We start from the raw sequence: 288,358 nt of genomic DNA, 5'->3' as shown, positions 1-288,358 counted from the left end.
CCTTGGAAACAACGACAACCCGCTGGGATGGCATTCCTGACTCGGCCTTGCATTGTTTTCAGATAAGGGTAAATAGTTTACAAAATGTCACAAATGTATTTCAACCAATTCCACCGTTTTCTTAAGTCACACATATTGATATGATCAGGCCATGACAGTGAGATGAATTTATGAAACAGACGTGGGGGAAAGCGTGTTTCTCCGAAGAGTCAGTTTAAGTTTTTCGACTTATGATCGGGAATAAATTTGATATATAATAAAAAGAACATTTTCTTTTTCTACCGACATCCTTGACACATTCTTTGGTAGCAAAAACGATATATTTTGACTCCTGGCTTCTCCATATTTTTGATATCACACGATGAAGAATATCCGGTATTAACGTATGAAAAGAAAATGTTTATGTAGTTATGAATATGTAAGTACATACACGTTTCAATGTATTCATGTGTGCATGTATGAGTGGGTAATTATGTATGCATGTGTGGAAGGATGAATGAACGAGTTGGAGACGCTGAAGAGATGAAAGAATGATTCAGCAATAGCGATTACATACATACATGCATACATACATACATGCACACACATACACATACATACATACAGCTGATATTGATAGTGTGTTATCTAAAAAAAATTCCTTCCTACCCCTCCTCAGCTTTGATTTATATATATTATAAAATTTAAACAGTTCCTTATCCTATTAGTTATTATCTTACTCAGTATATTATAATCATTGTTTAATAAAGTTATCGGTCTCCAATTTATTTCCTCCCTGTCCCCTTTCCCTTTATATAATAATGTAATTATTCCTTCCCTCATGCTTTTAGGCATTTCCCCAGTTAGCAAACATGTTGTTATAGAGTATTTCCAAAAAATGTACTAGTTCGTTCTGAAACTTAATATGAAAGTACGATGTGATTCCATCGGATCAGGAGACTTTCCTTTTTCAAGACTTTTTATAGCTTTTATTACTTCCTCAGCGGTGACAAACATATCATATTTTTCACATTCACTTATAGGTATTTGTTTGTACGTGGTTTGCTGTAAATAGTTGTTTATCATTTTAACATCAATCTTTTGGGATTTGTATATATTTGTGTAGTAGTTTGTAATGCATTCTAGTGTATAATTTTTATCCTTGTATGTTATGTTATTAAAACGAATTGATTCAATCTTTTCAAAATTCCCTCTTTTTATTTCTAGTCTTTTTTACAGTCATCTTCACTTTTTATATAAATTCGAATGTTTTCCTGCTCTAATTTTGATACCTTAGGTTAATTCTTTTTCTAATTCCTCCGATTGTCTGATAACTTCCTTATCTTCATGTGTTAAAAGTTCAGTCTTTGTTTTAATTTCAGAGTACTTCTTTTTGATCCATTGGTTATGCATTGTTTTAGTTTTGCTATAATATTTTGTTATTCTCCTAATCTCATTCTTTATTATTTCCCAGTCTCTTATTATATTTCCCACATAATTTGTTTTAAAATTATTCATATGGGTGCGTATGGTATGTGCATAGTCATCATCTAAAAGTATTATTCAACTTCCATACGCATGCGTCCCATTTTATTGTATTTGCAATCAGTATCTCAGGTGTAACCAATCTGTGGTATGAAATCTGCTAATCCAAACTTGCACACGTTTTAAGTACACTAATATAGCTATCTGAGATATAGAAAATGTCGAGCCTACTTCCATTGTTATTTCCATACATGTACGTATATTGCCTGACATTTGTGTTTTAGTATCGGTATGCATCCGTTATGTTATTGGTCTTTGTAAATAATTTAATCCATTTATGAAGCCTATTAACTGGCTCAGTAAGTTGTTAAATTTTGTCCAAGTCTGTTTTTATCCAGTTGAAATCTCTTCCTAATATACAAGGGTCTGTAACATAATATTGGATATAATGATTTACAATCATAAAAATGTTACTTTTTTAGGGCTTACGCTTCCAGATGGTACATATATATTAAATGCATTCCACTTATTCAATTTAGTATGAATTACACGACCTTGTAATTTATTTGGGGTTTTTAAGTGTTCAAAGTTGAATCTCTTGGCAGAACGCCGAACAATTGTAGCCACCACGAAAAAGATTTCGGACGGTCGGTTTTTGGTAATAACTAAGGCGTCTAATTCCTTCTCTAGTTTCTTCACCACATGCTCAGGCATTTTGTGCGTTTCTTGTATTAAAATTATGTCATAACTTTTTGATTGTTTTATGATTGTATCTATTTTAGTTGTAATTCCATTTATGTTCATAGTCAAGATATGTAGTAAACCTACATTAAACATCCCTCCATATTGACTATGGACAGGTGTTTTAGTTTCTTTATGTATTAACTTGTAAATTTCAAAGTGAAGGTTTTGTGATTTACTAAAGCAATTATATATAAGATAATTTTGTTTATTTAGTGGGCAGTCCTCTTGCTCTGTACTGTTCTACACTAATTTTTGTCCTCTCTCTGTTCAGAGAAACTTCTTTTATGCTCGTGATCTTTTTTCTCATTTCTAGATTCTCTGATGATTTCCGTTATGTCTGATTCCGAGGGAGTCCTGGGGGTGGAGGTTGTCCTTTTCCTCTTCGTTGGAATTATAGGAGTTGATGTATTTTTCTGCATTTGCACGGGGGATTCCTGAGTTTCCTGATAGTTTGGACATGTAGATCATTCTTGATGTATGGATTCTTCTACGATATTAAGGCTTTCCGGTGTTTCTTTTTCTTCTCCGAATTTCGGTTCCTGTATGACGTAGCATGGAACTGTTTTTCGCTTTGATTTTTTATCATTTTGCCTCCATTTCTTTCTTTCTCAGAATTCTCCGTGCTCTGGCTTTGGCCTTCTTTTCTGCCGAGCTTGCTTGGCTGGCATCTTCCCACTCTTCTGATACATCTTGTGATGGCACTTCTGAGCTCGCTTACAGGCTATCCTGGATAGGAGAGCTTATCGTTTCTCCTATTTTGTCTTTTGTCGGTTCTGGTACTTATTGTACAGCTTTTTCCGTGGCTTCATCGACTTTGGGTTCTTGTGTAGTTTATCCTACTGCCGCCGCATAGGATTTTGGGACGGTGTCTTGTGTTTTCTGGTTGTTTTGGTTGTGGTTTTGGCAATCCCTTGGAAAGTGACCTATATTTCCACAAGTATTACATTGCATGTGGTTCTCACACCCTCTATACCATGATTTAATCATGAAACCCATGACATAGAAATATGGCTGAATCTTCTTGGCATCTTGAAGATCCTTACCCCTGTGAATACGGTGGGGAAACCCCAGCAAGTTGCCATCTGGGCCCTGGTGACTTTAACTCCGAATTTGTTTTCCACTTTACTTGTTAACTCTTTCAATGAGATTTCTAATGGAAGCCCGTAGAAGTGGACCTCCACGTTTTTATCTCCCAGGACCTTTATCAGTGGTGGGAGTGCGTATATCTTCACCGCCTTTCATTTAATTTCTATTCTTTGGTTCTTCTTGTATAGGGGTATATCTTCCTTGGAAAATAAGTATAAACATCTTCCACCATTTTGAAGACCTTGAACGTTTTTCGTCTTATTTCCTGTCGCTGTTAGATATTGCAAACTTTCTGCTGGTCTTGGCCTTTCTGCCTCTGTAAATCTGGTCAGGTCCAGCACTTGGCATCCTGGAGATCTGTAAGCCAATATCAGGCTATCTTTAAGCTCTGTAGGAAAATAGTTCCCTCCTTGCAGGCTTTGTGAAGTAGTAGTGGCCATTTCCAGATTGCGAGGACTACCCAATTGAATTAAATAATTTGGAAAAGGAAAAGTTTCCTTTTTTAAGCAAAGTTATGCTAAAACAGCTAAAAAGAAAATTATTATTCAATATTATTGCTAGAGTAATGTTATACCTTTGATCCTTATGAATAATAATCCAATTGTTAGAGAGAAAAACTTTTTCCACTCTACTGAACAAAACTCAGTGTGAGCGTAATATTAATAGGTGTAATTGCAGACAGTTTGAAAACACATACATACATACATACATACATACATACATACATACATACATACTCTTTCTAACACACGTCAATGGGAATGAACAAAACTCACGGTCTATTCCATAACAAGCAATCACGAAATATTTTCCTTTGAAGTTGAATTAAAGATGGAGGACTCTGGAAATCATTTTAAAAATGTCTTTCTACTTCGGGTACATGGTGTGGTCACGAAAATTGACCAATGTTTTTATAGTTTAATATTGTTTGACGTCAAACCACATTATAATATAGTGAGATTAATTTATTCACTTACAATGTCTGTCAAGCATAAGAAAAGATGAAAATAACAGTATGCAAAAGGACAATAATTCCAGCCCTTAAATTCATAGTTGAGTTAGGAACAAACCTGAAAAATTACCCCCAAAAATGTTTATAGGAAACAGAAAGCGTTAAAGGGGGGTGGGGCCTTTTCGGATGCTAGCTTATTTATTTTTTCATATATTATTGATCACTAAAATTACTCCTTACATGTTTTATCTTAATACGTTTCAGTGATGATATCGACAAATATGGCAAATACAACAGAAATTGTTACAAACACAGAAAATGGCTAATATACCGATCATTTCCATGGATCCTTAGACAGTTTCAAAATAGATGAGGTAGCCAGACATCATGTGAAATGCATGAGGAGTGGAGTAATTGGCTATTTTCAACTATAATTTAGACCCGGGTCTGATAAAAAATATTTTTGAATTATTTTCTTAATATGCCCACAACACGGATCAAGATGGGCAACGTACAGGTATTAAACCCTTTAACTTTTGGATTGGGGTTGGTGAGGTTGGGGTGCAGGGGTCAGCTCATACGGCCTCTATTTTAGTCATAACGTACGGTCTCACGTTGTCCACATAGAAAGAAATTAAATATAACTCTGAAACCATGACAAATCATTTGAACTAAAATTTATCCCTAGAAAAGCATCCGACCGATTCTTTCGCAGCCCCAAGCTCTGTTATGTTCAACATGTTTATACCGCGTATGCAGTCAACTTTGTAAGTTTATCGCGTATACATGTTCAAAATAGGGACCGCTCCGGTGGCCTATTGGTTAGAGCGTCCGCCTCGGATGCGGTAGGTCGTGTGTTCGATAACCAGCCAAGTGATACCAAGGACTTATAAAAATGGTACTAACACCTGCCTCGCTTGGCCCTTAGCAATAAGATGTTAGTGTTGGGACTGGGCGGCCTAATGACCTGATAACGTGACTGGGTGCGACATCATGCTACATGTCTGTGGCTTGATGCCCCGGTGCTAGACATCACTGTAAAATGCGACAATGCAGACATCGTAGCGATATGACTGAAAAACTATTAAAGCTACGTTAAAAATCCAAATCAAACAGACTGTCATGTAATTTTGTTCAACGTGTTAATGAATGACTTGCTTCCCTTTGTGAAACCTAGTCTTTTCCTCTCTCAGCAAGCATATTCCATATAGCTTCGAATACAATAAAGCAAAACATTCATTATTTTCATCTGTTCGTTCTAGTGCAGAATGGTGTGTTCTCAACTTATATGAAATCTGCATTATGATTACTAAAGCCACTAGATCCCACACCGCTATCCAGCACAAGCATTGTACAGTTTCCTCTTATTCATTGAAGCCAATATCCTGATTTAGTACTGTCTTATGAGAAGTTGGTTACTTGAACCATTTCATTTTTTTAATTTGATTTTGACAGTTGCATTTAAATCAGCTTGGTCAGTTCGGAAGAAATTAGACACAGTAAGTAAGATCTAACTTAGGCTGGTGACTGTATTTATACGTATGTATAATTGACCGCTCGGGTAGCCTAAGTGGTGCGGTATTTCGAGGGTTCGAAACCGGCATAGTCATATCCAAACTTATAAAACAGTACAAACAGTTGAGTCGCGTGACGCCAAGAATCACGTGGTTAGTAGTATGTCTTGTTGGTCTAGTGTCAGGATAATGTGACTAGGTGGCGCATGATTACACGTGTCTGCGACGTGATGGGCCAGTGCTAGGCATCACTCTAAACTGCCACAATGCAAATAGTGTAGCGATATGTCTCAAATTGTTAAAGCTACGTTAAAATTCGAAAATCACACACACACGCGCGCATTTATATAATGTACAATCCACAGTGACAATGTAGACTCTAGATGGACCCTGATCTGCCCGCACATTTTACAGCTTGGACTCTGATCTACCCTTTTCCTAAAACTCAGAAAACTGAGCACTCAAGGAAATATTTTACATGTATTAAATATTGTACTCAAATATACAAACCTATGCCCTGATGCATGAATCAAAAGTCGAACCCTTTCCAATAAAACTGGGCATTCTGCTGGGAGGTGTGTTATGAGAATTATTATACCTTGGTTACATGAATAATTGTCTACACGAATTACAGGAGTCCGAAGTATGACTACATGTTAGGTCCACTTCATCTGGGATACCGGCGCTTGCCGATGATATAACTCTATTTGTAAATGCGCCGGTCCATTTTCAAACGATGCATACTATATGTAACAGATAATTCCTAAAATGGAACTTAAGCTTCAAAGTTAGTAAAAGTTGTATATTATTTTCATCCAGAACATGTAACCAATAGTCTTTTTAATAGGGTAAACATAATGGAGACTATATAGTTATAAATCATACATGAAATGAATTCTTAAATAAATACTGGTCAAATAAACCATGGGAGAAGCTTAAGTCAAAATAGTCAATCAGTCGATATTTATTTTAAATGAAACCGAACATTTTTGAATTTCTGTTAGCTCCAATATTAAAAGTTTGACAGAATGTACGATATATATATATATATATATATATATATATATATATATATATATATATATATATATATATATATATATATATATATATATATATATATATGTATATATATATATATATATATATATATATATATATATATATATATATATATATATATATATATATATATATGCTGCATGATCTGAAGCTATAAAAAATGAATTCAGAAAAATAAATAAACAAATAAATGAATACAGTATTTAGGACAGAGCGAGCGAGAAACGATTGAACCAACGATGGTTGAATGAATGAATGAATGAATGAATGAATGAATGAACTTGCAAACAAATAACGAATGAACGAACGAATGAACAAGCTAGATAATGAACTAACGAACGAATAAATAAATAAATAAATAAAATGTTCGGTTTTAGAACATGTCAAAATATAAAACTAAAATTAGATATTTATGATACCACGCGTATGCGCTTGGGTTGTCGGCAGTAATATGAATATTCCATGGCTTGGGTGTCAGTGAAAGTCTTGATTTGATTGGCTGATCGCTGACACTTGAAATTCTTCAAACGTTTGTCGCTCATCTGGCAGATCTTGAACATTATTCAAGGTGTAATTAAAATACGTCTTCTATTGTACTCTAAGTCCTATTTTAAATTGACAGTTATTGAGTACATCATTTCGTAGTATTTAAAATCTGAAATCGACATTGATTTATATTTTTAATTGGAAGTGAACGAGTAAGCTTATATAAAAGACTAACACTGCTATACTAGAGAGCATTCATTAAGTTAAACCCGGCACAAAGATTTATAATTGTTGTGTGTTAATGATATTGATATGGCATTCGAGACAAGACAATTCTCATCTGGACTGGAAAACACATATTCCATCAACATGAACAAGGTAAGATTACTTTCCTATATTTCACCATAAATGTAACATCACTGGGATGCAATTGATACCATGCATTTTTTTAGCAGTATATAGCATACACGGCTGTTATTATTATAATAGTAGTTGTAGTAATAGTAGTAACAGAGATAGCAGTAATCGTAGTAATCGAAGTAATAGTTGTGGTAGTAGTTGCTGCAGTATCAGCTGTATGAGTACCAGTAGTTATTGTAGTAGTGGTACTCACATTTCAGCATGTGTATGCGCATGATTACGTCACGCAACTTCTCTTCTAAGTCTAAAATAATAAATATCATGGCTGTTAATATTGATTTATTTCTTAATATTAATTGATACGTCTGTGGTGATAACAATATCGTCAGACGAATTGGCAAGTAGCATCAACAGCAATGTAAATCGGCGCTAGCGATTCTATAATAACAAAGTCGTTAATTGGCATTTATGTTCGTAATAAAATTATGTCTACACATTTGTTACATAAGTTTCCCAAATCTATCAAATTAAACTCGTAACTCTACTTTTAAAAAGCAAAGATCTTCAATATAAAAATAATTTTTGTTAAATTAGAAACAGATATTTAATTACAAGCAATTTAGTAGCAATAGCTCTGATGACTTGTTTTCCTTTAGGTTCACGTTTTGAGCCTTGAATTAAATAACACTTTCCTCTGTATTTAATCAACTCTGTACTCAAGTAAAAGCGTTGCTTATCGGTCCCTAACAGATCTATATAATGGATTAAGACATTACAACAAGACATAAAACAATATGATACACCCTCCCTCGTCTAAAGTCTCCAACCAAATAAATCAAGGTATGAAGTTATTTGCATATGCAGTCATTCTAAAACACAACATTCTCAGTTTTTATGTTTAAATATATCTGTCCTCTGGCATACTATTAATTAAAGCAAGCAAAGCGTTGATGTGTGTGTGTGTGTGTGTGTGTGTGTGTGTGTGTGTGTGTGTGTGTGTGAATGTGCCGACCCGAATTAATTGGTTTAAAAAAGTAATTAGTTTTTATTGCGATTAAATGATGTTAGTCAAAACATTGTTCATGCGTAATGTGTAATCATAGCGTTTGAAAAGGCATTTTAATTGATATTTTCCAGTATTAAAAGTATCTTCTTAAAATACAGTAATATGTCCTAAATACTGTATTTCCTCTGTCTATTACAACGTTAATTTAACATTACGTTTTCAGTGCCTTTTCATTCCGTTCTTCTTATTCACTTTCATTCGTATGTTGTCTGCTTACCTTTGCAGTAATGACCTAATACATGCACGGTACAGCAGATTATGCTTCTAACTCAAAGATATCCTTTAAGATTTCATTTCATCAATGTTATTGTAAGGTAAATTCATCGTTGTGATTATTATCTTAGTCAGTCATTTCCTTCTTTTCGTGTGGTCCCTGGAGACCACGTGGTTTAAGGCGCTTGTCTTTGCAGACACTGACGTATCTCTTAAGACCGCGTTGTTTACATTCTCGGTCTGGCCAACGTGAATACCAATGTATTATATCCTAATGTTAACTGATAGTGCTACAAGATCTTAGACGCATGGCGTTAGACACACTAAAAACGCAGACCCCTTCTTCTAATGTTACCTGATAGTGCTACAAGATCTTAGACACAATATCTTAAATATTGATAGATGACCGATATAGAAATAATTCTGCATCGTACTTGTTTTGTTGGGTAGAGAGGGAGTATTTTTCTTCTTTTGACTTTTTTCACTTAATCATACTTTTAAAAAAAATTAGTATCATCTAGTATGAAAGAAACATTTTTAAGGTATATAACTTACTGCATGGAGTCGTATTCGTAGAGAAGATGCCAGAGAGAGAAAGAGAGATCATCGCCTACGGCGAGCGAGCGTGCGCATGTGTTTGACATTCTCATTTAAACTGTACTAACTTTAAAAAGTCATCATTTTTGCTTAATAAGTATCATTCAAACGAGTCTTGCGTTGTTATACCCGTACTAAGTGTGCAGATATGTATAAATTTATTTATTTTTTTATGTCGTATTTCTTTTTTTTTAAATACGCTTTTGTTCTGAAACGTAATGTTTCTTTGACTTGTACCTCTCCTGCTTAGCGAAAACAAGTTTTTGTCCGATTATCTCAGACACTAGTTAGGGACTAATTCTGACTTCTCGCTGCATCATGGATACATAACAATGGGGAGAAATCATGAATCATGTTTATTCAATTTTGCTTCCTTTAATCTATATTTTTTGGACGCGTCCAAAATGGCTAAGTCATTGAATGTACGTCAATATCATAAAATGTGCGATTTTAACGTTTTCTAGTTTCTAAAGGTAAGTCATTTTGTCTTAGCAAGAAATTTCGGGAAACTAAAACGGAATTTGCAGTAATCCTCCGCAGGAGGCTTTTGTGGTGTTAGTTAGGTCGATTTCAAAGCATAAAGACATTTATTATGATGATGGCATTTAATATGGTGTTGCTATTAGAATGATGTTTGATATTTAGAATTTCTGATTGCATTTAATATGACGAAGGTATTTCGTATGATGATAGTAATTAGTATGATGATGGTTATTAGTATGATGTATTTAGTATGATGAAGGCATTTAGTATGATGACGGTATGTAATATGATGATGGTATTTAGTATGATGATGGTATTTAGTATGATGATGGTATTTAATATGGCGTTGGTATTAGAATGATGTTGCTATTTAGAATTTGCGATGGTATCAGAATGATGATGGCATTTAGTATGCTGATGGCATCTAGTACGATGATGGTATTTAGTATGATGATAATATTTATTATGATGATAGTATTTAATATGATGAAAGTATTTAGTATGATGATGGCATTTAGTATGATGATGGTATTTAGTATGATGATGTTATTTAGTATGATGATAAAATTTAATATGATGAAAGTATTTAGTAAGGTGATGGTATTTAGTATGATGATGGCATTTAGTATGATGGTATTTAGTATGATGATGGTATTTAGTATGATGATAGTATTTAATATCATGATGGCATTTAGTATGGTGATGGTATTTAGTATGATGATGGCATTTAGTATGATAATGGTATTTAGTATGATGATAGTATTTAATATGATGAAGGTATTTAGTATGATGATGGTATTTAGTATGAAGGTATTTAGTATGATGATGGCATTTAGTATGATAATGGTATTTAGTATGATGATAGTATTTAATATGATGAAGGTATTTAGTATGGTGATGGTATTTAGTATGAAGGTATTTAGTATGATGATGGCATTTAGTATGGTGATGGCAAATAGTATGATGATGGCATTTAGTATGAAGAAGGTTTTGTAATTACACTGAGTATTCAGACAAATATTTAATGTTATCATACATTTTAGCATATGAGACTATTAAGTGGTGAAATCAGTTAGCCATGATGCTATTTGTACACTTATTAAAGTTTTGTAGTATAACACAAATGTTGTTTGAGTTTTGTATTTTAAGAATTGGTGTTGATAAATGTGTTCGAGAAAGATATGAAAGATGAATTTATTTTGTCTGTGCATTTCAATATCCCATTACTTAGTTCCACCATGATTTTACTTATATCCGTTGTTATTTTTCTTTTGCAGGGCAAAGGAGTCACGTGTTTCCGATGTGGATTCCCAATTACTTAACGCTATCTTCTGCATACTAATAACCAGTTTTGGCATGTACAATGTGTCCGATGTTTTGTCTGTCAGGCAACTCTTGAGACACACAAGTCGTGTTTCGTCAAAGGAGACAACATTTATTGCCATTCGCATTACGACAGGTATATATTTTCAACACATAGCAATTAAATTCTAATATATGTCTTTTCTTCTTCTTCTTATGGATAGTGAGCTTTGTCTGTATTGATTCTAAAGAGAAGAAAGTCATTACGTTATAATTCATATTTAAAGTAGGAAATGTTTTCGCAATCGAGAAGATATTCATTAACAACACGTGACAAAGAAACAAGTAGAAATGCAAATCATATAGATGCCATTATTAGAGAATGTTTCGATTTTATTAATTAACACATTATTTATCTATTTCAGAGAATTTGGCACGAAGAGCTATGGATGCCAGAGACTCATTGAAAGCACTGATTGGGTTCATCGAGTACATCATCAAGTATACCATCTTGCTTGCTTTTCATGCGCCGTGTGTAAAGGACAACTTTCCAAGGGGGATGAGTATGTTTTGAAGGAGAGTCAAGTCATATGCACACAACACAGAACAGAGATTTGCCAAGAAGGACCTCACAAAGGTGAATCTTGTTAAATTGTATCTTGAATATTTTATTCTATTCTGTGTATGCCACGGGACAATTTACAACCTGGTGGGTGTTGCTGATAGTTGTGTGTGTGTGTGTGTGTGCGTGAATGTGTCTTTTTATTGTTTAAGCAAAATAGGGGAAATCTACAGGTGCAGTGCATTATTCCGCTTTTAAAATGTTAAAAATAATATAGATGAACATATTATCATAATTTGATTCTATTTTTATTCAAATTTTTACTCGCTAATCTATCTTTCATCTTTAATATGACGTTGAAAAAGCGTGTCAACAATATTAAATTCTTTTAAATTGCAATGTAAATAAAAACATACCGTTCCTTTTAAAATGTTACAGATTGGTTCATAATTAAACAGGTATATTTTAGAAGCGTTTAAATAAATGAATAAACAAAAATAAAAAAGAATAACTGAATAAGAAAATGTCACGTGAGGGTTGATCCAAATTCATACATATAGCTTGATGTCCCACCCAGTCAAATTATCCTGACACCAGGCCGACCAGTCCGAAACATTAACCTGAAGGCTGAGCGCCAAGCGAAGCAGGTGTTAGTACCATTTTTATAAGTCCGTGGTATCACTCAGACGGGAATCGAACCCACGACCTCCAGCATCTGAAGCGGAAACTCTTAACCACTAAGCCACTGTTGCCGTCATACTGTAATGCAATAAAATTAATTGCTTATTATTATTATTATTATTATTATTATTATCCAGATTCTGAAAATGACCAGAGGAGAAAACGGATGAGAACAAACTTCAGCGGGGTACAATCTCGACTACTTCAGGGCAATTACGCTTTGAACAAGAAACCAGACGGCAATGAATTGGAACAAATCTCACGGGTAACTGGACTAAACAAGCGCGTGGTCCAAGTATGGTACCAGAATGCACGGGCAAAAGAAAGAAAACAAAAACAAGATAATTCCAGTCCAGAACACAGGACGACCGCTACAAGGCCAAGTGAGTCTAAACGAAAAAGATGAAAATTAAAACTAAATAAACCGGTGATCAATACACAAAGTTTGAGAAAAACGTATAGGTTTTAGGGTGGTTTATAAATGCACAAAGAAATAAGTCATTATAAGTCGTGGAAGATATTTCACTTTTCATTATTGTTGCTAATATTTAATCTTTTTTTTCCTGTCCCAATTTCCTAAATTAGTTTATTTATAAATGTTACCAGTTCCCGAAGTTATAATTGTTCATTATTTCGGTCATACTTTTTTCCTGTCATTTTCGCCATTCTGATGTGTCGAATTTTCGACCAACAAATAAACCATTATATTGATCTTTCTCTATCTTTCTATCAGTTGTTCTTTCGTCCCCTTCCTTTATCGTGCGATCTAGATGACATGGTCTTTTCCGGTTAATTTTCTTTCCCGGTGTGTGTCGGGATTTATTTATTTATTTATTTATTTATTTATTTATTTATTTATTTCAGGCCCATGTCAGTGGGACAGCACGTGTGAAAGTCAAGATAGCAGCAAATAGCATCGGAAACTTGTTTTCCTCGTATACTGTGATATTTCAAAATTATAAGGACCAATGGGCTCGTCCCTTTACATTCATATGTACCAGATGGACTGTTTTTCTTGTTAAAAGTGTGTTTTCCTTTTTTGTTTATATTTGATTTTATATAAAACACATGAAATGCCTTTTCCACGAATTTCCAAGTATTTAGATTAAATGAATAGGTTATGGTAAATCTTTGATTTAAATTCAATACATTTGTAATATTTACCGCTGAGTCAGTTGAAGTGTATTGTAATTTGTTTCTCGTTATTAAGTTTTCGACTTTATAGATATATTCTTTTTTATGTTTCTACAAGCCTGTACCGATAATGAAATTTTGTTAACTTAAATGCAATATTACCATGGTGTGATCAGACGTATATCCTCCCTATAATGTTTATCTTGTAAGCAATATATGACATTGTTTTTTCTGAGATAATCGAAAACATTCATACAGTTTCAAATCTCCATCTCCACAATAGTTGATAGGTAGTCATTTATGTTTAATCCATTCATTTTCATTGAAAGTGTACAAATTCCTCACTTATTAAATACAACATGTTTTGTGATCATCTAAGGAAGTGGTTATAAATACCACAAATAGATTAAGATAGAACGACATATAGATCAAGAAAACCAGTGATTTGATATACGCAAGTGAATTTTAGGTAAATGTTGAAGTGTTTAAAATAAATAAATAAAGAAATAAAATAGATAAATAAATAAGAATGAGTAACGAAATGAAATAAACAAATAATAAATAAATAAATAAATAAACAACTAAATGAATAAGAATAAGAAAAGAAATAAAATAAATTTAAAAAATAAATATCTAAATAAATCATAAATATCTAAATAAATAACTAGTAAATATTAAAATAAAAATTTATATATGGAAATAAATAAATAAATTCTAGCATTACTAATAGAAAATAAAATAATGGCAAGTAATTGTTAAATTGTAAATAAAGAATTACTTAGCAAAACTTGTCTTGTTGTTTCAGATCTCATTTCTCATTTTATATTATCTATCTATCTATCTATCTATCTATCTATCTATCTATCTATCTATCTATCTATCTATCTTAGACGTGTATTTGTGAGACAGATCATATATTTATACATGTACTTTGTAATGGTCAATAAACGCGATGGTCGTAATCTTTCGAGAAAAATCGGGTGGGTTTTGAATCCCACAGTGACTTACCTAGCTCAGTCACGATAGTACCACTACGTTAGATACGAAAGGTATAATCAGCATAGTGACAAAAAAATTGTTCTTGTTTATATGTTTGACCTACTTTTTGGCGTTATATACCAATTTATTAGTGGTGGACGCAAACCTTCACCAAATTAAACTTTTTCACGGGTACTGAACAATGTGCGTGTTTCTTAGGAGTGAGCGATCGATCACAGTGCATGAAGTGAGTGAAGGGTTGATAACATCGATTCCCCCGCCAAACTAATCAAAGCTTCTCACAGTCTTCCTCTCGAATTTGGACAGGCAACATCACGGGTGATTCCACTAGTACTTATGAAGAACTCGTTTCTCGCAAGTGAAAGCAGACAATAGTTAGAATTGAATGAATTATAACGCTTCTACACAAAACCGATTTGGTTCCGGAGACTTTATATATATCATATAGCTAGCATATAGTCCTACTGAAACACTGATACGCAAGTGCATAACATGGAGGACGTGTTACATGCATGCACATGCTTTAAATGAGCACTCCTAACATGAACGACAGAAGAGGAAGGCGCATCTGATACGCTGAAGCACCTCTTAAGAAAAATGTAAATCATTACAATTGGCAAATTTAAAATCTTGGAATTCTAATAGCATCTCATTACACAAGACATTGTGGACTGACTGCGCGACAAGGGTCTAGATCTCTCTGTTTAGATCTCTCTGTTTATGTTTGAGTACCAAAAGTTCACGCAAGTCGTAAGGGGTGGGGTGGGTGACCAATGCGTTGCAACGTAAACAGTACGACGAATATTACTTTAATACTGATTCGTGTTTAGAGAAGGGGCATATTCCTGATAGCCATCCATTTATGTCAGTATCAATATCTACACATCAGGATTTTTTCAATTAAAAAAATATGTTTGGCACAATAAAAAGATGTCTACGGACGATGACCAAGAGTTAAAATTCAGTCATATTGACCAATATCAGAATCTAGGGATTAGTGCAATTGAATAGATACCAATCCAAGAAGATAAAATATCAGTATCGAGGTATCAGTGCAAATCAAAGATACCAATCCAAGAAGATAGGATATCAGTATCTAGGTGTCAGTGGAAATCAAAGATACCAATCCAAGAAGATAGTATATCAGTATCTAGGTATCAGTGCAAATCAAATATACCAATCCAAGAAGATAGTATATCAGTATTTAGGTATCGGTGCAAATCAATAGAGACCAAACCACTAAGATAGTATATCAGTATTTAGGTATCGGTGCAAATCAATAGAGACCAAACCACTAAGATAGTATATCAGTATCTAGGTATCAGTGCAAATCAATAGAGACCAAACCACTAAGATAGTATATCAGTATCTAGGTATCAGTGCAAATCAAAGATACCAATCCAAGAAGATAGGATATCAGTATCTAGGTATCAGTGCAAATCAAGGATACCAATCCAAAAAGATAGCATATCAGTATCTAGGTATCAGTGCAAATCAAAGATACCAATCCAAGAAGATAGGATATCAGTATCTAGGTATCAGTGCAAATCAAGGATACCAATCCAAAAAGATAGCATATCAGTATCTAGGTATCAGTGCAAATCAAAGATACCAATCCAAGAAGATAGTATATCAGTATCTAGGTATCAGTGCAAATCAATAGAGACCAAACCACTAAGATAGTATATCAGTATCTAGGCATCAGTGCAAGTCAAAGATACCAATCCAAGAAGATAGGATATCAGTATCTAGGTATCAGTGCAAATCAAAGATACCAATCCAAGAAGATAGTATATCAGTATCTAGGTATCAGTGCAAGGCAGTGGAGACCAAACCACTAAGATAGTATATCAATAGCTAGGTAAATGTGGAAATCAACCTACTAATCGAAGAAGATAGTGCAAATCTTGACTTTGATAATTTCATTTTCAGCGTACCAGGGTATAAGACAGAGGCTTGCGAGCTGTACGACGAGGTATCACCTAATTTAGTTTTCCTTCTCGTTCTAAAAAGTGGCATTAAAACACTATTCAGCATTTTACTCAAGTACATTTGTTTTATGGACCCATTAAGTCTTTCCATATAGGTCAGTGGCGGGACATCTTGGCTTCATGAAGACATTTAAGATTTAATTTAGTGCTAATTGTGTGTGTGTGTGTGTGTGTGTGTGTGTGTGTGTGCCAGTGTTGTGTTAATGTTAATCTTATAATAAGAGACTAGGGATATGTTGCTGAGTAGTTGTGTCAAGAAGTAACCTTTGATTTCTTAAACGACCCAGAGAATACAGATCTCAAATGGGTAATGATTTAATATGGAATTTATGAAACGAGTTGAATAATGTCCCGCTTTTGCGAGCCTTGGCGAGGAAAGGCTGGACATTAATCAACGAGTTTATTAAATTTAATATTACATCATTACCCATCTGAGATTTTTTATCAGGTTTTATTTCAGTGGAAATTATTTAGATAAAAAGAACGAATACTTTCGTTCAGTCTGACAGATGGTGCACCTTTCAGTTGTTGTGTATAAAAATAGTCCGAAACAAAGTTGAACTAGTAAAAGTAGATTGTACTTTTTTTTACAAACTATTAATCAAAGAAAAAGCTTCCATCCGAATAAGCAGAACATTTTATAACGGCAAAAACATATTTCAAAACAGAATGATCAATGCGACGTGATGCCACATTGTTTGATACGGTAAACAGTAGGCCTAGAGTACATGCTTACCCAAAATGTCCCTTTCAGAACTAAACATTGCATTGTTGCGATTTTTATGTGAAATAGTGTGTACACATCGCATGCATTAGGAGGAAAACCCCATGTTTACACACCAACATTAGGAGGACCACCGACATTAGGATGATATCCTCCTAATGCTTCCTCCTAATGTATGTGGAGTAACATGTTAAAAAAAACTGAAATATTGGAATTTGTGTGATTTGTTAAGTTAACTCGTAATAAATTGTGGTCATATTGGTTGGGCCGAAATCTTGGATGATATCCATCATATCGATAATAGGTAAAGAAAGTGTGTAAAACAATATTTCCCTATATTATCTGACATACCTTGGGAGGACCTGTTTGAAATGTGTACCAATTGTCACTTAAACGATGTGCTAAAGATATCCCTAATAGCGAAATATATGCATTTATTAATTTTCTAAGATTCATACTGATCGCTTTAAAAATAAGAGAATACACACCTGATTTATGCAGTGCTCTCAACGATGGTGTGTAAACATGTCGCATGATAAGTCCTCGCAATGTTTGTGTGTAAACAAATTAACTATTGAAATATCTCGTGTTGATGTTAATACCAAAGATACGATCTCTCAACGTTGTTAGGTAGTCAATTCAGCACGTTATATCTGACACATATAGCCGGTAGTGTGCTGATGTGCTGTGAAATCATGCATGCATACATACATACACACTTACATATATACATACATACATACATACATACATACATACCACCCTGCTGGTATATAATATTTTTGGGTGTCATCTACCTTTAATAAAGTGTGAAGTTACAAGTTACAAGTTAGAGTTCGCAGGTTCATGTATTTAATTATGCAGATGGTGTTTAAAATGTTTCGAAAGTCTTTATCAATGTTTCGGAAGCTTATGGACCTGCTCAAGATGGACTGAGGTAATCTTAAATATGATTAGAGTTCTTGATAATAGGCAGACCAGCCCAATAATGTCAGCGTTTTGATGACGAATACAGTTTGCTTACTAAGTGCAAAATAACCATAATGAGCATGTATACTTTTTCGAGAGTGAGAGTGGCAGTAGAATTATTGGCAAAATAACAGAATTTCAAGAAATACCGTTCTTCAATACGCTGACCAAACCGCTGCGCAAACCGATGCAAACTGACAGACCGTTTACGGACAATTAAATGCACCGTAACTACCTTGTTACTCGGTTTTATTGCAATTACATTACTTTGTAGAATAATAATAAGGCTTGTCTTCGCAGATATCCAGAGTAAACCTGATTACGTAGAAGAATGTATTTCATTGCAAAATTCCAACCTGTTTTAATTAGAACCATAGATAAAATATATTCTTTCATGCCAATAATAATATTGTAGGTCATCCTTTATATACACGTTCATATTTTGAACCAATACTTGGCCAAACATCATCTAATCTTGCAATGAATTTGGTTTTTAAATGTAAGAAACAACCACATTCTTTGTGGCTTTAGGCTTTATGATAGTTTCGATGACAGTCGTATTAATAGAAGCAAGTACGTATGATTGTGATAATAGTGACACGCGCACACGGTTCACTTAAATGTTAAAGTAGCGCCAGTCCTCAGTGTCCTACACGTCACTTTAAGTAACATAGACATTTTAAGGCTAGTGCTGAAACATTGTCGTCACAAAAACATTTTCATTTCTTTGGCAAGGTTATGGGCATTTATTTTGTACCAAAAGGATAAATGAACGAGTTAACTTAAGGTACATCGAGTTCATACAATCATATGCAACTACATTGGTGGTGACAAATTGTACACAAGCTGTAAATGAGACCTAACATTACTAGAATCTACCTTAAAGGTCACTACCATTATGTAAGTACCTTTCTTCAACAGTTACATGTTTAAGAGTTTTGCATCAAACAAGTTGAATAAATTAACCTCTTTAAGACGAACAATAGTTTCCAGGGGCTACTTGTTTAACTTGCCTGAGGTAGTTGTTTAAGAAGGGTTGTACAGTATTCAAAACCAGTATGGAAACAAACTTATATATTTTATACAGTATAAACAAAGTTTAGACTCCGTGTAAATTAAACACATGACCATTTTCAGTGCAGCCAATGAAGGTCAAGCAAATATATACTTGGCATACGTCGGTTTACTAACTAAAAACTACCTAAATCATATTACGGAAATATCTCGTGTATTAGCTGACAACCGATTTCGCACTGCAATTTTTCACTATAAATAAGTTTTATAATAGAAATTGTGCAGATCACATTTGACCCAATTTTAATATTGAGTGCATTATTTTAAGGTATTTAATTTGGAAGCCTCTGTATATATTTGTGTATTTTTTATCACATCAGAAATGACATCGATATTATATAAAATGTTTTGTAAATCTTGTGTTTTATAGTACCCGCATTTTTTGAACAATTACCATTTTCACCACACCAAGAAAACAAATATTCTTGAGTTCCTGTATATAGACTAATATATCGTGTTATTATGCCCCTTCTAAAATAGCATGAGGAGAGCATATTGTTTTGTTGCAAAACGTGAAATATGCAACTTTCGTACCTGTAAGTCATGAATAGATGACATTTTCCATTTTCAGACAATTACGGCAATGTATAATTAAACATTTTTATACTTTTGGCTTTACATTCATAGGAAAATATTAGTTATGCATTATGTTGTTCACAAAATAAGTGTTGCTTAACGTCATAGCATATGGCGTAATGTCTTCTTCCCTTTAGCTTATTCTATATCCATGATAGTGTAGCTTATTCCATCTCAATGGTAGTAATTCCTTTAAGAACGTTATACCTGGCATTTTTTAAAATATTGTTTACAAATGTTATCTGTGGTAAGTTAGTTCAGTAATGAAGATGTAAAATACACTGTTGGATTAACTTGACTGATATTCAGAACTGAACTACTTTGTTATTATTATTATTATTGCCATGGGTTTGGATCCCTTAATAAACTCGTCCTTGTTAAATCTCGATTTAAACATTCATCGGAGAGAGCTTCAGTTGAATTCATGAAAACCGATTAGACTCTTTGTTAAAACCAAATTAAGCCTCCAATTCTCTGATTATGTAAGTTAAATTTTATTCACATTTAATTACAGGTATGGTTTCAAAAAGATCAGATGCTGTACCAAAGCAAATGAAAATAAATGTATCACATGTATTTGTTTTTAAAAAATCCTTTAAAATTGAAATTTCACATATGCGGCATATACAAATCAGTAAAAGGCATTGCGTATTCATTACGTTCCATTCCCTTACAATCAGGATCAAGTCAGTTATTTAACAATAGTCCCAGGTGGGACTGAGAGGTCTTTTCTGACTGAAAATCTACATAAAAAGCAAAATGTCGTGGTATTTCGCAGTGCAAATTATGTCCGAATGATCCTTTACGACATTTAAAGTTTCACTACTTCATGCAATGGCAGCCATACTCGATGGCAGGTTTAGCATCATTTCTACCGTCTTGAAATTGAATGAAACTTTCAAGATTGTAGAAATGATGCTAACCAGTCACTGAAATAAACATTGATCTTACAGGATGTTTGAACCTGGTCCCTATCATTACTTGTGCTAACGCTGCATATTGCACATGGAGTGCCTTGGCTGAAACAACTTCATTAGCAAGTGACAAAATAGAATCCTGTTTGGTCAAAATTTTGATTTACTTGAAAGATGAAAAGCTCATATAAGTTCTGACATCTAAATATTTTCATGTGTTACTCCACATACACTACGAGGAAGCATTAGGAGGATATCCTCCTAATGTCAGAGGTCCTTCTAATGTAGGTGTGTAAACACCGGGTTGTCCTCCTAATGTAGGTAATGTGTATAATCTGTTATCTTCTACCATTAAATGAGCAAAACTAATTTCACGATCAGTTTCGATTATGTAATCAATATTATTTTGAAGGCAACCATATTTTAGAAATAAAAGATGTATTTTATGAGGATAAATATCTCGATAGTTGTGCATATGAAAACTGATATAAATGAGGTATTCTTGCGCAGACAATATTTCAAACACATTTGGTCTACTGTGATTTTGAACTCACCCATTCATACATTCTTCAGTTTAAACCTCTCACTTCACTCTGAAAATTCGTACTACCGTAAATTATTTCAATGCCCAGTTTTGTCTAGGATAAACCATTTTAATGTGAAATGAAATTTTCATAATGTACTTGTATACGTTGACGAAATGTAATTTGTTTTATTTAACGAATCTAAATAAGGAATAAATTAATGTTTCAGTTCTGTCCTTTTATTTTCCAAGAAAATAGGACGACTATATTTCGCAATATACCCCACTTGATTGACTTACTATTCCATTTAACATATCACAATGCTTACTCATGTAAACAACCACTTGCGTTTAACTAGCCAATCATAAATAGCTCCAAAATTGGAAATATTTTGATTACTAGAAACATGACAACACCTACTTACAGATCCTATGCAATCTACGTGACATAATTTAAACCAAAAAGTAGATACATACATACACCAAAAGTAAAAAGAACGTATATATACATAACAACCCCCCGCACATAACGGAAAAGAAATATGCCTCAAGAATGACACAACATATAAAAAACAAAGCACTATAGTACAAAGCTAGGTGAAAGTACATCTGTAATCATATTTCCATTGCCTTTGATGTGCCTAATTCAGAAGTTATATTACTGCAAGATCAGACCTTAACTTTAACAGGTAAATATTGACCATGTTCTGCATTATTTCCCACATATTTCCCACAAGCTCGGATAAAACTCACTTTTTAGTCCAATTAATTGTCAAATGCGTCTCATGCATTATAAGAAAGAATTTCCGAATAGTTTGCACGTGGTCTTTCACGGTGTCACTGTGTATAATGATGTTTTCGATGTATGCATCATAGCCATCTACATGAGATGTACCATGTTCATTAAACGCTCGAACGTTAAGAGATAATTTTTCATACCGAAATGGATCACTTGGTAAAGTCTACCCGGAAATGCAAATACCGACATTTCATTTGCGCTTCCGTAAGTGGAATTTGCCCAAATTTTCTCTACACGTAGAAATTGGTGACATATGTTTTATTTCCAATTTTGTCAATGCGGTCATTGCTTGTTGGTATTGCAAATGAATCTGTGTTGATGACACTGTTCAATGTTCTGCAGTCAGTGCACATAGGTAAAGTATTATTTGGTTTTGGTACTAGTATACATGGCGAACTCCAATTACTTCGCTAGGTTTAATACAATAGTTCTGAAACATATATTCAATTTCCTTTTTCAAACATTTCTGCTGGAGAAGATTCATCCTGTAAAGATGCCGTTTCACATTCGTAGAATACAATTTCAAGATCATGGTAGATTTTATTAGTTTGTGTTGGAACATCTGGAAATAAGCACACATATTCACAATCAGCTTTTTTTTTTTAACCCAAACCATTCTTGTGTATGTAGATGCGAAAGAGTCTGGCCCAGATTATTTCAAATATCGGAATTCTGAAGACTGGTTACTCCAACGTCACTACAGTCTGATTGCAAGAACTAACGGTAATGCGAATTAAATCCCAAGTAGTCCTAATAGCATTATCACAAGTTCAAATGTATGATGTTCCAACTGAATTCCAGTGTTATTCCAAATAATTCATAATATTGACTATCTTGATGCGCGTGTAATCTAAAATATGCTAATAGGCCAGTGGTTTGTAGTGTGACTATGTGCTAACAATGTTTTGATGTATCACAATAATATAATCCAAAAGTCTTCTTTTCTGAATTCCCCAAAATTACAAATTAATGTTCCAGTCGAAGAATATTATTGATGAGCACTTTGTAATTCTGGCAAATAATAATTTGAATGAATAATTTTGTCCAAATGAAATACTGAACATAACAATAATGCTTAATTTGCATCAGATGTTAAATGCAAGAATTAGTAATTTCTCAAGTGAACATGTTTATATTTTTTTAATCCTAAGACGTAATAGGACCAGGATGGGGGTCAAAAGTTTATTTCTAGAATATTTTTAAGTTCTCAACAAGATTCGGTATATTACTAAATTATAAGAAAGAACATGGGAAGCATCAGGTAGACCAGGTTTTATGGGGGAATTCCAATGTCATGGACCCAGAGAGAGAAAAACATGTTTATTTAATCTTTATCTGACTAATTAATCAGCAATCATAGGGAAAATATTAGTTATGTGTTATGTAGTTTACAAAATAAATGTGACTTAACGTAATAGCATATGCTGGCTACAGTATTATTTTCTTCCCTTTAGCATATTCCATCTCCACGATAGTAATTCCTTTCAGAACGTTATACGTGGCGTTTTACTTTTCTTATATGGCTTACAAATGTTACATGTGGTAAGTTAGTTCAATAATGAAGATGTAAAATACAATGTTGGACTAACTTGACAGATATTCAGATATAAACTACTTTGATATTATTATTATTATTATTGTTATTATTATTATTATTATTGCTATAATTATTGCCATGGGTTTGGATCCCTTAATAAGCTCCTCCATGTTTTGACTTGCTCCAAACATGCATGGTTTTGTTTGGTTTGATGGTTTACATCACAGCAACACAAATAGACTATTTTGTACTGAGGCAACTGGAGTTACCCGAGAACATATTATGGCAGCCTTCCCGACCTGATGTAATGGCAGGATTCTAACCTGCACAGTTATGGTTATAAATTCACGAATAGTTACATATGTTACGGTTGTATACATAGTGGTAGTAAAAATGATTTTAGAAATAAAATGAACAGTGAAATGTGTCGGTTTGAACTTTCATCGTTGACAGCTTCAGCAGCAGAGGAGGGGAGCAGACCACTTAAGGGAAGGGTCACCCTTGTTATACAAAAAAAATAGTGACCCTTCATAGAGGTCAAATACCATGTCTACGATTATTGTTTGTCCCCAAAATAATTGTAGACGAGCCTCCTCTGCTGCTCAATCTTCATCTGAATCTTGGGAATCTTCATCTGAATCTTGGGATTTTGTTTTATGTGTCAAGTAATATTCAAGTTCTGATGGTGGTTTTTCTATTTTTGGATTTATGTTTTTTCTTTTTCTGTAATATATCATCAAACTTCTGTATCGATCTCCACCGCAATTTTTGCAAATCTGATATAATCCTCTAACGCCGTTGTTACATCCAACACATCTTCGTGGACCAGCATGAGGGTTTTTCTTTATAAGATAATTATGTTTTTTGCAATATTCTCCACGACATTTTTTATCACATTTGTTAGTGGTTCCTTGACGCAGCCACGCACAATTGTTCATTATATTAATGATATCAGTTTAATTTTATCATCACCCCTTCTGCTGTTATAATAATTAAATCATTATGTTATAATAAAATGGTACATCCGGAATCTCATACTGCAAGGATAGCTCGAGAACGATTAGAAGCAATTAAAAAATTTCTTCCTGTTAGAGATTCATTTAGAAAAAATCTACAAGCGCAGCAAGAAGCACAAGTTGAGTACGAAGAGGACACTAAAAAACTGTTTAAGCCCGTCACTGCAGCTACTGAACAAGTTGCAACAGTCATCAAAGAAGATCTTCTTCCGGTATCAAAACAAACTGCGGCGCAGACTGAAAAAATAGCAAGAAGAACTAAACAGACAAAAAAGATTTTACGAGATCTTCCAACTGATATACCTGCAGCTCAACCTCCACATGTCGGTGAAGAAATACTTGAAGGTATTGGAAAACTTCGTACTGAGATAGGTGATATGAAAGATCGTGAATTAATAAAACCAGAAGAAGAGGTACACGATGAAAAGGAAATGATTATGCTGAATAATAAATTTACCAGTTAGGGTATCAGATTCATAAGAGAAATTAGGGATGTTGATACGTTATCAAAACTTGCAGCAGAAAGTAAGGATAAAAAAGAACAACTTTTAAAGCCTGAATATAGTTCCGCTCGTATTAGTAATCCCGAAATCTGGTATAAATGGATATATCGTATATATTTTAATAAAGATAGAGTTTATTCCAATGATGAAGTATATAATGATTATCGCAGAAACATAGACATGTATCTTGCCCAAAAAGAATCAAAAGTATCACAATCTCTCAGAACAATAAGTGAGGAAGAAGAAGAAGTATCACCCTCAAGACTATTTAAGAAAATATCTCCCTTAAGACTATTTAAGAAATCAGAAGAAGAAGAAGGAGCAACGGGAAGTGGTCTGGAAAATAATTTTGTTTGTCCTGATAATATCCTCAATGACGTGTCACGGTTAGAAGTTCTTATAGGGGGAAAACGTGCAGGAAATAACTCAACAGAAATAACCAATGAAGCAGCTGATATTTGCCGGCGACTATTTCAAGGTGGTATCATGGATATCGGCGTTTACCGAGAACTTATTGATGAGCTCGTTGATGATTAGTCACCGCGATTAGATAAATGGTAAATAAAATAAGATGATCGTACACAATAATCATCGTAAACCCGTATCGGTCAGAGCGGTAAACTCACGATTACCAATCTATAGGGTTATTTACGGAGATGGACTTGGTGATGTCATTCGGGGATTATTCACAAGGATAGCTCCAAAAGCAGCACCTATTGCAAAACAATTATCGATGAAAGCTATCGATATTGTTCGTGAAAAAGCTCCTGGAGCAATTGTCAATGTTGCTGGTAAGGTGTTCTCGGCGATCAAAGACAGACTATCACGATTATTGCGACGAAAACGACAACCACCAGTGAAACTGGCAAGTACTGATATTATGCCTGCAGACGTAAGTAAAATAATAAATCAAGCTGCAAATCAAAAACTAGCAGCGTTAGCAGATCAGGGACTCGGTGAATCGGGAAATAATGTCTCAAGTTTGATATCAGGAAGTGGAACTTCCCGAAGTGGAACTTCCCGAAGTGGAATTTTCCGAACGCCGTAATCAACGTGTTAGACGAAATAATTATAATAAAATGTTCAAGCGCGTATCCGACACAGCATTTGACATGGAAGCACCTGTCCTTAAGGATGAATCGGTACGTGATTATCAGTTTTATTCTTATGAAGCACGAGTACCAGATCAACGTGGAAGAATTGAACTACAAGTTCATGACACAAGTAGATACTTTTTACCCGCTGAGGCGTTTATTGAGGTAGAAGGTACAATTATAAAAACGGATGATACTAATTACGCAGGTGCAGTAAAAGTTGGTTTTGTCAACAACGGGATCATGGCATTATTTGATAGTGCCACGTATATGATTGATGGAAAAAATATTGAATCGATTGAGAAAGATGTAGACGTTGCTACAACAATAATTGGTCTAGCAAGATATTCTGATGATTATACAAGATCAGCAGGTCCCACAATGATGTTTGTGAAAGATAACTCCAATGACCCTGAAAGCGATCCGTATAATATAAGACGACCAAGAAACAATGCCAATACCGGTGATGCTGATGTGGCACCAGTGGTTCATGGTGCTAACCCAAATTTCAACTTGGGATTTGCAACGCGTAGAAATATGTTGTCAGGAGACAACAGAAGTTTTTCATGTACAATTCCACTATCGCACATTTTTGGATTTTGTAGGAATGTTAAAAGGGTTATTTTTGGAGCTAGACACACGGTTGCTCTTGTAAGAAAAATTAATGATGACGACGCTCTGTGGAGACCTATTGGTGACGCCGGTAAAGTAATATTATCGAAACTTTCACTGTGGATGCCGGTAATGACTCCAATGATCGCAGAAGAACAAAAATTGATTTCTTTCATGGACACAGGTGGTAAATCCTTGTTGTCATGGTTGATAACAAGCACAGATAGTATGCAAACTAACGTTAACGGTCAGTTTACGTGGCATATAGCATCACAACAAGGTGTTTCTGCACCACGGCATATTTTTATTGCGTTTCAGGAAACTAATCGTTTAAACTCACAAACTCACTCTCATATGATATTTAACCAACTAGGTCTCACAAATATTTCCTTACGGATAAACGGACAACAAGAACCAACAGAAAATATACAACTAAATTATGCACAAAATCATGTAGGACGTGCATATCATCGTTTGATGTCATTTATGGGACATGATCAAAATGTAGATACTGGGTTGCAAATATCACAATATGATTTCAGAACCTTGTATCCGATTTATTATTTATCACTGGAGCATCTTGATCTATCAAAACAATCTGTCGTTGATATACATCTTAAAGCAACATTAGATACAGGTAATGTTAATTATAGAGCAATCGCGGTTATACTTAGCGATAAAGCCATGTTACTTGAAGGTGGTAGTGGTCGAATGAGAGTCGTTGATGCACCAGTGGAAAATCTTTAATCGTGTTATTTAAAAACACGAGTATTATCATAAAATGCCATATCAACACGTTAGTGTCAGTCTGACTCACGGTCAGATTAAAAACCTTCAATCAAATTCAGCAAAAAACTGCGGAATGAAAATATCACTAAAGCGTGATCAGATCACGGGTGGTCAAAATAAGCTATCATTATCAGAACGCCAGCTTAAACATTTCAACGACGCTAAACAATCAAAAACAGGCGTCAAACTCAATCTCTCTGCGGGTGCGGTTAAAGACTCAATTAAAACAGGCGGTATTTTTCCACTTCTCGCGGCTATTCCAGCGTTAATAGCTGCTGCCGCGCCAGCCGTACCAAAGGCAGCCGCGTTAGGTGCTGTTGGAACAGCTGCTGGAATGGCTCTAAAGAAAGCAACAGGGCAAGGATACAAAAAAAGGGACGCGGTCTAAGATTACCCGGATCTCGCTGGGGAAGAGGTCTAAGGCTTCCACGTTAGACGTTCCAGCATCAAATTTTGATTTACTTGATGCCGCTAAACGATTAAAAATATCTGCCTTTAGAGGTGTTTTCATGCGAGATCAATTACCAAAACAACCAAACAAACTCGAAACAGGTATTATTAATCTCGACGAACTTTCCGGACCTGGTACTCATTGGGTATCATACGCGGTTGATCCACGTGGAATCGTTTATTTTGATTCATACGGGTTAGCTCCGCCTGTTGAATTTATCAAGTATGTTGCACCACTCCACGCAACAACCAAAGTTTGGTATTCAACACTACCCACACAAACAATGACAGATCCGCCAATATGCGGCCGTGAAGTAATTAATGTACTCGACGCTATATCAAAATCATCCAGGCCGCCACATAAAGTCGTGCATGATTATACAAGCAACCGATTCGTTTTAAACAACAGGTCTTATTATAATGGTTGATATTTACGGAAGATCTTCCTCACGTGTTAAGAAAAAGCCCGGCGACGTTGATCTATCGAAGTACGCGACTAAGGATGACCTCGCTGATATTATGAACCTGGCTGGAGTTGACCCAGATGAGGTTGTTATTTTTCAGGATCGACATGGTAAACTAAAAAGCAGCAATATCAAATGGAATGATATAATTCGACGAGTACTTGGTGAAGTTACGGATAATATACCGGTGTTTACTGACAGGGGCAGAATTAGGGATTCAAGTATGTCGTTTACATCCATCAGAAATCAAATTACAGCAGCTGTTGCTAATCGCGTACAAAATACCGGTGACACAATGACAGGTGAACTTAGCATGAACGGAAATAAGATAGTGGTTTTAAGAGATCCAACATCCGACGAAGACGCAGCAACAAAAAAATACGTCGACGTCAACTATGGCACCGTAGATGGTAAAATATCCACGTTGCGGGCCGAGTATGACGTTCACGTAGGCGCTTTTGGAAGATTTCGAAGAAATTTTCAAAAAACCGACGAATCCATAGATAAATTCTTTGGCACTCCGCACGCCAATGACATGAAACTCGTTGATATCAAAACTAACCTAGACACGATCAAACAAACACAGCAAAACATCGTAGCGGCAATTCCTGAGATCGTTAATAAAACCAGTCTGATTAAAATCCCAGCCGGAATAACTTCCGGGCATATTACCAACATCGTATGCACGGTATCATCGGGATTTGCAACATGGTCGCAGCAAAATAAAACCATTAGATATACTGCAACAGTCACTGGCATGTACAGGCTCTCTGTGTTTAGTGCTGCAAAATTTGAAATATTTACAACGTATCCATGGCGTCATTCAACTGATAAGTTTTCCGGGGTTGTATCTATTATATTAAATAACGGAACCGAGGAAATATTTATTCTGGAAGCAGCTGATAAGAAATTAACCGCAACATCCTTCTGGTGGTGTTTGGAATTTGTAGCTGAAACACCTCAATTTGTTACGGCATAAAATATAATGAGTACTATCGACGTTCAAAGATTTAGGTACAATCAAGCGCGTGAATGGCAGGCAGCGTTGAAAGATTGAGTCGAACAATATACAGTAAAAATAAAAAAGTATCAACGACGATTAGTTATCATCGACGTTGTTGTTTATTCGGTATCCGCTGTTGTTGCTGGATCTGGAATAATATTATCCGCGGTAACAATGATGGCACCAGTAGCTGTGACTATTTGTATTTCAGCAGCAACAACGATTGCAGGTGTGCTTAATATCATTGCAAAAAAATATGTACTTGCACGAATGAAAAATTATCCGATTACAAGATAAAATTACACATAGCAACTGTCGCATACACAAGGTTATCCTCGTTGTTATCAGCGAGTCTCAATGATGGAATTATATCCGATTTTGAGTTTTCAATGATGATCAGCGTATACAATTGCGCTGGTATTAAAGGTACGAGTATCAATAATGACGGAATTACTGCAGCAGATCGTGACGAACACAACCCCGCACAAAACCACGATGATCTCGCTAAGTTCGATTAATCCTGAATTTAACATCAATTTTCCAACAGCAATTCGCGCGAATGAAATTGCACTAGCACAATTACGAGTATATTACAGCTGGCCAAACATCAGATCGAGATCATTTAATGGCACACCAGCAAATAATTCGCTTGTATTTGCTGATAAAAACAAACCCGATGGAACACCTGACTGGGTTGTTGTTGGAATACCAACTGGTAGTTATGAGGTCGAACAAATCAATGATGAATTTGCTCGTAGAATAAAATCAATAACAGGAAAAGAAGCAAAAATATCGATTAATGTTCATGAGCCGACGCTGTCCTCGACGATTGAAATAAACTCGCCTGATTATGCCGTTGATATTTATCAATCCACGATAAGATCCGTACTAGGTTGGCCTGATATTGCGCCAGTGTATGAAGGACCACCAGAACCAAAATTAATTGATTTTATCGCTGACAATGCCGGGTTTATAACAACTCCAAAATACCGAAATTTGTATCCATGGACTGGTAGGGATTTTCGTATTATTCGTGGTGATAAAAAATATTATCCTTTTACTCCGTTTTCTATCATTGATTTTGATGTGAAAACATCAACTAATATTGTTTATGAAAGAGATTTCAGATCACATGCTAACAGAATTAGAACTGAATACACAACTACATTAACGACACTAGCACAGTTGTTTAAAAACTATATCCTGGAATATCCTAATGACGATCTAAGACATCAGATCATTGCAACGATGCAACATTTAAATCAAATTGTATTAGATCTTAAATATTTTAATCAGACCATTATTGAGGTAATAAATGCTAATAATTATATAGATAATGGAGAAAAAAATAGCATCAAACAAGCATACATTGATCATTATAAAATAACTGAAGCAGATTTATTAAATTTTACACTACCAGGATTTGAAACTGGCGAATTGATAAGATCACTCAATGATCTTGTCGTGAAAAACTTTTCTGAAATACTAGCTGTGTGGAAAAAAATAGCCCCACCAGCAACTGTTCTTAGATATGATAATGATCCAATCAGCGGCGGTAGGCACATATCTCCGGGAATCGTTAATATAACGTCGACGATCGCGGTTAATCTAGTTTGTGACGTAATCGAAGGCAGTTATCAAATAGATCTTGGAAAATCAAATCAGGCTCAACAAGGATACATCCTATACACGTTCACACCACAAGTTCCCCCTGGCGATTTGATCGTACAAGTACCAACCAATCCTGTCTATCTACGCACACATAATCAGTATTTGTCACGAATAAATTTCAAACTCACAGACCACCTTAATCGCTTAATTGACCTACGTGGAGAAGAGCTTGTAATAAATCTGTATGTAAAGTCGTAAGACTTTATCGTAGAAAGATCGAGCGCGTGAGGGTTTTTATACACTTGAAACCGCGCGTTTTCACAAAACATAGAACAATTTAGCCACGGAAACGAGGATTTCTTATTAACACAATGAACTCCGTCGAGAGAGATAGATCAGGCACATTCCTGCATTAAAGTCGATCAACTATTCCAGAATGAATAAAATAAGGAGTGGATTAAGAAATATTTTATTTTATTTTATTTCATCAGAAATATTTTTTTTTCTGAATTTCAGTGAAAAATCAACAAATTTCGTGTTTTAGTCGATTTGTCAGGGAAAATTTGTCAAATTACAGTTTTTCGTCAGGTCAAACCTCAAGCAGTTCTCTAATTGATTTATCGATAAATCGTCAAAAACCCTCATTTTTTTCGAAAACTACCAGAAAAATTAACAAAAATCGCATGAAAAATCTCATTTTTTGAGCTAATTTTACTGATTTTTGACGATTTATCGATAAATCAATTAGAGAACCGCTTGAGGTTTGACCCGAATGATAATGGAAAATTCATCAATTTTCACTGACAAATGTTGAAATATTTTTTTTTTTTTCTGAAAATTTGATCATTTTACATAAATCTGAGTACCAACCAACCCATCAATTTCAGAATAAATAATAATTCAGAATAAATAAAATAATTCAGAATAAATAATAATTCAGAATAAATAATAATTCAGAATAAATAAAATAATTCAGAATAAATAAAATAATTCAGAATAAATAATAATTCAGAATAAATAATAATTCAGAATAAATAAAATAATTCAGAATAAATAATAATTCAGAATAAATAATAATTCAGAATAAATAATAATTCAGAAAAAAATAAATAAAATAATTCAGAATAAATAATAATAATTCAGAAAAAATAAATAAAATAATTCAGAATAAATAATAATAATTCAGAAAAAATAAAATAATTCAGAAAAAATAAATAATAAATCTGACTACCAACTAACCCATCAAAATTACAAAATTGATTGGTTTGCATGATTCAGAGTATTAACTAACCCATCAAAATTACAAAATTGATTGGTTTGCATGATTCAGAGTACCAACCAACCCATCAATTTCAGAAATAAATAATAGTTCAGAATAAATAAAATAATAATTCAGAAATAAAATAATAAATCTAAGTACCAACTAACCCATCAAAGATCTCAGTCATCTTCAAAATTACTACTTTGGACGGGGGTACTCGCTAACATAATTTTTCCTAATAGTCTTATGCGAGTACTAATTGTTTTCTTTTCCTCGTACTCGTGGGATAACAGCGATCTAATTTTTTCCACTGCGGCAGAGAGAGGAACGAATTCCTTCACCTGATTATCTTCTACGGTAGCTAGCGACTGAAACATAGCTGCCTGAATCCGCTTTATGAACTTATATTGAGATGATAGAACGTACTTATTTTCATTCTTAAGCTCTTCTAACGTTTCAAAATCAGATATTATTTTTTCAGGATTTAGTTCATCAGATATATTAATTCTGTTTTCTTCTAGTTTTTTGATGGCATAAATAATGTCTTCGATATTTTCATGGTTCATTATATAATATATAAATCTTTAAAATAAAAAAAATATCCCTAGAACCCCTATCGAGTCTTTAGCGAGTTCGTCGGGATGTTTCAAGGACAGTACAAACATATAATGAAATGAATACAGCCAAGAACTCATAGATTGCCATCGCATTCTATCAAGTTCACCAGGCACATGAAATATTCCTTCTACGAGAGCTTCTAACCCGTCAAACAACGGTCTAGAGGCCCAAGAAGGGGGACGGCACAAACATATATTATGAATGAACCTCTATTCGAGTCTTTTAGCAGGTTCAGTAAATATGTAATGAGATGTAATGAATGAATGAATGTAATGAGATGTAATGAATGAATGAAATATATATAATGAAATGAATGAAATGAACGAGGCCATTTTCTCCGCTCAACAGAACCACCTACCCCAATAATCAACCCGTGGGTGGTACAAAACATGTATCAACCACCGGTGATACGTGGTTTGGATGGTTTTGAGAGCGGAGAGAGGCTGGCGGTGCCCCAATTAATTATAAAAATCGCTAATATGCGTAACCACCGACCAATTGTCAGTCATGGGATTCGATCCTGGACCGCGAGCGTCACAGTCCAATTCGATACGGATTGAGCTATCAAATCTTATTACAAACATATGTTTCGGAAGTTAATATATAGCTACAGCAATTCTGAATTCAAGAAATACGTTTTCACCAAACAAGTTAGATTTATAAAAGCTGGACCACGCCATCTAACTGTTAGATGTTTTCATTCTTCCTATAATATAACTGTTAGATGTTTTCATTCTTCCTATCACTATACGAGATTTTCAATCCTCTCTATGTCTGTTCTATGGAGAAATATATATTACCAGATTTCCCACTCGTAAATCTGTATCGTGGTCAAGGGAGTATTTAGTTGTTAATATTACTCGATAAAAAAAAAGTAACCACACATACGCACACAAATACATAATCACACATACGCACACACATACGTATACAAATATATTTTGCTCTGAACAAGGAAAATTCAATTGATTTTTAATTCCAAACACTATATACATGTATTTCTGTAATTGAGTAAATACATGCAGGATCCCTGTCCTGTTAACCCGCCACGATCGATACATACTAGACGCTGGATTCTACATTCAGTAAGCTGGCATATAAATGTCGGTTTTCTGTAGTTTGGATGTAATGTATATGCTGTGTTGTTCTAAATGTTTCACGAATAGAACAGAAAAATACACGAACTGCATATTTTTGTAAGTTAGAAACCGAAATAATTATGACCATAAAATTACCTCCCTTTCATGATTCAAAAATAAGTAGTGTATGGGGGAAAATCTGTGACATAAATTAAAAAAATTAATTCGAGGTGGTAATGATAATTATTGATATCGGAAGATAATTTTTTGCTTATATTTTTTCGAGAAAGCGGTTTTATATATATTTTCTGCTACTTTTTGTACTGAATGCGAGGTAATATCAAAATATTTCGCAGCTGAATGCATCGAACGAAATATAGTTTCTTCGCCAGTTTCTGTGTTTGTAGCCTTGATCACCCTTCTAGAAACTGTCTTACATCTTCCAGTATTACCACGCGCAGAGTTCACGCTTTGCGTGACAACACAAAGGTTGGATAAATTATTGTTTTGAGGATCCTCGTCAAGATGATCAATAACAAGACCATCTTCGATCAATCCGTTATGACACTCATAGGTAAATCTATGACACAGATAATGTTTCTTTCCTCCCTCGTATGTGAACGCTAGATAACCAGAATTAATGACATGACCAACTGGTTTTTTTAACCTGCAGTGTCTGATGATACCATTAATATTTGATTCGTAGTTTGTCACGACAGGATGTGGGATAAATATATTTTGCTCCATATATGATAATATTATTTGTTTAAATTATTGTTTGTCTGAAAACTTAGTTAGATAATCCTCCACGGATTTTATAGCATTTTCACTATTATTATTTTTTTTGTCATAATATCTTTTAAGTTCTCTGAACCGTTTCCCCCCGCACTTTCCACATAATTTTGTTTTTCCTCGCACTCCAGTACCACATCGCAGACATGGTATTGGTCCTAAGCTTCCACGGTTAACGCACTGCATGTGTTGTCCGCAGAACTCCCTTTTACAGGATTTATTACAACGAGTCAATGAACCCACCATGAGCCATCTGCATTGAGACATTGTATACGTAATATTTTAATTTAAATACTTGTCTGAAATATAGTATGAACGAATTCGATAGATTATCCCGAATAAAGCCCTGGAGCGTGGATAAATTCAACCTCGACAGAATATCTCCAGACTTACCAGTACGAGATCTGGTTGATCCGAAAAATAAAAGTTTGATTAATAAAATTCACGACGCCAAGAAAGAATTTCACACAGATGGTGCATCTCATGTCTGGTCAACGTTCAAGATTATACGCAACGGCGCCATTAACGCTATGATGAACGACAAACGAGCAGCAATTATCATCAACTACCTCTTTGATATTCATCAAGGTAATCGCAAGTATCTTTTCAAAATAAAATTCGTCGTGTTGACAGAAACAAATGATTGGATTATCCGTGACAAATATGATCCTGTCCATGGCAATAAAAAAACTGTCGTACTAAGTAAAGATTCCAAACCAGGTCTATTGACAGGTATTGACAAACCGTATTATGAACGAGCATATCCTGTGACCGCGGTTATTTATGCAATCTATGTGATAAATGAAAAACCTAGCGTTGATAAACTAGCGCCGATGAAATTTTCAAAAATAAATTGTGTAGCTGAACGAGTAACAGAACATTTTACCGTTTTGACTCGTGGAAACGGTCTAACGGATAAGAGACGTAAAATAATAAACACGTGGGGAGAAATGGTTAAAGATACTGGTGCGTCTATGAAAGATGTCGCTGAGTTAGGAAAAAGATTAAAATTTCCAATAACCGTAGCGACGATAACAGGAGAAATTTTGTATGAATCAAAATATAGATCAAAAGGAGCTTCCATCGAAATTATTGATCATAACTCACACGCGTGGACTAACGCAGTAACAATATTTCCACGAGATCGAACTGTTAAATGTTATCCCGGAGACATGTTTGATTTTATTAACGAAATAAGTAAAAACGATCCTGTGTCAGTATGATTATTTCAGTCTTGCGTGGAAGAAAAAAAATCAATTTGATCAGTTTGTGAGACCAAATAGCGTTATTTATCGAACAAATCATCTTCACGAGAAAATGAAAAATCTTGCACTGCAATATACTGATGACACTGATGAATTATTGACCAACTGCTTTACTGTTCCGTCAGTTGCGGCTCATTTTGCTAGAAAGAAAAATTCGTGGAAACCAACTCGGTTTGATTTTCTTGATGACATAGTATCCAGTTGTGTCGAATATGGACACGACGGACTATGGAATACTAAATACGATCATAGAGATGTTATTTCAGTTGATATGGTTGCGTGTTATCCGGGAAGTTTTCTTGGATACGGAGATTGTTCTGTGTATTTTGAGCGATTCGGTCATCCGACGCACGAAATGACGCGAGTATCGATAAATGGACCATTACCGGATTTTGATCTGACTGGATTTGCTCGTATCGAGTCATTCGAAATGTCTAAAGGACTCCATGCAATTTGTTATGTTTGGTTTGGAAAACATTTTTCGGAAAAAATGTGGACACCAATAGTACTATTACGGTATATGCTTGATTGCACGATGTTAATATCGCTGACGATCAGCGAAGCAATTATATCATATCGAAAACAAACCGAAGTTTGGTTACCACATTCGGATGAAACCGATTCGAAGGATCTTGGTAGAAAAATAATTGGCAAATTTACCCAGGGAGCAGCATATGATCACAGACGACATTGTACAAGATTGATCATGGACGATGCTGAGTTAGATTTTATAATCGCTGATACAACGAACAAGAACACGTTTGTAAGTCGAGAAACAGCTTTCTTGTCAAATGGAAATAAACTAGATACCATTGTGAACTACATGGACGGTGAGTCACCTCAGTATACTCATTTAAGATCATCGATGTTCGCGTATGTTTCAATAAATCTATTATCGATGATAAATAAGGTTTCTACGCATGCCGTCAGAGTTGCTACCGATTCGTTTTATATAAGTAAAAAACATTCAATGCTGTTAGAAAAATTAAACATAGGCACTTATGCATCGTGGGGTTCGTGGAGAATAAAAAATGAATATATGCTCGATTATTCCGAATCCGCTGATGTTGCGGTTAAAGATATTTACTGTAAAAAATATCAAACGTTGACAACTTCGTTGTTACCATCGGTATATGATCCAATAACTAGACACAAAACGGTTTATCTAAACGGACCTGGCGGCAGTGGTAAAACCACTCGAGCTATCGAACTATTTCAGAACTCGGATATGATCGTGCTAACACCCACACATAGACTAGCGCGAGAGATGAAACAACGCGGTGTTAATTCCTGTACTTATCACAGCTTTTTTCGATGGAAGGGTGATACATGGACATCTTTAAGGATGGGAGAGAAATACATTCCAAGGATTATAATATGGGATGAAATATGCACTGTACCGCAAGAAACATTAAAAACATTTCTTGATTGGTTGTTAACAAGAAATACTGCTGTGATAATGTGCGGCGATCACGGTCAACCACCACCTGTAGCTGGACCATCTCCACATGATTGGCTGAAAAGTTTCGTTGATCACGCTGAAGAAATAACTGATGATCATAGAGCACTTGATGCAGCATTGAAGGAATTTAAAAAATTAATCAGACTACAACCGAATAAAATTCAATGTGAAATAATGCGCGAGATAATTTCAGAAACACCCATGAAAGACTTTATGCAAACGTGGCGACCAAACGATTTGATAGTTGCAAGTAGAAAGATAGTTCGTGATACACTTCAGCGGGAGTTGTTTCAGTTACAACGAGAAAAGTTTCCAACGTTGTCAGTTCCACTATGTTATCGACCAGCAGATACGCGACGGCAAAATATCGACGTTGATATACCAGGAGAGTCAAAGAGGAAACAGAATCTTGTATTGAATGATATTGTTGCCGTCGACGTTGATGTTGTTGAAGATGCTCTACGTGCTGATAAATCCCCGTGGACGCTCGGATACGCGATGACGATTCATTCATCTCAGGGATTAACTATTACTGATACACTTGTTTGGATCGTTGATGATCACATCGAATGGTCGAACTTGGTTTATCTCGCAGTGTCTCGAGTTAGAAAAATATCTCAATTGAGACGAATCGTCATGGACTCGTCAGTGATCAGTGATGATGATGTTGACGGTGATATAATAAGAAAAAAATTATCTGGTTATAAACAGTGTGATAAAAAAAATAAACGCAATTTTGATCTTGATGTTGATTTTATTAATGCGCTAAAACAACAACAGAATAATCATTGTGCAAGTTGTAATTGTATAATGTTATGGCGGTATCTGAAAAATGATCCAAGACAATTTACCGTAGATAGAAAAAATAACAATCTTGGTTATACACGAGAAAATATCATGTTGACCTGTCTTGAATGTAATCGACGTAGAGGCGCCAGCGCCTTGGGTGCTAGTTAAGTGATTTTGGTGGTAATTGTGTATCCGTGGGGATTACTTGTAATTGTTCACGCACAAATCCGCGTTGAGGAGCAGCCGAATCTAGTCTGTAGATTGCGGGTCTACCTGGCGATCTTGTCACGGTGGATATCTTATGCGTGGTAACACTCCAAATAGGATCAGTCGCTCTTTTTTTACCGCCTTCAAGTTCGCCGGGTTCATATAAATATCTAACTGTAACATCACCCAATATTTTTTGTTTTTCAATATCTTTTCGTTGTGTTGGTATATTTTTTTTGGTAATTGCATTAATGGGTTTCATGTTGGTTGTTCGTGTAATCTCATTATTTAATGCAGCTATCACGCTTGGTAATCTTGCCACCCATTCGCGAGATCTTTTATCCTGAATCAATTCCTTCTTGTATTGATATCCAAATAACCGCTCAGCGAGTGTTCGATTAAATCGCTCAACAATTGCCTGATCACGATGAATTGCAGTATGCCCTCGTCGTATTTTGGTATTATGTTGTTTCATCAACGATGATACTGGACCAAGAAATTCCTTGCCAGGATCAACCTGTAATAATTGTGGCCATCGCAGACCACCTTGTGGTCCGGGTCCTCGTTGATAAATTCGTTTAAATGCGTCGGCTACTTCAGCGGCTGTTTTAGTCGTTAACGGTTCTGCTTCTTTATATCTACTTGCAACATCAACAACAGTTAGCGCGTATTTGTACGTTTTTCTACGTACAGTATCATATGGTAAGAATAAAATATCAGCTTGATGAACTTCATTAGGAACACTGACACTGAAATACGCGTACTGAATTTGTTTAGGACGTGGTAGATAAATTTGCCATATTGCCTGCCTGGACAACCACGTTTTAGCGGCAGAATGTTTAACCGCTGCTGCATCAGCGAGTTTACTAATTGCTGATTTACCCTTCCAGTATCCAATTGGTGAATAATAAATCGATTCCATTATATATTACCAGCCCCTAGCGCTAATTTACTTTTCATCGCGGATCTTACTAACCAATTAGCTAATGATTCTCTGATATTTTTATTTTTTATGGAATTTAATGAATGAATTAATTTCACATCTGCAATATGCCTATCTTGTAGATTTTTACTCTTATAAGCTACATCATGAACATGACAAGCTCGATCAATGGCGTTTACTGGTTCCTCGCCTGGTTTTGGTTGATCCTGATTATCAAGCCTGATATCGAGTCGAGTACCAGGACCGCAATAATTATATCCTGGTAGATGTTTTTCTCCGCTGTATTTAGCCCATGGAGAACCTGGAAACTTTGACATCAAATTAGCAATATCACCACCGCGCCTATTAGGTAAAAACGAAAATTTCTTTCTACCGCATACAGAACATTTTCCATCATACGCTATTTTTTTATTTTTTGTTATAACCGTAGCTAAATCAGTGGTTGGAGTTTTAACTTTACAGCGTAAACAATATAAATTCATGTTATAATATATATGGATATAATTGATTTCTCAGCAACTCGGCAGCGAGAGCCAGTTAAGCACCATCCTGCACTACCGAATTCCATCAGAATGATTATCATGGGACCGTCTGGATCGGGTAAGACGCAATTATTACTTAATCTGATAATGAGATGGTTGAAATGGGATAAGTTGTATTTGGTAGCACCATCCGCTGATGATCAACGATGTTATGAAGTACTTAAAGATTTTAACGAAAACGCGCGATTACTGGACGAAAATAATGATGTTATAGAGTTTATAACAGATATTGATGAAGCACCGTCCGTTGATGTTTTAAACGGATTTATTAATAATTTAGTTGTGTATGATGATGTGATGCTAGATAAACAGTCAAATCCAGCTAGGATTTTTTCCCGTGGTAGACATAAAAATACCGATGTTATTTATGTTACTCAACGATACACACAAATACCAAAAGTGATCAGAGATAACTGTAATATTTTAGTTGTGTTTAATGGCGTAGACACACACACGTTGCGAAATATTCATCAAACCTGGTGCAGCGGTGACATGGATATAATTAAATTCAGAAACTTCTTTTCACGAGCGCAAACTACTCCGCACGGGTTTATAACAATAAATTTGCACGATCCTAGAACAAGATATCGTATTGGACTTGATAAAATATTTGGATAACGGGGGGTGATGATAAAATTAAACTGATATCATTAATATAATGAACAATTGTGCGTGGCTGCGTCAAGGAACCACTAACAAATGTGATAAAAAATGTCGTGGAGAATATTGCAAAAAACATAATTATCTTATAAAGAAAAACCCTCATGCTGGTCCACGAAGATGTGTTGGATGTAACAACGGTGTTAGAGGATTATATCAGATTTGCAAAAATTGCGGTGGAGATCGATACAGAAGTTTGATGATATATTACAGAAAAAGAAAAAACATAAATCCAAAAATAGAAAAACCACCATCAGAACTTGAATATTACTTGAAACATAGAACAAAATCCCAGGATTCAGATGAAGATTCCCAGGATTCAGATGAAGATTGAGCAGCAGAGGAGGCTCGTCTACAATTATGTTGGGGACAAACAATAATCGTAGACATGGTATTTGACCTCTATGAAGGGTCACTATTTTTTTGTATAACAAGGGTGACCCTTCCCTTAAGTGGTCTGTTCCCCTCCTCTGCTGCTGCTTCAGTCGAGTTCATGAAAACCCATTGGACTATTTTGTTACAATTAAACTAAGCCTTCAATTCTCTGATTATATAAGTTAAAGTTTATTAATTTTTAAATACATATTTGGTTTAAAAAGATGCGATGCCGTAGTTATTGATTGTATCCAAAGTAAATGAAAATCAGTGTATCACATGCATATTAAAAGATCTCTTTCCTTAAAATTGAAATTTCACATATGCGACATAAACAAATCAGAAATGTGCATCGCGTATGCATTACTTTCCAATCCCTTACATAGAGGATCAAGTCAGATTTTTTACAATAGTCCCAGTTGGGCCTGAGGGGTCTTGTCTGACTGAAAAATTACATCAAAAAGCCAAATGCCGTAGTAATTCTTAGGGCAAATTATGTCAGAATGATCCTTTATGACATTTAAAGTTTCACTATTTTTAGCAATGGCAGCCTTATTCGATGGCAGGTTATCATCATTTGTAACGTATTGAAAAAGTTTCATTCGAACTCACTGAAATAAAGATTGACCTTACCGGATGTTTGAGCCTGGTCTATATCATTACTTGTGCTAACGCTGCATATTGCATATGTAGTGCCTTTGCTGAAAACGTTTCGTTAGCAAGTGAAAAAATAGAATCCTGTTTGGTCAAAAGTTTTATTTACTTGAAAAATGAAAAGCTTTTATCAATTCTAACATCTAAATATTTTCATGTGTTACTCCACATACATAAGGAGGAAGCATCAGGAGGATATCCTCCTAATGTAAGAGGTCCTCCTAATGTTGGTGTGTAAACATGAGGTTGTCCTCCTAATGTAGGTAATGTGTATAATCTGTTATCTTTTTCCATTAAATGAGCCAAAGCAATTTCACGATCGGTTTCGATTATGTAATCAATATTATTTTGGAGGCAACCATATGTTAGAAATAATACATGTATTTCATGAGGATAAACATCTTTGTAGTGGTACATATGAAAACTGATATAAAAGAGGTATTCTTGCATATATAATATTTCAAACACAATTGGTCTACTATGACTTTGAACTTACCCATTCATACATGCTTCAGTTGAAACCTCTTCCTTAAGTCCTATTGCCTTAAATTATTTAAATGCCCACAGTTTTGTCTGAGATGAAGCATTTTGATGTGAAAATGACTGTTGTAATGGAATTGGCAGTAAATTTTGTCCTCTTTGCTGAAGATGATTTATGTTCATATGACTCGTTTGACATGTACAGCATTGCAAACAGCCAGCGTACCAATATACAGGCGATCTATAACTCCTTGGAGAATGCGGTCGGAAATCACTAGCCCACATAAGATAAAACGTCACCTTCATAGCGTACATCTTCGTTTGGTGAATCAGCACACACACAAACAGAGCTTGCTTTAGATATAAGACCATTCGGAATTTAAATATTTCATTTTAAGAAAAATTAACTAGTAATGGAATCGGCAGTAATAAAATCATCATTGCTGAAGCATGATTTATATTCCTCAATGACGTAAACAGCGAGCAGGAAAAAGCGATTGGCAATCACTAACCCCCGTGCGAAACAGACGTCACCTTGGTAGCGTGCACCCTCGTTTGGTGATCCTACACACACACACACACACACACAGAAAGAAAGAGAGAGCATGCTTTATACAGAAAAAAATATTTTGGAATTTAAACGTTAGGTTTTGAAGATAAAGATACGTTATTAATCTAATCTTAGCTAGAGCATGATTTGTTCAAGACTTGTCTGGCACATGCAGCGCAAACAGCCAGCATGCTAACAGGGCCCAATTACCCATCAAGTACACTAAGCACGTGCGTAAGGCACCAGCCCAACATGGGCACCAGATAAAATTCAAATTAACTGATAAAATTGACTTGTATAGGGCCATTGCAATCCGTATATAGAGTATTTTTATATTTTTTTCTTAAGTTTTAATATTGTTTTATTGCGTTTCACATGATGTAGGGAGGAGCAGGTGGCGGAACCATAACATTTGCACTGCTTAGGGCCCTGGAAGGCCTTAATTGGGCATTGATGCCAGAGCTGGTTGTTCGTATGCGGAGAATGCGGTCTGTTATCCCTAATCTGCAACAGACAGACGTCAATGTGTCCCTGAAAAACAGGAATGATTTTAGATATAAACAAAAACAGTGTATACAAGTACTTGTATTGTAATACAAGTAGCATATCAAATATGCTTTCATAATTTCTGAAACGTGTGTGCTTGGAAAGCAATCGAATTCTTCACTTATATAATAAAATAGTTGGAATTTATTTAAAAAGAATAAACCTGTACTACGATTGATGCATGTTTTACATTGAAATGAAATAAAGAAAATATAGTAATAACTGTCTTTACAAACTTGCTTTTCTTCTATCAAATTGATTGCTAAATAGTATATTATTTTTGTGATTATCGTCGCTTTAATTTTCAATTTTTAGTATTGTTTATATGATATTTGTTTAAATACTAGTGCATATGTTCTAGTCTTGGAAAGATGAAACCGACACGCTCCTAAACAGTCATACCGCTGTACTTTACTTTCTATTTAATTCGACAAGATGAAATATTTCAGGCCCTGCACTCTCATAAAACTATTCATATTAAAGTTAAACGAAAATAAAATACCCAGCGGTATTCGGTTTGCAAGTCAGGGCAGAACAAACTATGTTCGAAAGCTGTACAACAAAAATGTGTGTACAGATTCAACTTTGCAAGTTAATTATACCGACACGTACATATTCAATGTACAAAAGAAAAGAAAAACTAACACTAACCTCCTAATGCTGAGCGCCTAGCGAGGCAGCTGTTAGTACCATTGTCATGTCTTTGTTATGGCTCTGCCTGGGTTCTAACCCGCAACCTCCCGCATCGGAGGCGGACGCTCAAACCACTAGGCTACTTGAGCGGTCGTACTAATTGTTAAGACTGGTTTAGATGTGCAAATATGTCCTTGTGGGTCATAATGTACGAATGTCCACTGTCTCCGTGATTTTGTCAAATAGTGTGCGTCCTTAGTTCGTATGGATTATACAGAACATTTGTGTAAACGTGTGCGTCCTCGCTTGCATTGCTAAATTTCATATTCCTTAGAATTGATAATACAGTTCCCTCCTTGATACATCACCATTTCCTATTAATGTACTGCCTCAAACAGTATTTGTTTTTGCTCTAACATTGCCAGAACAAACGTCCTCGGTACGCGGTTCCATAAACAAGTCCTCTATATCCACCAAATACAAGAATGTGTGTGTGTGTGTGTGTGTGTGTGTGTGTGTGTGTGTGTGTGTGTGTGTTAAGATTGTTCTGATAGTACATTGATAAAACCGTAAACACTTAGGAAAGACTTTTACAAATTCATCCGATATATACACTCACAATCTACTTGTATCAAAATCCTGGGAATATCTTAGCATGCCAAAAAAATACGGAAAGTAAGATTTAGAGTTTTAACATCTTTAATATTTATATTTCAAAACATGAAACATGATCATTGGCCTTATATAATGTACAAACATACTGTCATATATCCCGTTCAAGAACATTTGTTCTTCTATACACTGATTCTTGCATTGAACAGGTTCTTCTCATTTTCATTTTCTCAAGCAACTGAATATTTAAGAAATAAGGATGTTTTGATTCTGCTAATCTTTAATGAGAACACCTAATTCACCAAAAATAATACGCAGATAGCATTAAAATATATTGTCACATTTGTTGTTACAATTAAGACGTAGTTACCATAACCTTCCTAAGTATCAGCAGGTGATTAGACTTCTACATAACTGCTGCGGTGGCTCTGTGGTTAGTGCGTCCGCGACAGCTCTGGTGGCCTAGTGGTTAGAGCGTCCGCCTTGGATGCGTGAGGTCGTGGGTTCGATCTCCGACCGAGTCATATCAAATACTTATAAAAATGGTACTAACAACTGCCTCGCTTGGCGCTCATCATTAAGAGGTTAGCGTTAGGACTGATCAGCTTGGGTGGGACATCATGCTACATGTCTGCGGCATGATATCCCAGTGCTAGACCTCACTATAAACCAGTGGTTCCCTACCATTTTCGGGCCACCGCCTCCTTGGTTATCCTCAGCGACCCCTATTTTAGCCCGTAAAAGGCATTATTCAGCATTACCATTAGGTAATGTCACCGCCCACTTTGGGAACCACTGTTATAAACTGTCATTACTGCAGACATCGTAGCGATATGACTGAAAAATTATTAAAGCTACGTTACAAATCCGAATCACACACACGCACAGATTTGGTAATTTTACATTTTTTCTTCTTATAACTGCGGTTCGTTGAAATGATATTTGTTTCCAGAAGTCAACGTGTAAGGTATATAAAATGAAGTAAGAGATTAAGAATTGAGCAACAAACGTAAATTTATTGCAAGCTTTCTCTTCGTTACCAATAATATTTATTCATTATAATGGGGTTGGAGAATACTGTCAGCATGAGATTAAAAGAAACTTGTACAGATAATCTTGTTAGAGTGTAGCGGAAAAATGCATATTATTGTATATGCAAATTAACAAAGGTGAAAGAAGAAAAATGTTTAAATTGTTCGCATTGATAGTGAATAAAGGGGGTAAATAAAGGCGTTTTAACTTCAGTTCGGGTAGAATATATTTACAATAAACAAACGCGTAGGTTCAAACCCCGGCCGAGTCATTCCGAAGATTTACAAAAATGATACTAACAGCTGCCTCGCTTGGAGCTCAGCATTACGAGGCTAGTGTTAGGACTGGTCGGTCTGGTGTCAGGATAATGTGACATTTCTGCGGCATCATGCCCCAATACTAGACATCACTATAAACTGCCACACTACAGACATCGTAACGATATGACTGAAAAATTGTTAGTTACGTTAAAAATCCAAATCTCTCCGTCTCTCTCTCTCTCTCTCTCTCTCTCTCTCTCTCACACACACACACACATACACACACACACACACACACACTATCTCTTATATAAGTAATGCTTCACTTAAATAATGCAATTACAATTTCAGAGGCCAGAATTAGGCGAAAATACAAAGGGTACGCATCGCACGGTAGAGTAAGATTTATTTAACATTTGACGCCTTAGAATATGATCGCAATACAAAGGGTACACAACACACGGTAGGGTAACATTTCTTTAACATTTAATGCCTGAGAATATGGCCACAATACACAGGGTACACAACACACACTGTAGGGCAAGAATTCTTTAAAATTCTAGTTACTACAGTATGTAATAACCTGCATTGAGCATTAAGAACCATATTTTGTTAAGAGTCTGTGCTCTTGAAATAAGTAACAGAAAAGAGTGATGACTATTCTGTAGGAGCACTTATGTATTTAAAGGGAAAATATTCACTTGAAATTAAATTTGGAGAAAATTAAAAAAAAAAAACTCAGCCCAACCTGGACACAACATAAAACACCTTAACGTCTCAAGTGTGAAGGCACTACTCATATAATTCTTATCATAGCAACAGTTATAAGACTAACTAAAACGCAAAACAGATTCCCGGATGGGGTTCAATCTTCTAGAAGAAATAAAAGTTTGTAATAATAGACAGGTGTCTTTTATCACGTAATCCAGACACGACATTGACTTAATGATTCTTACTCTGAGAAAGAATATAAAAAACACAAAAAAGTTGTTTACCAAAACTGCCACTGATTTTACAAACGAGATCAGCAATTTGATACAGTGTTTCTAATATTTGTTTATCAATAATAATAAAAAGTTAGGTCAAATAGAACTGAACTCAAATTCTGGACAAAATCGAGTCCAGTAAACAATATTACATTATAATAACATGTTCTGGAATCAAAACATTTAAAAATTAACAAACAAACAATTTAAATATACATAGCTCACTGATTCGAGCATGGTAATGTCCTCATTGTAACTATGTAGAGATTTTTATTGTCAGAAATGCCATCTTAGGATGTACATTAAATTTAATGATCGATCCGTTTGATTTAGCAACAAGTATAAATTTATTTCGAGCTTTCTCTTCATTAACAATCTTTATTTTAAAAATATGGATGATGTGGATAATGAAGGCATAATATTACAAACAATGAAACATACTAATGAAGTATTAAAGTAACAAATTTGTAAGGTCGATGCAGTGTTTCCCTTTACGCACATTTGTGCGTCATGGACGCATGCTGGAGAAAAATAACGCACACATTTTCTTGCCGTGCGTTTTTTTTTTTTTTAACGCAAATGATTGTCATAATGTGATCAGGATTTATTTAATACCCAGTGCATTGGACGATGGATGAAATCGTATATACTTCGAGCATAGGCATTGACTGGTTCCCCGCTTTGTTTGCTCCCTGCCATGCGCTCCTCTATTCGTATAGCAGAGTGCACCGCAGGGAAAATACGAAACAATGAACAGACTATCGGTTGCAGTTATCCCAGATAATATCCCCATACTCCATAAGTGGTCTTATAAAGGTGAAATAAAAGGTTCTAATGACTTCCTATCAAGTTTAAATTTCAAATGTCTCAGTATGTCTATCCTTTACCAGGCTTTTGTAGTTATTTCATGTAAATGGATATGCCAAGATAAGGATTATTTTATTAATGAGAAGATCTCAGATAGAAAGAAATAAAGACATGATTCTAGCCTTCTTATTGCGGGTGCTGTCAGTGTTACATCTCAAGTATGTGAGAAAGGTATTGTGTTCGAACTGTAAAAAGGAAGTCAGAAGGTGAAGTCTGCAACATAGCAATTCTTTATTAAAGTCAAACATCACTTATGAAAAACAAAAAAAGTACACACAGATTACATTATACATTTAAGGTATATAATAAAATATTATATTTTTTAAAGCTAACGAATTTCATACAATTCTGTAATTTCTGTTGTTTTTTTAAGAATTAAATGCCGAATAAGTTACCAATAATCCAAAAATGCTTAAGAATTAAATGTTGCAAAATGTTACTAAAATTATTCACAATATCTAAGTATTTTATCGAATGTTTGTTCTAAGAAAAGAAATTATTGCATTTCATTTAAAATATTTTTTTCTAAATTAAGCAAAAGTCCTATAACTAAAAATTTTACATAAAATGACACACTATACTTAAAAATTAATATTATATTGTAATAAAAGATTATAAGCGTTTAAGACGTGAGCGAAATATTTTATAATTGTGTTTCTTGTCAATTGTCAATGTATATAAGCATTTAGGAAAAAATCTAAACTTAAGACTATATACGTTTCTCTTATCTGTAAAAGGGAAGTCAGAACCTGAAGTCTGCAACGTAGCAATTCTGACTTGGCTGTACATATAATTTCTTCCTACACTGACCGCACATTTGCTTTGTTTTAATAGGTTATGGCTTCAAGCACTTAACTTCAACTTTCGTGTTCATGAAGCTCGGAAGAGGTTCGTAATTCCGAAAAAATACAAAAGGTTCTCCATTTTGCATTCAGCTTCCTATAATAATTTGCCCAGTCAAAAATTGCTTACAGTGCAAAACTTTGGCTCAGAGTGTATAATCTCTCTCATTATGCATGTTACGTATCCGGCGGGGAGTGTTGCTGACGCAAATAATTTTTTATCACGTATGTACTGCTTTGTTACCTTTCTTTATTGTAATATACAAGAAACATAGTAATATATATTTTGGTGTAATGTAAAAATACTGTAGTACATAAGAACAATAGAAATCTCTATTAAAGATATACAAATTGAGTTACAATAATAAAACTCTAACAATACTAAACATTATTAAAGGCAATACAATTTTGAATTATACAATAAAAATATTTTACTAATCATCATCTCTATGATAATTATTTCACAGATTCAAATTTCAATCTTAATATCTGCACTTTGTAAAATTTCCTCAAAAATTCCATCGTGACATTTCTACTTTTTTCTTCAAATTATTTTTTTGGTCTAACGATATATGTCTGATATATCCATTTTGCTTTATTACAAAATTATGGATATTAGATTGGAAATACGAATGTTAGTACTTGTTAGCATCATGAACAAACAAGTAAGAGTATATAAAAGCACAAATTAAGTGTTACTAAAAGAAAACAAGTAGCTACAACAAAAACCCTTAAAATAAAGACAAAATATAAATTTAGCAAAACCAGCGTGGAGTACAAATCACTATGGATAGGATAGTGTAAATAAATGTCTTATCCTAATAAAATTAATTTAAAACAAGGTTTAGGAAAATTCATAATACATATTTGAGTATATAACAACTTATACGCCAGGAACAACGGAAACCACTCCTGAATTGTTGTAAGAATGATTTTCATTTCAAAATATAGCAAACGAATATAAAAAATAAACAAACGAGGCAAAACGTGAGGCACAATTAATGGTTGTCTGCAATGTGAATATAATTTTTCATTTTGAAAAAAAAAAAACGAATAACATTCTAAAGCAAATCTTCTGTCAGTGAGTCAGAAAATCACTGCATTTTTAATTAATAGATGGTTCGAATTAGATATGTCCAAACCCCTTTGAAAATTCAAGGCATAGGTTTTACCTTCAGGTCTCGTGACATATTAAATTTACTATGATTTCAATTATGGCATTTTTTTTCTGTTTTGTTTCAGTGAAAAAGGGATTTTTCATTTGGACAGACAAGTCAATATTCTGTCATAAGCTTCGATATGACTTTCCTTAACATGGTATTTTTAATAGTGGTGTACCTCTTGTATATATCGCTAATACTTGAAAAGCAGCTCTCCTGTTTAAATGTTTGGAAAGTATAGAAAGATGTGGAGATTTATTGATTGTTCTCATTTGGTAAGTCAACTTCTTTTGATCATTTCTCTAGATTAAGCTATTTATCTGGTCAGTTACTTTGGTATAGAAATATCAGCCAGGTATGGTTTGATTATGAGGTGAAATATAGCACGAAGTTAATGACATCTACTGTGCAACATCAACCTAAATTACTGAATCATATGTTATGAATGTCATATCTTGAATGAGCTTGTTATTGTGTATTCCAGACAGCTTTAAAGACTTTACCTTCTTGTGCAATAATAATATGGCTAGACCAGGAATAAATACAAGAGTCACATAGTTTCTGCATCAGTTACCTAAGTGTACCGTTGTTTTGTGTATATTTATTTCCTCGTCAAGTCAAACTTAAAAATAATTTTCATTACCTGCATTTTAAAACATTTGTCTGCTACTACGTTCAAGCAATGGGTCTTGTTTTTCACTATAATTAAATTAATCCTTTCTTGTACGAAAGATTAAGAATTCATCTGAGAAAATTGATCAGCACATAGTACAAATAACTTTACAATAATCAATACACTATGAACATATTAATTGGAACCGTATATGGGTACCATATCGTTTTGTAATATACAATATTATCAACAAGTAGGCACGCCATCCTTATTTGCAATTATGTGTTGACAAAGAATAATTTACAGTGTAAACAAAACTATGCATACCTACAGACATATGGTAATAAGGAAACAACTCAAAGGAAAGATAAATATGATATAATTGACAGTTTATGTTTCTGAACAATGACAAAGTGTGGTAGCTACACTTAAAGATATTTTAAAAAATGTATTTACGTAATAAACCAGTCCTGCATATAAAAACGATTGAAATTAGAATTGTCCGCAAAACACAAATGAGTACAATACATTATACATTGCGTTATATAAAAGCTCTTGCAAATAAGAGAGGACAAAGTTTACCTTTGTATTTGTTCATCACATTTTATTAAATGTCCAGATTCAAAGAAAGCTCTGAGAAAGACTCCGGAAAAGATAAACCTGTGTTATTTTGTTCTCTACATATTTAGTCTCTATATTATTTTTCTTGGCTATGTTTACATTTGTGTGTGTGCGTGCGCCTGTGTGTGTGTGTGTGTGCGCGTGTGTGTGAGAGAGATTTGGATTTGTAACGTAGCTTTAACAATTTTTCAGTCATATCGCTACGATGTCTGCAGTGTGACAGTTTACAGTGACGTGGAGCACTGGGGCATCATGCCGCAGACATGTAGCATGATGTCCCACCAAGTCACATTATCCTGACACCAGGCCGACAAGTCCTAACACTAACCTCTGAGCGCCAAGCGAGGCAGCTGTTAGTACCATTTTTGTAAGTCTTTGGTATAACTCGACCGGGGATCGAACCCACGAACTCCCGCATCAGAGGCGGACACTTTAACCACTAGGCCACCGGAGCAGTGTTTTACCTTTTGTAGTAGGAACACTAGGCCTGATGCTGATAACATGATGCAACAGAGCTTGTCCTTTTCTTTCTTAACAAAATATAACTCTCCAACTTCCCTAATGTCACAATTAGTGAATATCAATTTTAGATGCTAGCTGTATAACAATACATTTCTTTTAACGATACACAGAGGCTTCGCTAGTGCCGAAAAAGAATGATGACGTTGTGAACGAGGCATGTGTATGATCGACGGGCTTTACTTCTCAGGAAGAATAGGTTAACGTCAATAATGGTAACTGTCTCGTACACAGTCTATATGTTTGCAACTGATATGTTGTTGGTGTAGGATTTAACGCCATTTTTCAGCGAAAGATAGGCTTTACAAGGCGGCCAGTATGAATGATGGAGGAAAAACCCGGGAAAATCCCGAGACGCTACTGGCAAGCTTTCTCACGTACCCACATTGGGTACCTGATATAAGCTTTGGCTTAGGATTGAATGCTTTGAACTAGATGAGGTCACATCTACTTTGTTTACTCAGTCCATAGTTTACAGGTCAGATTAGGATCAATTTTGATATTTGGGAGCAAAGTATTGACCAGATTTTGTAATTGGCATGTATTGTTGTTTCTCCAGGAGTTATGTTAAAATTATTTGGAAAATAAACAAAATGTCTCTATTTTTGGAGGGTACTCTGTTTTCGAGTATCTGTCACGATAGGTTTCAGTATATATAACTAGAAATAAAAGGTTACAAAATGGCTACATTACAGCACGCTCTTTCATAACTTCTTAGTAATGTGATACATACATACCATCGTACCAAAGACAAAAGGTTTCGTATATTGTAATCTCTGATTTACAGCAATGACGTAAAGAAGTTGAGGCACCATATCTTGAATTTCAAGGAAATAGACAGGGTACTCTTTACTTTTTGCACTGATCACATAAGCAAACAAAACTTTACTACTTTTATTGATGGGGATGGGGGTAGCCAGCGGAAGGGGCGGATAATAGTGAAGTAATTCAAATAAAACATAATGAATGACTCTGAATGGCACGCAGTCTGTAATATTCTCACGACAAAATGTACTACATACTGGCCTTAAATTTCTTGTTGTGCTATCTTTGTTCGCTAAAGTCACCGATTTTATGTTCATTTAATTCTGTTCAAGGCATTATTGAACAAAACCTGTATCGCCTCACAATACATGCACATCAATAATATATGGTTTATGTTTATTCTGACTAAAAACCTCAATATAACTCCTATTCTAACAAAAAAATTAAAAATATATAAATGCTTTATACATAGTTTATTTACTTTACATCAGATGGACCTGAAAAGGCTTTCAGGGTTGGAAAGTCATCCTGCGTAAATTTTGACACTGGAAAGATTAATTTTCTGTTTCCTTGATTTTGCATTGTGGTGGTGTTTAACGGTAGTACGTCTTCACTAGTCTCCATTTCACGATATCGACCAATTCGAGTCAAAATTTTCAGGTAGGTAAAATCTGACTTTTGATCAATTATTGTTAAGTAAAGGTCAAAGTCAAAAGAAACGAGGTTGGGTATATTAATCCATGGATTATTGTACATAAGAAGATGATGGTTGTAAAGCCACTGCGACATGAATTTCGATCGTAATTGCAGTATTTCAATTGCAGAGATCCTAGCAAATACTTCCTTAACGAACTGAACAAGGTTATGTCTTGTATATCTTATATATACAATTTTTTGATACTTTCTTAAACGTCTACTTAACTCGGATTGAAATAAATGAAAGAAATCCCCGAATGATTTTGAAGAGACTTTTTTAAGCTCTTTCAGATGGCTAGCACTTATTGGAGACAATTTGGAACAATGCAACTCTATTAGATATCTGAAGGCTCTGAAAATCGTAAAAACATTATATGGGACGTCCTTTATTCTAATATAGTACCGCAGGATCCCCTTAAGACAATTGACAGTTTCATGCTTTAGATTACCAATGTCATAAAATAAAACGTGGGCCAAGAACAATTGAGTTTTTAATTTGGGAAAATGTAATGAAACATTTTGCGTCTGGAAATATTGGATTGTATCATGCTGATGAAAGACATGTGATAAGTACAAAGGAGATATGAAATCAATGTTTATACACGACAATGCTCGCTTACCCCAGTTGTTACTTATATATTCTAAACTTTCCTTGAGTCCATTAGCAGCAGCCAGATGAACTAGTGACAATGTGGCAGAAGACGTATTACAAATGTGATTGTATGTCAAATAACCAACCCCATTCAACGTTATAAGAATCTTGAGCAATGTCAGGTCATAATTTTTACCATGCGATTCAGTCAACAAAAGTTTAGATCCATTAAGCATTTGGAACTCATACTGTAAGCTGGGATTATAGAAGGAAAATTTAGCCATAGCTCCGAGAATGGTGTAATTTAAGATTAATCCGTCTTTTTTGGTGAATTTAAATCCGTGAACAATAAAGTACTCTGTAAGCTTATAATTTCCACCTTCAACGGCCCTGTGGAGTACATTATATCCTTCAGTATCAAAACATTGTTCCAAATAAGATGGTTTCACACCCTCTAATAACTCCTTCATTTTCGCTGAATCAACAAAAGAGAATGAATTATTTATATTCAGTGAAATTTGATGAATAGGTGACTTTTCAAACGGCAATCCGCACTTAATAACTTCCGAACTGTTAGCAAGGAATATTCGTGCCATGAGTAGATTCATCCCAATCGACATGAATGTATGCAAGGGGGAGTAACCTCTCCAATCCAGAACGTGATGTGCTTTCATATACAATAAGAAAATATGCGTTAAAAAGACATTATATTTTTTTATCGCATCGTGTACATACTTCCTGAAAAACTGATGATGTTCACTATGGTTACGCAAGATTCTTACAAAATGAAAAATTGATTGTTCAATTGGTGATAAATAAGGCAAATAGTTCTCACTGTCCATGTTGGTGAACTTTTTCGATAGTAGCAGTTCATCTGTCAAACTGAAATATAGTTGCTTGACTACAAAAGTGTCAGTAGGTAGATTATAAAATGCTTCATCTAATGGAGTCTTGTTTAAGCTGTTGTTTCCCATGATTAAGCGCATAAATTCATCTTTATATTTTAAGTACACCCTAATCATTGAAACAAAGTATCCTTTTCCAATTATTGAATGAAGAATGTTATTACCGTTGGAATCCACATGGGTAATATCATTCTCTGAAATGAAGTACCTTATGAACGCTCCTTTATCCACATCCAGTTGAATGTTGTCAGTTGAATTACTAGGCAACGGGGACATAAACATATACTGTAAAATGCTATGGCCCATATTATCATAATACTGAGGCAGACGTCCATCATTTATGCTATGCAGCTCAACTAAATTAAATGGACGATACAAAGCCGCGAGATGAAACGCGGTTGATCCATTAGGAGTACGAGAAAACAAATCCACATGTAAATCATTGAATAGAGTTTTAATCATTTGTATACCTGAGTGACATGCAGCATGATGAATTGGCCTGCTCCCTTCAGTATCTTTTTCTTCCCAATCCAAATCGCAGAAAAGAGAATCACTTGCAAGATTATACAATCCATATCTTGATATGAGATGTACCACAGATAAACCATTCGGACATCTTCCTTCCGATAGCTTCCGAATCTCCAATTTACTTAATTGCGTGATTTCATCATATGTTAGATCTCTTTCCTGACATTTATCAGATACGTTTGCCAGAGGATATAGAAGGTTGATAGCCTCTGTTCTGTTGTGTATTATGGCAGTAAGAAAAGGAGTCCTTCCTGCTCTATCTCGACATAACATTGCATTTTGTTCCTGATCTGTAAGCAGTTGCACGATATCAGTGAAGCCCAATCGTGATGCTGCATGAAGTGTTGTTTCGCAAGATATTGTCCACCAGTCATCAAAGGGCTTCCTTTTGGGTTTTAAAATTGATATATGAAGCATATGGTTGGAAATATCAACTGTAATATTTTCAGCCTGCAGTCTGTTCTCGTTGACATTCACCCAGTATAAACTACCGTTGCAGGGAACGCAGCTATCTTTTACATCGAAATTAAGAAGTTTCCGTACAATATTTGTATGTCCGTTTGATGCCGCGTTGTAGAGGCAACGCTGATCAGCAACTTGGACCCCAAATTTCAAAAACGCATCGAGAACTTCTGTATGACCAGACTCACATGCAAGATGATGCGGTCTTACATTCATATCGTTCATAACATCTGCCAAACTTCTGTTTCTACTGAGTAGAAGAAGAGCCGTATCTACATGGCCATGCTGTGCCGCAATGTCTAGTAAACCGTATCCCCAAAATGTTCTGGTTTTTGTAATCAACACGGCATCTTCTAATGAGCCATAAAGCTCGGGTAATTGTCTCCGAAATGCAATATCAGCTCCAGCATCCAGTAAGGCTTGAAGAGTATCTTTATTCCCCCTTCCTGCCGCGATAAAAGCTGGGGTTATGTCATCATCATTTCGGCTATCAACCTCCTTAATAAAGTGAAGACACAGTTCAGTGGCAACGTAAGAATTTACTCTGCTAGCCAATTCATGAAGCAATGAACCAGAACTGGAAGTGCCATTAAATAGTCTGGGTGGAAGAGTTTTGAAGCCTGTGACAAACTCTTCTCGTTTTGATTCAGACACATGAACTGCAAGGTCTACAATATTAGTAGTATTGTTATTGTTTCCTTCCTTGACAATACTGAGCAAGTACCTTCCGATTAAATAATGCCCTTTCTCAGTGTCGATAAAATATTTCGTACCCTTTCTCTTTATATCTGTTAGCCAATGATATATGGTAACGTGCGTGAAAAACACACAGTTATCAGCTGTAATGGTCACAAAATGTGTCAGGAAATACATTTCTTCCTCATACATATCTCTACTAAGATTTTTGTACTCAAAGTTTAATATTTTGAAAATAAGTTCCCTTTTCATTTGTGTTTTTGATGCACTTAAAACTTGCAAGATTTTCTTTGCCCATTGAAAGTGATCCTCTCTATTACCATAGACACGCTCAAAATTAAGTTTATATATCTTGTCCAACGAATTAGGTATATTTTCTATGCTCAGATTGTCCTTCAATTGCAAATATCTAAGAGCATGGTGAACATACAAAAAGTTTCCACCGCTCATGCCAACTAGTTTATTAATGACTTCCGTCTTTTCATCGAATATCCATGCTTTTAATAATTTCTTGACAGTTGTCTCATCTTTCTCCAAGTACCTGTCTACAAAATCATTAATATCTTTTATATTTCTGGTATCGTTCGCTCTAACCTGAATGACATGGAAATCTCCCATTTTGCTGATAATACTTGGAATGTTTCTGGTTGTACAAATGAACTTAATCCAAGCTGGAAATCTGTACGCCGTCCGCTCTAATACATCGAGTATTTCATTTATATTGTTTTCTGTGTCTTCACATTCATCTAAGCCATCAATCATTACGATCATTCTCTGACTTTTATCTATACTCGACTCTATTTTTGACAATGGGAAAACGATGCTCTGATCCATACATCCAACCGGATCGTAATTACACTTTGTTGAGTTCAAGTAGCTAAGAACTCCATACTCAGTTTCGAGTACTGAGCCAAACTGGGGTATTAAATTTGCAATCATTCCAGCAAGCCGTCGAATAAATAGATCTGCCCTTTTTGTAATCAAAGCGTCAAATCTGCAGATATGATATGCAAGCAGCTTAGCTCTCAGTTCAGTTCCAGGCTGGTCGGAATCAGCACACACAATGTGGGAAAACAATGCAGACTTTCCGAACCCCATATCTGCAACGAGCAAAACACCAGTATGGTAGAAGTCTTCTTTCAAAACTGCTTCAGTGATGTTCTGTAATAACCATTGTCTTCCAACAAGCTCCTGATGTTCAGTTATATAATGAGACATGTGAACTTCTGGTTGCAGAGGATGGGAAAAATCTTCTGTCAAACAACCTGCAAATATATATATATATATATATATATATATATATATATATATATATATATATATATATATATATATATATATATATATAACTTTAGCTAGACATTTTAAATAGTGATATGTATTGTGAATATACGAAATATCTTTGGAAATAAGTAATATTTTCGCCCTCTTTGATCAATAATAAGAATTGCATGATGCAACACACTTTGCAAAGTAATACAGTACATCTTTAAGATAGAAATAATTTCAATAATTATAATTAATTACTAATTAATAATTATTACACACATTATTTTACTTACATTCTTCCTTCATTAAAACCGTAAGCAGTTTTATTGGCACAAGGATAAATACATAATGGGACTGCATGATCGGATGGATGGATTGACCGACAGACGGACGGACAGACAAACAAACTGACTGACTGACAGACAGACAGACAGACAGACAGACAGACAGACAAGTAGCATGACACTTATTAATGCATATTACTAGATTACTTGCCTGTCATTGCGTCCTTCCCCGTCCAAGGAAAATTAAAGGCAAGGAGATAAATCATGACTGTGTAGATCCAAATTTTGGTCAATCCAAATTTCCTATCGGAACGAATATTGGCGACGTTTCTTCTGTATGGAATTATTGTTGCTTCAGATATGTCATATTCAAGTATAACCACATCATTTGATACAAGCTGAAGACGCCCATTTGTATCTTCCTGTGATTTTGCCAGTTGTATCTGTCCTTTAATGTTTTGTATGCGATTGGCTAATCTATTATTGCTTTGAAATATTCTTCCGTTCTCAATGTTATGAAAAGTTTGTATTAATGGCAATGCAATGATTGCTTGAAATAAGTCAGTAGCAAATTGTTTTAGCATGTCAAATATTCGTGTTTTGTCACTGTCTTCTACTTCTAGAGATGCGTTGTGTCCTATGTATTTATTTCTAGCGTTTCTGATTTCCTTTATCTGATTTAAAACAGAGTATGACAGTTTGAAATCTTTACAACTCTCGAGTATTGCGAGGCAGGATGGTACATCATTTAGTTTCCCTTCCTCCCATTGTTCATGGGCGAAGATTTTACCAAGCACTCTGAAATTAAGTGGCCATTTATATGAGCGCATTTTATCCCAGTGAATTTTGCTCTTCCTACTTCCTCGAACATGCTTCAGTATTTGTTTCTTCCATTCTTTACACGCTTCACACCACCTGTAAATCATTAGCAGAGTATATCTTATTGTGAAAATACAAAGGTATAATAGATTAGCTGTTAGGTAACTTAACATTTGCTGTCCGTATTATGCTCAAATAAAGACTGGACGATGGCTCGATAATTTCTCGGACTGATACAAGTGGGCCCAATGTGTAGATGCCCTCACTTTGGTGCGACATTGATTGAAGGTAAAAAGACGATAAAACTGATATGACCATTAGGAGTTTTCATGACATCATCAAAGTGGAATGACTAAATGATGCATAAAAAGCAGCAACGGACTTGGCTTCGTGGATTTTGATTTCCAAAAACGAGAGGTTCCTCTCAGTTAAAGGCTAATAAGCTTTTTAATTAGTCTGCACAGTCTCCCACTTGATATCAGATGCTGAAATATAAGAGGCGATTGTTAGAGGAAGATAAAGACGATTGTGAGTTTTTCGTTTCTCTTTTGATTTAGAAAGGTAGAAATTTAAGGTACTGACTGGAAACGGAGCCTATTTTGATTATCTCCAGCATAAATATAACTGAAACTGATGATTTAAAAAGAAACAGGAGCCTCCGCAGTTACCTGGCTTTGGCTAGAAACATAGATTAGCAGAAAAGAGATACCGAATCGTAGATATCACTGAACGCGCTGGCAAAGCATAAATTTCACCCCAACGCTAGGGAGAGAAGGAAGACTTCTTTTGTAGGGTGATGTTCACGATGGTAGGTTCACTCGAAGGTTCATAAGGAGGTTTACATAACGACCAAAAATACAAGAAAAGCGTAACCTCGGCATTAAAGGAGAAACTCATCTGCGGGGGGTGGGTGATGAAAGTACCTGATCATGTCTAAACGATGTGGGTCCCATAGCGTGGAGCCTATAAAGAACACAGGGGTGTTGGAGAGGTCTGCTTTATAGCCTTAATGGATTGAGGATAAAGTCTGGGACTAATTTTGGTTGCTTATCTTATTTGTCTTTCCATGCTCTGCAAGTATGTATTTGATTGTAGGACGGTGATCTATAGAGCTACAAAGTTAAGACCCTGGGGACATATATGCCTGTCCTTTGGGACATGACCCAACGGTCTCGTGTAAAACTTCATCCGAATCCGATGTATGTTGAAACTTGGGTCAGTCATCACAGTACCAATTCTCAGACTACTTTGACCAGTAGTGGTTCTATTTGTACAGGTGTGAGACAGTTTTGCTCTTCCAAAACACCATGCATACGATTAACAATCGGCTGCTGCCAACGGGTCTACAAGGTGTCCACGTCACCAATGGATTGTTTGCGACGATGAATGTAAAACATACGTTTTTATTCTTGATTAATGCTTGAGATAGTTAATATGAAAAACATTTGCTATAATCCACCCTATAAAATCTCAATGGAAACCACCGTAAGTTAACGTGCTCTTTGCTTCTACTAAGCTGGACTTGCATCACTATATTTGTGGGAGGTTTCCTGCTGGTGTGTGCGTGTGTTTATTTTATTATTGTTTCCTTTTCATACTATATATTTATAAAACTATTATCAGACTATTGTTTAATAAGTGTCAGTACTGGAAATAATGTGATTCAAAGCCGTGTATTTATTTCCCTTTAACGAGATTTCGCGCAAAATTAAAGCCAATCTCAATTATTTTCATTTCTATGCAGGCTTTTATGACAAAAAACGACGGTTTTGGTTATTTATCGTCGTTTGCCGAGAAGGTCTTAAATTACTGACAAAAGTGAATTTGAAGAGCCATTTTGGGGGAGAAAAAAAAGCTTTCTGATTTCACTGACCAGTTCTCAATACAAAGGATGGGATCGGACACACTGTTTGCGAGCAGTTCAAAAGTTCGTAACTGCCTAGAAAGTAGTTTTTATTGTAATTATTGCTTCTACATGACACTGTATATTAATACAAAGGAATATTTATATCTTGGAAGAAATGTAAATAATAATAGAAAAAAGTACTAGAAATTCCACAAGAATGCTTCTATTCTAAAGTGTTCATATTGTATACTAAGTTGTGTCTTTCCAAATATCGAATCCAACACTGGACAAATTCAAAACGTATGATATTTATGTGCTAAATATCTTTCTTTTCTTATGTATACCACAAAAAAATGATACTATTTTTGTCATGCCAGTCATGTATACCACAAATAAATGATACTATTTTTGTCATGCCAGTCATGTATACCACAAACAAATGATACTATTTTTGTCATGCCAGTCATGTATACCACAAACAAATGATACTATTTTTGTCATGCCAGTCATGTATACCACAAATAAATGATACTATTTTTGTCATGCCAGTCATGTATACCACAAATAAATGATACTATTTTTGTCATGCCAGTCATGTATACCACAAATAAATGATACTATTTTTGTCATGCCAGTCAGTGCATACTAATGCAACGAATCTCTTTCTAAAAAAAATTCTAATTATATCAAAGCAATGAGAGCCTGAATGAATATTATTTAATCCTCTTCTTAATGAGCAATAAGAACAAAAATGAATGTAAAGAAAAATGCAGTGCATGTAATATTATGCACAATAATGTCTGCGTCAACACTAATCATATTTTATTCATGCTGTCGTTACTTTACAACAACAACAACAACAATAATACTAATAATAATAATAACTATTATTAGCTTTAGTATGATTAAACTATTCCTGAAAATAGCAAATAAGTATAATATCAAAGCTTATATTGTTGTTGTTGTTGTTATTATTATTATTATTATTATTATTATTATATAGCTTGTTGGAATGTGAAAATAAAAATATGTCATGATACTGATGATGAGAAAGACGCGTGAACCTGTCAATGGTACAAATCACACAGGTCATGTAGGCATTCAACACCGACTATTTCAGTAATGGGTGTCAGAGCTTAACCTATTTGTTAAACGAAAAATATGGAGAAGGTAGAAACCCCAAGCTCTTCAATCAGGAACATGTAAATTGTCTGGCATACTTTGAGAGAACTTCAGTATACCATTATCTTGTTGGAAGTAACGTCCATATCCCTCACAAGCTCCAGTAACCTTCCCAGGATATTCACATGTTCCTCCAAACTTTTTTTTTCCAGACGAAGGAGATAGTTGGCTGGGACACATTTGTATGGGTAATGTGTCACCATATATTGTAATGACGTGCTATTGTATCCTTTTCATTTTTCTATTAACGGTAAGATATTGGATACTCGTTTTTCCAGTATGAAGACGAATCGTCCCTTTTCAATCAATACTCAAATATGCCATTTGCTGTAGTCGTGTTAAAAAGAAACTTGTAATGTACATTCCAATAAAAAGAATGAAAATTTAGCCAATATGATATAAGGCGAATAGTCATATTTGTTGCAGACATCACATTTGGCGAAAGCGTCTCCCTTTATAATTGTAAAGTACTAGTGGTCTTCATGCACAGTGTTGCCCGCGTGGCATATTTGGAGGGGGATTCCCGCCATAATTATATGAATTTATTTTATATCATTATATGCTACATTTGGTAAGCTTGATATTGAAATACTGATATCTTCAAAGTATCATGCGCGTATTTTCACTATTACACACGTGTACAGTATTCATTGCGTTATTCATTGCATTATTCAAATTCTAGGACTCATTGCATTCTTACAGTTTATTTGATTGCATATCAGTCACCAATAATGTTAAAAATACATAGCACTTGTAGAAGTTACAATGTAGACGTGGTTTCTACTCAGTTCTTCTCCTGATAAAGGGGCAATCATTTAAGAAGAAAAAACGCTTAGAAAAGGAAACATATTTATGTCGTATTATTGAACAAATACTACGTTCCTGTCGAGACACGGCAGGACGGATCTGTACTTTAGTAAACCATGATTAGAATGTGCATTATATCTGATCCTTTATATATGGGCTCCTCGCACGTTCCCAGCTATATAAACTGGTACCTTGCTTGCTTAGTTACATTAAAGAGGCTTGCGCACTAAAGTGCATGTAGCCTTTGAGGAGTCCCTTTATGTGTCCGAAAAAATAATGGCCTTTATATGTTGGCGTGTAACCGGAAGGTATGTAGTGAGGTCTTTTATGTATGTATGTATGTATGTATGTATGTATGTATGTATGTATGTATGCATGTATGTGTGTGTATGCATGTATGTACCTCTGTATGTATGTGCGTGTGTGTATGTATGTATGTATGTATGTATGTGCGTGTGTATGTATGTATGTATGTATGTAAGTGTGTGTGTATGTATGTTGCATGTATGTGTGTGTATGCATGTATGTACGTCTGTATGTATGTGCGTATGTATGTATGTGCGTGTATATGTATGTATGCATGTATGTATGTATGTATGTATGTATGTGTGTATGTATACATGCATGCATGCATGCATGCATGCATGTATGTATGTATGTATGTATGTATCTATGTATGTATGTATGGATGGATGGATGGATGGATGGATGTATGTATGTATGTATGTATGTATGTACGTCTGTATGCATGTGCGTGTGTGTATGTATGTATTTGTGTATGTATGTATGTATGTATGTGCGTGTGTGTATGTATGTATGTATGTATGTATGCATGTATGTATGTATGCATGTATGTATGCATGTGTGTATGTATTTATGTATGTATGTATTTATGTATGTATTTTGCGTGTGTATGTATGTATGTAGGTACGTATGTATGTATGTATATATGTATGTAAGTATGTATGTATGCATGTGTGTGTATGTATCTATGTAAGTATGTATGTAGGTAGGTAGGTAGGTAGGTAGGTGTGTGTGTGTGTGTGTATGTATGTATACATGTATGTATGTATGCATGCATGCATGCTTGCGTATGGATGGATGGATGGATGGATGGACGGATGTATGTATGTATGTATGTATGTATGTATGTATGTATGTATTGAAAAACAATTGGGGGAAATGAATAATACCATTATAAATTAAATGATATATTTTCTCTATAATGATAGGGGCTTTTATTTGTGATGTCATATTTATAACATGAGCTCAAATTTCTTTACATCAGTTGTGCAGTAATGCTTTTGCCATCTGTAATGTACTTGCTTACTGTGGATTCTAGCGGCAAATCTTTTATAATGCACTTTGCTTTTATCTCAATACTAAAATAATTTAACCAGTGTCTATTCAGTCCTGATTGTTGAATGCTTGGCATCTTAAATGTCATAAAAAGAACATCCAGACGAAAATCATTGAATGCTATGGACTTTTACAATGGTAGCCAGGTACTAAATTGAGTCCGGGAAAGAAGACGTCCGAGCTATCGTAACAATGTGACAGCACAGCATGAAATTCAGTCAGGTTTCTACTGGATCACCTCTTTTGGCTGACCTCTTCCAAAAATGTCTACGTTATTTAAAATTGATATTGCCGTGTGTGCTTCTCTGGGCATGTAAATAATGACCTTCGAAAGGAATATGGATGTATGATAATCCAATAAAGTGAATAATTGTCATTGAAAAGTATGTGTAATCAAATTCTAAAAAATAACTCATGAATGAAACAGTCTACATGACCTGCATGACTTATACAATAGGTTAGATTAACTTCCCCAATGACAACCCTATATACCTATATCTGTCCCAATAATGACCATTAGAATATAAAAACCATTTTGGGACAGATATATCGGTAAAATTCCTAATCAAAACTCTTTGCCATCATGTCCTCGAAAAAATTAGCCTGAATTAGTCCAAAATACACTAAGTTGTCTAGGTATTACACTGAGAAAATTAACTTTGCCAGACTAGGTAATACCAGCAATGAAAGGTATCAGCTCTTTCTTTTTCAAGTGAAAGGGACCAAGCACAACAATCCGTTTTTTTTTATTATATTGTTTTTTTTTTTTTACTTTATAGATGCACATATTAAGTAAGGCCAAGCTGTATACTCTATAATCAAATAACATCCATTCATTATACACCCAAATAATGGGAATTGCTTGTTCTTTTAACAACACCTAATACTGTACAATGCCTTTTTAGGAACAGCTCGAATAACCAGTGTGAAAAGCCTTTAGAGTGCCGGGTACTATACAAGTGCAATGCCCAGAATGGAATACCGTTGTTGTTGTTGTTGTTGTTGTAGGGTTTAACGCCATTTTTCAACACACGATAGGCTATACATGGCGGCCAGTATTAATGGTGGAGGAAGAACCCGGGAAAACCCCGGAAAGAACCACCGACCCACGAGAAGCTAATGGCAATCTTTCTAACATGCCCAAATTAGCCGAATCCGACGGAATACCGATTTCTCAAGGTGAACCAAAATGATGTGCCGCACCTTCTAATAATAACATCATTATCGGTATTATTATTATACAGGATATATATATATATATATATATATATATATATATATATATATATATATATATATATATATATATATATATATACATAAATGTATACATATGTATATAAATGTATATATATGTGTATATATATGTATGTATATATATGTATATCTATATATGTATGTGTATATATATATATATATATATATATATATATATATATATATATATATATATATATATATATATATATATATATATATGTATGTCTCTCTCTCTCTCTCTTCGTAGAAAGACACCAGCGAAAATATGTTAAGAAACGAACGTGGCGGAATATATATATATATATATATATATATATATATATATATATATATATATATATATATATATATATATATATATGATTTATAGGTACGTTGTAGTAACGACACGAGTCCCTCCTATACCCCTTTCATGTCCGTAAAATAGTCTTACCTGTGAGTCTCTGTCAACGTTTCGCTGCAATTATGTTGGCATGGTTTATACTTGGAACATTTTGTGTAAATTTTCTGATGAATTTCTTTCAGCTTGATGTCCACATATTCTTGAAGTTCTGTAGCAAGGTATCGAAATGCCAGTTGAACTGATAAGTAGTTTTGAAATTCGCTAGTCTGTAACAATGCTTCATGACCGGCCATGTTTGTGTTTAGATCGCGTATGTACCTGCTTCGTTTTCAAGGACGGTCGAGAACTTTTAAAACCCTGCTTTCAAAAGAGTACTCAGTGTATTAAGTTAGAACACTAGAAATGTGCTAACTCGGTATTTTCTACCGTGGATGTATTGTTATCGTTGCACAGAATAGCACAAAGCACGAAAGATAAATAATTAGTTTTAAAAAGAACGTCCTTTTAATTATATTCAGTGTGTATACTACTTGTTAGGACATGTGACAGCTCCCGTCTTTTAACGAGAGGTGTAGGCAAGAAATTTGAATAAGCCATTTCTCGAGAAATTGCAACAACTTTGAATTCCAAATTGTTGCGCTCTTTCATGAGAAAGTCTAGGTCTGTTTTTATCGGAAGGCTTCTAAGAGACTTTCAATGAGTGTATGAGTGTGTGTGTGTGTGTGTGTGTGTGTGTGTGTGTGTGTATTTAATATACATGAGAGAGAGAGAGACACAGAGAGAGAGAGAGAGCTGAACTTGCACCAAGTAAACTACGAGAACATTCAATTTCGTAACGGTTTGGTGAAAACATTCTGTGGGATTTTAATCTAGTGTTCACAGTTCCCAGTTCCAATGATGCATAGCTACAGTAGCCTGTCAAGACCTGTACTGTACGTTTATTTGTAAGGAGGAATACACATAGTGTAATCTATTTAATCCTTTGTTTATTTCTTTCTCCATGGCCGCCCCATTGGGCTAGTAATTAGAGCGTCCGCCTCGGATGCATAAGGTCGCGGGTTCGATTGAACCCCGGCCGAGTCTTACCAAGGACTTATACAAATGGTACTAACAGCTGCCTCGCTTGGGGCTCAGCGTTAATAGGTTATTGTTACGAGTGGCCGACCTGGTGTCAGGATGTGAGTGGGTTGGACATGATGTTGCATGATGCCCCAGTGCTAGATATCAATATAAACTGCCACACTACAGACATCGTAGCAATATGACTGAAAAATTGTTGAAGCTACGTTAAACTTCCCAAATACATACACTTTCTCAATGTTTTATAAAACCTATTAATATGGGTATAAAAACGTATTATTCCATATTGAAATGCCGATCCACCCTCCTTCAAACTTTCTCTATCACTGTGTGGGTTGGTACGGCAGCAGACTATTGGGCCAGGAAAGAAACACAGGAATGGGCAATGAACAAAATGCCTTTATGGTAACTCTCCGTAACCCCACAATCTCTCTCTCTCTCTCTTCATAGAAAGACACCAGCGAAAATATGTTAAGAAACGAACGTGGAGAAATTTCGTCTGTGTCATGCGATGATGTCTCTGAACCTATGAATGATGGAATGAGTAGGCAGGAAGGTTACAATCGGAGAAAATAAACCATTATATGGTTGGTAGCAATGTTAATTCGATTATAATAATGACTTAGATGAACTGCAAATAAATTTCAATGTTTCAGTTACCTCTTGCCGGTTCCTCACTTTGCTTAGTTTATGTTTCCAACTAGTTTAAATATGCTAGCCGATGTGAAAGCCAGCGCGTTCAATGTTCAAGTGTACCATCATGTGCTTGTAGTACTCCATTTTCTTAATTTAAACAATTTTTCTTCTTTGAATTATAAGTGTCTTATATTTATTTAATCAATATGAACGAAAAAAGAAGTTCAAAAGCTATAAGAAGCGCCTTATCAATTTGCAAAGGAAAATAGAGATTATTCACCAAAGGTTAAGAACACACTGGACAGAGCTCTGCAGAGTTCATTCAATTCACAGTTACTTGTAGTCAATCTTAACTGCGTTGGAAATGCAACTTGTTGTTGTTGTAGGGTTTAACGCCATTTTTCAGCACAAGATAGGCTATACATGGCGGCCAGTATTAACGGTGGAGGAAGAACCCTGGAAAACCCGGGAAAGAACCACCGACCCACGAGAAGCTACTGGCAAGCTTTCTCACACACCCAGATTGGCTGAATCTGAGACTCGAACCCCCGCAGACGGAGGTGAGATGGCAGTGATCCGTAACGGAGAGAGCTTTAGACCAATCGGCCACTCGGGGCCCAGAGGGGGCGAACAGACCGACTTTGGGAGCGTCCAAAAACCGAAATAAGGCTTCTAACTAAAAATATTTCGAGCTGAACAGTTGCTTGAGAACTTCGGTTAATTAGAAAACTCGCGAGATTACAAAAAAATGAACCAACTTGAGGTCATGCGCCCCTCTGCTGCTATAATTAAATCATTATATTATAATAAAATGGTACATCCGGAATCTCATACTGCAAGGATAGCTCGAGAACGATTAGAAGCAATCAAAAAATTTCTTCCTGTTAGAGATTCATTTAGAAAAAACTTGCAAGAATGTCAAAAAGCACGAGTTGAGTACGAAGAAGACATTGAAAAACTGTTTAAACCCGTCACTACAGCTACTGAAAAAGCTTCAGCGGCTGTTGAAAAAACTATATGGGGAGATATTGAGGATGATGAGAAGAGAAAAAAGGGTATTTTTCCAGTATTAGAACAAACTGCAGCGCAGACTGAAAAAATAGCAGCGAGAACTAAAAAAACAAAAAGGATTTTACGAGATCTTCCAACTGACATAGCTGCAGCTCAACCTCCACCCGTTGGTGAAGAAATACTTGAAGGTATTGGAAAACTTCGTACTGAGATAGGTGATATGAAAGATCGTGAATTAATAAAACCAGAAGAAGAGGAACACGATGAAAGGGAAATGATTATGCTGAGCAATAAATTTACCAAGGGGGGTATCAAATTCATAAAAGAAATTAGGGATATTGATACGTTATCAAAACTTGCAGCAGAAAGTAAGGATAAAAAAGAACAACTTTTAAAACTCGAATATAGTTCCACTCGTATTAGTAATCCAGAAATCTGGTATAAATGGATATATCGTATATATTACAATAAAGATAGAGTTTATTCCAATGATAAGGTATATAATGATTATCGCAGAAAAATAGACATGTATCTTGCACAAAAAGAATCCAAAATATCACAATCTCTCAGAACAATAAGTGAGGAAGAAGAAGTATCGCCCTCAAGACTATTTAAGAAAACAACAGAAGAAAAATGACCTTTAAGACTATTTAAGAAAACAACAGAAGAAGGAGCTACTGGCAGTGGTTTGGGAAATAATTTTGTTTGTCCTAATAATATCCTCAATGACATGTCACGGTTAGAAGTTCTCATAGGGGGAAAACGTGCCGGAAATAACTCAACAGAAATTGTTAATGAAATATCTGATATTTGTCGAAGATTATTTCAAGGCGGTATTATGGATCGCAGCATTTATCGTTCCCTTATTGATGAAATTGCTGATTAATTAATCAGTATATAAAAATGATTATACACACTGCTCAACGTGGACCGATCATGGTCAGGGTAGTAAACTCACGACTGCCAAATTACAAAGTAATTTACGGAGATGGACTTGGTGATGTTGTTCAGGGTCTATTTAGAAGGATGGCTCCAAAAGCAATACCAATTGCAAAACAATTAGGGATGAAGGCTATTGAGGCTGTTCGTGAAAAAGCTCCTGGTGCAATTGTCAATGTTGCTGGTAAGGCGTTCTCGGCGATCAAAGATAGACTAGCACGATTAATAAGACGAAAACAACAACCAGTAAAATTACCAAGTACTGAGGTTATGCCAGCAAATGTCAGTAAAATAATAAATCAGGCTGCAAATCAAAAACTAGCGGAATAATCTGAAGAAGCAGAAAGAAATATAACAGCAAATTTAATAGCAGGAAGCGGTCTTCGTCGACGATGATAATTTTAGATCACCATTTGGAAAAATGATAATTACAATAAAATGTTTAAACGTATATCCGACCCAGCATTTGACATGGATGCACCGGTCCTCAAAGATGAATCGATACGTGATTATCAATTTTATTCCTATGACGCAAGATAACCAAATCAGCGGGGAAGAATTGAATTACAGGTTCATGATGCAAGTAGATATTTTTTACCCGCTGAGGCGTTTATTGAAGTAGAAGGTAGACTTGTAACGAATGTTGTAGCTAATACGCCATATGGTGCCAATTTGCGTGTTGGTTTTGTCAACAACGGGATTATGGCACTGTTTGGTAGCGCCACATACATGATTGATGGAAAAAATATTGAATCAGTTCAGAAGGATGTTGATGTTGCTACAACAATAATTGGTCTAGCGAGATATTTTGATGATTACACAAGATCACCCGGTCCAACAATGATGTTTGCCAAGGATATTACTGACAACGCTGATCATATTCAGTATATTAAAGTACAAACACCACAAAATACTGCAGTTGTTAACCAGTTGATTTTGAACATGAAGATAGACCAGCAGGTGAATTTAATATTATAAAAAGTGTTAATGCGAATTACAACCTAGGATTTACAACACGCCGAGCAGCGTTGTCAGGAGATAATAGAAATTTCTCATGTGCAATTCCATTGTCTCACATCTTGGGATTTTGCAGAAATGTTAGAAAGGTCATCTTTGGAGCTAAACACACAGTTATGCTCGTAAGAAAAGGTGATGATAATGATGCAATATGGCGAGGTGCTAGTGTTGATGATGGTAAAGTAAATATATCAAAACTTTCATTGTGGATGCCAGTAATGATTCCATCTATTGTTGAAGAACAAAAATTACTTTCTTTTATGGATCAAGGCGGTAAATCATTGCTATCATGGTTAACAGTAACCACAGATACTGCTCAAAGTTCTGTTAATGATTTATTCACATGGAATATAGCATCACAGCAAGGTGTGTCTGCGCCACGACATATTTTTATTGCGCTGCAAAATAATGCTCGGACGAATAATCAGGAACATTCACATACGATATTTGACAACCTTGGAGTTAATGAAGTTTCCTTGCGGATAAATGGACATCAAGAACCGGCTGAGGATATATTGTTAAATTTTGATCAAAATCACGTAGCGCGTGCATATCATCGTTTGATGTCATTCATGGGACGTGATCAAAATGTGGATACCGGTTTGCAAATATCACAGTTAGATTTTACAAAACTGTATCAGATTTATGATTTTTCACTGGAACATCTTGATTTATCCAAACAATCTGTCGTTGATATACACTTTCGAGCTCGTGTTACTAACCCTCCTCCTGATATAGCTGGTCCACCACTTGTTCGCGGCACCTACAGAGCAATCGCGGTTATGCTCAGCGATAAAGCCATGTTACTTGAAGGTGGTAATGGTCGAATGAGGGTAGTTGATGCACCAGTGGAAAATCTTTAATCACCATTTGGAGCGTGGCAAGTATTTATCATAAAATGCCATATCATCACGTTAGTGTCAGTCTGACTCCTGGTCAGATTAAAAACCTTCAATCAAATTCAGCAAAAAACTACGGAATGAAAATATCACTAAAGCGAGATCAGATCACGGGTGGTCAAAATAAACTATCATTATCAGAACGTCAGCTTAAACATTTCAGCGGCGCTAAACAATCAAAAACAGGCGTCAAACTCAATCTCTCTGCGGGTGCGGTTAAAGACTCAATTAAAACAGGCGGTATTTTTCCACTTCTCGCGGCTATTTCAGCGTTAATAGCTGCTGCCGCTCCAGCCGTAGCAAAAGCAGCCGTATTAGGTGCTGTTGGAACCGCTGCTGGAAAGGCTCTAAAGAAAGCAACAGGAAAGGGATACAAAAAAATGGACGCGGCTTAAGATTGCCAGGATCTCGTTGGGGAGAGGTCTAACGCTTCCACGTTAGACGCTCCAGCATCAAATTTTGATTTACTTGATGCTGCTAAACGATTAAAAATAAAACATTTCAGAGGTGTTTTCATGCGAGATCAATTACCAAAAGAACCGAAGAAACTCGAAACAGGTATTATTAATCTCGACTCGAATTTAGGACCTGGTACTCATTGGGTATCATACGCGGTTGATCCACGTGGAATCGTTTATTTTGATTCATACGGGTTAGCTCCACCTGTTGAATTTATCAAGTATGTTGCACCACTTCACGCAAGAACCTCTGGTTCCAGAGTCTGGTATTCAACGCTACCCACACAAACAATGACAGATCCGCCAATATGCGGCCGTGAAGTAATTAATGTACTTAACTCTATATCAAAATCATCCAAACCGCCACATAAAGTCGTGAATGATTATACAAGCAACCGCTTTGTTGCGCGTAAAGCGTTTTAAACAGATCTTTAGATCTTATATAATGGTTGATATTTACGGAAGATCTTCTTCACGCGTTAAGAAAAAGTCCGAAGACATTGATCTGTCGAAGTACGCGACTAAGGATGACCTCGCTGATATTATGAACCTGGCTGGAGTTGACCCAGATGAGGTTGTTATTTTTTAGGATCGACATGGTAAACTAAAAACGAGCAATATCAAATGGAATAATATAATTCGACGAGTACTTGGTGCAGTTACGGATAATATACCCGTGTTTACTGACAGCGGAAGAATTAGGGATTCAAGTATATCGTTTACAGCCATTAGAAATCAAATTACAGCAAGTGTTGCTAATCGCGTGAAAAATACCGGTGACAGAATGACAGGTGAACTTAGCATGAACGGAAATAAGATAGTAGTTTTAAGAGATCCAACATCCGACTAAGACGCAGCTACAAAAAAATACGTCGACGTCAACAAGAACACCGTAGATGGTAAATTATCCACGTTGCGGGCCGAGTATGACGTTCACACAAACGCGTTTACAAATCTCCGTAGAAATTTTAGAAAAATTAATGAAACCGCAGAGGAATTCTTCGGCACTCCGTTGGTCGTTGACATCAAACTCGTTGATATCAAGACGAACATCGACACGATCAAACACAGCAAAACATCGTAGCGGAGATTCCTGAGATCGTTAATAAAACCAGTCTGATTAAAATCCCAGCCGGAATAACTCTCGGGCATATTACCAACATCGTATACACGGTATCATCGGGATTCGCAACATGGTCGCAGCAAAATAAAACCATTAGATATACCTCAACAGTCACTGGCGTGTACAGGCTGTCTGTGTTGAGTGCTGCAAAATTTGAAATATTTACAACGTATCCATGGCGTCATTCAACTGATAAGTTTTCCGGGGTTGTATCTGTTATATTAAATAACGGAAACGAGGAAATATTTATTCTGGAAGCAGCTGATAAGAAATTAAACGCAACATCTTTCTGGTGGTGTTTGGAATTTGTAGCTGAAACACCTCAATTGGTTACTGCATAAAATATAATGAGTACCTCAATCGACGTTGCATACAGGTACAATCAAGCGCGTGAATGGCAGGCAGCGTTGAAAGATCGAGTTGAACAATATACAGTAAAAATAAAAAGTATCAACGACGATTAGTTATCATTGACGTTGTTGTTTATTCGGTATCCGCTGTTGTTGCTGGATCTGGAATAATATTATCCGCGGTAACAATGATGGCACCAGTAGCTGTGACTATTTGTATTTCAGCAGCAACAACGATTGCAGGTGTGCTTAATATCATTGCAAAAAAACATGTACTTGCACGAATGAAAAATTATCCGATTACAAGATAAAATTACACATAGCAACTGTCGCATACACGAGGTTATCCTCGTTGTTATCAGCGAGTCTCAGTGATGGAATTATATCCGATTTTGAGTTTTCAATGATGATTAAAATATACAACTGCGCTGGTATTAAAGGTACGAGTATCAATAATGACGGAATTACTGCAGCAGATCGTGACGAACACAACCCCGCACAAGACCACGACGATCTCGCTAAGCCCGATTAATCCTGAATTTAACATCAATTTTCCAACTGCAATTCGCGCAAATGAAATTGCACTAGCGCAATTACGAGTATACCATAGTTGGCCAAATATCAGATCGAGATCATTTAATGGTACACCAGCAAATAACTCACTTGTATTTGCTAATAAGAATAAACCCGATGGAACACCTGACTGGGTTATTGTTGGAATACCAACTGGTAGTTATGAGATCGAACAAATCAATGATGAATTTGCTCGTAGAATAAAATCAATAACATGAAAAGAAGCAAAAATATCAATTAATGTTCATGAGCCGACGCTATCTTCTGCGGTTGAAATAAACTCGCCTGATTACGTCGTTGATATTTATCAGTCCACGATAAGATCCGTACTAGGTTGGCCTGAAATATCACCACCAGTACCTGCACAGATACCAGAACCAACTCGGGCTGATTTTACATCGACGAAAAGTTTTCATCATAATATTAAAATGAATTATACGAGTTTTTGGTGGAACATAGAAAAACGAGTATGGGATAAACGGGATCAATTTCGTGTCAATAATATTGGTGAATACTATTGGCTTTTACACAACGCTGATAACGGTAATAACCTGTATAATTCATTTTACGACATAAATATCAATAATGTCATTGATATCATAAATTCAGACCACGAAGAACAACTAGATAATTTACGTGTTCTTTTTTATGAATATTTGTCTGATTTGACATCTACGCTTGAAGAAATTATTAAACGAATAGAAATTTTAAATCATATAGCTGATACCATTGAATATTTTCATAACAAAATCATAAACCTGGTTTTTGAATCATCGGACGATTATAGAAGGTTTTTCGCAACCAAATACAAAATACCCATAGCTGACATTGTAACGTTTAAGTTCCCTGATTATAATCCAAATGGATTAAGAAAATCTGTCAATGATGTCATTGATGAGTTTTTTCCTAAAATACTCGATGCATGAAAAAAAAAAAAATAACCCCACCAGCAACTGTTCTTAGATATAATAATGATCCACACGGCGGCGGCAGACACGTATCTCCGGGAATCGTTAATATAACATCGACAATCGCGGTTAATCTAGTCTGTGACGTAATCGAAGGCAGTTATCAAATAGATCTTGGAAAATCAAATCAGGCTCAACAAGGATACATCCTATACACGTTCACACCACAAGTTCCCCCTGGGGATTTGATCGTGCAAGTACCAACCAATCCTGTTTATCTACGTACACATAATCAGTATTCTCACGAATAAATTTCAAACTCACAGACCACATAGGACGATTAATTGACCTGCGTGGAGAAGAGCTTGTAATAAATCTATATGTGAAATCGTAGATCTTTGATTTTAAAGATCCAGTAAATATTATATAATGTACCAGCACGTGAGGGTTTTTATACATGACAAAGAAGTACTTGAAAACGCCATCAGAACAGCGTTTTTACAACCTCCAAACATAAACGTTAATTTAGTTATTGATGAATACGGAAACGAGGATTTCTTATTAACACAAGAACAGTTAGATGAGCTCCGTCGAGAACATATTGTCGCGATTATTTGTAACAGAGATCAGACTCTAAATTATGCACACTCCTGTATTAAATTCGATCAACTTAAAAAATAATATTTCAAAATAAATAAAATATTTCAAAATAAATAAAATATTTTTTATTACTGATATGGTGATTGGTACAAAATAATCAGATTGTGTGTCTGATTTGTAGTTTGGTACTCAAATTGATCAGCTTTGCAAAAAAAATTATTCTGAAATATGTTTTTATTCAGAAATATTTTATTTTTTATACAAATCGATTGGTTTGTTAATTCTGATGGGTATTTAGGTGCTCCAAATTAACAAAATCGATTGGTTTGTTAATTCTGATGGGTATTTAGGTACTCAAATCGATTGGTTTTGCAAAAAAATGCTACCAAAAAATGTTTTATTATTATTCAGAAATATTTTTTTTTTTCTGAAAATTTGATCATTTTACATAGTTCTAAGTACCAACTAGCCCATCAAAATTACGAAATTGATTGGTTTGCATGATTCTGAGTACCAACTAGCCCATCAAAATTACGAAATTGATTGGTTTGCATGATTCTGAGTACCAACTAGCCCATCAATCTCAGAATAAATAAAATATTTCAGAAAAAAATATAATCTCAGAAAAAATAAAATATTTCAGAAAAAATAAAATATTTCAGAATAAATATAATCTCAGAAAAAATAAAATATTTCAGAATAAATATAATCTCAGAATAATATTTCTGATCAAAGATCTACACGTGGTCAGGCCAGTCATTTTCATTTTCACCAGAATTATTACTCGCTAACGTAATTTTTCTTAACAGTCTTATGCGAGTACTAATTGTTTTCTTTTCCTCGTACTCGTGGGATAACAGCGATCTAATTTTTTTTCTACTGCGGCAGAGAGAGGAACGAATTCCTTTACCTGATTATCTTCTACAGTAGCTAGCAACTGGAACATCGCCGCCTGAATCCGTTTCATGAACTTGTATTCAGATGATAGTGTGTGTATTCCTTGGTTTTTACGTTCTTGTAAAATTTCAAAATCAGAAACTATTTTTTCAGGATTTAGTTCATCGGATATATTAATTTCATCTTTTTCCAATTTTTTAATAGCAACAATTACATCATTAATATTTTCATAGTTCATTATTTAGTATATATATATTTAAAATAAAAAAAAAGATTTCCCCAATGAACATCTATTCGAGTCTTTTAGCAAGTTCAGGGAGGGGAAAGGACAGTACGACCCAAGAACTCGTAGCTTGCCACCGCATTCTACCAAGTTCAACGGGCACACGAAATACTACCCTCTACGAGAGCCCCTAACCCGTCAAACAACGGTCTAGAGGCCCAAGAGGGAGGACGGCACAAACATATATTATGAATGAACTTCTATTCGAGTGTTTTAGCAAGTTCAGTAAGTATGCAATGAATGAATGACAATCTTAATTAAGGACGGCACAAACATATATTATGAATGAACCTCTATTCGAGTCTTTTAGCAGGTTCATTAAGTATGAAATGAAATATATGTAATGAAATGAAATATATATAATGAGATGAGATGAAATGAGATGAGATGAGATGAAATGAGATGAGATGAAATGAAATGAATAAATGAAATGAGGCCATTTTCTACGCTCAACAGAACCACCCACCCCCAATAATCAGCCCATGGGTGATACAAAACATGTATCAACCACCGGTGATATGTGGTTTGGAGGGTTCTGTTGAGCGTAGGGGGGCTGGCGGTGCCCCAATTTATTATAAAAATCGCTAATATGCATAACCCCCGACGGTTGTCAGTCATCGGATTCGATGATGCGGCCTCGAGCATCACGGGCAGATGCATTACCAATTGAGCTATCGAATTCATCTAACACTACATGTTTCAAAGGTTATTATATAGCTACAGCATTTCTGAATAGATTGTAAATTTCTGTATTTCTGAATAGATTGTAAATTTCTGTATTTCTGAATAGATTGTAAATTTCTGCATTTCTGAATAGATTGTAAATTTCTGCATTAAAACAGTGGTTAAAAATAGATTGTAAATTTCTGCATTATAAACGGTGGTTATAAATAGATTGTAAATTTCTGCATTATAAACAGTGGTTATGAATAGATTGTAAATTTCTGTATTATAAACAGTGGTCATAAATAGATTGTAAATTTCTGTATTATAAGCAGTGGTTATGAATACTTGTGCATTAAAAACAGTGGTTTCTGCCAAGATCTTGCACTAACAATTACCACGGCACCACCACCTACAGATCGGTTTAAATACTTGTGCAATTCTGAACAGATTGTAAATATCTGCATTAAAAACATCATGTAGTGCCTCGATTTTCTCATAGCAGGTTTAAAAATAACTCGTTGATGAAAAATATGTTTATTTTTAGTTAGAAACCATAAATATCTTTCTTTTGGTATTAATTAACCAATTACGACCATAAAAATCGGAAATTTACGAAGAAAATTATATATTACAGAAGTAATCTCCCTTTCGCATAATTAAAAATTCAGTAGTGTAACCATGAGGCTTTCTGTCAAAAAAGGATAAATGGTCAAAAAATGGTTATTAAATACAATTTAAGGTAGTGATGATAGTTTATCTCATTAACAATATTGGAAGGTGATTTTCTGCTTATATTTTTTTGAGAAAGTGGATTTGTATATATTTTCCGCGACATAACGTACTGAAGGCATGCAGATATCAAAGTATTTCGAAGCCGCGTTCATTGATTGAAATATAATTTCTTCGCCAGTTTCTGTATTTGTAGACTTTACCGCCCTCATTGCAATTGTTTTACATCTCCCAGTATTACCACGTGTTAAGTTCTCGCTCTGTGTAACAGCTCGAAGATTGGATAAATTATTGTCAATTTTCACCCCATTGATATGATCGATTACAAGACCGTCTTTGATCAACCCCTTGTGACACTCGTATGTGAAACGATGACAGAGATAAGTTTTCTTCCCAACAGTAAACAATAGATAACCATGATTATTAATAAAACCAACTGGTACTTTCAATCGACAATTTCTTATCATACCATCAATATTTGATTCGTAGTTTGTTATTATAGGATGCATTATAAACTCGTGGTTCATATTTTGCTCCATTATACAATAATATTATTTGTTTAAATCATAATTTGTCTGAAAACTTAGATAATCCTCCACGGATTTTATAGCTCCGTCACTGACATTATTTTTTTTGTCATAATATCTTTTAAGCTCTCTGTATCGTTTACCACCACAACACGCACACAACTGTGTTTTCCTCGCACTCCAGCACCACATCGCAGACATGGTATTGGTCCTAAGCTTCCACGGTTAACGCACTGCATGTGTTGTCCGCAGAATTCCTTTTTACAGGATTTATTACAACGAGTCAATGAACCCACCATGAGCCATTTGCATTGAGACATTGTATACATAATATTTTAATTTAAATATTTGTTTGAAATATAATATGAACGAATTCGATAGATTATCCCGAATAAAGCCCTTGAGCGGAGATAGATTTAATCTCGACAGAATATCTCCTAACCTACCGATGCAAGATCTAGTTGATCCGAAAAACAAGGGTTTGATTAATAAAATTCACGACGCCAAGAAAGAATTTCACACAGATGGTGCATCTCATGTCTGGTCAACGTTCAAGATTATACGCAACAAAAATATCATTAACGCTATGATGAACGACAAACGAGCAGCAATTATCTATCTTGATAATCGCAAATATCATTTCAGAATAAAATCTGTCGTGTTGACAGAAACAGATGATTGGATTATCCGTGATAAATATGATCCTGTCCACGGTAATAAAAAACTGTCATACTAAGTAAAGATTCCAAACCAGATCTATTGACAGGTATTGACAAACCGTATTATGAACGAGCATATCCTGTGACAGCGGTTATTTATGGAATCTATGTGATAAATGAAAAACGCAGCGTTGATAAACTAGCACCGATGAAATTTTTAAAAATAAATTGTGTGGCTGGACGAGTAACAGAACATTTTACCGTTTCGACTCGTGGAAACGGTCTAACGGATAAAAGACGTAAAATAATAAACACGTGGGGAGAAATGGTTAAAGATACCGGTGCGTCTATCAAAGATGTCGCTGAGTTAGGAAAAAAATTAAAATTTCCAATAACCGTAGCGACGATAACAGGAGAGATTTTGTATGAATTAAAATATAGATCAAAAGGAGCTTCCATCGAAATTATTGATCATAAGGCACACGCGTGGACTAACGCAGTAACACTATTTCCACGAGATCGAACTGTTAAATGTTATCCCGGAGACATGTTTGATTTTATTAACGAAATAAGTAAAAACGATCCTGTGTCAGTATGATTATTTCAGTCTTGCGTGGAAGAAAAAAAATCAATTTGATCAGTTTGTGAGACCAAATAGCGTTATTTATCGAACAAATCCTCTTCACGAGAAAATGAAAAATCTTGCACTGCAATATACTGATGACACTGATGAATTATTGAGCAACTGTTTTACTGTTCCGTCAGTTGCGGCTCATTTTGCTAGAAAGAAAACTTCGTGGAAACCAACTAGATTTGATTTTCTTGATGACATAGTATCCAGTTGTGTCGAATATGGACACGACGGACTATGGAATACTAAATACAATCACAGAGATGTTATTTCAGTTGATATGGTTGCATGTTATCCGGGAAGTTTTCTTGGATACGGAGATTGTTCTGTGTATTTTGAGCGATTCGGTCATCCGACGCACGAAATGACGCGAGTATCGATAAATGGACCATTGCCTGATTTTGACCTGACTGGATTTGCTCGTATCGAGTCATTCGAAATGTCTAAAGGACTTCATCCAATTTGTTATGTTTGGTTTGGAAAACATTTTTCAGAAAAAATGTGGACACCAATAGTACTATTACGGTATATGCTTGATTGTGCGATATTAATATCGCTGACGATCAGCGAAGCAATTATATCATATCGAAAACAAACTGAGGTTTGGTTACCACATTCGGATGAAACCGATTCAAAGGATCTTGGTAGAAAAATAATCGGCAAATTTACCCAAGGAGGAGCATATGATCACAGACGACATTGTACAAGATTGATCATGGACGATGCTGAGTTAGATTTTATAATCGCTGATACAACGAACAAGAACACGTTTATAAGTCGAGAAACAGTTTTCTTGTCAAATGGAAATAAACTAGGTACAACTGTGAGTTACGTGAACGGTGAATCACCGCAGTATACTCATTTAAGAATATCGATGTTAGCATATGTTTCAATAAATATATTATCGATGATAAATAAGGTTTCTACACTAGCTGTCAGAGTTGCTACTGATTCGTTTTATATAAGTAAAAAACATTCAATACTGTTAGAAGGATTAAACATAGGCACTTATGCATCGTGGGGTTCGTGGAGAATAAAAAAGGAATATATGCTCGATTATTCCGAATCCGCTGATGTTGCGGTTAAAGATATTTACTGTAAAAAATATCAAACATTGACAACTTCGTTGTTACCATCGATATACGATCCAATAACTAGACACAAAACGGTTTATCTAAACGGACCTGGCGGTTCTGGTAAAACCACTCGAGCTATCGAACAATTTCAGAATTCAGATATGATTGTGCTAACACCTACACACAGACTCGCGTGAGAAATGAAACAACGAGGAGTACAATCATGTACTTATCACAGCTTTTTCCGATGGAAGGGTGATACATGGACATCTTTAAGGATGGGCGAGAAATACATTCCAAGGATTATAATATGGGATGAAATATGCACTGTACCGCTAGAAACACTAAAAACATTTCTTGATTGGTTATTAACAAGATATACTGCCGTGATAATGTGCGGCGATCACGGTCAACCACCACCTGTAGCTGGACCATCTCCACATGGATGGCTGAAAAATTTTGTCGATTATTACGAAGAAGTATCTAATGATCATAGAGCACTTGATGCAGCGTTGAAGGAATTTAAAAAATTAATCAGACTACAACCGAATAAAATTCAGTGTGAAGTATTGCGCGAGATAATTTCAGAAACACCCATGAAAGACTTTCTGCGCGCGTGGAGACCAAACGATTTGATAGTTGCAAGTAGAAAGATAGTTCGTGATACACTTCAGCGGGAATTGTTTCAGTTACAACGAGAAAAGTTTCCGACGTTCCCAGTTCCGTTATGTTATCGACCAGCAGATACGCGACGGCAAAATATTGACGTTGATATACCAGGACAATTGAAACAGAATCTTGTGTTGAATGATATTATCACAGTTGATGTTGATGTTGTTGAAGATGCTCTACGTGCTGATAAATCCCCGTGGACGCTTGGATACGCAATGACAATTCATTCATCTCAGGGATTAACTATTACTGATACAGTTGTTTAGATCGTTGATGATCGTATCGAATGGTCAAACTTGGTTTATCTTGCAGTGTCTCGAGTTAGAAAAATATCTCAGTTAAGACGAATCGTCATGGACTCGTCAGTGATTATTGATCACCTCGATCGTCGAGGCCTTGACGAATGTCAAAGCGATATAATAAGAAAAAAATTATCTGGTTATAAACAATGTGATTAAAAAACAAACGCGATTTTGAACTTGATGTTGATTTTATTAATGCGCTGAAACAACAACAGAATAATCACTGTGCAAGTTGTAATTGTATAGTGTTATGGCGGTATCTGAAAAATGATCCAAGACAATTTACCGTAGATAGAAAAAATAACAATCTTGGTCATACACGAGAAAATATCATGTTGACCTGTCTTGAATGTAATCGACGTCAGGGTGCCGGCACCCTTGGAGCTAGTTAAGTGATTTGGGTGGTAATTGTGTGTTATCGGGAATTATTTGTAATTGTTCACGTACAAATCCACGTTGAGGAGCAGTTCAATCCAGTCTGTAGATTGCGGGTCTACCTGAGGATCTTGTCACGGTGGATATCTTATGTGTGGTAACACTCCAAATAGGATCAGTCGCTCTTTTTTTACCGCCTTCAAGTTCATCAGGCTCGTATAAATACCTGACAGTGATATTACCTAATACTGGTTGCGCTGAAAGATCACGTCGTTGTGTAGGTATGTGCGCGCTTGTAATTGCATTAATAGGTTTCATGTTGGTCGTTCGAGTGATCTCATTATTTAACGCGGTTATCACATTTGGTAATCTTGCCACCCATTCACGAGATCTTTTATCCTGAATAAAGTCCTTCGCGTATTGATATCCAAATAACCGCTCAACAAGTGTTCGATTAAATCGTTCAACAATTGCCTGATCACGATGAATTGTAGTATGTGCTCGTCGTATTTTAGTATCATGTTGTTTCATCAACGATGATACTGGACCAAGAAATTCCTTGCCAGGATCAACATGTAACAGCTGTGGCCATCGTATACCACCTCGTTGATAAATTCGTTTAAACGCAGAAGCAACTTCAGCAGCTGTTTTAGTCGTTAACGGTTCTGCATCCTTATATCTACTTGCAACATCAACAACAGTTAGCGCGTATTTGTATGTTTTTTTTACGCACAGTATCATATGTAAAAACAGAATATCAGCTTGATGAACCTCATTAGGAACACTGACACTGAAATGTGCAAATCGAATTTGCTTAGGACGCGGTAGATAAATTTGCCATATTGCCTGTTTGGATAACCACGCTTTAGCAGTAGAATGTTTAACCGCTGCTGCATCAGCTAGTTTACTAATTGCTGCTTTACCCTTCCAGTATCCAATTGGTGAATAATAAATCGATTCCATATTATTAATTACCAGCCCCTAGTTCTAATTTACCTTTCATCGCGGATCTTACTAACCAATTAGCTAATTTTTTTTTGATATTTTTATTTTTTATAGCATTTAACGCATGAATTAATTTCACATCTGCAATATGCCTATGTTGTAGATCATTGCTTTTATATGCAACATCATGCTCATGACATTCTTTATCAATAGCGTTTATTGGTTCCTCGCCTGGTTTTGGTTGATCCTGATTATCAAGTCTAATATCACGTCGAGTACCAGGAACGCAATAATTATATCCTGGTAGATGTTTTTCTCTTGGGTATTTAGCCCACGGAGTTCCCGGTAATTTTGTTAATTTTGCTGCAATATCACCTAAGCGTTGCTTTTTTTTAACGCTGAATTATCAGCGGGAATAAATTTAAATTTTCTTGTACCACACCGCATACACTTACCCGTAACCGCTGATCTGTTATTTTTTGTGGTAATAGTTGTTAGTGTAACCGTCGGGGTACGCATCCTGCACTTCACACAGTATAAATCCATGGATATTTTATACAGCATGGATATAATTGATTTCTCAGCGACAAGAAAACGAGAACCGTCAAGCACCATCCTGCGTTACCAAATTCAATTAGAATGATAATAATAGGACCATCTGGAAGTGGAAAGACACAGTTGTTACTTAATCTTATAATGAGATGGTTAAAGTGGGATAAATTGTATTTGGCAGCCTCGTCAGTTGATGATCAACGATATTATAATGTGCTTAAGGATTTTAATGAAAACGCGGATAACGATGTTATCGAGTTTATAACCGATACTGATGAAGCACCATCAGTTGATTCCATAGACGGATTTATTAATAATTTAGTTGTATACGATGATGTGATGCTGGACAAACAGTCAAATCCAGCTAGGATTTTTTCTCGAGGTAGACATAAAAACACCGATGTTATTTATGTTACTCAACGATAAACACAAATACCAAAAGTGATCAGAGATAACTGTAATATTTTAGTTGTGTTTAATGGAGTTGATACACACACGTTGCGAAATATTCATCACACCTGGTGCAGCGGTGACATGGATATAATTAAATTCAGAAATTTCTTTTCACGAGCGCAAACTACTCCGCACGGGTTTATAACAATAAATTTGCACGATCCTAGAACAAGATATCGTATTGGACTTGATAAAATATTTGGATAAATTAATAGCAGCAGAGGGGCGCATGACCTCAAGTTGGTTCATTTTTTTTTGTAATCTCGCGAGTTTTCTAATTAACCGAAGTTCTCAAGCAAATATTCAGCTCGAAATATTTTTAGTTAGAAGCCTTATTTCGGTTTTTGGACGCTCCCAAAGTCGGTCTGTTCGCCCCCTCTGCTGCTAAAATATATGTGTAATGCATGAAAGCTGTATCTTTTATATACTACTCGTTGTATAATTCTTTCACTGGGAAGAAACAGGGCCGGCCTTATGCCGATTGGACTAATTTGGGCCAATTCGGCCCCGTGCACAATATATCTATAAAGAGCAAGTAATTTTAAAGTGATTAAAGAAACTTTTAAGTTCAATATCATATCAAACTTGCTTAAAAGTTTATTTCCAAATGCCGTGTTCACAGGAGGCCCCGCGCTTAAGTCCAGGGGTCCCGCCAAAATGATCCAAATTGCGCCACGCGTTTGCTAAGGCCGTCACTGAAAGGAAATTCGGCAAGTGGTATATAAATGATACAGTGTTTACACCACATATAATATATATATATATATATATATATATATATATATATATATATATATATATATATATATATATATATATATATATATATATATATATATATATATATATATATGATGTGCACTCCGAGTTTACCTTGAGTGTTAAAAAAGAAGATTTGCAAAATAAATAGTAGCATATGAAGGTGGAGGGTTAGTGACTGATACATCAAGATGGCATACAATGCAGAGGTGATCTGATGCAAGGTCATGGGATACCAGGGAGGACCGTAGAATGTTATCATCAGGTCTATGAAGAATCCAGCCTAAAATGTGACCATGTTTATGGGTGGGTGGGTTAACTGACTGTTTGAGGTTGAATACATTACTGGAATCTAGGAGTTTTTATGTGTTTGAGTTTTCGGGACAATCAAAGTGAAAGTTAAAATGTCCAAGAATAATCAGGTTGCCACCTATCGAATGTCCATACTTCAGTAGATTCGGAAACTGCTCCAAAAAGAGAGATTCACTCAGCTTGCTTTTTCTACTAGGAGGAGGGCGGAGGAGGCAGAAAAATGGTCTGACCTTTGTTCCAGTGTGAGTGTGGTTTGGGCTAGTTCCAACGATGTGTGGTAGAAATTGAAAGTTGTGTGGTTAAGACATTTGATCATGGAGTTAATTGTGATGACCGCAATTCCACTTCCGCGAGAATGGCGGGGGAACGACTCGATGGAGTAACCGGTGGGTGTTAAATGAACGCACTTGGGCTCATCGCCTGATGTTTTTAGCCATGTTTCTGTGAGGAAAAAGAGGTTGATATTCGTTGTTAAAATTATCTATTTATGTGCGCTTTTCCGGTGGTCCTACTGATTGGGCGTTGAATAATGCAATACGAAGAGGTATCTATTGGCTAGTTGACTCAAAGGTTGACGATTTAATAGGGATTTGAATTAGGTTATCTAAATTAACGGCCGAATTTTTAATGGCTGAGCCGGAAAGGGCATAAGGGAGATAACTGGAATTCTTCTTCCTGTTCTACGCCGGCCAGCTTTGAAACAACGTTTCTTTTTTCGGTTCTGTTTACATTTAAGTAATGATGGATGTAGTCCCAATTCGTTTAGTCTTGAGCACAATGTAGTGTGGAGAGCCACGAAGTGATCATTTAAAGCAATTAATGATGGTCAATCATAGAATAAACGGGTTGATTCTCGAGTATCACGTGATGGCGGTTTGTTAAAAAAAATAGGACGTTGTAGCAGTGGAGCAATATAGCTGAGAAAAAATCAAATTGATCTCGTTTCTTAAACAAGGAGATGAAGGAACACATATGAACTGAACAGCCAATACGTGATGAACACAATAACATTGACGAAGACAGACAACAAGCACAATTATATGAAAAACGGCACACACAAAAAAAAAAAAACGGAACAGCTGCTTCAAGCCGGTTAAGCGATAGCGGCCATCTTTACATCTTTAAAGGCTACTCTTAGCTATTCAACGATGTCTGAAAGAGATTTTGGAATTGAGTCCTAAAAGAAGAATTTAAAGATAGGAAAGTTCTAATGGGACAATTACTCTCGTCAAACGGACTAACGTTTCATGGATATGAAGCCTACTACAAAATGTTTCACGATGTCTGTATGCCATCTGGGGGAATTTATACCGAAAAGGAATATCTTAATGTGTATTGTGTGCATATCTTTGCATTTATTTTTTTATTTAGTTGCAATAATTATTTTGAATCATTTTGGGCCGAAAAGGATAATATAAGGGTTGGAAAAGGATTACTATTATCAGTCCATGAAGCCAAGTCTAACAGTTATTAAGTATTGTCCATGTTGTTGCATCTCGTTTTTAGCAATTTCATCATCAAAATAATATTTTGAAGGTATTCGAGGTTAAAAGGAACTATTACTATCACCCATACGGTATTTTATGCAGCTTAGAAAGTTATTGCCAGCATGCCAATTTCGGATACGGTAGGTCGCGAGTTCTAACCCCTGCCCAGTCTTACCAAAGTCTTATACAAATGGGACTAACATCTGCCTCGCTTGGCGCTCAGCATTAAGAGGTAGGTGTTAGGACTGGTCAGCCTAGTGCCATCATAATGTCACTGGGTGGGACATGATGCTATATGTTTGCGGCATGATGTCCCAGTGCTAGACATCACTATAAACTGTCACACTGCAGACATCGTAGCGATATTTCTGGAGAAAAAATAGTTAAATTTACGTTAAAAGTCCAAATCATACACCTGTGAGGCGACCACCGATCTCCACTTTCCCAACCCTATCAAAAAGTTAAAAGTTATATTTTATATCTGTACGCTACCTTTCCTTTCCTGTATTATGACTATATTTTTCAAACATAAATCAAACATATTTTAGACAATAATTCTGAAAAATGTTCTTGCTTTTGGATAGAGACTTACTTGTTTATAACCCTGTTATCGTCTCTGCCGACCCGTTTCTAAATTGTATTTTAAAACAAGTTCGTTATTCCATCATCATGCATTACAGATTATGTCTGGTTTCACTGTCTAATCTAAAAATTGTCAGTGATCCTTGCTTTTGATATGTTTACCCTTTTCTGTGTATGTAACAATTTGTGTTGTATTTGTTGTTAAACCAAATTTGTCCATTCATATACGTCGATGGCAGGATTGACACATATTTATATCATATTTATTATGAGTAATTTTATTGATCAATAATATAGGAAAAAAAAGTGAACCATAAAGGTATGAGCGGTTGTCTTTTTGTTACCGTTATTTTAATTTTCTATCACGCTTCGTAATTGAAGCAATTAATATCACCCTTTTGACTGGACCCTGATTTTAGTTTCATTATAATAAATTCAATTGCCCACAACCATAACTGCAAGTCAGAAGAAAAAGGAAAAAAAAAACAATCTTACTGGATTATGCCACTTACGAGTACTAAAATCAAGCGGCTTATATGTGCAAGGCAACAAAGGGCCACCCACACGAAAACAAAATAAAATATAACCCTTATTTGTACAGATGCCATCTTTTTAATTAAATAATTCGTTTATGTCTGTAATTCTTGCACTGACCTATAAATACTACTTTATTATTATTATTATTATTATTATTAGCAAAGAGACGGTTAATTATACGTTATGTAACCAAAGGCTACATTACTTTAAAGTTTGAAATAAACGGTGTTCTTGCCCCTTTTTTGTACGTCAAGATCAAATCCATGAAGGCGCAATATCCACCTTTATGAAATAATACGTCTATTCTATCCAGAATCATGTAAGTTTGTAAATTCAGTATTGTCTTTGTTCTTAATTTTGTCATGTTTATGTTTTGTAATTGCCTTTGACCACAAGAACTTGATTCTGTCAGTAAAAAGAGGGAATTTCGTAATAGCACCCTCTCTACTCCAAATTAACACAAGATGCGTAACTCTCGTTTTGAAATCGGACCCTTTGCTAACGTAGCCAAATAAGTAACGTATGTCCTTTTTATACGTCTATACTAAATGCTCTGTGTCATCATTTTATTTGTGCCTTTGTAACACTGGATACTCGTGTAGTAGTAAATTGTCGAACTTGAAGAAGAGAAAACGAATATAGAGGAGCATGATCTGTGAGGATATGTGTGTCGAGTATCATACCGAGTCGCTTTCCGTACGTCACGAGTTTGACAGTTTCCGTATCAGTATTATGTGCGTCATCCGCTCATTTTTCCTAACTAATCATTCATGAAATTCTGTTCTATGAGGTAGGGTTTTTCACACATGTTGGCAACCACAAACCTCTACAGACCATGAACATATTGTTGTCATTCAGCTTAAATATATCGTTACCATCGCAGGAGATGGTTATGTATTTGACAAACATTCTTCCACTGGAGAGGACATCAGCTGTTTTCAGATCAAAAATAAAGTGTAGAACATCCTGAAATATTTAGCATAGTATGTCCCTATTCACGAGATGTAAGTGATGCTCATGCCCAATAGAACTCGGAATAATGTATAAGGCAGTACTGAGTGGGATGTAACCCCTTCACTCCTTGTCTTATCTGCTCCTGTATAAAGGGCGTTGCAAACTCCTCATATGTGGAAAATATTGCATATATCTGTATTTAATCTATATACTAACGCCAATCATAGCAGGAATAAATATAAACTCATACATAACTATTTCTTTGGAGAGTTGGTAAAAATCGTTAAGTTGCAAAGGTGTAGACTTATCCATAATGATATGCTTATCAGGATGTGTTAAAGCAGAGTTAAAGAGCGTCATCCAGGTTGGTTAGATATTGGGTTACCAGATCATGTTTTAATATCATTGATTATTGCAGTATAATATATTGCTTCTATATTGATTGAAATCAGAAGTCTGTTATGTCTTTTCATTTCTACCTTGCAAAGTTCTATCAAATAGTTCATACAATGTATTATCTAATACGAATGTCATAGCATTAGCGAATGCATCACCTATCACTAACGGCCATTTAATTAAAACATCTTTTCATACTCGCACATTTTAATACACTGCTTTCGCCACGTTGTTGTTCTCCTTTAAATTTATCTAAATAAAAGTAACACGTTTTCCTCTACGTAATACGTTTAATTGATTTTTGTGAAGTGGTAAAGTAAATTAACGGCTATTGTTTGTACGAATTGGTTCAACGGTGGGTGGGTAAGGTATAGTCAAATATAGCTTACGATGCATATAGAGTTTAAAGTGATATATTATTAACTTCAAAATATCCGTCATTTAAATGTTCAGGGACAATCTATTTAACGGAAAATGTACTTATATTAGCTAAAATAGGCAATTTAATATTATATTTTACACCCAGTAGATGATGACGTTGATAGGATTGAGCTATTGCATTGTAATTGTCTTGTTGCATAAAAGTCTTCAAGATGCAACGAGAGTTATATTTTTTTATATGCAATGGGCAAACAATTTTTCATATGCATTGTACAATGCACGTGGCAAGCATCACTATGCCAGATTATTGGGACTGCCATATTGGTCTTTCCTTCAGTAAACCCTGTCCCTAAACTGACGGTCGTATTACACACACACACACACACACACACACACACACACACACACACACACACACCTGTAACCCGATGGCTATCAAACTTTCCATGTTGAAAGTACAGCTGTGGTCTGTAATGATAATATCAAAGAGAATTACAAAATATTCCTGAAGTATAGTCTAACTAGTTATTTATCTTGTTTTGTGTATGACATTTAACACTAGATACATTAGTTTTTATTGCTGTACAATATGGTCGCTTGCAAAGACATGGGTGGTTTAAAAACCAGAATACAAGGAGACATTATAATGTGGCTAGTGGTTTGCACAAAGGGAAAATATTAGACCAAACTCTTAGATTTCGTACATTTTGCCCTGAACCCATTATTATTTTCTAAAACGATGCTTTTGGCCAATACCAGGCCTTCATACCTTTTTCTTTCTTTCTTTCTTTCTTTCTAGGAACTACTGTCAAGGTTGTGCATGACTGACTATAATTCATTTTCTTTGCATAAAGCATATGCAGAAAAAGAGTTCATGTTCAATTTCTACAAGTTTTGCTAAACATCCACTTCTCGTTACCACTAAATGGATTATTCATAAGTGTCAGTGGCATTCCATTTTCACTACATTGTTGTTGTTGTTAATTTGGGTTTAACGTCATTTCTCAGCGCAAGGCATGGTGCCCAGTATAATAGGTGGAGGGAAAACCCCGATAAGAACCACCGACCCCATAGTAGCTACTGGCATCTTCCTCACATATTCACACTGGCCGAGTCTGAGACTCTAACCCAAGTTGGACAGAAGTGAGATGACATTGATTAGTAAAGGCGAACTCGGCTACCCGTGGCACCCATTTTCACAACATACGGACTCCATATTGCTGTACACTGCATCAAAGTTTGTGGACAAAATAGTATGGACTTTTTTATATTAAATGATATTCTTTCACACACTCGCTGCAAAATGATGTATGATACTTAACCGAAAGAAATGTGATATCGGTGTTACCATAGTTTTGAGCCATTTAATCACAGAGTACCATCCCCATCCACCTGTGATTAAGTGAACATGACCAATATCCCTTAACTGATTATGTAGCAAGGTATTGTTCTACATAAATGCAGTACAAACGTCAAGTATATGTATAACATATGAATTGACCGCGAAATACATTTTAACAGACAGAGAATCTAAAAGAGTAGAAAGGGAGTCTTGTGGTAGTTGGACGTTAGGTGGAGCTGGTGGAGGCAAATGTACAGGTTCTAAGCTCTCAAGAATTAAGAACTGTATCTGAGTGGGTTGGTGTCAGTCTCAATCGTTTTAATCCTGGTTGGTTACGTAGATTCTACAATTAGTAAAAGATTGATGAACACCTTAGAGTTATGTTTAAGACACACACACACACACACACACACACATATATATATATATAGTTAACACTCATATTGTCTATTGATTTAATATATATATATATATATATATATATATATATATATATATATATATATATATATATATATATATATATATATATATATATCCTCCTCAGTATGATCTGTGGCAGGTCTCCACTTAATTTAAAAACTTTCCAACTATTCATCAATTAGTAGTATAGTAAGCTGGGTGGCCACTTCATTGGAAGAATACGGTCACGGAATTGTGTATAGTGTTCAATTATTATATTTGATCTAAGATGTGCTCGGGTTTTGTTTCCACGTACAGCGTTACGGGAGAGTGGTTTATCTACGGACTACGTTATTTCAAAATACTGATTTCGGTTCACCCCATGCTGCATGAGCAAACTTCTTCCAATAAGAAAACATATATACCTGGAGCTAGAGCTGTGGCTGTGGATTACGCCATAGATGGCAGGGTCCAGTTTCGTAAATTGGCCCCTGGCACATTTCTTAACGTAAGGCTATGGTGTGACTTTTTCAGCTATTATTGTTTATTATTTGAAGATATGGATATATTTGTAAACTGAGTGTTTTGGGTTTGTGTTGTTCTTAAAATTGATGTCAGGCATGTACACCTTCCATAGTTACTCTGCAGTATGTTGATAGTGAAATTCCAATAGTCTGCGATGAAGAAGAGCTAGCCTTCCATAGCAGTAAACACATGGCTTTGGGGCAAGTAGAATATTTCAAAAACGGCTTGGATGACAACTATTTTCAGTTGCATCAGCCTGTTTAGCACACACTGTTTTGCAGAACTGTCATCTAGGAAAAGGGCTTGTGTTTGCACTGTGAGCATCACATCGTGTTAAAAATGACCTTCGTACATGAAACTAGCAGGTAGAAATTTAGGATTGGGGTGCATAAACTTCTTCAACTATGAACTGCTATTGACTTTCCTGGTCAAGTGGATAATATTCTTATGCTTTGTTTTAATATAGGTATCCAAAAATATGGACTTTTTGTACCTCACTTGTGCATTTGATTTTTTATGATTGTTTGATGTCGCAGGTTGAGGCATTACATTTGTACATAAAAAATGGCCCCTGCCCCTATAGCCATTGTACTTATAGACTCGAGGTAGACAGTAAATTTCACGACACGAAAGGTTTTGTCAGGAATCTGTCCACTTTACGAGAGCGAAATCTTCGGCTGTAGACGTACGTGAATTATACAATTGTCAGCATTATGTTACATAATTGTTTGATTTATTAGATGTTCTAATATTTATTCTAAATTTTACAGTCATACCTATGTAATATAAATCAATGTTATTAGATGTACTGTAGTGTTTAAAAGTTCGCCGTTTTATAACTGAACTGAAGAATTGCATTCGATTAAATGTTGCAAGTATTAAAGGACGAGGAAATTCTATAGTTCTTAACGTTCTATAAGATTAATCTTGTCAAATGCAGATTCCTATATAATCATGATTATTATAATAATCTTGTACAATAGTCCCGATGAAATGTATTACTATGAACTCAACTTCACTGGCGCGCATGCGTAACATACATCATTGCATTTGGAAGTAATGTGCTTTCGTTTACCAAAGAATATGATCCAAACAATGGTAAACTTTGCTGGTTACAATAACCATTTTAAAAAATCCGAATACTCATTTAAGTTGGGACTTAATTCAATCCCTAACGCCGAGATAGCTGAAAACTTTTCACAAAAGTAGATGTCCTTTGTGATAAGTGACTCATGCTAATGACGATAAGGCGAGTGATGACGATGTATCTATCCAAACCAAGAATGACAACCTGTAAGAGTATTTATCTGTACTGAAATGAAGATAAATCATTTCATGCGTGGGTGATGACATTAGAATGACACTTTCTTCAAGAGCGCTCCGGTGACATCTTGGTAAGAGCTTCCGCCTCGGATGCGGGAGGTCGCGGGTTTGAACCCCGGCCGAGTCATACCAAGACTTGTACAAATGGTACTAACATATTTCTCACTAGGCCTTCAGCATTAAGAGGTTAGTGTTAAGACTGGTCGGTCTGGTGTCAGGATTATGTGACTGGGTGGGACATGATCCTACATGTCTGCGGCATGATGCCTAGTGTTAGACATTACTATAAACTGTCACAATGCAGACATCGTAACGATATGACTGAAAAATTGTTAAAGCTACGTTAAAATTCCAAACTGCACACACTTCACACACACACACTTTCTACATCTGCATATCCTTTAAATTGTATCTTCATTAACATATACAAATATGAGGCCCTGATAAAGGTCTTTTAAAAAAATCATGAATTTGATCATTATATGATGCCTTTCTATTGATGATTTGTATTTCGTTTGCGAAAGGAATGGTCAATGGATCTTTTTAGCCCATTGTTGTGGTCAGTTTATTCGACTATGTTCTTTTTATCATGCCTAATATATTGATGGGACAACTCTCAGATAGAAAGAAAGAGAGAAAGACATCAATCTGGCCTCCTTTTTGCGGGCGGTGTCACTCCTGTGATATGGGTGTTACATCGCTGGTATGTGCGAGAGGTACGGTGTTCAAACTATAAAAAAGACAGTCGTAACCTGAAGTCTGCAGCGTAGCAATTCTTTATTAAAGTCAAACATCAATCATTATAGAAAAATTACAAACAAATCAAATTAAACAATTAAGGTATATAATTAAATGTTATATTTATTTCAAGCTAACCAATATCACACAAATCTGACATTTCTGTATTTTAGAATTAAATGCTGAATAAGTTACCAATAATCCAAAAATGATTAAGAATTAAATGTTACAAACTATTACCAACATTTTTTGCAATCAAAGTATTTTGGTATTTTATCGAATGTTTGTTCTAAAAAACAAAAATATTATTTTCTTTAATTTAAAAGATACTTTGTTTCTAAATTAAGCATAAAGTTGGTAGAGAACCATTTAAAGTCCTCTAATTAAAAAATTCTAAATAAAATGACACACTATATTTAAAAACTAATATTATATTATATTATAATTAAAGATCACAAACGCTTTAGACGTGAGTCTAATATTTTCTCAGTATGTTTTTTGTCAATTGTCAATGTAATAAGGCATTTAGGAAACAAAATTCTAAACTAAGACTATATACATTTCTCTTACCTGTAAAAAGGATGTCAGAACCTGAAGCCTGCAACGTAGCAATTCTGACTAGGCTTGCGAGAGCGGAACGTACATATAGTTTTTCCTACACTGACCGCTCATTTGCTTTGCCTTAATAGGTCATGGCATATAACACCTAGGTTCAACTTTCGTGTTCATGGAGCTCAGAAGCCGTTCGTACTTCCGAAAAACTACGAAAGGTTCTCCATTTTGCATTCCGTTTCCAGGAATAATTTGCCCAGTCAAAAATTGTTTACAACGCAAAACTTTGGTTCTGAGTGTATAATCCCTCTCATTATGCCTGTGACGTATGGAGCGTTGAATATTGCTGACGCAGATAGTTTTTCTTACGTATGAACTATATTGCTACCTTTCTTTATTTGAATATACAAGAAACACAGTAATATATATTTGGTGTAATGTAAAAATGTTGTAGTACATAAGAATAATAGTAATCTCTACTAAAGATATACAACATGAGTTACAATAACAAAATGCTAACAACGATAGCCTTCTTTAAAGGCAATACAATTTAGAATTAGATAATACAAAAATTCTACTAATCATCATCTCTATGATAATCATTATACAGATTCAAATTAGAATCTTAATATCTGCACTTTCTAAAATTTCTTAAAAACTTTCATTGCAACATTTCTATTTTTTCTTCAGATCGTTCTTTTTGTCTAACGATATATGTTTGCTATATCCATTTTGCTTCATTACAAAAATGTTGATATTAGACTGGAAATACGAATGTTAGTACATATAGCATCCTGAACAAACGGTTAAGAGTAGGTAAAAATAAAAATTAAGTGTTACTAAAAGAAAACAAGTAGCTACAACAATAGCCCATAAAATAAAGACACGATATAAATTTAGCAAAATCGGCGTGGAGTACAAAACCAATATGAACAGGAATTGATAGTGCAAGTAATTGTTCTATCCAAATAAATTTATTTTAAAACAAGATTTAGGAAAATTCACAATACAAATTTGAGTATATAACAAGTTCTACGCCAGTAACAACCGATGCCACTCCTGAATTGTTGTAAGAATGATTTTCATTTCAAGATATAGCAAACAAATATAAAAACTGGACAAACGAGGCAAAACATGAGGTACAGTTAATGGTGACCGCAGTGTGAAGATAATGCAAACGTTCAGTTCACTTAATTTTAATATTCATCTGTTTGGGGCTAAACAAAGATTTTATTTTAATTTTGGTCTTTTTGTTTATTTTTCCTTTTGAACAACATTCTAAAGCAAATCTTTCTGCGAGGCAGAAAATCATTGCTTTTTTAATTAATACACGGTCCCAAAGCTTACTGAATGTGTACTGTCCGCTAACAAAAAATAAAGGTCAATATAGTACAAATGTATGTTTATAAACAATAGCGTGGAAGCTACATTTAAGGATCTGAAAAGTACACAGCTTCTGTATTTACATAATAAACCACTCACGCACATACAAACGATTGAAAATATCGTTGTCAGCAAAAAACATAAAAAAGATCTTACAAATTAGCGAGGAAAACTTTTACCTCAACTTTTGTTCATCATATTTTACTCAACAAAAATGTCTCTTCTATACAGCTTTATGGACAATATGTATGCATTGTTGCATGCATATATGGATTAATAACTGGTACGACAAATATAACCTAAGTCGATATTTCGCCTATTATGTAGTCAATCAATCCATCCAAATAACATAAATACGTAGCTACCTACGCGTACGCACACATACATACACACATACATACATACATACATGCATACATACATACATACATACATACATACATACATATAGGATTTGTCCATATTGAAAACAACTCTCCTAAAGACTCAGAAAACGATAAACCTGTGTTATTTTGTTCTCTACATCATTGTACTCTGTATGATCTTCATTGGCTTTGTTTACGTTTTGACATTTTGTTGTAGAAACGTCTAAGCCTGGTGCTGGTAGCATGATGCTTGTCCCTTTCTTCTTTTTAAAAAAAAATATAACTCTCCAACTTCTTTAATGTCACAATTAGTAAATATCAATTTTAGATGTTAGCTATATAGCAATAAATTTGTTTTCAACAATAAACAGAGTTTCCTCCTATTTTCAAGTGAACACAAACTTAAGCTTAGCAAGTACCGATAAGGAATGATGACGTTGTGAACGAGGCAGGTGTATGATCGACGAACTTTACTTTCCAGTAGGAATAGGTTAACTTCAATAAAGGTAACTGTCTCGTACACCATCTATATGTTTGCACCTGATATGTTGATGTTGATGTTGTAGGGTTTAACGCCATTTTTCAGTACAAGATAAGCTATACATGGCGGCCAGTATAAATGGTGGAGGAATAACCCCGGAAAACCCCAGAAAGAACCACCGACCCACGAGAAGCTAATGGCAAGCTTTCTCCCGTACCCACATTGAGCTCATGATATGAGCTTTGGTTTAGGATTGAATTTTTGGAACTAGATGAGGTCACATCTACTTTGTCTACTCAGTCCATAGTTTACAGGTCAAATTAGGATCAATTTTGATATTTGGGAGCAAAGGGTTAGCCAGATTTTATATTTTGTATGTGTTGTTGTTTCTCCAGCAGTTATGTTAAAACCTATTTCAAAAGTAAACAAAATGTCCATATTTTAAGTGTGTACTTCATTTTCGAGTGTCTGTTATGATAAGTTTCAGTATATATAGCTAGAAATAAAAGGTCACAAAATGGCTGCGTTGCAGCACATTCTTTCATAACTTCTAAGCGATATGATGCATAAATACCATCTTACCAAGCACAAAAGGTTTCGTGTATTGTAATCTCTGATTCACAGTAATTACGTAAGGACGTTGCGGCATCAAATCTTGAATTTCAAGGAAATAGAGAGGTACTCTTTAGTTCTTTTCATTGATCAAATAAGCAAACAAAACGTTGCTACTTTTATTGATGGAGATGTGTGTAGGCGGCGGGTGGGGCGGAGAATAGTGAAGTAATTCAAAGAAAGACAATGAATGACTGCATGGCACTCAGTCTGTGATATTATCACCACAAATTTTATTAAATACTGACCTTAAATTTCTTGTTGTGCTATCTTGTATCGCTAAAGTCTCCGATTTTAAGTGCATTTAATTTTATTCAAGGTATTGTTCAAGAACACCTGTATTGCTTCACACTACATGCACATCAATAAGCGTCACGGGCGAATTTATCCCTCAAATTCTTACATGTGGTGACAATAGTACGTTTATTGTGACTGGAAACCTCGATATAACTTCTATTATAATATCACATTGAAAATATATAAATGACATACAAAATGCTTTGGACATAGTATTTCTATTTATTTACTGTACATCTGATGAATTTGAAAAGGCTTTCAGGGATAGAAACTGCTCCGGTGTAAATTTTGGCACTGGAAAGATTATATTTTTTTCCCCTTGCTTTTGCATTGTGGTGATGTCTAATGGTACTACGTCTTTACTAGTCCACATTTCACGATAGCGACCGATTCGAGTCAAAATTTTCAGGTTGGTAAAATCTAACTTTTGATCAATTATTGATGAGTAAAAGTCAAAAACAAAAGAAACAATGTCATGTTTCTTAATCCATGGAAAAGTGTATAGAAGATGGTTGTAAAGCCACTGCGACTTAAATTGCGATCGTAATTGCTGTGTTTCACGTGCATAAATTTCGGCAAATACGTACTTAACGAACTGAACCAGGTTATGTCTTATATATCTTATAGATACAAATTTTTCAGACTTTCTTAAACGTGTAAAAAAATTGATATCTCTACTTAACTCGGATTGAAATAAATGAAAGAAATCAACGAATGATTTTGAAGAGACTTTTTTAAGTGCTTTCAAATAAATAACACTTACTGGAGACAATTTGGAACAATGCGACTCGATTAGATATCGGAAGGCTCTGAAAATCGTAAAAACATTATATGGGACGTCCTTTATTCTAATATAGTACCGCAGGATCCCCTTAAGACAATTTACAGTTTCACGCTTTAGATTACCAATGTCATAAAATAAAACGTGGGCCAAGGGCACTTCAGTTTTTAATTTGGGAAAATGTAATGAAACGTTTTGCGTCTGGAAATATTGGACTGTTTCATGCTGATCAAAAATGTGTGATAAGTACAAAGGAGATATTAAATCGCTGTTTCTACACGACAATGCTCGCTTACCCCAGCTGTTACTAATGTATTCCAAAGTTTTATGGAGTCCATTAGCAGCAGCCAGATGAACTAGTGACAATGTAGCAGAAGATGTATTACAAATATGACTGTATGTCAGATAACCATCCCCATTCAACCTTGTAAGAATCAGAAGTAATGTCAAGTCATAATTCATATTTCCCGATTCAGCATACCAAAATTGTGATCCATGGAACATTTCGAACTCTTTTTGCTGTAAGCTGGGTTTGTAGAAGGAATATTTAGCCAGAGCTCCTAGCATGGTGTAATTTGAAATTAATCTATCCTTTTCGGTGAATTTAAGTCCTCGACCAATGAAGTTCTCCGTAAGCTTATAGTTTCCACCTTCAACGGCCCTGTGGAGTACATTATATCCTTCAGTATCAAAACATTGCTCCAAATAAGCTGGTTTCACACCCTCTAATAACTCCCCCATTTTCACTGAATCAACGAACCAGAATTTATTATTTATATTCAGTGAAATTTGATGAAGAGGTGATTTTTCAAGCGGCAATCCGCACCTAATAACTTCCGAACTGTTAGCAAGGAATATTTGTCCCATGAACGGATTTCTCCCAATCGACATAAATGTATGCAAAGGAGAGTAACCTCTGTAATCAAGAACGTGATGTGCTTTCATATACAATAAGAAAATACGTGTTAAAAATACATTAGATTTTTTTATCGCATCATGCACATACTTTCTGAACTGATGGTGTCCGCTATGATTACTCACGATTCTTACAAAGTATGAAATCGATATTTCAATTGGTGATAAAGAGGTAAAATACTTCCCATCGCTAATGTTGCTAAAGGTTTCCAATATCTCTTCTTCTTTGAAACCGTAATGTAAGTGTTTGACGACCAAAGTATCATTAGGCAGATTATAAAATGCTTCATCTAATGGAGTCTTGTTAAAGCTGTCGTGTCTCCTGCTTAAGCGCAGAAATTCATCGTGATATTTCAAGTACACGCCAATCATTGATGCAAAATATCCCTAACCAATTACTGAATGAAGGATGTTAGCACCGTTGGAATCCACATGGGTAATATCTTCTAGTGAAAATAACGTCTCCATTATCACTCTTCTGTGTACGTCCAAATGAACAGCGTCATTTAAAGCGCTAGGCAACGGAGAAATGTATATATATTGTAAAATGCTACGGTTCATAATGTCATACAGCTGCGGCAGGCGTGTAACATTTTTGTCACGCAGCCAAATTAAATTACGTGGACGACACAAAGCCGCGAGATGAAACGCGGTTGATCCGTTAGGGGTGCGAGAAAACAAATCAACATGCAAACCTTTTTTGAGAGCTATAATCATTTCTATACCAGAATGACATGCAGCATGATGAATTGGCCTGTTCTCTTCATTATCTTTTTCTTCCCAATCCAAAGCACGGAAAAGCGAATTAAGTGCTAGATTATACAACCCATACCTTGATATGAGATGCACCACAGATGAACCATTGGGACATTTTCCTTCCGAAAGCTTCTGTATTTCGAATTTACTTAATTGCGTGATTTCATCATATGTTAGGTCTCTTTCCAGACATTTGTCAGATAAGTTTGCCAGAGGATATAGAAGGTTGACAGCCTCTGTTCTGTTGTGTATTATGGCAGTAAGAAAAGGAGTCCTTCCTGCCCTATCTCGACATGACATTGCATGATGTCCCTGAAATGTAAGCAGTTGCACGATATCAGTAAAGCCCAATCGTGATGCTGCATGAAGCGCTGTTTCGCAAGATATTGTCCACCAGTCATCAAAGGGCTTCCTTTTGGGTTTTAAAATTGACATATCTAGCATATCTTTCGTAATATCCACTGTACGATTCTCGGCCTGAAGTCTGTTCTCAGTCACACTCACCCAGTACATGCTACCGTTGCAGGGAACGCAGCTATCCTTCACGTCTAAATTAAGAAGTTTCCGTACAATATTTTTATGTCCGTTGGATGCCGCGTTGTAGAGACAGCGCTGATCAGCAACTTGGACGTCAAATTTCAAAAACGCGTCTAGCACTTTTATATGTCCAAACTCACATGCGAGATGATGCGGTCTTACATTCATTTCGTTCATAACATCTGCTAAATTTCTGTTTCTACTGAGTAGAAGAAGAGCCGTATCTACATGGCCATGCTGCGCCGCAATGTCTAGTAAACCGTATCCCCAAAATGTTCTGGTTTTTGTAATCAACACGGCATCTTCTAATGAGCCAGAAAGCTCGGGTAATTGTCTCCGAAATGATATATCAGCTCCAGCATCCAGTAAGGCTTGAAGAGTATCTTTATTCCCCTTTCCTGCCGCGATAAAAGCTGGAGTTACGTCGTCCTCGCTTTGGCTATCAACTTCCTTAATAAACTGAAGACACAGTTCAGTAGCAAAGTATGAATTTACTCTACCAGCCAATTTGTGAAGTAATGAAGTAGAACTGGACATGCTATTAAATAGTTTAGGTGCAAGCGATTTGAAGTACTTGACCAAATCGTCCCGTTTTGATTCAGACACATGGACTGCAAGGTCTATAATATCAGTAGTATTGTACTTGTTTCCTTTCTTGACATAATTGAACAGGTACCTTGCAATTAGATAATGCCCTTTCTTTTTGTCGATAAAATATGATGTACCCTTTCTCTTTATATCTGTTAACCAATGATACATGGAAATATGCGTGAAAAAAACGCAGTTATCAGCTGCACTGGTCACAAAATGTGTCAAGTAATGCATTTCTTCGTCATACATATCTCTGCTAAGATTTTTGTACTGAGAATTTAGTATTTTGAAAATACTTTCCTTTGTCATTGGTGTTTTGGATGCACTTAAAACTTCCAAGACTTTCTTTGCCCACTGAAAGTGATCATCCTTTTTACCAAAGACACGCTCAAAATTAAGTTGATATATTTTGTCCAATGAATTAGGTATCGTTTCTATGCTCAAAATGTCTTTCTGTTTCAGGTATTTGAGGGCATGGTGTACATACAAAAAGTTTCCAGCGCTCATTTTAGCTAGTTTGTTAATGACTTTCGTCATTTCATCGAATACCCACGCTTTTAATAATTTCTCGACAATTGTCTCGTCCCTCTCCAAGTATCTGACCAGGAAATCATAAATATCTTTTCTATTTCTGGTATCGTTCGCACTAACCTGAATGACATGGAAATCTCCCATTTTGCTGATAATACTTGGGATGTTTCTGGTTGTACAAATGAACTTAATCCAAGCTGGAAATCTGTACGCCGTCCGCTCTAATACATCGAGTATTTCATTTATATTGTTTTCTGTGTCTTCACACTCATCTAAGCCATCAATCATTACGATCATTCTCTGGATTTTATCTATACTCGACTCGATTTTTGACAATGGGAAAACAATGCTCTGATCCATACATCCAACTGGATCGTAATTACACTTTGTTGAGTTCAAGTAGCTGAGAACTCCATACTCAGTTTCGAGTACTGAGCCAAACTGGGGTATTAAATTTGCAATCATTCCAGCAAGCCGTCGAATAAATAGATCTGCCCTTTTTGTAATGGCGGCGTCAAATCTGCAGATATGATAAGCAAGAAGCTTAGCTCTCAGTTCATTTCCAGGCTGGTCAGAGTCAGCACACACAGTGTGGGAAACCAATGCAGACTTTCCGAACCCCATATCTGCAACGAGCAAAATACCAGTATGGTAGAAGTCTTCTTTCAAAATTGCTTCAGTGATGTTCTGTAATAGCCATTGTCTTCCGACAAGCTCCTGGTGTCCAGTTATATAATGAGACATGTATAGCTCTGGTCGCAGAGGATGAGAATATTCTTCTGATAAACAAGCTGCGAAGTATATATATATATATATATATATATATATATATATATATATATATATATATATATATATATATATATATATATATATTGCTTAAATGCGAAAAAGTCACTTTCTCTTGTTCTTTGTGTCAAATTATGTTTATTCAGTAGTCTACTACAACTAAACTAGTGCTGTGCATTGTTAAAAAAATACGAAACATCTTCGGAAATAATTAAAAGTGTCGCCTGTTTTCTAAATAGCAAATATAGTATTGATAAAAGCACTTTGTAAAATAATACAGTACATCTTTAATGTGGAAACAAGTTCAGTAATCAGGCACGTTAATTTTACTTACATTCTTCCTTCATCAGCAAACCCGTAAACAGTTCTCACGGTACAAGGAGAATACATAACGTAATGCCATGATAGATAGATAGATAGATAGATAGATAGATAGATAGATAGATACATAGATAGATTTACTTGCTCTCGTTGCGTCTTTTCCCGTCCAAGGAGACAGAAATGCGGGGAGAAGGATCAAAATAGTACAGATCCAAATATATGTACTGGGCCGTCGAAATTTCCTATCGGAACGAATGGTGGTGGAGTTTCTATCGGAACGAATGGTGTTGGAGTTCCTTTTGTAAGGAATAATTGGATATATTGTTGCTACACTTATGTCATTTTCAAGTTTAACCACATCTTTTGATATCAACTGAAAACAACTGTTTGTATCTTCCTCTGACTTTGCTATTTGTATTTGTTCTTCAATATTTTGTATGCGATAGGCAACTTCTTGACTGCTTTGAAATATTATCCCTTTTTCAATGTTATGAAAAGTTTGTATTAATGACGATGCGTTGATTGCTTGAGCAATCTCAGTTGCAGATACAAACTGTTTCAGCATGGCAAATATTCGTGCTTTGTCACTGTCGGATAATTCCAGAGCTGCGTTGTGCCCTATGTAGGTATTTCTAGCATCTCTGATTTTCTGCATCTGATCTAAAACAGAGTCTGACAGTCGGAAATCATTACAACTCTCGAGTATTGCGAGGTAGGTCGGCACATCGTTCAGTTTCCCTTCCTCCCAATATCTATAAGCAAAGATTTTACCAAGTTCTCTATGGTTGTTTGGCCATTCACATGAACGCATTTTATCCCAATAAATGTCCATCTTCCTCCTCCTCCTCGTCCGAACGTGTTTCGCTATGTTTCTCTTCCATTCTTTACACGCTTCACACCACCTGTCAATCATTAACAGAGTAGATCTTACTGTGAAAATACAAATATATAAATAGCTGAATTCTTATAGTTTATTGGTCTATTTTACAATAAACTTTCATCTTATAATCTTCTCATGATGGTATAGCTCTGATAAGTTTGGCTTTATGATATGTATATAAGCCAAATAGTGTTTTAAATTCCCCTTTTTTACACATTTGAGCTCAATTAGCTTAAATGAATTTTCATCAAATGTAAACACTACATTCGGTAAATAATTACTTAAATAGCACGTGCGTGTCTGGATCTTAATTTTTGCAAGAATCAAGTAGATGCTAGGACCTCTACTGAAAGTAATTTATGGTTCAACCGTGTTGCCCGTTCGATACTACTTAACGGTAGTACCCTATTGAGTAGAGCCTACTTACATATACTATTTATGCTACACATTGTGTCTATGGCAACAGCTGAAGGATTTCCATTGCAACATATCATCTCTCTATCTAAAGATACCCTTGTGCAACTCGATTGAAGTGTGCACCAATTTGGTTAAAACAGCTTGAACGGTGTTATGTTTATGGACAGACAGACAGAGTATGGACAGTAGCAGTAAATATATAATCCAGTATTACGTCAACAGATTTTGCGAACGTAAATTTTTAATTAAATATCACCAGTATATTCTTTATGTATTATATTTAGTTTTATTTTAAACAACAATACATTTAAAAACATCACACACACACACACACACACACACACACACACACATATTGTGTTCATGAAAATTATTTTAAATGTGTATATCCGTGTGCGTCAGTGCATGTGTCGATGGTACAAATCGAACTACAGCTATGTTTTGTTTTCTGCAAATATGAAATTAACCAATGATTAAATAAAAAGTTTGCACCAAATTTAATCACGACTTCATATCATCTAGTATCGTTTGATGTTAAGATTTAAAATTTGAATACTTTAAGTTGTAACGGATGATTAGACCAACATCTTTTGAATGTGAGGTGCGATATCTCTAACTGTGATTAGAACAATAAAACTGTGTAGATAAGAGGCTAGTATAGAATGGCAAATACCTTTCGGGAATCTGCAATTACAATGATCTATTACAATGACATTAACTTGAGTGTAGATATCAGGACCGTGTTAGACCTTCTCGTTATTAATATAAAGACCTTGATTAATTCCATCAGAAATCAAAAGAAATGAAAGAAGAATATTCATTTAACTACGTTTACGTTTGTTAGACTCCATAAGACTTTTGGTAAATTGTTTTCAATGATCTGCACAACAATTTACATCTTGTATACCTCATTTGATGACCCATCGTACGATTCGTTCTCCCATTGATGGATTAATCACATTCAAGTCATGAATGTTTAGCCGACCCTGCGCGTCCTCGAGTGGGCGTGTCCGCCAAAAAACGTAATCTTTTTGGCTCCACATCGAGCGCACGTTCCCTAATCGCTGATCGTCCATTACGTGTCTGAACTCGAGTTGGATTTGCAGCACGTGTCTACGTGTATCATCGTACACAATGTGAAGATATGATTGTGTCATATAAAAATTGCATTTTTCAATGGCATTACGCAAAACAAAGTTCGCAGATAACTTTGGAAAACTCAAACATTTTTCCGTCATTGATTTCTCCGCACAAGCAACAACTAAACCGCCCAAGCATGGTGATGGAACCACATTTCCAAACTCATTTCGTGAGCTAAACATTGGCCCCGTTGGATCCTGAGAAAAACACCCGCTGCTGAATATGGTTTTAGGATGTTGCAGTGGGGATTGGCTGTACGTGATGACACCGTCGAATGGTGATCAACCTCGTTATGGTGTTTTATGGAATTTTCAAAAAGGGTTAAGTGATAAAAAAAAAATCGTTGAGAAGTAGTAACAACGGTTCCGTCCATTTCTATTCCACCAAAGACGAAGCCGCTACCATTAACGTTTAGCATGCAAGCAAAAAGTCTTATTGTGTACGACGATCTCGCAGAAGGCAATCCCGCAAATATGTTTCCACGAGGTTGGCACAAAAACATGGACATCATCTATTTGACTCAACGATACTCACAACTGGGCCAAGTGGGTATATCAGGAGGGGATCAATAGGAGTATGTCAATAAGTGAAGAGTAAAAAGAATTAGAACGTGAGATGAGAAAAAATAGCAAGAACGTCAAGATTGGGAGAAAGAAGATCAGGAGAAGAAGAAAAAAACCTGCATCTAAACCTTCTACATTGGAAAAATGGTCAGAATGGATAGATGAACAGGTACAAAAGTTGGCACAGTAACCGTTACCAAGACGTACACAAACAAAACATCAAATACATCCACCAGTAAGACCGAAACGGGCATAAGTAGAAGACTGTGAACAATCTAGCTTGATAAGAGAACAGGTAAAAAGAAAAAGCAAAGCAACGTAATCCAAAGAAATGAGAATACCTTGGTGGTATTTGTGACCCTAACGACTTTGCGGATCGATTGGAAATCCTTGTGGGATCAGTTCTTGAGGGGAACAATGCACCCGAAATTATTATCAAGGATCTTATGAACAGGGACATATTCCGTGCTCTGATACATTGAAGATATTTGTGATGTATACACTGTTACGAGTTCTGAAACAATTGAGACGGTAATTGTTTTGCCTGAAATCAATACTGTGATGCAACCGGTGGTTGTAAATACAGCACATAGCCCTACCTAGATGATTCACAAAACGATAATTTAGTGTGACTTTGTTACTACCGGGGAATCACGCACACTTGAGATCACACTAGCATCGCTGCGAGTGTATTACATTTGGCCTAATATCCGATCACATCCGTTTGGTGGCCTGTTCCCGAATGATTCATTTGTTTTCAGCATCACGTTTGTTATCTTTTATGCAGTCGAGAAAAACATCGACGTTGTAATTTCTCGCACATACCACAGATGAAAACCTACCAACTGCTATTGCATGAAAATTTACTTGGCAAATAAGTACCCGGCATGGCCTCACTGCTTCAAACGTGTTTTGTTTTTGCGCTTCAACTTACAAATCGGGATAATGACTAGGCACAGAGTAAAATGATATTTGATTACTTAGAAGTGCTTAAAATTTCTTTGCTGTTAAACAGTCATCAGGAATGATGAAATTCAGCTTATATATCCAGAAGGCTCTCCTCGTATTGCACGTGCATATCAAAATATGTGATCTTACACGGGCGGGTATCAAAACGTTGACACGGGTCTGCGATTTTCCCAACGCGACTTTTTCATGTTGTAACCAATCTATTACTTTTCACTGGTACACTTGGAGTTGTTAAAACAGTCCGTCATTGGTATGTATTTTTATGCACGTGTCGGTGCAGCTGGTACTGCTGGCTATCGATGCTATGCTGTGATACTTTCTAACAAGACTCTGTTGTTGGATGGCGCTGGTGGTTGAATGAGGGTAATTGACGCACCCGTGTATAATTAGTAGTATCTTCTCAGATTTATAATTAAACCTATTATGTATTTAGACAATAATGTCATATGAGGAAGTGAGGGTCGCCCTTACCGAAAATCAATTTTATAAAACCAAAACCGCAATCAGAAGCAATTGTGGAGTCACACTGAAGCTTTCTAATGCCAAATTAACTGGATATGTTCCCGTGTGGTTGACCAAAACACAGCTCGTTCAGCTTAATGCGGACAAATACGACAATACTTCAGTAACATTAAAATTATTCAAGTCAGAGGTGACACAAATGCAAAAGACTGGTGGAATATTTCCATTCCTTGAAGCTATTCCAGCCTTGTTGGCAGGAGCGACTCCATCGGTTGAAAAAGATGCAGCGATAGGGGCTGTCAGAATTACTACAGGAATGGCTTTGAAAAGGTGGCTAGAGGCTGAGCCTCTCGTGTACGCATATCCTCTCGCAGCCGTATTACAAAGAACTAGGCTATCGATTCCCAGGCACGAGCTGATGAACACCCTCGGACAGAGGTCTTCAATTACCCGCTCGCAGAATATCAAGTATCCATTAACCAATCTTGATTTACTCGTGCGGAAAATCGATCAATCGATCGTGGTGTTTTTATGCGAGATGAACATGCATCAATGGACCACGAACACTTGGAACCGGCATCGTCAACCTGGATTAAGCAACAGGACCTGGCACATGCTGGATCGCATACGTGGTGACACCTTAACATCGTTTGTAGTTTTACTCATATGGACTTGCGTCGCCCATTGCAGTTGTTAATTATTTATCCCGGGGCACTAGTGCCGTGCACGGTAAACAACCGTTATTTTATTCGACATGGTTAGATCGACCCATATGCGGGCATCTTATTCTTGAAGCATTGTGTGCACTGGAGCGTTCACCAATACCTCAGACACTTATTGATTTCACATTAAAGTACGTGTAATACAATACAATAACGTTTATTAACATTCACGAACGTTACTGTACTCGACGACACGGTGCTGGTGTGGATTTCAGCCGATTTCCCACTAAAGCCTATTTGACTGAGTTTGAGACAATGTTGTTGGCGTTGACCCAAGTTACCTTGTGATTTTTGAAGATCACACTGGCAAACTAAAAACGTTTAACGTGGGCATACTTGTTTACCATTACTGGAACTAAAGATACGCGGGGTCGTGTGGAAATCTTGCTAAATGATAAGCGGTATTTTGGTCTCAGTTTTGTACCACTAATATTATGTTTTCAGAGGCCGGACAGTAAAGATTCTAAGTTTGACACAGCTGCATTATTAGTATAATTAGTCACCGGAGATGACATTCAACTCGAAGCACGCAACGTTTATCTGGATGGATACATTACCGTAATTGGTGTTTGTGTTTAAGATTAGATATGTCATTATATACATGTGATGGAATAAGATAACGGTAATGTTAAAATTGATTTTAAAAAATTTGCTCCGCTTGTCGTGGAATATCTGCGTCGAAGGGCTGTAAATAAAACCCTCGTATGAGCTGTTATATAATTTTGTCGAGAGTCAAGAAGAAGTTGCAATTTGGAATCACTCTGATGTATCACAACCAACTCGAGGCCTGCTTGGAATCAACGCACGTGCACTTAGTGTTAACTGCTTAAGATGCAAAACCTCCTCGGAATTGTTTCTACAATGGCGAAGTAGCATTCCCTGACTTATCCGCCCCAATTACATTCGTCATCGAATATTTTAAACCAACATTATCTCAGCTGAGTAGAGACAGGTCTCGACTGTTATCCAAAATGGATGTACTTGTTCGGGTAACTGTAATTGGGCAAAGACTGTCGTTGGCTGTGAAAGGCATGGGCGTATTCGGTGTGTTTATGAAAGAAAGGGGAGTCAGACCACCAGAACGTACAATCACCGGAGATTCAAGTATTCCCGAAGCAGTCGGTTTCTTATAACTGCATGACAAATGTGCCAGTAAAATACAATAACTGGTTAGAAGTGCGAGTGTGTATTGCGACTACGCGAGGTGAAGAGAGTGGACAATGTCTGCCTGTTGTGCAATTAAATTGCGCGATTATATCATTAATAGAAGAACTTTGACAGATCCTCAGTTTTACCGACGCGAAAAAATCATCGAAGCGGAACAACAGTTGCAAAATGAAACTACCAAGAGAACTACGCTGATCGTGAAACAAAGACGTGCATGTTTGGTTGTATATGATTTTTGCGGTTTTGCTGTGGTGGCAACTGTTCTTCTTCGTATGACTGCAATCACTACCACATCAGCCATCGTAGACGCAACCAATCGGTATTATTGTCGGAGCTATATTGATCGTAACAGGTGTCTCTGGTGGTGCTAGCAAAATAATTTCGATGCGACTGCATTCACGAATACGCGTGTATTCTGAATTGCTTGCGGCCGCACAAAGCAGTCTGATTACAATCAGTAAATTGTACTAGGTAGCAATCGAAAATTAAATAATCAATGTGGCCGAGTTTGAGACTGCTGGCAGAAATGAAAAACGTCCAAGAACGATATGGTGTGAGTGTGTGATTTGGATTGTTAAGGCAGCTTTAACAATTGTTCAGTCATATCGCTACGACGTCTTCAGTGTGCAGTTTATAGTGATGTCTAGCACTGGGACATCATTCCGCAGACATTTAGCATGATGTCCCACCCAGTCACATTATCCTGACACCAGGCCGACCAGTCCTAACACTAACCTCTTAATGCTGAGCGCCAAGCGAGGCAACTGTTAGTACCATTTGTATAAGTCTTTGGTATGACTCGGCTGGCGATCGAACCCACGACCTCCCTCATCCGAGGCGGACGCTCTAACCAATAGGCCACCGGAGCGGTCAGAACGATATGGAATAAGGTCAAACAAATTATATCAAATATGGAATGCTATCAAATAGTGCCCTAAGGTGAAACCATCTGATATAAATCAGTGTGATTTATATTGAGTAGTTTGCAGCCTTAATAAAAGACCCTCCTGAAAGAAATTCTACCTATGCTGCGCTAAGAAGTGTCTATGACAATCCGTGACATGGAAAAATAATAGAAAATATGGGGGAGGGGAGGTTAAATAAACTCATCAAATTTGCAAAATATTACAGCGGTATCATCACATTTTGTGATAAAGAAAAAAACGACATGGAGAATAAGAAGGCAAGAAAGTAGCAAAAGAAATGCAAGAAAATAACACAAAAACCGAACTGTCGTTTCAAAAACATGAGGATCAGCCCCACTTTTGGTGTTAAACTCTAGTGAGTATCACTTACATGCAAAAGCCCGATTATTGATAATGAAAAACATTAGCTGCACACAGTAGGTTCATTAACTGCGCTGAGGTTCGCAGCGTGAGTGTATTGATCGGTACCAAGTGCTTGACTGAATAAGTACACTCTGTGGAATTTGTTTCTACAGCCACATAGTAGTATCAAAGGCTGGTGTTTTGCCATTGCTTGGAAACCCTTTGTGTCTTTCCATCCATACCAGACTTTATCCTAATGATCGTGTGTGTGTGTGTGTGTGTGTGTGTGTGTGTGTGTGTGTGTGGACAACATTAAAATTGATCAATAGGCAACGTTCAGAAAGAGGCTAAATTGTCATGCGGGGTAGAGGCGAGAACTGGTTGAAAAGCCATAAAGAGGACAAAAAGGCAAAAGCCCCAATATTGGATTGCTAAATTTGCAAGCCAGGTGGGAGGCTGATGGCGTAGGATAAGCTGTAAAGTAAACTTATCATTACTGTCCGTATGCTGTTGTAATGAACATTGCTGGATGGCTGGACAGATTGCTGGGGTGATACAAGTGGCCCCAAATCGTCGATGCCCTCCATCTGGACATTGAGAGAAGGTATAACGTAGATAAAGTGGAGTGATGTATCCAGAATGTACTTTCATCACATCATCTAAAGAAGAATCACTAAAGAAAACGCCCAAAATTCGGCATTAGCCTTTGCATCGTTGGCTTGGGTTTACAAGAAAGAGAGGTCCCACTTAATGAGAGATTGGTAAGTTCTTTTATAATCCGCACAAGCCCCCTTGCGAAATCAGCTACAGCTGCCTGAGAAGGAGAAACAAGACGGTTACGATTCATTCTTTTATATTTTGATGTAGAAATATTTAAACATAAGAGACTAATTGGGTAAATGAGTCTGTAATTACAGTCCCCCTTCCCAGTCGTATATCTTTTGGGGATAATTATAATTATCCCCAAAAGATATACGACTGGGAAGGGGGATTTCAGCATGAATAGGGGCTACCGAAGATAACTGGTTCTTGGTAGGACACCCAGATTTGCACCAAAAAAAAAGAAGGAATCGTAGTGATTACTGAACTGTAAAAAAAAACCTTTTCCACCGGCAAAACATGCATTTCACTCCTTCTCTTTGCTAGGTAGAGAAGAAAGACTGTTTTAGGACAAGGTTCTTGATGGTTGCTTCACTCAAAGTTTCCTAAGGAGGTTTAGACAACGACCAAGGAACAGACGAGCGAACAATGGGCCGTTCCAATAAATGAAAAAGTGTCTTTGCTACCGACTAGTACAAAGATCATTCCGAGAATACTGATGATTCCAGTATGGATAAGCTGTCCGCAAGAATACTTCTCTTACCCGGATGTAGCACATCTCCTCTGATGCCGTCTAAAGTCAACATACTTTCAAGCGAATAATGAGTACTGGGGTATGATTCAATGTCTTGCGCAGCTGGCAAAACTCTGAAGTTCCAGAAAAAAAGCTCATATTTCTTGAGTGTTGCTTTGAAATATCCGGTCCTGTATGTCTACTCCATTTGGTTTTATGTGCGCCCCCTCCCGCGTCTGAATCACCAGCGTTAGTTTAAAGGAAATTGCGTGGTGTTCCAGAGTGTGCATCGAAACTTCGGTCAGACACGTGTCCTGATTTATCCACCAACTCAGATAGTGTTGAAAATTTGATCCTGAAGAGATCCGAGCGGTGTCATTGCGAGGTCTAGGTAAGCTATCAGCAGAAACCTTTATAAGGAAACTAACTATGTTGCCATATTCAGAACCGCAAGAGAGAGGTAAAAACGAGAAGACGGCTATGTCTCCAAGTACAGTCTAGCTAAGATAGCAACTATTTGTGGGATTATATCGGGAGGAATAAAGACTGTTCCTTGACCTCTGAGTACATTCATTACCGCGAAAACGAAGTTGTCAGAAGGAATTTGATTTAATTTCCTTGTTTATGGATTAGTTTAGATGATTCGCAGTCTCATGACAGACAGATAGGTCCCTCAATATGTCACATCTGTGCATCCACCAGTCGTTTAAGTATTAATTACCTTAAATGAATCGCTAACAGATCAACCATATATATATACAGGGCCGGCGCCAGACCCGGCCAGACTATCTGGCGCTCTAGGCAAGGTTAGATTCTGGCGCCCTCCCCCCCCCCCCGCGAAAATATCAATTTCCAAATGTATAAACAATATAAAAAAATTAAAACTGCGCCCACCTGAAATCAGCGCCCTAGGCGGCTACCTAGTTTGCCTATATGGTAGCGCCGGCCCTGTACATATATATATATATATATATATATATATATATATATATATATATATATATATATATATATATATATATATATATATATATATATATATATATATATATGTGTGTGTGTGTGTGTGTGTGTGTGTGTGTGTGTGTGTGTCCTGACTTGAATGTCTCTCAAGTTTACACGTCTACGAAATACTACAACTGGCTTCCGTGGAAAGATCATTTTAACCAATTCACATGATTCATTGGATAGCCAGTGTTTTGAGTTTACACGACCTAATTGAGAGCTATTCAGATGGAAGGTGGTTGTGAAAGGTATTTATTCCATGTTTTCTTTTCCCTTGTGTTTTAGGAGGTCATCACGGTTAGTTTCTTTTGCTCCATGTAACCCTTTCACTATTTGACCTTTGTTGCAGGTCCGCTTTATTGGGTCAGCTTTATTCCTCTTATCGAAAGTTAGTACATTCTCCTGATTCTACGTGCTTTTACTGCAGGGATGTTTTTGATGCCGGGCGTCTGGTGGCAGCTGGATGGAAAAAAAGGTGATGACTGACAATTGGTTTGAGAAAATAAAATGTTTGCATGGATCGTATTTGCGAAAACTTTATTTTTATGTACGAAAATATGATGACCCGTTTTGTTGTATTCGTCTAGCTTTTCCCTGTCATGTTGCCATTTCATTTACGTACCACGCAATCAATGAAACGTGCCATTGGTGTAGATCATATTTTACCGAAGCCAGTAGTTGACTTTCAAATCGGCCCATAAATAAATTTGCATACGGGGGGGGGGGGGAAGAGCCATCTAAGTTTCCATGGCTATTCCGTTTATCTGGATGTAGTTATTGCGTTCATTGAAATATTAGGAATTTAACCACACGTTCTGTAGGAGGCATTTCCACGATTCTTGTTTCACAGGCTTCTTGATATACCAGGAATATTGGTAACGAGGGATGTTACGTGGACCAAGCACTGTGCTAGGTAGTAGCGGTTCACTTGCTTCCTTGTCACGAGGAAGCTAGTGTATGGATGCATGCCTAATGAAGCACTCAAAATATTCCGATCATTTTGGGTGGTGAACAATTATTGTAAGTGTGTGTGTGTATGTGTGTGTGGGGGGGGTGTTTGAGAATATATTGAAAATTAAAAACAGAATATTGATTCGTTATAATCGATCAACCATATCTTTAATGCATTTGAAGATATTTTCAATAGTTGTTCTTATATAATGTCATTTATGCATACTTGGTAATAATTATTCTTGTATACCGTAATGTTTGATGTTTTACCGGCACATTTGTCATCCGACATGTTACAGCCGCTTTGGTTACATTAATATAATAACGGTATATTAACTAAATAATTTACAAGAAAAACTTCTAGTAATACTTCAGATTCTTGATAACAGTAAATCATAATCGAACGCTCGGTCGTCTTAATTAACAAACCAATCTTCCATTCTTTATTATAATATTAATACACACACACACACACACACATTCGTGTGTGTGTGTGTGTGTGTGTGTGTATGTGTGTGTCATTGTGTGTGTCAAATGAGAAATTCAGTTACTCAGTTATTTTCAAAATTATGACCAAGATGTTGAAACCTTTTAAAATGTGTCGTTTTCGATTGATTCCTCTTATTTACAATGTATATCATGTATATCTAATGTGCTTTTATCTCTGTGATTTTCCAATCAGCTGGAATTCAAAACTGAATTAGGTACATGAAGTCCTTTTATCGCAATACATGTATTTTTTTAAATGGCCCTGCCTTCAGCATAGTATTCCCCTTTCTGAGGAATTCATAACCGAAGCATGATCAACGTTAGGCAAAATCTGGGCTGTCATTCAGAACAATATATCCGTATCAATGTAAAATTGATCAAGATATCGATTATAAATGTAACATGTTAGATGATGAAATCACAATTGTGCAGTATTTAGCAGAATATTATCCACCACCCATATAAGAGTGCTAGTATTTTGGTAGTATTCTTAGGCAAATTAGGGCTGTCATCTATCACCGCTTGTCAGTTCCGACATAAATTATATTAAGCAATTGATTACAAATATAATTTTTCTTCATGAATGTCCAATATCTCACAAAATATCGTCGTACTCATCCCCTCGTGGAAGTGGGTTGGTATTTCGTCCCTAATATTTGACAAAATATCATCGCACTCATCCCCTCGTGGAAGTGGGTTGGTATTTCGTCCCTACTATTTGACAAAATATCATCGCACTCATCCCCTCGTGGAAGTGGGTTGGTATTTCGTCCCAAATATTTGACAAAATATCGTCGCACTCATCCCCTCGTGGAAGTGGGTTGGTCTTTCGTCCCTACTATTTGACAAAATATCGTCGCACTCATCCCCTCGTGGAAGTGGGTTGGTCTTTCGTCCCTACTATTTGACAAAATATCGTCGTACTCATCCCCTCGTGGAAGTGGGTTGGTATTTCGTCCCAAATATTTGACAAAATATCGTCGCACTCATCCCCTCGTGGAAGTGGGTTGGTCTTTCGTCCCTACTATTTGACAAAATATCGTCGCACTCATCCCCTCGTGGAAGTGGGTTGGTCTTTCGTCCCTACTATTTGACAAAATATCGTCGTACTCATCCCCTCGTGGAAGTGGGTTGGTATTTCGTCCCAAATATTTGACAAAATATCGTCGCACTCATCCCCTCGTGGAAGTGGGTTGGTCTTTCGTCCCTACTATTTGACAAAATATCGTCGCACTCATCCCCTCGTGGAAGTGGGTTGGTCTTTCGTCCCTACTATTTGACAAAATATCGTCGCACTCATCCCCTCGTGGAAGTGGGTTGGTCTTTCGTCCCTACTATTTGACAAAATATCGTCGTACTCATCCCCTCGTGGAAGTGGGTTGGTCTTTCGTCCCTACTATTTGACAAAATATCGTCGTACTCATCCCCTCGTGGAAGTGGATTGGTATTTCGTCCCTAATATCTGACAAAATCTGGACTGTCTTGCAGAACGATATATCAATATCGATGTAAAATTGATCAAGGAATCGGTTGCAAATAGAGCATTTTAGTCGATGCAGTGTGAAATATGCAATATTTTTAAACAATCGTTACCATCACCCCTTTGCATAAGAGGGTTGATATTTTCGTCTTAATCTTTGGCAAAATTAAACCTGTCTATATTACCTCGTATCAATCTATACTTTCGTTTTCAATTTCCAGCCATTTGTCGTTGTCATAGTATCGTACTTGTTGTTTCTCACTGAGTCTTATACATAAATGCCCTTTTTTCTCATACCTTTTTCTATTATACGCCTTACTTGATTGGTATAGTTTTATATCTTTCTTGGTTTTCAGGTGTCGAGTGATTGAACAACAAAATAAAATCGGTTCTTCATTTTGTCTAGATAGCTTCACCAGAGATTTCCAGATGCACGGTTACTGTTACCAACAACACTATAAACACTACAATGGAAGTTTCTCCTGAAGGTTATATTCTCTGGTGAACTACATCTTATCCTTTGATAGACTGATTCCACTTCCTGTGTTTTCTCGACCAGTTATTATTTAAACATTTAACAGGTGCGCATTGCACATCCATAACTACCCCCTTTCTCTCTCTCTCTCTCTCTCTCTCTCTCTCTCTCTCTCTCTCAGCTACCAAGCCTGCATTTGACTATGATTCACCTTGACAACCCTTAACTATTGCATCTGCTGCATAAGAGAAATTACTAATTAATTCATATTTTTAATGATTTTTTTTTCTTCGAATAAAGCCTAGCACCTCTTACTCAAATCAAGTGCAAAGTTTTTTCATATCTTTTCTAAGTATTTTCGTTTCCCGGACAAGACAAGACCGGAGTCACAGTGGGTGGATTAGTTGAAATATTATATACCTTCAAATTGTCTGATTGTTTTTCTTCAGATATATAAGCCCTTCTTTACACCAAGTGTATTCATCTCCACTATTTCTTTGTTGCTGTTGATTTTAGTTTAATGCCATTTTCAGCATATGATAGGCTATACATGGTGGCCAGTATAACTGGTGGAGGAAGAACCCGAGAAATTTCCGCCAATAACCACCGACTCACGGGAAGCTACTGGCAGGTTTTCTTACATACCCACATTGGTCGTGCTGAGACTCAAACCCATGCAGACAGAGGTGACATGGCATTGGTCGGTAGAGGCGATAAGTTTAGTCCAATATTACCTTGTAAACCTATATTTGCTGAACAGAGACACAGGTTAGCATCATCATCAGAAGTGTGCATTTTACAAAATATACAGAGTTTCTTTTTTGGAATTATTGACTTTCTTTTGTTTAATATCTACAGCTCGAATGTATTGGACACCCTTCTTAACTTCAGTCATGTTTTTCATATTGACACCATTCCTAATTTCAGTCATGTAACTCATGTTGTCTACACTCTTCCTGATTTCAGTCATGTAACTAATAAGTTTCAGTTTCAGTGCCAACTGAGGTCTTTGAAAGTCCTATTTTTGTATGGAACTATTAATACAGGCCGCCTTTCTTCCAGACCCCGTCTTTTTATATCTCATCATACAGAAGTAAAAATATTAGTGGCACATCGGAAGCCGCTACACTAATATATTTGGACGTGTATCCAATTTTTAAAAATTATAATCATGTTCAGGTATCAATGAATAAAACAATGCCTCTTTAAAAAGTATTTGGTTATAGGCGGATCATATGTGTAGAAGCTTGCTTCAAGGATTGGTCTATTCTGAATAATATAGGCCTTATCGTTATCATTTATAAATTTAAAGTTAATGAATTATTTAATATAATCGTATTTCAATTGGTTATTAGGATTTTGCGGTCAGCAAAACGCTCAGGCCAGCATTTATCACGACCTCTGACATGGGTATAATCTGAGGCATGTTCACCTCTGCGGTCGGAGAGAAAATGATGCAGCTTAGTTAATCTTTGTTCTATGATCCAGCCCCGTCTTTAAAGCAGTCTTACCTGTGGGTCTCCTTCAGAGTTTCACTACAATTCTGTTGGCAAGGTGGATATTTGGAGCATTCTCTGTAAATATCCTGGTGTATTGTTTTCAGTTTGTTGTCCACATATTCGTGAAGTTCTGTAGCAAGACATCGAAGTGCCACTTGAACTGACAAGTAGTTTTGAAATTCGCTAGACTGTAACAATGTTTCATGGCCGGCCATGTTTGTATATAAAGCGAAGGTGTGACTCCATCGTTCTAAATGACCTTGAGAATACTTTGGACACCTGCTTCTGATAAATATAGTGTAGTGATACAGCTTTCAGTGACCTTATTTTCATCCAATACATAGGTGACAGTCTGCTGCAGATAAAGTTATGATATCATATGGTATCACAGGACCATTGCTCTTTTCTTGTTTTCTGTTTGCGTTTCTTCCACCGACATATATTCTAACCTACTTAAACACGCGCGTCACACAAGCATAAAGAGCCTTATTAGATTAGAATATCGATTAGACCAGGATATCAGTATATACATGTAGCCTTGTACTCCAGAGCACTTAAGCGAGATAACTCAGCAAGAACTAGCATTGGGAAAGAATTATCCTAGTCACACGAGACGTTTTCACAGATGTGTGTTACATTGTTTCGCGTTTGTTTGTAACCATCCCCCAACAATAACAACAACCGATTTTACAAGCGAAAAGCATCAAGGATACAAAAAAGGGGACAAAACTTCGTCATTTCATTCATAAATTTATTATGTCTAACTTGACTGTGCCAGTGGTCTCTAATACCAATAATTTATTCGCGTTTCAAATTAAACGGAAGATGTCAGTGTAAACAAGCAGACAGACTGTCCTTTTCTGGTTTCTCGAAATAGTCCATTTCAGCAAAAACGGTGTCGTCTGCGTTCAGTATTTGCAATGACTAGTTCCAATATGTAAGAAAAATGAAATTTAACAAATAAAGAAGATGAACTCTTGTTGAAAGATATGTTACTTCAAAATTTACATAATTAATGGGATTATCTAAGACGGTAAGCTACAACACGTCTGTTGCTAGAAAAGATAGACACGCCCATGCAAATATGGCGACCGTATTACCAAAGAAACTCAAGTTTGATTCAAAACACCAACAAGTTGACATCCTGGCTATAATCAGCGTAGACATTATTAACTGGTGAATGAAATGACTAAGTTCTGTACAATTTTTATATCTTTGATGACGTTTGTTTCTTAAAGCGGGGGTGGGGTGGGTTTACAAACAAACGGAAAAGTATGCAAATACTATAGCTATGTTCTTTATTTCTAAATGTAATGTTCCTTACACCCTAGACGTGCGCAACTGATACAGTTATACTTAATGCTCCCCAGTTTTTACATTTCACTACCTCACACGTATGCCGTCTGCATGATGTTCAGTCTCCGCGGTGAAAATTGCCCTTTTTCTTGACCTTAATCTTCTTTTACTATCCAACTTCAAATTCTAAATCTTTCTAATTCACGGTTTTGTCATGGTTTTAGCACAGCAGTATTCCGCATCCATTTAAATCCAGCTCTATCAAACTGAAAAATATGAATTTGCCATTTCTTTTCACATAACTGGAAGAAAATATAACCGGTTAAACATTTCTGATTTCATCTGAAATATTGTATGCATATTATTTTCTTCTTTTCAAAACCGAGCATTTAATATGGTCTCCCATTCAAACACTGGTATAATCAAGCTTAGGTGGATATCAATATTATCTAATACATACTGAATGCTTAAGAGAAATTAATTTGCGCTGACACACGGATCGATTCGGTTGTCCATCATGTCTGACGGTGGCGCTAGTTGTGCTGCGCAGGGTGACTACGCCTGTGGCTCCTGAGTCCAAAGCTGGAAGCACACAGGATGCTACAGGTTGGGTTTTGGAAGTCTGTAGACGCATTTGTCTGAGATGCTGCGATGTGCCGTTTATCTCTCATGGCTGTAAGTAGTTGGCGGGCGGTCATCCTCCTCTACAGCCTCTTTGATGAGTGTGCACAATGTAGACCGGTCCTTGGACGAGGCTTCCAGCTCGCTGGGATGGATTCCACACCATTTCAGGTTTACACAAGGTTGTATTTGTACCTTTTCCTGGGGCGCCCTCTTTCCGCTTACCTTGCATGAGCTCACCATAGAAGAGTTGTCTCGGTATTCTGGTCTTCTCCTTACAAATGACGTGGCCTGACCATCTAAGCTGGGCTTTCAGCAGCAATGCTTCAATGCTAGGAATATGGTCTCTTTTGAGGTCTTCTAAGATGGACACACGGTCTTGTCATCGGATGTGAGAACGACAGGTTTATTGACCTTGATTTTTGCGACCATCCGAATGTCTTTTTGCTGCAGGACTCTGACAAGAAGTCTTCCATGGGCTTGACTTGCCTTTCGGATCATGGCTGTTATTTCCTTATGCAACGACCTATCTGAAGACATTATGCTTCCAAGATATGTTAAACACGTTCTTCAGCTGTCTTTTCTCGATATTGATGGTGGGTTGTCGTGGGTTTGTATAAGGAGCTGGCTGAATGAGTACCTCTGTTTTGTTTCGGTTTGTTGTCAGACTAAACGGCCTAGATTCCTCAAAAATCTATTCACAATGGTCTGTAGGCGGTTTTCCTTGTGTAACATAAGTGTACAGTCATCGGCAAACAGAGCTTCAAGAAGTAGTCTATCCAGCGTCTTTGTTCATGCAGAGAGCTGATGAAAGTCAAACAGTGATCCATCAAGGCGATACTTGATGTAGACTCCAAAATGTCAAGGTTCTTCACTGCATGGAATATGACCTGGGTGAGGAAGAGGTTGAACAGCACATGTGCGAGCATACAGCCCTGCTTCGTTCCTGTCTAGATGTCAAAGTGCTCTGATTACTCCCTATTGACCAAGATATCTCCTGTCATGTCGTCATGGAACAACTGGATTAGGGTTGTGAATTTTTTGGGGCAGCCAAGTTTTCTAATGACAAACCATATGGCTTCTCTATTTACAGAGTCAAACGCCTTGTTGGGGTCGGTAAACACTCTACAGAGATCCATGTGCTGTTCCATTCGTTTCATTTCCATTCATTTCACCTGTATTTTCCTCACAGTGAAGACCATGTCGACTGCTGAGTCCAGGTCAGAATCCACACTGTCATTCACATAGCAGTTCCAATGAGATGGTTGGGCCGAGTTTGTTCAGGATGGTGTGGGCAAGAATCTTCCCTGGAATGGATAACAGAGAAATTTATCTAATAGCTGTTGCAGTCAGCTCTATCGCGTTTATTCTTATATTAAGAGATGATGGTGGCGCCTAATAATCTGCAGGCATCTCCTCCTCGCCCCAGATGCTGGTGAGTATATCAAAGAAAGCTGCAAATGCTTCTGTGCCAAAAGCCTTGAATACCTCTGCAGGGATTCCATGTTTTTTTCCTGATGCTTTGCCACAGTTCATCTGTTTAATGGCCTTCCACATCTCTTTAGACGAGGACAAGTCCTCCTCTCCGCAGACTGGCCTTTGGAGGATTTGTTGTAGTGTTGTTCTGTCGACACTGGATGAGCGATTAAGGAGCCTGCGGAGGTGCTCCTTCCGTCCTGCCTTTATCCCTTCGATGTCTTTGATGGTTGAGATGCCATCTTCTGAGAGCAGAGGGGTGGATCCAGATCTTGGAGGGCCATACACAGCATTATTGGCACTAACGAACATTTTGGAGTTCTTTATATCAGCATATTGTTGGATTTCTTCAGTCTTGTTTTCCTACCATCAATCCTGCATTTTGCAGAGTTCCTACTGAGCCGTTGCCTGCAGAGATGAAGTTTGGTCTTCCTGCCACTAGAGAATGCCTTGTTCTTTTCTTCAATCGGTATCTTGATCGCCATACCCATCAAACCAGTTCTGGTGGACTCTTGTCCTATGACCCAGGATTGACTTAGCTGTTTCCGTCACCATCTCTTTTAACTGGTTTTCAGCTGGGCCTCCAGTTAGTGATCCTTAGGCAGACAGCTTGTTGTCTAGCTATATTTTGAACTCCAGCTTGTGCTCCGGATGATGTAGCTTGCTTGTGTTGAGGATAGGTGTCACCTTTATGGGTCACTTGTATTGGCGCGTGATGATGTGTAGGTTAAGCTTGGTTCTAACAAGTCTATGGTTAGTCCAGCACTCTGCTCAGCGCATGGCGCTTGTGATGAGCACATGTCTGATGCCCCTCTGCTCAGTGATGACATAGTTTATGAGGTGCCAATAACTAAATCTTAGGTGCATCCACGTTGTCTTGTACTTGCCCGCTTGTCTAAATATAATGTTGCAGATTGCTCGGAAAAATCATACTGTTACTGTTCATTTTGACAACTCCATGTTTTCTGATCATACCACTCCTCTGAGCCTGGTCCATGCCAACTCTGGCGTTAAAATCACCCAGCAAGAACAGCTTTTCATTGGCCGGAACAGATGTGAGGATAGAGTCCAAGCTGGTATAAAACTGTTTCTTGGTTTCATCTGGGTATATCACTGTAGGGGCAAGGGCACTTGTGATTGTCAAGAAGCGTTTGACACTCATAGGGAGGCGAAGCTTCATGAGTCTCTCGTTCATGCATGCTGGTAGGTCTGGGAGGTGGCTCAGTAGGTTTGCTCTAATGGCAAGTCCGACTCCATGGATTCTGTCTTCATCTGCTTTTCCCTTCCAGAAAACGGTTTACCTACCTGCTATTTTATTTCTGGCAGCGATCCATCTCTAGCAAGTCGGGTCTCCCTTATTGCTGCCAAGTCGATATTGTATCGTGCTAGTTCTCTGGCGATAAGGGATGCCCGTCTTTTGGGTGTTACCACCTTGTTTCTGTCCATGAGAGTACGGACATTCCATGGTCCTATGAAAGTTTATTTTACCCCGGTTTCTTTGTTCTGTTAGGTTCTGTGTTTCAACCGCATTGGATGATGATCTGCCAATCGAGGTAAACTGGCCACCTTTTCTAAACCCCTCGTTTTACAGGTGAGTACTGTTGTCCTGTAAGGGGCTGCTCAGTCACCCCGGATGCTGCCGACTCCTCCGCTGCCCTGGATACAGAGAAAAACAACCACTTGTCCAAGAGCTGCCTAAGTACAGACTTGTGACTACGACTGCCAGTGGTCGCCTCCACCTGTCAGTTCGCCACTCCCCATCGACGCAGGACTTTTTAAAAGCATTAGTCAAGTCACAAATCGGTTGCACAATGAAACCTGTGCAGGAGAGCTTTTAAAGTGCGAAATTCGTTGCAAAAGGACGGTCCCTCTCTCTTGGCCGCGGAACCCGGTTCCAAGTGGCACGAAGAATTGCTACGGCTGGAGACTCGTTTGGCTCCATTGGATGTCCATGACTTCTAATGTGCCTCGTTAATGCCTTTGGTACTCCATAACACCTTGCTCCTCCGCCATCGTGACTGTTGGGCGGATCTCTTCCGCCAGAGATCAGACTTTACATGGAAGGGAGGCAGGTCTCTCTATTTACCCCATGGGGGGGGGGCAGTGGTCGGTGTGACGCCAGGGCCAGTCAACACACAGGTGGGCCTGCACGTCACATATATGGGGTCTTCTGCTGCTCCAAGATCCCCTTCAGTTCAGCCTGGGGTCGAATGATGCCCAGTTACTGTTTGTTGATTCTGATTTAAATAGCACATGACCAGATATCTTAAATACTGATTTCTGTTTAGACATTCATTCCTCTGTAATATATGAAACCAGGTTGGAATTTAAGTCGCACAGTGGAAAAACATAAGATACACATGTCAGCAATCTGATTAAAATCAGATCTCCGCTGTTATACATGACGATATGACAGCGACCACATCAGATTGCACATGGCAGTTCTGTCATTTGCACATAAGATTCTTACTCCCTCATTTGCATCATGCCACTGCTCTCAATATAAAGCACGATGGTCATTCTTTCAGCGAATCACAGAGTATAAGTGGAATGTACCAATATATATATATATATATACTTGATGCTACAAGAATGCAAACACTTGAAGAGATTTTAAATTTCCAACCTGCGACTGTGATAAAAATGACACATTTACTTGATCACTTTTATGAATATTTTTATACATTTACTTCCATAGTTTTAGCTAGCCAAGGTAAAATGAGCATCAATTTATCTGAATAAAAATACCAGATTAGCACACACACACACACACACACACACACACACATAGAACATGGGATCACATGTGTCAAGGATTGATAAACAAAATAAATTGACAACGAACAGTACAAAACTAGTATCTAACTCGCATGAGCGCTTTGACTCTTAATGAGTCTTTTTCAATGGCAAAAACAAAACATAGACAAGACAAACAAATAAAACAGAAAAACCGTTGTGTTTGCAAACCTTTACATGACTATTTCTACAGGAATGAAATCTTTAAATTTATTATGTTTCAACTAGTTTTTTTTCAATTTGTTGCGGATGCCGGAAAATATTATATATTGACAAAATAATTCGATGAGCCATAATGACATCTGTTATTTTATGTAACTTTATGTAAGCGCAAATTATATTCTGGATGTTTCATTAGTACGGTAGTAATTACAAGCTCTCGGGTGACTAATAAGCAAATTTAGAGAAATATTTAAAAGAAAATGTGTCGGCTGCAAAAAGATAATTGTATTTGTGCATGGCTGTCTTTTTCTAGTTATTCTTGGTTTAAGCGGCTAAGTTTCAATGTTCTAAGGAGGCGTATCCAGTAAGGTTAATTTTCTTTCCTCGTTTCGGAACTCCAGTTGAAGTTGTGAGCAAATGAAATAATTGTTATATCACTGAAAGTATGCCAACGATAGGGGAAGTGTTCTGCGATTGGGCTTCTGTACAGCTTATTTGATTTCCAATCTGATCTGTGAAGGTTGATCCTTTTGCCTATCTTTTCCAGTTTCTCAGACATTCTGAATGCTACAGATCTTACATGTGATGAGATAAATTTCAATCTCTGTTTTTCACGTTTGGTTTGGACCATGAAAGTTCAATTTTCTCTAGTTACTGTGCTAGAAAATGCCCTGGTCTCTATCATAAATTGACAGGGTTTGCATCTTTTATCGTCATAGAGGCCAGATTACTAGGGTGGTCTTGGTTAGTGATTGGCTTCTCCCAGACTAGGATGTCCTTGAGAATTTTGGTTAGTAATCTGGCCCCTGTGGCGATAACATGTTAACATATGATACAGCCCATGACATTTTCTTGCACAGTGATTACGTCTGTGCATTGATGAATATATAGCAGTCCACAGCCTCACAGATCTTTCTGTTTGTGTTAAGTCGCAGGAAAGTCTCATTTTCACTACTTTCATGAAAACATTCTGATCATTTTCTGTCATGCTTAGACGAGTCACTTGGAGATCGCATCCATCCGCATCTATAATTACTACCTCCCTTTTGAATAATGCCGACATTTTCTGTAGTCCCGAGAAAACAACTCATTGTGGCATCCAGCACATTGGAAGCTGGCACTGAATGGTTCTAGCATTACCACGTGATTCGTTTGAACATTAAACTGCAGCAGGCTTTAACATTTGGACTGAGATTCTTCACTTTAGAGTAATATCAGTCAGAAATATGACTCCTTTATCAAGTGGAATTTTTCTCTGGTTTTATATTTTAAAAAAGTTTTTATTCTAGTGTAGCCTTTCACGTTTTCCTTCAATCTAAATGTATGAAGATGTCCAAATAAATTATCCTAAAAATCTATCAATGCAGTGAAAACTCCCTAAACTGGTTTACTTCTTACTTAACCGATAAAGTGCAAAAAGTATCTTTAAATGGTCAACTTTCTGAAAGTAAAAACATTAATTGTGAAGCACCACAGGGCTCTATCCTTTGACCTCTTTTATTCATTCTATTTATCAGTGATTTATCTCTTAACACTGGAACTTCAATTTCTTCCACTGACCTCTACGCAGATGATACAGCACTATCTGAGATGGTTAAAACCAAAATGGTACTTGAAAATAACTTACACGATGCTCTCAACAGACTTCAAGTATGATGCAAGGAAAACAGTATTATCATAAACACAGAAAGAAAAAAAGCCCTACTAGTTACAACACAACAAAAACGAGCAAGGATAGATAGCGACAAACTCCAGGTTCTATTTGACAATGTGAGACTTAATATGACTTCTCAAGATTGAATTCTTGGTGTATTCGTAGATAGCAATCTTACTTGGTCTATTCACATTAAACATCTTTCAAAAAAGGTTAATTCTTATCTTTGACTACTGAGGAAAATCAAAACATACATTCATCTTCAGTATAGGGTCATCTTCTATAAAAGTTACATTGAGCCATATCTGGACAACTGTAATATAATTTGGGGTAACTTCTAATACAAACATAACACAAATTTTAAGACAATTTTCAGGATGCAATGAATAATATAAAGGTTTTAACGATACATGAAAGAATATTTCTTAGAAAGACCAAATTGATGTATAAAGTATCCAGAAAAGCCATTCCTGTGTATCTAAGCAATATCTTTCACCAAAGAGATGCTGATGGTACTCCAAATTAAAGGTCCATAAGAAGTAAAATACATTATACCAAGACCAAAGAAGGAATTGTTTAAAAAATGTTTTCAATATACTGGTCCAGTGATATGGAACAACATTCCCAGTGACATAATTAAGAGAGGCTAGAAAGCATTTCTTCTATTCATAATCAATGTCTTAAATGGATAAAATATTTAGAAAATTGAACAGTTCTAGTACAAAAAAGATTGCCTGCCTTTCTGTAATCTTGCATCATTTTCATAGTTGAATTTTTCAATGCAGGATGATATTTTATGTTTTATATATGTTTATGTTTTCACAGATGCCTGTGCATGTGTTCCATGCTCGATAATTTGAATTTTAAAGTTACTTAATTATTTAGTATCAAGCCAGGTTCTTCACATCATGTTGTTTATACTGTATATATTGTACATAACACATAGAAAGCCTCAAGGTAGATTAGTTCTGTAACTAATTGAGTTACCTTATCTAAATAAAGTCTTTATTATTATTATTATTATTATTAGTAGTAGTAGTAGTATTGTTTATATAACTAGCAAAAGCCTTGCAACCTTGATACCAAAGAACTCCATCATCACTCCAATACTATAACATCTGAGAGCTCTCCACCATCACTACCTAAGTTAGTACTCTCTAACTAAAGTATTCTGAGTCTACGAGAAATCGTCACTACCAATATTGCCTATTATTATTATGGTACTACCAATTACTGGATGGCCCTTGTCTCATTAACGCATAGTTGAAAAGAATACCCACTGATGATTCTAATAAAGGAATATAGATACTTACGACATTTGTAAACTTGGATTTTCGTTAAAATCAAATTTAAATTGAAATCTTTAAATAAATTATGTAACATATTTTAAAACTATTACTCTTCATGGAGCGTTTAACTTATAATTTAATGGTTAATTTATAGTAATTTCTATATTTTATTACTGCTGAAAAATATTTACGGTATATTTTATGTGTTTATCTTCAACAATAAATTTGCAATGAAATTTTTACTTTTGTGAATATTTTACAGTTAACAATATAAAAATCCGTAACTATAATCGGTAATGGCCTTTTCTATGCTTATAAAGATGTATGACCCTGATAGGACACATGTTACAATTAGGTATTACTCCAGGTTCCGCACTCATGAATTTAGTCCATGTCTATTTTCAAAGTATTTTTTCCTCTCTTTTTTGTAGGTGATAGTTGCATTAAATTTAGGCGTTCGGTGATTTATATTCATTTAATGGAGCTTTTTTGTTTATAATACGAGCATTGTGGTGTGATTGTATGGTTCTGATGACAGTGCAAGGTGACTACTGAGGCCTTGTTGCTGACCAGGAAGTGGAATCTGGGATCCATTGTATGTTCTTTGGTTTACATTTCAGCATGTAGTTTATTTATTTATTCAAAAACAAAGATTATTACTAATGATCTGATTCACAATATTTTTAGGCGTGGAGTATAGTTCTCTACGAAAATGGAGGATGCCATCAAAATTTTAAAAAATTGTTGTATATCTGCACAAATAGTGAGGTACGGTTGGATATACGCCACTTACGTCCTGAAAATTAAGGTACAATAAGGTTCAAAATTAAAATGATCTTGATAATTAATTAATTTAGGTTTTTATTTTCAAACTTTTATTCCTATAAAGAAATGAGTAGTTCCTAAATTATGGCTTAGTCACAGGCAGTTTTGTGACAAAAATGCCTCCTCACGCTCTACTAGGCATGCGATGTGTCTTTCGGTCATTTATTTGTGGACTCTCTTCACAACAGATGTTGCCACGTTCCAAAATTTGTATGTGCTCTTGATTACTTCCCATCTTGATAACAAGTTCAACATGGAAACATTTTGGGAAATGACAAGTTACAAGCTTTCTCACAGAGAAAAATATAACGTTAATCCAAAGTAAAGCTGTAGCTATAGTACGACAGTTACATTAGTAACAAAAACAATATCAGCCGATGCTATAGTTACATTAGTAGCAATGGCAATATCAACTGTTGCTATATTTACACAAGTAGCTACGACAATATCAACATTTTCTCTATTTGTATAAAATCTGTTAGTGAGATAAGTTGGTTGTCCTTGATTTCTGGGAGAATTTGCTTTACTTGCTTTTTGCACTTTTAAGACTTAATCAAACTATACAAGTAAGCAATTTGAGAAATATTTTTAAAAGTAAACCTTAGCTGCTCCAGCAATCATGAATTTCAAAATAAAGAATTGACTCTTTCTTCATGGTCAGACTTTATCTTGTGATCTGTGTTTCTAAATCGGACTTTGTCCATGCTGCAGTGCAGTTTCATTTTCAGATTTTACAGTAGCAATATTCTCATCGGCGATGTGATATTTCAAAAAAATATCAATATAATCATTCAAATGTACTTTTGCCCACTTTACCTTCTTTTTGTACCTTTAGATTCCTTGTTGCACTGTCACAGATTGTTCATCAGTTTTTGTAATACCTTTGTTTTGTTCTTGCTTTTGTTTTGCTACATCAGCATTAATGGGGGAGTGAGTAACCCGAGTTTCAACGAGTCACTGGATATATGTAGATTGGTATCGTATCCGATGATACGACCCCTTTTCATCAGCATGTCAGTCAGTTTTATAATTAAAAAATGTCCAACAGTATCTACTATTTCGTCTTTGATTCTCTTGTGTATGGTTGGCATTGTCATGACGTGTACCTGTGTCACAACCTTGTTCTCCTAAAATGAATAGCTCCATTAATCTTTAACAGTGTCTAATAACTATCAAAACAGACTTTGTAATAGATGTCTTGTTTTGCATCTGTAAATCTAATGCACGGATTACGTCAGATCATGTACTCTGAGTTAACCTTGACACGCTTTCATCTGTCAGACCAATGCTATATGGTAGAAAGAAGCATGCATAACCTGTTGGTTCATCGGTATCTGCCATCAAACTAACTGAAAACTGACTGTTATTTATCCATCTATACAACTGAAATGAAGTTTAAAAACAAATGGGAAAGAACTGGACTATTCCCCCTCCCCCGACCGAGTGTAAAGAGGCACTGGCCTTTAGATGCATACATTAATTTCGTGATCTTTTAAATCATTTTTTTTTACCCTTGGGGAAAAAGTGTTAGGGTCAGCAACAAAAAACATGGAAGTTTCTGATCAAATTAATCTTAATATTTTATTTTATTTTAGCCCAGTCCTAATTTTAAGAAAAAGAAAACAGTTTTCAAATGAAAAACATATAAGTTATCTTTCTGTGTGTTTTAAAAAGAACATAATGGTCCGGCCAGTCATAGCAATGTCAATGTCATTTAGACTGAAAGACTGCTAGTGTTATCCTGTGTGAATATTCATATCCAACTCATAGGAATCATAATATGGAGGGGAAAAAATCAAAACCACACATTGTATATACACCTTTATATGTGTAGAGGTCTTTGATTGCAATTAATTGATTACCAGTTTAACAAAGTATCAGTTAATAATTATTATTTTCAAAATTGTGTTAAATAGTTTAAATAATAACATGCTGTGATAGTAGTATTCAAAGAAGTTTTATGTTCGAATTAGTATTCTTTAAACGGATAGGACTTTAATTATTCATTATTTGCATGTAATGATTGTTTATTTCTCGTTTCTCTCATTCATACATTTTATTATTTGGTTCCAGAATACCATCGTGGTTTAACATACGATAATATGAATCATAAACTAATGAGGTCGTATACACACACACACACACACACACACACACACACACATATATATATATATATATATATAAACTTGTGGGTGATTATAGACAGAATTGCCTAGAAATCATTATATAAGGCAAGTAGGTTTCTCGTTATGCAAATAAACATGAATGAAACAAGTCTCAGTATTATGACATTTTTCACAGACCGTTTGCATGACGGTAGGTATGTTCATTCTCTATAACTTTTCATAGCTTTAAGCAATGAAAATGAAATCTGCATGATTGTGTTTATCTCAAACAGACCTTTCCGTTGGCATATAATATATGCTATTGTTATTAATATTAACACAACAACAAAAAATGGTTTGACATTGCAATTTACTGAGGCATCACATACATGATTTCTTCGTCCGCCTGAGTTCGAGCCTCGGCTCCACCAGCTTGGGCATGTGGGAAAGCTTGCCAGTAGCTTCCCGTGGGTAGGTGATGCTTCCTCGACCAGAAATACTGGCCACAATACACAGCCTATTATAGGCTGAAAAATGACATTACACACCACAAAACCAAGCCAAACCATATTTTTTACTGTAGCCAATGAACACGGAATGCTCCCAGCATATATTCAGGATTTGCAATCGGTACAACACTGCCATTTCCGTCAAATCTTTTCGTTCTCGACTTCGAGCAAAAGGCAAAGGATACTGCGACTGTTGACCATAACGATTGATTTAGAAGATGCGAACTACGTTCGACTTCTTCTGGTTGGTGGTGACAGTTCCGAGCTGTAATGGGAGATAACCCATTGCAAAGAGTGTAGCGGCGGGAACGTAAACAAGCAAGTGTGAGGTCTTTTGCATCCACCCATTTTACGGATAGTTATTGTGACTAATAGACTGTTAAAAATATGCAGTTTACGCAGTTTTTTTAAAATTTTTACCACAAGATATCGGGTCCTAACGGGGTGGTGGGGGTCTGGTAGCGGATGGTGGGGTCTAACATTAGGGTGAGGGTGGAAGGTCTCGTGCTATTTTTACGGTATTTAGAAGTTGCAGAATTGTGATCGTTCTTCATTTCTTATGCTTGCAGTTTGAAACCTACTCTGCTATAGTTGATGCAGGGATGCTTGTCATTTTATGACCTGAACGCATTTTACGTTTTAAGACAACACCCCATCCCCACCACAACCAGCCTAACAAATAAAGCAAAAGAACAATAATAAAAATAAACTACGTAGACCGCGCAGACACAGGTATCATAGACCCATCGGTTTGGCACATATAAACACATGCTTTCACATTTTCTGAAATATTTTCTTTTTATTGTGATATATCATTCATGTAAAACAATAGTTATATTGGCAAAGTATGCATCTCAAATGATATATTTCATCATTCTCTTGTTGGCATGTTTTCAGCCAGAAGAGCATGTCGGAAAGTTTGTGTTGCATGTCATTAGTGTGCATAATGCATAATGTTCTTATAAAAAAGTGTATTGCATGTCATTAGTGTGCGTAATGCTCTTATAAAAATAAAGTGTGTATTGCATGTCATTAGTGTGCATAATGCTCTTATAAAAATAAAGTTTGTGTTGCATGTCACCCCACCCAAATTCTTGGGGACAGCCATGTGGCTGTGTTGTGATGTGAAGTTGATTTACCCAGTGAGTATAGTTATTAACGTTTTGTATGAGAGGACTTGCAGATTGGAAAACAGAATTAGCCAACTGGATTTTTTCTGCATGTATCTTTGTTTCAATTCACAGCCTATATTGATAGGACTTTTGACAAATTTTTCTGTCAGTTTGACTTGGTGTTGATCGTTGTAAACAAATGTTTTTGTTCTTATGATGACAATGAGGTATGACTTCTTAAGAACTGGGAGATTATGATACTGCATCAAAACAAGAGGAGAGATGATATATTGCATCGTACGTGTTAGTCTTTGTCCATGATACCATATGCCCATTCTCTCCTTTATATTATACATATGACATGGAACTTACTCTGCACGTTAGGTATAGATTGTCCACTTAGCAAGGTGAATCATGCTGAATAATCAAGTTTTTGGACCAAAGCATCAGAATTAAATAAAAAAATTGTGGGGCCAAACAGGATACAATGTCTACTATTCAGAGGTATGGCCTCACATCATCTTCATTATGTACAAAAGAAGTTGTTATATGTAAAACCAGCATGCCTTTATATATAAACTTATGTTTGGCCTATATGAGAGTGCAAGAAGAAAAATAATTATGCATTTTTTGCATAAAAGGTTATTAGATTCATCCTAATGGAAACTTTTTGGAAATGCTTTTAGACCAAACTACATTAATTGTTTGCATTTGTTTTAAATGTAAGAAATTCACTCAAAGACTAATTTCGGATGGTTGTTTTGTCATTGGGTAACATAACCTGAAGGTTTTGATTTACTTTGATTAATTCTTGCTGAGTTATGCCACCTTTCTTGATGCAATGATAAATGATAGGTTCTCTCTCAGAACCTCACAGCAGCTTCTGGTAATTTTTCAACAGTATATGAAGGAACAATATAGGTAGGATTCATTCGTCTAAATATTCAGCCATGGGAAAGTTATATAAATATTAGTGCATTTTCAGGATTAAAAATTTAATTTGAATATTTAGTACCTGAAATATAGGACATTTTGGACTGTAACATGTGGAACCCTCCCCACCTTACACTTTCAATCCCTTATATTATGGGTCTATATTCCTGTGATCTTTTCATCCTTAGCAGCTTCTTGAAACAATGAATTTAGCCTGTAAAGGATTCCTTGACTTTGCATCCATAGGATGTTACAATATTCTCATGATTTTATATTTACAGCTGCAAATTCAGAATTAGAAGTTGAATTGTGTGATGTCAACCAAGTCTCAACACATTATACTTTGAATACCTGGGTCTTTCCCCAAATATACTTTTTTGCATATTAATAGGTGAACAGTTACATGATTAAATTCTGTACAGTTGAGTTTATTTCTCTGTTACTGCTAAAATAAAGCACATAATTACAGTTAAGTATCAAGCAACAATGGGACAAATTGACTGCAGGAGCACGTTTAAGTTAGCCAGTTTTGAGAATAAGTTTGGTCTTCAGTGTGCATGGATGGTCCCTTTCCTCTGTTATGTATAACTTATATTGAAATAGTTTCAGATTGATCCTTATTTTAATGCTGTAGTTTCCCAAATAGTCACTCAGAGTGGATATACTAGGAAATTTTCCATTCCTCGTTTGTATTCTATTTAACTTTAGTAATTTTAACATGATGAAGCTGAAAACACTTGACACAGATATGTGAATGAGATGATCATTTATATTGCAGATCAATGATCAATGAATCTGACATCTTACTTATCATACAAAATGCTCCGGTGGCCTAAATGGTTAGAGCATCTGCCTTGGATGTGAGATGTCATGGGTTTGAACCCCAGCCGAGTCATGCCAAAGAATTATATAAATGGTACTAACAGCTACCTTACTTGGCAGCATTTGGCATTAAGAGGTTAGGGTTAAGACTGGTCAGCCTGGTATCAGATGATGTGACTGGGTGGGACATGATGACACATTTCTCACGCATGCGACAAAAGAAATCTACCTGTTTTGCTAACCTTACTTTTTCTATCTCAGTTTGGTTATCTCAGACCTGTCATCTCAGTCATGGTGTCCATGTGCTCAGAACTACTTTTAAAAAGAAACTCTTGCTGACTTCTGATGTGCGTGATGGAAATGTTATAAAATGTAACAGATATGTAACAAAATGAAATTCACTTGTTAAGCATCTTAAGGTCTCTCCAACTTTTATAACACTATAGAAAACATTTTGACAGAGACAGAGAGAGTTGAGCCATTTGATAGAGCTCCAGACACATGGGCAATACACATCACTGGCCACACAAAAACGAATATAAGTGATACTGCAAAGTTAGCAAAAACCAGAAATGCGTTATGTCAAACTGGTTTCCTATAACTTTGTCAAATGCCCACAAATTCCTCAGTTGAATCAAATATAATAATGTGATTGCAAATGAAAACTCCTGCACTTACCAACCAGAGTGGTTCATTCATTTGTGCTATTCCACAAAAAGATTTCCATGTAGCATATCATTGCACTAGTGATAGCAACACTTGCCATATTTCCAGGACAGAAAATATAAATTTCCAACGAAATCATGAATTAGAAATTTCCTGATGTCACTACACACTTTGTTAGAACTGTACCCTGTTTGTCAACCAGCAAATGTTTAAGACTTCTATATGACTAAATCCATGGGAACGGACCTTCTCTAATCCTGCTGCGTCATACCAAAGACTTATGACAATAGTATTGTCAGCTGCCTTGCTTGGTGCTCAGCGATAAGAGGTTAGTGTTGTGACTGTTCAGTCTGGTGTCAGGATAATGTGACTGGGCAGGACATGATGCTACATGTCTGCGGCATGATGCCCCAGTGCTAGACATCACTATAAACTATCACACTGCAGACATCATAGCGATAGGACTGAAAAATAGTTAAAGCTACGTTAAAAATAAAAAACAACACAAGCACACCAACCAAGAATGGATGAAAGTTAAAACTTTACCATATAAAGGATATAAATTATTTATTTTCAATTTCATATGGCATGCATTGATTAAATGTGATAATATAGTAATAATTTTAAATGATTTTAAGTTTCCATTTTCTCATGCATAGAAGTTGTATACTAAGGGCTGAATGATCACCCCATTATCCTCATTAACATATTCATCTTAATGCGTAGTAAAAAACATGTGGCTTGAGATGCCCATTGTGTAATACTTAAACAAAAGTGTGTGGCTTGAGATGCCCATTGTGTAATACTTAAACAAAAGCGTGTGGCTTGAGATGCCCATTGTGTAATACTTAAACAAAAGTGTGTGGCTTGAGATGCCCATTGTGTAATACTTAAACAAAGCATGTGGCTTGAGATGCCCACTGTATAATACTTACAACACATAACAGTTATAACTTTTTTCTTAATTTTTTTCCTTCCTTTTTTAAGAGCAGCATATGTAGCTAGTCCCCAATTAGATAATTATTCAAATTATCATGAAAGATTACAAAACCTGGTGACCTTTATATAGAGTGAGAAGCAATAATAGTACCTGATGAATACTGCTAACTAAATTGCAAGGGTGCAGGTTCTTTTTATTTAGTTGGAAACAGATGGGTGAGAATGCATAGGCTTGTTTGAAGACAGATAATATAACCCTTGACTGTGATTTCCTTGTCTCGGTCCAGTTCCCAAGATAGATTCTATTAGTATGTTGTTGTTGTTGTTGTTGTAGGGTTTAATGCCATTTTTCAGCACACGATAGGCTATACATGGTGGCCAGTATTAATGGTGGATGAAGAACCCGGGAAAACCCCGGAAAGAACCACCCACCATGAGAAGCTACTGGCAAGCTTTCTCACATACCCACATTGGCTGAATCCGAGACTCGAACCCACGCAGACAGAGGTGAGATGGCAGTAATTCGTAACGGAGAGTGCTTTAGACCACTTGGCTGCTTGGGATCCCCCTATTAGTATTTAGAATGATGCCCCAGTTCTAGACATCACTAAAAACTGCCACACTGTAGACATCATAGCAATATAACTCATATTATTAAAGCTACATTAAAACACACACACTCATCACATAAAGTTCAGCACGGACATGACAAAATTATGTTGTCCTATACCGCTTAGGTGGCTTTGTGGTTAGAGCGTCCACCTTGGATGCGGAAGGTCGTGTGTTCGATCCCTGGCCAAGTCATACCAAAGACTTACAAAAATGGTACTAACAGCTGCCTCGCTTGGCGCTCAGCATTAAGAGGTTAGTGTTAGGACTGGTTGGCCTGGTGTCAGGACAATGTGACTGGGTGGGACATCATGCTGCATGTCTGTGGCATGATGCCTCAGTGCTTGGCAGCACTATAAACTGCGACACTGCAGACATCATAGCAATATGACTGAAAAATTGTTAAAGCTACATTAAAAATCCAAATTGTACACACACACAAATTGGCAATCAAAACAGAATTTTAACAAATAATAACTGATGATCTTGTATCTCCACAGATATAATCAGTGTTTGAAACTTAAATTGTAGAAGGTTCATGAATAGATCAACAGGTATAATCTGTGATATGTTCGTTACCAAGTATCATGCTGTATTTGATTAATTGTCAATGGATTTAGGTTTGGAACCTCATATAATAATAATAATAATAATAATAATGAGGACTTTGCATAACGCCTAATCTTTAGAAGCTCCAAGCGCTTTACAACATTAGACAACACCTATAAGATAAAAAAACATATACAATGATATGATTACAAAAACAAACACGATGAAATTAGAAAACATTAAAAACATGCTGAAAATATTTAAGGTAGGAAACATTATTAGGTCTTTAAGTTTGTTATTGCAGTCGAAATAAGTGATACTTACTCTTCTCTTCTGACAATCATATACTCATTATTCCCACTGTGCAAACAAAGTCATATGGACAGTGTTCTTTTGCATATCAGGGCTCAGCAACGTGGAATGAATTGCCCACTGAACTTAGACACAAAAATACAGTGATCACATTCAAGAGTGCTCTCAAATCTCACTTATTCCGACTGCAATAACAAACTTAAATGACTATACCTTCATTCTGAGTCTTTCTTTTTTCATCAACAGTTACTGTTTATGTTTATCTTTTTTGATAATTTTGATTATTGGCATGTAATTTTAATATGCAAACAAAAGAGTTCTTTATTTGAAAAATACATATAACATGATTTCCTTAAAACAACACATTTTATTTTACCTTTGTTTGGTTTATTTGACTTGTGATATTATGTTGTCATATTTTGGGTCACACTCAGAAATTTCCCATGAGCAAGTTCAGTTTTCCTGTCAGATTGCCCTGGGCAAACTGACTTTTATAAAATTTGTAAAGTCTGTTACAATAATGTTACTGTGTACTACAGTAAAACCTGTATTGTGAGACGACTGCTGTGAAAGACCACCTGTCTTGAGAGACCAGGTTATCCTTGCACAGATTTATTGGTTATATAGTTTTATTACCTGTCCTGAGACCACCTGTATTGAGAGACCATTATTTTTTTGCAGAAGGGTTGGTATTTCAAGAGAGGTTCTGTACTAGCAATTAGAATATAATAAAGTGTGTCATATTTGCGGTGTTTATTTGAAGTCAGATAACCAAAATACATGGTGTAATGACAAAAGTCTCTACATACAAAATAACCTAGCTTTTCTGTTCTGCATGAAAATTTATTTGAAGTAGATTTTAAATGACATGTAGTGAGACATTATGATACTGTAATTGTAATTAGTAATTGAAGGTTTATGAAGGAATTTTATCATTTCCAGCTGATTGAGCTTTACAGTATAATTCTGTGTTTGTAAAACACATATCCCCATGTTTCCCTGTTTTGACCTCCAAACCAAGGTTTCAGCCTTTTGGGTAGGTAGGTTCCCAAGGGTAAAGACTGTCCCAGGGCAAATTTCAGTTGGATATGTGTATTTATCTTTTTGTGTCCAGTAAGTGCATATATGGGCCAAGAGTTGGGATCTCAATAGTTTCCAAGATATAACACAGGGGCCAAGTCCATGTTGGTAAGGATGGACCACATGGTCAGTGACAGCAGATACATGCGTATATTTCTCTTGGTTATAGGGTAGGGATCTATAGAGTTTTATGATCCAGGATTAAGTTTGGTCTGGGTGGGGATGTGTGGATGGTTGGGGAAAGATTCACGTGGTCCACTTAGTATCTCGTGTATTAAGACTTAGTTTATTGATCACATCATTCCTCAGATATGAGAGACAACTCATTAATTGTTTGAAATTTATATAAAAATTGTCCCTAGCTCCTGTCCAGGAATAAGTTAAAAATTCCAAACGTTTTGGCACAATTTATACCAACAGGACTATATCTGTCTTTAATGGTGTAGGAGTTCAAGGACAATACTAGCAATCGACAGATAGGGAAATTTTGGCAGGTACCATGGCCAGATAAACTGCAGGGTAAATTTTCACTAAGCCTAGCTTGGCTGGGCACTTGTCTGTCCATTATAGTGGGGCCACTTAAAGATAGTGAAAATGTTAAAGGCTGCCAAATAGCCTACAATATCTCCATCCTGTACTTTGTATTCTATGATTGCATTGCATTTTGTTTCACAGTGGAAGTGCAAAACAAAAGATTTACAATTATCAGATTTGAATATATTTTCATATACAAATGTTAATTAACTCTCTTTCCCTTTTCTTTTTTCAGGATAAGAGATTAGAAGTTCTAATAATTGGTAGCATTTATTTCCAAATTGTATGGACATGGAAAGCAAAGTGGAAGGTATGTTAAATTTGATAAAAGCCAGCTATTGGATTCCAGTGTTAGAGTTTCATTATTTTCATCTATTTAAACAGATTAGACTGACTAATCAATCTCACAAGTAAGCCACCATTTGATTCAAAGTTTATTTTGCCCATAACCTGGAAGTTCAAGATGATTATCTTTCAAAAAGGGCTCTTTAAATGTATATCCAGGGCACTTGTCTTTTGGAGATTTGAGCTTGCCCCAAAGTATGATAACATAATAAAACACTTAAAGTAATTTTTTTTAAAGTCAAATAAAGTGCTGGGTGTTTGAAATAAATGACATAATTATGATTTTACAAATAAACAACTTATGTTTTTCTTTTATCTTTGTTTGTACTGTAAAATCATATACTGATAATTAAAGTTGTCAAAAAATATACACAGGGCTGATCAATTTTTTTACCGACTTGTCCAGGAAAAGTGGTTCCATAACATTATTTTGTCCCACTACATTTTCACGTTTCCTGATATTTCAGATTTTGCCCAAGTTTGATGACACATATGCATTTTAATCCATTTTAAAAGCAAAAGAAAGAATATGCAACAAAATTATTTCTTCAGAGGGTTTCATTTTCAGGTTTTGCCACTGTCATATTATCTTATATATACAATATCTTGTATATACATTACCTTGTATATAGGTTATCTTATATATACGTTATCTTATATATACGTTATCTTATATATATTGTTTCTTGCTGTTATGGTAATATCAGTACTCCAAGCAGCAAGAATGGAAAGGACTTTTCTGATATTCAGAGTTTCCTGAATGTCTTTGAAGACTTGTTTGATTGACAGAAGAAAGACTCTTCCCCTAAGTCTATTGCTATAATTTGTAACAAGTTTAAGACTTCTTCTCCTGAAGCGCATGCAGCATTTCCATATTAAATAATGGTTTTCCATATTGGGCAGGGCTGTGTTAAAGATAGATTTCATGTAATTTGTTTATCATTTCATTCTCATTTGGTTTTTGACAGGCCTTTCCTGTTGTGTGTTAGCAGCACTAACTTAAGGGATTTGCTGCACATGCTGGCTAGTGTCATGCATATACTGTACATGCTGGCTAGTGTCATGCATATATTGTACATGCTGGCTAGTGTCATGCATATACTGTACATGCTGGCTAGTGTCATGCATATACTGTACATGCTGGCAAGTGTCATGCATATACTGTACATGCTGGCTAGTGTCATGCATATACTGTACATGCTGGCTAGTGTCATGCATATATTGTACATTCTGGCTAGTGTCATGCATATACTGTACATGCTGGCTAGTGTCATGCATATACTGTACATGATGGCTAGTGTCATGCATATACTCTACTGCACAGGCTTTCTAAGGTTAAAAAACCTGTAATGAGACAAATCTGAATTTATCAGTTCTTTTGACAAATACACTGGCTGAATTCCAACCTGTGACCATTTCAGATATTGTTTGAAAGATCCGCCAAAAAAAATCTTTACTTCAGAGTGCATATACAGTATAGCCCTGCTGTAACTCAAGAGTATGGGTCCATAAAACCTGACCATGTTACGTCCGAACAGCCACTTAACTGAAGATTCATGCACCAAAAGAATGGAAGGTTGGGGGGGGGGGTAATAAAAGCAGGCACAAATATATGTGGTTCATTAGCACAGTTAGCATCATAATATATATTAAACATCAACATTTTTTCTTTATTAAACAAGTACTTAAAACATTTGTTAAATGTTAAGTATTTATATTTTATGTATACAAAATCTGAAACATAAATGTAAATAGTTGTGTACATGCACACATCAGTCAAATCTTTTCTTATCCATAATAGTAATTGCATAAAAAATGTGCATCAAGAAGCTTAATTTCTGTAATACAAACATTTGCTTTGTCCATTTGAATCCATTTAAGATCTTGCTAATTAATAAATTATGAAATGGGTTTTTCCCCACAAGATTCATATTAGCTGGATATGTCCAAAGGGTCTGATGTCTGACTGACAATGAAATGCATAATTCAGACATCATTTTTTTAAAAGGAAACGTGTATTTAGGCTTGAATAGTACATGTGCTTCAGCTGAAAAAGACAATTGCAAGGAGAATTAAACAGGAATGCATGCACGCAAACTGTCTGAACCCAGTTTGGGCGTAAAGCGTTCAACTGTGTGGGTTCAGAGCGAATTCCTTTTTAAAAAATGTTGATTTATTCTCTAAAGGACAGAGGGAAAAAATATAAAATAAATCCAGTATTTATTCTGTTACATTTAAGGTTTTATACTAAGGTAAAACCAATTAAGTATTAAATTTTCTAAAATATAAGTTTAATTCACTAAATTATAAAATCAAACAGAGCAAAAGAGTTAAAAATAGATTACAGTTTATGAGGTCCATAATATTATCTTAAATTGTACTATAAATTTCACATCAATCTGGAAACCATACAGAGGTTTTCTGAGTTAAGGTTCTAATGTGTTTATGTGCTAAGGAGCTAACACCACTGATAAATAAGTTCTATATCCAAAAGCTTTTACTTCATGTTAATCCTATGAAAGTTGAATATTACTTAAGTCCTTGAACGTTTCTTTTAATCCAACTGGATTATTTAAATTTTCAAGTCTTGGAATAATTTCACATGATCCTCAAGGTATTGTCTACATTAGAAGAAATGTTTTCACTCAGGTAGTCGATGCACATATTATAAATAAATAATGATTTCCTCTCACAACTCATACACAACTAGCATATGAACTGAAGAATCCTAATACAGTGTTTTCTTTTATATGGTCTCTCTGTGTGCATCAAATCAACAAAATGTGAATGACTAAAATGATTTCTAAACATTTAAATTCTTAAAAAGTGAAATACTTAAATACTTAACAGGCATGTTCTGGCCTCAGATTATTCAGCTAATCAACAACTAGGGCATACATGACATCTCTACAGAACAAATGTTCTCCATGCACTCCTAGTGTCATGCAGTGTTGACATGATCTACATTTAAATGATGTGTGGCATACTTGGACCAAAATACAGTATGTTGACTTGATCTTGGCATTCAGTCATGATGAATGAAATGCTATATATGTTGTACATGTACTTTTACTGTAACACATGCCAACTGTGGAATAAAAAATTAAATGTCATTAACCCTAACAACTTAAATAAGACTATATTATAAATTAATAACAGATATAAATAATTATTGACACATTTGTTTTACATCTGTGACTCTCTTTTATTGTTGAGCAGCAGGGAATATAATGTTTGATTATATTAGCCAATCTCTCCACCCCTATAGATTACATGGATTTTTATACTGTGAGTATGGACCAATCCTCACATGTGTCCTTTGGTCAGGCACAATCTCATTAGTGCAATTAATTTTTGATGGCTTACTATGAAACTTGGTAAATAGCTTTATCATCACTTGGAAAAGCATGTTTGACAGCTAACTTTGCTCATGCAGTTTTTGTTAAGAGTTTTGGCTCTATTTTGTCATGTGTCTTACTGAACACAATCTCATTAGTTTGGCTGATCCAAATGTATATGATGGATTGCTATCAAAGTTGCTGAGTAATATGGTGATCTCCAGAAGATGCAGATATTGACAGATCAGTTTGCCTTTGCGATTTTTGTTAGAGTTGTTGCCCTTTTCTGGCTGCTTAATGCAGTGCAAAACATGATCTTGTTAGCACAACTGATGATACAGTTTGTAATGGATTTATGTTGAAGTTGGGATGTATTATTGTAAGTGTCTGAAGAGGCACATATTGACAAATCATTTTGCTCTCATTATGTGTATTTGAGTCATTGCTTATTCTGTCATTCAGATGAATGCAGTGTAAGACAAAATCTGGTGAATGCAACTTGTCTTGCAGGTTGTGGCACACCTTGTCTAGGGACCTTCATCTGTCATTCTTCCATCAATATTTGCTTTCATCCACACTGGAGCCCATATTTCAGATCTGATTTTGATAAATCTTGGAACATTTACTCATATAATTAAGATCTCTGAGAGTTTGATAATGAGTGAGATCCATGCACAACATTGAGATAATCTTTCATCTGACCTTGTCATCTGTCTTAGCGCCATATGTTTTCAGACACAGCTTTTCATATTTCTGTACAAATCTGTTAAAATGTTTACTATTTTACCATTCATGCCCTTGCATATTATTGATGACCATATGCTGTACTTCATCAAAAGCCTGTATAAATTTGACAAAAAGGCAATAAAATATACCTTTTCTTTTGGACATATATTTCTGAGTTAAACCCTGAATAATAAAGATAATGCCGTATGTGGAGTATTTTGTCCTAAACCCTTCTTGTGCTTCGTCTATCAGACCATTGTCTTTTGCCCACTTGTATATACTTGTATTCAGTATATCAGTAAAGACTTTGCATAGAGTATCAATAAGAGAAATACCTCTGTAATTGTTTGGATCGCTCTTATCACCACTTATATATAGGACAGATAATACTCTTCTCCCATTGTTTATGAAAATAACCAGATTCAAAGATGTTGTTGAATAGAGCATTAAGGAATGGTGAGATAGTTTCATTCATGCACTTATAAAAACTAGTAGGTATCATATTAGGTCCAGGGATTGTTTTATATTTTAAGTAAACTTCTCATGATTTTAAAATTTGTAATAGGAGTTATTAAGTCTTCAATCTTTGAGATAGTTCTTCACTAACAATATTGTCAGTCATCAAACTTGAACACAGGCTTTTTCAGTAATGATTTAAAGTATTGATACCAGTTTTGAAGGAGATACATTCCATCCATTTAATGTTGAGGATAATGTGTTTCCCGTTTCAAAACATGCCAAAATTGTTGTGGGTTTCTCCTTGCTTGAGTTAATTTATTCATCTTGGATTCTTATGTGCATCTTTTCTTAATTGCGATTATTGACTAAAAACTGATTTATGCTCTCTATATAAATTAAGCTCAGCTTCAATATTTGAGAATCTAAAGCGTCATAATCAGTAGCTTTTATTACATTTTGCTGTATGGCATTTTTTTTATCCCACTAAGGTGGTTGTTTTGTTATCATATTAGAGGCTGTATCTGGTCGTAAAAATTTAGCCTACATTCTGCTGAACTATTCTGACAGAGAAGTCAATATCAATCTCAAGATATCTGAATAGATCATTATGTTTGTCTTCATACGCTGTGCTAAACTTTCTTACAGTTGATTGTATATTGTCTTCAGTAAGACGAAAATATTCCCATCTAGTAGGGGTATAAGTGTCAATGTTAATATTCCCATCTAGTAAGGGTACAAGTGTCAGTGTTAATGTTGCCATCTAGTAAGGGTACAAGTGTCAATGTTAATATTCCCATCTAGTAAGGGTACAAGTGTCAATGTTAATGTTCCCATCTAGTAAGGGTACAAGTGTCAATGTTAATATTCCCATGTAGTAAGGGTACAAGTGTCAATGTTAATGTTCCCATCTAGTAAGGGTACAAGTGTCATGTTAATGTTCCCATCTAGTAAGGGTACAAATGTCAATGTTAATATTCCCATCTAGTAAGGGTACACGTGTCAATGTTAATGTTCCCGTCTAGTAAGGGTACAAGTGTCAATGTTAATATTCCCATCTAGTAAGGGTACAAGTGTCAATGTTAATGTTCCCATCTAGTAAGGATACAAGTGTCAATGTTAATATTCCCATCTAGTAAGGGTACAAGTGTCAGTATTAATATTCCCATCAACATCCCAATAAGTTTGATGATCAATAACAGTTACTGTTTGGTATCGTCTTAAATTTAATAAAGAATTCATTTTTTTCGCCATATGTTGATTGAAAATCACATGCAATTAAGAAAGCTGTTCGGACATTAAATACGTTAGTGGTGAAGTGGGCCACCCTAGCGTCAATGGGAATTAGCATTACAGACCCCCCCCCCTGGGCCACTCTAGCGTCAAGGGAAAATTAACATGGAGAAAAATCGTGGGCCACTCTAGCGTCAAGGGGAATTTAACATGGAGAAAAAACCCTGGGCCACTCTAGCGTCAAGGGGAATTGAATATGGAGAAAAATCGTGGGACTGTCTAGCGTCAAGGGAAATTGAATATGGGATTTTTTTTATTTTTTTTTTTTTTTTTTAAAAAAAATTTTTTTTTAAAAAGGGGTAGGCAATTGAAAGTCATTCTCTTTTCGAGAAATATGGGTGGCCCTGAAAAGGGCCTTTGGTTTTTTCTTCTTCTTCTTCTGCTTCTAATTTCTTCTTTTTCTCAACCAACTTCTTATTTTCTCTCCTACACTCTTTCTCTTCTTTTCTTTCTTTTTTTTCTCCTCCTCTTCTTTCTTCTTCTCTTCCTCCTCTTCTTTCTTCCTCTTCTCATTTTCTTCTTCTTTTTCAATTTTTTCATTCCATTCTCTTATCCTTATCCTTTCCTCTTCATCCTCCTTCTCCTCCTTTATCTCTTTCATGACACCACTTATTATGTCCTTTACTTTTCTTAAATTGTTGATCTCCATCTTTACTCGATGGGGACTATAGGAATAGTGGTCTTCATTGAGTCTCACTAACATCTGCTCCATCATTCCTAAATTGTCCAAAACGTCTTGTAATTTTTGCATTTTGTCAAGGTGGTTCGAAGCCATTTTCTTTTTTATTCTTTGTAGAATGATTTGAACGACGAATACTGTGTGTTCTTATACGAAAAGCGCGGACGTGAAGGAAAACATCCCCCTAAGACATAAAATTGATATTACCTAGATCATGACCAAACAACGCGCGGACGTGAAGGAAAACATCCCCACTTTCTCATTTCATATAATAAAACCCGAACTATACTCTCCACATACGCTAAGAAACAATAAAGAAACCCATAATCTACTATTCACACAAACTTACGTGAGCAGTTACAAACACAAACACAAACACAAACACTTACACTCACACTATAAAAAAAAAGAGTCAGTGTTTATATTCACACTACTCTACCTACACACATTGGCAAATTGATGGTTATTTCTTTTCTTGATTATTGGGTAGCCCTGAAAAGGGCTGTTTTTTTGGAACTTCATGGACACCTGGTTAATGATGGCACCTTCCAGGCCTGGCGCCACATACACATCTTGTTCTCCAGTTGCTTTTTGCTTTTTTTTGGGAGAGAGCAGAGGCGGGATAAATAGCTTCAGAATCCCAATTTTCTGTTTCTGGGATTCTGAAATTTCTTCTCTCCTTTTCCTCCTCTTCTTTGTTTCTTCTCTCCTCTTCCTCTTCTTTGTATCTTCTCTCCGCCTCTTCTTTGTATCTTCTCTCCTCCTCTTCTTTGTTTCTTCTCTCCTCCTCCTCTCTCATCCTTCCCTCTTCCACAATGGCTTCCGCGGCCAGTTCGTTCAACAGGCGCCTGGCATATTCCAGATGCACATGAAGTTCCAACAGTTTCGCTAGTCTGGTGTTCATTCTGGTGTTGATCAATCAACAAGGGTAGCCGGACTGCCGAACGAGTTTCAATTTATACTAAAAGTGCAGACGTGAAGGAAAACATCCCCCCTAAAAACATAAAATTGATTAGTTAGTTAGTTAGTTGGATTATAGTGGTTTTCGTTCTTCTGAACATGTACCACTTTTTTATTCACGCACTGCGTGATTTTTAATTACTCCTGGGGGAAGGAAAAGGAGCCTCATCCCCCAGGCTTTTATGTACTCAAAGAGTACTTTTTAATTTAGCCACTCAGGTGTAGGACTAACTAGTCCTTAACAACCTAACTGAAAGGCTAATAGACATGAGTGGGAATAGTCACACCACACACTCGTGTTTCTTAGTTGGATTGAAATGCCCCAGGTGTCAAACCAAGCAGTATGTGACTCCCGCCACGATTGGTCGGCAGCGATGAGGTCACATTAGGACACCCGGTCTTGTGGCATTGACGAAGTGGCCCGCTTTTTTGATATCATCAATTGCCTTTCCCAGTCCGATATTCCGGTAGACAGAGCCTTCCTTTTTTCCACTCTGTTTAGGTGGTGCAGGTTCATCAGCTTCATCGCCGCTGGATGATGATACTACCAGGGCCGCTGCCAGCGTGGAAGTTTCAAATTCTTCAGTGTCGTCTGCCAACATTGCCTGGATTTGGCTGAGTATGTTAGTAGAAATATATGTGGAAGCTTGATTTAAAAGTTCAGCCAGATGTTGTTTAAGAGACAAGGAGACGGTTAGGAGTATTTTTTTTTTTTTTTTTTTTTTTATATTTTTTTTCGTTTTCTTTTTTTTTTTATTCATGAATTCCTTATTTATTTTGATTCCCTATCTTATTGGTTTGGAATGAAAACTTGTTTTTATGGTTGTTTGTATGTTATTATGGAGTCCTGTTTTAATTAATTCCTATTTTCCTACTTTAATTTTTTGTGGCCTTAATTGGTTTTTATTATTCGGGGTATGAACGGCTGTGTCAGTTTGTGAACCTACGAGACCTAGCAGGCCGTCATAATTCCCAAACAGTGATTTTGTAATATTCGTCCTTAACTGGTTTTTATTATTCGGGCTATGAACGGCTGTGTCAGTCTGTGAACCCACGAGACCGAGCCGGCCGTCATAATTCCCAAACAGTGTTATATTTTTAACTGGTCTTTGATTTACTTTCTTAGATTTTTTTGAGTAGATTGGATTCGTGTATAAAACTTATGATATTTTTGAATGTTAGATTAATATTGGGGTTTGTGTTCATCAAGAATTCTGGGTATGTTGTAGGGGATCCAATTTTATGCTGTTTAACTTTAAACTTAGCCCTTTCTTTTTCAAGTGTATGGCAGTTGTTAAAAATATGCTCTATGTCTTCTGGGACCCTGCAGTGGTAGCAGTTAGGGTTATGTGGTTGTGGTCCTATGTACTGTCCGAAGCTGTTAGCCAGCTTGGTTTTGCCCGTGAGTATTCTATTTATGAATTTTTGTTCACTGCCTTTTGTTTTGGGTGGTTTCCTATTTCTACATACTTCTTTAATGATGGTTTTTAGTTTCCTGCCTTGAGTGCTTGTGTTCCATAATTCCTGCCATTTATTATCAATGAGGGTTTTAGATATGCTATTGAGTTCGCATATGCTATAATCTAGGTTGATGTGAGTGGTTTCGTTTAGTTTTTGTTTAGCTGTTATATCTGCCATATCGTTACCTGGTATGTTAATATGGGATGGTATCCACATAAATTCTACTTGTAAGTTATTATTGTTCAGTATTTTTAACAATAAATTGGTTTGCCTAAGATAGTTTTCTCTTGATTTGGTGTTGTTATTAAGTATTGAGTTTATGACGCTTAGCGAGTCACTTATTATTACCGCTTGGGGTATTTTGTTCTCTTTGATCCATTTGAGTGCTTCAAGTATGGCCCAGAATTCAGCTGTGTATATAGAGCAGAGGTTAGGTAGTCTTCGTCCTACTTTAATGTTAAGTTCGGGGATTACGTAAGCTGCTGCTGTTCTGGGTGGTTCTGTAATTTTGGATCCATCAGTGTAAATCTTAATGTAGTTGCAATATTTTGAGTTGATTTCTTCTGTACAGATTGTGTTTAGTTTGAGTTCCTGTTCGTTTTTATTGCCATATTTCATAATGAGGGTGTTAACTGTGGGGTTGATATTTATCCATGGTTCTTTGTCATAGTGATTTGCAATTTCTGCTTGGAGTTTGTCTATAGGAAGTTGTTCAACTAATTGATGGACTAATTTCCCTGCTGGTATGTTTTGTGATAATTTAGTTCTAAAAGGTATGTTGCATTTATTTATAGCTAGCCGGGTGGGGTGTGTGTCGGGGTGTGTTGTTAGCCTGGCTGCATATCTGAGGGTGAGTTCTTGTCTTCTAAGGTGGAGCGGCAGTTCTCCAGTTAAGATTTGAAGTTCCACTAGTGATGTGGATGGTAGTGCACCAGTGCAAATAATTAGGGCCTTTCTTTGTATGCTATCTAGTTTTTTGAGGTTATTTTGCGGTGCCGAGTTGTAAATTTGGCATCCGTAATCTAGTTTAGATCTAATTAACGATTTATATAAAGCTAGTAAGGTTTCTTGATTGGATCCCCAGGTGGTTCCTTTAAGGGTTGTAAGGAGGTTAAGGTCTTTATTGCACCTTTTGACTAGTTCGTTTATGTGGTGTCCCCAGTTTAGCTTGGAGTCATAATGCATTCCTAAAAATCGTGCTACATTTACGAATTTAATTTCTTGATTTTGGATGGTGAGTTTGGGAAACTGATTTTGTAATTTACGTTTGGTGGTGAATAATACTGCTATGGTTTTTTCATGGGATATTTTGAAACCCCATTTATCAGCCCATTTCCCTATTTTGTTTAAACTTGTTTGAATATCGCTGATTACTTTGTGGTTGGAGGGGTTTCCTGCTCTCCATAATCCACTATCATCAGCAAATTGTGAGAGTTCAATTAGTTTTGATGTTAAGTTGGTGTCCAAGTCATTAATCATGATGTTGAAAAGGGTTGGGCTGAGTACGCTCCCTTGTGGTGTACCGTTTTCAAGTGTGTGTGGTTCAGAGTAGGTGTCGCCGACTCTGGTTGATATTTTACGGTCAGCGAGGAAGTTTTCAATGAATTTAAACATTCGACCTGTGATGGCGTAGTGGTTGAGTTTGGCTAATAAGCCTTTGGTCCATACAAGGTTGAATGCCTTTTCGAGGTCAATAAATACTGCAATTAAATTCCTATCAGCTTTGCGTTTGGAGTTGAACGCCAATTTAATTGCGGTTTCTAATCGTATTAGTTGATCCGTGGTGGATCTTTTGTTTCTAAATCCGCATTGATTATCGGAGATTAAATTATTGCTCTCTAGGTGGTGTTTGAGTCGGTTGGTGACTATGGTTTCCATGATCTTACAAATGTTGTTTGTTAGGGAAATGGGTCTGTAGGAGCTAATATCGTTAGGGTCTTTTCCTTGCTTGGGTATTGGAATTACTATTGCGTGTTTCCATTTATCGGGTAGTTTGCCTGAGGTCCATATTTGGTTTAGTAATTTAATAATTGTTTGTTTAATGTTATTTGGGATATTTTTGTATATTGTGTATCCTATTTGATCTTCCCCTGGGCTAGTTTCGTTTTTGGTTTTCAATGCTAGGTCCCATTCGTAAGTTGTAATGTCTTTATTTAGGTTCGAGACTTTGGGACCGAGGTCTTTAAAGAGATTACTATGGGTTCTTTCTACTTTGTCCCTATGTAATTGAAATGCTGGGGTGTGGTTGGTGTTGCTACTCATATCTGAGAAATGCTGAGCTAGTCGGTCAGCCTTTTCTTTATTAGTAATGGCTCCAGCTATTTTTGGAGTGGTGTTAGTTGTCTTTCCTCTAATTGATCTAATCTTATCCCAGACTTGTTTGGTACTAGTTGTGATATTGATATTCGTGCAGTAATTATGCCAAGTTGATTCCTTTGCCTGTTTAATTATGTTTTTAAGGTTTTTCTCCTTTTGTTTATATATAGTGAAATCAGTAGAGTTTTTAGTGCGTTTGAATTTATTGAGGGCTTTTTTCTTATCAGTGATGGCTTGTTTGCATTCATCATTCCACCATGGGACTCCTTGTTTATGTGGGTTACCACTGGTTTTGGGTATGTTAGTGGTGGCTGCCTTTAGTATGGTATCAATCAGGTCTTCGTAATATTTATTAATATTATCATTTTCTATGTTTTTGGTGTCTATTTTGCTTAGTGTTTCATTAAATGAGGTCCAATCTGCTTTTGAATATATCCATCTAGGGGTTCTTTTTAGCGAGTTGTATTGGACCGTCATCTGCAGGGTGACTATTACTGGAAAGTGGTCACTGCCCAAGGGGTCAGTTTGATCCACTCTCCAGTCCGCCACCTGGGTTATTGATGGCGAGCAAATGGTGAGGTCGATGGCGGACATGAGACCGTTTTCTGGGTTAAGGCGTGTTTTTGTACCGTCATTTAAAATGGCTAAGTTAGATTCTGCGGTCCATTCTTCAATCAATTTGCCTCTTTTGTCCGTCACACCGCCCCCCCATAGCTCGTTATGGGCATTGAAATCTCCACAGATGACGATCTGATTTACTCGTTTGTGATCATTTATTTGTTTGTAAGTAATTAAGTTAGCTGTGCCTGATGTTCCCCCTGGGTCATAAATATTGAATATTTGTATTTGACCCTTGCCTGTATGAATTATGAGGGACTGAATTTCGAATGCTTCGTTGCTACCTGGGGTTGGTGTTATGGTTATTGTTGTTACATTCGGGATGTTATCTGCTATATAGATGGCTAAACCCCCACCTCCTTGTCCCGTGGTTCGATTTTTGAAGTGACCTGGGGCATATCCTGGGAGTTTGGGTATTTGTTTGGTTCTACTTGTTATTTTTGTTTCTTGAATGCATATAATATCTGGTTTGTGTTCTAAGCTTTGTAATTTGGCTTTGAGTTCACTGATATTACTTATTAAGCCTCTAGCATTCCATTGCCATATTATAATGTTCCGGTTTGTTGTATAATCCATTATTGGGGTGGTCATTTATTGATTGTTTTGTGTTGAGGGTTATTATGTTAACTTCAAATTTGATTCGATTTTGCTTATTATGCTTATTATCTGTGTTATTTTATCCACGATGTAGTGGTGGTTGTTGATAAGTTCGGCTTTGATCTCTGTAAGTAACTTTTCTATTGTCAGGTTTGACAGTGATTTGTTTTTGGTGTTAGTGTTATCTGATTCTTCGGGGTGGAGTTGTGAGTCTTTGTGGGATTTGATTAAGAATGTATCTTGTTTATTTAATCTTGTTTGATCTTGTTTGACCTTGTTTGACCTTGGTAGGTTGGGTGTTTGGGCTGTGGTTGCTTCAGTTGCTGGTTTGTTTGGGGTCATGATGTGGTAATTTTTATTACTGGGGGTTAGTTTTTTCGCCGCATGATACGGGATTTGCTTGTTGTTCATGATATCTATGGTTTGATATTCCTTGATAGTGTTGGGGCATTCGTGGGATTTAGGTAGGTGGGGGCCCCTGCAGTTGGTACATTTGGGTGTGGTTCTACAACATACATCTTTGTGGTTTCCCCCACATTTGTAGCATAGTTGGGTATATCTACATCTGTTAGAGAAATGTCCCCAGTGTTGGCAGTTGCTGCAGAACCTGGGTTTGTTTATGTATGTCTCAAGGCGGTGGCGTGCCCCAGAGTGATCTAGTCTTATCATGGTTGAGAGTGGAGAATTTGATTCTAGTATCGCTGTATTGGTTTCCTGTCCTAAATGATTTTTGAGTTTATACGCCCTATTTATGGGGGTACCACTGTCTTTGAGTTTGGCAGTGAGGGTTTCATTGTTTATCCCTTTATTTTGTCCTGTGAGTTTTAGAACTGCTTTAAATGTGGGGGTGTTCGTGCGGGAGTATGTGGCTAAGTCATTTGTTCGTGTGTTATTGTTTATTGCCATGAGGGTCTGGTTGCTATTGTGTGTTTTGGTTATTATGTTCTTTGTCCCTATTTGTTTGTGTCTTTCGACGTTAACCCTAATGTTGTTAATAATTTCAATTTCTAGGAATTTGGCCATTTGACTGCGAGTGCTGCAGTGTACTATTATGTATCTTGTGTTTGGCCTAAATATTTTGAATTGTCCTTGATGAACCCTAAGGAGGGCCTGTGTGAGACTGTTAACAGTTAAGTTTATCAGTTTATTGGAGTTGCTACTGATATAAAGTGTGTGTTCTATGGGGTGGTATGAAAATTTGGCCTGTTTCTTTGGTTCTTTGGGGGGGGGGGTGAGTTTGAATTTTTTTGGGGGGCAGGTTTGTTCTTGGTAAACATGGGTCCCTTCCCTTTACCCTTGCCATCCCACACGTTAGGTTTTGATTTAGTGGTTGGGTTAGCTTGTGTTTTGTTTCGGCTGCTGAGTAATTGTTCTTCAGTTAAGGGTTTTGATGGTCCAGGGGTCTGACTGTTAGGTTTTGATTTAGTGGTTGGGTTAGCTTGTGTTTTGTTTCGGCTGCTGAGTAATTGTTCTTCAGTTAAGGGTTTTGATGGTCCAGGGGTCTGACTGTTATGATATTTCGGTTTGTTGTTACTGATATGAATGGGTGGAGTTATCGTTACCATGGGCCCCATTTTGGGTGTAGTTTTTCCTTTGTTACATGAGTTGGGCCCTATTTTCGGTGGGTTTCTTATTATCATGGCTATATGTTTTTTTTCCGGGGATTGTGCAGTGACCATGTATTTGGGGGTGGGTGGCTGGTCTTGTTTTTGGAGTGGCGATATTGGTGTTTCTATAGGTATTGTATCATCCAGGTCCTTGTTTGCCGATGGATCTAGTAAGTTTTTGAAACTTACAGTTGAGTTGATACTTAAGTCGGCTGCTGATATTTGAATTAGTTCATTTCTCTCAGGGGTGGTTAGATGCGGTGTTGTTAAATCTTTCCTTTCAGGAGTGGATGAGAAGTTGAGTTTCTTCTCGCAAAGTTCAAGGTGCTTGGAGTTTTCACTGAGATCCAATTTCCCCGTGATTATTTGCGGGTTTGGTGTCATAGGGGTGGGAGGTTTATGTGATTTCATTTCCTTTTCAAGCCTATTGTTTCTCAGAATTTGTTTTCTAGTGTTAAAGTTAAGTTTGTTTGTGATTGATTGAGACATTCTTACTTTGGTTTTGAATAAAGTTTAGGTTACTTATTGTTGTTAATAGTGGTTGTGGTTATGAAGAAACAATGATAGATGAGATTCTGTTACGTTCCGTGAATCGGAAAATCTCACAGCGGTTAGCTTGTGCTTGTAATTTGTGAGATTCTGACCAGGCGTGGTATCAGTGTGGTTCCTAGTGCCTGTTTTCCGGAACAGTGCTAACAGCTAGAGTTGTTATTATAAGAAAAGGGTAGTGGTTAGTTGTGTAATTTGTCGAATTTATTCTCTATGATTGAAAATCACACAATGATATTTGGTGCTTGTATCATGTGTGGGTTCAATCCAGTCGGTTCTAGTTTGTTTCTTAGAGACTGTTTAAGAGAATAGGCGGCAAATTGAGTAGATACGGAATTTAGTACAAGTAAGGTAAAATATATTATAGTGAGATGTAAACAGCATAGAGTTTTAATTGCCCGCAGGCTTAGTAATTTTCCTACCTTGTACTAAAGTACTTAGCTTTTATACGAGGTGGTATGATCCAAAATGGCTGCGTGGCAGGCTGCTTGGCTGGATTTCCTTTGTCTGATATATTACTATCTTACTGCGTGTTCCTATCGTTCCTTTGTGAGAGTTCCTTAGATCTGTGCGCTTCCTTTGTTCACGGCTTGCCGGGTTGCTAATCGTTTCCTCTTCTTAGCATTATTTCTTTGCACAAGTTGTCCTGTTCCTTTTTTCTATATTAATTGGTGTTGGTGGTGGCCGCACTCAGTAGAAATTTTAAAATTATACACCAAGCCGGTTTTAAACAGTAAACAAGTCAAGCAAATTCAGAGATAGTTTTCAAACTTGACGTTATGGGAATGACGTCACTAAAATAAACAACGTTAGTTTGTCAATCTATGTAATTCTGAATATATTTAAACGATATTGAAACAATAGTCACAGAAACCTTACATAATTCATTCTCAGCAAAATGGTGTAATATTCGATAACAAAACTGTATCCATTTGCGAAGTAATTTCAATAAAATTTTCAACAATATCAGAGCTCAAATATACGTTTGTTCGCTGTGACGTCAGGAACGAGACTGCATAAAATTGATCTTACCTAGATCATGACCAAAAACAACGCGCGGACCTAAAAGAAACACTCACAATTTTTATACTTCCCATCACTATTCCATAAATTTTTTTCATTAATCACTTCAATATACTATCCACATACGCAAAGTAATCTAACCTTAAATCTACTCTCCCCACACCTCAAACACCAAAAAAAAAAGACATGATCTTAATCTACTATCCACACCAACGTACGTGAGCACTTACTAACACACAATCCTATACACAAACACATACCCTCACACTATAAAAAAGAGTCAGTGTTTATATTCACACTACTCTACCTACACACATTGGCAAATTGATGGTTATTTCTTTTCTAGAGTATTGGGGTAGCCCTGAAAAGGGCTGGTTTTTTTTGTTTGCTATGGCAATCTTTTAGTTTCTAAGAATGCGATGTCCTCTGAGGATAGACTTTCTGGCGATAGGTCTGCTTCTTCGGAAAGAGAAGAAGAACTCTTTGGTGTCGATACGACAATCGACAAAGCCTTTGTCAGGTTCAGGTTGCTGCTGCTGTTGTTGTTGTTGTTGTTGTTGCTGTTGTTGCTGTTGCTGCTGTCTCTGAAGTCTGTACTTCTCTGTCCATTCTTCTTTCTCCCTGTTCACTTCTTCTCTGAAGAGCTTTTCTATCAGGTCTTCAGTGACTTTTAACATTCTCACATTCTCTATCTCTTCAGCTTTCGGTATCAGACTGTGTCTGACCCTATGCAAATTCACGTAGGCTTCGTTTAGCTTAGCTAGTTTGGAGCACATCTTCGTAGGAGGATGAGTCGACAATGGATGGTTAGACTGGAAACAACCCGGTTCTTAAAGTCAAAGCGCGGACGTGAAGGAAAACATCCCCCACACGGTTTTCGAGCCGCAACGTTCAATGAGTGTCATGAGAGGGATAGAGAGAAGTTAAAGAGCATGAATCAAACATTCTTATAGCCAAACAAAAGACAAAGGCATTTTTTTTTCCAAAACAACATTTTTTATTCAAAAATCACTTAACACTAAACAACAACTCTAACATTTTTTAACAATAATCCAACCATATAACATCAAAAAATTTTTAAAAAATGACAAACATTTTTTCAATTCACACTCTACTTTAAACAGGGCTGACAACGTTGTGAATGAAATTGTGATTTCCACTTTTGGAAATCATTAGGCCATTGATGGACACTACGTTTCCTAGCTTGAGACAAAAGATAAGCATAATGGTCACAAAACCATCGATCTACTTTCACATCGTTTCTAGAAGAAGAACGAGGATCAAAATGAGTCACTAAATGTTCTAAGGAATAGCCCAGGCTGCGATGATGCAGAAAATACACACAGTACTGTCCACACACCAAGGAATCTGTGCCTTGTAATTTCACATTATTGAATCGGGTGGTTTGAGCATTTCTTCTCATAAAGTCGATGATATCGTCTTCCAAAGGGGGCAATCCGTACGAATCGAAATATTCCACACATCCTTCTTGAGGAAAGTAGACGGCTACCCAGTGGGTTCCTGGGAGATGACTGTCGTCCGTGTTGATCACATAAGCTTGATGGTCTTGAGGTTTGCGATGAGGGAGTTCATCTTTAGCACAGACGACAGGATTCCAAGAAGCCGTATACGAACTGTGGTTCAAAAGGTAATAAAGTTCCCAGGTATCCATTGTTTTGTGTGTTTTTTTTCTTCACAGGTAATAATAAGTCGTCAATTCGATCCTGACTTTTTGCTTGAAAATGTCTGACAAATAACTGTTTCTTCGTTTCGTCTCCTCACTCTGATTCATGAGAGCTTCGACACGATGGATCTCTTGAGTGGTTAATGGTGGACAAGAATGTTCACGCAAGTCTTTATACCACTGGTGCCACACGTCTTCGTCCGAGATGAGACTCCAAGCTTCGTCCAGATACTCGTCCAATTTTTCTTCTTGACTTAACATCAGGCATTTATCGTGTTGAATTTGACTGGGATGATCGTTTTGACATCCACAGCAATTTTTCTTGATCAATTCCGTCATTTTTTCCACCAAGTGTTTGGCAAAACAGGAGACTAAATGGGCTTCTTGTTCTGGCCATCTTGACTTCATCATGATCACTTCTTCTTTTTCCATGGTCTCCTCACATTCCATCTCCAAAGTTTCTCCACTAGGTAAAGAGGGATAACAGTCTTCCATAGCTTCTAATAGTCTAGAATGACTTCTCTCAAACTGTTGGTTTCTATGACATTATCAAATTCTGCATACAGGATGACGTTCACCGTGTTTGGTAGAGCATTCGCAAACTGAATTTCCACTCGAATCTGGCCGGATTTTATAGGGTGGAAATGTCCCTCGTCGCTGCCTTGGTCAGGAGTGAAATCGAAAGCCCACAAAGCATAGCCTCCTTCATAATCGTCGTACGTAATGCCGTGAGTGGTGTTGGTTCCTAACTGACCAGTGGCTTCGTACAGGGACAAGTACGATCTCAAGTAATTCTTCTGGGTAACGTTAGGTTCGAAAGGTCGGGTACACAAGGTTTTGCCATCGCGACTGACTTCAATCTTGGACACATTGTCATGCTTAAACTCAAAAGGATTTTCGTTGTAGGCTCCGTTGAAGGCTGCATTGCTTACGATGCCAAGGATTAAACGTTTGGGTAGCTGTCCTTGGAACAGATTATCTTCGATCATAGATCGTTGTCCAGTGGGAATCGTGAACGTTTTCACTTCCACGCGACGTATCGGATACTTGGCGGTCGTTCTGCTCAACGTCTGACTGATGTCGTTTCCCACTTTAGGTAACACTTCTACGCGACGCGCGTAGAGCCTGGCTTCTTGAATGATGATTTTGTAAGTGGCATCAGCAGCAGCCATCAAATGGAAAGTGGCACTGCTGCGATTCAGTCTCAAGCGGATATCCACCCCGTTCAGCAAATACTTTTCTTGTAACCACATGTCCAAATGCAAACGATCCATCAGTTCTAAACTACGACTTAGATGAATTTTCTTTCGTCGTTCTACAAATCCCGTTGGATTTGAAGCATCCCCAGCAAGTGTAATGCCGTTGAACTTAGTCGCTTGGTCAGGTTTCCATACCACGCAAGCATCCAGATGAGTGTTCTTGGCTTCTTTTCCGTACGTCAAGAGATTTTCCAGGTACGCTCGGTAAGGGTAAGTATCCATGCTGCTGCTGACCAGTTTGTTATTCAAGTACAAGTCCACTTCGCTGAACAAGGAATGCATGAAATTGTTGACGGGAGCTACTGCATCATCATTGTCTAGGTTAGCGTTGGGTGGTTCGATCACTTTCACTTTCAAGTACAAGTAACTGCTATTCAGATCGATGTAATCTTCGGGCTGTCCTTTGATTTCAAACTCGATGGGAGCGGAATCGGTCAAGGAGGAGACGGGATGAAATTCCACCCACTGGGATTCTTGCATGGTCATCATGGTGGGGGGCATGGCAAACATATCCAGTTCCGACTTGGAACAAGCACATGACTCTCGGTGCATCATTTTTTGTCTCTTTCTCAATAATCGAAAACGTCTAAGTCTCGAACGGTTCTTCTTTTCTTGGTCTTTCTAGCTTGAAGTCTGGTGAAAGGGTGTTTTCTTCGTCGTCTCTTTCTGCCTTGTCCTTGCTGAATGCTTGACTCGGTAGCGTGCAGGGCATTTATAGGTGTGTCTCGTCGGCCCAAAATGTCTTTGCCCGTTTGCGGCAAGACATTTTTGCCTGCCCGCATGAAGGCTTCTTTAGGGTTTTGTTTGTCGATGATGACATTTTGGAGAAATTCTATGCCTTGCGTCAGTGCCGCATCTTTCAAGGCGTGCAATCCGCGTGTCACCATCGGTTTCAACACCGGGGCCACCGAACGAAAAGCCGATTTTAACATATCTCCTAAACCGTGTCCTCGCTGTCGAGCAACCCCTCGGTACACTGGATACATGACTTACGAGTCGTGAGAGAACCGTTTTCGAAAATGGAGTTTCACCGTGACTTTTCCTTTGGTGAATGGAATATTTTGTCCCAAATCTCCTTTTATAGTAATGTTGACCGTGTCCAAATACGACTTGCTGACAGGCAAATAGTGAGGATGTACAAATTCGCGGTGGACGTGGTAAGTGTTTCCACCTTCCTCGTCAGCGTTCGTGGCAGAATCCACTTTGAAAGGAATGACACGCAGTAACGGTACGGAGGTGTGTCCCACCACGTTGTACTCCACCACATCGGAATACACGAACATCAAATTCAGTCCTTGGTTCAGTTCTACCGGGGTACGAAATAACTTGCTAAAAGACTCGTTGTCGTAAACGATGGGTAATTCGTTTTTCTTGATCATGGCCATTCTCATGTTCATGTCTCCGCCCAACATGTCAAACAATTCTGGACAAAATAAGAAAGACATGATTTTACCCCCCTCAGGAAATTTCATCAGGAAGCGACGAGCTGTTTTGTGGTATTCCAGGGTGACACTTTTTTTGAAATACTCCAAAGCTTTCAGAAACACGCCATTAAACCTGGTGGCTATGGTGCTGACCAAATGTTGACCACTAAATTAATAGCCTGGGGGAATGAACAAGTGATAGATGGTCGACTTTTGATTTTGTGTACGGAATTTCTTGTCATATTTGACATTGGTATCCAACCACTGTTGCATTTGTTCGTCATGAGCTTCCACATCAAATTTATTTTGATTGGGAAGGACATTTTGGACTTGGGTCGGGTGAATGATTTCCACTAAAGCCACTTCCCAATGGGCTTCGTGATCTAAGGGGATGGCCTGAGGTAATTTGGCCGTGTAACAGCACAACGTGTTGTGGGGAAACACCTTCATGGAACTGTCACTGGGTAAGGTTAAGTAAAATTGGTTTTCGTGACTCATAATTCCAGAGTTCTGTGGCTGTCCGAGGGGTTACTGGACGTCAAAAGCGTGTCTCCGCTCAAAATGGGGTTGTTATTGTGGTTGGAGTGGTGACTGGCACTGGCACTGGACACAAGGTTCCCGTGGTTCCCGTTCGAGGTGAATTTCAGGGAGGGATTAGGAAGCAGGTAACCGATGCAACTGCTCAATAAAATGGTCCACAATTGTTTGTCTCCTTGTTGCAAACTCATATTGGCAATGGCTGCTCCGATGACACAATACACCACGAAGATTTGGCAGAAAAAGACGATTTCCGTTTTAGGCACACGTTCTCCGCACCACATCCACAGGGGTTGTTTTTGTAAATCTTGCACAGAAGAACTGGGTGAAGGAGGAATGGTCGACGTAGCTGCGTCTGTGTGAAAGGGCATGATGGTCACTTGTTTATATAGTCGATGACTTGCGAAGCGTCGATCCAAGAATCAAAACTGGGTGGATATCCTTTCCAACGTACTTTGACTTCTTTGACACGTCGTTTGCCCACATTACGGGTTCTGCGTTCGAGAATGCTTTCGATGTCGTACACGTTGTCTTCTTTATTGGTGACACGTTGTAACTCGGGCAAATAAAACGTTCCTTTGAGCACTTCTCTGTTCATGTCTTCCAATTTATAGACGGTAGGATGACGGCCATGCACTCGTCCAGTGACACGAAACAGTTCGGTCGTCCAGTTAGGTAAGTAACCTTTGTCGAAAGTGCGTTTGGTTTTGCCAATGCGCACCCAATCTCCTACGGTTAACTCTCCACTTTTCTTGGGGACAGCCCTCGTCGGAGACGTACCAAACAGGCGCTCAAACACCAACACTTCGTTGTCGGGAGTCACGTCTTGCGGGGCACGTCCGATGCTTCGATGGTAAGATTGGTTGTACGCTTGCACCAGGTGTGGTAAGATGTCGATATACTTCAGAGTGTGGTGATGCGTAAAATATTTCCACATGCGTTCTTTCAAAGTGCGTTGAAAACGTTCCACGATGCTGGCTTTGGTTTCGGGATTCTCGGTGGTAAAAAAAATGAATGTCACGTTTCTTTAATTCTTTTTGGAAAGCTTGGTTCAGAAATTCGGTGCCTTTGTCCGTTTGCCATCGAAGAGGGTGACGGCCACTTTGTTTCAACACTCGTTGCAGGGCTCGCACTAACTCGCTGCTCGATTTGGAAGTCAAGGGAACGACCCAGGCAAATTTGGAAAAGACGTCGATGACACAAAACAAATATTTGTAGCCACGATTGTAGCTGGCCAAATGAGAGACATCGGCTAAATCGGCTTGCCATTGATGATCGATGCCTTCCACTCGGGTGCGACTTCTGGCAAACTTGCGTCGAATGGGTTTGTGTAAAGTGTAGGTAGCTTGTTCTTGTAACCATCTTTGCACTTGAGGTAAACGGAGACTTTTCAATCGAGTTTTGGCAGCACGATACAATTTTTGAACTCCTGCGTAACCTGCAGGATGCGAGGGATCGTAGTAAATGCTGGCTAAGACTTTTTCCATTTTTTATTTTTTTGTGTTTGCTTGTGTGTTAATAAGGCACCCACTCTTGGAAGATACTACTCTTTTTCTCTTGGGGTATTTTCTTGGATTGCAATGCTTTGCGTGTGCGACCGGCAAGAGGTGTTGAAGAGGAGGATGTCTGAGCGGGGGATATCGGTTCTTGTTTCACTTCTGTCTTCACATCTGTCTTCACTTTCTTTTTCTCTTGTGATGAAGAAGGGGTGGCCATCATCTTTTTAATCCATCCAATTCTGGAGGTAGGTGGTGTTGTTAACTTGCATACTTTTTCTGGTGGAGTTTGAAGCCCTTCTTCTTCTCCTTTTTCTGTCTTGGTCACTGGTACTGGTACTGGTGATGGTGCTGGACTTTTCATCAAGGTCTTAAAATCTTTCAGAGTGGGTAGAGCTGTTTCGTCTAAAGCTTTCTGGTGAAAGAGTTGCAGTCGTTGCAAAAGTTGACCGTACTTTTGCGATTTTTCTGTTTCGGACAAATCTTCGCGATTCATCAAGGACTGCAATTCGTGTTGTAACTGGGACATCTCGCTCAAATGGGGATTGGGAGGTAAATGTGGGGTGTGTTGTTCTTGCCACCGATGGTATTCCATCCATCGTTTGTAAGGCACTAAAGCTAGTTTTCGTCCTTCCATGGGGTTGTCAGGGGTCGATTCTGAAATTTTGGGACTTCCGAGGGTCTTTTTATCTTGCTCCCACCAGTCCTCCCAACATGGTTCCCAAGACTCCTTTCAGTAAGGGGCCTAACAAGAGAGGCGAAATGCCTCCACGTTGGACCAACATCTTCTTCTTTTGACGAATGGGAATTTTCTTTTGAACCATTTGGCGAAGAACGTGACAATGTTTGCTTAAGCATTGTTTCTGGAGTTTGGACAAAGGAATCGTGCCTTTCAAGACGTTCAAACAGCATTCGCACACGGTATCGATGACCTCTTTGGAGGCCGATTGAATGATTTTTGTTCGTAGGGGTGGAGAATCTTTGGACAGGACAGATAACATGTCCCCATGTTTGACTAAACGTGGTGGTAGTCCTTTCCTTTTCTTTCCTTGGGGTTTTCTGGAGGGTGACATCTTTGAGTCTTCAGGAGCACCAAAAAAGCACTGATACCCCCGAGTTGGTCACAGGCTTTTTTTATACTGGAACGCGTCGTCACTGATTGTCTTTACGTCGTATTAGTTTGAAGACAGGCATGACACGTCGTGCAGGGGTACGCAACGGACTAAATCGAACCAGTTCTTGCTTGGACAAATCCAGTAAACTTTGTAACATGCCCGATCTTTCTTGGACTTTGATTTTGGGAGAAGGTACTTTGTGAGCAGCAGCCAATGCCGCTAAATTGGAGGGTCCTGCCACTGGGGAAGTTCTTTTTGGGGTCATCAACGGAGAAGTTCTTGGTGTGATCAACGTCTCCAAGTACTCTTCAGTTCTTGGTGTCATCAACGGAGAAGTGGATGAACGTGAGGCTGCCGGAGATACAGTCACTGCCGTGGCAGGTCGTGGTTTGCGAGTGTAAAGTTGCGTCCTGGCCGAAGTGCCTCTCTTGCGACTAGTTTTCTTCTGTGGACTTTTCTTTTTCTGGGACTTTTTCTCTGTTTCTTTTTCTGGGGGTTTCTTTTTTTTTCCGGGGTGGTGTCTGGTAAGAGGAGGGTCCCGCCACTGGAGAAGTTCTCCTTGGGGACCTGGTCTTTTTCTTTTTCTTCTTGGGGCTTCGTTGGACTTTTTTCTTGGGTATAATTTTGGGGGCATTAGGATCCCATCTTAAGAGAGAGCGAATGATGACCCCTCCTAGAGTACCGCTCCCTCCAGGTTTCAAAATGATTTGTTTTTTGGTTTGAGTGTCGATGCGGGGATCGGCCAGTTGGACCAAAGCGACTTTGTTTCGATTGAAAAAGCGTTTGGTTTGATGAGGAATCTGAATGATTCCTTGGAGTATTTGACGTGCCATCACCGTGAACCATCGTAAGACTTCTTTGAGACTAGCTTGTAAGACACGAGCTCGTATTTGTGGATTTTTTTCTCGACTGATGCCATACAAGGCACGAATCAATTTGACGGGAAGATGCGACTGAAGGGACGTCATGTTGACGTTGTGTGAGACAGACGAAAAAGGGTCTGAGGTTTTTATAGATTTTTTATGTGGAGTGAAATTAAGTCGAGGACGGAGACGTGTACAGGACAGGCCCTCCGTCTTGGCACCAGTGGTGAAACATGTGGGTACGAAATCGCAAATCCTCGGGGGTTGTAGGTTTCAAATCGACGAGTAAATAGGCGTGTGGAGTTTGAGTGGCATCGTCGTACGCCTGAGTCAGCCAAGGCGTTCCTAACTGTTTGGCTAAGACTTGCACTTGCGATTTATCTCGAGGGCTTTTAAACAAGACCACGTAATGCGCATTGAGACTGATGGTGCGATGGGCTTTACTTTGTTGAAACAAATTTTGGGTGATGTAAACGACACTGGCATTACGGTGATGCCCTTTGCGCGTGAACCACAGTTTAATTTCTTCTTCGTCTTCTCCTAACATGTCGTCGAAAATGACCAAATGGGTTTGACGGGAGTCAGAGACGATGCCGTCGTCTTCTTTAGGAATGCCTTCCACAAACACGATGGAATCGCCTTGACTTTCTCGCAAGAGGCTGTACGCCGATTGGCACTCTTTGTAACACCACACGATCCGCTGAGGTGGCCGATCGATCAAATGATGTTTATGTTCGATCAAACGTTTGACGAATTCGGTTTTGCCTGAACCGCTAGGTCCAGCAATGAGCATGTTAAAGGGATGGCGAAGATACAAAGCCTCCCAACTGGCACGATGTAAGTGTTCGTCGATGACTTTGACAGTAGAGGAAGAGGGAGCAGAGACAGCAGAGGTAGCCATAGTGTGAGAAATGTCACTTGTGACACGAAAACAAACAAGACGAGAGTTTATATACTTTTTTCAGAACACGTTTATTGAATGTTTCAAATATGAACAACACGAAAGACAAAAATACATAAAATCCAAATAGTGATGTACAGGAATAAAAAATACATCAAAACGATCAAAGTGGAATATAAACAAGTCTCTGTACAACATGTTATGGGTAACCAAGATGTCCTAGGGACAGTGTGTAATGTTCTTACAGTCTCTATTTGAGGTATTGTCACACAAGTGTCGTCCCGGAATGACCTTTCAGGAATGTCCATGACAGTCCTGTCCTGAAGCGAGTGGTTGTTCTCGGTGACGGGTTCTTCTGGCACTGTCACTAACACAGGTTGAAAAGTAACTTTTTTCCTTGAACAACTCTTGTGCATACTGGGCCACTTCTTGGGTCCAAGCCTCAAAACCCCCCTTTTTCCAGTCACGAACATCTGTCCAATGAGGGTGTAAGTCACAAGCTACACACACATCGTCATACACGTCTTCGGTAGCTAAAAGTTGACGAATCTTTTTTTTCCTGTTGAGGTCGAGAAGTATCCAGATGAAACCGCAAGGCTTTGAGCTAAAGGAGTCTTTCGGGACCATTTAAGGCCATGGGGGTATGGTAAGTACTGATCGTAAGGAGTCCACAAGGAATCGGCTGGTAAACGAAATCCCAGAAAACAAGTCACTAAAACACACACCACTTGTCGACCCAAATTGAATGGATACAGTTCTTGTAATAATCGATGGTAATGATCCACGGTTTGAATATGGTCATTGAGTTCCTTCCACGGAATCTGTTCAATCACTTGTGACATAAGCCGTGGCATGGATTCCTGTTTTTGTACTCTCTTTGTTTCCGAAGCAATACACGTACATTCTACCCAGACATCTTCGTTCTCCAGAAGGAAATCTAGAATACTGTAACCTACAGTTCAAACTTCGAATAGAAGTTTTCTCTTCCACTAAGTAGATTCCATGTAACATATGTTGGTAATCCTTTAACTCGTCTTCCTCAATGCGTTGCTCTAGGTGAATCTCGAAGTAACCAAAATGATGAACATTTCGTTCATTCACTAACTCACTAACAAGGTCTGACCACTGAAACAATTTCTGACGAATCAGTCCTCTTATACCATTCAGGTACCAGTGGTTAAAGATCTGGTGACGTAACGGATGCAATTGTTCTTTACGTTTGACTTGTATTTTCACCAGCTCTCGGTAAATCCTTTCTCTCAACTCCTCAGGCAAGCCCAAAATGTTCTCTTGTAAAGTGCCCATAAGTATATACACTGTTTTTGGAATCCTTGGGTGGTGGCCAATAGCCTCGTTTACCTTTGTGCCTAATGTAATATCCACTCATAATCAGTCTTCTTGTACTTTGGAACAGAGCATAATTTAAAAACGGTTGAATAACTTTGCGTTTGCGTTTCACTTGTATTTTGATCAGTTCTCGGTAAATGCGTTCTCTCAACTCCACAGGCAAAGCACGAATGTTCTCTAGCAAAGTATCCATGAATAGGTCATACTAAATCCTCTTTGGTCTGACACAAGAAATGTACTCTTTTCACAAACATGGTTTTACTTCAGTGTCGAATTTAAATCGTTTAGTCACTAATTTACACATTACAATTCGTTCAGAAGTTTCCTCTTTCACTAAGTTGACATTGTGTTCAAGATGTTGGTAATTCGTTAACTCTTCCTCTGCAATTCGATGCAGTAAGTTTACAATGATGTAGTAGATAGAATCGTCCATAACAAACCAATCCTTTTTAAAACTAGGGGATCGTTGATCAATGTCTGTCCAATGGAACACTTTCAATTGAATCAGTCCTTGTGTAGCCTTCAGGTACCAGTGGTTCAAACACCGGTGACGTAACGGATGCAGTTGTTCTTTAGGTTTCACTTGTATTTTGACCAGCTCTCGGTAAATGCGTTCTCTCAACTCCACAGGCAAAGCACGAATGTTCTCTTGTAAAGTATCCATGAACAGATTATGGTAAGTTACTTCAATGTCTCGGTCCCACTAAGGGTAAGTAATGACAATTCGGTGACCATCGAGCATGTTCTACGTAGGCCGAATCTTGCGGTTCCCAGTGGTGAAGTGACACACCGCAACTGAAGCACTTGACTTTATCTCCTTCGCCCAAGTAGAAAAATCCGGCTCTGGCTAATTCTTCGGGGGTCGGTCCTCCCAGATACTTAGGCCATTTTCCTTTGAACGATTGAAGACGATTTTCAAAGTCGCAGTATTCCGACAAACGCACAGGAAACGAATATTCGTCTTTCACAGGTTCGTTTCGATGAGGGTTGGGTGACATGAACAGGAGTTTGCTCAGGGCTGGATGACATCCGTAGGGGGGTAGACGTGAAGGTGAACATTCCCCTTTAAAACGAAACCCAGTAAAATGTCCAAGAGGACGAGCGGCATCACTTTCGCATCCCTCAGGTTTGACACGCACAGCATCACTTTCCATGATAGGGGTAGTGAGAACAAAGTTCCCATGATGCTTTACGGCATCGCTAAGGTCACAGCGTACAGCATCGTACTCATCGCAAGGCTCACAATCGCATTCCACTTCAGAAGCCTCACACTTGAATTGTGCCTTTCCAAACAACTTGTTATGTGTTTCTCTGAAAGTATTCATCTTGTTCGCTCGGTCTTGGTAGTCACAATGAACTATCGATCTTGCCTAGGGTTCCTTTTTATATACAGACCAATACCGACGTGTCCATACGGTAAGGTGAAATGATTGGGAAGTCGGACTCGCTTCTGGTACACGATTTGATAGACTTTTTCCAAGGGCCGACTGACGATGTGATGAGTGGGTAAACGTACAATCTTGTTCGGTTGATAGGTGGTCACTTTAAAGTTTCCATCCTCTCCCGATTGCAAGGCTTCTTTCAATACCCCAAAGTTGACCACACGACTGGTACGATAATTCAGAGTCAGTCCTTTCACTTTGCACGTCGTGTGCACTTCTTGTTTGTCCCGGTATTCGTAGCCGTAATTTTTGGGACCGCCACTGACGAAACTTAGAATCTTGTCGTCGGGATGCTCGTCTGTCCAGGCTCCTAAACGGTCTCCTTCGATGTTAGGGTGCTGTTGACTCGGGTGATGGATGTAAATGCAACTGTCCGTGTCAAAGTACAGGACGCGTTCCCCTAACAGTTCTAAAGCTTCGTACAATTTTAAACGAGCATGAGCTGTCACGTAAGCCGCATTGATGACATTTCCAAAAGGGTCGTCTTGTACAAAGTCCAGATCTTTTTCGTAATTGACCAAGATCAAATCCTCGCGAACGACGTCCACGTGTTTCATGTATTTGGTTTTGTCTTGAATCATCTGGAAGTAGCGGGAAGGTTCTGTCAAATATTCCGTCTTGGGTAAACACGGTCGTTGTGCCATTTTACCCCACAAGCAGTTTAACATCGCTTTGGCAAACGATCGCCTGCCTTCGTTTTTCTCGATGTGGTCTAAAGAGATGCCTTCTTGTTCATAGTATTTCTCTTTGAATTGTATTTGGTCTTCGGGAGTGTGACACCAGGAAGGATAGCCGCTGGCTTCTTGTTTCAGTTTCAAAAAGGCATCCACGTAGTCAGCGAAAATGCCTTTCTGACTGGGATCACCCTTGTGGTATTGTTGTGTCTTGGGAAAGTGGCAAATTTCGTACACTTCTAACAGTTGGTATCCCATGTCCAGAGCTTTGAACAATTCTACGCTGACCCAGGTTCCCGTCAAGGCACGTTCTTCCTGGGTGTGCTGACAAGGTTGGTCTTGGTTGCACGTTTCGGCACAAGTACGGCACAATGGAAACATCAGTTTGCCTTGACAATGGTGAGGTAAGACGGGATGGTATAGGTTCGTGGGAGGCAAAACTTTACACTTGATCAAGCCTTCGTATTGTCGAATGTTTTTCAGGTCGATGTGTTCCGTGAACAATTGCGGGTGCCCTACAGGAAAGCGACAATATTTGCACACGTAGGGATACAGCGAACACACGTCCAAGTATTTGATTTCTTCTCCTTTCTCTTCGTCGGCTTGGTACAGCAAACAGGTGGCATTGGTCCTTCCTCCGTACAAACTATCCCTCGGGTTCAGCGGGTCCATGAACTGGTAACTTTCCACGAGGCGTTTAAACTCGGGATCGGTTTTCATACGGTGATCGTACTCGTGTTCCCACATTTCCACCACTTGGTATCCTTCCTGTTCCAACTTTAGGCGCCGTTGACAATTGTCCTGGTACAAGTCTTCCATGGTTCGTTGTAAAAACTGATTTTTAGTGCTACGATCAGGGGAACAGACGGGACATCCGTGAAATAAGCAACCGTTAAACTCGTACACGATCTTGGGGTTTTCTAAGTCCCAACCATCTACCGAATACGTTCCGATGGTCTTTTCACCCCCTCCGTTGCGGGCATGCTGAATCCATTTGTCTTCCTTGTCGCACAAGTAATGTAACCAACGCAGGGCTTTGACCGAGTATTGACGTTTGACAAAGTTAGTCGTTTGAGGACTGATGACAGCTACGGTGTTTTCAGGCATGAATCGTTGTCTGTACACTAAGGAACACGCTTTGGTGCAAGCTTCTTTCAAAGGATCGAGCCCTCCGTGTTCCATGAACAGTTCTCGAAATTTTCCACAGCAACGCCGTAAAATGTCCACGTCGGAACGACAATACTTTAGCATTTTTTCCTGAAAGTCGAAAGGGTCCAAGGCGTGAGCCTGGTACCAAGCGTAGAAAGCTTCTCGTTGTTCGGTACGCGTGTTGTCGGGGTCGTAATAGTGAGCCTCAGGTAAATGGGGTAGAACGGCGTGTTGATTGGCTTCCGTATTGAAAAAGTGTGGAAAGTACCCTTTAGCCATTTCTGTCATTCCAAACGTTTTAGGCATTCGGCTCAAAGGCATGGCCAAATAGCTCATCGAATCTTTAAACTGTACTTTCCCACTTGCATGAAAATGATTTTGGCTCCGTTCAAAGTCACTTTAGGACGCTCGGTGCCTTGTTCCGTATAGTATCTGAGAAGAAACTGTCCATCGTATTCGGAGAAATTGTGACCCATCACCGTGGCATGACGATGACAATCTCCGTAACGTTCGATGTCCTCTTGGCTCCACGTCTTGTCGATGGGGTCTAAGACCCATTGGGCAAAATCGGCTAACGTGTTCGGTCCCCGAAAGATTTTTTCACGCCCTCCAGGAGTCTTGCTGCAGTGCGGGCATTGATTGAAGATAGATTCTTGAATACACTTCTCGCACGCTCGATGAGCCACGCAGAAATTAGGAATGTGAATACCGGTCTCTTGCATGCATTCGAAATCGAAAAAGATGAAATTGCCTTTCTTCTTGTGACCGTCCTCTTTCTCTGGTGGGGGTTGGTATTTTTGCACGTAGCATTGGTGTTCCAAGTCCACGATGTGGTGACAAATGTGACATTTTTTCTTTCCTCGACATACGTGTGCCTTGGCATTATTGTTAAGTATGCCTTGTCCACACGTAGGGCACAATCTCAGCAGTTGACAAGCACATTTCTTCTGTGAACCTTGCGTCTTCAAATGTTGTTGGTAACAGGTAGGGCTGACAAACGTGCGCAGACAAGTTGAACAAGGCACTGGTCCTTCGCTCAGACAGGGTGGAGAGACCAAACATCCTGGGCATTTCGATCCACAATGTTTGTGTTGCTCTCGATTATTATAACCACGGTTACATTTCTCACAGTAATATCTGTATCCCAGGAATCCGGTTATAGTGGTAATGGTATCGAAATGGTCATCGTGATAATAAACATGAATGTATTTTCCGTTCTTAAAGTCTTGGCCTCGAAACAACAGAGGTCCGCGCATTTCTTGAGGGTGCACTTTCAAGGTGTATCGTGGAGCTAGGGCATCTTGCAATTTTTGCATCTCAGGAATGCCACAGGGTGTGTCTTTGGACAGTCCGGCTTGTTGTAACAGGAGTTCTGCTTCGTTTCGTTGTTTGGCTCGGTCGGATTGTTGAATAGTTCTCCAGGTTCTTTTCCATTCTACCTTGTCGTTCTTGTTGGCATAGGTTCGTCCCACCACGATGGCACGGGCTAAACACATCTGGTCTTGAGGGTTGTGAATTCGGACGAGACTTGTTTTGGTGTTGCGAAGGTCGTCCACCAATAACATCTTTTTGCGTCCAGTCCCTTGAGGAGGAGAGACGTGGGTCATGTCCAGTGTGGCTTTTCCATCGGTGATGTCAAACTGATCATTAGATTGTTGTACGTGTTGAATCTTGTCCATGACTTTGGAAGCGGTCAATTCTGCAGGGGTGCTAAACTCGATCCAAACAGGGGATTTCAAACCGTCGTGTTGTATGGAAAGTCTCAAGCGATCGTCTTCTTTGGGTTGACATTGTCGCTTGAGTGTGGTGAGCAAAGAATCCCACACCCCAATGATAAACACTTCTGCTTTCTCTAACGGCACTTCAGCCTTGAAATCTTTAAACTTCACCGTGTATTTGTAAGCCGTGGTTCTAAATTTTCTAGAGGAGCGCTTTTCCGTCTCTCGAATGGAATAGTATTTTTCAGGATTGACTAAGGGTGGTGAACTTGGTTTAGAGGGTTCGGATTCTGGTTTACTCATGTCCTCTTCAAAATCACTGGCATGAATTTGTGCCAGGATTTCAGCCTGGTACGAGGCGATAGATCACGTTTCTGCCTCTTACTTTCTTCTTCTTCTTTCTTCTCGAATGAATAGGATCGTTTCATCTTGAGTGAAAAACGTCAAATGACTCAAGTTTAAACATCATAGACTAATTTATAGTCATGGCAGACCAGCGTATATAAAAGGGTGTGTGTCTTGTCCTTTCACTATTCATTTCACTCTCAAGCCGAGCACAACGATGGAAGAGACTAGCCAAATCGAACGTTTCGTCAGAGCTTTGCGAGGGGTCATTAGAAAATTCTCTTCAGACCAGCCCACGGACTACTCTCCTTCCTTTCGAGATAAAAGTCAAGATACTTGCTATATCTGTCAGAAGAAAGGGCATTGGTCTTCAGAGTGTCCAGACCGTCAAAAAAGAAAAAAAAGGGCTAAAAAAGACAGAAGTCCAGATACCTGTTATTATTGTCAAGAAAAAGGACATTGGTCTCCAGATTACCCAAAAAAGAAACAAGAGGAGTCAGAAGAAAAGAGGAATTCTTCAGAAGAAGAGAGGGATTCTTCAGAGGAAGAAGAGGAAGAAAGAAGACAATTCTATTTACAAGAAGCAAAGAAACAGGAGAAGAAAAGAAGAAGGGAAGAAAATGAGGAGAAAGAAGAGGAAAAGAGGGTGAAGAAATTCAAAAAACAGAGAGACTAAACAAGGAGAAAGAAGAAGTAAATGAACTTTTAATTAAAGTGATCTGTTGTGAATTGTGAATTGGATTGTAACAATGGATAAAAGAATAAATTAATTATATAAGGTAAGTGTCTTTGAGTTTTGATTTTAAAATAAGAACGTACACTCACGCACTCATACAAAAACACGTACTATAGGGGTGAAATGGGTTGGGGTTTTTTTTGTTGAGTTATTGGCAAATTGAAAAGGCTATCTCTTTTCGAGAAATGTGGGTGACCCTGAAAAGGGCCTTTTTTTGGTGTAGGGGTGAGTTTAAGCAATCAACTTTAACTGCCTTAAGCCTTTGCCACGGCCAAGGCCTACTTCTGGACTGCGTAATGTTGATGATGATTGGGTTGAAATCACTAAGGGTGGTACGGTAGGCTTAGTCACAGGGTTAACGTGTTTAGCTCGGGAAGGTCGTATTCTCTTCGGTCGTAATAAAGAAGTCTGATACATTTGTTTCAGACTTCTTAACTCCGCTAAAATGTCCAACAGTACCGTGACCGTTTGATTTTCACCCTCTTGTTTCTTTGCTGCTACTTCTTCTTGCTGTTGTTGCTGTTGTTTTTTTCTTACCTCTTCTTCTTGCTGCTGCTGCTGTAGGAGAAAAGCTTGTTCCGCTTCCTTTTGTCGTTGTATAAATTTCTCCAATTCTTCTTTCTGTCTCTGTCTAAAATTCTCCACTTGCGGTAATGAAGAAGGTAACGAAGGTTCCGGAACAAATTCTTGCGAGGTAAGAAAATCCACAAAATCCCAGTTCACCTCTTCTGAAAGTAAGTCCGGGTTCCCTTCGGCGGTCTCCCCTGCTGGTGCACCCCAATGGATCGTTTTCTGAGTTTCCGTCATGTTGAATCACTGTCGCATAGATTGACTGTACACAAGCGCTAGCGAATCTATATAGACCACGTGACGTCACAGACTGCTCTCTTCGGATTGGATGCGGACTGACTGAATTTTGTAACGCGTGTTCGATTGGTGAATGAATTCAATCCGTTTCAATCCTTCCTGTACCTATAAATAAGCGCAGTTCACTGCATTGATTCACCTGTTCTCGTCGCTTCAAGATGTGGACCACAGTCGAATCATCCACCCTTGTGTCTTCAGTGATGTTTAGGACGGACATGCTCATGTATGTCCGGTCCAAGTGGACCGTTGTCGACAAGTCAGACACCAGTCTGTGGATACGAAGAGTGTACGTAGAAAGACAAGGTTGCCTCAAGAGGACACTGATTTATGGCCCTCGAGTAAGACGCAGCTTGAGAACAAGAAGATGCCGCAGATGCCCTTTATGTTAATGGATACATTAACATAAACCCAAAGGCCCTTTTCAGGGCCACCCATATTTCTCGAAAAGAGAATGACTTTCAATTGCCTACCCCTTTTTAAAAATTTTTTTTTTTTTTTTTTTTAAAAAAATTAAAAAAATCCCATATTCAATTTCCCTTGACGCTAGACAGTCCCACGATTTTTCTCCATATTCAATTCCCCTTGACGCTAGAGTGGCCCAGGGTTTTTTCTCCATGTTAAATTCCCCTTGACGCTAGAGTGGCCCACGATTTTTCTCCATGTTAATTTTCCCTTGACGCTAGAGTGGCCCGGGGGGGGGGGGTCTGTAATGTTAATTCCCATTGACGCTAGGGTGGCCCACTTCACTACTTACGTTAAAGATGAACTTTTCCACAAACTCCAAGATTCTAATTATACATCTGGAACAATCATTTCACCCTGTGGTTCATATGTATTTTTATTTCATAGCGATATTAACAGTGAACATATGTGTCGATCCGTACGTGATCTGCTTACGAACGTCTTAGTGATTTGCCGTATTTACCAACACAGTACGCAATGCACGGACAGATCAGTAGGAACTTGAACGTTAGCGTCGACATGTTGGTTTTTTTTGTCATACCTTTCTACACAAGATGTAGCCAAATGATGCATGAGCACCATTGTTTGTGCTGCATAACTCACAATGTTGTAAACATTGCTTTGAGAAAAAAACGTTGTGCTTTGCAATATTTCTTAAATAAATCTTTATCACTGTTATAAGATCCAAGCCCATTAAAATCATCAAGTTACTCAAAACGAGTAATATTTAAGGAAGCAGCGGACCTGATTGTAGTTTATTTGTTATCATAATGTTCTCATGTAAAATCCTAACACGTGTACAGTAATTCGGTAGAAAAGGACACCATATACATTTATAGGAGAATGTTACGATGTACAAGATTGTTATTTGATCATCAATTATGTGTTGTGTTCCGTGAAGATGAGATCTTGAAAAGTTGTAGTTGGTCGTCCTGAAAACGTGATAAATGTATTCAGGAGGGGTTAGCCATTTGGAGGCAAGCAACCGGGATCGACCAGTGGCATTAGGTAGGCATTCGATATCATATGCAAAAAGATTTGCAATTTCATCACCCCGTCCCGATTAAATAAAACTATTAAATATAAACTTAAAATATTCTATTTCTCCAAAAGGAATAAACTTCATCAAGTAAATTACCATAAATTTCCTGAATTTTGATATTTCTCAATACCTCATAAAAAATTAACAAATATTAAGTACGGTCAAATTATACTTTAATTCCGATTTTCGGCAATAATGTTTAGGTAATTATAATTAATTTCCAGTGAATATTCATTCATTTTTGTTTACTCCTGTCCTTTCTTTATTTTGTGATTAGATATTTTCCACCCAAGTCACACCCTTTTCGATTTGTGAACAGATCTAATTCTATTGGCGATAAAATCGAAATTTTAAACGGGCAGTTTATCATAGCTAAATTTTTCTTTGATTGCAATACGTTCAGCTTGCCCCGCCCCCCCCCCCCCTCCGTTTGACATGTTCTATTTAGCAATAAATAAAGACTGTACACACTGAAAATAAAAACGTAAGGACTGAAATTAAATTCCTGTGGGCAGAACGGTGTCGGGGCTGTTTGCTGGACATGACGTTTGTATCCCTGATCGATCAGCGTAGACGCTAATCTGCTAGCTGATCCTACGTTGTTCGCTGTTGGGTGCGTGTTATGTGCTATAAAATACAGCAGCAACGTAGGAATACAACATTTCTTTACTTAGTTATATAATATGTATTTTTTTAAATTAATACCCTTTAGTTCTAGACAGAAGTTTAAGAAGGACAGGTAAATGTATCATTTATATAAGATACATTTCACTGAATTTCATATTTTTTTTATCCATTCTGTCAGTAAGCACATTGTCCCGGGAACGATTTAAATACATTTTAAAGTCTTCATATTCTAAAACTCGTTGTGTGTGTTAATAAACCCAGTATGAATTGCCAGCAGACCATATTAAACTGGATACACGTAATTGTGAGAAAAATACTCATCTTTCAGAAGCGTCTTTCTTTGATTACAACTTGTATAAATAAACTGAATATTTCATAATTGAAAAAACTGGATATTTCAAAGTCGTATTTTCATCACCAAAATGGCTGAATTAATGACAGAACATGAAACATACTTCAATCATCAAAGATACTTTATTTTAAGGGTACTGCTTCCAACAGGTGCATCTTTCCATCATTTCATTCTCTTTTTGTCATTTTTTTAATTGAATTTCGGGTATGTTTCTTTCCCTTTCATTAAATAATTCAATTCTTTCTTTTTGTTTTGGATCTAACGAGTAAAATATTTTATAAGTATGTATTGATTCTTTCCTTGTGTTGTTGAAGGGTGTTGTGGTAAATTCTTATGCACTCTTTAAACCTATCAGAACGGTTTTCAAATTAATAGGATGCCCATCTTAAATACGGGGATGAAGAGAAATTCCAAGGCTAAAACGCTATGGAAAATATATTTTAATCAAAAAAGTTATATGCAGTGTTGTGTCGGTCTAGTTTTGACATTCAGAATCAATACACAAGCACCTTCGATTTCTGCTTATATACGAGTGACGGGACTGGACAAAGCATTTAAGCCCGTTATTTACCGATAACATCTTCTTCACTGGATGTTCCTGAAAAAAGGCACTTTATTCTGTTATTATTATTATTATTATTATTATTGGCAGTAGAAGTAGTATTAGTAGTGGTAGTAGTAATAGTATTGGGTGCTTGTGGCGGGAGCAGGGGTGGGTTTGTATGGGTGCATATTAAGACACCATTAGAGTTCAGGCAAGAAATAACTTATACATCGCTGATAATTAGTAAACGTCCGTCTGATGTGATCAGCATCGATATGACCTTTGACGTACACAGTGGTTAGAGCGTCCGCCTCATGCGGGAGGTCGCGGGTTCAATCCCTGGCCCAGTCATACAAAAGATGTATAAAAATGGTACTAGCAGCTGCCTCGCTTGGCGCTCAGCATTAAGAGGTTAGTGTTAGGACTGGTCGGCTTGGTGTCACGATAATGTAACTGGGTGGGACATGATGCTCTATGTCTGCAGCATTATGCCCCAGTGCTAGACATCACTATAAACTGCCACACTGCAGACATCGTAGCGATATGACGAAAATGTTTTTTAAAGCTACGTTAAAAAACCAAATCATATACACATCCTTTGAAATAAAGGAAAACAGGTGACGAGTATTTTGAAAATTTACTGTCCTAAAACTAAATAGCATTACATGCAGTGTTTGAAAGACTTTGAAAGAAACATGAAACATTTAGAATATCTTTCCGTCATTAAACTGGAGTATTTAAGTGAGAATCAGATGTAAACACGCCTTTCAAAACCGACCCCTACGTGCAAATTTTATTTTTTTCTTGGGGGTGGGGTGGATGGGTGACAACACGGACATTTACCAATAGGGCAGACCACTGGCTATATGATAGCAGAATCTCTTCCACGCACACACATATATATAATCAGAGATCATTAAAGTTGTGTTCTTTCAAATACTGTTATAACGCTCATTGTCATGTTTGTGTTGGGGACAATTTCATGCTTATGATGCGGTCAGTTAAAAATATAATAGTAATTTTTTTGATACGATCAAAACGCATCCCAAAAGTTTTATCAAGGATTTTCTTATCGATTTAAGAATATTGAATCACCCTAGCAAGAGAAATATCGAGTCACCCTAGCAAAAGTAATATTGAGTCATCCTAGCAAGAGTAATGTTGTCACCCTAACAAGAGTGATTTCCACTTTAAATACCCTAGCAAAAGTAATATTGAATCACCCTGGCAAGAGTAATGTCGTCACCCTAACAAGAGTGATGTCAACTTGAATCACCCTAGCAAAATTAATAGTGAAAGATTCAGAAGAAGAAAAACGACTTCTCAAAAGGACAGAGAGAATCATACAATATGCAGAATTTACAGCATATAATGCAACTGTGTTAAAGAATTAAGCTGGCTCATTGTCAACCAAATAATTTAATACACTACTGAATAAGGGACTTGTGAGGCTATTCACAAAATCATCAACACTAAAACATGTGACCGTTTAAAAACCATTAACAATAAATTGTTGTCTCTTCACAATATCATCAATATACAGGGGTGACTGTGTACAAAGGATCAAGAATATGTTGTTATGACTTAGTAAAAACATCAATTTACAGATGTCAGTTCACAAAAGATAAACAATATGATGTTTTGACTTCGTAAAATCAACAATATACAGGTGTGACTGTGTGCAAAATACGCTTGTGACTGTTCACATTCATCTACATTATGCTGGTGTGATTGTTCACAAAGTCGACCGCTCGGATGGTCTAGTGGTTAAAGCGTCCGCCTCAGATGCGGGAGGTCGTGGGTTCGATCCCCGGCCGGGTCATACCAAAGACTTACAAAATGGCACTAACAGCTGCCTCGCTTGGCGCTCAGTATTAAGAGGTTAGTGTTAGGACTGGTCGGCCTGGTGTCAGGATAATGTGACTGGGTGTGACATCATGCTACATGTCTGTGGCATGATGCCCCAGTGCTAGACATCGCTATAAACTGTCACACTGCAGACATCATAGCGATATGACTGAAACGTTGTTAAAGCTACGTTAAAATCCAAATCACAAACACACACACACACACACACAAAGTCATCAGCAATTAGACTTATAGGCATCTGTCTTGTAAGGGTGTGAGGTAAATTATAATTAGTGTGTGGTTGTAAGTATAATGAAATTTATAAGAGTGGTTTGGTTTGCTGCTTTTAACAGCATTTTAGTCAAATTTTGGGCTGTGTCATATGGACCCGAGCTAAGCTGGCCTGGATGGGTATCGAACCGGCAACCTTTGTATTGCAATTACGACGCTCAATCAACTAAACTATTGTGGTGTAATGATATGTGAGATGAGTAGAAAGTGCGCGTGGAACGAGTTGTAAGAAATGCTGGAGCGAGTGTGTCACGGTCGACTTAAACATGGATGGAATATTTTGATACTTTGGCGATGCTTAATCTTTGCTGGTAAAGTTTTGATGAATTCAGTATTCAGACTTAGTTCTAAAATTGTAAAGCAATTTTATAAATTGAATTATTAGACTATCTTTAAAGATATATGATAGGGTATTCGTGCCGCTTACGATCATCCACTCCATTCTCTCATAAGCTGGTAGAGTGAGGTGTTTTTGAGAATTCATTGCCATTTTAATCAAGGTGGGGTTTACAATGAATTTTCTGACAAAAATAAAGAATACATGTGTCGTTTGCTCGCGTCAAAGGGATTTCTTTCGAAAAATTAAATATTCTGGAAGGGCCAGTTATCGGCTCATTCTGTCTGCGAGAAGATTGGCATATTTTAGTACGCACCACCTCCTCCATGGTGGTTTGAAGTGTAACAGTTCTTCTAGACTTGATTTTAAATTGCTGACTCGGTTATATTCAGAACTCAAAGTCAAATATCCGCACTAAGTCTGCTCTGATCAAATTTATCATTATGCAGTCAGATAGCACAGTTTTGAATTTTGAAAAAGCGAAAAATCAATGATAGTTTTGCATGTTCATCTACGGTATGTGGGAACATGTTTGAGGGAGAAATGAAGTTGTGAGCTGTTTTAGTTCGAAGTAGGAATGATACTTAGAACATATTTGGGAGTCTTAATATAGTATCATAACATTGCTGCAATCTGATTAAGATCCCGTGGAGATCTGACTTACACCGATACAAATTAATGTTTATTGTGACCTTTGAAAACCCAGTCCGCATAATTTTTTAGTCTATTGGATTCTGTTGGATTGCATTTCGTGTTTTGGAGAGTTATCATTAATAACGATATTTCCGAATGATGTGTGGCAGACACTTTTGAAAGATGTGATTTTACCAGTGAACCATAAGGTCAACAAAACGTGACCTCTTATTGGTGTCCATTAGGTCTCCACGCAGCACTTTGGAGATCTGATTTTAATCAAATTTGAGCATTGCAGATTCCAGAGCCGTCACTGCCACCAGCGGCAGATGAGACAAATGGCTTTCGTAGTTAACCAGTTGAACGTAGAGGATACACATGGTTTGGCGAGCTTGATTTATTACGTATTTGTGCGTCGATTGTAAAAACAAAAATTAAAATAAAGAAACTACGTGGATACAAAAGTACTTATTGGACTAGAAAATATGTCACCTTGCTGTCACACCATAGCATTACTGTTCACTACATAGAATTGAATGTGATTTGTCACCTGTTATATCATAACCTGTTGTACACTATATAGAACTTCATGTGGTCTGTCACCTCGCTGTCACACCATGACATTACTGTACACCATATATAATTGAATGTGATATGTTACACCATAACATTGCTGTACGTGTTTCTCACCTTCGGTATTCAATGTATCAGGCGTGGTTTCCTTGTTTTCATGATCAACACTTGTGTTGCATTTACTCGATAGCTTGCATGGTAGAGAGAGTCTGCTGTTGAACTGTGGGTAGATGCTGCAGTCCTTTTTAAAGTTTAATGCAAAAGAAAGAATATGATGTATTCGTAAGAAATGTCTCCTTATCGTCGCAAATGACATGGAGCAAAGCCAAAGCCGCTGTATTCAACGTATTTTGAGTATGATAATAATTGCAGTCAATCGAGTATGTGATTTTGTGGATGCTAAGACGAAAACTAATTGTAAGTTACATGTGAAATTAACGTATTCCAAAGATATATGGGAAATAATTTTGAGAAAATCATTGATTTTAGGACAGAAACGGCAGCCCGTTTACGAGAAACACCAAGTCATCTCGCTATAACAGCATAGTATTAACGTCACCTCGTCTCATCGGTTAATTAAATCAATTTTTCCGATTTTGAAATAAGATCTTGGTTTATTTTAACCAGACCTTCGATTGGTGGAGATCTTATTGAGTCACGCGAGATATCTTGTTCATTGAGACTAGCCTATATATTAAATTACGCGAAAGCGTGATACACGTGATTTTGATTTACTTACAGTTGGTATAAAGATATTGTAGTGCGTGGCGTTCAGACTACAGATCTCAGCAGCAACGGCATTTGCGTCCACTTCTGGAAGGCTAAAAATATAAACTATATCATACAGGTTAGAAAATTTTACGTTGTAACTCGACGGAGATTCGAACCCAAGCCCGCGGGTAAAAGGAACATAACTAAGCACACATCACACACACACCCATCCCACCCAAAAAAAAACATCTACCCTCCCACCCACCCCCAAAACCGCCAAAACAAAACAAGACAAACAAAAACAATGATGCTACAAAGTCGGTGGTATATACACTCGTGACTAGCAGCCACTCTCGGATGTCGACCCAATAATTAGTTCTCGTCTAACTACACACTCATTCCGGATTACTAAGACAGAAATCAAGGTATACAGAATTAATTATAGAGAACTACAAATATACAACAAACAGAACGGAAAGTGCCATCAGTGGATTCTACAGGAGAATGCTTGACATTATTGGGTAGAATTAACATTTAATTTAAAAAATCATAATGTATCATACAGGTTTGAGAAGGTTTTATTCGTACTCTACCTAGATGACGAACCCTTAAGGGGGTAGTAAGGGGGACATAAATGAATTTATCTAAGAAACCAATCAGAGCCAGTCATATTTCGAAATAGCGCGTGTCCTTGTAAAATATACAGATAGTGATTTCTTGTCTCTAAAATGTTCATTGCAACAAAAAGTTAGTTCTGAACCTCTAGCAATCTACAATACTTTCGTCGTTGATATGGTCCTTCAATTTGATACGTTTTAAAGTGAAAGAGAAACAATGAAACTATACCCAATCAAATATTTCAAGCAAATTATATAAGTTGTAAATATATTTGTTCAAAAATCGTTCATTTTAACGCATAAAACTATGTTTGTATTAAAGATACAACATTAAAAAGGCTTATACATAGATTATCGCACAAGAGAGTATACAATAACATTGTTAACATTAAAAAGGCTTATACATAGATTATCGCACAAGAGAATATACGATAACATTGTTGACATTAAAAAGGCTTATACATAGATTATCACACAAGAGAATATACAATAACATTGTTAACATTAAAAAGGCTTATACATAGATTATCGCACAAGAGAGTATACAATAATAGTGTTAACATACAAAATTTTTATTGCCCACTTATTTTCTTCATAAAACTTGTAGTCTTTAGGTCTTGTTTGAATGTGAACAGTTTAAAAATTATAATATAATGCAAGCATGTGCAAACTACGGCCCTGAATGAAGTTGTACATGACTGATATAATGCGTATACGAGCACTGCTATTTTGGTCGTAGTCATGTTTTCTGGGATTCCCGGTATTTTGGAATAGGGGTTTTGTTAATTAAGACATTGCAAACAAATATCCCATATTTTGAAAAGAAAAAGTGACGTAGATCAAGTAATTGACTATTAATAATTAGTTGATGGGTTAGAAGAAACGAATAACTGACGATGATTTCTTTCCCGATTCCAAAAACTTTAAAGAACACGTCCTCCTTTCTTCCTACTTAGAAAACTGCCATGCAGTCAGAAAACTCTATAAACACGAAATTCCAAACCTATATTTACTTTAAAATTTGGGAGGTGATACGTAGAGTAGATATTGTTTCAATCTAGCATGCAGGGCGAGAATTCGGAGTTAAGATGAGATTGAAAATTCTATTACTTTTGCTTGATTCCTTTATAAAGGTTACATCAAGTTAGGCTGCCCATTTCAAACGTAAACTGAGTTTTGTGCTGAAACAGTTACGAAAGTACAATTATTTGTTTTGTCTTTAATCCAGACATGAAAAATGTCTGGAAAAATTTTTTTTTGTTGTTTTCTTACACAAGTGGATAGCAGATTTTCGTCAAATGAAACAGGCTCTCCTTTATTTTCTCAGAGACCCTGCCCTTGATATCCTGGATTAGTATGTAGTCTTCCTGTAATACAATAGAAGGTATTCTTGTTTGAACCAGGGGTTGTTTTAAGATAACACAGGTCATTAAGGCCCAACAATTAATGCCAACCTCTGTAGATAAAACGCGATATTTTGATCGTCGTTATGATCATAATATAATTGTTAGAATTACGTAATTAATAATCAGTCTATTTTATCGATCCTAACTATTATGCATGCAGTAAAGATTGAAGAAAGGAGAAAGCGACGAAGAGACAACAGAAAGAAAAAATGCACATTTAGTTAAAAGGCTCCACGTAATAAGTAATGACAAAATTTTCTGTGAATAGAAAGGCGGTTATTTTACATTATTCGAAATATATGAAAATGTTTAAGATTATTATTATTATTATTATTATTATTATTAGTGTGCCTCGTTATAAGAAGGTATTGCTTAAGAACGATTTCTGCTCCAGGATTCCATTTACCTTTATAAGTTGTTGCCGCAGTTGTTGTTCCTTAGTCAAGTTGTCCCTATAACTGGACTTGCACTTTTCATATTGGGGTATTCTCTCTTGCAGCATTACATGGAGACTTTGCAAGGACTCTCGTCTCTTTTCGTACTGTGAGAAGTTAAACCGCAGCGCACTTTGTGCTGTTGCTATCATCAGCTCATATTTGTCCACTTTTGCCTTCGCCTTCCAGCAAGCCTGGGGAAAGAAATGATGTTCACATGATTAAACTAGATGTGCAGCCATAGGTGCGAACAGCGACCGCTTGCCCATCACCTGCAGATAATGTTTATACGTGTACTGTGAACACCACCGTAGAAATTTATGAATGGGGTGGTGGGGGTGATTGGCAACTCCATCCATCCGCCCGTTGCATACCAGTCTCCGTCTTCCAAGAACCTGTGTCAACCGGAATATTTGCCTTTTTCCGGCAAGTCGAGACAGACATCTGATGTAATTCGCTATCATTAATAACTGTATTTGGAACCACGTTTGTTATCATCTCATGGTACAGTATGGGGGTGGAAGGGGGCAATCCATATAAATAGAAACTTTGCTTCGGATATATATCAGCTTAGTAATTTACGGAAATATTATTAAACTTTTTGCTGGAAATTAATCTGTAAGGAAGGAAATTCCGTGTTTTCATATCACCGTGGCTGTTTCTACAGTTGGTTTCATTGTTGGGTTAACAAAGATGTTACTAATGAAAAAATAGTTCCATTCATTTGCAACTTCTCGGTCATTCCATGTTGCATAACTAGTTGAGATGATATGAAAGCAGCTGTTGGAATACATTTGAGGTATGATCCATGGGATTCTCATCGATATTGCGAACGAACTTTTATTTTTGTCATTGTAAGCTTAACACCATTTTCAGCATATGATAGGCTATATATAGCGGCCAGTATAACTGGTGGATGAAGAACCCGGGGGCCTTCCTTCTCAACATATATGGTGTACTCTGCCAGAGGCGAATTACCAAACCCATCAAATGTAAATATATTCCAACATCTGCGCCTGATGTTAATTCTCGGCCTGACGGAAACGGTTGGGCGATATTTCGATTTGAGGATCAGTCGGAACGTCTTAGATTTTTTCCGCCAAGTCCAGAAAGACTCAAATGTAATTCACCGCCACTGAGAATTATATTTGGAACTATATTTTATTTACTTGTCATGAAATGGCGGCAGAACGAAACATAGTCACTGTCGGAACCTTGTCAGCTTTTTCTGTCGCAATACATGCGGTGCATTCCACTGCAGGTAAATCTGCAAGTCCATCAAATTGATGTGTATTCTTGCAAGTACATCTGGAGTTATTTCTTGACCTGACGGAGATGTCTGACCAATGATTCGAATAGTTTAGGATGTCCTTGCACAGCGATGGAAGCCGAATGTCTGCTTACGAAAGACAGGTTTTTCTTCTTATTGCCTGAACATACCTGGATGTAAAAACTGTCATGTGGCATTGAAAAAATGTAACAGAATACGATCAAAATTTAAGATTTAGAAGACGGAAAAGATAGTTACATGGATAAAAAAAAACGAGCTAAAATCTTGGGGCTTCATAGTTTTGTAAGTGGCATTGGTTTAGTGCAGACGATAGCCGGAGGCAATTTATTGATTCTTTGATTTCATGTTAATAAACGCTATGAATTAATACGATCAAAAAAAAACAAACGTTTTACTATGTGACACTATTGCATCTTTCAGGCGTTAGTTTCAGTCATTCGCATTGCAATACCCTAGAGGAAATAACGCTGTATAACTTGGATTCAGGTGTTAGAAGTATATTTATGTTGTATCCACAGGCAGCTGAAACGAAGAAAACAAACCAAAACAAAGCTAGCGTTAGTCTTACAGATGAACACGTTCTTGGACCAATCGGAACATTGTCTACTTTTTCTGCCAAGTCAAGAAGGAAATCTCGGATGTAATTTGCGGCCATTGAGAACTATCATCGAAACTACTTTCGGTCATATCGAATATTAAGGCGGTGGAGGGAGACAGAGTCACACTTGGAATAATGTCGGCTTTTACTGACGTAAAATATGTGTTCTCTTCGCTGGAGGCGAATCACCAAACACGTGAAATTGGTTTGTATTCCTACAACTACTTCCAACGTTATTTCATATTCTGTCAGAAATAGCAGAACGGTGTTCCAATCGGTTATTGGATCTTACCTCCTGTTTCTTTTGCAATATGTTCATCGTTTTGCAGTAATCAGTTAAAAGAGATTTCAGGTTGGCTATGTCCGCTGTCCATTTATTTAAATGGGCCGTTGTGAACCTGTTAAAACGAGAAGACATTAGACATCGAATATGATTTACTTAATAATAATAATAATAATAATAATAATAATGCGGTGGAGTTAGTACACTATTAGACATCACATTCAAACATATACAACAGAATATTACAAAATAAAACACAGTGAAATTACAAAACAACATTGTAGTAGAAATATGTGAGTTTTAATGGGTAATTTGTTCCATATAGCTGGAACCTGGTACACAAAAGAACGTTGTCCATATGACTTCGTTTTAACATTGGGAACCCTGAGAATGCGCGTCGAAAGAGGAGCGTTAAGTTTCTAGATGGGATGTATACAATAGTGAGGTCAGATGTGTATATTAGACTGGAGTCAGTCAACGAAATGGAGCATAGTGAACTGATTTTGTACTTGATTCTGGATCGAACGGGTAGCCAGTGAAGGTTACATAGGAGGGAGCGTGTGTGCTTAGTTCTTCTTGCTCTAAGGATGGTTCTAGCAGCCGTGTTCTGAACTTTTTGAAGTTTCTGTAGCATATACTGAGACGAACCAGAATTACAAAAGTCCAGTCTTGAAAGGACCAAGCAACATGCAAGTGTTAGTGGCATAAAGCGAAAGAAAATTGCGAATGGTGCGTCTCTCTCAGCTCCAGATGTGCAGCCTTGTATAGCTTTATTACACGTTGATGTAATGAGAACGCACTATCGAGAGTGACATCTAGGTTTCTCACTGACTATACATTTAATGTTGGTATTGCTGATACTTATTGTCTGAGGTAAAGGATGTACATGAGAAAGCCTTTGTGTGATGATCAGGATTGGCTTCAATTTTATCATCATTCATCGTCAGGTTGTGGCATTTCATCCATGACTTCACATCGGATGCATCTCTCAAGGCCTTGGATAGTAGCCTCAATTTCAGTTTGGCAATTAGATTTGTATATTCGAGTGTCATCAACGTACAATTGGTGAAACAATGGATGTGGAACTATGGTACTTGAGAGCGGCTGAAGGTATAGAATGAAGAGAACGGGGCCGAAAAAAAGACTTGTAGAACACCAAAACAGATCAGCTGGGTTGGAATGTTTTCTATTTACGGACACAGTTTGTGTCCTGTTGACTAATTAGACTGCTCCATAATAAGCCTATATCATGAATACCCAATACATACTGGAGACGGTGAAGTAATATATCATGGTATGTTGTGTCAAATGACGCACATAATTCAAGGAGTATGAGGACTGTAAACTTTCCACTTTCCAAACTAGAGAGAGGGTCGTTAAGTACTCTTAGAAGGGCAGTTTTAGTACTATGGCGAGGGCGATATGCAGGCTGTACAGTATTAAAAGAATATTTGAATTCAGATGAGATGCAGGTTGGGATAGAACAAATTTTTATTTTTAAAAAAATTAAACGAATGAGAAGTTAAAAACGGGGAAGTATTTCTTTAAATCCTTATTATCAAGTGTCATTTCTTCAACAGAGCCTTTACAATGGTATTTTTATTTATTTATATATAAATGAATTCCCCGAATGCGAGGAGAGTATTGATAAATCGGTTAATGAAGGCAGTCTTGAATCTAATCACCCAGGCAGCGGTGACGTCGGAATCGGATAGAGTTCACATAACTTTAGGGCGATCTTAAGCACAGTTGTATGTACCAAATCCATAGAGCAGGTTCAAACGCTGGCAAAGGTTGCCGTGTATATTCTCTGTCACACATGTATGGTAACGATGAGTCAATTCAAATTCAAGCTTATCTCTGATGGATTGAACTTTGTCACGGAAGAAATTTGCAAGCAGGTTCGGAAGGTCGACTGGAGAGAAGTTTGTTGGAAGTGGTTAAGTTTATACCTTGACATTAGCTCGTTCGTAATCTCGAAAACCTCTTTACAGCTAGAACTTTCAGTGATCTTAGTACCGTAGTATGCTGAATTTGCTGCATGAACTATATTTGTATCATTCTTCTTAGCAGCTTCATAGATCTGCTTATAAACATTGAGAATGGTGGAACGCCAGATCCCCTCAGCCTTAACGGTGTTCTCTTTTAGCAGTGTGAAGCCGGTCCTTAAAACCGCTATACCATGGAAGACACTTTTGAATGGATACTCCACACTTGGTTGCTGACCATGTTTGTCAAGCAATAAACGCACGCACTTATAAAATTTTACTGTAGGAGGTTATGAAGTTATTTGGTTTGCTTGGATGCCATGCATTAGTTGGATTATGTTTATTATACGGAGGTTACTCTTTGTATCAAACAGACAATGAGGGTTAGGGACTGATACGTTGAGATGGCATATGATGCAGACATGATCAGATGCAAGTTCGTGGGACACCAATGAAGAATCGAACCTAAAATATGACCATGTTTATGGGTGGGTTGACTGCTTGAGGTTGAAAGTGAATATAATCAAATTTTAATGTTTATCGGTTTCTGTTACAGTCAAAGTAAAAGTTTAAGTCTACAAGAATAATCAGGTTGCCACCTATCAAATTTCCATACCCCAGGAGGTTAGAAAACTGCTTCGAAAAGAGATAATCAGTCAGCTTTTTAAAACAAAATTAATAAGAGGAGCGCGGTAGAGGCAGAAAAATGGACTGGTCTTTGTTCTGTTGTGTGTGAGGTTCGGACCAGTTCAAAGGACGTGTTTCGAAATTGAAAGTTGTAGTGTAGCTATGACTGTAAATTATGGAGTTCTTTGCGATGACAGCAAATCCGCCTCCGCGAGAGTGACGTGGGAACGATTTGGTGGAGTAACCGGAGGGTGTTCGATCCACACACTTTAGCCTATCGCCTAATTTGTTTTAGCCATGTTTATGTTGGGGAAAAAGACGTCAGTATCCTGACCGTTGATGAAGTTGATTATTTCTTTGCGAGTTTCCGGTAGTCCTATTGATTGTGCGTTGAATAATGCAGTGTATAGCAGTTTCTCAGATTTCAGAGTTGACAATTTAAGCGGAAATTGAATTAAATTTTCCAAATTAACTGTCGAGTTTTCAAATTGTTATAAAGAAAAGGGCGAAAGGGAGATAACCGGATGTTTTCTTCCTGTTCTACGCCAGCCGGCTTTGAAAGGGGACCCACGATACTAATACAGTTCCAATAGTAAATCTTTGCAAACACCATGATATTAACGAATTCAATATCTTTAAATTTCTGGGTGCTCATGATCAGATCTATATTTATCAGTATAGATGCATCCTGGGCGATAGATTGTGTGCAATGAAAATCATATGAGCCGCAGCATTTTCTGGATCTACTTGTGTTTGAAACATGTGCTTTCAATTCTGCACCAAAGAGGCAGATGTTAATTTTAGTAGTGAGTGTTTCAAACTCAAGTCTGTTAAAGAACTGAAATTCAGTCAATAAAAATCAGTGTGTCTCTTTTTTCAGTTCCAGCTAGGATAAGCTCTCAAGAGTCTTTGTACAAAAATGTATCTTTTTCAACCAATCCTGGCCAGTCAATCCCATATATTATTATATACTATATTTTATTGTCACCCATTTCCAGATTTGTTCCCATTTTTCCATACAATTAGTACTGTGAGTCCTGAAACAACGTTTCTTTTTTCGCTGTCGTTTACATTTAAGTAAAGATGAATGTAGACCCAGATCTAGTGCACAGTGAAGTATTGAGCGCCAGGGAGTTACATAATGCAACATAACTTAGAGAAACATACATACATACATACATACATACATACATACATACTGTTAAATTTATCGATTTCTATGAAAGTTTGATCGTAGAAATAGCGATTTAGAAGTATGTATTTCAACCTTGGGAAAGTTTGGTTTTATTAAGTGTTGTTAAGTGGACCATTCACATGCCTTTGAGAGAAATGGGATTGTAAATGCCTAACACAAATCTTTATATATTGAAACATGTCATTTATAAACTTGGGCGACATGAGAATAAAACTGATATGTTGTAGACCGAATCAGAATGATAACTGGTTATTATAAAGCTAATTAAAATGATAATAACTATTGTAAACCTTTGAAAAATTATATGTGCCTTTAATTTAAAAAATCATGTCATTTATAAATGTGAGAAATATTAGAATAAAATTTGCTTATTGTAAATTTCACAAAATGATAACTATTGCTATTGTGAACATATTCAAAATGATAACCACGGATATTGTAGACAAAATACATGTGATATCTATGGCTGTTGTAAACCTAATCAAATTTGATATATATGGCTATTGTAAACCTGATCAACTTGATAGCTACGGCTATTGTAAACCTAATCAAATTGATAGCTTTGGCTATTGTAAACCTAATCAAAATTATAACTATGACCATTGTACACCTAATCAAAAGGATAGCCATGGCTATTGATACGTTTAAGGTTCATATGAAAGTCATATTGTGATTTGTGTAGTCATGTGACTTAGAATGCAAATAGCAAGTTCCAGGTCAAATTTCATGAACGCTGTAGTTTCGATTAGTCTTTCAGCGCATTAAAGACATAACGAATACCATACTCACAATGTCTGAGAAAATAAATCACATTACTATCGATTTCTTGCATGTATATCTCGATGAAAGATCGTTCAAGTTTGCAAGGCCGGTTAATGAGCGGCTACCCTATGACGACACCGAATGGTGTCGGCGAATACCGATTTGTCGATAATCAGTGGACTCTGTCCATACACCCCAACATAAATATCCAAATATCAAAAATGGGATGGTGTGCTATTTCTGTCAGGATAACTTCCAAAGATTCTTGATAACAAGGATCTTCCTGCCAGCGCTGGAAATATTTGATCAGCTTGCAGTCTGTATTTGTGCAGGTATTTTTGTGATCATCAAGACCTTGCCTGCTTTGCTTGGAAGTGCGTTTACTGAAAATAGTGTATATTTACACAGGAGATGATTCCAACAACAGAATATTTGGGACCTCCATCCTTGAGTTTGGGAACAAAAATTTAAATCGTAAAACACTATTTTGAAGATGTTTTTTAACGCAGACGCTTATGGTTTCTAACCTCCTGTACCTCGTCACTCATAACTTTTGTTGAAGTCTATTTTCAGATATCGCTTTATAGCAGATAAGAACATTAATAATTATAATTATTCATTTAGAATGATAATCAAAATTAATTCTGCAACGTTGCTCTCGTTGTAGAATAGACTTTATCTTTTTAAATAGTAGTGGTAGTAGAAATTGCTGTGTTCTTGGATTAAAAACATTTTTAAAATAAATAAAGTCCACAGTATGAAACAGACTTATCGGTTTATTCGTCTAAGGTAATCCAAATGTAGACTGCATTATAATAATTTTGTTTGTTGCTTACAGGAATAAAGGCGCCTATGCTTATTATGACACGGATTCACATTACATTTAATTGTTGTTTCAAAGGATATAATTCTTAGTAGCTTATTTACCAAGCAGACAAGTGAACAAACTAAAATACTAAACATAAAGGAGAAAAGATAGAATTTCATATAAAAACGTGATATTTGGTTTATGAGAAGTAGTGTAGTGGAAAACGTCCAAGTATAAACCTTAAACAAATCTCAGGCCATGTTAACTTTAACCTTCAAGCGATTCACAGCAGAAATTTGTATATCGTTCATTACTAATATGTATTGTCAATTGTCCAAACAGCAAGGCGGAAGAAAATTTGGACTTAAGGGAAGAATACATAAGGACGATATGAAAATAGAGCTGTCTGTTTATTTGTCTGCATTTCGGAAGTGCACATGTGTTGGAAAATCAACGCTTGAGGGGTAGAGTTGATTTGGACGAACTAGTCACCTCTAAGTCTGTCAATTCACCTAAACAGCGAAGTTTACTTCACTTTGCGTTGATTTCACAAACATTCCTCAACTCTTTTATTTTTATAAAATCCATTAATAATCAAAGTAAAACGTCCACATTTTCAATTTTCACTTTGGAAAGCATGATCGGAAGATAGAAAAAGAAACTTTATGTTCGGTAGTGAATTTTGGTGTTGATATCATAAATACCAGGCATTGCAATAAAGATCGTTGAAAAACAAGTGAAATTTTTAAATTTGTGTTGCACAATCTGAAGCAAAGAATAACTCGGTGGATGTATCCAGGTCCATTACATATTAAATCAATCATATTAATAAATATTTCATCATACGGAGGTATGAAGAGAGACTTCATATGGAGACTTGCAGATTTTCTAGGGTAATCTGTTTTCGAGCCTGAGCATATTTATACACAACATAGTGATATTCTTTTAACGATTTAATCATTGTTTTCACCGTCTAACATGACAATATGTAATACACATTTTTTAAAAGAGACTATTTTCAACTTGTGTACACACTTAAGTCTGTTTTCACAAATTTCACCATACTCTGACCGGAGAGAGGTAATTTCGTCCAAAAAAATATTGGACCCTGACTTACAGTGATTAAATGCACTTTAAAAGCAATGCCAAGCTTTTGCATCGTTAATATGACTTTTGGTAAGTAAGGGTAAGAAACCCGTGCTTTGATCTGTCACACGTGTTAAGGATGTGGATGGAATGAGGGGAAAGTTCTTGCAGGCATTGGGATATTTCAAATAAAAATTCTGGAGCCACAAAGGAAAGTTGAGACGGTCAGGCTGCCCTATAAAATAGCAAAAAATTCACTGTACATACTTCCTTTGACCGTTAGAGTGAACCATGCTCCTTCTGGTTTGAAATTCCCTTAAGTGGAGACCGCTCCGGTGGCCTAGCGGCTAAAGCGTCCGCATCGGATGTGGGAGACCGCGGGTTTAAAAAAAAACCCGGCCGAGTGATACCAAGCATCTGCCTCGCTTTGCGCTCAGCATTATGAGGTTTAATGCTAGAACTAGTCTGTCTGGTGTCAGGATAATGTAAGTGGGTGGGACATGATGCTGCATGTCTTCGGCATGATGCCCCAATGTTAGACATCACTATATACTGTCACACTGCAGACATCTTAGCGATATGACTGAAAAATTGTCAAAGCTACGTTAAAATTCCAAAATCACACATGCACACCCTTTAGTGGGTCTTACCATTTTTCCGGTACCAAAACAGCCTTCCAAACAGTATTTTTTTTTTTAAATAGCTAAAATAAAACAGTGAATTTAGGAATATTAACTAGAGCATGTACTTGCATATTTTCCCCCAACATCATTGAAGCGGAGTCCTGATTTGGTACTTCATACGACAGTATTGCCTGCTTTAGACTGTCAAAAAATGTCCTAATTCCCGGCAAAGCTGAAAAGAAATGATAAAATGGTATGACATTGACATGTACATTTGTTGAATAAGAAAGCGACCAACGTAAACCCAGATCTGTCGCTTTAACCTGTGTATAACGTGAAACCTGCAACAATCAGCATAACTCCAGATATGTCGAATTCACGCGAATCCACAGCAATCAGCGTAAACACATATTACTGTTTTAACTTTTGTATAACGTGAATACAGCAGGAAACAAGCCTAAGTCGAGTTTTCCCGTTGCATAACTACCAATAAAACCGTGTCTGCATTGCTGCTTTCCATCAGATGTAGAATGAAATGTGTAGAGCTTGCTGTGTATTCTCAAACGTTTTGAGCAGTAATTAAAGTAGAAGCTTAGACCCCCAAATTAAATACTTTACTTAGGTCATAGTTTACATAACGTCATGGAATTTGGCAGTCTAATTAGAGAGGCTGTGTTTCATGGTTGCCCGCATTATTATTTTCGGTGAGGGGAGGGAGAAACGTGGTTAGCTGTTAAGTTTTACGGATGTTGGCCGAAACATGTTTATAGATGAAATGGGGGGAGGGGAGCAAGTGTGCCACCACCACCGCCGTCCCTTTGTATGGGCGCCATGCTCTATTTAAGTTTTGTTCGTGGGGTTTAACGCCTTTTTCAACATATTAGAGGCTATACATGGCGGAAGATTTACTGCCGAATTATCCGACGGCAGATCTGGGTCTAAGGTTTTCACAGCGGGCGCGTGCTTTACACGAGCATAGATGATAATAATTGTATTCTTGAACAAGATGTAATGGAATAAGTCTCATTAGACTTTTATTATTAGATCATGATAAATTACAATAAATAATTAATAAAGGTAACACAGTTTCAGTAATATATTAAATATTCATTTGTTTAAGAATTACTAGCCGCTCGATTAGGTTAAGTAGTTCGTTTTTTTAAAGTGATAGCAGCTCATCAAAAAATTGTTTTTGAGTGTGTAAAGCTTTGCACAGTCTGGCTTTTGATTTTATTGACTTTGAGTAAAATTAAGTTGGATATTGCAGTCCTGAAGTAGATTGTTACAAACGGTAATTCCCAACTCTCTCTCTCTCTCTCTCTCTCTCTGTGCATACCCTGACACTTTTGATCCTTCTCAATCGAGTTTATTATGGCTTGGATTTGTGATGGTTTGACCATGTCATCCTTAGACCACTTCACTAGATCTCCTGTCCATCTAGCAAATAGTTCAACCTTGTCAAATCTGAAATAAAAAGGCATTCGTGACTAATGCACTGTTTTTTGTGTGTATGAAAATGTTGACGATGAAGTGAAATTCAGCAATAGGTTAACGTCCAACGGTTTCATTTGAATTTCAGCACTAGATTGTATACCAGCTCTCACAGTTAAATTATAATAGTGATCATACATATATATTTTTGGCATTCTTTTAAGACAAAGATACCCACTTTGGAAAAACAAATAAACAAAAACTTCACATGAAACAAATGATATTCTCGCATGCTTACTTGACGGGCTCCATGATCTGCAGTATAAAGTTTGAGCTTTTGTGACCTTTCTTTGTTACAGTGTTGAATTTAAATGAATGCACAGAGGAGTTAGGACTGCAGCTCATAAATGATAGCTTGAAGTTTGTATTCTTTTTTACACAACTTTAGCTTTTCAACACCCTGTATTTTAAGAATTTTGTACTTCGTACCTATAGCTTAGTCTTTTAAATTATACGTTTCAGAGAAGTTAAACATCCATACCACCTTCCATTCATCTTTGGGGACTACATATTTGGAAGGATTTATATTGTGGTACTACATATTTACAGTTATTTGAAAGGGTTTATATTGTGGTACTATATATTTACAGTTATTTGAAAGGGTTTATATTGTGGTACTACATATTTACAGTTATTTGGAAGGGTTTACATTGTGGTACTACATGCTTACATTTATTTGGAAACGTTTATCTTGTAATACTACATGTTTACATTTTTTTGGAAGGGTTTATTTTACTAAGGCTATGCTTGCAATTCTTTATCTTTGCATTTTTGTAATCTTAAATTTTAATCGGTTTTATATAGCTAGTATTGTGCTGACGTGTCATTAAAACCTATGTACACGTACACACCTTTATCTACATTATGTCGCCACTCCATTAGAATACGTTTGTGTAATTATTACATTTTTGTTTCTTCTTTCAAGTAGGTCTTGAAACAAATTTCAGTAAAACTTACATAGTTCTCTCCAGGCAGCCTGGTGCAATATTCGGTACCAGAATTGTTTCCATCGGGAAGTATGTGTCCATAAAATCAGCAAAATGTATCAGAGCGAGAAAGACTTCTATTCGCTGTTAATGACACATGGGAAATGACAACGTTACGCAGGGACATCGTCTTTAGCAACGTTGTGACGTTTGATGTTAATGACGTTAATTATTTTAAACGTGACGTAATAATTAGAGTTACTGAAGAGTTGAATGGGGGTTTTCCCCTGCGTTTATTGTTTTATAAACCGTCAGTTGGCGAATTACATAGCAAATAATGCCCGAAGGGTGTTTTGTTAGCTGTGTTAGTTCAGTGTTCAAAGCAAAGGATGTGTTGTTTTGACATACGAATGACTCGTGGATCTGATGCTTTTACGTGTGCATTGTAACTTGACCGCATTCTTGTTCTTTCTATTACATGTACTTGGAAGTTTAAGACAGTTGTGGTTTTTATTCTATTCTTAATGATAATTCGAAGACGACCCCCAACCCCCAGGAAATTAGTTGAGGATATATATGTTATTGACACCAAAGCAAAACTAAATACAGCAACAGGCTGTAATAATTACACAAACGTATTCTAATGGAGTGGCGACATAATGTAGATAAAGGCGTGTACGTGTACACAAAAGCAAAACTAAATACAGCAACAGGCGTAGCTTATGCAATAACAGAAACAGCAAAAAAAAAATACTAAGACCACCACCACTATTACTATCATTACCGCCATTATCAATAAAATGATGATCAGCAGCAGCAGAAGCACTATCATCAATATTGTGGAATAATACTACTACTAATAATAACAACAACAAGAAGAGCAACAACAACAGCAATAACCCATGATTATATGGATGATATGGAAGACTGGCTCATTTCCCAGTAATTGCCAACCGTAGTGTGGATTATTCCTTTTATGGGTGTTCATCACAGCACAAAAAACATCGAAAGTAGAGTTTAAAATATCTCCTCACTCCCAACCTTGCTTCCCCTCAACGCACAAAAATATAATAAAAATGATTTTTTGAAACATCATGCCCTTACGGTCAGGTTATACATGGGTATGATTATATTTAGGTTGTTTAATAAGTGGCTTCATAGTATATATATATATATATATATATATATATATATATATATATATATATATATATATATATATATATATCTTCAGCTCGTAAATAAAACCATAAGCTTGTGACGATATTTTATCCTCTGCTTCACCTTTATACTGAGTGCAGGATACCAATATAATGTCCACGGGCAGTTAAGAAGAGATATCATACTAATTTCAGAATGAATTTTACGTTCAGTAGGCAAAACTGTGTTACAGTTTAGCAAACTATAAAGTTCTACACTTGATATATTGAAACATTTGTGATACGCTTGTCTGGGTGCACTATTATAGTGCTCAGGGCCTAACATATCATTTTCCCGTATATCTATTCCTACATTCTTCAAAAATGTTACACACCATTAAATTATATTTCTTTACGTAATGGTGATGGTTTCCGAGTGTGTTCATATACAACATATTAGACTAATCCGATACTTGTCATTTGTTATGTTTGAATTGTGACGGGATTATACAAGCTAATAATACAGATCTATCGAAGTTATCTCTTTTTTATATGGGTAGATGTCTTCCTCAGAGCTAAAGATTTTTGAAAACATTTCATTGTCTCAACAAAAGTGTCATAGTCTTGATTTTTAGCTAACTACTTTAGAGATTGACACATGAATCAAAAGCTGTCCAGAAATCAAATCATGTCACAATTATGTCCTTACCATCCTTCAGAAACCTTCTAAATATTTTTCACTCATTGTTCTATATTACTTCTACCTGTTCATCTCAATCATTCTTGATAAGTAAGTGGATGTCATAACCGTCCAAGTTCTCAGTGAAGAGTAAGATATACAGTACGTTTAAAATTAAAATTACATTTCATTACAAGAAGCTCTCTGCTTGCACATTATGTGATCATAGCCGCAAAGTTTGTAAATAGTTTTGGTTCACACACGTGATGTATTTGTAAAGATAAAATAATTTTTGTCGTTGTCATCCTTGGCAAACACCATAGGTCATGCATTTTTTTTTCGGCTTTTGTTCATTGTACTTTAATTTTGTGATCCTGTCCAACCAGTCATAAAACACCTGAACTCAATCAGTGCCTCTGTAAAGACTCGGTCGGTAATTAACTGAAGATACAAAGAAAATCCAGATGGAATAGGTTTAGATGTTTGCATTGTTCAGGATACAACTGAGTCTTGCATAATGCTAATACAATTTTGTTGCAAGAAATACTTTTCAAAATCACAACAAACATCATATGGAACTTTATATTGATGATGGCAGTTGTGAACTTTCACAACTGTGCTTTTTCATATCTTAAATCAGTCGAGCTGTATGCACTGTGACATAGTCTTTTATTTTCTAACCCTTATATTTTTTATGCCTACAGAAGAAAGAAAATACAGGATTTTAAATTGCCTAGCCTTACGGCTAAGTGAGCTTCTGATATGACCCAAGACTATCATGGCATCTGTCAACAATTTCTATTTTCAACTTCTCCAAAACCACAGGACTAATTTAATGAAATTTGGTACAGAGTGTCCTGGATTGAAAGGAGCTTAAAACGTATACAAATGAACCATGCTTAGATTTAGCTGACATTACTAAAAATAATAAACAGCCTTGAAATAACTAATTCTGAAAAGCTACTGAACATAATATGATCAGATTTCAAAGAAAGGCATACTTGTCATCAGATTTCAAAGAATGGCATCCTTGTCATCGGATTTCAAAGAATGGCATCCTTGTCATCAGACTTCAAAGAATGGCATACTTGTCATCAGACTTCAAAGAATGGCATACTTGTCAAATTTATACAAATGATGCAGATCCACATTAAAATATAATTGATGTTGTTAAAAAAGAAAAGCTACTGTTACTAAAGATAGATTTTTTAAAAGACTGCTTTCCAAAACCAGCTGAATAGAACTTGCTAAAATATTACAGGAATTATCCTGGCATGAAGATCTTTTAAATCTTTGCAATTGACCATGAAATCTGGTGTGTGTTTCAAAGAATAGAAGAACTTTGAATGTCATCTTCCATACAACAGAATTTGACTATAAATAATGCAGTTACACCTGCAGATATGTCAGCCATTATCTTCAAAGAACTTCGCCAAAACTGAAGATATTCAAGTTTTTTTTATGAATGATGCCCTGCTGCTATCGAATATGTCCACCAGTACTAAACACAGAAAGAGCATTAAATGACCTGTTCTCCAAAATTGTGTAGAGTTTGACATATATGTCAGCCATTACTAAAAAAGATTAATCTTCAAACAACTTCACCAAAAACTGAAGACATTCTGGCATGACGGCCTTTCAGTTTTTTTAAAAAATTTAAATGATGCCTACTACCATCAAATATGTCCACTAGTACTAAAGGTAGAAAGAGCTTTAAATGGCTTGTTTTCCAAAATTGCATAGAATTTGACAACACTATAGAAGTCATCATGGCTTCAAGACCTTTCAGTAATGGGTTCAAATGATGCTCAACTGCAATCAAATATGACTGCCACTACTGAAAATAGACAAATGACAAGTTTTAGTTCAGCAGGATTTGACTAATTTCAGCAGAGAGCATCGAGGAATAGAAGGCTTTAAAACTTGTACAGCTCTCATTAATCCACCATCAAATATGCTGTTGTTGTTGTATGGTCTAACACCATTTTTTAGCACAAGATAGGCTATATATGAACCCTGGAAAACCCTGGGAAGAACCAGACACCCACAAGAAGCTACTGGCAGGCTTTCTCGTGTACCCATGTTAGCCGAGCCTGAGACTCGAACCCACGCAGACAGAGGTGAGATGGCAGTAATCCAGAAGGGTGAGCGCTTTAGACTACTTGGCCACTCGGGGCGCCACCGTCAAATAAGACCGCCATTGCTAAGAAGAAACAAAAGCAGTTTTAAACAATATTTCCTGCAAAAGTGCTAAGCAGAATTTTAACATATTTGACAGAAAGCATACATGATGACCTTTCACATTTTAACAAATTATCCCAAATTAAGCAAAGCAGACCATACTATAAATAGCAGAACCTTTTAAAAGTTGAATATCATGACAGAAAGTATCCTGACTTGTTCATAAATGGTGTTGATCTGCCATAAATTATGACTGCAATTACTATAGTTTGAGAAAGCTTAAAATGGCCTCTTCAAAACTGATAAATAGAATGTGATGAAACTTGATGGAATGCATACTGGATTGAAGGCCTTTCAGATATTTATACATCATACAGATTAGTAAAGCTATTGTTCCAGCAGCAGGGAGGGCGAATCCTACAAGCTACTTTTCCGAGATAACCCATCCACGGAAACTATTCCCGATAGAGGGCTTATTTCGACGAAATAACCCTTCTATTCAGAATACAGGACAAAAAAAATGTCCTTGAGAAATGCTTCGCATTTCCAGAAATGCTTCGTCGCCGCTGATATAACGCGAGTTACTTCAATAAATCCGACTCCGCCGACATAATTTTCCACGGTGAGGTATCATTGAAAAATCAGGTGTAGTTTGCGCCCTCCCTGCTGCTGTGAGAAGTTGAAGATTTCCAGGGGAATCTTCGATTCCTAAGGAAACATTTTTATGTTAACCATACAGTGTATCAAGTCCGATACGGTATCTTGTTCTGGGATCGTGTAAATTTATTGTCACAAATCCATGAGGCTTTCTTTGAGCGCGACTAAAGAAATTTTTAAATTTATTAAAATCCATATCGCCACCACACCAGGTTTGATGAATATTTCTCAGCGTATGAACATCAACTCCATTGAATATCGCAAGAAGATTACAGTTATCCCTGATTACCTTTGGTATTTGTGTGTAACGTTGAGTAACATAAATGACATCGGTGTTTTTATGACGACCCCGGGAGAATATTCTTGCAGGATTTTTTTGCTTGTCCAGCATCACATCATCATACACTACTAGGTTATTTTTTTCCCCGTCGAGGTCCTCAACGCTGGGAGCTTCTTCGATATCAGTGATAAATTCAACTACATCCTCGTCACTCAGCGCTTTTGCACTCTCATTAAAATCTTTTATAACATTATAGCATCGCTGATCGTCTACAGATGGTGCTACCAAATACAGCTTATCCCACTTCATCCACTTCATAATCAGGTTCAGCAACAACTGCGTTTTACCCGATCCTGACGGTCCAATGATAATCATTCTGATAGAATTTGGCAACACCGAATTATGCTTGATTGGCTCCCTTCGCCGCGTCGCAGAAAAGTCTGTAATTTCCATTTGTATACAAAGAATAATAATTATGGATCTATATTGTGTGAAGTGTCGGGCACGAACCCCTACGAATGATCTAACAACGGTTACAACAAAAAATAACAGACTAGCAACTTCAGGTACGTGTACGCGATGTGGCACAAAAAAATTTAAATTTCAAAAAAAAAGCCTGACAAAGTCAGCGGAGGTGACATTGCAGCCGCCCTCGGACGACTTCCAGGTACCCCTTGGGCTAAATATCCCGGAGAAAAACATCTCCCAGGATACAATTACTGCGGTCCGGGAACACGACTAGATATCAGGCTTGACAGCAACGATCAGCCCAAACCCGGCGAGTATCCGATAAACGCTATCGACGCAGCGTGTCACATACATGATATTGCTTATCGAAGTAAAGATCTGCAAGACAGGCATATCGCGGATGTGAAATTAATTCATGCACTAAGCGCCATAAAAAATAAATCATTTAGGGAGTCACTCGCTAATTGGTTAGTAAGATCAGCGATGAAATCTAAATTAGTAATCGGGGCTGGATAATTAATAACGATGCAGACAAGTCCAAGGACTTCCAACGCTAGTGTTTCCATGCAAGCGATTTATTATTCCCCGGCCGGATACTGGAGAGGTAATGCAGCAATTAATAAACTCGCCAACGCGGCATCAGTAACACGCGAGGTTGCCAAAAAATGGCTGTCAAAACAAGCAATATGGCAAATCTACTTACCACCACCTCGACAAATCAACTTTGCACATTTTGATGTTAGTACCCCCAATGAAGTTCATCAGGCTGACATACTATTCCTGCCTCATGATACTGTCCGCAGAAAAATATACAAATACGCGCTAACAGTAGTTGATGTTGCTAGTAGATACAAAGAAGCAGAACCGTTAGCGACTAAAACAGCGTCCGAAGTCGCCTCTGCGTTTTCGCGAATTTATCAGCGAGGACCTCTAAACTGGCCACGATTATTACAAGTTGATCCTGGTAAAGAATTTCAGGGCGCGGTGTCATCACTGACAAAGCAGCATAACGTTACCATACGACGAGGACATACTGAAATTCATCGGGATCAGGCAATTGTTGAGCGATTTAATAGAACACTCGCTGAGAGATTATTCGGATACCAGTACGCGAGGGAATTCATTTACGATACACGATCTCGTGAATGGGTTGCAAGACTGCCAAACGTGATCCACGCACTGAATAATGAAATTACCAGAACAACAAACATGAAACCTGTAAATGCAATCACAAAAAAATATATACCCCCGATCACTAAAGTGATTCACGGACATGTTTCAACGCAGCCAACGACGCTAGCGGGTAATGTCACCGTTAGGTATTTATACGAACCCGGCGAACTCGAAGGAGGAAAAAAAAGAGCAACCGATCCCACATGGAGTGTTACCACACACAAGATATCCAGCATAACCAGATCAACTGGGAGAAACGCAATCTACAGATTAGATTCGACTGCTCCTCAGCGTGGATTCACACGCGAGCAACTTCAGGTGATTCCCGCGGATACACAATTACCACCTCGATCACTTAAATAACTGCAGCAACACCTCTGCGTCGATTACACTCAAGACAGGTCAACATTACATTTTCACGCGTATGACCGAGATTGCTGTCTATTCTATCCACGGTAAATTGTCTTGGGTCGTTTTTCGGATACTGCCACAGCAATAAACAATTACAACTCGCACAGTGATTATTCTGACGCTCACGTAACGACAACACAGCGTTGATATCCAGGTTAAACTCTCTATTATTTTTCTTGTCACTTTGTCGGTAACTGTCTAATTTTTTTCTTATTTGATCTTTTTGCGTTAACTCAACAACGGCTGACTTCGTTGACGTATCTAATACAATTCTTCGTAACTGAGCCATCTTTCTTACTCTGGACACGGCTAAATAAACTAAATTTGACCATTCGATGCGGTCATCAACGATCCAAACAGTTGTATCAGAAATAGTTAATCCTTGTGCTGAATGAATCGTCATAGCATATCCTAGTGTCCACGGTGATTTATTTATTGCTAATGCATCTTCGACCGCATCGACGTTAACTGTTACTATATCATTCAATACTAAATTTTGTTTCTCTGGTTTTCCGGGAATATCAACATCAGTATTCTGCAATCGTGTATCATCTGGTCTGTAACATAACGGCACTTCCAACGTTGGAAATTTCTGCCGCTGTAACTGAAATAGTCGCCGCTGAAGTGTATCTCTGACTGATTTTCTACTTGCAACAATTAAATCATATGGTTTCCACGCCGTTAAAAAGTTATCAAATGAAGTCTCTGGAATTATTTCACGCATTATTTCACATTGGACTTTATTGGTTTGTAGCCTAATTAGTTTTTTAAACTCCTTTAATGTGTCATCAAGCGCTCTGATGTCATCACGCATTTCCTCGTAATAATCAACAAACCCTCGTAACCATTCGTGGGGAGATTCGCCGACAAATGGTGGTGGTTGACCATGATCGCCGCACATCACAACTGCGGTATTTTTCGTTAACAACCACGTCAGGAACCGTTGTAATGTATCCAGCGGCACAGTGTCTATTTCATCCCAGATGATTTTCTCCGGGATATACTTCGTTCCCATTCGCGTAGGAGTCCATGTACCGCCGCTGTATTTGAAAAAGCCGTGATAAGTGCAGGCCTTTACTCCGCGTTGTATCATTTCTCTGGCAAGTCTGTGTGTTGGTGTTAGCACGACCAAATCAGAACCGCGAAATAGTTCGATTGCACGAGTTGTCTTACCACAGCCTCCAGGTCCGTTCAAATAAACTGTTCTGTGTCTAGCAATTGGATCGTGCACAGAAGGTCCCGATGAAGGTGTCCATGACATCCCTGTTGATTTCCGATATTCATCTTTAATTTCGACATCAGCTGATGCGCAGTACGAGTGTAATTCTTCTTTTTTTACTCGCCATGTTCCCCATTGACCATCAGATTCTGGCAAATCTAACGCTGTTAAATCGTCTTCGTGAATATAAAACGAATCTGTCGCAACTCTTGCCACGAAGGGAACTCTATTCACCATCGACAATAAATTTATAGAAACATAAGCCAGCATAGAGGATCTCAAATGAGTGTACTGAGCTGAATCACCGTCGATATAACTAACAACTGTTCCTAATCGTTTTCCAGGCATCCCCGGCAATGATATTATTATGTCCTCGCGGGAGCAGAATGTATCTTTCGCAGTAGTATCCGCGATAATGAAATTTAATTCTTCCTCATCCATAATTAATCGACTGTGATGTCGTTTATGATCATATGCTCCACCTTGAGTAAATTTACCTATCAATCTTCGGCCGAGATCTTTACAGTTGCGCTCATCATGTTTATACGCCAGTGTGCGTAATTCTTCTTCAGACGCTGTAGGATAATTTAATTTTAAGTCAGAATAACACGCAGTATCAGTTGGAGTTGGTAACCAAACTGAGGTTTGTTTTGAGTAACAAATAATCCCCTCACTGACAACAACAGATGTTAGTATTGTTTTGTCAACCATAAACCGCAACAACGGAAACGGCACCCACTTCCTTTCGTGGAAATGTCTGCCAAACCAAGCATAATTAATAGGATGTAACCGTGTTGCAAATTCGAACGATTCCACGCGAGCAAATCCAGTCAGGTCAAAATCAGGTAAAGGTCCGTTAATAGCTACTCTTGTCATTAAATTTGTGGGATGTCCAAACCGCGCAAAGTATTCAGCGCATTCACCACGGCCAAGAAAACTTCCTGGATAGCACGCAATCATATCCACCGATACCATATTATCACTAACAAATACACTATTCCATAAACCGCCGTGTCCGTATTCGATGCAACTCTGCTGAACATTCTCGAGAAAACTCTTCATGGTTGGTTTCCAATTATTTTTTTGTCGTGCTATATGTGCGGCAACACTTGGAACAGTAAAACAATTAGTTAGTAATTGATCAACTTGCTCAGTTGAATATTTTTCTGTGAGCGCTTTCATTTCATTTTGTAACTCCGCAGTTCTATATATTTCTCCGTTCGGGGTCACGAACTGGTCATAATCACCAACTTCAGAACTTCTAAACAACCATACCGATACCGGATCGGTTTTACTCATTTGATAAATACAATCAAACATACCCGCGGAATAATACCTTATAACACGATCGCGTGGAAATATTTTAACTGATTCCGTCCAGGCGTGGCTGTTGTGATCAATAATTGTTATTGAAGCTCCACTACGGTTGTATTTCGATTTATACAATTCCTCGCCTGTTAGCGATAATACCGTTATAGGAAATCTTAATAATTTTTCTAGCGCGGCAACATCCTTAATTGACGCCCCTACATCTTTGACTCGATTAGCCCATGTTGTTATTTTATTTTTTCTGATCTCAGTTAGACCATTTCCACGTGCTGCGTTTTTAAAATGTTCCATTACTCGCTCAGCTACACAATTTAACACCACTGATGTTTTCATTGGCGTGAGTTTATCTACGCTTGGTTTCTTTATCGGATATATTCCGTAAACGACTGCAGTTACTGGATACGATCTGGCGTAATACGGTATATCAACCCCCGTCAACATTCCTGGTCTAGAATTATTGCTCAACAAAATAGTTTTCCTTTTAATGTCAAGGATAGGATCATTTTTATCACGGATAATCCACGTGTCATCGTCGTTTTCGTTGACCACTTTGACAATAAATTTTATCTGTATGAAATATCTTCTATCGTCGAGATACCCAATTATGTTACGCGCGATTGTATCGTTCATGGTAGCATCAATGATAACGCTCGCGTGAGAAACGCTAGCGTTTCCAGCGATGCTAGCATCGCCAAAAACTCTTCGAGTTTCGGGGATAATTTTATATGTCGACCACACATGTGCGGCACCATCACGACGAAACTCTTCCTTGGCATTCTTGATAACACCAAGCAGTTCCTTTAACTCTCTTCGTCGTACATCACCGGTTAACCGGTCAAGATCGAATCGACCTCGGGGAAATTGGAGATTTCCAGGTTTTATTCTGGATAGTCTTTCAAAACTCATTATTATAATTAAGACAAGTATTTAAATAGACAAATATATTATATGCACCAATGCAAGTGGATTAAACTAAATTCATCAGCGCCGTGTAGCAAACCATGCAGACACGAATACTGTGGACAACATGCTCAACAGGTCCGCGGTGGGAGTCTAGGACCGATACCGTGTATCAGATGCGGCATTGGAGTACGAGGAAAAACTCAATTATGTTCAGCGTGTGGGGGAAAACGCTATCGAGAACTAAAACGGTATTATGATAAAAAAAATCCAGCCTCGAACACGTTCTCGGAGCGTGATTACATAAATAAGTTTTCAGACAAATTATGAATTAGACAAATGATTTGCTTATAGTATAATGAATCAAGAATTCGTCCCCGAACAAGAATTTGTTCCCGAACAAGAATTTGTTGCACATCCAACTATTCCAAATTATGAGGCAAACCGAGATGGCATAGTACGACACTGCACGCGAAGACAACCAGTTGGTACAGTTGATAATGCTGGTTATTTAAGATTTACTGTTACCAAAGGGAGGTATTTATGTCATCGTTTTATTTACGAATGTTTCTTTGGAGTGATCCCTAAGGGTTTTGTCATTGATCACATTAACGGTAACACACTTGATAACTCTATAAACAATCTTCGCGTGGTCACTCAGAGCAAGAACTGCCTACTGGGTAACACAGGGCGTTGTAAAACAGTTGCAAGAAGAGCTATTAAATCTATAAACGCAACCGGTGAAGAAATTGTATTCCAGTCAATAAACGCCGCCAGTAGGTATTTCGATATTTTTCCACCTGCTGTACAGTATGTCGCAGATGGGATCCGCAAAACAGCATTTTCAAAGAAGCTCAAACAGAAGATTTCATTCTGCTATATAACTCTTATCGCTGACACAAACGACGATAACTCCTCCACGAGTGTGTAACGCTTTGCAGAGTTGTCGTCGTCAGAGGATTTACTTCCCCTGAGAAAGCCACCTTGATAAAATATTTTATCGAGTTCATAACATGTAATCATTTATTTACCGTAGAATATATATTTTTTTACAAACAATATCCTCGTTTTACTGAATATATCCGACTGTTTTGCTCTTCTGTGCTTGTTATATGACCGCGCTCGAGAAAACATACAATTAAAATATTTTAAACAAGTCCCGCCCACTGCTAGAGCGAATTTGGAACTCGCAAGTAACAGTTGGGTTATATACGAAATCGCTCCCTAAGACCTTTGGGTCGATCGAAAGTCAGCAGCGCAAGCAAAACCATAAATTTAATCCGCCAATGGCGGGTGTCTTTTGTGCACCATCCAATGGTCGATTCAATGGATGGTTTTGCTCTGCTGCTGACCGTAGAAAATGACCCCCCTGCATGTTTGTGTCGTCTTAGGATAAGTTAGGATAAGTTAGGATAAGATTACATGTTCATTGTGCCTTTGCCTGCTATGACACTCGAATCAGAGGTAAAGGTTGTTTGTGTTGTCAAATAAATGTTTGCCGGGCTTGCTAGAAAACTCGATCCTAGAAGCCAGGATGTCTCGTTTTGTTTTTTGGCGATGCTAGTATTTTTCATGCATTTAAAAATATGAAAATATATAATAATATGAATCACGAAAATATAAATACCATACTTGTTGAAATTAAAGAATTACAACAGCGAGGTTTTAATATTTTACTAGACACTGAAACAATTATGTCAGATTTTGAATCCTTGAATGAGCTATCACGGCAGGGAAAGAACAATCTCTCTGCGAGATATAGGTTCATTAAGGGTTTGCAAGATCGCATTTACAGATCACTTGCCACGATAACTGAAAATCAGGTATCTGAATTTATTCCACTGTGCCGTGCAGTTGAGAAGATTCGTCTTGTATTGTCAAGCGAGTATGAGACTCGAAAATTAATTAGCACCAGGGTGAGGCAGTTAAAAGGTTATATAAAGGACACGGAAATGCCTGAAAATACTAGTATTTGTGACTACGAGGCCGACAAGGAAGTATAAACCGCCGCGTGTGACTCACAGCACAAAGTGAAAGTAGAACCTGAGCTAGCGTGGAAACTCAAAGCGGAAGCGAAAATGCAGAGCATTTCACAAGCACATTTCACGGGTAAAAAAAAAGTGTATTATTTTTTTTGCCCGAGCGTGGAAACTCTTCGAGTTTTACATGAGAAATGCTTTGCATTTCCAGAGAAGTCCTTAGACTTCCAGGATTTGCTTAAGCGTTTCAACATCAATACAACAATGAGAATAGTTCATAATCTGTTCTCGTTGACACCAAGCTGTGATCATATGATTTTGCTGTAGCTGTGTTAATTGTGACGACGTTAACAAGAAGTCTTCGTCGCCGTACACGTCAACGATTATTTTAACGGGGAAATACTGTTCTGGGAATGTCTGTATTTGAAATGCGGTTTTTATTGCCTCGTGAAGAATTTGCTTATCATGAATATGAACTCGTGCGTGAATGTATTCACACATTATATACAACTGTTTTTTTTTAAATGCGCGCCTGCGTGCTAAGCACTCGCATGAGAAGTCCTTTGGACGAGAAATGCAAAGCATTTCCAGAGAAACTCTTCCAGAAATGCTTTGCATTTCCAACGGTGCCGGTTTTGATGGGGTATTTGCACGCGATGACGAAAGTGGACCACTGCAGAAAAAAAACTATTATTATGGATCCGTTGACTTGTCCTTGTCCTCGAAGAGTTTCAGGACTTCACCAGTAAGTTCACGGAGACAGTCTCGCCACGCAGGTCCAACAACCCCCCCCGTTGGTCGGTGAGTTTAAAATTTATCGTTGACAACCACGGATTATTACACCGCAGATAGACCACATTGATTGGTTCTTGCACAATCAGAAAACCGGGGGGGTCTTTTGGTGTGAACGTATACAGGATAAACCCCTGTTGGGCCGTCGTTGTGTCTGCGCTGTAGCTACCGTCGATGACGTCACATACAAGATTGACCGCAATAACATCTGTGATATTTACGATCCCCGGAGATACGTGTCTGCCATCGGATGCTGTACTGTTGTCGTGTCTTAAAATAACAGGTTGTGGTTTTATTTTCGCATACGCGGCAAGAATATCTTTGAAAGATTCCTCGATGAGATCCTGGACTGATTTTCTCAGTGTGTGCACGTTATATCCAGGAAGTTTAAAATCTGAAATATCCTTCACGGGAATACCAAATCGGGATGCAAAATTCGATCTTTTTTGGGTTCCATAATCGCCTTTGAGATCCAGTAGATGTTGAATTACTTTTTGATTCATAAATTCCATCGTGGATGCGAGTTTGTTTAGTTTTTCTATGGTGGTGATAATGTTCGTGCGAGAACTGCTTGCAGTTCCAGGTTTTGTTATATCAGAGATATAATCTTGAAAATATACTCGCAACAGGTCTAGCTGTTGTTTATGTGCTTGTTTGATCGGATTAAAAAAATGAGCTTCTATGTCTTCTGCCCGGTAATCCCGGCCTCCATACCCCTCAAAAAAAGCTGCCCCTATTATATCCAAGGAAACTTTATCTGATGTTGAAAACCAGGCTTGGCCTGATCGTAATCGATCTGAAAATAATAAATACTCGCCGTACACGAGGTCGTGTAGTTCTTCCTTGGTGGTCTCGAAATCCGACTTCGATGGTGGCGGTGGACCCGGTTCGACCTTGGGTCGTTCTCGTGGCCATCCTAATACTGTTCGGATTGAGCTGCTATAAATATCCACGGCGTATCCCGGTGTTGAGATTTCAATGACCGCAGACAGCGTTGGTTCGTGCGCGGCTATAGATATTTTGGCTTCCTTGCCGGTGATTCGTTTTATTTGGCGTTGTATCTCCGCGTTGATTTCTTCGATCTGATAACTCCCAGTGGGTAGCGTAATTGTATCCCAGTCGAATTCGTCAGAGTCGGCTTTGGTTTTCCACGAAAACACAAACGAATTATTCGGCTGCTGACCGGAAAATGATGCTGACCTGATATTGGGCCAGCTGTGATACGCACTGAGCTTCGACAACGCGATTTCGTTCACGGCAATTGGAGTTCGAAAATTAATGCTGAATTCTGGTGTCGTCGAGGACACTGAGATCATTGTGGTCCTTACCGGTGTTGTGTTTGTGACTATTTGCTGAAGCAGTTCCTGTGGCGTTGCCATCAGTGACATTATTTATTTGTTTAGTTTTCAAATAGTCATTGTACACATCTGACATTAGTTTGAATTCAGAATCTGATATCAACGCAGCGTCGCTGGATTGCGCGTCTAACGATGATGATATCAGCGATGATAATTTCTGATATGCGGTCGTGGCTGTATTTAATTTTGTCGTGTAATCGTGTAATTTTGTGACCGCGCACGAGGATATTTTTTTTGCTATGATGCCGAAAACTCCTGCTGTTGCTGTAGCAGCGGAAACAGAGATCGTGGCAGCGACTACTGCAGTCACTGGAGTGACCGCTGATAGTATTACTCCCGCGGATGCAACAACGGCGGATACTGAATAAACCATAACGTCTAACACTGTTATGCGTCTGCGGTATTTTTTTACTTTTTGACTGGTTACTTCGATGACAGTTTTTAACTCAGATTGCCACTCACGGACTTGATTATATCGATATTGTTGAGCATCTGGAAATGTTTCGGATGGAAATCCGAAGGATTTTAACGTTGACATTATTATTTAAAATCGCTGGTAATTTTTAATTACCGAGGAGGCACTGCAGCGACGAATTCCAAACACCACCAGTAATTGACTGTGGCTAATCCTTGTGGATTTTCAGGTTGTAGTGTAAAAATTTCTTCGGTTGTTTTGTTTATCACCACAGACGCAACTCGGGAAAAACTGTTAGTTAAATCATACTTGGTAGATATCTTAAATTCTACAGCAGAGATTATTGTCAGTCTATATATTCCAGTGACTGTTGCAGTATGTTTGATAGTCTTGTTTTGTTGTGACCAAGTTTCGAATCCCGATTTGACCGTGAATACAATGTTGGTGATATCCCCGGGAGTAACGTCCGCGGGGACCTTAATCAAACTGGTTTTGCTATCGATCTCAGGAATTCCCGCTACGATATCCTGCTGTGTTTGTTTGATCGTGTTAATGTTATTTTCTATTATCTGAACCTGATCTGAAAAACTTTTTTCCGTTCTGACTACACCTAACCGGGTATTAATCTTATTGATATCGTTGGCGTTATTAGTAAGATTTGGTATGATTTCAGAAAGTTTCGTGTCGACGACTGGAGGATCCCCAAAGAACTTATCCACGGCCTCATCAGTTTTTGAGAAGTTTCTTCGAAGTCTTGTAAACGCGCCCACGTGAACATCATACTCTGCACGCAGCGTATTTAGTTTACCGTTGACGATGTCCACGTATTGTTTGTTTGACGCATCCTGGTCGGATTCGGGATTTGCTAACGCGGTTATTTTGTTGCCGCTCATGTCAAGTCCGCCGGTCATTACGTCGCCGGATTTTGTTACTTTATCGCTGACTAGGTCAACAACGAGTTTGTACTGCGCGTCGACGTATTGTTTATTTGCGGCATCTTCGAGACCTTCCGGATTTTTTAGAACGGTTATTTTGTTTCCATTCATGCTGAGTTCTCCTGTCATTACGTCGCCGGTTTTTTTCACACATTTATCAACGCCGCTATCAATACTGTCTTTGATGCTTGCGATTGATATATTCGAGTCCTTGATCCGGCCGCCATCACTAAATGCGGCGAAGTTATCCTTGGTAGCTCCAAGAACTCTGCGAATTATGTCATTCCACCTAATGTTGCTCGTTCTTAGTTTTCCCTGCTTGTCCTGAAAAATAGCAACTTCATCTGGGTCAACTCCAGCTATATTCAAAAGATTATCGACTTCATCTCGGGTCGCATATTTTGAGAGATCAGCATCTGTGCCAGGTTTGACTTTTCTTGTGAAAGGTCTTCCGTAAATATCCACCATTATTCTTATTGCTGTTTTTCAAATGCGTGAGAAGTCCTCAGAAATCGGAGATTTCCAGGGACTTCCAGAAATGCTAAGCATTGGAAATGCTAAGCGTTTCTCGATGCGGTATATTCATACACTACTCGATGCGGAGACGTTGCTGGATTTCTTGAGATTGCATCAAGAACATTTAAAACCTCGCTCCCACAAATGGGCGGATCAATTAATGTTTGTGTTGGTAGCGTCGACTGCCACACTGGAACATTAGAAAATCCTTTGGATTTCTTAGAAAATCTGCTGTTGAGAGTGCGAGGCACTCCGCGGACATACTTGAGAAACTCAACTGGCGGTGCTAAACCGTACGAATCGAAATAGATAATTCCACGTGGATCGATCGCGTAAGCAACCCAGTGAGTTCCCGGACCATCTTTGTTGTCGAGATTGATAATGCCAGTTTCCGGATTCCGCGGCCGCGTCGGTAATTGATCTCGCATAAATACTCCTCTGAAATGTTTTATACGCAATTTTTTAACAGCATCGAGTAAATCAAAATTGCTCAACGGCGTTAGAATTTTTTTGGATACCATGATGGTGGAGTTCCTGGTAGTCTTAGACCTGATCCGCGAGTGGATCTCCCCTTTTTTTTCTTATACCCGTGTCCGGTTGCTTTCTTTAGTGCCATTCCAGCTGCGGTTCCAACTGCACCAAGTGCTGCGGCTTTTGCTACGGCTGGTGCTGCCGCGGCAATCAACGCCGGTATTGCTGCGAGAAGAGGAAATATTCCACCGGTTTTAGTCATGTCCTTGATAGCTGCAGCAGAGAAATCAAGGCGGATACCGGTTTTTGCTGTTAGTGCCTTATTAAAATGTTTAATCTGAGTATTAGTCAACGACAGCTTGTTTGGACCGCCAGTAATCTGATCTCGTTTTAGTGTTATTGATGTCCCGCACGTGCTTGCGTGTTTTGATTGCAATTTCTTCGTTTGACCGGAAGTCAAGGTGACATTAACATGACTGTATGACATTATATTTCAGAAACTAATCTAATTGTTACATGTTTTCTACTGGAGCGTCAATAACTCTCATTCGTCCGCCAACACCTTCAAGCAGCATGGCTTTATCGGAGAGTATAACCGCGACAGCTCTAAAACCACCAACGGGAAACTCACCAACGTTAGCCCGGAAGTGTATATCAACGACAGATTGTTTGGTTAGATCAAGATGTTCCAGCGAAAAGTAATAAATCGGATACAGCGTTGTAAAATCCAGTTGTGATATTTGCAGACCAGTGTCGACATTCTGATCGCGACCCATAAATGACATCAGACGATGATACGCACGCGCTACCTGATTTCGTTCATAATCTATTAATATATCCTCGGATGGTTCTTGATGCCCGTTTATCCGCAGCGAAACCCCAGAGACAGCGAGTTTATCAAATATCATATGCGAATGTATTTGACTATTTACTCGTGCGTTACTCTGGAGTGCTATGAAAATGTGTCGCGGCGCTGACACACCCTGCTGTGATGAGATATGCCACGTAAACTGTCCAATACCGGCACCTTGAATAGAATCTGTTGTTGTTGTCAGCCATGATATCAGTGATTTGCCGCCTTGGTCCATGAAAGAGAGTAATCGTTGCTCTTCAGCGAGTGATGGAGACATTACTGGCATCCATAACGCAAGTTTGAGTAATATTACTTTACCCTGGTTAGTAGCAGGAGCAACAGCGGCAGGAGCATCGACTCGCCAAATAGCGTCGTTGTCATCACCTTTTCGTACGAGTATAACCGAATGTTTGGCTCCGTAAATAACCTTTCTGACATTTCTGCAGAACCCAAAGATGTGAGACAGTGGAATTGCGCATGAGAATTGTCTATTTGCGCCTGATAACATTAATTTACGCGTAGCAAAACCAAGATTGTACTCAGGGTTGGGATGAGCTACCGGCCACACATCAGCATCAGCGTTATCGGCAAAGTTTCTTGGCCGTCTCACAATGCTAGATCTGTGGTCGGGATGATTAGAATTATCCTTAGCAAACATCACAGTTGGACCAGCAGATCTAGTGTAATCATCTGAGTATCTCGCTAATCCCACGATTGTTGTAGCAACGTCGACATTATCCTGAATCGTTTCAATTTCTTTCCCGTCAATGCTGTATGAGGCACTTCTGAACAGCGCCATGATACCATTGTTGACAAGACCAACTTGGAAATCAGCTCCATATGGTGTATTAGCGTCAACATTTGTTACAATTTGCCCCGTGACTTCAAGAAATGCTTCAGCGGGCAAGAAATATCTACTTGTGTCCTGAACTTGTAATTCAATTCGTCCTCGCTGATTGGGATTTCTTGCTTCGTAAGAATAATACTGATAATCACGCACTGACTCATCTTTTAGTATTGGTGCTTCCATATCAAATGCTGGATCAGATACGCGTTTGAACATTTTTATATAAAATCATCGCAGTCTAAAACGAAGTCCGCTTCCTGATATCAAACTTGTATTTATTTGTTCGGGTGTTTGGGTTATTAATTCCGCGAGTTTTTGATTGGCAGCCTGATTTATTACTTTACTGACGTCCGCGGGCATAAGTTCAGTACTGGCCAGTTTCACCGGTGGCGGTTTTTTTGATCTGCGAATTAACCGTGACAGTCTATCCTTGATTGACGCGAATGCCTTCCCGGCGAGATCACCAACAGATCCAAGGGCTTTATCCTTGATAACATCAATAGCTTTCATCGACAATTGTTTTGCAATCGGTAATGCCTTAGGGGCTATTCTTGAAAACAAACCAGTAATTGTATCACCGAGACCATCTCCGTAGGTTGCTCTGTAGACTGGTAATCGCGAGTTTACTACGCGGACTTGTAACACACGAGCGTGTCCGGGTTGAGAATTGTGCACGATCATTTTATTTAATTATTGTTTCTCTAACTAAATTTGCTAGTCGCTGTGGTAACCATCCGCGAGTTCATCAATGAGTCCCCGGTAAACGCCGATATCCATAATTCCGCTCTGAAATAGTCGCTGACAAATATTTGCGGCTTCATTTATGATTTCCGGAGAGTTGTTTCCGGCGCGTCTTCCTCCGATGAGAACTTCCAACCGTGATACGTCATTGACGATATTGTCAGGACAGATGTGGTTGTTATATCCGCGACCAGTGTAACCTTTTCCTATTTTCCTTATTTCCTTTTGTACCCTTTTAATATCAGAAATTACATCATTTTTCTGAGCTATTTTATCTGATAAAACCATTTTAGCAGAAGTACCCTTCAATGTTTTTTGTTCTTCTATTTCATCGTTTAATTCTCTTAATATATCATTTAAATTGGCTAGTTCCCCCTCTAATTTTTTTCTTTTTTCTGATATATTTGGGGGGATGGACGAAACAGGAGTGGTAAAATCATCATCAGGAGCGCTAGCCCCCATTTGTTCAGGTGATGAAATTTCAGGCACTGGATCAGGCAGTGTCATTTGCAGGATTTGAGCTTGTGTTTTCTTCGCCGGTATTTTTGCCTGCTTTTTCATTTCCTTTTCCTGAATTTTTTTCTTCTTTTCTTCATCCCTTTCCTGCCTTTTCATTTCCATTTTCTGTATTTTTGCCTGCCTTTCCCTTTCCTTTGCCCTCATTTGTTGGTCTCTTAGTTCCTTACTAACCCCAATTACGCCAGTTTTTATGAAATTATAGGTATCATCAATTTTAGATATTCGAGAAATACCCCGGTTTATTTTGTAAACATAATCCCTCCAATCATTCAGGGTCATACCTGAAGCAGCTTCTGGTTTTAGAAATTCTTGCCGGTTAGGATAATTTAAGACAATCCAAGCAGAAAACTCCCTAAGCTCATCCACGCTAGTAAGTGGAATATTTTTTATATCAGTAATACCATCTTCGGTAAATTTATTAATAAATGTTTCCTTAGCAACTGTCACTACTCCGGCGGCACCTGGATCAACTACAGCACCTTCATCTGCCTGTTGCTGTTTAAGTTCTTCTATTGCTTGAAGTAACCCTCGTTTTGTTTTGGTAGGGTCAGCAGGATCAGGTTTTCCTACAATTGCAGTTTTAACTTCACCAGTAGCTGCTGTAATAGGCTTAAATAATTCCTCCGCGGATGTTGCAAACTCAACTTGCGCTTCTTGTCTTGCTTTTAATTTTTCTCTGACGGAATCACGGACAGGAATAAATTTTTTAATCGCGGCTAGTCGTTGTCGTGCCAATCTAGTTGTGAGTGCTTCTCCGATATTTGCCATTATTTATTTGTCCACGATTTAATTTCCCCGCATGGATTTGTGACAATAAATTTACACGATCCCAGAACAAGATACCGTATCGGACTTGATACACTGTATGGTTAACATAAAAATGTTTCCTTAGGAATCGAAGATTCCCCTGGAAATCTTCAACTTCTCACAGCAGCAGGGAGGGCGCAAACTACACCTGATTTTTCAATGATACCTCACCGTGGAAAATTATGTCGGCGGAGTCGGATTTATTGAAGTAACTCGCGTTATATCAGCGGCGACGAAGCATTTCTGGAAATGCGAAGCATTTCTCAAGGACATTTTTTTTGTCCTGTATTCTGAATAGAAGGGTTATTTCGTCGAAATAAGCCCTCTATCGGGAATAGTTTCCGTGGATGGGTTATCTCGGAAAAGTAGCTTGTAGGATTCGCCCTCCCTGCTGCTGTTCCAAACAATAGATAAACCTTTAAATGGCTTCTCCATAATCGCTCTATAGAATTTTATAAAACTTGACAGAAAGCATTCTGTTTTGAAGATTTTTCAAGTACGTACAAACGATTCTGATTCACAATCAGATATGGACACCATTACTAAAAATAGAAAAACATTAAATGGCTTCCTTTAAATAAAGGCTAAACAGAATTTGACAGAGCGTATCCTGGAATAAAGACCTTTCAAACTTGTATAACTGATGCCATTCCACCTGCAGATATGTCTGCTGTACTAATGATAGAAAAACCCTCAGACAACTTTTTTAATTGTACTGAATAGAATTTAACCAAGATTGATTGTGCATACAACTGATTGACAACTACAGTAAAATATGAATGTCACTACTAAAAATAGAAACATTTGAAATTAGTTTTTCTCAAAAATCATTCAACAGAAATTGACTATATTTCATTGAACACAGCGTCCCAGATGATATCAGAGACTGTTTCTCATTGAACTTTGACATCAGCATCTCAAAATGTAGCTAAAGCTACCAAATTCATCTCATGCACAAATGGTTTAAACATTCATATTGACAAAAAGTGCAGCACGATTCATTCATTACATGCTGAAGACAGACTGGTCTGTGTACATGTAACCCACCATATTATTCCTGAGTTCTGGAAGATTCCATTTTGATTCTGCAAAGAAATAAAAGGGAGGCAGCTACATTATAGTTGAATAGGAAAGCTGATCAATCCTTAATAAGCAAAAAGACACCTCCAGAGGTCATGGCAGCATCAAAGAATTTGATGTAAACAGACCACCCTGTTTTTATATGTTGATAATGAGATGTGTTATGCTGTGTGTTAATTCAAATGGTGTTTAAATACTTTGTGCACAAAATGAATTAATTACTTTTAGCTACATTTAATGATAAGAACCTGAAAATACACTAAGCTACAGATGTGGATGTCAGTCACACTTGCTGTGCAGAATGAACTACAATTTTAATAGAAAATATCCTGGAATAATGGGTTTTCAAACTTGTACATCCCATGCTGATCTTCTAGTAAATAGGACCCTCATTATCAAAACTAGAAGAAGAGAAAACATACTGTAAATCATTTTCTCCAAAAGCAGAACATTTAAATAACTTATTCACTACAGCTGTTGAATAGAATTTTATTTTAATTGACAGATAGCATCCACAGTTGAGACCTTTACATTTTTTTATAATAAATGATGATCTGCCATCATATATGGTTGCCATTACTCCAGCTGGAGAAACCTTGAAATGGCTTCATGTCCAAAATCATGAATAGAATTTGATGAAACTTGATGGAAAGCATTCGAGCATGAACACCTTACAAATTTCTACAAATGACATCAATTTGACAGATTATATTAAATACAGTAGAAGCTTTAAATGATTTATTCAACAGAGATGTTGAATAGAATTTGATCATAATTGACAGAAAGCTTCTTGACATAAAATTTGTACGTCTTTTTTTCATTAATGATACTGCTTTGCCATCATATATGACAGCCATTTCTACAGTTGGTTAAACCTTGAAATTGCTTCTTCTCCAAAACTACAAATAGAAACAAACTTCAATGAAACTTGATGGAAAGCATCTTTTCATGTAGACCCTGTAAATATATACAAGGGATGTTGTTCTGTCATCAAATATGATCTCAGTTACTGAAACTGGTAACCTTTTGACCAAATATGACAGAGAGCAACCAGGTATGGAGGCTTTCATTCTGGTATAATGGGTTTCCAAGATTTTATAAATGATTCAGAACTGCCCTCAAATATTGCCACTGTCACCAAAAATATTAAACCCTCAAACAACTTCTTCAAAAACCTTAATACAGAATTGAATCGTATTTGAAAGAAAGCATCCTGTCATGCATCTTTGCTAACCAAGGTTCAGATGAGATGAGACTATCTATAACTTGGCAGACTGAACATATATAATGGTGCTTTGTCCTAGTGACATTTATTGGATTTCATGAGTTGCCTCCCTTTAGTATATGTAATGCCAACTAACCAGTAGCATGGTGCATTGTACATTGGCCAAAAATGGTGGGGACAAAATGACCTAAAAAGGATACTTGAAGTTTAACATCGAAAGTATCACTATGTACCATTGGGAATCCATTACAGGTATATTAGAGTGAAAGAAATTTGTGCAAACACGGACTGGCACTGGAAAATTGCTTATTTATCAGTTCTGTACAGTCATGATTCAAGTTGTTTGTTCTGCTTGCCTTGATCATGTAGGAACAGTGTTCAAATTTGAACAACTTAATTTTGATTGGATGCAGTGGCTTGCTGCCGGATCCAATGAAATTCACATACCCAAAGCACAGAAATATTGACTCGATATGTCAAGTTGTAGGTTAAGGATTATCATATCAGAACCTTGGCTAGCGAAGATGCCTGTCGTAAAAACCTTTCAGATTTATACAGTTGATACGATGTCATCAAACATGTCCACCATTGCAAACAATATAAACTTCTTGAAATCATTTCACCAAAACTGTTGAATGAGATTTGACTAAACTTGTAAAAATGAATTTTTGTATGAAGACCTTTTAAGTCACTGTACAAATGATGCAGATCCATCATGAAGTATGGCTGTTGATACTAAAAATAGAGAAAGGCTTAGAATGACTTGTTCTTTGATACTAATGCATAGAATAGAACCAAGTTAGAAAGCATCCTGACATGAAAAGTTGGAAATGGTGCAGAGTCCATCATCACTATATGGCCAACATTAATAAAACCAAACAAAACCCAAATAACTTATTGTCTAACATCCACTGAATTTAAGTAAATTTAATTGAAAACATATTGGCATAGTGGGCATTTCAAATTTTTACAGACGATACCAATCCATCACTAAAAGTAGAAAAGCATTTACATATTAAATATTTATACAATCGATGGTGTTCCCAAAAAAAGATGACTGCCATTTGTAAAAATAGAAAAACATTTCAGAATTTTATCTTAGAAACTATAGAACAGAATAAGACAAACTTAGACACAAAGTGTCCTGGCATAGGGGTGTTTAAATAATGGACAAATCATGCTGATATGCCATCCAGTAATTGGATAGAGATATAAATATGGTTATTTCCACAGCATATGCAATCAACAGCATTGGCAAAATTTAAATAGAAGGCAACCATCTGATCCAAATTTCCTGGCTAACTGCAAGGCACAGATGGGGACATTACAAGTCATAATTGGTTTGCATCATAGCATGGGTCACAGATTGGATATTGCAAGTCAGAATGGTGGTGTATCATAGCATGAGTCACTAGTGGGACATTGCAAATCCCAATGGTGGTGTATCATAGCATGGGTCACAGATGGGGACATTGCAAGTCCCAATGGTGGTGTATCATAGCATGGGTCACAGATGGGATATTACAAGTTATAATGGTGGTTTATCATAGCATGGGTCACAGATGGGGACATTGCAAGTCAGAATGGTGGCTTATCATAGCATGGGTCACAGATGGTGACATTGCAAGTCAGAATGACGGTGTATCATAGCATGGGTCACTGATGGGATATTGCAAGTTAGAATGGTGGTTTATCATAGCATGGGTCACATATGGGATATTACAAGTCAGAACGGTGGTGTATCATAGCATGGGTCACAGATGGGGACATTGCAAGTCAGAATGGTGGTGTATCATAGCATGGGTCACTGATGGGACATTGCAAGTCAAAATGGTGGTTTATCATAGCATGGGTCACTGATGGGATATTGCAAGTTAGAATGGTGGTTTATCATAGCATGGATCACAGATGGGATATTACAAGTCAGAATGGTGGTGTATCATAGCATGGGTCACAGATGGGGACATTGCAAGTCAGAATGGTGGTTTATCATAGCATGGGTCACAGATGGGGTAAATGCAAGTTAGTATGGTGGTTTATCATAGCATGGGTCACAGATGGGGTAAATGCAAGTTAGTATGGTGGTTTATCATAGCATGGGTCACATATGGGATATTACAAGTTAGTATGGTGGTTTATCATAGCATGGGTCACAGATGGGATATTGCAAGTTAGAATGGTGGTTTATCATAGCATGGGTCACAGATGGGATATTACAAGTCAGAATGGTATTATATCATAACATGGGTCGCTGAAGGTACATTGGAAGTCAAAATGGTGGTGTATCATAGGATTGGTTACAGATGGAGACATTACAAGTCATAATGAGGGTGTATCTGCAGGTTCGAACCCTGGCCAAGTCATACACTTGAACATGGGAAACATCAGGTACAGCAGGTTCTTTATGGGGGAATTTTAGTATCCTAGACCCAGACCCCATAAACATTAACTATGCATTATTTGTTTATGAAATAAAAACATCAGTGTCCCTAATTAGGTAAATAGTGAACTTAATTTTGTATAAGGTCAAGTTCAAAAGACAATTATACATAACACATAATGATAACAAACTTATCAAAAAAATGCAAATTAAATATACATAACAGCTTAGCTACCTCAAGGGACAGTATGGTAGCCCACATAATCATTTTGGAAGCCCATAATTTTCAATGGATATACCATTTCCATTGAATGCACCATTAAAAACAAGGAGACAAAACTTCTAAGGTGATAAAAGGTTCAGAGAAACATTTACAGAGACACTCCAAGCACATAAAATAGTCCATGCTGTTATGTTTTTTGTTTTTGTTTTAAATTTAAAATGTTTAGTTTTCAAATATCTGTAATTTAAACTTGACATACAATTGAGTAAATGAACTGGTTTTGCCCTATGGCCACAAGAAAGTTTACATGTTTAGAACATTATGAAAATAAATGAAATGAAAGCATGGATAAAAAAGCCTATTTACAGTTTGGCCTGTTTAAGCTCTATCCACAATAAGGCCTGTGTACAGTTTGGTCTGTTTAAGGTCTATCCACAATAAGACCTGTGTATAGTTTGGTCTGTTTAAGATGTCCACAACAAGGCCTGTATATAGTTTGGTCTGTTTAAAAATCTATCCATACCAAGGCCTAGGTACAGCTTTAAGTCTGTTTAAGACCTACCCATAGAAGGCCATATGTACAATTTGTTCTGTTTAAGATCTGTCCACACAAAGGCCCCTGTACAGTTTGGATTATTTAAAATCTGTCCACAAAAAGGCCTGTGTGCAGTTTGGTCTGTTTAAGGTATGTCCACATTGTAACTACTGTATGTACATTTTTACAAATTCTTCAACTTTTGAGAAGAGTCATTAGGAATATTATTTCATTGCTAAATGCTATTTCTTTTTTAAATGAAGTACAAAAAATTATCCCAAATTTCTGTTAAACAAACAAAATCTCCAGCATTTTAATTTTTTGTGAATATGTTAGACAAAAACAAATATTGTTTTGCAAGTTGAATTAGAAAAAAGTAAGGCATTGTTATTGAGGTGTCTTTCTATCCAGACCCTTTTGACTATTATTTATCATCACTATAGCAGTGACAGTCATTTCTTTTATTAATTTTTAATTTCTAACCGGATTGTTGCCAAATTTGTCATCTTCACATTTTAGGTTATAGTTTGACCAAACATTACATATTCAATCATGACACAAAGATATACAGTTTATGGAATGGATTGGGAGTCATGACCTCCAGGAATATGTACAAAAAAGTATTTGGATTGACCATCGTGAAAGTCATGAAAGTAGCTCAAGTTAAAACTTGACTGAGATCATGATCTTTATTCTTCAGGTTCCCTTGGAGACTATCCAAACAGTGGCAGTGGAAGCAGTCTAGTGTTAATGAATCAGCACTATGGTTACAACCATGTTGAGAGATTTCGCCTCAGGAATATGTTCATGAAGATCTTGGAGGAGCTTCGAATGCGAAGAGTAAAATGACAGTTTTGTTACTATAGTGTGCAGAATCCTGGACTATAGTCTGATGATACAAACCCGTTTGTTTGTACCCCTCTACCAATTTAATTAATGGAAACCATTAATGTTATAAAAAGTCCAAGGAACTTAGTCAATTCATTCATTGATTTTTAGTTTCTAACCGGACTCAGAGAAGAGTGGCCCTAACACTGTCATCTTATGCGCGTTTCATGCTTAACGGAAGTTTTCAGTGCAATAGACGGACATGCTCGGATCCAATTTCAGTTTCTGGACAAGTCCATTTTCAGCAAAGGGGTGTATGACGACTACATATGTACATACATAGGGCCCCGAGTGGCCGAGTGGTCTAAAGCACTCACCGTTACGGATCACTGCCATCTCACCTGTCTGCGTGAGTTCGAGTCTCAGGCTCGGCTAACGTGGGTACATGAGAAAGCTTGCCAGTAGCTTCTCGTGGGTCGGTGGTTCTTCCCGGGGTTTTCCAGGGTTCTTCCTCCACCAATTATACTGGCCGCCATGTATAGCCTATCTTGTGCTGAAAAATGGCGTTAAACCCTACAACAACATGTACATACATAAGTCGTCTGCTTCTGATATTTACAATGTCGAATCAAGCAAAGGAAAATGACAACTATGCATTTCATGTGGATTTAAGAAGCGGTTTAATTTATATGTTCTTGTATGCAGAGGGATATAATTCCAAACTCTCAAAGTTATGTAATTTATGCAATTATTCAGCATTGCCGAACAGGATGAACTGTCATTAGGTTGTCTGATGGAAATAAACTAGCCTATAGTGTACGCAATATGGAGCCGTGTTCGTATGGAAAGTCCGTTAAGCATGAAATGGTGCATGGGATGCCAGCATTAGTGCCATTCTGGTCACAGTCAGGTTAGAAATTATAAATCAATGATTCAAATGACTTAGTTCTATGCACTTTTTATCACATTAGACGTCCTCATTTTTGAAATTGGTAGGGGGGTACAAACAAACGGGGATGTAGAGTCAGACTATACATTATTAAATCAGGCTGGGAGTTTAGTTTCATGTACACTTAAGCTAGGGATAGAAGAAAAAGTTTCTTGTTACTTCCAATTGGATTCATGCATGTTTGATTCAGAGAGACTTTCTTATTGCCAGTTTGCTAAGATTATAGGTAGAGTTGTCTGGATTGGCTGTTTGGTCTGGGCATTATCAAATGGGTTAAATTTGGACTTTTCTTTTCTTTCCCATATTGAACCTGTGACATTATTTGAAAAAAATAAATTCACAAATGCCTTAAAATTTCAAATTATGTTTAATTTACATAAACTAAAATTATTGCTATATGTCTGAGTATCATTTTCTTCATTCCTTCCCCTGCCCACCACCACACCAACATGTATTCATTGCAATTAAAAAAAAATCTTTCCTGCTCTGTTGCATTTATGTACTTAAGATGGTTAACAGTTATGGACTTGAGCTACCACAGTGTGCTTTTTTAAAATTCTTCCTATATACTATGTAAATCTTTATCATATATTGATACACTTTGCCTTTTGAATATCTACTGAGATACTGTTCCACTCTTTCATTTCAGTATCCACTGAGATAATGTTACACTTTACCTTTTGAATATCCACTGAGATACTGTTACACTTTACCTTTTGAATATCCACTGAGATACTGTTACACTTGACATTTTGAATATCTACTGAGATACTGTTCCACTCTTCCATTTCAGTATCCACTGAGATACTGTTACACTTTACCTTTTGAATATCCACTGAGATACTGTTACACTTTACCTTTTGAATATCTACTGAGATACTGTTACACTTTACCTTTTGAATATCCACTGAGATACTGTTACACTTTACCTTTTGAATATCTACTGAGATACTATTACACTTTACCTCTTGAATATCCACTGAGATACTGTTGCACTTTACCTTTTGAACATCCATTGAGATACTGTTACATTTTACCTTTTGAATATCCACTGAGATACTGTTACACTTGACCTTTTGAATATTCATTGAGATACTGTTACACTTGACCGTTTGAATATCCACTAAGATACTGTTACACTTGACCTTTTGAATATCCACTGAGATACTGTTACACCTTTCCATTTCAGTATCCACTGAGATACTGTTACACTTTACCTTTTGAATATCCACTGAGATACTGTTACACTTGACCTTTTGAATATCAACTGAGAAACTGTTACAATTGACCTTTTGAATATATGTTAAGATACTGTTACACTTGACCTTTTGAATATCAGCTGAGATACTGTTATGCTTTACATTTTGAATATTCACTGAGATACTGTTACACTTTACCTTTTGATTATCCACTGAGATACTGTTACACTTGATCTTTTGAATATCAACTGAGATACTGGTACAATTGACCTTTTGAATATATGCTAAGATACTGTTAACACTTGACCTTTTGAATATCAACTGAGATACTGTTATGCTTTACCTTTTGAATATCCACTGAGATACTGTTGCACTTTACCTTTTGAATATCCACTCTGAGATACTGTTACACTTTACCTTTTGAATATCCACTGAGATACTGTTACACTTGACATTTTGAATATCTACTGAGATACTGTTCCACTCTTCCATTTCAGTATCCACTGAGATACTGTTACACTTTACCTTTTGAATATCCACTGAGATACTGTTACATTTTACCTTTTGAATATCCACTGAGATACTGTTACACTTGACCTTTTGAATATTCATTGAGATACTGTTACACTTGACCTTTTGAATATCCATTGAGATACTGTTACACTTGACCTTTTGAATATTCATTGAGATAATGTTACACTTGACCTTTTGAATATCCACTGAGATGCTGTTACACTTTACCCTTTAAATATCCACTGAGATACTGTTACACTTGACATTTTGAATATCTGTGAGATGCTGTTACATATTACCATTTGCATATCCTCTTAATACTGTTATATCTTATCTTTTGAATATCCTGTATGAGATATTGTTTCACTTTACATTTTAAATATCCACTGAGATTCTGTTATATCTTATCCTAAGAGATATATTTACACTTTACATTTTGATTATCTACTGAGATACTATTATATTTTACCTTTTGAATATTCTCTAATAGATACTGTTACACTTCAGTTTTGAATATCCACTGAGATACAGTTATATGTTACCTTTTGAATATCCTCTAAGAGATACTGTAAAGCTTCATTATTTTAATAACATAGAGATACTGTAATATATTACCTTTTGAATATCCTATTTGAGATAGTATTAGTTTAGTTTTGAATGCCCTCTGACTGTGGTTGGTGTGTCTGAAGATCCAGGGTCTAACTGGAATATGTAAAAGCTTGTTTTCTGGAACTTGTTTCATAGCTGGTAAAAGTCTTAAATCACATATTTAACTGACATCAGATTATTAACAAAACCATTAAAAAAATAGATACATTGTACACAACATTCTGGATAAGTGACTGCAAAGTTTTACTTGTCCAGCAGAATTTGGAACATATCCTGAACTGTTGGGCACTATATAAACTTTCCTGTATAGTTATGCACCCCCAATCTAATTATGAGAAGATTCCAGTTTGAAGTTTTTTCACAAGCTTCAGTCATTGTTTTCTTATAAGGAAGCTGCTACATACCCTATCAACTTGCTAATGTGTGAGAAAGTAAAACTTGTACAGTCTATCTATAACTGTGTTATCATATTCAACCAATTACAACTCAAAGAAAGATGCTAGGATACATTTATAAATCATGCCAGAGTAATTCTTAGGTGATTGTAGATTGTAATTCATTATTCTTTCCACTTTGAGACATGTTTCGATATTTGTAGGCCTCAGACAGGGAAAATGAGAAGAGAATCCAAGAGCTAGTGCAAGACAAATATATGCTAGAGAAGAAAGCCGTGAGTACCTTGTTTGCTTGATTATAAAGTGTATTGCACTGTGGACAACATGGATCAGTCAGATCTGCCTCCATAATGTGCTGTTAGAGTAGGCCAGTTAATCCTTTTCAGGTTTGGACTATATACTGCTTGTATACCTTTTATCTCATGGTACATTGAGAGACAGCTGAAAGTGATTCATTCTGTTCAGTTCAGTGCAGGCCAAATATGGTTTAATATGTTATTAGTTTACCTCGTCACCATTTTTAACCAGCATCTGACTCATCTTCACTAGCCAAGGTGTCTTTGGAGCCTACTTCCTCATAGGAAATCATAAGATAGACAAACCAGATATGTCCTTGTTATGTATCTATCAGTTTTCTGCCTGCAGAGAATGAGCCAGAATGTTGCCATCAAATGCCAATAGAATTTAGGAAAACATTACTGTTGTTTTCTGATTCCATATTACTATGCTCACTAATGAGTATGGAACTACTTTCTCCTTGAGAGTTATTAGTTATAACTGAGCAAGCATGAATTAAACTGTGCTGTAGCCACACTTGACTTGCAAATGGAAATGTGTAGCATTCTCTTTAATAATCTGTATCATAAAGTTTCAACAGTTTGTTCAATCCTGCTGTAAATAACTGTCAAAATAATGTTGTCATGCAAAATCCACATCTGAGCCTTCCACCAGAAATACTTCAAATGATATCAGCTGAGCCTTCCACCAGAAATACTTCAAACATTATCAGCTGATCCTTCCACCAGAAATACATCAAATGATATCAGCTGAGCCTAATTCCACCAGAAATACTTCAAATGATTTCAGCTGAGCCTTCCACCAGAAATACTTCAAATGATATCAGCTGAGCCTTCCAACAGAAATACTTCAAACATTATCAGCTGAGCTTTTGATATAAACTTTCCTAGTTATTCAGCTGGTGATACCTTATGTGATGCAAAGTTTGACAAGTATGCAATAGCTGTAAATCACATACATGTATATTGGTCTGCTGCCCCCATGCATCGAAAAACAGTGCTGGTATTGAAAATAGTGACTTTTTATACATGTTTCATTCATGAAACTGATATTCATGCACATATCAGCTGTTCATTAATTTATCTGAAAATTGATAGGTATATAACAAAAATATTATTATCATCATACTCAGAGCTTGATTGCTAGATTACATTTTGTTGTCAGCTTGAGAAAATCTAGATCATGACTTTTCTTTTGCATTTTCTGGTACTAACATATTTATTTGATCAAGATTGCATTACTGTGACACTAGTACATATATATATATATATATATATATATATATATATATATATATATATATATATATATATATATATATATATATATATATATATTGTGCCAAGCCAGTCGATTTAGTTTACTTTCATCAATGAAATTATTCTTTGAGTCCACCCAAAAAGTTTTAACATTTTAATGTTGTAGTTGTTCAGAATAACACAGAATGATCATGTATCTAGAGGATAAAGATACCAATGGATACCGCGTGATTGGGTACCCACCTACTGATAATAACGCAGGTAATAAAATGGACAATCGAGTACCCCTTATTAAAAAAAGAAGTTCCTGTGAAAACACAAGGACGATACAGTATTTTCCCTTAGCCCTCTGATCTCACACTACACACAGCCTATCATCAGATAATGACTATTCATTTTCTCCAGTCACGCATTCATTCACATGGAGATACCCATATGTTCCTGTATGGTAAAACAAACATCATAATACAGCATGGTATCAATTACTTCTTATACATACATCAATAAATTGCATCACATCAGTACATATTCCTAGTCCCGTTATACTAAACAATATCATAACAGATGCGTCTTTTTACCTTACATACATACAAAGTACACAGATATTCAAATATATCCATGCTTTGATATATGCATATGTCCACAGTAACTAATTGTACATACTTTAACCATTTTCCAAATTCACAATTCAAGCACGTGTAAATTCTAACAAAACGCATTAATAAATCCACTGGCTTACTATGAAGTAATTTAATAGTGAATTACAAAATTAATTCTGACCACAAGCGAACAATCTACATAATTCCGCCTCACATCTAATAATTCGTTATGTAGGCTTTAGCCTGTTTCTCAAATACGCATGTAATTATTATAGAGTACAAATGACAATCTTTTTGATTCCATGGGTTACAAAAAGTATTATTAAAGCAAGTTAATGCTGTGTATACTATTTACATCGAAAAAAACGATGTGTCCCAGAACATACAGTGCACAAAAAAATTACTTTTAAAATAAATTTATGGTGTCCCAACAAATACGGTGTCCCAACATATACGGTAAATATGGTACCTACAAGTAATTCCATCAAAAATATGTACACACAAAGATTTAAAATATTCAATAATTTTGTGACAGGTCATCTAGGTCTGAATTCAGTGGAACAAAATGTCACAATCACGTAACAACTGATGAAGCACATATACTTTTCAGTATGTCCCAAGTTGGTAAAAGTTAATTTGCATTTTAAGCTACCATTGGTAGCATTTGTAAGCATAAACTTTTTTCTTGCAAAAAGGAAACTTTCATGGCAGAGTAAATGTGTTCCAGTCACGTTGGAAAATGAAACAATCTATCAGATTCCATTGCTTTTATTTAAGTTTGGTACTAATTTCCTTTGAAGAAAGGTTCTTTGTTTTTATTGAAGATTGTAGTTGGCTTTCTTTGATGAAGGGTGCATGCGTTATTGAAGTCATCACTAAAGGACAGCTTTGGAGAACCAGACAAATGCACATTTCTTATTGTGACGACAACATCAAATAATTGTATTACATGATTAAAACTGATTTTTTTCTATTTGCTTAGTACATTGTCATAACAATTTGGTGTTTCAAAGGTAATCAGTTTGCTTTTTTTAAAAAAGGAATTGTCTGTCATTTGGTTGATTGTAGTTACTGTTTCTCCCTGCCTATTGAATAAACCAATAAGGAAGATGTTTTTTATGTTGTTTTTTTACATTTGTGGTAGCAGCACGATGCTGCCTTCCTTGCATGGGTCAGAAAATTAACAAAGGGTCAACAGCCGATAGAGACGCAGGTGTTCTGGTTTGATGACAGGGATTACTACAGAAAATACGTGTTCTGAAGGATTTAATTCTGAGTGAAAAGAGGAATTTTACTTACTATCCACATGCAAATGCCATCAATGTAAATATATTAATTACTAGTAAATGGCAGAAAGTCTAACAAAAGATAGATTATTAGAAGATGCCTCGTCCAGTTGATCTCTGCTACCAGAAATGTCAACAACAACATAAAGCAGATATCTCATACATACGGTACTCATGCTAGATGTCAACATAAGCGGATTATGATATAACAGTGCACTGTTAAGATGACTTGTTAATATGGACAAAGAATTTGTTTATGTAATGATAGATAAATTTCAGTGCATTTTATGTAAAGTTTACGGCTTCCTTTAATGGGGTCTCTGAATTTCTCCACTCCAAACCATAGGTTGTATATACATGTTTAAACAGCCAACAATGTCACCAATAAAAAAAAAATCACCAGATGGTATATTTTGCCACCAATAAGGAAATCACAAATTATTTTTCGTACTTTTGAGAAGAAATAAATATTTTTTTGTGTATGAGCAAAAAATACATATAAAATTTCAGAAGCCAATCCATGATTGTCTTGTATTATTCATACTCGATCTCTTCCCAAAATGGTAATAAACTTTTTATATTGTTGTTTTGATTCTTTTAAGAAAGAGTTGTTATTGTGTATGAGAAAAATACTTGTGTATGAAATTTCAGGAGCCAAATCACAACTATGTTATATCCGAATTTGTTTTTAACGGAGTGTGCTATAGCGGAGTCACACTGTAATTAAGTATACCTACTACAAATAATTACAATTATGATGCCGTATTATTCTGCAAAAATCAAGCAAATAACTTACTTACCTTTTGAAGCTTTGTCTTTCCTTAGAATCTACCTCTAAGTTTTGATGCCAAATTATGAGTGGCTCTTCTCAGAGTAACCATATTGTCAGCAATCTGTCTAGGCATAACCAACTTTTCATTTACAATTTCTAACATTTATCATTCAGGTTGGAATTTTGATCACACCCTCTATTTCAGTTCCGATTTGATATATCTGTGAACTGATCCAATAAAACTTAGCGGACAATGTCCCTCTCACTGTTGATCAATGTGGGTATGGATAAGAATATGCCCCATTCACCCAGTGGGCTTCCCTTTGATCCTAAATGAACCTCATAACACGTAAGTGTGATACGGCAAGCCTCTGTCAAATGATTTGAGTGGTCGCCTTTGCCACCTTAAATTTCCAGTCTCTGGTGGGTCATGGTAGCATTGTGTATGAGTTTAACACTAGCCTGCTGCAATCTTTAGACATCAAACACATGGCCGCAGTAATATTTCCAAGACAGTAGATTATAGCTTATACATAACTTTAAAGCTGGGGCTTAGGAAACGTAACAGATGTTAGATGACTGAAAAAATGTTAGAGAAGATTGATTTTGTTAAACATGCATCCAGAAAAGGGCAAATCAGTACCACTTCAAAAAATTTGAAATAAGAATTCGACAGTGATGTAATACAACAGTCATCATTTGTGGACTTTACAACTATTTGCAAAAATTACTGTAGACATGTAGACTAGTTAAAGTGAGCATTGCATAAATAATTTATAAATTTCTTACGTGTCTTTGCTCTTGTACTAACTACAAATCCATGTGGATTTAGCCAATTTGTGACAAATATTTTAACTGCAGATCCAGGTAAGTAGCAAAAATAAATTTATGTTTTTCATACTTTTTTCTGTAATTATGGTATATAATGTTATAGATTGTATAGCATTGGAAGTCTGCATAAACCAATTGTTAAAAGAAGATGTATTGGACTCTTCCTGAGCTAAAGTCAGAAGGAAAAAAATGCAAATTATTTAGATCTTGCTGATCACAAAATATGCATTTGACAAAGAGTATAATATAGATGCATGCTTCTGGGGGCATTGGAATATAAACTGTTTTTTAATATTATACATAAATGAAACTGTAGAAATATGCCACTTTGTGTTGATTTGATATTGATTGCAGAATTTCCACAAATGATAACTGTCATCCAAGTGTAAGAATGAATCTTTTTATCTTGCTATCCTAATTTTTTTCTCTAAGTTTAAGCTTAAACTTTGATGAATGCATCAAATTAATTGGGCAGTTATCATGGTACACAATCCATGCATTGCATGTTACTTTTATTACTTTGTTTCAAAGTGTGTGGTATCACTATAGCAATATTTCAGGACCAGGAGTCACAGTGGTGCTTGGTGCTGGAGGAACGCCATGCATCAGAGACCCGAGACGCTTGCATGAAACTGGAGGACAGGATGAGGGACCTGAAAACAGAAGCAGTATGATATTGGTTCTAGAGTGAATCTTTAATAATCAAGATTGATTTCACAACAGAAATTTTGATGAGGCAAATGGTGACCTCCTAATTTTAATTTTTCTTTTTCAAGTAAAGCATTTTAAATTCAGTAGAATCCCACCTCCTAGTTCTTACATAAACCTAACTCAGACCTAACACAAATCAGAAAAACTGTCATTATGACCTACTTTTTGCTGTCAGTAACTAGTATACTTCAACATTATACATACAAATCAAGTGTCATGACCAGTATATTGTATTTAGGTATTGACAGCATTGTCCTAGTCATATGCTTTAACATCAAGTGGTCATGACACTAGATTTTAGGTTTTTCTTATTTGTGTTAGGTTTTGAGTTTGAGCTAGGGTTTATATTAGAACTAGTCTTAGTATTAGAGTAGATGAGATTCTGCTGAATTATTCTCCAGTTTTGTGTCTCACGTTACTGCTGTGTAATCTCTCATTGTCAGTGAATACTTAAGTTTATTTAAATATGGGCTTTTTCTCAACACATTCCTCTGTTATTACCCCTTTTTCCTTTGGAATACCAGACTTTCTTTTTGATGCAGATTAAATTTCTTAAAGCACCCTTTATCAAATAATCCTCTTTTAGATGTGACAGTGGGCATATTCTGGCAGAATTCATTACTTAGGACATTGCCAGTGTTTTCATGTTTTGATTAATATACACATATTAGGAAAAAAAGATCCAGAGTACAAAAGTTTATGTTGTATTTACCTTACTACGCAAATATAGTGTTCTCACCTTTGTTAATCAGATGTTGAAGTTAAGTGATTGCAGTCATTAGTACCTGTATGTGACATTTATTCATGTAAGACATTAGCTTTATTAATATTGTGCAATTCTTTGTACACAATATAAACCGGAGACTTCAGATCTTTAAATATGTTTGATGTTGGTTTATATGTATGCTCTGTATGCATGAAGGACTATAGAGAACAAAAGGCATGAAATGGAGAGGAAAGCAGAAAATTGTGGGATGATTGGGGCTATTGTTTGATGACAGATTCTGGTATAATGTGATCTTTTTCAATTGAAATTGTAATCATGTCCATATGTGTTATACTTTTACCAATGATCTCATGTGTCCGATGATTTCCATATAAACTTTCTTGGACTAATGTATACCAAGTCCAAAAGTTGAGAAATCCCATCACTCTCCCCAGTTGTATTTGTATAATAAATCATTGTACCTCCTGCATACAAAATTTTGGGGGTATTCTGGAGTAAGCTTGTCTGACCATCCATCCATCACACTTTGTTTACTTAATATATCATAAAGCCTTTGAAATATTTTCATGAAAGTTTTTTTTATTACTTGACATTTTGTCCTGTGTTAAAAAGGAACCAGCCAATTCTGATCAGGATTTTAAGAGTTGTTCCCATATTTATTGCTAATTTTGTCCTACCAGTGATCACACTCTTGTCCATTTAAGATTTTCACAACCAAATGAGGTGCTTTCATGAAAGTTGATTTGCATTTGTGTTGTGACAGGAGTTTGTGTACCATAAAAGATTAAGCTTTGGCATTTTTAGTACTTACGGAGTTATCTCCCATCTCTTCTAAAATTCTGTTACTGCTTTATATCAAGTTGGGGGGTATTCTGTAAGTACTCACTGAGAGGTTTTGTCACATGTGGTATAGCTTGTGTGGGTATTTCTGTAAGGACCTGCTTATTGACAGATCTACTCACATCTTGTATATCTTGTGTGAGTAATTCTGTAAATACTTGCTTAGTGACAGATCTAGTCACATTGTGTACATCTTTTGTGGCCAATTCTTTGAGTACTTGCTTAGTGACAGATCCGGTAACATCTTGTACATCTTGTGTGGGTAATTCTGTGAGTACTTTCAAACTGACCGATCTAGTCACATCTTGTACATCTTGTGTGGGTAATTCTATGAATACTTTCTAACTGACATATCTGGGGGCCCTGAGTGGCTGAGTGGTCTAAAGCGCTCTCCGTTAATGGATCACTGCCATCTCACCTCTGTCTGCGTGGGTCTAGGATTCGGCCAATGTGGGTATGTGAGCAAGCTTGCCAGTAGCTTCTCGTGGATTGGTGGTTCTTCCTGGGGTTTTCCTGGGTTCTTCCTCCACCATTAATACTGGCCACCATGCATAGTCTATCGTGTGCTGAAAAATGGCGTTAAACCCAACAACAACAACAACTGACAGATCTAGTCACATCTTGTACATCTTGTGTGGGTAATTCTGTGAATACTTGCATAGTGACAGATCTAGTCCCATCTTGTGTGATTAATTATGTAAGTACTTGCTTACTGACAGGTCTAATCACATATGTAGCTTCTTTACATTGCCTTGTAAGAACTATAACATGCAGATGTAAGAAGCAGAAGGAAAGTGTATGACATTGCTTTGTAAGAACTATAACATGCAGATGTAAGAAGCAGAAGGAAAGTGTATGACATTTTGTTTGAATTTTAAAGTTGAAATATTATTATCCATGTCCATCCATCTCATCTGTGCCAGCTGTCACAAATTTACTTTGCACTAAAGTACTTTTCAAGGACTTTTTGGGCTAAAATAACTTTGGTATTAGGATTTAAAAGGTTAAAGAATTAGGTCAATTTTGGTTTTTACTGTCACCAGACTTTTTAAGTCAGTGTCTTGTTTGACTTATTACTTACCCCCAAATGCATTTTATGGATGGGGAAATCTGTGATTTATGGATGCATTTCTAGTTTCATTACAGATTAACATGAATTGTGTACAGTTTTTCACCTTAAAAAGAAGTTAATCTTAACTAATATTCACTAGAAGTCTAGCTGCCTGTTTACTTACTGGCACCATCTCAATGATAAGGATTCATGTGTATGCAGTTAAGTTTTGGTTGCTATTCAAAGGATTTATCTCCCTTTAATTGTCATTGTTGCCACAAATTTGTTTTTGAAGCGTCTTGGAATTTGGCTATTTTTCTGAATACATTTGGTATCATTTTGTCACATTATGTGTACTGTCAATGGCATATTCATTATTGATAGGTTATATCATACTGCGACAACTGGAGTAAAGTGCCTTGTTAACACTCAAATCACAACAATTTGACTGTTTTCTGAGTTCATTAGGCATCATTTTGTCAATTTGTGTGTACAGTAATGGCACATTCATAGCTGATAAGTTGTATCATACTGTGACAATTGGAGTAAAGTGCCATGTCAGCACACAAATCGCAACGACTATGGTAACCAACCTGGCCTGTTCTGAGTAATATAAGCACATTACATGTTCAAAAATTAGAAATAAGAAATGATTCATATTAAAACATGTAAAACTATTTTTAAAAATATTTAATTTTAATTTATATTTATATTGCTTTTTAAGACCAGTCTTTATGTCATACATGTGCCATCGCTGTAAGCAAGGTACAGGCAAGGAAGTGAAGTTTTGATTCTAGGATCACAGGGAATAGCCATGTGCTGCTTCTTTTGATCTCCAGTTCATCAGAGGCCTCTCACATAAATCAACTATCTTTGATCTCATCAAACTGAGAAACTGGCTAATCCCAAAATTGTTTTGGAAGTATGAACAGCTGTTTCCAAGACTAATTCTACAGAATAAAACAGTTCCCTGCTGTACAGTCACATGTAAATTGTTGATCAGCTGTGAAATTAGTGTTTTGTCATTGCTTTGGTACACAAAGGTCAGTTATTACTGTAAGTCAGTGAGGATTTAATTTATAGGATGGATTAATCTTGTGTTGAAGCATACAATTGGTGGGAGAGCAACATGATGTGTATTGTATGATTTTGCTGAATAGTACACAACAAACAATCCTGATATGGTAATAATAATAATAATAATAATAATAATAATGATAATAATAATAATATTCAGTGTTGATCTAGGATGTAAAGGTTTTGTGCATGAATTTGTGTGTTTGGAATCTACAATGACTTGTTATACTCTGTTTATGCAGACACAGCAGCAAATACATCGGACAGTAGTGGAGAAAGAGAATGACACGTACAAAGATCAGTTACAGGCCCTGCAGGTACATTTTTCCTATGGAGTGATAATTTATAAATATTTTGATACATAATATACAAGTAATTCATAACTGGTCAGATTATTTGTCAACCAGACAAATTATTTATAGACAGTTCTACATTCATACGACTGATTCAGTACAAAGAAAAAAGATATCCAAATGTATGAAAGCAGTGTCACCAATACCTATTTTTTTAGATGGAAATATTTATGAAATGTATATTGACAGTTTAAAAATTAAACGTTTGGAAAAATGAGAAAAGAAAACCGATTTTTAAATTGTTTTGAAGGTCTTTATTTCAAAATATGTAGGTTTTCAGAACCAGACAGTTTTAAATTTAAGCTCCTATGTAAAGCTGTTGACCCAACCTGTTCATTATCTCATTTGGCCCCAGAGGTTTTTGTCATTTTTGCCTGAAATGCGAGTAGGGGGCTATGTCTGAATAATGCCTAGTTGTATTAGAAACATTGTTTTTCATTGGTTATTTTCCTTGCACATGTGCAGAAGGGTAAAAATTGGCATTTTTTGGGGGGTTTATTTTGTTGCTTAATGGACCCATCATTTTCATATGGAGACCACTTTATTCCAAATGCCCACCTTATCCTAGTTTTTGCAAAGGTTCACCTGTCTTTGTACAGTTCAGACCGGTCTGCCTTAGATCTGAGGCCAAAAGGTCTAAAATCCCTTCACAAAATCGCATTCTGACCATGAGCGAATTTTGGGTGAAAAAAAAATGGGTCCAAAAAATTAGGTTTTTCCCTCTGTATTTTGTAGTGCAACTAGAACTTCCAGATTATTTGGTATCATTGTAGAGCTATATCTGTCTGCTTTTTTTTATATACCACCTACTTTTGGCGTATCTTAAATGACCTTGATGCTGCAGAGCTCGGAAATAGTGTACAGCCTCTTCACGCCTACAGGCGGATTGGGGCCGAATGAGTTAAATACCCCAATCTTTCCCAATTTGCATTCTGGACTTTTTTCTAGCTGACAAATTATTCCCTTGAGAGGAAGGTTCGAGAGCTGGAGGTAAAGCTGCAACTTCAAATTCGTTCTTCAGAGAAACATCTGGGACAGCTAACAGAGTTTGAAAACAAGTACAGCACTGTTGTTCAGCAGGGGAAACAGCTTTCAGAATCTCAGGCTGCTCTGGAGAAACAAGGTTTGTATTGCACATAGAAAGTTTCAGAAGATTCAGAAACAGCAGCCAGAAGAGTAACTTTTCTGAGTTGCAGAATGCTATTGATTGACGCTAACATCTCATTTAAACACTTAATCCAATAAAGAATGGATTATGGGAAGTTGTTGAATATTTGTATACTAGTCATAGGTTGGTTTTATTATGTCATGGCATCTGTCCTGTAACATCTGTTTGGGACTCATGTGTAATTTTACAAAATATTTGTTATAGTACATAAAATACCTTGACATCAAATAAGTTTATTAAGCTGATGAAAATTTTTAGGTTTGAGCTTAAAGTAATATATGTTTTAACCATAATGAAAAATGTATGATTGAATAAATGACCATTAGACCTTTTAACTGCTTTGATTTCTCAAATTGTGGGTCCTCTGGCTCACCCAACCTTTTTGTAATCTTTCTGCTGGCAGAGTTTTTTTTTCTCAAAGGGATGATATTCTCAGAAAAATGTCACTGCATATAATGTCTCAGCTGTGGCATACTGTAGCCATCCCCCTACACGAATATCAAAGTCACAGATCTATATACAGTAGTGATGCCATTTGCATTAAAGGCAAAGTTAACAGAAAGGGAAATTGTAACTCAATATTTTAACGAAACTTTAACCAGTGTTATATCATGCCATAGCCTTGCCCTTGAATTTGGGGTCAAAGTCAACATAAGTGGGTCCATTTCATTATTCTGTCTGTCCTTTTGAAACCTTTACAGATGTTTCCTTTGTTTTGTTATGTAGGTCCACACATTATCATAAAATATTCAGGTTCCTTGCTCAAACAGCATGGTCAGTAGAAGTGAAAGGTACCAGAATGAGGGCATATGCCATTTGCCACTTGATCTGTGCATCTTTAAGTTAATGATCACAATAATTGAATATTTTTACAAAATACCATTTACTAGTATATAGTTTTGAAATCCTGCTATGTATATTGAAGTTCCCACCCCTAATAGGATACCCGAAATATCCTTTTAAACTGCCCACATGTTTTCTGTAATTAATTAAATGTGAACCTTAAATAGCTTCAAGTCACTCTGTTGGAGACATGATAAATCTTTAATCTGTATTTTTATACTGGTTGTTTTCATTGACACGTTTGGAAAATCTGCCACAAACTCATAAAATGCCTGTTACACTGCATTTAGTGTTTTCCAATAATTTATAGCTGTTTTTTCTTTTACTTGTGAACATTTTACATGATAATGTACACTCTAGCATATACATGATATAATGTACACTCTAGCATATACATGATATAATGTACACTCTAGCATATACATGATATAATGTACACTCTAGCATATACATGATATATAATGTACACTCTAGCATATACATGATATAATGTACACTCTAGCATATACATGATATATAATGTACACTCTAGCATATACATGATATATAATGTACACTCTAGCATATACATGATATAATGTACACTCTAGCATATACATGATATAATGTACACTCTAGCATATACATGATATATAATGTACACTCTAGCATATACATGATATGATGTACACTCTAGCATATACATAATATGTATATTCTTGCTGATTCTTTACAAGGACTAACTTTGTTTAGTAGGCAGTTAGGTTGCTGAGTTGTTGCATTCAATGTGTTTAAGGTTGGTGATAATTAGCTGTGGATAATTGACATATGGGTCATGGCTGTGGATAATTGACATATGGGTCATGGCCCATTGTTGCAAGCCATGGGTGATAAAGGATTGTTGTGGGTTATTGTCCATGGCCTGTGACAATGGGTCATGGCCCATTGTTGCAAGCCATGGGTGATAAAGGATTGTTGTGGGTTATTGTCCATGGCCTGTGACAATGGGTCATGGCCCATTGTTGCAAGCCATGGGTGATAAAGGATTGTTGTGGGTTATTGTCCATGGCCTGTGACAATGAATTTAGCTTATCTTTGCTGTAACTGTCAAAAAACCTTGAAGTTTTAAGCTGCAAGTCATTAATTTTGATCAAAGTGATTTAAACACTCAGTCTTCATGAAGAAAATTAGATGTACAAAAAGACCAAAAGAAAATACTTTGACAGGGATAGAAACATTTCAACAGTAGGATTGTCTTGTAAAGGTTACAGTGTATGAATGCCATGTTAAGAAAGTAACCATACATGTTAAGGCACTGCTTAATGTGAAATGAATATCCATTTATGACACGTACAGGTTGACCTGATGTTGTTAGTAACAGATGTCTGGAAATATATCTCCATTAAAATTGAATGGTTAATGTATGTATCCTAAGCCTTTTCAGCTCATAATTGATTCCACCTATTCATTGCAGTTGGTATCTTCTTAATCATATTTTTTTCACATCATCTATTTTTGCATATTCTGCACTTTTCCTCATGAGAAATATTATGTCAGTATGGCAACATTTTATGATCTTCAGATTAATGTCATTTTATTTTACACATTTTTAGCAATTTGTTCTCGGATGTTATTACTTAGCATGTTCATTCTTCTTGGGTGTTAGTTTTCTTTCTATATTTCTGCATAAGCAGCTTTTTGTCTGCCAAAACAACTTTGAGTTCCAATTTTAATTTCTTTTTCTCATCTTTTAGAGCCTTTATCTGTTGTGTCAGAGTTTCATTCTTTTTCTTACAGCTGTCAACTTCCTTGTGGGCCTTCTTGACCTCATTCTGTACTCGAAGCATCTCTGAAGCATGGTCTGCAGCCTGTTCCTGCAAAGCATTGTTTCGTTCTTTCTCAATCCTCTCATGTAATGGTTCAAGCTTCCTCTCATTTTCATGAAGAATATCTGCACATCGTTTCTCTAATTCACGGATAGTCTCTATCAGCTTACGTATGATGGCATCTCCACCGTACTTTCCACTATTCCATGAGTGATTAGGTCCATACACCATGGGTATCAACCTGTTTTGGAGAACCTTTCCCAGTGCCTGAAGAGCTATGTTTTGCTGGTTCTTAGTGACATTTGTTTGTTCTCTGGAGATCATGGTGTTTTCCTGCACCATGTTCTGATACTCACCAACAGTTTTGTCCAATTCCCTCACAATCCAGGAGTATTCCTTCATAAGGGATAAGCGGAAGGCTGGGAAAGCCTTGGGCCCACCAAGCTGAATGTGTTGAAGTAGAAGAGACACTTTGGATCTTCTACTGGCTTGGGTCTACAAGTAGAATGATACAAATAATAATGTCAAAGTTAAATAATTAATTTTAAAAAAAAAATAATTCCATTTTATAGAGTAGTGGCAATTTGGTGGTAATAAAAGTAAACTTTTTTAAAGAGCAATTGTACTGTTATATTTTTATTAGTATGATGATGGCAACTCAGACACATGGAAAATATATTTGTGCATGAACATACATGTAATGCAATTAACAACCATTTATAACAATGTGTGATTGGAGTGTTAAAGGGAAAGACAACTTCCATTTTGAACTTTGATATATAAATGACTTTTTGATCTACTTTAAAAAAATTGTTTTCAATTTTTTTTTTTCTAATTGACTTTATTCATAACATCAAATTGTTTGCAGGTCTGTCACAGAGATTTCCAATGCATGATTCCTAATGTGGATAAAAATGGTTTGCTTAAGTTCAAAACCAATAAATGTTTTGTTTAGAAAGATTGGCTCATAACAAAGTACTACTGGGATGACATTATAGCAAGGTCAACATTGGTGTGACCATCTGCATAGACATCTCAACTGTTGAGAAGGACTGAAGATTGAAGTTTGGTTGATTTCAAATTTAGCACACATATGGACAGATTATTTACTTCTTTTTTCATCATATACATTACCTGATTATGATACATAAGGATTGTATCCACAATCTCGCAAATACAGCCCTCCAAAGTTGAAAAATGATGTTTGTCTTGTGTTTTAGCTTGTTTTAGGAACAGAAATGCTAGTCATCTGTTTTTCAAGGTGGAAGTCAGTCAAGATTGGTCTCCCCATTGATATGGGCATTAGCACAAGGTACTATCAGTTTGTCTGTCACTGGTACAGGTGGATATGACTGCTTCTAACCATATACTGCTTTTTTTAATAAAAAAATCCTTTTTTCATGTAATTTCTGATGAACAAAGAAAAAAGGTGGTCATAGCAGGACTACTGACCTTGATGAGTATACTTTAGGTACTGATAGACCATTATATAAATTTTTACCTGTATCTTGTCTGCGGCTTCCTCAGTGATACATTTCTGGTTTTTTAGCTCGTACAGATACGCTGGTGTTGCATCCAGACTGTCAAGTAGTAATTGAGAACACTGGTTCAGGGCTCGCTTGTGCTCTGCATTCATTTTGTGAGCAGGCAGGTGTAGGTGTTTGCTAGTATAAACGTCACCAAAACATCATAAGCTTTACTCATCTCTGTAAAAGAAGTGTTCAGTTGAGGCATTTCCTTTGCTATTCATGTCTAAATACTGTACATATTGCTTTCAACAGATAAATAATTTTATGAGTAGATATACAGATTGATCAAAATTATTCCAAACCAACTGTTCCCTTAAATCACTGTTATTTTATTGCTGAGCATTTTAGTATTGAAATTGAGATGAACACAGAAAAGGGATGTGTGTAATGAAAAGTGGGTTTAATATTTCAAGCTTTAATTTAGGGGATTATTTGGTATATTAATCAAATGTATTTTCTTTTTCCATGCAAATTTAAGATATATTGATATAATTGATCTTTAGTACTCATTAAAATTTCAAGCAGGCAATTGAGTGTGCACTATGAGTAGTGGAAGTACACTCAGTCTGGTGGATTTCCACCCCACCACCCCAGACTAGTGGAAATCCACTCACTCCAGAGAAAGTCTGTCAAGAATTTTATTCATCCAAAGTGGTTTTATGGCACCCCATACCAGTTTATTTGCTTCGTGAGTTGTCACATGCACTAAGCACACAGATTCAAGAACCCCTGATACTGTAAACCTGACCCTTGCAGCAGTCAATTTAATACCTTTACCTGTATGAACTATACAGCGTTAAAAAAAATTGTAGTATTTATCAATTATTTTGTCATAATTTCTTTTTATTTCCATACTATTTCAATGACCTGCTTTAAAGAAATTTTTGAAAGCAGTATTATAAAGCACAAAAAGAGATTACAGATAAATACCATCATAATTATACAGGACATGTACAATCAAGAACATTTTAACATTATGACATCCATGTCATGATTATACAGGACATGTGCAATCAAGAACATTTTAACATTATGACATCCATGTCATGATTATACAGGAGATGTGCAATCAAGAACATTTTAACATTATGACATCCATGTCATGATTATACAGGAGATGTGCAATCAAGAACATTTTAACATTATGACATCCATGTCATGATTATACAGGACATGTACAATCAAGAACATTTTAACATTATGACATCCATGTCATGATTATACAGGACATGTACAATCAAGAACATTTTAACATTATGACATCCATGTCATGATTATACAGGACATGTACAATCAAGAACATTTTAACATTATGACATCCATGTCATGATTATACTGGACATGTACAATCAAGAACATTTTAACATTATGACATCCATGTCATGATTATACAGGACATGTACAATCAAGAACATTTTAACATTATGACATCCATGTCATGATTATACAGGACATGTACAATCAAGAACATTTTAACATTATGACATCCATGTCATGATTATACTGGACATGTACAATCAAGAACATTTTAACATTATGACATCCATGTCATGATTATACTGGACATGTACAATCAAGAACATTTTAACATCATGACATCCATGTCATGATTATACAGGACATGTACAATCAAGAACATTTTAACATTATGACATCCATGTCATGATTATACAGGACATGTACAATCAAGAACATTTTAACATTATGACATCCATGTCATGATTATACAGGACATGTACAATCAAGAACATTTTAACATTATGACATCCATGTCATGATTATACAGGACATGTACAATCAAGAACATTTTAACATTATGACATCCATGTCATGATTATACAGGACATGTACAATCAAGAACATTTTAACATTATGACATCCATGTCATGATTATACAGGACATGTACAATCAAGAACATTTTAACATTATGACATCCATGTCATGATTATACTGGACATGTACAATCAAGAACATTTTAACATTATGACATCCATGTCATGATTCTTTTTAATGTTTATTGTGCAATGTGGCATTTTATATAAAAATGAAAAGATACATGAGCTATACTACAAAAAAGTTTTTTTCTGTATTTTTACTCTTTTTCGTTGAAAATGACATTATGAGAGAATACAACAATATCTTTAATGCATGGAATTATGTACGTTGCACTGACTGTTTTGCTCTATCATTAGCCATTCATGTCATGAAGAAGGTAATTTCAATTTTTAAAATGTTTCTGTCTTGATTGTTTTCAAATGGATTTACATGCCTCAAGTCAACAATAGTCAGTACGGACAGTTCCCTTTGTACCAGCTACTGTTGATTCTGATGAGCATTAACTGTTGAATGAAAATATTGCAACACCTTGGAGCTAAAATGTTGTTTGTGAAAAACAGATTTGGACCAAGAAATGCAATTAACATTTCTTAAGTCACCAGAATATATATATATATATATATATATATATATATATATATATATATATATATATATATATATATATATATATATATATATATATAATATATGCCTGGAGGAAACCCAAAACTTGATCTTCAAACAGGCTTAAATAATATAAATCAGCACATCCTGTACTTTTTTGGTTGTTGCAGTATTTAAGTATCTGTAAATTCCAAGATAAAAGATATGCAAATAGATTGTAAAGACCAATTATTGAATTACAGAAAATCTATTTTCATGCTATTATGATAGTGGATACCTTTGGCAAATGAAGAATCATCAAATTTACAAAGAAAAATATATGCCTTGATATTTTTGTGAAAGAAAGTCACACATTTGCTTGTGACTTCACTTTTACCTGAAAAAAATGTAGAAAAATATAAGGAAATGTACAGCTTTTCCATAACAATATGCCACCACCCCATTAGATTTCATTGTCTGCTACAGTATATGATAATAATGCATGTCGTTTTATGTAAACTTTCAGATTAACCTATTTTGCTATTATATAAAATGTAATTTAGATATTTAATTTTCTTGATTTCTTTTAAAGTGTGCTAAATTATAATTGTATACAACTGCTTTACAACATTTGCATCATCTTCCTAATATATTCATCAACAATACTTGCGGGATTTTGCAACAGTTGATAAATGGGTAAAAGTACAAGCTGCGCTTAATGAATGCACAAAAGATGCACTGAAGAGCTCCTGCTGGGGGAGATAACACTTATTAATGAAGTGTGCCAAATTGCACCTTGATCTGCAGAATGGATTCAATGCAAAATATGCACTCAAAAAGGCTGTGCATAAAGTTGGTATAATTCCCTACATGCACCAGCTTGTCAGTCTAGTGCTTTCTGACATATATATTGTCAGTCTAGTGCTTTCTGAGGGTGACCTGGTTAGATCATCCACCTCAGATATGGGAGGTCATGGGTTTGAACCCGGGCCGAGTCATACCAAAGACTTATAAAAAAATTATACTAGCAACATTAAGAGGTTAGTGTTAGAACTGGTTAGCCAGGTGTCAGGATAATGTGACTGGGAGGTACTCGATGCTACATGATAATAAACTGCCACACTGAAGACATTGTAGTGATACAACTAAAATTGTTAAAGCTACATTGAAACTTCAAACACATTATATTTGTTAGAGGATGACGGTTGATGTCAGCACCATGACAAGTATATAAAAAAAATTAAAAAGGCCCAAACAAATATATTTTAATATAAATGAAGGGAAAAAAGAAGTTTCTAAGAAGATTATGGTTTTTAATTGAAATCCTAACAAAGAGTTGGTTCTGACAAGCAAAATTAGCTAAAGTAAACAAAACATTAGATTAAGTTTTTCTTACCTTGTTGGCTTTATTTCTCATTTAACTTAGCTGTCCTCAGTAGGTAGTGTAATAGAAAAATAATGTTGTCAGGTTTTTCCTTTGCACTTTTCATGCCTAAATAGATAATTATAAAAGTCACAACTGAAATTGATACAAAGAAAAAAGTTCCAGGTGAGGAAGTATACTGTTTGTTAAAAATACAGGTATGTGCTTTATTTCTAGCCTTAACTGCATAATCTGTGTTCTAGAGTACTAAAGTGTGAATCGGATTGTGGTAACCATTAGACTGTGTTTAATACACCAGTGATAATGAAAGTCATTAAACTGTCTTGCTTTCCATAAAATTACATAAATATTGACCTTGCTTTAAAAGATAGTAATATTAGATGGGATTCCACAGAAATTTTAAGACATGGATCACCTTTTTAATGGCATTACAGTTGTTGGTGAAGAAATCCATATGAAGGTTTTGGAGTAAGCTCATTTTTTGTTGCATGTGCAGTCATGAAACTGGATGGACGTATTCATCTTGGACAAAAAGAGGTCACACTAACCTATTTTTACACCTCTTTCATTACACAATGTTTTTGGATATTGCTCAGTTTTGCTGACATTGTATCATACAGTCATAAAAATTAATGCAAGTATTCATCTTGAAGGGTAAAAGTAGGTCATGCTGATATACTTTTTATGATAGATTCATTAGATTTAGCACAGTTTCTCTGATACTGTTACATGTACAGTCATGAGACCTTGATGGATGTGATCACTTGGATGGGTAAATCATGGTGACCGACTTTTCTTGTTGTGACTTTTTGCAATGGTTTTTGATCAAGCTATGACCTTGCAATTTAGAAAATAGCATGCTACAGAATTTTTGTACTTTGAAATAAATTGTTCATCTCAGTGTTTGTTCACTTGACATGAAACTTAAAGTCGGGCTTAAAGTTTCAAAATGAAATATGTTAATTCTAGCAGTTTTGAAATCTTTTAATTTCAGCATTGTTGAAATATTTTTATTTCAGCATTGTTGAAATTTTATGCAAGGAGAAAACCTCTAACAGAGAAAAAATTTAAAGTTCTGTAAGACAAAATCGTATGTTCTGAATAGAAAGTGTTCTACATTAGAGGTCTTTGAGTTCTTTGCATTTTAAGATAGACAGAAAATGAGTAAATTATGAACTCAATTCTGTCTACAGCAGCCACCCATGGGAAAAGGCAAAAGTGATGATCAGTGTAGACAGGTGACCTCTGAAGGCAAGTTCAGTTTTCAAATTTGGTTCATGACAAATTTATGTGCTATAAACCGAATTGTACCAGCATTATTATTATTATTATTATTTCATATATATTGTTATTAGAAGTAGTAGTATGTGCATATTTAGTTTAGCTATTTAGCAAAACTCAAGAAGTAGGTGTTCACACTTTAAACAATTAATGGTGGATTAAGCTGTTGTTCAAACTCATGCACCAAGATTAAAAGACAGTCAGCTTATTGTGAGACCTTTTGATGATTAGAGAATGAAAAGAAGCTTCCTGAGGCTATTGATAGGCACTTGATTTTGAACTCTACACCCCAACCTAAATGTCCAAAGATATAAAAACGGGGTGGGATGGGTCAAAGATATAAAAATGGGGTGGGATGGGTCAAAGATATAAAAATGGGGTGGGATGGGTCAAAGATATAAAAATGGGGTGGGATGGGTCAGAGAAAACCTGGATTACTAACCAATAAAAGATGTCACCATTGCAGTAAAAATGCCTTGCTTTCAAAGTCGCCATGTTGACAGCTTTGAGTTTTACTGGATTGTGAAGTACATTCAAAATAGGAAATTTGTATACATCGTTTAACATAATATACCTTTATGTATGCCATGCCACACTCATCAAACAAAGAAGTTTAATTTGCATACTTGGAGCAGTCACTTCTCATACACTTCAGTGACTACAGAAGGCAGGGTGAAACCACTGCTTGGGAAACACATGGCCACTGACCACTGAACAGGTGACCACTGATTATATGCCATTTATATAGAAAATTTGCCAGGAGAAAATTAGACTGGCCATTGTGACCAAGTGACCATGCTCAGGTGACTATTAAGACAGGTTTGACTGTATACAGTGAGTTGTCATGGTCACCTCGGTTGCTGTATTTCTAGTATTTGTTTGATTTGGCTGGTGTGAGTATGTGAGAAAACTTGCCAGTAGCTTCTTGTGGGTCAGTGGTTCTTTCTGGGGTTTTCCCAGGTTCTTCCTCCACCATTAATACTGGCCACCATGTATAGCCTATTGTGTGCTGAAGAAAGGCATTAAACCCTACAACAACAATTACAAGTATTTGTTTGTTCCATTATTACACATTGCATAAAGGTGAATTTTGAGTTTCTTAGGATTAAATCAGGGACAGTTAATGCATTAGTTTCATAATACATTACAGTTGCCACTGTTATTATCAAGTATTGAAGCATGATTTGTTTTTAAAAATTTGTATCAAATTAAAGTGTTAAATCAGGGGTTTTCAAGATAAAGATGTATATTGAGGGTTTTAATTATAAACTCTACTTATGAGAGTTCTTTCCATTTTGCATCCAAATAATGATATACTGGTACAAAAAAAATTGCATGTTAGAATGAATAGAGGAAATTGGCTTGAGTTAGTGAGAGTCGTCCGTAATATACCAAATAATTAATTTGTTAGGGGTCCCGAGTGGCCGAGTGGTCTAAAGCGCTCACCGTTACGGATCACTGCCATCTCACCTCTGTCTGCGTGAGTTCGAGTCTCAGGCTCGGCTAACGTGGGTACGTGAGAAAGCTTGCCAGTAGCTTCTCGTGGGTCGATGGTTCTTCCCAGGGTTTTCCAGGGTTCTTCCTCCACCAATTATACTGGCCGCCATGTATAGCCTATCTTGTGCTGAAAAATGGCGTTAAACCCTACAACAACAACAATTAATTTGTTAAGCCAAAGCTGGTATAACAACAACTTTTCCTATGTTGGCATTCCAGTCCTGGAATTGTCATCATCAGAATGCCATGGTAAGGTTTTCAAGCATGTAATTTAAGCATGCAACATGCAAACCATGACCTCATGTAATAGTCAAGTGTTATAAGCTATAACAGTAGAAAAAATATTACTTTGTTCATGAAGAAAGGTCTAAAGGTCATGTGATTCTTTCATATTCTGTAAAAGGGTGTGTCTCATATCAGAATTTAGAAATGAGTTGTGCAGAAATATAATGGAGTGTAACATTAGAGTACTTTATGCTTTACTTAGGGCGTATACTGTGGATAAATCATTCTGCCATAAGAGTTTAAGTAATAATACTTTCTATTTTGTTGTATATTGTCTTGGAGCTATTTGTATTGTTCTAATTTTAGTACATTTTTAATAATTATCTTTTGTGCTGTAGTTTTAACTCAGTCATGTATACAAGGTATGCTTACATCGGCATTATAATGACCTTATTCAAAGATTGTTTTACTCAGCTCTGTTTACATTATAAAGAAATAAACTTCTTTTTTTTTTTTAAGTGTCCTGACAGCCAGTGAAATTGTGAGGAAAACGTTTTTTTATTTTATTTTGTTTTTTATGCAAATAACTGGGTTCCAACACAGGTCTGGAATTCTGGAAGAGGTCTAAAATTTAAAAATTGCTTTTCCAGGTATTAAATTGAACAGTGACTAAAAAGTCATGAAAAAGTGTTAAATTGTTATTTACAGCTGTCTTAGTTAGAGACTGGTATCATGAACGCTTTTTGTTTGGAAGAAGTTTTAGTATATGGATTTGAAGCTCTTCAGGAGGTCTTGAAAACAAAAATTGGTATGGAAAAGGCCTGGAATCTTTTCTTTTTCTTAGTTTATAAGAAACCCTGTTATAACTTTAAACAGTTTTTCATGTACTTTGAATGCATATTACTTGCTCCTTGCATTCTTTCCCTTTTACACATCAGTAAATATTTCCTTTCTTTTGCCTATTCATATATCTATATGCTCCATGAAGCTGTTCCAGAAAGAAGTCCATCTGCATTTGACAAATATTTAAGATGGTAATGCTAGTATCATCTTTGACTTTTTGAATTAAGATGGGGAGACATTAAATTGTACTGCTTAGCACACTGATGTAATATTTCCTAGTTTGAGGGACTAAGTTAAGAGCAGACAACACAGAAATAAAACTGTGTACTTTATACACATGTACTTGAGGCATGCTTGATGAATGGGACATTTTCAGATGAATTGATGTGAAAAGGGTTTATATTATAGTGAAAAGGAAGGGACATTGGTGAGGAGAAATCAATAATGAATAAACATATAGCAAAATCAAAGTTTCTTTGTAATACTTATGTTTGTTGGTATTATTGTTTGACAGCATCTTGGCACAATAATGGCCATAGGGTGCCAATTAAAAGTAATCACTAAAATCAGAAAAAGTTTAGCAAAGCTGGTGTCATATGTACTTAGTGAGCAGCATTGTATCTGTATTAGGTCGTTCTTGTTACTGGTCTATATATTTATTACATCCATCAAATGAATGGCATTGTTGCTATATTAGGTTGTTTTTTAATCTGGTCTATATGTATTACACCAATCAAATGAACAGCACTGTCTCTTAAGGGGGAACTTAGTTCCTTGTTCGGTTATATGTCCAATAACACGTGTTGTTAGTCCATATATCTAACTCATCCTCCATGAACATTTAGGCTATGTCATGGCAAGGCCATGGTTGCCATGCCTGGCGGGTACCTAATTAGTGTTCCAACTAGGGGTTTTACGATGACCGTGCAGAGAGATTTGATAATTCGAGCTTGATCATTTCTCTGTGCATTATATGAGATTGTACGAGACTCGTACCTTCTTTAGAGATATTTGTCTCTCATGATATGCTGTCATCCCTTGACCGGTATTTGGATAATATTGGGTATTTGTCGCATTCGGGTACATGATCGAACTCTTTGTTTTCATGATTGATTGCTTCCCTAGATCTCTTCATTCTTGCCTTACGGCTAGCACGCTGATGTTACTGCATGCTCTGGCACGTTGAGGCAGGGCCTGCAACTGACATGAACGTAAACCTTTATCTCACATTACTATCTCTCGTGTCTTGCTCCATGACCCCAGTCCCATGTATGTCTAGTTCAGGAGCAAATTCACCCAGATCTGGTACTTGATCTTGTCAGTTTAGTCCTACAAATGCTTTCATTGTACAAATTGAGTATTTAAGTACCCATTCACACAATTCTGCAATGAAGGTTTCACCTCCAATCATTGCATCTTTGAATTCGCTTGTACCACTTATGGTGCATCTGACGCCTAGGACTAGCCCATGTATGCCAATACATGTTGTGTCGGTTTGTCTTTCCACTGCGTTCCGGAGGAAGTCATAATTTTGTAGTTTTTCCTGTCTAGCATGTTCTGCCCGTTCATAAAAGTTACTTCCTTCCCAGATGACCATTGGGTCAACAACCCACAAGTAGCCTCCTTTTGTGTACACAAGATCTGGCTTCAACAAGGACCCATTGACATGAAAGTATGGTTCTTTGTATACCATGTAGCCTTTGCATCTTAACTTGGCTGCTATTAGTTGCACAACATTATCATGTCTCTGGATCAACGTTCCCTCTAAGCTACACATACGCACAGCCGCACATCTGCTCAGACATCCCCACGCAGCTGAATTGTTCTCCACGCAGCAGCTCAAAATTACCAAATATTCAATCCAACATTAATGCTAAAATCACCGCAATGCTTGCACAATGCAGCACGCATAGAGCGCACATCTACCATTCACTTAGAGTGGACGTTGCTCTGGATGTGTAATCCTAATGTCCATGGGCAGGCACATAGGACATGGCAAATGGTTTCTCCTGGTGCTTTGCAGTGACAGCACCTCCCCTTGCAATCCGTTTATGAATGCCCCTATTTGATGTTACTCTTATAGGGAAAGTGTTCGTGCATATTCTGATGGCATCTGAGTACTCTCGCTCAGTTAGCACTTTTGGCCTTTTAAGCCATCTATTTGCAGCCGGCACTTTGAGGTTTGTCTTTTTGTAGCACTCCACACTCGAGCCTTGTTTGGGTTGAGATGACCATTTCTCTCGCTCCTTGTCCCACCAGTCTGTGTCCAACACCTGATAGTCTTTGTCACATTTCTGTAACGCCTCCTTCAGGCCTGCAGAGTGAGCTACATCCCTATGTACCTCTTTGCTATTCAAGAACTCATTCCAGTTTTTAGCGACCATCCTAGGGATGAAGCTTTCGAACTTTGGTAAGCCCAACCAACCCTCATATGAAGCAGTGTACATGAAATGGGTTGAGGTACACTCAAGTAAGTATAGCCAATGCTTGACCCATGACCTCACTGTTGCATCCAGCTTCTTCAGAGTGGTTTTGACTGGGCTATATGAGGTTACTGGTCTACATTAAAACCCAACAAATAAAAAGGTAGCAGTTTAACAAAAGTTACAATCCCTTCAGTTTTTGTTTTGCATGTGAATCATAGGTCAATATTATATATATATATATATATATATAGACACACACACACACATATATATTGATGGTTACATTCACCTTTAGGAGTACGAACTACTGGAGCCAGAGTATTCATCTTTGATGGTTACATTCAGCTTTAGGAGTACTAACTACTGGGGCCAGAGTATTCATCTTTGAAGGTTACATTCAGCATTAGAAGTACTAACTACTGGAGCCAGAGTATTCATCTTTGATGGTTACATTCACCTTTAGGAGTACTAACTACTGGAGCCAGAGTATTCATCTTTGATGGTTACATTCACCTTAAGGAGTACTAACTACTGGAGCCAGAGTATTCAACTACTGGAGCCAGAGTATTCATGTTTGATGGTTACATTCAGCTCAGCATTAGAAGTACTAACTACTGGGGCCAGAGTATTCATCTTTGATGGATACATTCAGCATTAGAAGTACTAACTACTGGGGCCAGAGTATTCATCTTTGATGGTTACATTCAGCATTAGAAGTACTAACTACTGGGGCCAGAGTATTCATCTTTGATGGTTACATTCAGCTTTAGGAGTACTAACTACTGGGGCCAGAGTATTCCTCTTTGATGGTTACATTCAGCTCAGCATTAGAAGTACTAACTACTGGGGCCAGAGTATTCATCTTTGATGGATACATTCAGCATTAGAAGTACTAACTACTGGGGCCAGAGTATTCATCTTTGATGGATATATTCAGCATTAGAAGTACTAACTACTGGGGCCAGAGTATTCATCTTTGATGGTTACATTCAGCATTAGAAGTACTAACTACTGGGGCCAGAGTATTCATCTTTGATGGTTACATTCAGCTTTAGGAGTACTAACTACTGGGGCCAGAGTATTCATCTTTGATGGTTACATTCAGCTCAGCATTAGAAGTACTAACTACTGGGGCCAGAGTATTCATCTTTGATGGTTACATTCAGCATTAGAAGTACTAACTACTGGGGCCAGAGTATTCATCTTTGATGGATACATTCAGCATTAGAAGTACTAACTACTGGGGCCAGAGTATTCATCTTTGATGGTTACATTCAGCATTAGAAGTACTAACTACTGGGGCCAGAGTATTCATCTTTGATGGTTACATTCAGAATTAGAAGTACTAACTACTGGGGCCAGAGCATTCAACTTTGATGGTTACATTCAGCTGTAGGAGTACTAACTAATGGAGCCAGAGTATTCATCTTCATGCTCTAATGATTACATTAAGATTTTATCCCTGAATCTTGCATGAACAGTGATGAAACTTCAGATGTATAGTCATTGTAAGGAGTAATTTTAAACCCGAGAAATGTCCCACCATGACAATGATATGATAAAAGTCACATTGGGTGTTTGTATGAACCCTCTGAAAGTGAGGTATTTCTCATGTGGCCTGCATTGTAAATGTGAACAGTATAGGTAGGTTTATGATTAAGTGTTTCATAGATGCAACATTTGCCTTATTTTTGGGTCACCTCAATGAATTAGAGAAAAGATGATGTATTATTCATTATCATTAGTGTACACATCTTAAAAGTAAATAAATATGCACAGTCTCAATGTTTAAGCTTTTTTTGTTTTCCTTGGTGTACAATCTTGGTTAAGATTTTGCATTTTGCTCTTTACCACTTATGTTTTTTACAACCTGAATGCATATTGTTATACCTGGAATCATGAATGTTGTGAGAGGATGCATCTTGATGAGATGAGAACAGTACTTTATTAGAATATTTGATCATGTTGTTCTATATTTCATGCTTTACAGATTTTGGTTGAAGTTTGTGTTCCAGGTTTATTTCTCAAGCGCTGTTTGTGCTGCAATCATCCATCATGATAATTGTATTCATCTCTGTTTGTACCATTCCCATACAACGTAAGAAGGTCACTGTGATCTTTATTTACCATTTATATACAACATAAGAAGGTCACTATGATCTTTATTTACCATTTATATACAACATAAGAAGGTCAAATATAAGAAGGTCAATGTGATCTACATTTACCATACCCATACAACATAAGATTTGTGATCTGGAATTACCATACCCATACAACATAAGATAAGGTCACTGTGATCTAAATTTACCATTTCCATGCAACATAGAAGGTCCATATGACCTTCATTTACCATACCCATACAACATAAGATTTGTGATCTGCAATTACCATACCCATACAACATAAGAAGGTCACTGTGATCTGCATTTACCATTCCCATACAATATAATAAGGTCAATCTGATCTACATTTACCATACCCATACAACATAAGAAGATCAGTGTCATCTACATTTAACATTCCCACACAAAATAAGATTTGTGATCTGCAATTACCATACCCATACTAAAAAAGATGATCAGTGTGATGTACATTTAACATTTTACTATGTTACGGTTTTGCATTAAGCTCATGACCACAGTTCTTTTGCATGCTCAGCCTGTAACGTACCTTCTAGAATTATGAAACTTGGGGAGGGGATGTATCATAGTGAGGATGACTCTGGTTTTTATCAGCTAAATATAGTACCTTTTCTTTGATACAATGGGAAAGGATGTTCCTCATGTCTCACTAGTATTAACATAGAGACAGAAGTTTGTTTTAGGCTAGTGATGCAATCATAGTCAGCAATTCTAAAGTTTTGTGTTGAAAGTCAGATGCCGTACATGTACTGACAGACTAATTCTGGACACAGGTGTGAGACTGGGTTCTGCAACACTTTTCTATTGTAGTATGTCTTTTAGGCCTTGCAAGATCATAGGGCAAGATCATTTTGAACTGAGATTTTCCTTCAGCTTGTTACTTAATGTTTCCATTGCAAAAGTTCTAAAATCATTACAGAGATGAGCTATTTAATTGTTGATTACATTCTAGTTTGTACAAGATGAAGATTGGGGCCCCGACTGGCCGAGTGGTCTAAAGTGCTCACAGGCTACAGATCACTGCCATCTCAACTCTGTCTGCATGGTTTCGAGTCTTGGATTCAGCCAGTTTGGGTACATGAGAAAGTTTGCCAGTAGCTTCTCATGTGTTAGTGGGGTTTTTCAGGGGTTTTCCTCCACCATTTATACTGGCCACCATGTGTATACTATCTTGTGTTGAAAAATGGCATTAAACCATACAACAACAAGATGATTTACCAGTATGTGCTATTATCTTCAGAGAAGTTTATTATATGTGGAAATTGATTTGGTTACATGTTATCTGGCACAACAACACAAGTATTGATTAATAAATAGGTTTACAAAAGATTTTCACCACTACTCTATATTTTTCCCAATTTGTTATACATAGTTGCTGGATATTACTGAATTTATGATAAAAATAAAAAATATTATTATTACTTTAAAAAAGTAGGGAAAGATTGAAGTAATGTATTATTTAACGAAAATTGGGAAACATTGAAATACATGTATTTCAAATGGCTGTTATAAAGGGAACTGATTTTCTAGTCTGGATTTGATGTTGCCTAAATTTTAGTTTTGTCCATTTTTTAATCACTTTTTGCATTTTCAAACCTGTTCTTAGTTATTTGAAAAAGTACATTTTCTTTGATGCAAATGTAGCATAGAACCTTCAGTATACTGTAGTTATTGCTTTTCTTATTATTTTCAAAAAATATAATTGTTATCGCTTAGCAGACCATAAGTCCTAAAACATGTATCACATTTACATGTTCACCTCTCCCTCAATAACTCATGTACAATGAGGTAAAAAAATAGACCACACTATAAGTAACCTCTCAACCAAAAAAAGTGATGCCATCCCAGCAGGACATCAAGGAAATGAGGGGGGGCAGGGCCGCTGGGCTGTTTACTGGCTGAATACACATTATATAATCATGTTGGAAATAGTTGTCAACAAAGTGCTTTTTCTAATGAAGCTGTTCATTTTTCTGAAAGATCATTAACATTTTTCCAGCTGGTTTCATCAACCTTCATCCATTATTTTGCATATTAGAAAACATATTGCATCTCTGCTTTTTGCTGTTGTTCATTTAATTGACAACCAAAGAAGATTCCTTTTTACAAAAACAAGGGACTTTATTTTGTTAAACAACTGTCAACATCGAAACTCTATGTTTCTTGTTTCTAGCTGTATTAGTAAACGTCTCATCCTTGAGGACATCTCTGAGTGCCAATTCAGGAATTTTACTTTAACTACAAGCTCTGAAGCTCATTTCTACACAGTGAACCCTATCTGAGAAACAAAACTTTTTATCTCACCAAGTATTAATTTCACTTGGTTGCCTTGCTAACTTGGATCACATTTGTGGATGAGTAGGCTAATTTAAGATAGTTTAATTATAATTTGTACACAGTAATATTTTTATCAGTGTTCAGTTGTTGATCAGTGAAATGAGTTGACCTGACACGTGGCTGGGGCTGCTAGCTCTTACACAGGTAGGCTTTGCATACCTTTTAGCTTTTCTTTTATTTCACCCCTTTTATTTATACAAAATACATCTAGCTCTCTGCCAACAAGTTTGTGTTGCAAGGTAACGTTATTAGGAATTATTGTATTTTAACCAAATCTGTTGTATAGCGTGATATTAGTAAGACCTGGAATGAGATTGATTTCCAGCTTCTATGCCATGTACAGGTGTTAAGGCCCAAATTGACTACCCTCCTAATTTTCATTTCTGAATTTAGTATGATAAAGGATTGTTAGATTTAACCAAAATCTTGTATGCGTTTTTGTTCTAATAAGACCTTGAGTGAATTTGATTGGTAGCATTTCATAAACCGCATGTACAGGAGTTATTCCCCCTGATTGCCTGACTACCTGACTTGGGATTCCACAGCATAACTTTACCAGTATTTGTTGATTTTCAACCAAATTTGGCATGCAGCTTGATACTGACGAGACCTTGAATGATTTCAGTTTCCAGTGCCAAAGCGTCATTTACAAGAGTTATACCCTGACTTTGATTGTGACTTTTTGTTAATGAGACCTTGAATAAGTTTGATTTTGCAGATTCCACATTATTTACAGTAGTTATGCCCCTTGACCATCCACCTGACTTAAACTCCACAGGAGAACTTAACTACAGGTTTTTATTGATGACACTTTAATTTCCACCGTTTCATGATATGTTTTATAAGGATTGTTTCTCTGATTACCATAATCACCCTGACCTTGTATCCAGAGCATAATTTGCAATAATTGTTGGATTTCAACCAAATTGGGCAGTTTTCCACGTAATCATTTAAAGGACTTACAGTTCCTAATTTTACATTGTTCTACCTTTTTTTCGAACACACTTCTCTTTTTAAGGCCCTGTATTAAGCAAATCATGGTTTTCCTGGCGCTTTGCCATGGATCCATCATTAATAGTTTTTAGTTGCTTTGGATAATTATGACATGTTTGCCTAGCTAAATTTGACATATTAATCTCTTTTCATGGCTGTAAACCTCATCATTGTTTTGAATTTGATAAAGTCATTTTGTTGTAGTTAAGGGTTTAATGCCATATTTCAGCACATGATAGGCCAGTTTATCCAGTGATGGAAAAGCCTGGGACCACTGACCCATGGAAAACTACCTGCAAGCTTTCTCACAACCACATTGGCTGATCCCAAGATTTAAACCCCAACAGACAAAAGTAAAATGGCTGTGATTGTTAAAGGCAAGTGCCTTAGACCACTTGGCCTTCTGGGATCCCAGTCATTTTTTGTAAATCCTTTCCTTGTGACTTTGCACTTGCTTTGGGTTCCTTTTTATTGGTTGGGCTATTTTAAAACTTGGAATAAAGGTAGCTAAAATGACATGTCCTCTGAGAACAGGTTGTTTTGTTTTTCCAGAGTCATTGAGAACATGTCCTGAGTCTACACATATGGAAAAAATTGTTGATAACTCAGAAACTGGATTGTTGAAAACTTTAAATGCTAATAGATGGCTCGTGAAAAATAACTTCACAATTTTTTGAGCATTTTGAGATAGACTTTTATAAGAACCTCATTTTGGGAGTGGAGTTGATGATATTAATATTAGGGCTTTTTATAAGAACCTCATTTTGGGAGTGGAGTTGATTGATATTAATATTAGGGCTTTTTATAAGAACCTCATTTTAGGAGTGGAGTTGATTGATATTAATATAACGGCTTTTTATAAGAACCTCATTTTGGGAGTGGAGTTGATTGATATTAATATTAGGGCTTTTTATAAGAACCTCATTTTGGGAGTGGAGTTGATTTTAATATTAGGGCTTTTTATAAGAACCTCATTTTGGAAGTGGAGTTGATTGATATTAATATTAGGGCTTTTTCATGGAAACCATCTAATAAATCCCTGCTCATGAAAGAAAAAGTCTAGATTTATGGAAACATTTAACTTTATTAATATAAGCCAGAAAAGAATCAACTTATAAAGTTATAAACATTGATGTTAAAGATTGATCTTGGTTTAATTGACCAAATCGGACACATATAGGAAGGTGAAGAATTTATTATGTGATAAATTAAGACTTTCACAACAGTAAATATTCAAAAAAAGATATTGGTTTTTTTTAATATATCAAAACATAAATGTATTTCTCTTAGCTGATTTAGTCCTCATTACTTATGAATACTGTGGTGCAAAAATAAAGTAATAAATAAATAAATTACTGATTATGTACAAGAACCTCATTTTTGGTGTGACGCCCTCACACACATTAGGCCGATATCTTGGCAAGTAAAGTTTCCTGCAATCATTTAAATCCATAATGAAATGGAAAACCAGGAAAAGTTGGTGGTTGAGATAACTGCATCCACAGGAGCTTGATATTACTTGCATACAAAAAAATTATGAAAATGAAGAAAAGAAACCTGCAGTATTTGAATCGATACTATAATATATTAGTATATGGCTATTTGTATATAGTTATTGTATAGATGCATCTATTTGTATATATTTATACTGTAGTATATATATATATATGCATGAAATGTCAAACCCCTGTGTTGCATCTTTGTGACATGCATTTTTTGGTCTTGATTGTTGAGCTTCTGGCACCTTATATTATAAGAGATTTAGAACTTGAAAAGGTACATTATTGATAGGCATTTAGAGATATCGATGCCACAGTTTCATCTACCTTTCTGGCCATTTCTCAACAAAGTAACTAGAGTGTTGCTTTTTGACACAGCTTCAGCTTTTGAGGTATGTATGTTCATTACTACCTGTAATGTTGACAAGTGCCGACCTTGAAAATATTTGTAGTACCTAGATTGAATGCAAATTTCTGCTTGTTTTTGACAGTCATGGGAACTGGTTTAATCAGATACTGTTGAAATTTCATGATTTTGTCCTATTAAAATTTTCATCCCAATCGCTTCTCTTTCTCTGTTTTAATGATGGTAATGACATTTGTGATAAACAGAAAGAGTTTATAAGTGCCATGTCTTTCCTTTGGTGTGCAATACTTAAACATTGGCTATTAATACTCTCAAATTTATTTGGTTGACCGGCACACTGATTATGTTATTGTACTGGACTCTATTTCTCTGTCAGTTTTGAAACTTGATAAGGGAAATGCTTTTTTTATATTATTGATTGGGTTGTTGTTGTGGTTTTAACATTCAGCACAAGAAAGGCTGTACATTGTGACTTAAGTATAACTGGCAGAAGAAGAACCCAGGAAAACCCCAGTAAGAACCACTGATCCACGAGAAACTACCGGGAAATTTTCTTACATACCCACATTGGACAAGCCTGAAATTTGAACTCATGCTGACAGAGGTTGTATAGCAATGATAGGTAATGTTGAGTGCTTTAAACCACTCTACTCCCCAGGACCCATAATTGTGTTGTTTTAAATATACTAATCTCTGGAGCTGTTTTCATCAAAGATTATTTACAAAAACTAGGAGGAAATAAAGAACATTGAATTATACATTTAGGCAACAAGAACCCCAGACATTAGTTTAATTCTTCCCAATTGTAAAAATTTACAGGAAATTAACTTGTTGCAACTGCCATGTAATAGAAAGTCTTGTTTTAGCAAACATAACTGATTACTCTTTTGTAAGTTTTCTGTAACAAAACAGTTTAACCTTTTTTTTTTTAAATTGGTAAAACTTGTTTTTTACAGCCATGTTTATTTGTGTAGTTCTGTGTAATATAATGGAATTGCATCCTGTGCAGAATAGAGGATTTAAGTATAAACACCATGTACATTTGATTCTAATTGGTTGCCTGTGGCACATAGTGGCAGGAAATGAGAAATGGCTTGCATCACTCTTGTCTCGTATGCCTCAGAGCAGGTACTCTTTAATTGAAGATGGCATCTTACACCATACAAGCTAAAATCATCATGTGTATAAACTTGCAATGTTAGTTTGAATCTGCTCTTTCAAATTCATAATTTCAAGCTTCAATTGTTCGTTTTCATGTATAATCTTTTGCTTTTCTTGTTTGTGTCTTTTTTCTTCTTTCTGCAGTTTTGCAAGTTCCTTCAGTTTCTCCTTTTGTTTACTGATGATTAATTTTAATTTATCGTTCTCAGTTTTATACTTGAGTACATCCTTCAACTGTTTCCTCAAGTCCTTTACCTCTTTTCCCAGATCTGTGAGTCCCTCCTCCACAGCATTCTGTTTCATGTCCTGGAGGGATTGCTCAATGAGCACACACAGTGGCTGGCAATCCTCCTGAGAGTTTACAGTGTTCCGTAATACCTTGTTGCACTGGGTGTTGAGTTGTATTAGAAGTTCATTCAGATACTGAATAATGGTGCCAGGGTGCTGCAGGTCAGAATTGTTGGAGTCCCCGCTCAGTCCCCTTTGTTGTGGAATCTTGATGAGAGGAACTAGCTGATGTTCAATCACATTCATGAGTCTGCGGTTTATACTGTTCTGCCCACTCTGAAGTTTTTTGAGTTCATCCTCCAGTTTCTTGCTCAGCCAGGAGTAGTCCTGTTCCAGCTTGTTCTTGAAAATGGTAAATGCCTGTGGTCCTCGTTTCTGCAGACAGCGGATCAGGGCAGAGACTTGGGTCTCCCGTGCTGGTAGTCTCTGCACATCAAAATGAAATAAATGCATTGTATACTTGTAGACTGGGACACTGTAGGAAGGAATTGAGTCATGTTCGGATATTTAATGTTAATAATTTATTATGGCAGTTATGCAGGCTGAACTACATGCATATACTTCAACTTTTCTGGCTGTACTAGTTTGCCTGAGAAATATAATGCAATTCCTAACTAATTATCATTGTTTAGCTTGAGTTTGTACATACTATCAGAATACAGTTTTTTTTAGGTTTATACAGATTCATTAGAAAAAATATGAAAACTTTCTATTTTTGGTTTTTCTGGGCCTGAAAAGTTTGAGAATGTGGAAAATCCTGGAATTGCTTTCAGCTATCAGTACTACCCTTATAAAATAAGTAGAAAACTCACATTAGTACACCACTCCCATGTATGCCTCATATGCGGGAGGTTGCAGGTTTGAACCCCGGCCAAGTCATAACAAAGACTTTAAAGAAAATGGTTCTCACAGCTGCCTTGCTAGGCACTCCGCATTAAGGGGTTAGCATTAGGACTGGTTTGCCTGGTATCAGGATAATGTGACTGGGTGGTGCCCCAGTGCTAGAAATTACTATAAACTGCCACTCTGCAGACATTGTAGCATTATGACTGAAAAATTGTTAAAGCTATATTAAAATCCAAATCATATATACACCCTCAATTTCACGCAAACCACTTATAACACAAGGTCAGTTATGGATCCAATTTTAAAAAAATAGAAAATACCCCCAAAATTGGCCCCTATTTGTTGAACATGAAGAAAATCAAGATTAAAATTGGTAAATGAAGTATTGATGTATCACTTGTTTTACCGTCAAAAACAGTACCTGGAAATTTGAATCAACATCATAAAATTCTAAGCTTTTAATATGAAGTCATAGTTGGAAAGACTATTTCTATTTACACTATAAATAACAATATTGAACAAAATTTCAGATACTGAAAATGTCATTAATGCCTGCTGGTAACAGCACTAATAAATAAATACCAATTAATAAGTTTTGTCAAGTGTATTAGTGTAGTAGTACTTTAGTTGTCTTTTAATTCACTTTAAGTGTAATCATCATAAATGCAATATGTATTTTTGTATTCACTCTACCATCATATATATGTCTGTTAGCATTTCTGTGAGAATCTGATTTAAGTGCAGACAGTGTTTTGATCTCCAACTTGCAGAAGAGTTTATTGTATTATTGCACTCAATTAAAAACAGATCTGCTTGTTATTTTCATGTTGATTATGTCTTTTGTATCAAATCAAATAAAGGTTGTGGAATTAAGGAAACATTAAAAGGCATGCAAATCCTACCTGTGTACGAGCTAACAGTCATTGTTATGTGTCAGGTCAACTCATTTCAGTTGATCAATCTACAGTTATAAATATTATTATGTAAGTAATATAATTAAACTATATTAAACTGGCCTAACCATTGACAAAAGTGATGACAGCAACGCAAACAATGAAATGAATTCTTAGTGAGTACAAAGCTTTGGTTCACAAATACGGCTGATAATGGAGTTCCTGAGTTTATAACAAACTTAAAATACCTGAATTGAAAAAAACTCAAACTCAATTGGCTCAGGGATTAGAACAAGTTCAACTATTACTTGCAAAGAAATCATGGCATCCAGTATTTTACTAACAGAAAAATAAAAAAATGCAGTCTCATTTCACAAAATAAATATCCCTACTTTCTGTGTGTGTGTGTGTGTATGTGTGTATGTGTGTCTGTGATTTTGATTTTTAACATAGCTTTAACAATTTTTCAGTCACATCGCTATGATGTCTGCAGTGCAGCAGTTTATAGTGATTCGTAGCACTGGGGCATCATGTGGCAGACATGTAGCATGATGTCCCACCCAGTCACATTATCCTGGTACCAGACTGACTAATCCTAATACTAACTTATTAATGCCTAGCGCCTAGCGAGGCAACAGTTAGTACCATTTTTTATGTCTTTGGGAAATTGACTAAGCTAGGGTTTGAACCCGCAACCTCCTGCATCCAAGGCCGACAATCTAACAACTAGGCCACTGGAGCTGTCTCCCTACTTTCTGAAGAAGAGGTATCTTTTTTTGTTGTGAATCAACAACAAAAAGCAATGACATACAATACAATATTTTCACATACACATGATCGTTCTTGGAAAATATTGTTAACGGTCATTCAGAGGATGGTTGTCTTGAAGATAAATGTAATTTGTATGAAAAACAAATGTCATTAGAAAAAAACTCTTTATTGACAACATGATTATAAAATAAGTGCTCAGCCATCAAGCAAAATGCCTGCCCCCTTTTTTACTTGATATCTAGTCAGGATGGCATACCTTCTAAAAATTTTGAAGTAATTTGCATCCACACTTACAGTGCAATGCATATTTCTTGGACCAGTGTTTTGTGTGAGTTGTCAGGGGAAAGGTGCAAATATGTCAGTTATTTTGGTTTTTACATATCTTTTGGTACATGACAAATACAAAAAATCTAAATTTTTACTGTATCTACTGGTATAGTTTAAGTACAAAATATCAGTAATGAATATCTTCCTGTCAGTCATTTTCTCCTTGACTGTATCTACTGGTTTAGTACAAGTACAGAATATCAGCAATGAAAGTCTTCCTGTCAGTCATTTTGCTTTTGACTATCTAATTGTATACAATAAGTACAAAAATCTCAGTAATGACTATCTTCCTGTCTTATCATATTGGTTTTGACTGAATCTACTTTTATAAAACAGGTAGAAAGATCTCAGTAATGAATATCTTACTGTAATGTCGTCTCAGCAATGAATATCTTACTGTAATGTCATCTCAGTAATGAATATCTTACTGTAATGTCGTCTCAGCAATGAATATCTTACTGTAATGTCATCTCAGCAATGAATATCTTACTGTAATGTCGAATTGTCTCAAATTTGATGATACAGTACCGTTATTTTGTCCATCATTTCCTCTGTGATAACATTTTCGGAGCACAGTGCATGCAAAAATGCAGGAGTGGGATCAAAGTCCTTCAGCAGGTCATCCAGACATCTGTCAAGGGCTCGCTTCTCTTTGGGGTCCATGATGTCCTGGTTTCATTACATCCACATTTAAATGACAGCAACTAGAGAAAATAAACTGCCTTTATTGAGTTGACAGTAAGAATTCTGTGGTATCTTAATTTCTTGAAATGTTACAATGGTCCGTTTTAGTGTCCAGAGATATAAAATTTTATATGCAAAATAAAATAGCTGATACAGAGATAATATGGCATAGAGTTCATTTTAAAGATAGTAAGATTTCATGGACTTTTAAGATTTTATATAAATCTATGACATTGAAAGTCTGTGCTAATTTAGAGTTCAGAACTTAAACATTATGCTGATATATTGGTGGACACTGTTTTGAATAATACATTACCTTTGTATATTGCTACACATTATTTTAAAGGCTTTACATGGTGTTAATATAATGGTACATATTATTTTAAGGACTTAACATTCTGTTCAAATACTGGTACATACAGTTTCAAGGACCTAGCATTACGTTGATACACTGGTACATACTGTTTCAAGGACCTAGCATTACATTGATACACTGGTACATACTGTTTCAAGGACCTAGCATTATGTTGATACACTGGTACATACTGTTTCAAGGACCTAGCATTACGTTGATACACTAGTACATACTGTTTCAAGGACCTAGCATTACGTTGATACACTGGTACATACTGTTTCAAGGACCTAGCATTACGTTGATACACTGGTACATACTGTTTCAAGGACCAAGCTTTACGTTGATACACTAGTACATACTGTTTCAAGGACCTAGCATTATGTTGATACACTGGTACATACTGTTTCAAGGACCTAGCATTATGTTGATATACTGGTACATACTGTTTCAAGGACCTAGCATTATGTTGACCTAGCATTATGTTGATACACTGGTGCATACTGTTTCAAGGACCTAGAATTATGTTGATACACTGGTACATACTGTTTCAAGGACCTAGCATTATGTTGATACACTGCTACATACTGTTTCAAGGACCTAGCATTATGTTGACCTAGCATTATGTTGATACACTGGTGCATACTGTTTCAAGGACCTAGAATTATGTTGATACACTGGTACATACTGTTTCAAGGACCTAGCATTATGTTGATACACTGGTACATACTGTTTCAAGGACCTAGCATTATGTTGGTACACTGGTACATACTGTTTCAGGGACCTAGCATTACGTTGATACACTGGTACATACTGTTTCAAGGACCTAGCATTATGTTGATACACTGGTACATACTGTTTCAAGGACCTAGCATTATGTTGGTACACTGGTACATACTGTTTCAAGGACCTAACATTACATTGATATACTGGTACATACTGTTTCAAGGACCTAGCATTACGTTGATACACTGGTACATACTGTTTCAAGGACCAAGCTTTACGTTGATACACTAGTACATACTGTTTCAAGGACCTAGCATTATGTTGATACACTGGTACATACTGTTTTGAGTATTTGATCTGAGATGCAGATTGTTTAGCTGTGCATAAAAATTAACTTTTTTCATTTATTCCTGTTTTGCAGATTTCAATTATTTAAAAAATATAGTTTAGAGTGTCTCTATTTTCAAAACTGTAAATATTTTGCATATAACATCCAAACATTATTATTATTCTAAGTTGCAATACTTACATATTATTGTGTAACTTTCCATGTCTGCTGTCTGATGACAATGTTGATGTCTCCTAAAATGAAGTGACCTATCTTCCATGATTCATTCTGTGTCCTTTGCCAACATACAGTAAAAATTCACCCATTTCCTTCATTTACATATAAAATAGCACAAAGTCACTGAAGGCCTTCACAAAAGGTTTGAATTTCTTTAGTATTCATGCAATTGTTTGAGAAATGAATGGTTGAACGATCTTCTTTGCTAAGAATATTTGCAGTATAATGGTAACTTGCATTGTTTTAGTGATAGTAGTGTTTAAGCTTGTGTATATAGGGAAATCTATTATAGGGACAACAATCAATACATTAAAGTGGAAACAGTAACTAAAGTGGTGTACAGTAATAAATATACAACTGCCATCTGTTACCACTTTTTTTCTGAACAATATCTCAATTGTCCAATATCTATAGTTTGTTGATAGCTGGCACTTCAGGTGTGGCAAGATGCTGTGTATTTTGAAGCCAGTAGTCCAGTATCTAGATTGTGGATAGCTGGCACTTCAGGTGTGGCAAGATGCCGTGTATTTTTTAAGGTCAGGGTCATTATGACTGAAACAAGAAAAACAGTTTCTGCTGTTCTGGCACCATCTACAAGGATAAATTTATTGTAATGGAGAGAGTACCTCAAGATGTGTGCAGTAATTTTGTATACATCCAATATAAGACAGTCTGCTGTTTTATGTATGTCTGTTACAAATTCTGTTTCTGCACTTGGCATAAGGAAGAGCTCTCTCATTTTAGGAGTACATTGGTCAGAGGTCAAGGTTACTGAAAGAATATGGGGCCCCGAGTGGTCTAAAGTGCTCTCTGTTGCAGATCACTGCCGTCTCACCTCTGTCTGCGTGGGTTCGAGTCTTGGATTTGGCCAATGTTGGTATGTGAGAAAGCTTGCCAGTAGCTTCTCGTGGGTCGGTGGTTCTTTCCTGGGGTTTACCGGGTTATTCCTCCACCATTAATACTGGCTGCCATGTGTAGCCTATCGTGTGCTGCAAAATGGCGTTAAACCCACAACAACAACAACAGCCACTGAAAGAATATTGATTTCTGCACAGTATTTTGAAGTCACCACCATCAGCAGTTATGAAACTTGTGTGGATGGCTTGCGTTGGGAGTAAGGAATAACACCTGTCGATTTTGGTGGTCAAAATGTTATGGTCACTGACTGATAAAAGAAAAAGGTTTCTGCACAATAACCTTAGTTTTATGTGGTGATCTAGACCAAATATTTTGGATAATTTGAACTTGCAAATTGGAAGAAGCGTATCAAATTTGAGGTCAAAAGGATAAAGGTCAAGGTCAGTGACAGAAGAAACATGGTTTCTGCTCACTACTATTCAGTGTCACAGATCTGTACTAAACTTTGCAGAATCCTATCAATTTGGGGACAAAAAGGGCCAAGGTCAAGGTCACTGACTGAAAGAATAATAATGGTCTCTCCACAGATATGTCAGTTATCTTATGTAGACTTTGAAACATGGGGCCTGGGTATAATGTTATGTTATATGATAATGAGAATTTTTGGATGGGTTATTTTACAAATATAGATGAATTCATGAAATAAAATGATGATCATAACTGTTATGTTTCCACTGCGCTAGAAGAAGGGGCATATTCTTTTGCTGCTATATCAATTTTAGTATAATAGCACAAACACCATGGCAAGCTGGCTGGAAAATTGAAAATGACCTTGGAAAATCTGAGCTTGCTCTAAATATAATATCCCAAACATAATATCCCAAATGTAATATCCCAACATGGGTGAAAATAAAAAAGATCATGGGATATTTCAAAGAAATTCCTTTTCTTGCCTAGATAAGATAGCAGACATCATCAACTTCTTCAACAATAATGAAAGCTACACTGTTTGTAATGATTTATTTTATTTATACTCACAGCTGAAGGATTTGTGAATACCAATTATTTTATCAAAATACTTAACAATTATCATCTAGTTTCCTTAAAATCAAAAACATGCAACAAAATGTTTGATAAGATGACTTAAAATTTATCCATTTAATTGTTTGCCAAGCAGTAATTATGAATCAGTCTCATGTAAAATAACAAGTAAACAGATCAATGTGGTCACAATGCTACGTTTTCTGTACATCAATAGTGCTTTAAACAAAATGCTCCTGTGGTTAATTGTTAGAGGTGAGTGCCTTTTATTTCCAAACACAGCTGTCAAAGAAGTCTATGAGTTATATTATGAACAATTAACACTGACTCATCTTAATATCAGCAACATGGGGGCCCCAAATGGCCGAGTGGTCTAAAGCACTCACTATTATGGATCACTGCCATCTCACCTCTGTCTGCTTGGGTTCAATTCTCGGGTTTGGCCAATGTGGATATGTGAGAAAGCTTGCCAGTTGCTTCTCATGGGTCAGTGGTTCTTTCTGGGGATTTTCCAGGTTCTTCCTCCACATTTATACTGGCTGCCATGTATAGCCTATCTTGTGCTGAAAAATGGCATTAAACCTAATGACCACAACAACAGTTAGCAACATGCAACAAAACAGTCTTTGACAAGCCAGTTGTTCAGAGTCCATAAGCTCACCAACTGCCCTGGCTGAGAGTCAGTAAGCTCACCAACTGCCCTGGCTGAGAGTCAGTAAGCTCACCAACTGCCCTGGCTGAGAGTCAGTAAGCTCACCAACTGCCCTGGCTGAGAGTCAGTAAGCTCACCAACTGCCCTAGATGGCTAGGTTATGACCTGGAAGTCTCAGAATCCCTGATATGTACAAATACTACAATTGAAAGGTAGCTGACAAGTTAAAATATATTCCTATTTGTCGAAACTTGCTTATATAGTAAACATTAAAATCATCAGATCTGCACCAGAAAATGCAAGCCTGCTATTGACGTTGACTACATGGTGGAAGTGACAAGTGATAGATGAAAAACACTGTGACCAGCTATGTGTTATTCTGTACAAATACTAGAGTACTTTGGTGAGATTGTAGAAAATAAAACCTTGCAGAACGTAAAGCATTATGAGCAGAACAAGACCTCTTACTCCCCCTCTCTTGTAATTTTGTAAACTTGATTTGGCCAAGCTAGATTTGAGCAATCTCCAGAGAGTCAGGTAAGTGGATTTATAAATCCCTGTTATGCATGAAATTTTTACATTTTGCTGTCTTTTCTTGTGTGAGTCAGGCGTTGTTTAGATAGAAATGACTGGTCATGGGGTTTACTAACAGACAGGAAATGTATGGGATAAATCTAAAACAAAACAGACTGAATATACAATACAACAAATGAGTGAAATGCAAGATACAACACACACGCGGGTATTTTGATATGTCGGCTCACTTCCATATAAGCGATATCTTACCAGACATGAAGACTTGAAATGTACAAATATTGAATTACTATCACAATTTGCAATAACTAAAGTGTTGTTCATCCCAAGACAAGAGAAGAAGTGTGAGAGTCTTTTGTTAGTTGGCAGGGAATTGATGTTAACACTTCATGCACTGTGATCAATCACTCATTCACTCAATCACTCATTCATGACAACATGTGCATGGGACACACTATCCTTAAACCTAGAATTTGCACTTTAAGTTTTCCTTTCCATTCATTTGTTTGTTCAAGAATTTTCTTGAACATTGCTATATCCACTATGCATGTGTGTCAGAGGCATGTAGTAAAGTCCATCCATGTGTACTGCATATTACACCATATATGTGTGTGTCATAGGCTTATGTGTACTGCATATTACACCATATATGTGTGTGTCATAGGCTTATGTGTACTGCATATTACACCATATATGTGTGTGTCATAGGCTTATGTGTACTGCATATTACACCATATATATGTGTGTCATAGGCTTATGTGTACTGCATATTACACGACATGTGTTACAGACATATAGTGTTACTGTATGTCCTGTAGATAATGGTTTGGTTTTGCAGTGAGGTCAATTTCTGTGGCATTTTTGGTCATGACTAAAGCAACTTTTTTATTGTTATATGGACACACCTTTTAAGTACAACATCATCTGACCAAAACTAGGTTACTATGACCTAAATGTTGTTGCTCATTGACCTTTGAGGTCAGTGTTTTTGGCATTATTGACCACAACTTTATTACAGCTGCAGGTTTTGATAAATACAGCAACTACATAGAATATTTAGGTCATTGTTACCTATCATAGTTTTGCATTTAGGGCAGCTTCTCTGGTAATGCAGAGTAATTATGCAGTCTTGTGGAAGTTTCTTGGTGAATGCAAAATACCATCCTTAACCAAAGAAAATTACAGCTGTACAACATTCATTTTCCATAAACACATCACTTTTTTATTATTACTGTCTGCCTTCAGTATGAACTATCGTAAAATGTTTGAACTTTCTTGATTTATCAGCGGTGCAATCTGCTTTCCATGTGACCACAGTCATAAGCCTCTGAAGTTGACAACACGATCTGCAAATCCTTCTTGTCTCAACAGTCACAAAACTAATTCTACAGACTAAAACTCAACTTTGAAGTAGAAATTAAAGGGATGATTCTAATTGTAACTGGCAGTTAAAAGGTATGGAGAAAAGGCAGTGTCAAGCTCACGTTGAATGTCTGTTATTTGCATTGTCCTTCATGTTGAAGAAGTCGTTAATGATGTCAGAAACTCTGAAATTTTAGTCTCATTAAAAAGTAGTATGCTCCATTTTTAATCAGTCCCATGTTATCATCTTTCATAAACAATAACATTTGTAAATTTAAATTATAATCAGAATAGAAGAATAATGGTAGGATATCTGGAAGCAGTTTAATAAAATAAAATGGCAGTTACACATATTAAGTGAATTGCAGTTTCAAGTCCCTAAATCATTTTTATTGGATGCATGTTTCATTAATGTTTTATGGCAGAGAAACTTTTGAAACATAAAGAGAGTTGCATCCTTTTACTTGCTCCTATTTGCAAACAAGAGAAATTTTCTTGCAGATATATTCTTATGGAAGTTATTCGGTTTAGCTACAATTTAGGAATGAAATGATCAGTTCTAGCCTCATTCTAATTAAAACAATCAGTTTTAATCCCAGTCTAGTTAAAACAATCAGTTTTAATCCTAGTCTAGTTAAAATCGTAATCTTCAAGACAAGAGAAATTAGACAACAATATGAACTCATATTTTGATGTTTCAGTGGTGAAATTGTATCTTTCACATTTGTAAAATTAAGAAATTTTATGTTTAGGAAAGTGAGAAATATCATTTGGAATACAACATTTGTAATGATGACTCTTTCTACCATGAAATGCAAGAGGTTTTTATTTACAAGTGGATGGGAAGTTGAAAAGTCACCATATTATGAACCCTTATCAGTGCCTGTCCAATCAAATTATTATAAGCAGATAAAGAGTGTAATCAGATTGATATCCCCTCTAATAACGGCAAATTAGACAATGATTGCATGGTTCATACAGCTTTGAAAGTTCCTGAATTTTAGGGGTTGCCTTAAATCTTGAATATTTAAAGTTTGAAGTTTTTTTCTTCTTGAAGTTGTTGAATTTTCAACTTTAATTGATCAAAGGGAATAAATAACACAAAAACTGAATAATATATATAATGTTTTAAAATTCAGTATTTTTATTATTTATATATTTTCCAAAAATAATAAATAAATAAATAAAAAAGTAAAATTGTTACTGAAATAATATTAATAAAATTAAAAGTGCAGAAATTTCATTGTTAGTTGAAACACTCTTGAGTTATTTTCAAGACCTATCATCATGTTTCAAGACTCAGTTCTTCGCACATCTAGCCGGATTTTCATCTGCCAGAAAACTTGGCAATTTGGGAGGTTTCACTATGGTTACATCCAAGTCTACTGCAGGGAGTCGAACTTTTTAAGCTCACATCAGAAAGAGATGTAAGCATTCTGGTGTAGTAACTACAAACCGTCATGAAGGAAAAAGGTGTTAAATGTCATCAAACAATTTCAGTTTGGTATAGAAAGTGAAAACAATTTTTTTGTGAAAAGTGGGAGAGAGTCGTTTGATCATTACTGAGAAATTTGATGTCAGGAAGATTAAAATAAACATTGTCAATATACATTCAAAGGCTGTCAGTTGGAAAATAGAATCAAACAACAGAGATAAGTACAGTCCTGGAGTGTGTGTGCACAGATTTTTGTGAGAAGATAGTTTTGTACAATTCTTATGATTTTTAAATGAGAATATTAAATATTGAAAATTTAGTTAGGCCTTTTATACTTTGTAATTATTACTCACATCTCTGCGATCCCCATCTAGAAATGCCACCCCTGTTATTTGGCCACTGCTACAGAAGGGATCATGATATAAGGGAACCACTATAATAGAACAGTTGTGTTTTTCAGTTACTTTTGTACCTACCCATGCAGTGACGAAAAAGGTGAGATGAAGAAAAAATTCAGTTTCCATCAGAGGAAATATGTGCATAAAACTTCTCTCAGTCTTTGAGAATTCCTTGAAAAATCTTTGAAAAGTACGTGTCAGTTTGATCCCTGATTCAAGCAATGGTTTAATACATGGAGAATGTAAATCTGTAATATTTATAATACTGTCCATACATTTAATTAACAGTTTGAAGAGGACTTTCCCATCAAATATTTTAAAATTACTATTTTTCATGGGGCACCAATTTTCAAGAATTTTGTGGTTGCAAAACCTAGTGAAAATCGATTCTTCTCGAAACAATATTAAGTACCAACTGAAATGTTTCCCAAAACCATAGAAATATATACCCACAGAAATATATACCCGCAAAATAACAATTCACAGTATTTGGGTTCACTACGTCATTGTTTTACCTATGGTCATCAGTATGCAAGTCCATCATATCATTGTTATGCTGAAATTTAGCAGTTGTGGGTGGGGGTGGGTATTTATAATGACTTGGATTTGTTAGCAGACAGAAAATTTGAACAAAATTGTTCAGGGTAAAGGGTATAACTTCTCGGTAGACAGATATCCTCTGAGCTTGCTCTTACAAAGTTAATTTCTTCTGTTTTGGAGGGGCCCCGAGTGGTCTAAAGCGCTCACTGTTCCAGATCACCGCCATCTCACTTCTGTCTGTGTGGGTTCGAGTCCAAGGCTTGGCTAACATGAGTACGTGGGAACGCCTGCCAGTAGCTTCTCGTGGGTCGGTGGTTCTTCCCTAGGTTTCCAAGGGTTCTTCCTCCACCAGTTATACTGGCTGCCATGTATAGCCTATCTTGTGCTGAAAAATGGCGTTTAACCCTAGAACAACAAAGAATCTGTTATGGAATTTAACATTTTTTAATTATGATGAAAATTCCAAAATTGGCTTTCTTGATTACTTGCAATTTATTTTCTGAAAAGTGATGTGTGGTAGTCTAGTGGCATTTTATTGTCAAAGTCACTTTGCATTCGTGTGTGACTGGCATGCACCTGCATTGTACCAATAAATTACAGTAAAGGATAACTTGTAAACAGTATCTATGATGTGGCAGTAAGTGATACTTTTGAACAAAATTCCATTCCCTTAGGTCTTGTTTCCATTCAAAAAATTTGTCTTTTTGCGTGTGTTTTGCTTCTGTCGTGATTGTCTTTGGTATCGTGTGGCATTCGTGCCACGGTTTGGGGACTTGTGATTTGCAACCTTGGCAGCATTAATTTGAAGCTTTAGATCCTGATTTTCATCACGCAGGATTTTGATGAGGACCTGCATGTCAGTTTTGTGCTGACGTAATTCCCCCAGTGTCTTTTCCTTCTCAGCATGCATCTTGGTTTGCCTGTCCAGACTGGTGACTTGGAGTTCCAGGCGACTGTTTTCCTCTCGCAAAGCATTTACCTGCAGAGTGGAAAATAATGATATCCTGGTAATTATTGGTGCAGCTGCATTTATTACAACTATTATTTGTGCAACATGAGTTTATACCAGCATTTTTTATGTTTGTGTCCAAAACCATAATTCCAGTTTGAAATGAATTGTGCAAGACTTGTAAATTTTAGTATTTTTCAGTATTATGGTCATTTCAAAAGATTGTGTCCATAATAGGAAAATTTGTATTCTGAAAAATGATTGGCATATATGTTTATTTTCAGAGAGTAACTTATGACTGCAGGGGTTGTCCTTGTGGTTGGCAACAACTGGATCACCCCTTCCTAACATGATTCATCATGCGTACATGTGATTCACTATCATCATTTTTACTCATAGACTAACAAAAAATATAGTGTAATCCTAAAAAGGCTAGCTTTTCCAAGTCATTACTTTGCAGACATATTCAGGTCATGTTTCTTTCTTAAGAAATAGATAATTAATATTATTATTGTGGAAAAATGCTGGTAATGGATTATTTCCATTGACTAGAGTGCTAATTCCATTATGAAGAGTTGAATGCTGATAGGTAAGCTCAATATGATGCCTTAAGTATGGTAATATTATGGTGTTTAGTAATACAAATACTAATTATAATAACAATAAATACTTTATTTGATGAGGGTAACTCAGTTATTATATTATATTCTTCCCAGAGGCCTAAGTACAAGAAGTAAAAAAGAAGAAAGAAATAAATTAAAAATAGTAAAGCATGCTTAAATTCATTAAGTATAAAAGCAACAAGTATATATATGAAATGCATTCACGTTATTAATTGGAATGCATGAGTTTAAATATTTACAATGAAAACTGCCTTTTGAGATAGTAGTCATAATGTTTTTGTTTTGAACACACTGAACACCTACAAATAGTTTTTGTGAAATTGGTAGTTTATAATGAGCTGAGGATCCAATGTATTTGATCATGATACAGATTTAGATGGATGTTACCACTCATTGGGTAGCAACAGATTTTCTTAACTTTTATATAGTAACTGTAGTGTATGTTGAGAGAAAAAAAACATGGCTTACCAAGTACAAAGGATATTTCTATTCTAGCATATTGTCAGAATCTGAAGTTTGCTTAACAAGAACAAAAGATATTTGTGTAATGGCATATTGAAAAAATCTTAAGATGGCTTATGGATTACAAAAGATACTGTATACTAGCAAATCGAAAAAGGTCAGCAAATTATATCAAGCCTTTTTGCTGCTTACTGAGTTAGAATTTTATGATTTATGTTACTGACCTGTTGGGTGAGCTCCATCATTTGTTTCTGGTTTTGCAAGAGTGCCTGATCCTTCTTCTTTTGCTCACTGACGTTCTTATACAGATCGTACAGCATTTCTTCCACTTTCTGTTTTTCTTGTGCTATTTCTGCCTCTTTTTCTTTCACCAGTGCCAGCATCTTCTGTGCATATGTATTCAAACCTCCAGAGTCCCCTCCAGGTTTAGCACCAAAAGCAGCATAGCACTGGTCAATTTCCATTGCCATCTCAATACATTGCCCAGATAGGGTGCTAATCTGTTCCTCAATGGCCTCAAAAGTGATTGTGTCCAAGGTCCAGACACCTAATTTTCTCTCATTCGTATTGCTTCTGTCTGCTACAGATGCAAGTTTGGTGTGTAACTTGTACAGTTTTTCCTTTACGATGGGTTTCTCCAAAATCCTCTCTTCATCACTATCATACACCTTTCGGAAGATATGCATCAGCCTCCTCCGTTCCTCCTGAGCCCACTCTCCCAGCCATCTCTCAATAGAAGATTTGTCTGTGTTGGAGATACGTCGAACCTGCCCCAATTGGCGTTGAATAAAACTGCCAATTCGCTGCTTGATGTCCTTGTCCAGAATAGTATTTTCAGGACTTACTACAATGTCTGTAAATTTAGGGAACATTAATAAGCCATTTATTACCTTTTACCTCTGATATAAAAAAAATCATGCATATTTCTTTGCCCACTGAAAAAGGGAACATAGCAATAGCTGATCAGATCAGTTATGTCATCTTGGCTATGAAATTTGAGTCATCAGTCATGGCCAGATATAAGATAATTTTCAGAAGGTATGCGTGGTTATTTCGTATGATAGCTTATGGGGTTTTAATGCTGCGTATTTTTATGTGAAATATATGCTTGAGTTTTTACATAACAATGTATGGAAACTTCTAATTTTTGTTGGGTAGAATGAATTAGTGGAAATATTCTATACATGAACATTATAAATCTCAAATAATTTCATATCTCTTTAAAACCTATTATACTATATAATAAATAGCCTCTCTTTACAATGATTATGCCATATACTCATTTTTATATGGACATTAATTGTTCTTAAAGCTGCCTTATATTTTTGGTTACTAAATAGTTATGTCCTGAGAGTGGGAGTTTCTGTTGAGAAACTTTTTATAAAATAATCATTTCAACTCAGTTTTGTACATGATTATTGAACTTATCTTGTACTTCAGACATACATTACACCAGATGTGAAACTGCTTCAATCTGAGCTTCTGTGAATGGTTCACAATATATAACCTCTGCTAGTGAATTAGTGAACCCCTTCCACCCCTATAGCTCAAATGGTTTGTTCTAAAGGAAGGATACAGCTTCACTACATGTAGCTTAGGTTAGTGTCACAATAATGGCGGTTCATGTGTATCTGGTTGATCTAGGCCTGTCAATATTTTAGAAATTCATGTGATTGACAGTCGGATATTTTATCCACTCTTTCTCCATACAATGCTTTTGGGGGAAGGGGAGGAGGAATTACATGTATGTGATAGTATTTTGCCTTCGGAAATACCTGACTGTCCTGGCTGTGTTGTCTTCTGGTTCATCAGCTCCTGGAGGGTGTCACGCAATTTGGTGGCTAGCCAGTCATACTGGTCTTCTAGAACGAGTAGGAAACTGTTGAATGCCTCAGGACCACGCCTTGGCAACAAGTCCAGTAACTTGTACACCTTGTCACTTGTAGTCCTCTCCACCTGCAATATTTACATCAGCTAGAGATGTGTTAATTAATAGGACTTTGAAGATCATTGGAAACCCATAATATCATACACATTTAAGGTATTAGGTCTGAGTAGAGTTCATCACATGCTGCAAGTCGTTGAACACCACAATGATTTTATCATAGCAATAAAGACAGACACCCGATGGGCACATATCACTAGGGCTTTTGAAAACCTGACAAATGAACAGACATCAAATAAAATTTGCTTTTTGCTGTTTTCATGACAAGATGTCACAAAAATCTTGAACTGCCTTGTTGTTAGAGGTCTTAAGGTCATAATATAGACAATATAGGTTGACACACAATGACCAGATTACTGGGTATCAGTCAAACTCTTCAACCCATATTTTAATCAACAGCATTTTTTTTTCTTCACGAATCTTGTGTAATGGCAAGCATCATTCATGGAGTATCATGTACAACTGGTCAAGGGAATATTCCATCTTTTTATATTTGAAAGATTTCTTCATTATGGAAGGGGTGTTCTAGACTTTTAATAATTTAATTCTTGTGAATAAAATTTATATCAGGTGTTTTGAGATCGTATTCATCTTTTATTTCTTGATCCTATTCTAAAGAGTAGTACCCCTGTAGCTGCTGAGATGAAATAGTTAAACACTTTTTAAAAAAGTCATATTGGTACAATGGTTGAATTTAGATCTAGTTTAAGCCAAGAAATGACCATCATGATTATTACTAAAATCGATTTCTCTTGGTGCTTAATATGATGGCTGGGTCTCTTTTATGATATGTATGTCATTGAGCAAAATATTTAAGATCTAGATAGAGCAGTGAGAACAAATTTTCAATTTTCCCTTATTTGTATGCCCCATTCTGTAATGTTATCCTTATCTGTCCATAATTCTGTCTGTCCAGCACATATTGTATTTAGATCATTTTAGGAAGTGTGGTTGAGTTTCCAAATTTCTTGAAAACATTAAAAGAATAAATACCTTTATCATCTCCAGCATTTCTTGTTCAAAGATTTTCTTCTCATCCAGTGCAGCCAGAAAACTCTCAGTTACCATAATGTCCTGAACAAGCGCTATGGTGTTCTTCTTCAGGGCTTCCCGTTGTATGTCATTCATCTTGAATTCCTATGACAAGGCACTGCTTCAGTGGTCAATCAGAAGTACATTATGCAATGACACTCAATTTAAACATATCAGCCCTTGCTCAAGCTATGCCATTCATCATAGTTTATTGGTCCATGAATTACACTTTATGTCTCTGTTAAAGCTATTTTCTTCCTCAAAACTGCTAAATGTTAAAAACCTGTAGTGATGATCATGTCCTGTAGAGAACATGAGGTCAAATTGTTATAACTTGGTATTGAATGACTTGTACATACAAATCAAATACAACTTAAATTACAATGTCATTGTTGCAGTAGACAATGTTTATGAATGATTTCATTGTTTCATAATGGTTGCATTTCACTGGACATGAATGGAAATACTGACAAAGATATACTAGAGGTTCAGAAATGATTTTGTATAGACACGTATCTTCATTCAACACTTGAGTCCATTCATTGTGTTCTTATATTTAATTATTGGGTATCTCCACACACTTTACAAAATTTGAATGTGGAGTTAATATGTAGTCTGTCTGTATGTCTGTCCATCCATCTGTACATCCTTTGTTAATTTGGTCTATATATCCTATGACATCATTGGAGATAGATGTGAGACTTGATGAGTCAGCATTAGCTGGTGCATCATGCTTTTAAAATTTTAAGGTTCACAAATACTTTCTTAGGTTTGTAGGTGTGAAAATTGGCCTGTGTCTTCATTAATGTTATGGGCTTTTAGCTCACATTACCAAAAGTCCAGAGTGAGTTGCCTTGCATCCAGTGACATGCATGTTCTGGCATCTGTCATACATCAGTTGCCATCTATCAACAATGCTATTTTTGGCATGTTCCAAAAATCATTGGGTACATTCAGATCAAGCTTGCAATGAGTGCTGCATAGGACATAGTCAACCAGAATGTTCTTCCAGCATTGTATAGGACATAGTCAACCAGAATGTTCTTCCAGCATTGCATAGGACATAGTCAACCAGAATGTTCTTCCAGCATTGCATAGGACATAGTCAACCAGAATGTTCTTCCAGCATTGCATAGGACATAGTCAACCAGAATGTTCTTCCAGCATTGCATAGGACATAGTCAATCAGAATGTTCTTCCAGCATTGCATAGGACATAGTCAACCAGAATGTTCTTCCAGCATTGCATAGGACATAGTCAGCCAGAATGTTCTTCCAGCATTGCATAGGACATAGTCAACCAGAATGTTCTTCCAGCATTGCATAGGACATAGTCAACCAGAATGTTCTTCCAGCATTGCATAGGACATAGTCAATCAGAATGTTCTTCCAGCATTGCATAGGACATAGTCAACCAGAATGTTCTTCCAGCATTGCATAGGACATAGTCAACCAGAATGTTCTTCCAGCATTGCATAGGACATAGTCAACCAGAATTTTCTTCCAGCATTGCATAGGACATAGTCAATCAGAATGTTCTTCCAGCATTGCATAGGACATAGTCAACCAGAATGTTCTTCCAGCATTGCATAGGACATAGTCAGCCAGAATGTTCTTCCAGCATTGCATAGGACATAGTCAGCCAGAATGTTCTTCCAGCATTGCATAGGACATAGTCAACCAGAATGTTCTTCCAGCATTGCATAGGACATAGTCAATCAGAATGTTCTTCCAGCATTGCATAGGACATAGTCAACCAGAATGTTCTTCCATCATTGCATAGGACATAGTCAATCAGAATGTTCTTCCAGCATTGCATAGGACATAGTCAGCCAGAATGTTCTTCCAGCATTGCATAGGACATAGTCAACCAGAATGTTCTTCCAGCATTGCATAGGACATAGTCAACCAGAATGTTCTTCCAGCATTGCATAGGACATAGTCAGCCAGAATGTTCTTCCAGCATTGCATAGGACATAGTCAATCAGAATGTTCTTCCAGCATTGCATAGGACATAGCCAGAATGTTCTTCCAGCATTGCATAGGACATAGTCAGCCAGAATGTTCTTCCAGCATTGCATAGGACATAGTCAACCAGAATGTTCTTCCAGCATTGCATAGGACATAGTCAACCAGAATGTTCTTCCAGCATTGCATAGGACATAGTCAACCAGAATGTTCTTCCAGCATTGCATAGGACATAGCCAATCAGAATGTTCTTCCAGCATTGCATAGGACATAGCCAATCAGAATGTTCTTCCAGCATTGCATAGGACATAGTCAATCAGAATGTTCTTCCAGCATTGCATAGGACATAGTCAACCAGAATGTTCTTCCAGCATTGCATAGGACATAGTCAATCAGAATGTTCTTCCAGCATTGCATAGGACATAGTCAATCAGAATGTTCTTCCAGCATTGCATAGGACATAGTCAATCAGAATGTTCTTCCAGCATTGCATAGGACATAGTCAATCAGAATGTTCTTCCAGCATTGCATAGGACATAGTCAATCAGAATGTTCTTCCAGCATTGCATAGGACATAGTCAATCAGAATGTTCTTCCAGCATTGCATAGGACATAGTCAATCAGAATGTTCTTCCAGCATTGCATGTGACATAGTCAATCAGAATGTTCTTCCAGCATTGCATAGGACATAGTCAATCAGAATGTTCTTCCAGCATTGCATAGGACATAGTCAATCAGAATGTTCTTCCAGCATTGCATATGACATAGTCGATCAGAATGTTCTTCCAGCATTGCATAGGACATAGTCAGCCAGAATGTTCTTCCAGCATTGCATAGGACATAGTCAGTCAGAATGTTCTTCCAGCATTGCATAGGACATAGTCAACCAGATTGTTCTTCCAGCATTGCATAGGACATAGTCAACCAGAATGTTCTTCCAGCATTGCATATGACATAGTCAATCAGAATGTTCTTCCAGCATTGCATAGGACATAGTCAATCAGAATGTTCTTCCAGCATTGCATAGGACATAATCAACCAGAATGTTCTTCCAGCATTGCATAGGACATAGCCAATCAGAATGTTCTTCCAGCATTGCATAGGACATAGCCAATCAGAGTGTTCTTCCAGCATTGCATAGGACATAGCCAATCAGAATGTTCTTCCAGCATTGCATAGGATATAGTCAACCAGAATCTTCTAGCTGGTTTCCCCAGCAACATGGTAAAGATTGGCTGAGCCACTCTTAATCAGACTTGGTAAAAATGTTTTTTATTTTAATGATGTGTTGTATCAAAAATTATGTCCAGAGTTGCTCCCTTAGCAACAATATGGAAAACCTATGTTTGACTCCTTCAAAAGAATGGCTGAGACAGTTGTGATCAAACTTGGTTGTAATGTTTCGTAGGATATGCTGTATGAACATTATCATGTGGTTCCCACTGTACATCATATATCATCAATAGTAACTTTTATAAGGCCTATTTTTAATTTTTCTCCAAAATGTCTGAGTCAGTTTCTATCAAAAGATATGAGGATCATTTGTTAAGCATACTTTATCAAAATTTGGTCTGTGGTGGCTCCTTTAATAATGGTGTGGCCTCCATAGTTACCCCATGGAAAACTTGTTTTTGACTTCTGTTTTAAAATGGCTCAGTCAGTTTGGTAAAGCTTTGTAGGAATGTTGGTCCATGTTTGTTCTCATAGCAGTGGTATTGCTTCTATAACAACTTTGTGAAAAGCCTATTTTTGACTTCTTCTTTGGAGCAGTTACATGAAGAACCTCAGCTAAGACCAGTTACAAATGACATTTGTGGCCAAAAATAAAGGCACTGAAAAAAAAAAATTCTCCTACTCTGGTGCTGTACTGTGAAATGAACACAAAACAATAATTAGGTGTGAAACAAACGTAAATAATGTTAAAGGCAAAACATGCAAAGATTTCATACAGAAACAATATACACCTTGAACAAGAGGGCATGTCAGTTGTACTGATGGTGATTTTAGACATAATTGTGACCTTTGTATTCTATAGTGCCTTGCACTAATTTATGCATTTATTTTCAGTCTAATGAGAAATCTTTGAGACCATGACATATGTATGTTATAATGTTTTTGCTAATATCAGTATCATTTACTGCTTTGAAGCCAATTTCAGTCAGACTTGCAGGAGTGCCTTTTTTAGAACATGCTTAGTTATAATTTTGTCCAGGGTTACTCATCTGAGCAACAGTGTGGCTTTTGAAACGGCTATATGGAAAACCTATGTCAAGTTTCTTATGAACAGTCAAACCAGTTTTGATGAAACTTGGTGGTAGTGTTTTTTAGGACATGCTGTATTAAAATGTTCCCCTAGAAATGGTGTGGATTCCATAGAACCCCATTGGAAATCATATTTTTGGCATTTGCTCTGGAATGGGTGAACCATTTTCAATCAAATTTGGTACTAGTGTTTCTTCAGACATGCATTATTAAAGTTTTACATGTGATGGCTCCATAACAATGGTGTAGTTTCCATTCCAACCATATGGAAAACAAACTTCTGACTTCTCCAGAACACATGAGCCAGTTTTGAATAAATTTGGTAACAATATTTTACATGACATGCTTTATCAATATTTTAAGTCCAGAGTGATTCCCAGCAGTTGATAATCTACTTCCAGTTTTATCAGAATTACTAATTTTTATCATGCTTCGTTTAAAAAAAAAAGAGCAACCAGGTGAAAAACTTGCAAATAATACATGTACTTATCTCCCATAAAGTATGGCTGTTTTTCTAATATTTATATACAATATTATTAGATTTGAGATAGTTAATGGGTTTAATACCATTTTTCAGCATGTATATCTGGCAGAGGAAAAACCTTGTAAAACCCTGGAAAGAACCACCAACCCAAGGGAAGTTGCTGGCAAGCTTTCTTGCTTACCCATGCTGGCATGAGCAACAAAATTGAACCCAGGCAGGCAGAGGTGAGATTTCTCTGATCTGTAAAAGCAAGTCTTACCTTAGACCACTTGCTACCCCCCACCCCATCTCCAGGTGTGAGTAAATATTATTAGAGAAACAACTATTCAGTCAAGTTTTCTTTGTTTCTGTATAAAGTTTTCAGTGAATCAAAGCAATGCAAGGCAGTGATTTGACAAATTAGTATATATTGTAGGTACATTTATAAGAAGATAATTTCCTCTAAATTTGATGCTTCCATCTGGCAAAAAGGAAAACATTTTACTTTTCATTATAACCTTTTTAAAATATGCACCAAATAACTGATTTTTAAAAATATTCCATTTACATGCATACACTAATTAGGTATGCATGCATCTAGGATGCATAATTATGTCACCATGAATTTTTCCCCATACTGCAGTTATAGTTTTATATATATATATATATATATATATATATATATATATATATATATATATATATATATATATATATAATGAATTCTGTTGCATAAGTTGAGATGCACCACAACTATCCTATTTGGACATAATGTATGTATAAGAAGAAGAAAAAATGGACATAGGTAATGATTGCATTTGATTGAAATGATGAGAATTTTTAGTGCATGTGACCTTTCAGAACTGGGTGATTTGCACTTGTTTGCTTTGTCATCCTATGCAAAAGCCAAAAGGCTGAACTCAGTAAACATCAAATAATGCTAACATTCTTCACAACTCAGCACATCTCTAGGAAAAATTTGAAAATGTGAATTATCATGTTAGAGACTACAAAAGAACAGCTGATTGGTTCTATAGTAATACCTACCATAATAAATAGGTCTGATTGAGGATATGAGATGAAATCAGAAATACATCCATACAGACCCAGGGTTATGCCCCTGTAGAGGACTTGCCCTACAGAAATAGTATAGGAACTGTTAAGTTTCCATCCATGTGAATGATATATATTTAACTGGTATCGGGAGGTAAATTCACATGTGCATCCAACATTGCTTTCGAGTTATACTGCTGGGTTGGGACTTGTCCCTCGGTCACAATTTGGAAATTTTAAGATCCCTTCCCTATAACCATGTACTGTATATATTGAATGGGCATGGGGAGATAAATTCACATGTACACCTCTAAGTCCTTAGTCATTCCCCAGACCAAGAGTTAGGGGACTTGTCCAGGATCATAACTTGGAAATTATGAATGGTTTGGGTGGGTCAGGAACTTAAGAAAAGTGTTTCTTGAATTTAGTTCAACTTGACTTATTTTAAGTTCTTAAATTCTGTTTATAGTACTCATAGCACCATGTAAAGAAGTCCTGTGCCAGTATAGATTTTTACCTGTTCTTTTATTTGTAATTGCCAAACATGAGAGGATTTAAATTTTATAGATTTTTACCTGCTCTTTTATTTGTAATTGCCAAACATGAGAGGATTTAAATTTTATAGATTTTTACCTGCTCTTTTATTTGTAATTGCCAAACATGAGAGGATTTAAATGGCTTGTTTAAATAGAAACTGTGTATTGGAGATGAATATAGTTGCAGACATTGTGGGAAGTTTTATTTGTTATGTAGAAACTTTAAAATTTCTAACTGCTTCATAACATTTTTATCAGCTGTTCAAGCATTACTTTTTCTTTATTGTGTATTGCATATTAGTAATTAAGAAATTACTGATATATTGTAATTGGAAATTTAATATTTGTATACTCATAATACCATTGTATATGAGTATAGATAACAAACCTTAAACTATATACTAGTTTGTTATATGAATGTGGGAATATTAATTTTTAAAAATACTATGAATTGTGTTAAGGCTAATAACTGAATTGACTGAGAACTTCTGTTAGATTACAGAGTCACTGCTGAAAGAAGTTGAAATTAGTTGAATTTATATTAAGTGATTACTTGACAGTTTAAATAAAAATGAAAATAATTTAAATTATGAAATACTGTAAATTGCAATATTTGCATACTTTGCTTTTATTTTTTAAAAATTAGAAAAATCAGCATATTCTTGACTTTAAGAATAATTACAGTATTATCAGTGGTAAAAATAGATATGATGAATTAGGACTGTAATTTGAAACCATTAGAACACTCATCCATAATAAATGTACACATGCTTGTGGTTAAAATTTAAGCTATTGGAAAATAAGTCTCTTTAGAAGAGTAACAGAAGATTTTCGAAGATAGAATCCCAAATATTTTAATTTTTTTTTATTCCTTCAGTGAAGACTGCTCTGTTGGCCTTAGTGGTTTGAGCATCTGTATTGGATGTGGGTTAGAATATCCTGACCAAGTCATACCAAACACTTATAAAAATGGTAATAACAGCTGCCTCACTTAAAGAGGTTAGGGTTAGGACTGGTTGGCCTGGTGTCAGGATAATGTGACTGGGTGGGACATTATGCTACGTGTCTGTGACATGATGCCCCAGCTCTAAACATCACTATAAACTGCCATACTGCAGTTGTTTTAACGATGTGACTGAAAAATTGTTAAAGCTATGTTAAAATTCAAATCACACACACACACACACTCCTTACTGAAAGAAGCTTTGAAAAATCCCAAATAAAAGGAAATTGGTTTTTATTAACACATTAACGCCTGGAGCTTTTTGCCATTTTTGCCAGAAAATCAAGTAGGAAACACGTTTTGAAAGCTATTTCTAAATAGACTCGAAAACACCAAATCCCCGGTCATCTTTCAATAACATACTGCCTAGTTGTGTTAGAAACATCATTTTTTGTTAGCTATTTGACTCGCGCATGAGCAAAAGGGTAAAAGTTGGACTTCTTTTTTTTTTCTTTTTCCTTTTTGTTTTTGCTCAACGGAGCCATTATTTTGGTATGGAGATTACTCTTTATTCCAAATACCCATCTTATCCTACATTTTGCAAAGGCTCATCTGTCTGTTTACAGTTCATACCGGTTTGCCTTAGATCTGAGACCAAAATGTCTAAAATCTGGACACAAAATGGGATTCCAACCATGAGCAAATTTTGCATTAAAAAAAGTCGGGTTCAAACAATGAGGTTTTTCTATCTGTATTTTGTAGTGCAACTAGATATTCCAGATTATTTGGTACCATTGTAGAGCTACATCTGTCTACCTTTCTATAATACCACCCACTTTAGTGTATCATGCATGACCATGACGCTACAGAGCTCGGCAGCAGGCTACTAACTCCTGCCCCGTAAAGTCATCGCTAGGGGTTAATGTGTTAAAAAAATTACCTTCTTTATTACATTTAATTTGGAGAAACTCAACAAATGCTTGGTTATAGACACGGTACATAGTAATAGCTGTGGCATTACATTTCATAACTAAAATTGTTGCGGGTCAGCTTTTTGGCATTCGGAATGACACTATTCACATTATTTATTAAACAATAATATATGAAATATGTCATTGATATATAAGTCAATAACATGGATAAAAAAAATCTCAAATTATAGGTGAACCATAACTCATGTTTAAAAAAACCTAAACAAACATATTTGTATTTCATCTCAATTTCTACACTTGGTGAAATTTTGCATAAACCAGGATGTGAATAGCAAAAATGTCAAGAGATCTTGTCTTTAAACAACGTAAGAGTCTTGGAATACCTTGAACATTTTGAGCAGCTTATATGTCCAGCCTAGATTTTGACATTATGTTTATATCATCTCCCATTGCTGTGATGCCTTCATCTTGGTCATCATCTGTCTGTCAGTCCTAAGAAGCAAGATCGCGTTAAAACCATTCCATATAGTCAAATGAGGTCTGTCTGTCTTATTTGTGAATGTGAATAACCCAGTTACATTTTCTAGCCATTACAGCAATAAAACATTTTTTTAATACATATTTTTAAACTTTCGAAACTAGTGCCTTTTTGAGGAGAAAGATGTTAGTATGTTTAAGCTAAACCACTTGAGATGAATTTTTTTTCAATATTCAGTACACCTCTCAATAGCAAAATCCGTCTTGACCAGAATAAATTATCAGGGATTTCAGTTTCACTGAGGTTATTTATTTTCATCTAGAAATGAGAAGTGATCAGGTGTTTTGTCACATACAAGTTAATGATAATATGTTTTGATAAATCATACACAGCAGAGCTCCCACTAATATTTCCTTATTAATAGTCCTTTGATTCAAATGTTGTCAAATCTAGGACTTGCATTAAGTTTTTGATGAGTTGATACTAATTGTGTTCGAATAATAAGGTACATCATTTCCTAGAGCAGTAAAATAAACACCAGACTGCCAGTGATGTAGACTCAGATCTGTTGGATAATGCAGTGGTATGGGTCTATGAAGTTCATATACAATCATGAGATGGGAAAGAAAGGATGGATCCTTATCTACAGTTCCATTATGCAACAGCATGTACATTGTTCATATTATTGTGAACTGATTATATCCAAGAAATACAGCTTTAAAGAAATGTTATAGTAAAGCGGGATTTTCTCTAATACATGCCCAGACAGATATGGTAATTGACTTGGTTAACAAAGTGGAGTAGGGTATATAAAAATATCTCTATTGCATAGTGTTTGAGTAGTGACTGTCAGTAACACAGTGAAGGTCAGCTAAAAATACTGCTTAGCAATGTGGAATCAGGTAGCTAAAAATATGGCAAACTCATGCTGAGTGTTCAATACTTACCTGGAAGGATATTGGCAGTTGAACACAGGAATTATACAGAAATCCATGTAACAAGCTTGGAAAAACTGTTGTTGCCTCCATGTTTTAAATACCTTGGTTTCATTTTTGTGTCAATAATACACACATACATCTTACATTAGTTTTGTCTGCATAATTTACATAATATTGTTTGTACAAAAAAAGATATCGGTAATAATTAGGATTTTATGAACTCTATGTGAGTTTATGGTTGGTTTTTATCTTACTCAGATTTGCTTTAGAATTCATGCTCTGATTAAGTTCTGGTTTAATGGGCTCATTTGAGTGTCAAATTGACATTTAGGATTGAAAATGTCTATTGGTTTTAAAGATAGAAGGGTTTCAGTTTACCAAGATAAATTGTATTGAAATGAGAAAAGGAATATTTGATACCAGTAACATGATTTTGTTTTACTGAGGTTTGGGTTTCAAGTGGTATATCTGTTCAAATTAGCCATTGTGTACAATAGTTTAAGTGTACATGTACAAGTAATGTGATCTTGGTATGAGTACCCACCATTAGTAGAAGTTGATCACCATAATATGTCATGCCTGCAAAGCAGAGTTGAGATATAAGGATCACTTTTATGATGGTGCTGTCATCATCATTTCATTGTTATCTGATTGTTATTGCTGGTATATGCACTGATGTTGATTTTGCTTTTAGCTCAGTTTATCTGACCTTGCATGTACAGTCATGACATTTTTAGTAGGTATATTCATTGGACTTGCCGTGTGCAAAAGTAGGTCACAATAACCTATTTTTCTTGCTCTGGTAACCAGAAGAACTTTGGGATGGCCTGTTGTCCGTCTGTCTTCTGTCCCTTGACTATCCATCTGTTAGCACAAATTTGCCAACATTTCTCTTCCAAAACAACTTGGAGGATTTCTACAAAATTTTACACATACATTCATCTCAGGGCCCAGGATGGCCAAGTGTACAAAAGTGCTCACCATTACTGATCACTACCATTACACCTCTGTCCACATTGGTTTGAATCCCATAAACAAGAACAACAACTTTCATCTCAGGGTCTAATTGGTTCTCAATGGTTCACAACTTTGACAACCAATATTCTTGGCAGAGTTACCATCTTTGAAATCTTTGGATCTCTTCTTTCCCTAACAGATGGTCATATCAATATTGTGATTTGCAATAATAACCTTTTAATGATGTCTATCTGGTCCTAAATGAAAATGGTGCTAGACTGACATTCAGCACGACCATCATGGGGTCATCTTGATAATCTTGTAACGGCTACACATGCTTGACTGATGGTCCTAAAAGTCTTCTGTTGATGTCTAGTTGATATTAAATGACAATGGTTCTGATATAACAGTTGAATCAATGTGCTCACCATAGTTATTAAGGTGGCCATTTTGGATGTTAGCTTTGGCAACATTTTCATCTTCAAAATGTTGTTATTGCTTTTGTGAAAGGTACACTGAGGAAACAGACCCAAGCTGTTTGAGTAGATATAGGATGATAAAATTGTTGCCAATTTTATTATTTAGTTGCATAATAGATATAGGATGATACAGTTTTATTATTTAGTTGCATAATAGATATAGGATGATATAATTTTATTATTTATTTACATAATAGATATAGGATGATACAATTTTATTATTTAGTTGCATAATAGATATAGGATGATACAATTTTATTATTTAGTTGCATAATAGATATAGGATGATATAATTTTATTATTTAGTTGCATAATAGAAATAGGATGATACAATTTTGTTATTTATTTGCATACTGATATCCTTTAGCATCTTTTGTCACCTTTTAAAAAAGAGAGGAAATACAAAAGGTTTGATGACCAGGAATTTGTTATATATATTCTAAAAGTACTCATTGTTTTTTTAAGAAGGCTTACCATAATGTGTTGATGATTTTGTGATAAATCTTATTAAAATATTTCTCAGACATTTGATCCACCCATCTTAACATTTTTTAAATTATATTAGAACTCATTTTTTGTTTTCTTTTTTTACATAAAAGTGTATTCTTGAAAGAATTAATTATGTTAAGATTCAAACTTATATATGCGGCAACTTTAACTGAGAGGCATTCCACAAAGTTAGAAGTAGCAGCGCCAGCAAAATGTAGCTGGTTGTTCTGGCAGATTTATACTCAGTACCAGTAAATAGGTAATGCCCTGAAATGTGACAGCGTGGCAGTCTAGTAAAATATAGACAAAGCAACATGACAGTTCTTGTAACATGATAGTCATAATAAATATACCTTGGTATAGCAACTTGGCAGTAATAAAATATACATTAGGTGTAGAAACTTAATTTACAGTTGTAGCAAAATGGATGTAGCAATCTTTGTAAAATATAGATATAGCATTATGACAGTCCTAGGAAAGTATGGATGTAACAGCATGGCAGTCCTAGGAAAGTATGGATGTAACAGCATGGCAGTCCTAGGAAAGTATGGATGTAACAGCATGGCAGTCCTAGGAAAGTATGGATGTAACAGCATGGCAGTCCTAGGAAAGTATGGATGTAACAGCATGGCAGACCTTAAGTAACAAATTTATAGGTGTAATAACATGGTAGTCCTGACAAAACACAGTGACTTGGCAGTGTTAGTAACATATAGATGTATCATCATGACAGTTCTAGGAAAGTACAGGTGTGACAGCATTTCAGTCCTAGAAAAAAATACCTGGGTTACATAGTAACATAGCAGTCCTAGTAAAATCAGTCTGAGTCATATCGCTACGATGTCTGCAATGTGGCAGCTTATAGTGATGTCTATCACTGGAGCATCATGCCACAGACATGTAGTATGATGTCCCACCAAGTCACATTAGCCTGACACCAGGCTGACCATTCCTAACACTAACCTCTTAATGCTGAGCACCAAGTGAGGCAGCTGCTAGTACCATTTTTATAAGTCTTTGGTATGACTCGGCCTGGGTTCGAACTAGCAACCTCCTGCATCCGAGGGGTATGCTGCTACCACTTAGACCACCAGAGCAGTGTGGTTCTAGCAAAATGATAGTCCAAAAAGAATGAAAGTTTAACTTGCTTGTCAAAGCAGTCACAGCTACAAGTTTCTATTTTAAATAATTAACTTTCAGGTAAAAGACTAATAGAGTGAGGTGTTCCACAATGATTAGCTTTTGATTATAATATTCTTCCTGGTATACATCAGTGATTTACCATATTACATTGAGCTATCCACCACCAACATGTTTTCACAGGTGACATGACATCACTTAACATTGGATCAAAAGATCTCAGCTTAGCACTAAATTAAATCAGAATTTGGTTAAAGTAAATGAGTGGAATGAGCACAATGGTATCATGATAAATAAAGTAAATCAGCGGAATGAGTACAATGGTATCATGATAAATAAAGTAAATCAGCGGAATGAGTATAATGGTATCATGATAAATAAAGTAAATCAGTGGAATGAGTATAATGGTATCATGATAAATAAAGTAAATGAGTGGAATGAGCACAATGGTATCATGATAAATAAAGTAAATGAGTGGAATGAGTACAATAGTATCATGATAAATAAAGTAAATGAGTGGAATGAGCACAATGGTATCATGATAAAGTAAATCAGTGGAATGAGCACAATGGTATCATGATAAAGTAAATCAGTGGAATGAGCACAATGGTATCATGATAAATAAAGTAAATGAGTGGAATGAGCACAATGGTATCATGATAAATAAAGTAAATGAGTGGAATGAGTACAATGGTATCATGATAAATAAAGTAAATCAGTGGAATGAGTACAATGGTATCATGATAAATAAAGTAAATCAGTGGAATGAGTATAATGGTATCATGATAAATAAAGTAAATAAGTGGAATGAATACATTGGTATCATGATAAATAAAGTAAATCAGTGGAATGAGCACAATGGTATCATGATAAATAAAGTAAATGAGTGGAATGAGTATAATGGTATCATGATAAATAAAGTAAATGAGTGGAATGAGCACAATGGTATCATGATAAATAAAGTAAATAAGTGGAATGAATACAATAGTATCATGATAAATAAAGTAAATCAGTGGAATGAGCACAATGGTATCATGGTAAATAAAGTAAATAAGTGGAATGAGTATAATGATATCATGATAAATAAAGTAAATCAGTGGAATGAGCACAATGGTATCATGATAAATAAAGTATATGAGTGGAATGAGCACAATGGTATCATGATAAATGCATCCAGTCAAAAGCCAAAATCATAGGGAAGATTGAGAAAGAGTAAAATATGAGAAGGATGACATAAAAAAATGATGCTAAAAGGAATGGACATAGAACAGTCTGGTAATGGAAAACTATTTGTCATCATGATAGATAATATCTTGTGCCAGAAAATACAAGGTGATATGGTTATCAGGAAAGTTAAAACACTGCTCTG

The 288,358-nt window shown here is 36.6% G+C and overlaps 7 protein-coding genes across 7 annotated transcripts; 1 reads left to right on the top strand and 6 right to left on the bottom strand.

Annotated features, from left to right (window-relative positions):
• Positions 1-93,649: 93,649 nt before the first annotated feature.
• LOC149784397 (uncharacterized) lies at positions 93,650-99,397 on the bottom strand. Its single transcript, XM_089932451.1, has one exon. It carries the CDS (start codon positions 99,390-99,392, stop codon positions 97,551-97,553), a length of 1,842 nt encoding a protein of 613 aa, XP_089788577.1. The 5' UTR covers positions 99,393-99,397; the 3' UTR covers positions 93,650-97,550.
• On the bottom strand, positions 99,397-117,834 carry LOC149784396 (uncharacterized). Its single transcript, XM_089932450.1, has 3 exons — positions 117,378-117,834; positions 102,687-103,447; positions 99,397-102,226 (listed from the first exon to the last, which is right to left on the bottom strand). Exons 1-3 carry the CDS (start codon positions 117,578-117,580, stop codon positions 99,408-99,410), a joined length of 3,783 nt encoding a protein of 1,260 aa, XP_089788576.1. The 5' UTR covers positions 117,581-117,834; the 3' UTR covers positions 99,397-99,407.
• A 20,055-nt stretch (positions 117,835-137,889) lies between these two features.
• On the top strand, positions 137,890-238,125 carry LOC149784394 (coiled-coil domain-containing protein 73-like). Its single transcript, XM_089932449.1, has 7 exons — positions 137,890-137,967; positions 219,550-219,689; positions 223,546-223,617; positions 228,947-229,054; positions 233,035-233,109; positions 234,094-234,268; positions 236,933-238,125. The coding sequence occupies exons 1-7, from the start codon at positions 137,943-137,945 to the stop codon at positions 236,986-236,988; spliced, it is 651 nt and encodes a 216-aa protein (XP_089788575.1). The 5' UTR covers positions 137,890-137,942; the 3' UTR covers positions 236,989-238,125.
• Positions 174,076-194,657, bottom strand: LOC149784395 (uncharacterized). The gene is made up of 9 exons (XM_089933331.1): positions 194,641-194,657; positions 191,657-191,784; positions 190,450-190,552; positions 183,241-183,346; positions 181,032-181,253; positions 180,492-180,586; positions 178,631-178,712; positions 178,009-178,132; positions 174,076-174,263 (listed from the first exon to the last, which is right to left on the bottom strand). Exons 1-9 carry the CDS (start codon positions 194,655-194,657, stop codon positions 174,229-174,231), a joined length of 912 nt encoding a protein of 303 aa, XP_089789457.1. The 3' UTR covers positions 174,076-174,228.
• LOC149784393 (uncharacterized) lies at positions 237,176-242,442 on the bottom strand. The gene is made up of 4 exons (XM_089932985.1): positions 242,309-242,442; positions 238,463-238,667; positions 237,318-237,456; positions 237,176-237,228 (listed from the first exon to the last, which is right to left on the bottom strand). The coding sequence occupies exons 2-4, from the start codon at positions 238,595-238,597 to the stop codon at positions 237,176-237,178; spliced, it is 327 nt and encodes a 108-aa protein (XP_089789111.1). The 5' UTR covers positions 238,598-238,667; positions 242,309-242,442.
• A 12,737-nt stretch (positions 242,443-255,179) lies between these two features.
• On the bottom strand, positions 255,180-262,606 carry LOC149784392 (uncharacterized). The gene is made up of 3 exons (XM_089933264.1): positions 262,486-262,606; positions 260,723-260,898; positions 255,180-257,783 (listed from the first exon to the last, which is right to left on the bottom strand). The coding sequence occupies exons 2-3, from the start codon at positions 260,855-260,857 to the stop codon at positions 257,085-257,087; spliced, it is 834 nt and encodes a 277-aa protein (XP_089789390.1). The 5' UTR covers positions 260,858-260,898; positions 262,486-262,606; the 3' UTR covers positions 255,180-257,084.
• A 7,160-nt stretch (positions 262,607-269,766) lies between these two features.
• On the bottom strand, positions 269,767-274,838 carry LOC149784391 (uncharacterized). Its single transcript, XM_089933263.1, has 4 exons — positions 274,314-274,838; positions 273,151-273,331; positions 271,600-272,228; positions 269,767-270,320 (listed from the first exon to the last, which is right to left on the bottom strand). Exons 1-4 carry the CDS (start codon positions 274,446-274,448, stop codon positions 270,012-270,014), a joined length of 1,254 nt encoding a protein of 417 aa, XP_089789389.1. The 5' UTR covers positions 274,449-274,838; the 3' UTR covers positions 269,767-270,011.
• Between the last annotated feature and the right edge of the window lie 13,520 nt (positions 274,839-288,358).

The sequence above is a fragment of the Sinohyriopsis cumingii genome, chromosome 14, assembly GCF_028554795.1.
Source record: "Sinohyriopsis cumingii isolate HCF-2022 chromosome 14, ASM2855479v2, whole genome shotgun sequence".
Classification (NCBI taxonomy): Eukaryota; Metazoa; Mollusca; class Bivalvia; order Unionida; family Unionidae; genus Sinohyriopsis; species Sinohyriopsis cumingii.
The sequence above is the reverse complement of the archived record's forward strand: the minus strand, read 5'-3'. Positions and strand labels throughout refer to the sequence as shown.

Excerpts from the sequence above, each read along its gene's own strand:
- LOC149784397 (XM_089932451.1), bottom strand. The coding sequence starts at position 99,392 with ATGATTGGCGTGTACTTGAAATATCACGATGAATTTCTGCGCTTAAGC.
- LOC149784396 (XM_089932450.1), bottom strand. The coding sequence starts at position 117,580 with ATGGCCGGCCATGAAACATTGTTACAGTCTAGCGAATTTCAAAACTAC. Across the intron at positions 103,448-117,377 it reads ACTCTGAAGGAGACCCACAG|GTGGTGTGAAGCGTGTAAAG; the intron begins GTAAGACTGCTT and ends AATGATTGACAG. Across the intron at positions 102,227-102,686 it reads AAAAGACGCAACGAGAGCAA|CTTGTTTATCAGAAGAATAT; the intron begins GTAAATCTATCT and ends TATACTTCGCAG.
- LOC149784394 (XM_089932449.1), top strand. The coding sequence starts at position 137,943 with ATGGACATGGAAAGCAAAGTGGAAG. Across the intron at positions 219,690-223,545 it reads AGGAGCTTCGAATGCGAAGA|GCCTCAGACAGGGAAAATGA; the intron begins GTAAAATGACAG and ends CGATATTTGTAG. Across the intron at positions 223,618-228,946 it reads ATATGCTAGAGAAGAAAGCC|GACCAGGAGTCACAGTGGTG; the intron begins GTGAGTACCTTG and ends GCAATATTTCAG.
- LOC149784395 (XM_089933331.1), bottom strand. Across the intron at positions 190,553-191,656 it reads GAAGGATCAAAAGTGTCAGG|CTTTGCCGGGAATTAGGACA; the intron begins GTATGCACAGAG and ends ATTTCTTTTCAG. Across the intron at positions 180,587-181,031 it reads TGCGGCAACAACTTATAAAG|GAAGACTACATACTAATCCA; the intron begins GTAAATGGAATC and ends ATTGTATTACAG.
- LOC149784393 (XM_089932985.1), bottom strand. The coding sequence starts at position 238,597 with ATGAATGCAGAGCACAAGCGAGCCCTGAACCAGTGTTCTCAATTACTA. Across the intron at positions 237,457-238,462 it reads AAGCCGCAGACAAGATACAG|ACCCAAGCCAGTAGAAGATC; the intron begins GTAAAAATTTAT and ends TTCTACTTGTAG. Across the intron at positions 237,229-237,317 it reads GGAATTGGACAAAACTGTTG|GCACTGGGAAAGGTTCTCCA; the intron begins GTGAGTATCAGA and ends ATAGCTCTTCAG.
- LOC149784392 (XM_089933264.1), bottom strand. The coding sequence starts at position 260,857 with ATGGACCCCAAAGAGAAGCGAGCCCTTGACAGATGTCTGGATGACCTG. Across the intron at positions 257,784-260,722 it reads AAATGATGGACAAAATAACG|AGACTACCAGCACGGGAGAC; the intron begins GTACTGTATCAT and ends TTTGATGTGCAG.
- LOC149784391 (XM_089933263.1), bottom strand. The coding sequence starts at position 274,448 with ATGAATGACATACAACGGGAAGCCCTGAAGAAGAACACCATAGCGCTT. Across the intron at positions 273,332-274,313 it reads AAATGCTGGAGATGATAAAG|GTGGAGAGGACTACAAGTGA; the intron begins GTATTTATTCTT and ends TAAATATTGCAG. Across the intron at positions 272,229-273,150 it reads AACACAGCCAGGACAGTCAG|ACATTGTAGTAAGTCCTGAA; the intron begins GTATTTCCGAAG and ends CTAAATTTACAG.